At 44.2% G+C, this 247,928-nt stretch overlaps 1 protein-coding gene across 3 annotated transcripts; it reads left to right on the top strand.

Annotated features, from left to right (window-relative positions):
• The first annotated feature begins 65,666 nt into the window (after positions 1-65,666).
• On the top strand, positions 65,667-217,601 carry CABLES1 (Cdk5 and Abl enzyme substrate 1). 3 transcript variants are annotated; one of them, XM_075314454.1, is made up of 10 exons: positions 65,667-66,227; positions 171,566-171,637; positions 172,842-172,934; positions 177,528-177,605; positions 194,671-194,776; positions 198,979-199,135; positions 200,961-201,064; positions 208,520-208,626; positions 213,607-213,814; positions 215,851-217,601. In XM_075314454.1, the coding sequence occupies exons 1-10, from the start codon at positions 65,743-65,745 to the stop codon at positions 215,989-215,991; spliced, it is 1,551 nt and encodes a 516-aa protein (XP_075170569.1). In that variant the 5' UTR covers positions 65,667-65,742; the 3' UTR covers positions 215,992-217,601. The 3 variants fall into 3 exon arrangements, with proteins under 3 accessions (XP_075170569.1, XP_075170568.1, XP_075170570.1); XM_075314453.1 differs by lacking the exon at positions 65,667-66,227 and adding an exon at positions 115,624-116,389; XM_075314455.1 differs by lacking the exon at positions 65,667-66,227 and adding an exon at positions 156,460-156,878.
• Positions 217,602-247,928: the final 30,327 nt, after the last annotated feature.

Genomic DNA, 247,928 nt, shown 5'->3' with positions numbered 1-247,928 from the left:
TGCAAGTGACAGGAGCGGGCAAGAGATTGTATGTGGGAGGCTAAGTAGAGATCAGTGTCAAGTATAACACCCAGACAGTGGGCCTGCTGCCTAGGACTTTATCGTTGTGCACACACAGTGAGGGAAGGTTGGAAGACTGAGGGAAAAGAAGAAGTTCCGTTTTGGAAAGGTTAAGTTTCAGATAGAGAGCAGACATGATGTTGTAAACTGCAGTCAGGCAGCCACTGGTGTTCTGTAGTACAGTGGTGGTGAGTTCAGGGGATAAGGTGTATAGCTGTGTGTCATCAGTGTAAAGATGGTACTGAAAGCCAAATCTGCTGATGGTCAATCCAATCGGGGCAGTGTAGAGGGAGAAAAGAGGGCCAAGGACTGAACCTTGAGGGACCATAACATAGAGAAGATGTGGAGCCATCAAATGATACACTGAGCGGCTCTTAAGATAGGAAGAGAACCAGGAGAGCACAGTGTCCTTTAGGCCGATTGAATGGAGCATAGAGAGAAGGAGATGGTGGTCAACAGTGTTGAAGGCTGCAGAGAAGTCAAGAAGAATAAGCAGAGAGTGGTCACCATTACGTTTTGCTGTCAATAGGTCATTGGTCACTTTGACAAGGGCAGTTTCTGTTGAGTGTAAAGGGCGGAAGCCAGACTGTAAAGGATCTAGAAGATAGTGGAGAGGTAGCGGGTGAGGCAAGAATAGACCAGGCGCTCCAAGAGTTTGGAGATGAAGGGGAGATTAGAGACTGGTCTGTAGTTGCTTGTGCAGGATGGATCAAGAGAAGGATTTTTTTAATAATGGAGTAATGATAGAGTGTTTGAGGGAGGAGGGGAAGATACCAGGAGAGAGATATTGACGATTTTAGTTAGGTGAGTAGTGACAATCAGAGAGGGACTAGAGTAGGTGTGAGGTTGAAGGGATCAGTAGGGCAAGTGGTAGCACGAGAAGAAGAGAGGAGCCTGAAGACTTCGTCCTCTGTGACTGGGTCAAGTGGTGTTGGTGTTGTTCAATGGTGTTATTCAAAAGTACAACTTGTCCGTCAAAAAACAAGCCCTCATATGGCTATATTAACAGGGGAAAAAATTACGGCTCTTGGAAGATGGGGAGGATAAAATGGAAAATCGAACAAAGTGCAGTGGTTAAAATGAACAAAAAATGAAAATGGGCCAATGCAAAAGTTTGGGCACCCTGCATGGTTAGTACCTAGTAGCAACCATTTTAGGCATGTATCACAGCTTGTAAACGCTTTTTGTAGCCAGCCAAGAGTCTTTCAATTCTTGTTTGAGGGGGGTTTTTTTATATTCATTTATTAAACAACAGTAATATACCAGGTATCTGAAAACAGATATAGGATTCAACATTGGTAGAGCATATATTCAAAATACCTGGGATATAAAGAGTCCTAAACAAAACATAAAGAACAAGAGGAACAACAAACATAACATAAGTATGCAGTGACCGCTTCCACCTTGACTCCCACCTTCAAGTATATAACACAGTTAAGTACCAGTCCCGAATATCCTTACAACAGTACAAACAAGAATGAACAGCTCATACAGCGATCACGTTGTAATTGGCAATGTCAAGGGAGAGGAATTTCCCAGACCTTATTATATTTCTTGGGCATCCTCTATTTTGATACACCGTTTACTAGTTCTATCCATGCCCGTACGGTTGGGGAGAACTGCCCATCCACCGCAGAGCAATGAGCTTCCTGGCCATAAAAAGGGATTCCCGTAGAAAGTTTGTGGTGATGAGACCAAATTCCCTCAACCAAGACACCAAACAAGCAGAGTAGTCAATCGAGAGGTATAGGGAAGGAGGACAGGGAGGATAGGAGCGCGTGAACCCCATGCCAAAAGGTAGCGATTACCAGGCAGCCTCAAATCATATGGACAAAATCTGCATCTTCCCAGTAACACTGTGGGCACTCTCGCGGTGTCGCATCTTGAATAATCTCAGTTGTGTAAGATTTGCTTGGTGTATTAGGTAGATTGGAATCATTTTATTATTGATTGACGAGGAGACATTAGTAGGTGATTCCAAAACCTCCTCTCAGTCCTCCCCTGCAGATTCGAAATCAGCAGCTCCTAATTCCCTTTACCGCCAATGGTTGAGATTCATTCCCACAGATAACAGGTATGAATAGAGAGTGGAGATCAGTCCTGTATCCCTATTAAAGGAAAGGAAGATATTAAAGTAGTCCCATGCCGGCCTGAGCTCACTGCACCGCTCCTCTGAAGCCCAGGAAGTTCCACTGCTCAGGAGAAAGTCGCCGAGGATGGGAGAGACCACGTGACAGGTGATGTGCTGCAGGATAAGTCCAGAATTGCAAGAGCTCTGTCTCCGTGCGGCCGCTCGGCTGGCTACATCGCTCCACCCCCCTTGTTTGAGGGATTTTAATCCATTCTTTCTTGGAAAAGTCTTCCAGTTCTGGGAGGTTCCTGGGTTGTCTTGCATGCACTGTTCTTTTGAGGTCTAGCCACACATTTTCAATAATGTTCAGATCATGGATTGTGAGGACCATTGTAAAGCCTTCAGCTTGCACCTTTTGAGGTATTCTATTGTGGATTTTGACGTGTTTAGGATCATTATCTATTTGTAGAAGCCATCATCTTTTCAACTTCAGGTTTTTTACAGATGACGTTATGTTTGCATCAAGAATTTGTTGAAATCTCATTAAATCCATTGATCCCTCTACCCATGTCATTGGCTGCAACACAACCTGAAAGCATGATTGATCCATCCCCACGCTTAATGGCTGGTGAGATGTTCTTGTCCTGAAATTCTGTGCTCTTTTTTTTCTCCACACATACCTTTTGATCATTGTGGCCAAAGAGTTCTACTTTGACCTCACCAGTTCACAGGACTTGTTTGAAAAATGCATCAGGCTTGTTTAATGTTCTTTTGCATACTTCTGATACTGATTTTATGGTGAGGACACAGAAGAGGTTTTCTTCTGATGACTCTGCCATGAAGGCCAGATTTGTGCAGGTGTCTCTGAACAGTAGAACAATATACCACAACTCCAGAGCCTGCTAAGTCTTCCTGATAGTCTTTTATAGTCAAGATTGGGTTTTGCGTTGCCTCTGTAGCAACCCTACAAGCAGCTCTCACAGACATTTTGCTAGGTCTTCCAGGCCTTATCTTGACCTCCACTGTTCTTGTTAACTGCCATTTCTTAATTTACATTTTGAACTGAGGAGAGGGCAAATTGAAAACGATTTGCTATCTTCTTATAACCTTCTCCTGCTTTGTGGGCCTCCACCATTTTCAGAGTGCTAGGCAGATGCTTAGAAGAACCCATGGCTGGTGTTTTTTGGCACAAGGTTAGAGGAGGCTGGGCTTTTATAAAGCTGCAAAATTTTCATCACATGGCCTTTCCTAATGATGATAGTGAACAAGCCATATCCCTAGCAGGCTAATGAAGTTCTAAAACCTTGGTCAAAGTTATCTGAGCACACAAACGTCCAAGGGTACCCAAACATTTGCATCAACCCATTTTGCTTTTTGTAATTTTTAAAATGTAAAACATTATATGATAAAAAAAATGCCTAAAATACAACGGAAATTGACTTTAAGCCTGTTAGAGATAAATGATCATCTTCAACTTGCTTAACTGATCACAATATGTTACATAGTTACTTAGGTTGAAAAAAGACCTAGGTCCATCTAGTTCAACCTTCCTGCACCAGTTCTACATTTGGTCACTAAGTCATTTATAACCAACAATGTTTTGTACTGAGGAAATCATCCAGCCCTTTTTTAAAAGCTGTTATAGTATCTGCCATTACTACCTCTTGTGGTAGGGCATTCCACAGTCTGACTGCTCTAACTGTAAAGAACCCTTTCCTATTTAGCTGCCGAAATCGCCTTTCTTCCACTCGCAGTGTATGCCCCCTGGTCCTTAGTATTGTCTTTGGAAGGAATAAGTCATGTGCCAGTCCTTTATATTGACCACACATGTATTTATACATATAAATGAGATCTCCTCTGAGACGTCTTTTTTCTAAGCTAAACATATCTAACTTTTTCACCCTCTCATCATATGGGAGGCCTTCCATTCATTGTAGTAGTCTAGTTGCCCGCCTTTGAACTGACTCTAACTTCTGAATGTCCTTTTTAAAATGTGGAGCCCAAAACTGGATCCCATATTCCAGATGTGGCCTTACAAGTGATTTATAGAGGGGTAACAATACGTTGGGATCACGGAATCTAATCTCTCTTTTTATACATATATATGCAGCACTGGTAATTTTAAAAATTAACTTTTAATAAATAGTATTAAAATAGCAAATCCAGACAAACAACACAAGGTGAAAACACAACGTACAAATGGATGAGTATAGGAGGTAGACTCGCAAGAGTTGTCAGTTTTTACACTCCATATAATTCAATCATAATCATCCGAATGATTAAAGTGACATTGTGCAAGGTCCGTTATCCTCCCCAAAAAAAATTGCACTTACGCCCTTTGAGTATTACTCTTTATATAAAGTGGCTGAGTGCAAGTTAATCAATAACCCCAAGTCTTAAAAAGAATTGCACTTTCGCCCTTTAAGTGTTACCCTCTATATAAAGTGGCTGAGTGCAAGTTGAATAACCCCAAGTCTTATAGACATTATTGCAGTGGGGGGGGGGGGAGAAGAAGGGAGGTACGGTTCAGTGCTCAAAAATAATTAATATATTCAATGGCGGCAGTGGGATATATGCTCACCTTCCACCCCACTGCTTCACCAATGATACAGGCGTTACCTTACAGAATTCGGGGGGGGGGGGTGACTCACAAAACACCACACATTTCCCCTAACGGTAACACCAGTAGCTCAACGTCCTCCTTCCCGACGCGTTTCCTCACAGCGATTCATCAGGGGAGAGGGAGGCTATAGTATCAGAGGCATGCTGAGCAGAAATGAGAAACCAAGTGAGGGCTTCAGGGTGTGAGACTTAAATAATGTGTCATACCGCCCACTATGTTAATTGTGCGGCACCTGTTCAATCAAATGGGCTGGCTTATACAACCCCATTGTGTCTGTGCCTCCTATCAATTACAGGGGGTGGGAATGACATCATAGCAAATATACTGTGTTCCCTTTTACACGGCATTTTGTTATCAATATTGCACTTAAACGCTGTATGGTACAATTGAGCCTTCACTATATTCCACTCAACATAAGTGATTCCGATATTATGACAGAGAAAAGGGGCATGTTTACATGACACGTGGGTAAGAGCAGCCCACCTGATCATGTGACCGGAGCATAGTGTCATTACATCACCCGGTCCGCCGCTCATCACAGCGTAACCGAGTGACGTCCTGCCACTGCGTGGCATGCAGATGGAGGCGTCCCCACCGGTCATGCCAAAATGCCTCAGTGCGTCATCACCGGAAAAACACAAGGTGCGCACTGCACTAGAAGCGATGTACAGGTAGGGGCGTCACCAACGGTCACATGACCTGCAGAGCCGGCGCGTCATCAACACAGGACTTGAAGCGTAATCGCTTCATAGTAACCGACACTAATCCCCTGGAAACCTGAGGCTAATACACACTGGTCGGGGGAATATGACAGAGCGAGTAGCTCTATTAATTCAGCGTGCTTGCATAATTAGTGAAGTTAATGCATATAAGGGACAAAGCTTAAGTAGTAGATATAGTCTCACATCCCAGTCAGGATTAGGATTATAGAACGGTAACTGACCGTCTCACCATCTGTTCCAATGTGGTAACATAGTAATTTAATTGGTATTTTAGGCAGGTTCAGACAAGGGTTGGTGTCAAAAGCGGACAAACAAAGCAACAGAGACACATCTGGATTGGTTGATCTGTCAAGCAATAGGACAGACATCAGCGAACTGGCGGTCGACCAAAAGGGGGGAGGGGCAGAGAGAGAGGGAGGGGGGGGAATCTTTTTATACACCCTAAAATCTTGTTTGCTTGAGCAGCTGCTGCTTGACATTGAGTGCTGCTGCTCAGCTTATTTGTAATGAGAATACCCAAGTCCTTCTCCTGTTCTGTAGTCCCGAGTTTACTTCCATTTAATGTATACGCAGTTATAGGATTACTCCGTCCTAGGTGCATTATTTTACATTTATCAACATTAAAGTTGATAAACAGTCATTTTTACCAGGTGTGCTTAAACGTTTCTATGCCACTATATATCATAATGCACCATGCTTGAAGGATCTCCTGCTCCAGATTACATTTTCTTTTTCAAACCTTATAATACAAATTACAACACAATGATTGTGGTTAAATAAATCCTGTGCTGCTAAAATGACAGCTTATGACCCATATGGGGTAAAATGGACAAATACTGGAATAGACAAAGTTTACGATTCCTCAAGACTAATCTTTTGTACGTTATTCTTGATGGAGTGCGCCACCAAAGAAGTGCCAAATACATTAACCCCTTTGTGACATATGACGCACAATTACAGCATATGTTGTGTCCCTGACTTTGATGCGAGCTCGCACTCCGAGCCTGCATCTTTCCCAGCAGTTGGTGGCTGAATTATTTAGCCATCATCTGGCTCTATCAGCCTCGGCTGGATCTCAATCTTTAACAGTGGCATTCAACAGTGCTGGCAAAGCTGCGCTTCATTCAACGCTCTCGTCACACCCATGATGTGATCATGGGATGTCAATGGGTTGCTATGACAACTGGGGGTCTGCTGAAGACGTAAGCAAAAGTTTTATTTATTTTTTTTTGTCTGTACCTAAATTTTAAAAAACTACCGTATTTTTCAGCTATAAGACACACTTTTACTCCCACAAATTTGGGAGCAAAATGAGGGGTGTGTCTTATAATCCAAATGTAGCTTACCGGGAGGTGGTGGAGAGGGGTCACGGGAGGCAGGGCCAATGCTACGGGCAGCTGTGCTGGTGCTCTCTGCGAGCAGGGAGGCAGTGGCCATCCTGCAAATGTCGGCGGTGCAGGCTTCAAATAAGGGCACCCAGAGTCGGCACATGCACAGATGGAGCTCTTGGCTCAAGATTTCATCTCTGCACGCTCTGCCTCCGGCCCATTGATCTTCAAGCAGCGGACGTAAGTAAAATGGCGCCTGGAGGTGATCGTCATCCACACTAGCCGGCATTGAGGTCCGTCCCGTGCAGGCGCACTACAATACTTTGATCTGCCCTGTTCAGGGTAAATCAAAAAGTGCGCCTGTGCAGGACCTCAATGCCGGCTAGTGTGGATTATGTAGGCCACATCATGCACCCAGGCTTCAGAAGAAGGATGACAAAGATAGCCGAAAGAGGAGGTGCCAGTACCGTAGAAAGGGGACTCCCATCCAACCAGTCTGCACCGCCCCTTAGGTGAGTATTTTAAAGTGATTTTTCCGTTTTAAACAGCGGCCTGGGCTCTTATATACAGTATGTTAGAATGCTGTATATAAGAGCCCACTGGTGGTGGCCGCAGCTTATAGTCACCAAATCTGATGACAGGTTCCCTTTAAGCATCATATGACTACTTGTGCACTATCTCTGCTGTGAACTCCTGCAATCAGGCCCAAACTATCCACATATCACAAGTTATAAAATGTAAACAGCATTTTCTACAGGAGGGATGAACAATCTTTTCGGTTTTCAGAGCAGAATATCGGTACTTATAGGTTTTCTCGCATCTAATGCTATTTAGGGCATAATAACAGTATGCACCAAAAATGTCTGGTTTGTGTAAATACCACCGCTTGGAGAATGGGGGTGCACTTCACTCCAGTATGGCCCGTTAGAGAGATGATCTCACTGCAAGAGTGCCGCTGTGTCCATGGGGCTTGTGGGAGTTATAAAAACACCAAGCGCACATACATGATATGACCATTAATTCGCAGAAATAAGAAAGAAGTCTAGCTACTGTCTACCATTTTGCACTGAATCGGTCAGTAACAAAATAAATATTTGGCACAAATGTTGGTTTTGATGAGATGGGCATCTCATTTTTGGGGGGTTCAGTACAAGAAAAGTAAATCGCACAGTGATGATAAAAACACACAAATGGGTGAAGAACTATGGTCGGTATATTTCAGATGCAAAATAGACATGAATTCCTGTAAAAAGGCCTTGGCTGTGGGTTTCACAAAATGTCTTCACAGGTTGCAGATTGTGCACCTCTGCTTTCTATGGGTGTTTTCTAGTGAATGCCACTTTAACAGTTGCAATAATTATTATACCCAGTAGATGGAGACATATAACTACCAAAGCATAAAAGTGTTTGTCCGCTGTTGTCAGTCAGCAAGGTCATGAAGTCTGCACTGTGTGCAAATGAGCGTGTTGCTTTGGCAATTATCCTTGATGAAGAAAATGTTCCAAGGCACGTACCATTTTCCTCTATTTACAAGCACCCGGATGTTTCAAACTCTTTAATCTTTTAAATCAGAGTTATTTAGGAAGAAAGTTTGTTTAATTTAAAGAGGACCTTTCACCAGTCTGAGCATGATAAACTGGCCACATCATGGCAGATCATAGATGTGGACATATTAGCTGGTAAAGATTAGGTATAAATTATGGTAAACCCAATTGGTATAACCAGAGGTTTGTTTCGGGGAGGGGGGTGTACTCTTTCCTCTGCATGATGATGAAGATTCTCTTAATCACTTAATCAGGCAGCAACATAGAGGGAGAAGAGAGCATGGCCGCACAATAGCTTAGAACAGGTTTTCTCCTAGGTGAGATGTAATGACAAAGCAACTAAAAGTGGAGGGAATAGAGCAGAGATGAGTGATTACAAACACAGCTGTCAGCTTTAATCTCAGGGAAGTTAGTGTGGGGAACAAGGAGGATACATCAGAGCAAACTGTATAGAAAAAAGAGTAGCAGCTGCAAAGAATTTTGTAATGAAACAAAGCTCAGGTCTGCTGTACTGCCCCTCCCCCCACACTGACTGCCGTGAGATGAAAGCTGAAAAAGTGTTCGTAATCATACTCTTCTTTGCTCCATGCCCTTTACTCTGCCCTGAAATCAGTGAGAAGGGAAGGTTGTCTGTCATTACCTGTCTCATAGAGATATAGAGGGGAGACAGCACAATCTGAAAATGGCATGCATCATATAGAAAGTGCAAATTCACAGATTTATTCCAACTGTACTATAATATAAATTGAGATTTTTAGCAAATAATTGATAAATTCTTTGAGCCACCCCTGCCAACGTCACGGGAAATCTCAATAGGGGGTCCTACCTTATATTATGTACTTCATGTGCCATGTGGCCTCCTAAATAAAGTTAAAATCAGAACCATAATGGAGCACACATACCTGTAACCTGTATATAACCTCTTCTATGTTGCAAAAGAGGCAATTGTGGATAGAGGCCAGCCCAGGTCCCAGCAATTTTGTGCCTTTTGTGCAACATGGAAGCGGTTATATGCAGGTTTCAGGTAGGTGTGCTCCATTATGGTTCTGCTTTTAATTTTATCTAGGAGGCCGCATGGCACATGAAATACATAATATAGAGTAGAACCCCCTATTGAGATTTGCCTTGACGTTGGCAGGGGTGGCTCAAAGAATTTATCAATTATTTGCTAAAAATCTCAATTTATATTATAGTACAGTTGGAATAAATCTGTGAATTTGCATTTTTTATATGATGCATGCCATTTTCAGATCGTGCTGGCTCCTTTTTTTCTCTGTTATGGCTGTAGTTATGCTACATTTTTCTGATGGCTAACCACCACAATGCTGTGCACGCCTGATCTTGGATTGCAATATATTCCTCCTGTTGGTAGCTGTTCACATTCAGTTGCCTCACCCCTCTCCACAGGCATCACTAATTAAGCACCATACTTGGATCTGGTCCGCCTTTATCAATGGTTGCTGTCTGGCACTGGGAGGGTCAGCTCTGATATAGTCCTGGTATGTGTAGAGCTTGCTCCACATGCTGGGACCTGGGCTGGCCTTTATCCAAAATTGTTTTTTGTGCAACATGGAAGCGGTTATATGCAGGTTTCAGGTATGTGTGCGCCATTATGGTTCTGCTTTTAATTTTATCTAGTAGGCCACATGGCACATGAAATACATAATATAGAGTAGGACCCCCCTATTGAGATTTGCCGTGACGTTGGCAGGGGTGGCTCAAAGAATTGATCAATTATTTGCTAAAAATCTCATTTATATTACAGTACAGTTGGAATAAATCTGTGAATTTGCACTTTTTATATGATGCATGCCATTTTCAGATCGTGCTGGCTCCTTTTTTCTCATAGAGATATAGAATAGGCTGTGGAGGAAAGCGCAAATAGGGTCCTACCAGGTATGACAACAGGTACGTGTAAGTATTCACACTCCCCTAGAGGGGTTGTGATAGTCACAACTCCTATAATGGCTTAGGGGTACTTTGCACACTACGACATCGCAGGTGCGATATCGGTGGGGTCAAATTGAAAGTGACGCACATCCGGCATCGCAGGCGACATCGTAGTGTGTAAAGCCTAGATGATACGATTAACGAGCGCAAAAGCGTCGTAATCGTAACATCGGTGTAGCGTCGGCGTAATCCATAATTACGCTGACGCGATGGTCCGATGTTGTTCCTCGCTCCAGCAGCAGCACACATCGCTGTGTGTGAAGCCGCAGGAGCGAGGAACATCTCCTACCGGCGTCACCGCGGCTCCCGTAGGATATGCGGAAGGGAGAAGGTGGGCGGGATGTTTACATCTCGCTCATCTCCGCCCCTCCGCTCCTATTGGCCGCCTGACGTGTGACGTCGCAGTGATGCCGTACGACCCGCCCCCTTAATAAGGAGGCGGATCGCCGGCAGAGCGACGTCCCAGCACAGGTGAGTCCATGTGAAGCTGCCGTAGCGATAATGTTCGCTACGGCAGCTATCACAAGGATATTGCAGCTGCGACGGGGGCAGGGACTATTGCGCTCAGCATCGCAGCATCGGCTTGTGATGTCTCAGCGTGCAAAGTACCCCTTAGTATTGAGGCAAAGATCTGCAGCCCCTAGTGACGAACAATCAAGGTATAGGTAGGCAGAAAGGGGCTCTGCCGCGCTCTCACCCAGAAGTTTCAGAGATCTGTTCTCCTTCATCAGGACACCAAAGAAGAAATCAACAATCAACATATACAGTACAGACCAAAAGTTTGGACACACCTTCTCATTCAAAGAGTTTTCTTTCTTTTCAGGACCCTGAAAATTGTAGATTCACATTGAAGGCATCAAAACTATGAATTAAAACATGTGGAATGAAATACTTAACAAAAAAGTGTGAAACAACTGAAAATATGTTTTATATTCTAGGTTCTTCAAAGTAGCCACCTTTTGCTTTGATTACTGCTTTGCACACTCTTGGCATTCTCTTGATGAGCTTCAAGAGGTAGTCACCGGAAATTGTTTTCCAAAAGCCTTCAAGGAGTTCCCAGAGATGCTTAGCACTTGTTGGCCCTTTTGCCTTCGCTCTGTGGTCCAGCTCACCCCCAAACCATCTCGATTGGGTTCAGGTCTGGTGACTGTGGAGACCAGGTAATCTGGCGTAGCACCCAATTACTCTCCTTCTTAGTCAAATAGCCCTTACACAGCCTGGAGGTGTGTTTGGGGTCATTGTCCTGTTGAAAAATAAATGATGGTCCAACTAAACGCAAACCGGATGAAATAGCATGCCGCTGCAAGATGCTGTGGTAGGCATGCTGGTTCTGTATGCCTTCAATTTTGAATAACTCCCCAACAGTGTCACCAGCAAAGCACCCCCACACCATCACACCTCCTCCTCCATGCTTCACGGTGCTACATACTTACATACATACTTACCGTGTATGGGAAGCTGAGACCCAGGCTGTATATGCGTATAATGTGGACTGGCATAGGTGTGGGTGGGGCCGTGTTCACAAACGAAAGACTACAAATCAATCAAGAAATAACATCTGGAACACCATTCTGAGTTCCAGACGTTATTTCTTGATTGATTTGTAGTCTTACGTTTGTGAACCCGGCCCCACCCACACCTATTGCTAGTCCACATTATACGCATATATAGCCTGGGTCTCAGCTTCCCATACACGGTAAGTTTTTTAACTGCATGAGAGGACACACACAAGCTAGGGACCCCAACGTAGAGAAATACTTTGGCGTAGTGTTGGGGCTCTGTTGCATTGATCAATTCAATAGCTACATTTCTCTTTATTCATATGTTCATGGCAGTAATGCAGATTCCATTTTTCATATTTTCACTCTTACATATAGCTATTGGATTTTTCATGTCAGTATTCACACAGCAGTTTCTGCTTTTCATATATCCCCCTTACATAGTCACTGGTGTTCATACCTTCTCTCCATATAGTGTACCCCACCTGTGACCGCAGGTAAACTGACCTCAGGTGATCTCATTAAAATCAGTGACCTCACCTCAGGTGAACTGAGTTCACATACCTGCCTCTCCTGGCAGAAAACAGAATTTTTTTGCCAAGAGATGCAGATTTGGTGCTGAAATGCATCTTCTGGCAATAAAAACACACAAATATAGTTTTGATGCCGTTTTGGTGCAGTTTTCTGCCAGGAGATGCACATTTGGTGCAGGAATATTGCCACTGCCACAGTTTCTCCTGCATGTCTTGAAGAAATACACAGGCGGTGCAATATTATCTTCATTCACCTGCACCATCGAAACCACCTATACCTTTATTGAGGGGGTCCAGATCAGCATCTTGTTTTCGCTGACTTGCTGAAACAAATTTTTACTTTTTTTTTTTTTATTCGTTTTTTTTCAAAGGATACTACATGGTAATCCTGCAATCAATACAACAATGAAATACAATATAGTATCACATACAAATATAAAGCACTGTATATATTGAAGGATGACACAAGATAATCATAAAATCAATAGACAATGAAATGCAATGCAATAGTATATACCCATATAGATCACTGTACATAACAGTCAGCAGTATATATTTCAGGGAGACTACAGAATCTTCTCTAATTGCTCATAAGAAATACATTATTAACAAAGCAATAACAATTTGACCATCTTAATGAATTACAAGATATCACCACACACATGACTTGCTAATTATCATCTGGTTTATATTAGAATTTTTCTGAAGACATTTTCCTCGCTCTTTATTCTTTTGGGTTGTACTAGTATGCATAGTGTAAAAGATAGGGCATTAGGAGAAAGCTGGGTCACAGGTAAATTACACCATGTCCCCCACACCTTAAAGGGAACCAAACATCAGGATTTTGGTATATAAGGTGCAGCCAGTGCAGTACTGGCACTATCAGGCACAGGCTGTACATACCATTAGTGGGAAGCTCGGATGTTTAGGCTGTGAAATCCAAGTTTATAAAGTGTGAATATTCATCCACATTTTGATTGACGTGTGCACTTCTCCAGATAATAACCGGGCGGGTTATGCACATGATTCCCCACCCCCACCCCACCCGCCACCTGTTCCTCCCTCTCTCTGGCTGTATGCAAATTTCTCTCTTCAGTTACACGGCGTTAGAGATGGCGCCTGCGGATAGCGCTTATCTCCAGCGCCATGTTTTTGAAGCCCACATTACCCAGTTTTGTCTGAGAGGGCGGCGCATGCGCCCTCGCTTCTTCAGATCTCGTTGTGACAGCGGGAACACGCGCGGTGTTACAACAGGACTGGAGAACAGCTGATCTTACCGATTAGCTGCAGCAGACGTCTGCTATGATATCGTCTGGTAAGATACGGGAATCCAGGGTTATCTTACAACTGAGTTTCCCCCATGGTATCAGTACAATTTAGAATATGCTTAGTTTCGCTCCATACTTGCTTTTTCCAAATTACATAAATATAATAAGCTCTGTGGTCAGTCACGTAATTATCGCGGTCGCAAAAGTCACCACTGGGCCCGGGAGTGGTGGAGTCCCGCTGGCACCTGCGCAATTTTCAGCTGGATGTGTATCCTATGACGCACATTCAGCTGAAGTGCATTGCTGCACAAAGACCAGTAAAGTCTCTGCACAGCAATTCAATCTGCCATTCAATCGGAAGTCAGTAGCTGACGTCAGCGTGCGTGTACATGGGGTGACATAGCAGTGATGTCAAGCACTGCCTGCCCTGCGCTTGCACACCAAAGTCAGTTGCCTGCTTCAGAAGAGGATATTGCACATTGGAGGACTGGAGGGTAGGTGAGTATAATCATTAAATTTTTTATGCGTTAAAACACAGTAGCAGAATGGAAGACATATACACAAGCATGGGGGAAGATACTTACCAGGATAGGCAATATATATAGCAGGGTTAGGGTAGGGACATGGATGGGGAACATACGTATATACCTGGATGGGCCCAGCATGGGTGTCATATATACCAGGATGGGCCCAGGAAGGCGGACATATATACCAGGATGGGGGACATATACAGTATACCACTAAATCGAGTACTCCCCTCACATGTCTGTAAATATTTTACTATATCTTTTCATGAGACAACACTGACATCATGACACTGTGATTCAATGTAAAGTAGTCAGTGTACAGCTTGTATAATGGTGTACATTTGGTGTCCTCTCTAAATAACTCAACACAGCCATTAATGTCAAAATCTCTGGCAACAGAAGTGAGTACACCTATAAGTGAAAATAGCCAAATTGTGCTCAATTAGCCATTTTTCCTCCTTGGTCTCATGTGACTGATTACAAAGTCTTTGATGGCAATGGGGAGCAGGTGTGGTAAATTTGGTGTTATCGCTCACACACTCTCTCATACTGGTCACTAGAAGTTCAACATGACTCCTCAAGGCAAAAAATCTTCTAAGAATCTGAGAAAAAGAATTGTTACATAAAGATGGCCAAGGCTGTGAGAAGATTGCCACCACCCTGAAACTTAGGTGCAGCATAATAAGCTCTTGTTTTTGAGGTTTGTGGAAGCCCTAAACATTAATGATATCGGTCTTACCTTTACTTCTGAATTTGGGCGGGACTGCATTAATTTTTTTGATGTGACAATTCGGAAATTGGAAAATGGTATGGTGACAAGTACTAGCTGTAGGAAGCCAACCGCAACGAATAATCTTCTCCGTTGGGAGAGTTCTCATCCAGTACCCCTGAAACGCGGCATTCCTAAAGGACAATTTCTGAGGTTGAGGAGAGATTGCTCCTCTCTCTGACTTTGATAGACAGGCCTCAAATCTGAAGATGAGGTTTGCCTATAGGGGTTATCCTAAGGGTATTATTGATCAGGCTTTTCAGCATGCTAGGAGAGAAAATAGAGCTTCTCTCCTTGTTGCCAAACAGGGGATTGACCCAGATCCGGTTACCCGTCTCATAGGTACTTTCGACGATCAAAACGACCAAGTGATGAGGATAGTCCGGAGACACTGGGGTGTCCTCAGGGCCGACCCCAACATTGCTAAATTTATTACACAACGACCATCAGTGACCTTTAGGCGGGGGAGGTCCATAAAGGATTCCGTGGTACAGAGTCATCAAACTAAACCTCGAGTGTCGACCTGGCTCTAGAATAGGACCAATGGTACTTTTAGGTGCGGCAAATGTAGCTTTTGTGGGTGGATTACACCTTCCAAATCTTTTTCAAGTAGTGCCACCCACCGAGTTTTCCAAAATAGACATTTTGCCAATTGCTGCACAGTGGGAGTGGTGTATCTGTGTACGTGCCTGTGTCCCCTTGACTATGTCGGTAAGACTAAACGTCAATTGCGGGTCCTTATCAGTGAGCTTCTGGGGAACATCAGGCATAAACACGATACGCCACTAGCACGGCACATCCTCCAGGTCCATGGAGGAGATCTGGATGCTTTGACCTTTAGAGCAATCGAAACTGTCCTCCAGTCGTTTAGGCAAGGCGACTGGAACAAAAAGATCCTCCAATGCAAGACTAGGTGGATATATCTTATTGATTCATTGTCCCCAGCGGGTATAAACGAATGTCTAAGCTTCGCCAGCTTTATTTAATGTGTCTCATTTCGTCCATAGGCCTCTAGTATAGACTTGCTATAGTCGCGGTTTTGTTCTTTGTATTGATGCCCTAACTCGGCTTTTTCATTATCATTTGTTACCTATTATTTACAATATCACTACCTAATTCTGCCATTTATATATGTGTTGTCTAGAGAAAAATTCTATATTAATCCCCGTTTTAGATCCGATATGTATAATGTCTGCATCCGGGTTTGATAGTGCTGTCTTCTATCCTTAAGCTCCACTATGTGGGACACATTTGCGTTCCACTTCAGGCACGCCTATAATGTATTCTATGGCGCACGCACTGACGGTGCTGGTGGAGCGCCTTTGCGTTCCACTGTGAAGGACTTCCTGTCGCTACATTTTGGTTCGCCTTCTTGATGAAGCACTTCCGGTACGTACTTTGGAACGCATTTGCGCTCCAGGCCAACACACTACGGATTGATTTCCGCCTGGCGTTTCTGCATATTTTCTAGTATTGCTTTATTATAAACTTTGCATAGGTTTACTGGAGTATGTATAAGTTTTCTATATTTTATTGTACATATGGAGACATTTCTAATCTCTATCAACTGGCCGCTTGTACATGTCCGGGTTAGGAGGCGTGGCCTTATCGTTTAAAGAGTCGTCCTCTCTGTCTGGGCAATTCATGTATCACCCTCATACACCATCGTTCTGATGCCCTGGGGAGGCTCCCGCATTGGCGATTTACCTCCCGGGCCTGTCCCCTGATGATCCCCTGGCATCTTTGGGAGGAAACGCGTCGGGACTTTGTCGTCTGACACTCTCAGATAGGTTTCTAATGTCTCCATCTTATCTTGATGTGACTGTGTTTTGTAACTGTTTGGTGTTAGTTTGACCTGTGCAGGGTTTTATAGGGTCATTCAGGGTCTTCCGTCGGTGAATAGGGGCGCCACAACCCTAGGGCGTCATACCCTCCATTGCTAGGTAGGGAGAGCTTGACTAGGGCGATATAGGGTTTGTTTTATCCCTTCTCCCTCCTAGCTTTTGTTACTATAACATACCCTGCATTATTATATTGTGTGTTTGTTATTGTGGTTTTTTGACCTTTTAATGACATTAAGATTAAAAGTTACTTTTAAATGGGGAATATTTTCTTGTTTTTTTCTGACTTCTACCCCTATCATATTGGCTGCAGCCTGGTTTAATTCATACAGCAGTTTAGCAAGACAGGTTCCACTCAAAACAGGCCTCGCCATGGTCGGCTAAAGAAGTTGAGTGCACGTGCTCAGCACATTATTCAAAGGTTGTCTTCTCAAAATTAGGTTAGGTTACCACCAAAGAAAAGTGCGCCTTGTTACTACTATTGGGCTCTCATAAATTGGCTAATTTATTAGCCAAGTACCTTCATTTTAATATGTATATCCTATATAGCAATAATGCAATTCATAATTCCTATATTCAATGCTTGCATACATCTTAGCACTTACCAAGTGCTGCTGTATTCTTTTGTTTGTCTATTGTGCCCCTGCAACAAGTCTAGCCTTTTCAGATATCCAGATGCACAAATGTCTCATTTGACCAACAAGGTGTTACACAAATAGATTAGACCTTGCTTTCTCCCCTAGATTCTTAGGTCTTTGCAGTGTTTCATTAAAAATTTTAACCTCAAAGGATGACTATAGAAAAATCGCAATTAAACCCTTTACCACATGGCGTTTTTCGTTTTTTTCCTCCCCTTCTTCCAAGAGTCATAACTTTTCTATTTTTCTGTCAATAGTGTGGTGAAATTACAAAAAGAGTGCAATTGCGTGGTTGTTTTTTTGTTTTTTTTTATTTACCATGTTCACTATGTGGTAAAACTGACCAGACAATATGATTCTCCATGTCAATACGTGTTTGTAGATACCAAACATGTACAATTTTTAGTTTAAGTGGTGAAAAAAATTCAGACGTTTGTAAAAAGAATTAAGAATTGCGCTTTTGCGGCTATTTTTCAAGACCTGTAGTGTTCTCATTTTTCAGGATCTGGAGCTCAGTGATGGCTTATTTTTTGTATCTTGAGCTGCTGTTTTAGTGATACCATTTCTGGGTAGATGTAATGTTTTAATAGCCTGTTATTGCATTTTAATGTTGTAATTGTAATTCTGGAGATTTGATTTTTCTTTCTCACTACGCCCTTTGCCTATCAAATTAATTAATTTTGTATTTTGATAGATCGGGCATTTCTGAACACAGCGATACCAAATATGTCTTTTGTTGTTTTTTTATTGTTTTATTTTCAATAGGACAAAATGGGGGTGATTTCAACTATTTTTTACTGATTTTACTAGTGCCCTTGGGGGACTTTATGACTGCACTTTTCGATCGTTTCTGCTGTTCAGAATGATACTTCAGCAATGCTCTGATCAGCAGAAATGCTGTCTTCCTGAGTGCCGGTGCTCTGCCGGCCTCCACAGGAAATGAGTCATGACAGAGACAGGAATCATTAGCTGACTGCTCTGTCATGACAACCCATTGTCACCCCATGATCACATCATGGGGCTAACAATAGAAAGAAGTGGTCCTGCACCACCGCGCTGTGTCTCACACCGTTGTCAGCAAGGAGTAGGTTAGTTCAAGTCGTTCCAGGAGGTAGACTGGCAGTGGGTGCTCGTTGAACAGAGGAGTTTTCTCATAAAGCCAGCAAATAGATAGAAAAACAACGCCACATACCAACGAAGATCCAGATATTAACGTTCTTTATGTCATCCAACGGTGCAGGTAAAAAGCGGGAAGAGAGCTGGATGCGGGTCCCCTCAGGACAAATCTGTTAGCTGTACATGTCTGCTCATCAGCCCCCACAAGTGATGTCACAGCAAGGCAAAGGTCCATCATTCTTTATGTGCGTGATCTATTTGCCCTCCTAATATTGCTTGATGTTTACCTCCCTGGCATGAAGCCTGATTGATCCTTCTGTATAATCTTGAGGATCACAGTCTTTAATTAATTTGCTATAATCTTTGCAAGAATTTTAACCAGTTGTTATTTTAGCAACTGGAGCTTTAACACCAGCTGATTCCTATTCTTGCACAAGTGTCTTCTGCGTCTTATGAGTCATTTTTTTCCTAACCTGACAATGCAATGAAATTTGGATGTATTACGTATTACTCTGTCTCGGCTGAGAGGTCAAGGAAATTATTCCAAAGCCTGTTTGTTGACTGTGGTCAAAGGCGTCATCTATGTCTAAGTGGTCCTATGCAATCTCCTGGGCCAGTAGAGCTTTCTGGCCAAAATATGAGAAATAAAGCTACTTTAGACCCGACTAATTTTTCAACCAAGTAGGAAAACTCCCTCCTTAGACTTAGTCAATTATCTGAGCCAGGTTTATTGGAGCCTGAACCAGCTCTACAGTGCAGCAGTTCTCTCACACCCAGCCAAGTGGTGGTCAGCTCAAGTCAAGATAACCATGCCTGTCGCTTACAATGTGATGCAGCTAATGATGAGCGAGTTTCGAAATACTCTGATTCGCAATACTTGTAAAGACTACTGTCTAATACTCGCGTATGTATTCGACTAGCATGTGCAATGCAAGTCAATGGGGAATAATCACAATGTAACGAGTGACCCGAATGCCGCACTCTTCGCTACTCGCACAAATAGTATGGTATAGTATAGCATTTGGGTTACTCGTTACATTGCGAGTATTCCCCATTGACTTGCATTGCACACACTTTTTGGAATGCATACGCGAGTATTAGACAGTACTCGTTACGACTATCGTGAATCCAAGTATTTCAAAACTCACTCATCATTAGTGGCAGCTTTCAAGCACCATACTGCCACCTATTTTTTACAAGTTTAGCAAGCTTTGACAATCTTATCAAGAACCGGATAACACTTCGCTCTTGCCATCTACTTCTTTTCCAGTCAAAATGGAGCCACCCAATCCTGAGATTGACTGGTCTACGTCTACTAATCTGTCTGTTCACGCAAGATTTATCCAGATCTGAAACAAACATGCAATTTTTTTTATCCTGTGGCATTGCAGAGCGATGGATTCTAGTCTTCAATCAAGGTTAGTCATGACTGGCCCAATGTCGAAGAAGATTCCCAAGTCATCTTTGGTGGGGTCTGTAAGCTCAAGGTGGGGGTGCTCTTACAAAAGAGCTTTATGCGCTGTAACTTCTAAATGTTCCAGCACCATTTTCCCAATTCTAAGTAATAGTAACACCATGCAACAAGCAACGCTGGTGTTAATGATAAGAAACCAGTGGATCACTATGATAGGATTTCAGGCAAATGATTTTAAAAAGAGTCAGTTCAATGGTGGACAACTAGATTATTGCAAGGAGTGGAGGCCTCCCCTTATGATGAGTGGGTGAAAAAGTTGAATTTGTTTAGCTTAGAAAAAAGATATCTCAGAGGAGATCTCATTTATATGTATATACACGTCTGGTCAATACAAAGGACTGGCACATGAGTTAGGGGCACTTTGCACACTACGACATCGCAGGCGCAATGTCGGTGGGGTCAAATTGAAAGTGATGCACATCCGGCGTCGCAGGTGATATCGTAGTGTATAAAGCATTTTTGATGCGATTAACGAGCGCAAAAGCGTCGTAATCGTATCATCGGTGTAGCGTCGGTCATTTTCATGAATTGGGAATTACCGATGTTACGATGTTGTTCCTCGTTCCTGCGGCAGCATACATCACTGTGTGTGAGGCTGCAGGAGCGAGGAACATCTCCTACCGGCGTCCCAGCCGCAATGCGGAAGGATGGAGGGGGGCGGGATGTTTACGTCCCGCTCATCTCCGCCCCTCCGCTTCTATTGGCCGCCTGCCGTGTAACGTCGCTATGACGCCGCACAACCCGCCCCCTTAATAAGGAGGCGGGTCGCCGGCCAGAGTGACGTCGCAGGGCAGATGAGTGCATGTGACTCACCATGATATCGCAGCTGCGACGGGGGGGACTATCGCGCACGGCATCGCAGCATCGGCTTGTGATGTCGTAGTGTGCAAAGGGCCCATTATTCCTTTCAAAGACAATACGAAGGACCACATTCCCTGCAAGTGGAAGAAAGGAGATTTCCGACAGCTAAATAGGAAAGAGTTCTTTACAGTTAGAGCAGTCAGACTGTGGAATGCCCTACCACAAGAAGTAGTAATGGCAGATACTATAACAGCTTTTAAAGAACGGGCTGGATGATTTCCTCAGTACACACAACATTGTCTGTTAAAAATGATTTAATGACAAAATATATAATAGGTGGAGGAAGGTTGAACTAGATGGACCTAGGTCTTTTATCAACCTATGTAACTATGTGGAGCTGATTTGCAGTTAGTGGGTGCAGCCACAAAACAATGTGATAGAGCGATGGCCCACTGTTTATATCACTGCTACCGCTGCTGATCGGTGGGGGCGCGGGGCATGGGACCCTCATTGATCTGATACTAGGTTAGGTGCAGAGTTTATTTTAAATACAGGGGGCATTATCAGTGTAAGATATAACTAACACAGTACAGTGGAACTTTGTCTTTTTCCATTATCTTTATGTTAGCAGCTGCAGCTCTCACAGCTCTGCTGTACTGCAACACTATTGCAACATTGGCTGCCTGTCTGAAGCAAGCATAAACACTGAGAGGACAACTACAGATGTGTCATTTCTAATCACACACAGCTCTGCAGTGAGATCAGGAGGGCAGAGAGCGACCATTACATATCTCACACTGGTAACTCCCTTTTTTCATTAAAAATAATTTCTGGAGGCAGAATCTCATTCAAATCCATGTCCGGCCCATAGCCTGGAACAGCTTATTTACATATAAGAAAAACGTGCATTTCTCTGGTCTCAAGGTATCATTTTATTCAGTTTCATATGACCTACATGCCCATATAGATTGCTTAGGAGGGTTGATTGTACCGCCAAATTCTAAAATTAAAAGGAAAGCCACAGAAAAGGAATTAATATTCTCCCAAAAATTCAAAGGTTAACAGAACAAAAAAGGGCAACAGTATTTACCTGTCCAGATCACAGAAACTAATATGTTACCAGGATGCAGCAGTCCCCATGATAAAGGCAGCGACAACACAGGTGCAAAATACTGATGAGAAAACCTTATAACCTACCAGTTCATGGAGCGGTGACTGCTTAGTATTAGAATTGTTCATTCAGGGTGCTAGTCACACACATGTGGTGCACAGCGCCTGGCTTCAAGCATATTAATGAGCTTTTAAGTTTAGTCTAGGGACTCACAATACATGAGGACACTTGATGTGGGTTGTGAGCTTATGTATTTTGCCCAAACTATCAACCAATAAATCATATATATGCATGAGATAGCTATATATAAGGTACAGACCAAACGTTTGGACACACCTTGTCATTCAAAGAGTTTTCTTTATTTTCATGACTCTGAAAATTGTAGATTCATATTAAAGGCATCAAAACTATGAATTAACACATGTGGAATGAAATACTTAACAAAAAAGTGTGAAACAACTGAAAATATATCTTATATTCTAGGTTCTTCAAAGTAGCCACCTTTTGCTTTGATTACTGCTTTTCATATAAATGTATGCATGTCACAGATATTTGCCCTTCATATAGCCAAACGACCAAGTAAGTAACAAATAGATTCTGAGCTACTTATCTGAGCCCCATGTTTCGCCTCCGCCTTGATGCGTTTCCCCAAAGAAAGTTCATCAGGAGGCTTGGTGTAAGGATGTATTTACGGTCATAATGTCCATAATGGGTCATGTGGTTCTGCTCACAGAGTACACATAGATTCATTTTATATAGATATACCATTTCCCCAGTGGTGACCTTTCTTCCTGTTACACAGATGTAATTGCCTTCCCTTTTTGTGTTACTGGAAAGCGTCCTGAAAATGGTACCGCGCATGCGCCCATGTATCCCTGAGGCGCACAGACACTATAGGCCTGGTCGCCAAGCCAGCACGTGCGCACACAGCATTGCGGTCAGCATTCCTGCATACCAAGCGCATTTCTATGGTTGTCATGCCAGCACATACGCACAAGGCATATATCTTTCAAGATATACATACACAAAGTCATATATTTTTCATGACTCTGAAAAACAATATTTGCCCTCTTATTGGAGGGTTAAACTGCAATGTCTGGATTCTTTGCCAGGTTTTGGGAGTTTCTTTAAGATTTAAAAGACTTTGTCTTCTGAGATCCTCTTCAACTACCTGTAGGAAGATATCTATTGTAATGCCCATACTGGCGTCCCTGCGGTCTCCTGCCCACCACCTCGGCGGGGACATCGGTTCCCTCACCTGTCTGGACGTCCTACAGTGACTGCTCCATCCCCAGATCCTTCATGCACCTCACAGGCGTCCTGGTTCTACCCGAAAGGTGCGTCCACACCCCTTTTCCTAAAGGGCCAGTTTACCTTAAACTGGAAGTGCCTCTCTGGTCAGTTGAGAGGTTGCAGGTACCTAAGGCAAATTTCCCCTAAGGGAGATGCCTGGGCAACGAGTCATACCTTACTAGTTCTCAGGTCCTGCTGCTGCTGCTGTACTGTGCTATATGCTGCTGCTGATTTATGTTTGTGTTTTAGTGTTTTGCTGATACACTGCTGCTGTTATCCCAAGTCTGCCGCTGCTGCTACAAGCTGCCATGCCGGCTGGCAACCACAATATTCGCTACCGCAAAGTCTCGTTACCAGCTACTGCTGCCGCATCCATCCATATGGGCTGAAACATCGACACTGCCACTGTCAACCATCACCAGAGACTGTCGCTCCTGTACCCCTGGGGCTAGCCATCGCAGCACCAGTCTTCTCAAGTAGCACCCGGTCTCACATCTGCAGTGTAACACCCTCACCATTACAGGCTCTGGTGAAAACCAGGTGTGGTTCCTCTTGGCTTTCTGTGTGCTGTGGCCAGTGGGTCCACTAAATCCCCGGCTCGCCCTGCAAGCATAACATCTATATTATTAAAATCTCCTGCTGGGGGTGTTTTGTTGCTTATTTTTTTAAGTTCAGTCTCAGTAAATGCTCCTATCCTTTCCTCTTTAGAGTTTTCTTCCAAAACACCAACCAAGGTATTAATTCCTTCTAAGTCACTTTCAGTTAATCGCAGTTGCAAGCATTTGTCTTTATTGTGTTGATCAAAGAACTTCCTCCATTTTAGCTTCTGACAAAAGAGATGCACATCTTTTACCTCTCTGAAGCTGTTATAAGGAGGGGTGAGGACAAAGGATAAATTCTTAGAAAATACTCTTTCTTCCATAGAGGGTGTGTTTGGGCTAAAATTAATAATTTGTCTTTTGTCTGATAATATATTACTCAGTTCCTTCTTCTCAAGTCATAGCTGAAAAGACAATGAGGAAGATGAGGAGGGAGATGGGGCAAATAGTGGTTGTAAAGCCGTTGTGTCAGTTCTTCTTTTGGGGGGGATCTATAGCTGGTACAAACCTCCCTTGTTTCCGTCTTTGTCCTTGGGCCTTGGCCTCTATCTTTCCAACAACAATTTCATAACTCTCACTAAAGAGGCTATGGATTCTTCACACCAGGCTTTCAAGAGTTGTGAACTACTGGTTCTATGTGATGGAGTTAAAGAAATTCTTAATCCCCCTGGTACATTGTTATTTTTTATATAGTTCTCCAAGGCCTTTGTCTCCCAACATGACTTCAATTATTTTTTTAGACAATATAAAATTCTTTGAAAATATTATTCAAAGTGAAAATATTTGTTTTCTCCGGTTCACTCTCATCCAAGGAAAAGACCTAGTCAATGTCATTGAACTATGATTTACTAATTTATTATAAATATAGGTTACATAAATAGGTCTAAAGAATAATATTGATTGGCTGACAACAAAAAGACAAAATTATACTTTATTCAATATACAGTGCCTACAAGTAGTCTTCAACCCCCTGCAGATTTAGCAGGTTTGATAAGATGCAAATAAGTTAGAGCCTGCAAACTTCAAACAAGAGCAGGATTTATTAACAGATGCATAAATCTTACAAACCAACAAGTTATGTTGCTCAGTTAAATTTTAATAAATTTTCAACATAAAAGTGTGGGTCAATTATTATTCAACCCCTAGGTTTAATATTTTGTGGAATAACCCTTGTTTGCAATTACAGCTAATAATCGTCTTTTATAAGACCTGATCAGGCCGGCACAGGTCTCTGGAGTTATCTTGGCCCACTCCTGCATGCAGATCTTCTCCAAGTTATCTAGGTTCTTTGGGTGTCTCATGTGGACTTTAATCTTGAGCTCCTTCCACAAGTTTTCAATTGGGTTAAGGTCAGGAGACTGACTAGGCCACTGCAACACCTTGATTTTTTCCCTCTTGAACCAGGCCTTGGTTTTCTTGGCTGTGTGCTTTGGGTCGTTGTCTTGTTGGAAGATGAAATGACGACCCATCTTAAGATCCTTGATAGAGGAGCGGAGGTTCTTGGCCAAAATCTCCATGTAGGCCGTGCTATCCATCTTCCCATGGATGTGGACCAGATGGCCAGGCCCCTTGGCTGAGAAACAGCCCCACAGCATGATGCTGCCACCACCATGCTTGACTGTAGGGATGGTATTCTTGGGGTCGTATGCAGTGCCATCCAGTCTCCAAACGTCACGTGTGTGGTTGGCACCAAAGATCTCGATCTTGGTCTCATCAGACCAGAGAACCTTGAACCAGTCTGTCTCAGAGTCCTGCAAGTGATCATGAGCAAACTGTAGACGAGCCTTGACATGATGCTTTGAAAGTAAAGGTACCTTACGGGCTCGTCTGGAACGGAGACCATTGCGGTGGAGTACGTTACTTATGGTATTGACTGAAACCAATGTCCCCACTGCCATGAGATCTTCCCGGAGCTCCTTCCTTGTTGTCCTTGGGTTAGCCTTGACTCTTCGGACAAGCCTGGCCTCGGCACGGGTGGAAACTTTCAAAGGCTGTCCAGGCCGTGGAAGGCTAACAGTAGTTCCATAAGCCTTCCACTTCCGGATGATGCTCCCAACAGTGGAGACGGGTAGGCCCAACTCCTTGGAAAGGGTTTTGTACCCCTTGCCAGCCTTGTGACCCTCCACGATCTTGTCTTTGATGGCCTTGGAATGCTCCTTTGTCTTTCCCATGTTGACCAAGTATGAGTGCTGTTCACAAGTTTGGGGAGGGTCTTAATTAGTCAGAAAAGGCTGGAAAAAGAGATAATTAATCCAAACATGTGAAGCTCATTGTTCTTTGTGCCTGAAATACTTCTTAATACTTTAGGGGAACCAAACAGAATTCTTGTGGATTGAGGGGTTGAATAATAAATGACTCTCTGAATAAACTTTTCACAATTTAAAAAATAAAAAATAAAAAAAGAAATAACATTCTTTTTTGCTGCAGTGCATTTCACACTTCCAGGCTGATCTACAGTCCAAATGTCACAATGCCAAGTTAATTCCGAATGTGTAAACCTGCTAAATCTGCAGGGGGTTGAATACTACTTGTAGGCACTGTATCTTTTCAAATAACCAACCAAAAGGAGAACACACTATAAAATTAAATATATGACCAGTAATCAGGTGATAAGCGTGACTGAAAAAGCAAGTGGGTGCTACATAACACTCCACTAGCTGTCTATATGTGGGCCAGCGTAAAAATTAAGATAAAGGATCAACATCTGTCTCTTATTCTTTATATTTCCCTGTAGGCAGGGTGGACAGAAGTGTGAGCAGCCTCTTGTTAACGCCTTATTCCTGGTATCTCCAGTATTAGATTAGAAAGACAGAGGTGACAGCAGTATGCGTAGCCTCTTTTTACCACAGCTTTGTTGGTATCGCCGGTATAACTGTAGATTTGATAGGTAGGATGGACAGCTGTGTGAGAAGCCTATTCTTACATCAACACCCCTGGTATTTTCTGTATTAGATCAGATAGACCCCTGTTGTCTCCAGTAGTAAATCAGAATGATAGGGTAAACAGCAGGGTGAGCAGTCTCTGCTTAACTCAGAAACCCTGGTATCTCAAGTGTTAGATCACAAGGACAAGATGGACAGCAGTGTGAGCAGCTTCTTCTTACATCAACACCCCTGATATATCTAAATTTAGATCAGACTATCCACATCTTCCTACGTTTGAAGGGAGATGAAGGCTCTTCCTCCTGCACATACTCACATGCATCTGCCCCATTAACATTCTAGGACAGGCTTCTGTGTCAGTGTAACAAGTCAGCACCCATTTTAATAATATAGTGATTACCTCACTAGACAAAATAATTGTGATTTGCTATTGAAAAGTATTTAGGAATTTATTTATAATGACATGTCTCCTAGGTTTTTTTTGTAATTTCTAGAAAACCCTTTTAATACCAATCAAAACCTTTCTGGGGCTAAACAAATTACTTAACCCATTTATGTAATGTTTACGTTTCACATAATCTAAGAGTGGAATGTAATATTCAATGAGTACAGAATCCTGTTAACATTCTGCTCTTGTGTAATGCTATATGGTAATTCATTCTGACAATTAGCAGGTGCATAGAATTTTGCGTAGTTACAGCTGCTTGTCATTATTCATTTGCTTGTACATAAATATAATTATATATGTTTTAAGTGCTATTTGCTAAATACATTAGAGCAATGTTTTGTACTTTGTATACGTGTCCTAGTAACAACGCATACAGTTTAGGAGGCAAAGTCAGAGGCTATTCACTATGATTAGGGTGCCGTCACACACAGCTTGATTAAAAAAAAACCTTGTGTATTTTGTTTTGCTCCTCTGCACTTTTTGTGTCCAAAATTGCAGCATCCGGAGGTTGGCTGAAAGTCAATGGGAAATTTTGAAACTCGGTTCCTATACTATTTTCAGGTGTCTTGCATTTTTCATGATTAGGGGTTTTATTTAAATATTTTAAAAAGCAAAATTATGTAGGTATTGCTTTTTTCTACTGTTTGTAACATTTTTTTTTTTTTTAAAGAAGTGTGTGAGGGTTCATTACCTTTAACAAATAACTCTTTGACATCCAAGTTGAAGTCTGTGCCACATCGACTGTATGTTGATGAATTTGACACATTGCTTTACTTTTCATTTTATTTGAAGTCCTGAAAAATTAGATGTGACAATTAAGCAAAGACAGAAAATAAATTATTTTCTATGTCACTGATCAATGATCTGAAACCTGTGACTTTACAGCTATAAAGCTTCATGTTCTGGCATGCCATGACGCTGCAGATTGTTTCTGAGCATCAGAGCAGCTGGTGGTAAAGCGCAATACAGAGTCAAGTCAACTCAAGTGTAGTTAAATAAGTATAATACACTTGCATAATACAAGTCAAGCATAAGTTGCACACAATAGTGGTTTTCCCAATTATTACATGCACTTTCATAATTCTGGAATATGCCAATGGAAGGAGATAGGCTAGTCGTGGCATTCCTCCTGAAGACACCAATCGCATTAATGTTATTTAATGTGAATTATTCTAACACCTGTACCGGCGTCCCTGTGATGTCCTGCCCCCCTTCGCCTCTTACCTTCTCAGCCACCCAGCAGTGGCTGCGCCATCCCCAGTCCCCGCTGCTGTTTCCCAGGCTTGCGCACACGGCACAAGCCTACTGGGAATGCCTGTAGGGTGCACGAGGAGACGCCCCTTTTCTTAAAGGGCCAGTACGCCCTGACCTGGAAATGCTTTTCAGCTCGACTGAGAGTCATCAGGTAGGTGCCTGGGAAGCAAGTTCTATATATTGCTAGTTCTCAGGCCCCTTTGTGTGCCACCACTGCTGTGTGCTGTTGCTGATTCATATCTCTGTTTCAGTCTATGAAAAGTCCACTGCTGCTGCTGAAACTATCCTTATCGGCCACTTCCTCGATATCCGCTGCCACTGCTGCAAGTATCTATGCCAGCCGCCTCCTAAAACATCCACAGTTGCTGCTGCAAATATCAACGTCGGCTGCTGATACTGCAGCCACCCATCTATCCCGGCCGAATCCACGACACTGGCTGCTGCTGTTGCTTCTACTGTCAGAGACTGTTGTTGCTTCTACTGTCAGAGACTGTAAGTGCTCGTACCCCTGGGGATAGCTGTCACAGTATCAGCCTTCCTGAATAGCACCCGGTCTCACACCGGCAGCGCAACACCCTCAACATCAGAGGCTGGGGTGAAAACCAGGTGTTGTTCTATAGTCAAGCCCCTTTAGGTTTTCAATGTGATGTGGCCCAGTGAGTCTGCTAATCTCTTGCTCACTCTGCGAGCATTACAATTATGTTATGCATTAGTGAGTCATGTAATGTGTATTGCATTATTATGACAGTTGCAGCAGAGCCCCATGTGGGTGTTCTGAAGAGGGGGACCCCATTACAGAGGATAATGTGACTAAAGAAAAAAGGGAACAACTGAGAAAGAGAAGGAGGTGACCGCAACACAGAGTGATCTAGTGTAGGCAGGTCAGGGTACTCATCGAAGGAACGAGTGACTGGGAGAGACAGGTCCTGGTGCAAGACAGAGCAGGACAAGGAACAAAGTCAGTGTCTTGAGCGGGTGTCCTCTAGGCATATTCAGTAGCTTATAGCTCATTCTGGCCATATTGAAAACATCCAAGGACTGTGATATTGTACCAGGCTGAGTAGTGCTAGCAGAAAAGGATGTATGGTTGGAACAACTGAAGTGATGCTCTGTGACAATCAAATGTACAAGAAGATTTCTGCTCACTATGCAATGTGTATCGCTGCTTATGTTCAGTAAAATTATGTTTTTTTATGAACTTATGGTCTCCCTCAATAAACTGTGCAGGTCCAGGCGGTCTGAAACCATCCGCTACATGCAGCCTCAAAGGCGTATAGCCTCAATAGTGTAACACCACACACCATCTACACCATGTATCACCACACACAAGATCTCCATCTTCATGATGCATATGGGGCTGCGGCAGACGACTACCTCGCCCACGATTATCACCCAGTGCAACACTACATCATCACTTTTTGGTGGCATCTGACTTCTGAGACCTGAAATGAGACTCTTTGATATGCCGTAACATTATATTTTGGAAATTCCACTTTAACATATAGACATGCGTTCATGGCTCCGAATGAACTAACGAATAAATAGGTAGATAGAGGGCACAGTTTACTACTATACAAGCAGGGAATGTCATGCAAGGGCTAGGATTAAAAACCTGCCAAATAATGTATATATCACCCTTGTGCAACCATAACAGCTCTGTCCTATCGAGTCATGGACTTCACAAAACCTCTGTATGTGTTGTATATCTGGCACTAGGATATACGCTGTTGAGCCTTTAAGTCCTGAAAGTTATAGGGTGGAGCATGGATCAGACTTGTTTTCTTAGCACACCCCACAGATGCTTGATCTGCTTGTAATCCTTGATGGAGGCCAAGTTAACACCTTGAACTCTGTCATGTGTCATTTTTGAAGAGTTTCAGGGCAGCATTATTATACTGAAAGAGACTACTGCAATTAACCCCTTCACCCCTGGCCACTAAAACACCCTAATGAGTGGGCCATTTTTTGCAATTCTGACTAGTGTTACTTTGACAGGTTATAACTCTGGAACACTTCAACGGAACCCGGCAATTCTGACACTGTTTTTTGTGACATATTGTACTTACTGAAAGTGGTAAATTTAGGCCGATATTTTTTACGTTTATTTGTGAAAATTTCAGAAATTTGGCGAAAATGTTGCAATTTTTAAATTTTGAAATTTTCTGCCTATAAATCTGAGATATGTCACACAAAATAGTTGCTAAATAACATTTCCCACTTATCTACTTTACATCAGCGCAATTTTCTAAACAATTTTTTTTTTTCGTTAGGAAGTTAGAAGGGGTCAAAGTTCATCAGCAATTTCTCATTTTTCCAACAAAATTTACAAAACCATTTTTTTTTTAGGGACCACATCACATTTGAAGTGACTTTGAGAGCCCTAAGAGACAGAAAATACCCAAAAGTGACCCCCATTCTAAAAACTGCACCCCTTACACTGCTGAAAACCACATCCAAGAAGTTTAGGTGCTTCACAGGAACCAAAGCCATATGGAAGGAAAAAAAGAAAATTTTACTTTTTTACAGATAAATGTTACTTTAGCCATAAAACTTTACATTTTCACAAGGGAGAAAAGAGAAAGTGCACCCTACAATTAATTGTGCAATTTCTCCTGAGTACGCCAATACCTCATATGTGGTAAAAATCAATTGTTTGGGCACACGGCGGAGCTCGGAAGGGAAGGAGCGCCATTCGAATTTTTGAACGCAAAATTAGCTGCACTCATTAGCGGATGCCATGTCGGGTTTGGAGACCCCTTGAGGTGCCTAAACAATGGAGCTCCCCCACAAGTGACCCCATTTTAGAAACTAGACCCCTCAAGAAATTTATCTAGATGTCTGTTGAGCACGTTGAACCCCTGGGGGCTTCACAAAAGTTTATAATGTTGAGCCGCAAAAAGAAAAAAAACATTTTACCACAAAACTGTTGCTTTAACCAGGTAGCTTTTTTTTCACAAAGGTATCAGGAAAAACATCTTCTTACAGGAACAGCAGGCAGGCAGTTGGACAGCTCATCAGAAGACCGAGGACCCAGCGATGGAGGCAGATGTGCCTGGCCAGTGAAGACCTCGGATGACCCGGTGGAGGCAGGTAGGGAACATCGGAGAGGGAGAGCAGATGGAAAGGGGGGAGGGGGAGACCGGAGAAGCAGAGGCAGAAGCAGAAGCATGAGAGCAGAATTGAGATCACGTGGGGGCAGATCGCAGCGGGGGGGAGCAGATTGCAGCGGGGGGGCACATCAGCACTGGCAGGGGCCATGACGGGAGCGCGCAGGGGCAGCACGCAATATTTACAGGGGGTATCAGGAGCGGCAAACAGAAAGCGACGGCGGCTGCAGCAGCGTCGGCGTGGTACTACAATTACCAGCGGGTGCACGCTGCAGACATGTTGGGGGAGAGCTCCCCAGACCAACCCAAGCCTGGGTGGGCGGTCACCTACAGATCAGACCACCCCACTGCACGATGATTGGAGCGATTGCGCGTCATAGCACAATTGCTCCAATCAGTGCTGCAGAGGCTAGGGGTCACCATGTTTGATCTCCTGCTACGATCTGCTGCAACTGCTGCAGCACCTCATAGCCGGATCTCACAGTATAACACTGGTTCAGGCATTGTTTTAGCCGAAACCAGTGCGAACGATGTAGTTGGGGGTTCAGATTTGATCGTCGATGGGGGGTGGCGATGCCATCCCCCCTGGGGTCAAGCAAAGGTCCCCTGCTGTAAGAAACAGCACGGGACATCATTTGAAAGCCGTTGCTATAGCAACGGCAATCAAATGAACTTTAGGCAGGAAAGTTACGTCCCTGGTCGTTAAGTCACGTTAAAATAGGACGTAACTTTACTGCGGTCGTGAAGGGGTTAAAGAATATAATATTTGTTGCAAATTAGTGGGAACATGGTTTGCAACAATGTTTAGGTAAGTGGTGAAAGTAACATCCACATGAATGGCACAACTCAAAGTTACCCAGCAGAATATTGCCCAGAATAATACAGTGCCCCAGTCAGTTTAGAATTTCCCATAGTGCATCTAGGTATCATCTAATTTCCAGGTAAGCAACACACATGCACCCAACCATTAACATAGTGAAATGCAAAATTTAAATCACCGAGCAGAGCTACTTTCTTTTATTAACACATTATGGAACATGCAATTAATATGTGCTAGAATACAGTAGAACTGTTGTAGGGCTAGGCCAAAAAAGCTAGTCTTAAAGGGTATATCTGGGACTTTTAAAACAATAATGTGCTTGCAAAAATCCCATGAAAAATGATAGAAGATAATGCACAACAGTAGTTGGAAACTTAGCTAGCTGCAATCCACCAACTACACAAACACAACTAGAAGTAGCAGTGGAGCGTTCCTAACAAACCTAGACGCCTCGTAACCGCCAGAGAACTAACTAACCTCAAAGATGAAATGAGGAATCCTGACTTGCCTCAGAGCAGACCAAAAGGAAAGTCAAAAGCCCCCAACATATAACGACAGTGATGTAAGAAAAAAAAACACACAGATGGTAGATATAGAATTAAGCAAAGTAAGGCCCTGCTGGCTAGATACAAAATTATAGAATAGATTGCTGGTTGTAGCCAGTAAAAAACCCTGAAACAATGCAAACAGCTGATAATAAAAAAATTCCCTTAAAGACCACATGATCTTCCACCCACTATATCAGGAACTCTTGTGTAAATACATTTAAATAGAAAAAGCAAATATAATGGGAAAGATCTTACCTACAAAAACACATGAGATACAAAAATACAAAAACTCCTGAACAAAACAGGGAGTAATAACTCCCTTTCCACTAGGAATAAATCACCCTCTAAAAATAGTGCAGGAAGAGCACTTATTCACAAAAACAAAAGGGAATATTTTCAAACACTGATTTAGAAAAAGACAACGATTAAGCAAAAACGCCCTTCAGTGCAAATTCAGCCCTTAACTAAGCCCAGACTAAGAGAGCAAAAAATACTTATCAGACATAGCTGAAAACTAAGAAAGACATGAAGACAAAATCGATTCAAAAGGAACGAAAAAGCCGCTGTAGAAATCATTCCTTGAGAATCCAAAAAGGAGCAGAAAAAAGCAAAAACAGAACCTACAGGGAAAGGCAAAAGCCTAAAGGCTGGAGGACAAACTTCAGGACATCTTCACATGGAGCAGAAACAATTATCACCCGCAAAGGTTAGACAAAAACTGCTTTCCTATATCCCCCAGGGCTGGAATCCATAAGCTCCCTGAAGCAGCAATCATCTCCTGCACCTGTCTGAGCAACAGATGCAGAATCAGACTCACTTCCAACACTAGCCACCAGAGGGAGTCCAGAAGCACTCTTGGGAACAGCACCATCTCTGATGATATTCACAACAGATTAGAAATGTGATTACAGAGGGTTTCCAAGCACATAGTTTAGAAGTAATACAATATAAACAGTTTGTTAATACAGATCACCATGTAACCTATAGTAGGCACTTGAAGGGGTTAACAGGCTAGCTAAGCCTGAGTCTCAGGACACTTCTAAAAAAGGGAGTCGTAGTTTATATTCATTCAAGATACCACTTTTAGGTTTCTTCTCAGGAAGCTTATTTTAAAAAGCCCAATAATATTAGCCATCTGGAACAGATAAATCATGGTGGTGGTCCAAAACCACTAGTTTGATCTCAGGGTGGCTTTCCAGGCCTAGTAAAACTCATTATTTGACTAGCCATAGCGCCCCACCTAAAACGTGAGGAGCCACATATTTAAAGTCAACATATTTATCTTCTGACTAAATCAACGTGCATGCCCATTGCTACATGTGTTCAGGGCCGCCACCAGGAAATTCATGGCCCCATACTGGCAAAGTTTTCGGCCCCTTTGAGGCTCAGCCCCCACTGTCCACTCTGGAAAAACTCTACTTCTGTACTCCACTCCCTCCCCCAAAGCGGTCTGAGTAGTCATCATGTGACCAATCATTCATATGCGATTTTCATACTTAGAGTCATGTGCTGACGAGCTGCTATTCCGAATTCTCTCTATGTTCAGTGAAAAAGAGAGACGCAAGAAGAAAAGGTAATTGTTAGATGACCATAAGTATGAACATCACATATGAGTAGAGTGGCCATGTGATGACTGCTGGAACCAGCAAGCAGAGCCGAATTCTGACAGTGAGTATATTACACGCTGTTAGAATTGGGCATGCTACAGGGCTTAATTTTATAATTAAAGGGCTTGTCCAGATTTGAGATGAATGTCTGCAGTTACTTTAGGTGACTGCAGGCTTCTGAATTCTCACAGCACTTGCACTGCACACTTTTAGGGTTCTCTAGTGCCAGTGGAAAGAGTGGACGGTCATATGAACATAAGTATGCGATTTGTATACTTCTGGCCACATTCTGATTAGACGTGTCCGGCCTCACTCAATTCATTTTGATTGATCAAGGCCACGCATGTCTAGTCAGCATGTGACTGCATGTATGTAAATAGCATACTTGTGGTTTTGTTACCTTCCACTCTCACTGCCGGCACCAGATACTCCTGACAATGTGCAGTGTGCATGCCATGAGAACTCAGAAGTCTGCCGTCACAGAGTGACACAGAATGACGGCAGACTCACAACTTTGAATTGTTTCTTTAATGTTCCTAACTTTAGGAGCAACTTACTTTCATGTATAAGACCAGAATTTGGAACACTAGTCTTAATAAATTCTTTACTTGTCTGAGATTTCAGGTTATATAATAGATCAAATAGAAGCATACCAGATCAGATGCCATTGAATGTAATGGATCTATCAAGTTTATTTCTTTTATTACTGGATAGAACAACACATTGGGGCAGTTTCACACATCCATGCTTTATAGTTTAAGTAAGGACTGTGATTCATGAACTGGCCTATGGTCTCATGACATGAATTTGACAGTCCCATTTGCGTACGTGAAACTGCTGAATTTGGTTCCAGAGACCTCCCGCCAGGTATCGACCCTTAAACACTGATGCATGAAACTAATGCTAAGCTACGGTCACATCTCTGTTTTGTCATTCTGTTTGTTCCGTTTTGGCGATAGACAAGCAGAATTAATGGCAAAAACTTATCCACCGCATAACGGATGCAAATGTAAGCAGAGAAGAGTCAGAATATCATTAAGCATCCGTTTGAACAGACACAACATTATAGAACATGGGTCCCATAATTATCTATGGGGCTCCTCTGCTTCAGGTTTGCATCATTTTTAAAATGGACATTTTTTTTTAACATTGATTCAGCTTGTTGGTTCCTAAACATGAAATAAACTGAATGTCAAAACTCATTTGAGAATGTAGAAGCATGGTTTAAGTGTAATTACATGGTAGGCCTCCAAGTGTGTCATTAATGGAGATGAGTGTAAGTTATATATAAAAAAGCAATCTCTTTCTGAAGGTAATGGGATGCGGTGTACAAGCTGCTAATATTGCATTCGGTTCAGTGAGCACTTTTCCTTTATTGCATTGGTGAAGTTATGCCTCTTGTATTGTAACCAATTAAGGCTATGTGCACACGCTGCAGATTTGGTGCAGAAATTTTCAGCATGAAATCTGCCTCTTCTGGCAGAAAAAAACGCATGCGTTTTGGTGCATTTTTTTGTGCCATGGGTTATGGGCACCAAATTTGCAAGTAAAAAATAAGCAACATGAGCACAGCCCTTCAAAATTCTGATTAATTTTGCTGACATAATTGGCATGAAGAAAGACATGCAGATTTGGGCCATGAACTTGAATCTCTAAAATGTGATTGAAGCTGTCATATTACTGCAAATTTCAGTTACATTTTTTCACGCTGGTTTATGTCCTTCCTCAGGTTTAATGTGCACCCACAAAAAAACAGCATAGCCAGGAGCGGGGCTTATTCCTCTGTCTCCTGAGTTTACAATAGGGTCGGACTGGGACTAAAAATCAGTCCTGGCACACAGACCCCACCAGCCCACAAACCATATTGCCTCCCCTACAAATTCCTACATTCCAAAAAATGGTGACGTCACAACGTAAAAAAAAAGTGTCACCCCCCCAAAGATGCATAATAGGCAAGGCATATGTAAGGGACTTACAATTAGGTCCATATGTATTTGGACAGAGACAACATTTTTCTTCTGTACATTACCACAATCGATTTTGAACAAAACAATTCAGATACAGTGGACATTCAGACTTTCAGCTTTAATTCAGTGGGTTGAACAAAATGATTGCATAAAAATGTGAAATAATTTTATAAACTCAATCCCTTAATTTGAGGGGCTCAGAAGTAATTGGACAAATGAAATATTTTGAATTAAATATTAATTTCCAATACTTGTTTGAAAACCCTTTGTTGGCAATGACTGCCTGAAGTCTTAAGGCCCATTTACTCACTGAGACTTTCTAGCGATCCCACCAGCGATCCAAACCTGGCCGGGATCGCTGGAAAGTCTCTAACAGTCACTGGTGAGCTGTCAAACAGGCAGATCTGGCCAACGACACAGCAGCGATACGGACCTGCAGAACGACCTCGCTGGAAAAGGGAACGCTAGCACACCTACGGGCTGGGTCGCTAACGAATCCGTTGTAACGGTGTCAAACACACCAATACATGCTGCGCAGCGGGAAACAAAGGACCAAAGAATGGTCCTGAACGACTTGTAGCGATCAGCGACCTTACAGCGGGGGCCAGGTCGCTGATGCCTTTCACACACTGCAATGTCGCTGGGGAGGTCGCTATTACGTCACAAAACCGGTGACGTTACAGCAATATCGCTAGCGATGTTGCAGTGTGTAAAGAGGCCTTTAGACTCATGGCCATCATCAAACGCTGTGCTTCCTCTGCTGGCCTTTACTGCAGTGGTTTTCAATTGCTGTTTGTTTGTGGGCCTTTTTGTCTGAAGTTTAGTCTTTAACAAGTGAAATGTGGTTCTATTGGGGTGAGATCAGGTGATGACTCGGCCATTCAACAATATTCCCCTTCTTTTGTTAAATAAACTCCTGGGTTGCTTTGGCTTTATGCTTTGGGTCATTGTCCATCTGTATTATGAAACGCCAACCAATCAGGTTGGCTGCATTTGGCTGGATTTGACAACACAGTATGTCTTTGAAAATCCCAGAATTCATCCGGCTGCTTCTGCTCTGTGTCACATCATCAATAAACACTAGGGACCCAGTGCCACTGGCCGCCATGCATGCCCGGCCATCACACTGCCTCCATCGTGTTTTACAGATGATGTGGTATGCTTTGCATTATGAGCTGTACCACACCTTAACCATACTTTTTTCTTTCCATCATTCTGGTAGAAGTTGATCTTAGTTTCATCTGTCCAAGGAATATTCTTCCAGAACTCTGCTGGTATTAAAGATTTTTTTTTTTTTTTTGCAAAGTCCAATCTAGCCTTCTTATTCTTGAGGCTTATGAGTGGCTTGCACTGTGAAGTGAATCCTCTGCACTTTCTTTCATGCAGTTTTCTCTTTATGATAGATTTGGATATTGATACGCCTTCATCCTGGAAAGAGTTACCATGTTGTGAATGGGTTTCTCTTCACCGTCATAATTATTCTGCAATCATCCCCCACTGTTGTCTTCTGTGGGCATCCAGGTCTTTTTGCATTGTTAAGGTCACGAGTGCTTTCTTTCTTTCTCAGGATGTACCAAACTGTAGGTTTAGCCACTCCATATATTGTAGCAGATTCTCAGATTTTTGTTTCTGTTTTTGCAGATGAAGGATGTCTTGTTTCACCTGCACGGCGAGCATCCTTCGACCGCATGTTTACTTCTTGGCAAAAACGTCAAAAAGCAAGCACCACACTTCAATTCAACTCCAGACCTTTTATGTGCTTAATTGAGAATAAAATAACAAAGGAATTGCCCACCCCGGCCCATGAAACAGCCTGAGAGTCAATTGTCCAATTACTTTTGGGCCCTTTAAAACCAGGGTGGCACATGTAAAGGAGCTGAAACTCCTAAACCCTTCATTAAATTTTAATGTGGATACCCTCAAATGAAAGCAAAAAGAAAGGACTTTATGTCCATATCCATTATATAACTATACCTTGAGTATGTTTCCATAAACAGGTAAAACATACAAAATTTATGTCAGTGTCCAAATATATATGGACTAACTCTAGCTCCTGTAAAAATCATACTACCACATTTTCCTGAGAAAATTATGTTAATTCAAATGCAAATGAGATTTTGGTGCAGCCTACGTGTGTCTGTGGGGATTTGGTCATCGAATGAAGTCGGAAGCCGCACATATAAACTTTATTCTCCACCCTCTCCTCCTCTTTGGAGGGGAGTGATGGCGACTGATCTCTTGGCCAAGCCAAGTGTGCACCAAAGCCCCCTCATTTGAATTCTAGTTAAAATTATTTTTCTTTGGTTCTGCACCACTATAATGTACTGTGCTACTATGATATGTATAGGGGCCAATTCATCCCCTATCTGTATAACTAGTTTAATATGCATTTTGAGGGTGATCTACTCCCTTTAACCCCTTCAACTACCAATCCTATTTTCACCTTCATGACCGATCCTTTTTTTTTTCAATTTATTAATTTTACTCACTTATATAACGCTATTAATTCCACAGCGCTATACAGACGTGATCATCTGTCCACATTGAGGCTCAGAATCTACACTGGGTCCAGAATTATTAGGCAAGTTGTATTTTAGAGGATTTTTTTATTATTGATCAACAACTATGTTCGCAATCAACCCAAAAGACTCATAAATATTAAAGCTTAATATTTTTGTCAGTTGGAGTGGGATTTTTTAGATTTGGCTATCTTAGGAGGATATCTGTTTGTGCAGGTAACTATTACTGTGCAAAATCATTAGGCAACTTAATAAAAAACAAATATATTCCCATCTCACTTGTTTGTTTTCACCAGGTAAACCAAGATAACTGCACAAAATTTAGAAAAAAATATTTCTGACATACAAAAAAGAGAATTTTGTTTACTTACCGTAAATTCTTTTTCTTATAGTTCCGTATTGGGAGACCCAAACATTGGGTGTATAGCTTCTGCCTCCGGAGGACACACAAAGTACTACACTAAAAAAGTGTAGCTCCTCCCTCTGAGCATATACACCCCCTGGATAACCAAATCTAGCCAGTTTAGTGCAAAAGCTGAAGGAGAATAGCCACCCACAAGTAGAGCTAGAGCAAGAACCGGAACAACCGGAGCCTCTGTCTACAATAACAGCCGGTGAAAACACGCGGAACAAGAAACTGCCAACAGGCAACAGGGAGGGTGCTGGGTCTCCCAATACGGAACTATAAGAAAAAGAATTTACGGTAAGTAAACAAAATTCTCTTTTTCTTTATCGTTCCTGTGGGAGACCCAGACCATGGGACGTCTCAAAGCAGTCCATGGGTGGGAATAAACAGAAAACTGGGAAGTAGGCAGAACCTAACTTCACAAATGGGCGACAGCCGCCTGAAGGATGCGTCTGCCCAAGCTCTGCATGCACTTGGTAGTGCTTTGAAAAGGTATGCAGACTAGTCCAAGTGGCAGCCTGACAGACCTGCTGAGCCGTAGCCTGGTGCCTGAAAGCCCAAGAGGCACCGACAGCTCTGGTCGAGTGTGCCTTGATCCCCGGCGGGGGAGGCACCTGAGTACACTGGTAGGCATCGGAAATGGCCGACCTAATCCAACGAGCTAAGGTCGGCTTAGAAGCCGAGAGGCCCTTACGCCGACCTGTGGTTAGTAGAGTTGAGCGCGGTTCGTGGTTCGTGGTTCTCCAGTTCTAGGCTCGAGTGATTTTTGGGCTGTTCGAGATCGAACTAGAACTCGAGCTTTTTGCTAAAAGCTCGATAGTTCTAGATACGTTCGAGAATGGTTCTAGCAGCAAAAAGCAGGGCTTTTTACAGCTACAGTGAGCAGGAGCCATCGCTGGCAGCCTGCCACAAGCTGGTAACCAAGATAAACATCGGGTATCCAAGCAAAGCGCTTTGGTTAGTAACCCGATGTTTATCTTAGTTACGTGCAGGAAGCCCACACTTTCCCGCTCAGCTCGCTCCACCCCCTCCTGCCCGCGGCATGTACACATACATACACATACACAAACACACACACACACATCCACCCCCCCCCCCCCGCCCGCCCGCTCGCTCGCTCGCTCGGCTTACCTGCGGTGATGAAGTCCCGCCATCCCGACCTCAGCGCTGTCACTGTCCTCCATGGCCGCCGCTTGTCACATCACCTGTCGCTTCCGACCCGAGACTGACACTGGCGGTGACGTCACGGACCTCTCGCGATACTTGATGTGAAGGCGCCGGTCATTGACCTCAGTGACAGGGGCTGTCAGTGTGCTGGAGATCAGCGCAGGTAATGTACCTCACTGACAGCAGCACTTGTCACCCCCCTGCAGTGACCTGGGCTGACCCATTGATGTTAGCTCAGGTCACTGCACTGCTCTCCCAGCCAATGGGGAACATCCTGCTCTTCATTGACTGGGACAGTGTGCTTCGTCATGGCAACCCCTTGGATTACACCAGACCTGGATTTGTTTTTCAATCTAATAAATTGGTTAAAGAGGGAATGTTTTGGGGAGTGTTTTTTCAAATAAAAATGTGTTTGTCGTCTATTTTTTTTTTATTACTGACTGGGTTGGTGATGTCGGGTATCTGATAGACGCCTGACCTCACCAACCCCAGGGCTTGATGCCAGGTGACATTACACATCTGGTATTAACCCCAAATATTACCCCGTTTGCCACCGCACCAGGGCGCGGGATGAGCTGGGGCGAAGCACCAGGATTGGCGCATCTAATGGATGCGCCACTTCTGGGGCGGCTGCGGCCTGCTATTTTTAGGCTGGGGAGATTCCAATAACCATGGACCTCCCTAGTCTGAGAATATCAGGCCCCAGCTGTCTGCTTTACCTTGGCTGGTGATCCAATTTTGGGGGACCCCTACGTGTTTTTTTTTTAAATTATTTATTTAATTTAAAATAACAGCGTGGGGTGCCCTCAGTTTTGGATTACCAGCCAAGGTGAGGTTGCCAGCTGTGGTCTGCAGGCTGCAGCCGTCTGCTTTACCCTAGCTGGCTACAAAACTAGGGGGAACCCTATGTCATTTTTTTTTCATTTTTTTGGCTAAATACAAAGCTAAGCACCCCTTAGTGCCACATGAAAGGTACCAAAGGGTGTTCCACTTTTTCTCCATTTTTTTCTCCACTTTCTCTCCACTTTTTCTCCACTTTTTCTCCATTTTTTTCTCCACTTATTCTCCACTTTTTCTCCTCTTATTCTCCACTTTTTCTCCACTTTTTCTCCTCTTATTCTCCACTTTTTCTCCACTTTTTCTCCACTTTTTCTCCATTTTTTTCTCCACTTTCTCCACTTTTTCTCCACTTTTTTCTCCACTTTTTCTCCTCTTATGCTCCACTTTTTCTCCTCTTAATCTCCACTTTTTCTCCACTTTTTCTCCACTTTTTTCTCCACTTTTTCTCCTCTTATGCTCCACTTTTTCTCCACTTTTTCTCCACTTTTTCTCCACTTTTTCTCCACTTTTTCTCCTCTTAATCTCCACTTTTTCTCCTCTTATGCTCCACTTTTTCTCCACTTTTTCTCCACTTTTTCTCCACTTTTTTCTCCACTTTTTCTCCTCTTATGCTCCACTTTTTCTCCACTTTTTCTCCACTTTTTCTCCACTTTTTCTCCACGTTTTCTCCACGTTTTCTCCACTTTTTTCTCCACTTTTTCTCCTCTTATGCTCCACTTTTTCTCCACTTTTTCTCCACTTTTTCTCCTCTTAATCTCCACTTTTTCTCCACTTTTTCTCCACTTTTTCTCCACTTTTTCTCCACTTTTTTCTCCACTTTTTCTCCACTTTTTCTCCTCTTATGCTCCACTTTTTCTCCACTTTTTCTCCACTTTTTCTCCTCTTATGCTCCACTTTTTCTCCACTTTTTCTCCTCTTATGCTCCACTTTTTCTCCACTTTTTCTCCACTTTTTTCTCCACTTTTTCTCCTCTTATGCTCCACTTTTTCTCCACTTTTTCTCCTCTTATGCTCCACTTTTTCTCCACTTTTTCTCCACTTTTTCTCCACTTTTTCTCCTCTTATTCTCCACTTTTTCTCCACTTTTTCTCCACTTTTTCTCGTCTTATTCTCCACTTTTTCTCCACTTTTTCTCCATTTTTTTCTCCACTTTCTCCACTTTTTCTCCACTATTTTCTCCACTTTTTCTCCTCTTATGCTCCACTTTTTCTCCACTTTTTCTCCTCTTATGCTCCACTTTTTCTCCACTTTTTCTCCTCTTAATCTCCACTTTTTCTCCTCTTATGCTCCACTTTTTCTCCACTTTTTCTCCACTTTTTCTCCACGTTTTCTCCACTTTTTTCTCCACTTTTTCTCCTCTTATGCTCCACTTTTTCTCCACTTTTTCTCCACTTTTTCTCCACTTTTTCTCCACGTTTTCTCCACGTTTTCTCCACTTTTTTCTCCACTTTTTCTCCTCTTATGCTCCACTTTTTCTCCACTTTTTCTCCACTTTTTCTCCTCTTAATCTCCACTTTTTCTCCACTTTTTCTCCACTTTTTCTCCACTTTTTCTCCTCTTATGCTCCACTTTTTCTCCACTTTTTCTCCACTTTTTTCTCCACTTATTCTCCACTTTTTCTCCTCTTATTCTCCACTTTTTCTCCACTTTTTCTCCACTTTTTCTCCACTTTTTCTCCTCTTATTCTCCACTTTTTCTCCACTTTTTCTCCACTTTTTCTCCATTTTTTTCTCCACTTTCTCCACTTTTTCTCCACTTTTTTCTCCACTTTTTCTCCTCTTATGCTCCACTTTTTCTCCACTTTTTCTCCACTTTTTCTCCACTTTTTCTCCACTTTTTTCTCCACTTTTTCTCCTCTTATGCTCCACTTTTTCTCCACTTTTTCTCCACTTTTTCTCCACTTTTTCTCCTCTTAATCTCCACTTTTTCTCCTCTTATGCTCCACTTTTTCTCCACTTTTTCTCCACTTTTTCTCCACTTTTTCTCCTCTTATGCTCCACTTTTTCTCCACTTTTTCTCCTCTTAATCTCCACTTTTTCTCCTCTTATGCTCCACTTTTTCTCCACTTTTTCTCCACTTTTTCTCCTCTTATGCTCCACTTTTTCTCCACTTTTTCTCCACTTTTTCTCCTCTTATGCTCCACTTTTTCTCCACTTTTTCTCCACTTTTTTCTCCACTTTTTCTCCTCTTATGCTCCACTTTTTCTCCACTTTTTCTCCACTTTTTTCTCCACTTTTTCTCCACTTTTTCTCCTCTTATGTTCCACTTATTCTCCACTTTTTCTCCACTTTTTCTCTACTTTTTCTATGGTCGGTCTACCCATTAGCTCTGCCATGCATAGTGTAGCTCTACACCTACTGCACATGTTACTTTATGATTGACATCTCTTTCGTACCAGAGCTGTCTAAGTCTACTCTGACCCCATATTTGTCATTACTATATTGTCCTTGTACTGTATTATGACATTTGTATCATGTGTTTCATTTCTTGCTGTGTTGCAATTTTTTTGCTGCATCCCAATTGTACCTCTACATTGTTCGAGTTTATGTTATTGTTCTCTCACTCTTATGTGATACTGATTATTGTCATTTTTCATGATTACATGCAGATAAGTCCAATCTGACGAAGGCTCAGGCCGAAACGTCATTTGTAACTTGTTTTGGACAAAAACATATATGCTTATGAAAAAAAAATTTTCTTAATACGGACCAATAAAGAGTGATTTTGCATTACTATCCGTTGTGACTTACTGACTTAGTCTGGGAGATATAGAGTGCCGAGGTTACTCACTAATTTTATCTATTATTACCTCTGAGCACCTATATACCAGTGAGCAGAGCTTCCTCTACAGTAGTTCTCCTGATTAGGCATGCCCTTACCTCATGAGCAGGGCATTGCAGCTTTGGTAGCAACCATTACGACATGGACTCTGCTGCTGTGGACCCGGGGAGAGTGAGTGCAGATTCATTGCACCCACACTCCTCACATGAAGGGTCCGCACTCCTAGAAAATGGGGGATACGTTCCCTGAGTGTCTCCCCCCCATATTCTAGACGGTCCAGAGTCGTCGTGGGACCCCTTTATTTTTTTTCTTACAATAAATTGGTGAAAGAGGAAATGTTTTGGGGACTGTTTTTTCAAATAAATTTCTTTTGTCGATTTTTTGTTTTTGTTAGTACTGACAGTTTATGATGTTGGGTATCTAATAGACGCCATGACATCACAAACTGCTGGGCTTGATCTCAGGTGACTTTACAGCTAGTATCAACCCGATTTATTACCCCGTTTGCCACTGCACCAGGGCACGGGATGAGCTGGGGTGAAGCGCCAGGATTGGCGCATCTAGTGGATGCGCCACGTCTGGGGTGCCTGCGGCCTGCTATTTTTAGGCTGTGAAGGCCCAATAACTATGGACCTTCCCACCCTGAGAATACCAGACCACAGCTGTCCGCTTTACCTTGGCTGGTGATCCAATTTGGGGGGTCCCCTACTTTTATTGTGTAATTATTAATATTTATAAAATAATTATAAAAAAGAGCCTGAGGGGACCTCCACATTGGATCCCCAACCACGGTAAAGCTGCCAGCTGTGGTTTTCAGGCTACAGCCGTCTGCTTTACCCTAGCTGGCTATCAAAAATGGGGGGACCCAACGTAATTTTTTTTTTTAACTATTTTTTAAATAGAAAAAATTAATGGGCTTCCCTGTATTTTGATTGCCAACCAAGGTAACGGCAGGCAGATGGGGGTGGCAACCCATAGCTGTCTGCTTTATCTGCGCTGAGAATCAAAAATACCGCGGAGCGCTACGTCATTTTTTTAAAGATTTATTTTTACAGCACTGTGATGTCCAGCAATCAAAATACAGGGAAGCCCATTTTATTTTTAGTTATTTAAATAAATAATTAAAAAAAATATATGTTAGCTCCCACTGCATTTTTTGTATTGCTAGCTAAGGGTAATCCAAGCAGCTACTGGCTGCTAACCCCCACTGCTTGGTGTTACCTTCACTGGCAATGGAAAATCCAGGGAAGCATTTTTTTTTTTTTTTGCCAAAAAGCTACAAAAAAAGGACGTGAGCTTCGCCATATTTTTGTATGCTAGCCAGGTATAGCAGGCAGGTGCTGGAAGAGTTGGATACAGCGCCAGAAGATGGCGCTTCTATGAAAATGCCATTTTCTGAGGTGGCTGCAGACTGCAATTCGCAGCAGTGGGGCCCAGAAAGCTCAGGCCAACCGGTGGTGCGGATTCCAATCCCAGCTGCCTAGTTGTACCTGGCTGGACACAAAAATGGGGCAAAGCCTACGTCATTTGTTTTCTAATTATTTCATGAAATTCATGAAATAATAAAAAAAGGGCATCCCTTTATTTTTGGTTCCCAGCCGGGTACAAATAGGCAACTGGGGGTTGGGGGCAGCCGTACCTGCCTGCTGTACCTGGCTAGCATACAAAAATATGGCGAAGCCACATAATTTTTTCAGGGGGCAAAAAACTTCTGCATACAGTCCTGGATGGAGTATGCTGAGCCTTGTAGTTCTGCAGCTGCTGTCTGTCTGTATGGAGAAGAGCAGACAGCAGCTGCAGAACTACAAGGCTCAGCATACTCCATCCAGGACTGTATGCAGAAGTTTTTTGCCCACCAAAAAAATGACGTGGGCTTCGCCATATTTTTGTATGCTAGCCAGGTACAGCTGGCAGCCACGGGCTGCCTCCAACCCCCAGTTGCCTATTTGTACCCGGCTGGGAACCAAAAATATAGGGAAGCCCGTTTTTTTTAATTATTTCACTTATTTCATGAAATAATTAAAAAACAAATGACGTGGGCTTCGCCCTATTTTTGTGTCCAGCCGGGTACAACTAGGCAGCTGGGGATTGGAATCCGCAGCACAGGTTAGCCCGAGGTTTGTGGGCGCCTCTGCTGCGGATTTCAGTCCGCAGCCGTCCCAGAAAATGGCGCTCTCATAGAAGCGCCATCATCTGGCGCTGTATCCAACTCTTCCAACAGCCCTGGAGCCGGGTGGCTTGTTGGGTAATCATGAGTTAATACTGGCTTTGTTTTACCAGCCAGTATTAAGCCAGAGATTCTTAATGTCAGGCACGTTTGACCCGGCCATTAAGAATCTCCAATAAAGGGTTAAAAAAAGACACCACACAGAGAAAAAATACTTTAATAGAAATAAATACACAGACACATTAGAGACTCCATCTTTATTACCCCTGTCAGCCCTCCACGATCCTGCTCTTCTGTCTTCTTTCTTTCTAGTGTAGTAGTAGTGACGATTGTAGTGAGGGGCATCACTTGGGGCTGGGGAACCTCCATCCTAACTACAATGCTCACTACAATCGGGAAGCAGCGTGCAGCCTTCACTCCGTGAGTGATCACTGCTGGCTGCTAGCGGTAACGCTGACAGACGCGTTACCATAGCAACGGTGCTCCCGGAGCTGCGGTTAGCGGTGACGTCACCGCTAACTGCGTTGCTATGGCAACGGTGATCTCCGTTAATGACCGGCTGTGTCAGCCGGTCCCTAACGGAACGGGGAGTCGACCGTGTGCTAGAGCATGTCGCCGGTACACGGCGATACACATATGTGCACCGTGTACCGGAGAGATGCACTCGCAGGTCCTACATGACGTGTCATAGTCATGTGACCAGTCTGTAGCCAATGAGATAATAGCCACGTGACTGGTCACATGGCTATTTTGACGTCACGATAGGTCCTGCTTCTCTGCTGGCAGTGCAGGTCACCGGGAGGATTCAGCGATCATCGGATGGAATAGCGGCAGGAGACAGAGTGCAGAAGGGATCGCGAGGACCGGTAAGTGTTATGGCAATGTTTATTAACTGTTTGTGTACATTTATAATGCATTTTTATGTGTTTGTGATTGCCTCCCATTATAGCCTATACGTTCGAGTTCGGTTCGTCGAACGTTCGACGAACCGAACTCGAACGGGACCCCCGTTCGGCGAACCGGCCTCGAGCCGAACCGGGACCGGTTCGCTCATCTCTAGTGGTTAGCACAAAAAGAGAGGTGCACCGCCTAAGAACAGAGACACATAGATCCGGAGCGCCCGCACCAGATCCAGAGTATGCAACGCTTTTTCAAAGCGATGAACAGGAGCCGGACAAAAGGAAGGCAGGGAAATGTCCTGGTTAAGGTGGAAAGGAGAAACCACCTTAGGGAAAAAGTCCGGAGTCGGACGGAGAACCACCTTGTCTTGATGAAAAACCAAAAAAGGTGACTCCGAAGAGAGCGCAGCCAAATCAGAGACTCTCCTGAGGGAAGTTATGGCCACTAGAAAGACCACTTTTTGTGAAAGACGAGACAAAGAAACCTCCCTAAGAGGCTCAAAGGGGGGTTTCTGCAAGGCCGTGAGGACCAGATTGAGGTCCCAGGGATCCAAGGGCCGCCGGTAAGGCGGAATGATGTGAGACGCGCCCTGCATGAAGGTGCGCACCTGCGCCAGCCGGGCGATACGCCGCTGGAACAACACTGACAGAGCCGAGACCTGTCCCTTGAGGGAATTGAGGGATAGTCCTAGCTGCAGACCGGACTGTAGAAAAGACAGGAGGGTCGGCAAGGAAAAAGGCCAAGGAGCATGGCCGGAAGAGCGACACCAGGACAGGAAAATTCTCCAGGTCCTGTGATAGATTTTGGCCGAGGAAGACTTCCGAGCCCGAGTCATAGTGGAGATGACTTCAGAAGGAATACCAGAAGTCGTCAAGATCCAGGACTCAAGAGCCATGCCGTCAATCTGAGAGACGCAGAATTCTGGCGGAAAAACGGACCTTGTGAGAGAAGGTCTGGACAGTCCGGGAGATGCCACGGCACCTCTACGGACAGATGGAGCAGGTCTGGGTACCAAGCTCGCCTGGGCCAGTCCGGAGCAATGAGGATGACCCGACGGCCCTCCATTCTGATCTTGCGCAGGACTCTGGGCAAGAGAGCTAGAGGGGGAAACACGTAGGACAGACGAAACTGGGACCAATCTTGAACCAGAGCGTCCGCTGCAAAGGCCTGAGGATCGTGGGAGCGAGTCACGTAAACCGGAACCTTGTTGTTGTGCCGGGATGCCATTAGATCCACTTCCGGAGTGCCCCACTTGCGGCAGATTGACCGAAACACTGCCGGATGCAGGGACCACTCGCCGCTGTCCACGGTTTGACGGCTGAGATAATCTGCCTCCCAGTTTTCTACGCCTGGGATGTGGACTGCGGATATGGTGGACTTGGAGTCCTCTGTCCACTGAAGGATGCGTTGGACCTCCAACATTGCCAGGCGGCTGCGTGTCCCGCCTTGGTGATTGATGTAGGCAACCGCTGTCGCGTTGTCTGACTGGACTCGGATGTGCTTGCCCGCCAACAGGTGGTGAAAGGCTAAGAGAGCTAGAAGCACAGCTCTGGTTTCCAGCACATTGATCGAGAGGGCTGATTCGGACGGAGTCCAAGTGCCCTGCGCTCTGTGGTGGAGATATACCGCTCCCCAGCCGGATAGACAGGCATCCGTGGTGAGGATCACCCAGGACGGGGCCAGGAAGGAGTGTCCCTGAGACAGAGAGAGAGGCCGAAGCCACCACTGAAGGGAGCCCCTGGTCTGTGGCGACAGAACCACTAACCTGTGCAAGGAGGAAGTCCGCTTGTCCCAACAGCGGAGAATGTCCAGCTGCAGAGGACGCAGATGGAACTGGGCAAAGGGAACCGCTTCCATTGACGCCACCATCTGACCCAGCACCTGCATTAGGTGCCTGATGGAATGACGGCGGGGCCTCAGCAAAGAGCGCACCGCCATATGGAGGGACTGCTGTTTGACTAAGGGCAGCTTCACAAGTGCCGGCAGAGTCTCGAATTGCATCCCTAGGTACGTGAGCTTCTGGGTCGGAGTCAGAGTGGATTTGGGCAGATTAGTCCAATTCGGGTGGCTGGTCAGAGTGGCGAGAGTGAGCGAGACACTCCGCTGACAGTCTGCACTGGATGAAGCCTTGACTAGAAGGTCGTCTAGGTAAGGAATCACTGCCAACCCCTGGAGGTGCAGAACCGCAACCACTGCTGCCATGACCTTGGTGAATACTCGAGGGGCCGTGGCTAACAAGAAGGGGAGAGCCACGAATTGGAAATGTTCCTCTCCGATTGCAAAACGTAGCCAACGCTGGTGTGAAACTGCAATTGGCACATGCAGATAGGCATCTCTGATGTCGATGGATGCCAGGAAATCTCCTTGGGGCATTGAGGCAATGACTGATCGCAGAGACTCCATGCGAAAATTCCGCACCTGAACATGCTTGTTGAGAAGCTTGAGATCCAGGATGGGTCGGAAGGAACCGTCCTTTTTGGGAACTAGGAAGAGATTTGAGTAGAAACCTCTGAACCGTTCCCGGGCGGGAACCGGTACAATTACTCCGTTGGCCTGCAAGGATGCCACGGCCTGAGAGAAGGCGGCGGCCTTGGAGCAGGGGGGAGTTGACAGAAAAAATCTGTTTGGCGGTCTGGAAGAGAATTCTATCCTGTAGCCATGGGAGATGATATCCCGCACCCACTGATCGGAGATGTGTTGAAACCACACGTCGCCAAAGTGGGAGAGCCTGCCACCGACCAAGGACGTTGCTGGCGCGGCCAGATAGTCAAGAGGAGGCTGCCTTAGTGGCAGCAGCTCCTGCGGTCTTCTGAGGACGCGGCTTCGTGCGCCAGTTGGGTTTTTGGTCCTTGGCTGAGTTAGTGAACGAGGCCGAGGGCTTAGAGGACGACCAGTTGGAGGAACGAAAGGAGCGAAACCTCGACTGGTTCCTGCCCTGGACAGGTTTCCTGGTTTTAGTTTGTGGCATGGAAGTACTCTTCCCGCCAGTAGCTTCCTTAATAATTTCATCCAGTTGTTCACCGAACAGCCTGGACCCAGCAAAAGGGAGCCCAGCAAGGTACTTCTTTGAAGAAGCGTCTGCCTTCCACTCTCGAAGCCACAAGATCCTGCGGATAGCGAGGGAAGTAGCCGAAGCCACCGCAGTGCGGTGAGAAGCTTCCAGCATGGCAGACATGGCATAGGATGAAAAAGCTGAAGCTTGGGAAGTTAAGGTAACCATTTCGGGCATAGATTCCCTGTTGAGGGAATGCATCTCCTCTAGAGAAGCAGAGATGGCTTTGAGAGCCCACACTGCTGCAAAAGATGGGGAGAACGAGGCCCCTGCCGCCTCATATACAGATTTGGCCAGAAGGTCAACCTGGCGGTCAGTGGAATCTTTAAGAGAGGTGCCATCAGCCACTGATACAACGGTCCGGCCTGAGAGTCTAGACAACGGAGGGTCTACCTTTGGTGAATGAGCCCACTCCTTGACCACCTCAGGTGGAAAGGGAAAACGGTCATCAGAACCACGCTTTGGGAAGCGTTTGTCAGGACAGGCCCTAGGCTTGGTCACAGTGGCCTGAAAACTGGAGTGGTTAAAAAACACACTCCTTGTCCTCTTAGGCAAGGTAAACTGGTGCTTTTCTGCCAGAGAGAGTTGCTCCTCTGATACTGGCGGATTGAGGTCTAGTACAGAATTAATGGACGCAATCAAATCACTAACATCCGAGTCACTTTCGGACAGATCAATGGGGCACATGGAGGCCGCCTCCGAGCCCCCAGTAACGGCATCCTCCTCGTCCTGCGAGTCAGCTCTTGAATCAGAGCCGCGGGACGAGAAAGGAGAGGGAGCCTGCGTCTCCTCTTAGGAGGACGGGGTCTGGGACCAGATGAAGAATCCTCTGTGAGCTCCGCTGAGAGAGCCCTAGCAGCAGAGGCGCCCTGAGAAGGGGGCTGATGCATGTTCAGCAAAGTCCGGGACAGCTGTCCCATGGAGTTGGCAAAAGACTGGGAGATTGACCTAGAGAAGGATTCTACCCAAGCCGGGGGTTCAGCCACCGGAGGGACCACTGTGGGTGCGATTCCAGGCTGAGGCATTGTCAGGTTAGAGCAGGCATCACAATGTGGATATGTGCTCGGTTCAGGCAGTATGAGCTTACATGCAGTGCATATAGAGTACAGCCTTGCAGCCTTGCTCCTTGTGTGAGACATGCTGCTGAAGTGGGGGCTCTGAGCCAGAATGACCCCCAGAGAGTATATAAGCAGGTCCACAACCGGAGGTTGTGGCTTACCAGACCGTTTGTGTGCCCTCCAGATCCCACAGCCCGGACCCCCAGACAGATTAGCAGGGATGCTGCAGCCAGTGCCGATCGCTGAGAGAACGCTGATAAAATGGCGCCGGAGCGAGGAGAGGGGGCGGGACCTACTCTGAGAGCGGGATCTGGAGGGCCAAGGAGATTTACAGGGGAGGGGACATTTACTCAGAGAGGAGTGTCCCTCCCCTGTGCCGAACGGCCGCTGGGCGGAGCCGCACTGTCCCTCTGCATGATTGACATGCAAGGGCAGTGAATCGAAACTAGGCCTCAGGCGAAGCCGGGGCCTAAATTTAAGCGATGCGGCCGGCGCGCAGGCTCCATCGTCGCGGTTCACAGGTGACAACCAGAGAACCGGCCGGAAATGTCAGAACAGTTACACAGCACACTCTCCCCAACAATAAAGTACAAGGGACCCCCCGAACATAAATGTCTCAGATACTTAGCTTGTGAGACGCAGGGTTTCAAGTCCCTGGGGATGAGTGCTCCATCAGCAGGATCCTCAAGGGCTGCGGATGGAGACCGGTCTCCTGCAAAGCAGGGAGAACCGTGCTGGCTCCCACTTCAAGCCAGAGCCCGAGGGATGGTGAAGGAGCGCGGCATGTAAGGCTCCAGCCCTGGAATCAACCTTAACAACACCGCCGACACAGTGGGGTGAGAAGGGACATGCCGGGAGTCCAGGCTTGGACCCGCTTTTCTTCAAAAACTTTCCAAAATGAAAAATCAGATGAGAATGCATGTGTGGATGTATGCCTCCTGAACACAAAGCAATGAACTGGCTAGATTTGGTTATCCAGGGGGTGTATATGCTCAGAGGGAGGAGCTACACTTTTTCAGTGTAGTACTTTGTGTGTCCTCCGGAGGCAGAAGCTATACACCCAATGTCTGGGTCTCCTATAGGAACGATAAAGAAAACAAAACCCCAAAAAATTAGTGACCAATATAGCCACCTTTCTTTATGATGACACTCAACAGCCTACCATCCATAGAGTCTGTCAGTTGCTTCATCTGTTTATGATCAACATTGCATGCAGCAGCCACCACAGCCTCCCAGACACTGTTCCGAGAGGTGTACTGTTTTCCGTCTGTGTAGATCTTACATTTTATGAGGGACCACAGGTTCTCTATGGGGATCAGATCAGGTGAACAAGGGGGCCATGTCATTATTTTTTCCTTTACTGGCCAGCCACGCTGTGGAGTAGTTGGATGCATGTGATGGAGCATTGTCCTGCATGAAAATCATGCTTTTTTTAACGATACCGACTTATTCCTGTACCACTGCTTGAAGAAGTTGTTTTCCAGAAACTGGCAGTAGGTCTGGGAGTTGAGCTTCACTCCATCCTCAACCTGAAAAGGTCCCCCAAGTTCATCTTTGATGATACCAGCCCATACCAGTACCCCACCTCCACCTTGCTTGTGTCTTGAGTTGGAGTGGAGCTCTCTGCCCTTTACTGATCAGCCTCTGGCCCATTCATCTGGCCTATCAAGAGTCACTCTCATTTCATTAGTCCATAAAACTTTAGAAAAATCAGTCTTAATATATTTCTTGGCCCAGTCTTGATGTTTTATCTTATGTTTCTTGTTCAAAGGTGGTCATTTTTCAACCTTCCTTACCTTGGCCATGTCCCTGAGTATGGCACACCTTGTGCTTTTTGATACTCCAGTAACGTTGCAGCTCTGAAATATGGCCAAATTGGTGACAAATGGCATCTTGGCTGCTTCACGCTTGATTTTCGTCAATTCATGGGCAGTTATTTTGCGCCTTTTTTGCCCAACACGCTTCTTACGACCCTGTTGGCTATTTGCCTTGATTGTTCGGTGATCACACTTCAAAAGTTTGGCAATTTCAAGACTGCTGCATCCCTCTGCAAGACATCTCACAATTTTGGACTTTTCAGAGCCCATCAAATCTCTCTTCTGACCCATTTTGCCAAAGGAAAGGAAGTTGCCTAATAAGTTTGCACCCCTTATATAGGGTGTTGATGTCATTACACCACACCCCTCCTCATTACAGAGATGCACATTACCTTGTTTACTTAATTGTTAATTGGCTCTCAAGCCTATACAGCTTGGAGTAGGACAACATGTATAAAAATGATCATGTGATCAAAATACTCATTTGCCTAATAAGTCTGCATATAGTTTAAATTCCCTGTCAGTATGTCTTTGGAGTGTGGGAGGAACCAGGAAAAAACTCACACAAACACAGGGAGAACATACAAACTCCTTGCAGATGTTGTCCTTGGTGGACACGAGCGCTGCAAGACTGCAGTGCTAACCACTGAGCCACTGTGCTGCCCTGACCAGTGTCACTTTATGAGATTATAACTCTGGAACACTTCAACGGATCCCAGTGATTTTGAGATTTTTTCGTGACATGATGTACTTCATTATAGTAGTAAATGTAGGACGATATTTTTTGGATTTATTTGTGAAAATATTGGAAATTTGGTCAAATTTCACAATTTAGAAACTTTGAATTTTTATGCCCTTCAACCAGAGACTTATGTCACACAAAATAGTTACTACATAACATTTCCCACGTCTACTTTATATCAGCCCAATTTTTGAAAAATGCTGCTCTCACTTCAAGATCACCAGTGTGTTCAGGTTCCACACCAAAAGGCAGTATGCTCCACATTGACATAGTGTGTGCCTGCAAGGGTTAAAGGGAACCTATCTGGTGCAATATGCACCCGGAACCATGAGCAGCTCTGGGTGCATATTGCTAATCCCGGCCTAACTGTCGATGTATCTAGTAGAATAGATAAAAGTATTTCTAAAGATCTTTTATCTTATGCTAATGAGCACGAGGACTAGTCCAAAGGGCGTTATATCCCCATGACTAGTCCGCCCTCTTAGCATGTTAGCATTCCTACAGGGGCGTGCTAACATGCTATACAATGCAGCATCACCAGCGGTGCAGCGCGTACCTGTGTTCGCTGTGACCGCTCTTCTGAATGCCGGGCACTTCCGGTCATGCGCAGTATGAAGCCGGGTGTAAGTGTCCCGGCTTCAGAGAGGTCTAGTGCACATGAATGGAAGTGCCGGCATTCAGAAGAGCGCTGGTGACACTGCATTGAATAGCATGTTAGTACACTCCCGTGGGCGTGCTCTATGCTAAGAGGGCAGCTAGTCAGGGGATATAACGCCCTTGGGACTAGTCCCCTCGCTCATTAGCATAAGATAAAAGATCTTTAGAAATACTTTTTCTAAAGATCCCTTTATCTATGCTAGTGTATACGGGGACAGTTAGGCAGGGATTAGCAATATACACCCAGAACTGCTCATGGTTCTGGGTGAATATTGCACCTGACAGGTTCCTTTTAATTTATCTCCCCTCACTCAATCCAGCACTCAACCTCTGTTATAGTCTATCAAGTGAGCATAAATCACACATCCCGATACAGTCCACACACCCAGGCTACACAACACGCTGCCACCACTCATTAAACACACGGGGTGATGAGTCCCGAAATATACTACTGTCTGACAATCAACAGTCACACATTCGCTGTAATGCTATGGGGATTCTTTAGAGCATACAGTGACATACAAAAGTTCGGACACCCCTTGTCAAAATTACTGTTATTGTAAACATATTTATTTTAGTAAAAAAAAAAAAATAAAATAAATGATATTTATATTTTCATCTTTTACATATAAAAAAATTACAAAAAGGAAAATGAGTCAATGTAAAAGTTTGGGCAACCTTAGAGATGTGTGTGCTCAGATAAACAAACAGATGGCATCAGCCCCATATGTTACCTCTTTTGCCACAGCATCAGTGCAAAGGGATTGGCACATCTAATGGATGCGCCACTTCTGAGGTGGTTTCGGCCTGCTATTTTTAGGCTGGAGGACCCAATAGCTATGGGCCTTTCCAGCCTGAGAATACTAGACCCCAGCACCCAGCTTCACCTTGGCTGATGATCCAATTTGGGGGGACCCCATGGGTTTTTAAAAATTATTTATTTAATTTATAAATAATTTAAAACATGTTTTGGATTACCAGCCAAGGTAAAGCTGGCAGCTGCGGTTTACAGCTATCTGCTTTACCGTAGCTGGCTACCAAATATATATACCTCACATTGTTTAAAAAAAAAAATAAATATTGAATTTAGAGCTAAACACAAAGCTAAACACCCTTTAGTGCCACATGAAAGGCAATAAATGGTGTAAGCTTACAATATGCAGGGGTGGGTGGGACATTAAATATGAGTTGCACATCTATCTATAGTGTGTAAAACTACATGTTAAAAACGCATGTCCATGTGCTGAGTGTTTTTTTTGCACCAATAGACTTGCATTAGCGAGGTACGCAGGCACGCGCAGCATGCAATTTGCCCAGCATGACAAATTTTGCAGAGATAAAACTACATGTGCTCCCCTTCACGACCAAGGACGTCCTAAATCACGAAGGGGTGATCTGCGGTGAGCCAGCAGATTCCCACACAGGTCTGCTGATTTGATCCACTCACACCTGCTAACTCCTTAGCTAGCGCTGTCAAAATGTGACAGCACAATTTAAATGCCTACAGTGGGTAACGCGCACTTACCCGCCACCATCGGAGGCCCCGTGACGTGATCACTGGGAGTTCATGGTTCTCATGGTAGCACAGGGTCATGTGATGACTCCTGTCGCTATCATGACTCACTTCCTGTTACAGCCGGCAGAGCGCTGGCTGTAACAGAAGACAAGCATTTCTGGTGATCTGAGCTGTGCCGCTCAGATTAGGAGAAATGAATGATTGCTCAGACTGCTGATCCTTATAGTTCCCAAGGGATACTAGTAAAATACATAAAAAAACCCTAAAAGTTCAAATCACCCCCATTTGCCCCATTGAATATTAAAGGGTTAAAAAAAATAAAAGATATACACAAATTTGGTATTGCCAAGTGCAGAAATGCCCGATCTATCAAAATATCAAATCAATTAATCTGATCAGTAAACGGCGTAGCGGCAAAAAAAAAAAGAGAATTTTGTTTACTTACCGTAAATTCTTTTTCTTATAGTTCCGACATGGGAGACCCAGACCATGGGTGTATAGCTTCTGCCTCCGGAGGACACACAAAGTACTACACTAAAAGTGTAGCTCCTCCCTCCGAGCATATACACCCCCTGGATGACAAATCTAACCAGTTTAGTGCAAAAGCTGAAGGAGGACATCCACCCATAAGTAGAGATAGAGTAAAACCCGGAATAACCGGAACCTCTGTCTACAACAACAGCCGGTGAAAACACACGGAACAAGAACTGCCAACAGGCAACAGGGAGGGTGCTGGGTCTCCCATGTCGGAACTATAAGAAAAAGAATTTACGGTACACAAAATTCTCTTTTTCTTCATCGTTCCTTATGGGAGACCCAGACCATGGGACGTCTCAAAGCAGTCCATGGGTGGGAAATAAACAGAAAACTGAGAAGTAGGCAAAACCTAACTTCACAAATGGGCGACAGCCGCCTGAAGGATGCGTCTGCCCAAGCTCGCATCTGCCGAAGCAAGAGCATGCACTTGGTAGTGCTTCGAAAAAGTGTGCAGACTAGACCAAGTGGCAGCCTGACAGACCTGCTGAGCCGTAGCCTGGTGCCTGAAAGCCCAAGAGGCACCGACAGCTCTGGTCGAGTGCGCCTTAATCCCCGGCGGGGGAGGCACCTGAGAACATTGGTAGGCATCGGATATGGCCGACCTAATCCAACGAGCCAGAGTCGGTTTAGAAGCCGAGAGACCCTTGCGCTGACCTGTGGTTAGCACAAACAGAGAGGTGCACCGCCTGAGAGCGGCGGTGCGTGACACATAGATCCGGAGCGCCCGCACCAGATCTAAAGTATGCAACGCTTTCTCAAAGCGATGCACAGGGACCGGACAAAGGGAAGGCAATGAAATGTCCTGGTTAAGGTGGAAAGAAGACACCACCTTAGGGAGAAAGTCCGGAGTCGGACGGAGAACCACCTTGTCTTGGTGAAAAACCAAAAAGGGTGACTCCGAAGAGAGCGCAGCCAAATCAGAGACTCTCCTGAGAGAAGTTATGGCCACCAAAAAGAACACTTTCTGTGAAAGTCGAAACAAAGAAACCTCCCTAAGAGGCTCAAAGGGGGGTTTCTGTAAGGCCGTGAGGACCAGATTAAGGTCCCAGGGATTCAAAGGCCGCCGGTAAGGAGGAATGATGTGAGATGCGCCCTGCATGAAGGTGCGCACCTGGGCCAGTCGGGCGATACGCCGCTGGAACAACACTGACAGAGCCGAGACCTGTCCCTTGAGGGAATTGAGGGATAGTCCTAGCTGCAGACCGGACTGCAGAAAGGACAGGATGGTCGGCAAGGAAAAAGGCCAAGGAGCATGGCCGGAAGAGCGACACCAGGACAGGAAAATTCTCCAAATCCTGTGGTAAATCCTGGCCGAGGAAGACTTCCGAGCCTGAGTCATAGTGGAGATGACCTCGGGAGGAATGCCTGAAGCCGTCAAGATCCAGGACTCAAGAGCCACGCTGTCAATCTGAGAGCCACAGAATTCTGGCGGAAAAATGGACCTTGAGAGAGAAGGTCTGGGCGGTCCGGGAGATGCCACGGCACCTCTACGGACAGACGGAGCAGGTCTGGGTACCAAGCTCGCCTGGGCCAGTCTGGAGCAATGATTATGACCCGACGGCCCTCCATTCTGATCTTGCGCAGGACTCTGGGCAAGAGAGCTAGAGGGGGAAACACGTCGGCCAGACGGAACTGGGACCAATCCTGAACCAGCGCGTCCGCTGCCAAGGCCTGAGGATCGTGGGAGCGAGCCACGTAAACCGGGACCTTGTTGTTGTGCCGGGATGCCATTAGATCCACTTCCGGAGTGCCCCACTTGCGGCAGATTGACCAGAACACTGCCGGATGCAGGGCCCACTCGCCGCTGTCCACGGTTTGACGGATGAGATAATCTGCCTCCCAGTTTTCTACGCCTGGGATGTGGACTGCGGATATGGTGGACTTGGAGTCTTCCGTCCACTGAAGGATGCGTTGAACCTCCAACATCGCCAGGCGGCTGCGAGTCCCGCCCTGGTGATTGATGTAGGCAACCGCTGTCGCGTTGTCCGACTGGACTCGAATGTGCTTGCCCGCCAACAGGTGGTGAAAGGCCACGAGAGCTAGGAGCACAGCTCTGATTTCCAGCACATTGATCGAGAGGGCTGATTCGGACGGAGTCCAAGTGCCCTGTGCTCGGTGGTGGAGAAATACTGCTCCCCAGCCGGAGAGACTGGCGTCCGTGGTGAGGATCACCCAGGACGGAGACAGGAAGGAGCGTCCCTGAGACAGAGAGAGGGGCCGAAGCCACCACTGAAGAGAGCTCCTGGTCTGTGGCGACAGAGCCACTAGCCTGTGCAAGGAAGAGGTCCGCTTGTTCCAAAGGCGGAGAATGTCCAGCTGCAGAGGACGCAGATGGAACTGGGCAAAGGGAACCGCTTCCATTGACGCCACCATCTGACCCAGCACCTGCATGAGGTGCCTGATGGAATGACGGCGGGGCTTCAATAGAGAACGCACCGCCAGATGAAGGGACTGCTGTTTGACTAAGGGCAGCTTCACAAGTGCCGGCAGAGTCTCGAATTGCATCCCTAGGTACGTAAGTTTCTGGGTCGGGGTCAGAGTGGACTTGGGCAGATTGACAAGCCACCCGAATTGAACAAGCGTGGCGAGAGTGAGCGAGACACTCCGCTGACAGTCTGCACTGGATGAAGCCTTGACTAGAAGGTCGTCCAGGTAAGGAATCACTGCCAACCCCTGGAGGTGCAGAACCGCAACCACTGCTGCCATGACCTTGGTGAATACACGAGGGGCCGTGGCTAACCCGAAGGGGAGAGCCACGAATTGGAAATGTTCCTCTCCGATTGCAAAGCGTAGCCAACGCTGGTGTGAAACTGCAATTGGCACATGCAAATAGGCATCTCTGATGTCGATGGATGCTAGAAAATCTCCTTGGGTCATTGAGGCAATGACCGATCGCAGAGATTCCATGCGAAAGTGCCGCACCTGAACATGCTTGTTGAGAAGCTTGAGATCCAGGATGGGCCGGAAGGAACCGTCCTTTTTGGGGACTAGGAAGAGGTTTGAGTAGAAACCTCTGAACAGTTCCCGGGCGGGAACCGGAACAATTACTCCGTTGGCCTGCAAGGATGCCACGGCCTGAGAGAAAGCGGCGGCATTGGAGCAGGGGGGAGTGGACAGAAAAAATCTGTTTGGCGGGCTGGAAGAGAATTCTATCCTGTAGCCGTGGGAGATGATATCCCGCACCCACTGTTCGGAGACGTGTTGAAACCACACGTCGCCAAAGTGGGAGAGCCTGCCACCGACCAAGGACGTTGCTGGCGCAGCCAGATAGTCAAGAGGAGGCTGCCTTAGTGGCAGCGGCTCCTCCGTTCTTCTGAGGACGCGGCTTCGCGCGCCAGCTGGGTTTTCGATCCTTGGCTGAGTTAGTGGACGAGGCTGAGGGCTTAGAGGATGACCAGTTAGAGGAACGAAAGGAACGAAACCTCGACTGGTTCCTGCCCTGGAAATGTTTCCTGGTTTTAGTTTGTGGCAAGGAAGTACTCTTCCCGCCAGTAGCTTCCTTAATAATTTTATCCAGTTGTTCACCGAACAGCCGGGACCCTGCAAAGGGGAGCCCAGCAAGGTACTTCTTGGAAGAAGCGTCTGCTTTCCACTCTCGAAGCCACAAGATCCTGCGGATCGCGAGGGAATTAGCGGAAGCCACCGCAGTGCGGTGAGAGGCCTCCAGAATGGCAGACATGGCATAGGATGAAAAAGCCGAAGCCTGGGAAGTTAAGGCAACCATTTCGGGCATAGAGTCCCTGGCGAGGGAATGTATCTCCGCCAGAGAAGCAGAGACTGCCTTAAGAGCCCACACTGCTGCAAAAGACGGGGAGAACGAAGCCCCTGCGGCCTCGTATACGGATTTGGCCAGAAGGTCAACCTGGCGGTCAGTGGGATCCTTAAGTGAGGTGCCATCAGCCACAGATACAACTGTCCGGGCTGAGATTCTAGACACCGGAGGATCTACCTTTGGTAAATGAGCCCACTCCTTGACCACTTCTGGTGGAAAGGGAAAACGGTCATCAGAACTACGCTTTGGGAAGCGTTTGTCAGGACAGGCCCTGGGCTTGGTCACAGTGGCCTGAAAACTGGAGTGGTTAAAAAAACATACTCCTTGCTCTCTTAGGTGAGGTAAACTGGTGCTTTTCTACCAGAGAGGCTTGTTCCTCTGACACTGGTGGATTGAGGTCCAGTACGGAATTAATGGACGCAATCAAATCACTTACATCCGCATCACCCTCAGATAGATCAATAGGGTACATAGAGGTAGCGTCCGTGCCCACAGTAAAGGTATCCTCCTCGCCCTGCACTTCAGCTCGTGAATCAGAGCCGTGGGACGAGGAAGGAGAAGAGTCCCTGCATCTCCGTTTAGGAGGACGGGGTCCGGGAACAGATAAAAAATCTTCTGAGAGCTCTGCAAAGCGAGTCGGAGCAGCAGAAGCGCCCTGAGAAGGGGGCTGATGCATGGTCAGCAGAGTCCGGGACAACTCTCCCATGGAGTCGGCAAAGGACTGGGAGATAGCTTTAGAAAACGATGCTACCCAAGCCGGGGGTTCAGCCACCGGGACTGGAGCAGCCGGAGGGACCCCTGAGGAGGCTCCAGGCTGAGGCACTACCATGTTAGAGCAGGCATCACAATGTGGATATGTGCTCGGTTCAGGCAGTATGAGCTGACATGCAGTGCAAATAGAGTAAAGCCTTGCAGCCTTGCTCCTAGTGAGAGACATGCTGCTGAGGTGGAGGCTCTGCAGTAAAGAATACACTCCTTCAGAATGACCCCCAGAGAGTGTATAATAAAGTCCACAACCAGAGGTTGTGGCTTACCAGACCGCTTTTGTGTGCCCTCCGGATTCCACAGCTTGGACCCCCAGACAGATGCAGTAGCTGCAGCAGCCAGCGCCGATCAGTGTGTAAACGCTGATAAAATGGCGCCGGAGTGAGGAGGGGGGGCGGGGTTGAGTCCAAGAGCGGGAACCGGAGGGCCAAGGAGAAATACAGGGGAGGGGAACATCTCCTCAGAGAGGAGTGTCCTCTCCTCTGCTGAACGGCCGGTGGGCGGCGCCGCACTGTTCCCCTGCATGACTGACATGCAGGGGCAGTGAAATCGAAACTAGGCCGCATCTGAAGCCGGGGCCTAGATTTTTCCATGCGGCCGACGAGCAGGCACCCTCGGCGCGGTTCTCAGGAAAAAAACAGAGAACCGGCCGGAAATCACAACAAAGTGAAATAACACAACTCCCCACAATAAATGTACAAGGGACCCCTGAATAACGTCTCAATACTTAGCTTATGAGACGCAGGGCCAGGTCCCTGAGAAGTGATCGCTCCGTCCGGCAGGATCCTGACAGGGCTGCGGATGGAGACCGGTCTCCTGCAAAGCAGAGAGAACCGTGATGGCTCCCACTTCAAGCCAGAGCCTCAGAGGATGGTGAAGGAGCGTGGCATGTGAAGGCTCCAGCCTTGTAAAATCAACCTTAACAGCACCGCCGACACAGTGGGGTGAGAAGGGACATGCCGGGAGTCCAGATTGGACCCGCTTTTCTTCCAAATCTTTGAAATCAAAAAATCAAAAATCAGAGAATGCATGTGTGTGTGACCTCCTGAACACAAAGCATTGAACTGGTTGGATTTGTCATCCAGGGGGTGTATATGCTCGGAGGGAGGAGCTACACTTTTAGTGTAGTACTTTGTGTGTCCTCCGGAGGCAGAAGCTATACACCCATGGTCTGGGTCTCCCATAAGGAACGATGAAGAAATTCCAAACACCAAAATTATGGATTTTGGTTGTCGCAAAATGCAATAACAGGCGATCAAAAGTAGCATCTATGTAAACATGCTACCATTAAAAACGTCATCTCCAGAAGCAAAAATAAGACATCACTGAGCCACAGATCTCGAAAAATAAAAACGCTACAGGTCGCGAAAATGGCGCAAAAAGTGCAACACCTTTTTTGGAAAAACTTCTGAATTCTTTTAACCCCTTAGATAAAAGTAAACCTATGTTTGGTGTCAACGAACTCGTACTAACCTGAAACATCACACTGACATCAGTGTTACTATATAGTGAACACGGTGAAAAAATATCCCAAAAATAATTGTGCAATAGCACTTTTTTTGCAATTTTTCTGCACTTGGAATTTTTTTGCTGTTTTCCAGTACACTATATGGTAAAACTTTTGGTTTCTTTTAAAAGTACAACTCGTTCTGCAAAAAATAAGCCCTCATATGGCAAGATTTACAGAAAAATAAAAAGGTACGGCTCTTGGAAGAAGGGGAGCAAAAAACGAAAACGGAAAATTGCCTGGGGGTTAAAATGGTGCAATGTGATTTTTTATCTCATTGAATATTTTATACACAGATGTAACTAAACCCCTAAAAGAAAGACAATTGCTGCATGCCCCCACTGTGCGATATTCTGCCATCCATATCCACTGTGCCAGTACTGCAGAGGTCAGATGACACAAACCCCTGGTACAGCACAGGAGTGGAGGGCACAGTACAGGAGGGCGCATGGGACAAGGAACGCTGGGGGAGGTGGGGGTGCGGAGTGGAGAGAGTGAGGTGGGGGCACAGAGTGTGGTGAAAGGCACAGAGTGTGCAGAGTGCAGTGGAAGGCACAGAGAGTGCGGTGGGGGCACAGAGTGTGGTGAAAGGCACAGAGTGTGCAGAGTGCAGTGGAAGGCACAGAGAGTGCGGTGGGGGCACAGATTGTGGTGCAGCGCACAGAGTGTGCAGAGTGCAGTGGAAGGCACAGAGAGTGCGGTGGGGGCACAGATTGTGGTGCAGCGCACAGAGTGTGCAGAGTGCGGTAGAAGGCACAGAGTGTGCAGAGTGCGGTAGAAGGCACAGAGTGTGCAGAGTGCGGTAGAAGGCACAGAGTGTGCAGAGTGCGGTAGAAGGCACAGAGTGTGCAGAGTGCGGTAGAAGGCACAGAGTGTGCAGAGTGCGGTAGAAGGCACAGAGTGTGCAGAGTGCGGTAGAAGGCACAGAGTGTGCAGAGTGCGGTAGAAGGCACAGAGTGTGCAGAGTGCGGTAGAAGGCACAGAGTGTGCAGAGTGCGGTAGAAGGCACAGAGTGTGCAGAGTGCGGTAGAAGGCACAGAGTGTGCAGAGTGCGGTAGAAGGCGCAGAGTGTGCAGAGTGCGGTAGAAGGCGCAGAGTGTGGTGGAAGGCACAGAGTGTATTGGGGGGGGAGTCACAGAGGGCAGTGGGAGCAAAGAAGGTGGGAGGCGCAGAGAGGGGCACAGAGTGCACTGGAGGTACAGAGGGAGCAGAGTGAGGTTGGACACAGAGAGTGGAGGCACAAAGCGCGCTGAGTGTGTGGGGCGCTGAGTGCGAAAGGGGGTGTGAAGTGCGGAGAGTACGGGGGGGGGCGAGGAGCGTGTGTAGGGGGCACAGAGTGCGGGGAGTGTGGGGGACGCAGAGTGCGGACACTGCGGGGAGTGTGGAGGGCGCAGAGTGCGGACACTGCAGGGAGTGTGGGGGGCGCAGAGTGCGGGGAGTGTGGGGGGCGCAGAGTGCGGACACTGCGTGGAGTGTGAAGAGTGCGGACACTGCAGGGAGTGTGGGGGGCGCAGAGTGCGGGGAGTGTGGGGGGCGCAGAGTGTGGAGGGTGCAGAGTGCGGACACTGCGGGGAGTGTGGAGGGTGCAGAGTGCGAACACTGCGGGGAGTGTGGAGGGTGCAGAGTGCGGACACTGCGGGGAGTGTGGAGGGTGCAGAGTGCGGACACTGCGCGGAGTGTGGAGGGTGCAGAGTGCGGACACTGCGGGGAGTGTGGAGGGTGCAGAGTGCGAACACTGCGGGGAGTGTGGAGGGTGCAAAGTGCGGACACTGCGGGGAGTGTGGAGGGTGCAGAGTGCGGACACTGCGGGGAGTGTGGAGGGCGCAGAGTGCGGACACTGCGGGGAGTGTGGAGGGCGCAGAGTGCGGACACTGCGGGGAGTGTGGAGGGGGCAGAGTGCGGACACTGCGGGGAGTGTGGAGGGCGCAGAGTGCGGACACTGCGGGGAGTGTGGAGGGCGCAGAGTGCGGACACTGCGGGGAGTGTGGAGGGCGCAGAGTGCGGACACTGCGGGGAGTGTGGAGGGCGCAGAGTGCGGACACTGCGGGGAGTGTGGAGGGCGCAGAGTGCGGACACTGCGGGGAGTGTGGAGGGCGCAGAGTGCGGACACTGCGGGGAGTGTGGAGGGCGCAGAGTGCGGACACTGCGGGGAGTGTGGAGGGCGCAGAGTGCGGACACTGCGGGGAGTGTGGAGGGCGCAGAGTGCGGACACTGCGGGGAGTGTGGAGGGCGCAGAGTGCGGACACTGCGGGGAGTGTGGAGGGCGCAGAGTGCGGACACTGCGGGGAGTGTGGAGGGCGCAGAGTGCGGACACTGCGGGGAGTGTGGAGGGCGCAGAGTGCGGACACTGCGGGGAGTGTGGAGGGCGCAGAGTGCGGACACTGCGGGGAGTGTGGAGGGCGCAGAGTGCGGACACTGCGGGGAGTGTGGAGGGCGCAGAGTGCGGACACTGCGGGGAGTGTGGAGGGCGCAGAGTGCGGACACTGCGGGGAGTGTGGAGGGTGCAGAGTGCGGACACTGCGGGGAGTGCAGAGTGCGGGGAGTGTGGAGGGCGCAGAGTGCGGACACTGCGGGGAGTGTGGAGGGTGCAGAGTGCGGACACTGCGGGGAGTGCAGAGTGCGGGGAGTGTGGAGGGCGCAGAGTGCGGACACTGCGGGGAGTGCGGAGGGCGCAGAGTGCGGACACTGCGGGGAGTGCGGAGGGCGCAGAGTGCGGACACTGCGGGGAGTGTGGAGGGTGCAGAGTGCGGACACTGCGGGGAGTGCAGAGTGCGGGGAGTGTGGAGGGCGCAGAGTGCGGACACTGCGGGGAGTGTGGAGGGTGCAGAGTGCGGACACTGCGGGGAGTGCAGAGTGCGGGGAGTGTGGAGGGCGCAGAGTGCGGACACTGCGGGGAGTGCGGAGGGCGCAGAGTGCGGAGGGCGCAGAGTGCGGGGAGTGCGGAGGGCGCAGAGTGCGGGGAGTGTGGAGGGCGCAGAGGGTGCGGAGAGCAGCGCCTGGAGGAAGTGGCAGCCCCTGCTGCAGCTCTCACACCGGAGGACGGATCCTGCACAGAGCCCGCCCCGCTCCGGCAATAACAGGCGCTGCTGCACCGCTCGCATGGTGTACTCTGCGCCCAGCGCTCCGCTCACACATGCGCTATGGCGGCTGCTAACTGCAGTAATGGGCTCATGATAGGAGGTGCCATGCAGTCCCCAGGTGTCCACAGCCTGCAGCACGTCAGGAGACAGCAGCTCATGGACCCCCGCAGGAGACAGGCTGCCCTCTCCTTCCTCACTAACATCTCTCTGGACGGGCGCCCTCTGCAGGCGATAAGTCAGGCAGGTGCAGCAGAGGACGGCGCTCCGCTACCTGTCACCCCCGGGCACGTCCCGCAGGGCACTGCCAGCTGGGCCTCTCCACAACTTGTGCCCGTATGTTCAGCGGAGGAGGACGAAAGTCCGGGGGCAGGACTGGAGCTGGCGGAGGCTGAGGACGCCTTCACTGCTGTGCCCATGGCATCTGTGAGCAGGGGGCGCCTCAACTCCTACACTTATGGCATTCTGCCAGCTGCCTTCACCAGGACGTCCTGCCCTGACCCCTTGCAGGGGCTGCTCTCCAGCGCCATGGATATCCCCAGGGCCAGGTGAGGAGGCTTTATTCTCCAGTATTACGTCATCATCCAGCACTGTGTGCAAAGTGACGTCATACTACCAGTATGCATGTGTGATGTCACCACTCACCAGTATAGCTGATTACAAATTATTACTGCTGACCATAAACAAAGTGTGTTTGTCCTATGCTATTTGTCCCATTGCTGCTGCTGCCATGTGTCCTACATCGTCCTGTTGTCTGTGGTGCACTAACCTCTGTACAGCAGGGTTGTCTGAGTCCGACCCTGTTAGCTTCCTATACTATCCCTGACTGTCGGGATTAGAAGTCGCACTACGCCCCCATGCTTCGGACCCCCTAGGTCCCCATGCTTCGGACCCCCTAGTTCCCCATGCTTCGGACCCCCTAGGTCCCCATGCTCTCCGGACCCCCCAGGTCCCCATGCTCTCCGGACCCCCCAGGTCCCCATGCTCTCCGGACCCCCCAGGTCCCCATGCTCTCCGGACCCCCCAGGTCCCCATGCTCTCCGGACCCCCCAGGTCCCCATGCTCTCCGGACCCCCCAGGTCCCCATGCTCCGGACCCCCCAGGTCCCCATGCTCCGGACCCCCCAGGTCCCCATGCTCTCCGGACCCCCCAGGTCCCCATGCTCTCCGGACCCCCCAGGTCCCCATGCTCTCCGGACCCCCCAGGTCCCCATGCTCTCCGGACCCCCCAGGTCCCCATGCTCCGGACCCCCCAGGTCCCCATGCTCCGGACCCCCCAGGTCCCCATGCTCTCCGGACCCCCCAGGTCCCCATGCTCTCCGGACCCCCCAGGTCCCCATGCTCTCCGGACCCCCCAGGTCCCCATGCTCTGCGGACCCCCCAGGTCCCCATGCTCTCCGGACCCCCTAGGTCCCCATGCTCTCTGGACCCCTCCATGCTATAGCATGAGCTGCTGTCACAGGCTGAGCACATCCATACATTGCATCAACCTCATTCTCTAAAAGGAAACATTCAGGTTTTGTTACGGTAAATGTTTTTTTTTTTAATGTGTGTTTTTATAAACTGCAGCATGTGCTGCCTTGATCAGCTCTTACAATACACCCAGTAAATTCCGCGTTCAGGGCTGAAAATACACAAGCAGCAGCATCATTCTGAGTATTTGATCAGTTCGGCATTTATTGCTATTGTTTCCCATTGAGTAAAAAAAAAAAATGTTTTTGCTTTTGCCCAATAGAGAAAAAAAAATAGCAATGAATAAAAATACATATTCTTGATCAATTCTTTTTTTTTTCTGTGTCCCTATCAGGATCTGTGTTATGGATGTATAAATCCGCCTTGTGAACGCGGCCCTTAGGCAGGACTTGGATGGCTGTATTTTATGGTCTGAGTATAGACAGTAAGGCTATGTGCGCACTTTGCGTTTTTTCATGCGTTTCTGCAGCGTTTTGAGCTGCAGCGTTTTAATGCCAAAATGCATGCGTTTTGATTTTCAAGCAAAGTCTATGGGAAATTGGGATTTCTTGTGCGCACAATGCAGTTAAAAACGCAGCGTTTTAGTTGCAGAAAATTTGGCAAAAACAGCGTTTAAAGAAGCAGCATGTCAATTGTGTTTGCCATTTTGGCAGCGTTTTGAGAATACTGAAGTCAATGAGAAGTTGCAAAACGCAATCTTCAAAATTCTAGCGTTTTACATGCTTTTTTGATGCAGAAAACATGCTTTTTGGACCAATTAAATGCATGCGTTTTTGACAAAATATTAATGGCATGATATGTCCCTTTACACACACATAGTCTGACAATTAAATGCTTGAAAATCAATAAATGTAATTTTATGCATAAATATTAGCACAAAGTTATCATTTTATTAAAATAAGCCATTTTTTGTATTATTTTAATATTGATATTTATCATTTTTTTCTTTTTTATTGTTTGTATGTTTAATCTTTATTTAGCATTGTATTTGTAGTCAAAACGCATCTGATTTTAAGCAAGTGAAAAAGCATGTAAAACGTGTTAAAAACGCAAGCGTATTTATAGCGTTTTTGAGGTCAAAACCAAATTTGACAAAAAACATTAATGCCAGAGGATGTGTTTAGAACTGCAACTACCTCAACGCAAAGTGCGCACATAGCCTAATACTGAGGGGCTAAGGGTCCCCTGACCCCAAAGTAATGGCCTCATATACGTTTATGATCCAAAAGGGCCTCTGTGTCACAACAGTACATGGACCCTTCGGCAGGGCATGGGCGGCTGTGTTTTATAGCCTGCATACAGATAGTAAGGCTGGAATCAAATTGCGAGTGTAAAATCGGTCCGATTCTCATGCCAGAAAGTCGTACGATTTTTAGTTCACTTTTCATCCGTGTGCTGTCAGTGTGCTGTCAGTGTACAATCAGTTTTTACCCTCAGCAGCTGCTACTCATGTACTGTTATGTACAGGAGCATTTACATTATTCTCAGCTACTTGCTAGAAATGTATTGTGAAAAACGCATGTCACTAGGATGGTCCGTATGCACCCATAGACTTGCATTGAAGAGACTCGTGCGAGAAACTCACCAAAACGCAGCATGCTGCGATTTTTTTTTTTTCTCAGTCTGATTTGGACTGAGAAAAAAATAGCAGATGGGAGCTGCCTCATTGAATAACATTGCGAGTTAATCGCAAGTGTGAAGCCGGCCTAATACTGGGGGGCTAAGGGTCTCCTGCTTTGCAGTACAATAAGATCTGTCTATAAGGCCACGTGCACACATTGAGTATTTGGTCAGTATTTTACCTCAGTATTTGTAGCCAAAACCAGGAGTGGGTGATAAATACAGAAGTGGTGCCCGTTTTTCTATGATACATTTCCTCTGATTGTTCCACGCCTGGTTTTGGCTACAAATACTGAGGTAAAATACTGAGGTAAAATACTGAGGTAAAATACTGAGGTAAAATACTGAGGTAAAATACTGAACGTGTGCACGTGGTCTAGAAGAATTGGCTTGCAGGTGATCGTGGGTCCCCGTACCCCCTGGGTCCCCCAGGGTCTGCCCTGCCAAGAGGCTGTTCGTTCAAGTCTGGAGACCCACAGTAGGTCCGGTCATTGCAGTCCACATATAGACAATGAAATCCGACTCTCTGGCCCCGGCCTTATGTTAGAGCTGCACAACGACTGGTTGTATGATGGCAATTCTCAGACAACTTTTGTGACCAAAAAATGGCATTTTATTTCATGATATTGTTTTAGAGCTGTGAAGAAAAAACAAAACATAAATTGCAGACAAATCAAATTTAAGTTGTACGCAACATACAGTACATTACAGCCGGAGCGTGCAAAGTTGCGCGTTACCTGGGACCACAAATCTTATGGCTATAATGGCAAGTCACGGGTTACAACGCATTGACAATCATTTGATGGCCACACTCCATAATTCTCACATCACACGGCCGGTATTCCAGTGTAGCCCTAGCTTACATCCTAAAAGTCACCTCTATTGTCAGACTACGGTCACTCGAGCAAATAGAAAAATCCTCCGATTATCATGCAGAAAGCTGACAGGATTTCATCTGCATTGTCACCCATATGACATCCATTTATAGACATCAGCAGTGAGTACAATTTACAAGTCCAAATACAGATTCCTATATTAATAAAAATAATCGCGTCCCATAAGGATCGACAATTTAGCCCCCGATTTTTATGGATGCTTTACCATTGTTAACATGGGGAACTTCACTGATATATAAAAGTGGGTGACAATACTGATGAGAAATCGTCCTTTCCTTAATAACATTCAGACTATTTTTTATTTACACCATTAGTAGCTGTTTAGGAATGATAATGGTGAAGTTGACATTTTCTTCCATTTGTAGATTTTCCTTCTGACTTTTCAGCCCCGTTGGTAAAGTGCTGAGTGATTTCACTGCTCGGTAGGACGTATGAGGGGAGCATTCAATGACCTGTAACCAGCTCTGCAGATGGAGCTGCTCATTACAAGTGCTGTGCACTCCAAGAAACCGCAGCGCCATCTTAATTTGTGCATTTACATACTCTGTAGGTCATAAATCATTTGCCTGCATTAACCCTATCTGGTTTTGTTGCTTCAGGTTTTTTTTTTTTTTTTTTTTTTTTTTTGTAAAAAAAGCAGATTTCATCAAATGTGCTGTACTGAGCACAGGAAAAAGTTCCAGCAATCTCATGATTTTATATATATATACATATATATTAGTGGCCGTATATTTTTTTTATTTATATATGCAGTTATATATTACACACAGTGCCTACAAGTAGTATTCAACCCCCTGCAGATTTAGCAGGTTTACACATTCGGAATTAACTTGGCATTGTGACTTTTGGACTGTAGATCAGCCTGGAAGTGTGAAATGCACTGCAGCAAAAAAGAATGTTATTTCTTTTTTTATTTTTTTTTTAAATTGTGAAAAGTTTATTCAGAGGGTCATTTATTATTCAACCCCTCAAACCACAAGAATTCTGTTTGGTTCCCCTAAAGTATTAAGAAGTATTTCAGGCACAAAGAACAATGCGCTTCACATGTTTGGATTAATTATCTCTTTTTCCAGCCTTTTCTGACTAATTAAGACCCTCCCCAAACTTGTGAACAGCACTCATACTTGGTCAACATGGGAAAGACAAAGGAGCATTCCAAGGCCATCAGAGACAAGATCGTGGAGGGTCACAAGGCTGGCAAGGGGTACAAAACCCTTTCCAAGGAGTTGGGCCTACCTGTCTCCACTGTTGGGAGCATCATCCGGAAGTGGAAGGCTTATGGAACTACTGTTAGCCTTCCACGGCCTGGACAGCCTTTGAAAGTTTCCACCCGTGCCAAGGCCAGGCTTGTCCGAAGAGTCAAGGCTAACCCAAGGACAACAAGAAAGGAGCTCCGGGAAGATCTCATGGCAGTGGGAACATTGGTTTCAGTCAATACCATAAGTAACGTACTCCACCGCAATGGTCTCCGTTCCAGACGAGCCCGTAAAGGAACCTTTACTTTCAAAGCGTCATGTCAAGGCTCGTCTACAGTTTGCTCATGATCACTTGGAGGACTCTGAGACAGACTGGTTCAAGGTTCTCTGGTCTGATGAGACCAAGATCGAGATCTTTGGTGCCAAACACACACGTGACGTTTGGAGACTGGATGGCACTGCATACGACCCCAAGACTACCATCCCTACAGTCAAGCATGGTGGTGGCAGCATCATGCTGTGGGGCTGTTTCTCAGCCAAGGGGCCTGGCCATCTGGTCCGCATCCATGGGAAGATGGATAGCACGGCCTACCTGGAGATTTTGGCCAAGAACCTCCGCTCCTCCATCAAGGATCTTAAGATGGGTCATCATTTCATCTTCCAACAAGACAACGACCCAAAGCACACAGCCAAGAAAACCAAGGCCTGGTTCAAGAGGGAAAAAATCAAGGTGTTGCAGTGGCCTAGTCAGTCTCCTGACCTTAACCCAATTGAAAACTTGTGGAAGGAGCTCAAGATTAAAGTCCACATGAGACACCTAAAGAACCTAGATAACTTGGAGAAGATCTGCATGGAGGAGTGGGCCAAGATAACTCCAGAGACCTGTGCCGGCCTGATCAGGTCTTATAAAAGACGATTATTAGCTGTAATTGCAAACAAGGGTTATTCCACAAAATATTAAACCTAGGGGTTGAATAATAATTGACCCACCCTTTTATGTTGAAAATTTATTAAAATTTAACTGAGCAACATAACTCTTGTTGGTTTGTAAGATTTAGGCATCTGTTAATAAATCCTCCTCTTGTTTGAAGTTTGCAGGCTCTAACTTATTTGCATCTTATCAAACCTGCTAAATCTGCAGGGGGTTGAATACTACTTGTAGGCACTGTATATGTACAGTCATATAAAAAAGTTTGGGCACCCCTATTAATGTTAACCTTTTTTCTTTATAACAATTTTGGTTTTTGCAACAGCTATTTCAGTTTCATATATCTAATAACTGATGGATTGAAATGAGGTTTATTGTACTAACAGAAATTGTGCAATCCACATTTAAACAAAATTTGACCGGTGTAAAAGTATGGGCACCCTTTATCAATTTTTTTTATTTGAACACTCCCACTTTTTACTGACTTATTAAAGCACTAAATTGGTTTTGTAACCTCATTGAGCTTTGAACTTCATAGGCAGGTGTATCCAATCATGAGAAAAGGTATTTAAGGTGGCCACTTGCAAGTTATTCTCCTATTTGAATCTCCTATGAAGAGTGGCATCATGGGCTCCTCCAAAACAACTCTCAAATTATCTGAAAACAAAGATTATTCAACATAGTTGTTCAGGGGAAGGATACAAAAAGTTGTCTCAGAGATTTAAACTGTCAGTTTCCACTGTGAGGAACATAGTAAGGAAATGGAAGAACACAGGTACAGTTCTTGTTAAGCTCAAAAGTGGCAGGCCAAGAAAAATATCAGAAAGGCAGAGAAGAAGAATGGTGAGAACAGTCAAGGACAATCCACAGACCACTCTTCATAGGAGATTCAAATAGGAGAACAACTTGCAAGTGGCCACCTTAACCCCTTCACGACCTTGGACGGAGCTATCCGTCCAGGATCGTGTCCCGTTAAGCCCCGCCCCCTGCCGCGGGCAGGCGGCGTGGATCGGCACACATATCAGCTGTTTTCAACAGCTGACATGTGTGCCTGCTAGCCGCGGGTGGAATCGCTTCCACCCGCGGCCATTAACCCCTTAAATCTTGCTGCCAAAGTCTGGCAGCAAGATTTAAATGCGCGCGGCCATGTTTGTTACTCACCGCCGCCCCCACCGGAAGTCACGTGTGTTATCACGTGACCATCGGTGGTTGCCATCGTAGCACAGGGTCATGTGATGACGCCTGCTGCTACGATGTTTCACTTTCATTTTCCCTCGGCCGAGAGCAGAGGGAAAACCAAAGTGACTGAATCTGCTGATTACAGAGGTATAGCTGTGATCAGCAGATAGCGATCAGCAATCGGATTGCTGATCGCTATAGCCCCCTAGGGGGACTAGTAAAATAAAATAAAAAAGTAAAAAAAAAAGTTTTAAAAAATAAAAAAAAAAACAAAAAACCTAAAAGTTCAAATCACCCCCCTTTCCCCCCATTGAAAATTAAAGGGTTAAAAAATAAATAAATATACACATATTTGGTATCGCCGCGTTCAGAAATGCCCGACCTATCAAAATATAGAATCAATTAATCTGATTGGTAAACGGCGTAGTCGCAAAAAAAATCCAAACGTCAAAATTACGTTTTTTGGTCGCCGCAAGTTTTACGCAAAATGCAATAACAGGCGATCAAAACGTAGCACCTGCGCAAAAATGGTACCATTATAAACGTCAGCTCGAGGCGCAAAAAATAAGCCATCACTGAGGCATAGATCCTTAAAAATAAGAATGCTACGTGTTTCGGAAAATGGCGCAAAATGTGCGCCACTTTTATTGGACAAACTTGTGAATTTTTTTTAACCCCTTAGATACAAGTAAACCTATACATGTTTGGTGTCTACAAACTCGCACCGACCTGAGGCATCACATAGATACCTCACTTTTACCATATAGTGAACACAGTGAATAAAATATCCCCAAAACTATTGTACGATCACACTTTTTTTGCAATTTTTCCGCACTTGGAATTTTTTTGCCGTTTTCCAGTACACTATATGGTAAAACTTATGGTTTCATTTAAAAGTACAACTCGTCCCGCAAAAAACAAGCCCTCATATGGCAAGATTGATGGAAAAATAAAAATGTTACGCCTCTCAGAAGAAGGGGAGCAAAAAACAAAAACGCAAAAACGGAAAGTGCCCGGGGGCTGAAGGGGTTAAATACCTTTTCTCATGAGTGGATACACCTGCCTATGAAGTTCAAAGCTCAATGAGGTTACAAAACCAATTTAGTGCTTTAATAAGTCAGTAAAAAGTAGTTAGGAGTGTTCAAATAAAAAAAATTGATAAGGGTGCACATACTTTTGCACCGGTCAATTTTTGTTTAAATGCGGATTGCACATTTTCTGTTAGTACAATAAACCTCATTTCAATCCAGAAATATTACTCAGTCCATCAGTTATTAGATATATTAAACTGAAATAGCTGTTGCAAAAACCCAAATTGTTATAAAGAAAAAAGGTTAATATTAACAGGGGTGGCCAAACTTTTTCGTGTGTGTGTGTGTGTGTATATATATGTGTGTGTGTATATATATATATATATATATATATATATATATATATATATATATATATATAATTATCCTGTGTATGTATAAATAAAAAAAATATACAGCCACTATATATATGTATATGTATGTGTGTATATATATATATATATATATATATATATATATATATATATATATAATATATATATATATATATATATATAATGTATATAGTGTGTGTATATATTATGTGTGTGTATATATCTGGTCTTGGTCTGCCCACATGTGGCTTTTCATGGTGAGCAATAGTAAAACCTCATCTATAGCTGATTAGTATGGAAGCATTGGGTGACTTATTTTACTAAATTTGCGATTCACGTTCAGCATGTAGGTCGCATTAATGGCCGGCTCTGGATGCCACTCAGGGGCTTTGATCTTGAAAGCATAGAAGCATTTAGCTGCAGGAATATTTTCTGATTTGTAGTGTTCAGAGCTGACAGTCTAGTTACAAAGACCACACCTAGTAAATAGAATGCCAGTGTAGAAATTGCCTATAAAATTGCCAGCCAATTTTTATTGACCATGTACTTATTATATAGGAGACACCAAGCAATTAAGGCTACATTTACACGTTCAGGATTTGATGAGTAAATTTTACCCTGCAATTCCATAGTCATTTACAGTGTATGAGAATGATTTTTTCAATACCTCATTCACATGTTGCAGAAAAATATTGACAAGAATTAAAGCACGCTGCCTGTTTTTACATCTGCAGTCTGCTTATTGTGCAGATTTTCACTGCTGATTTTGCACTGTACAATAAACAATTGTTTATAATGGAGTAGAGTGAAATGTGCAATCAAATCCATGTAACACATTCAGATTCTTTTGCAACCAAATCTACAGAGGAATTTTTCACAATTTATGAATAAGTATATATAGAATGAATAACAAGGTTGCTATCATATTCTTTTCTTAAAGGGAACCTGTCAGCAGGTTTTTCCTACCTCATCTAAGAGCAGCATGATGTAGGCAAGGAGATTCTGAATCCAACTGTGCATCACTTAGATTCTTGGGTGCAGTCGTTCTGACAAAATCAGAATTTTTAGATATAGCCATCTAGCAGAGCTGAGTGAGCTTCCCCGACCACACCAGGCTCTATATAGATTTTACATTGACAGTGAGGTGTCACTCACAGAGAGGGTACTACCATGAGCGTGACAGTGTAGTTCATCAGTAATCATCACTAGGTGATAAAGCCTTTAGATTAAGTAAACATCACCAGGCAGCCTGATAAGAGATGCATAGTTGATTTTTGTTTTTTAACCCCTATAGCATGCTGTTCTCAGATTACATAGCAACAACCTGCTGACAAATTCCCTTTAGAGAAGGCACCAAAAAAAAAAAATCAAAATTATATTTTTATATAGCGCTAACGTATTCCGCAGCGCTTTACATACATCAGGAAAACTGTCTCCATTGGGGCTCACAATCTAAAGTCCCTATCTGTATGTGTGGGAGGGAACCGGAGAGCCCGGAGGAAACCCACGCAAACACAGGGAGAACATAGAAACTCCTTGCAGATGGTGTCCTTGGTGGGATTTGAACCCAGGACCCCAGCGCTGCAAGACTGCAGTGCTAACCCCCCTGGCCTAGACTTCCTGCTTTGCAGGGGCAATGTGCTCCTATTAATTGTCAGCTCAGACTAGCAGGATGATGCATGCCAAGTCTGAGCTGAGCGCTGTCCCAGGCTGCCAACAAAGGCAACTATGTTTGTGCAGTACTGGAGAACCACTGTAAGGGCTCACTCACATTGTCATGTATTCTCTGATGCAAGAGAATTGGACCAATTTATGCTAGTGTTACTCGAATTATCTTCTGCCAGAGATAGATCTAAGTGTCACCTTAATGTGATCCGATTCTCTCACATGAGAACACAGTGAATATAATTTTTCCATCTTCTCCAGTGCCTGTGTATGCTGTAATCGGACTGCGCTCAGATGACATCCAAGTGCAGTCCATTGATTCACGTGCACCCATAGACATCGGATAGCACTCAACCGTGTTATACACTTGTGTGAGCGAGCCCTTAGGGGTACTTTGCATGCCGCGACATCGCTACTGCGATCTCGTCGGGGTCAAATCGAAAGTGACGCACATCCGGCGCCGGTAACGACGTCGCAACGTGTAAAGCCGAGATGCGCCGATAAACGATCACAAAAGCGTCGTAAATCGGTGATCTGTGTAGCGTCGGTCATTTTCATAATGTCGCACCAATAGGAGATACGATGTTGTTCCTCGTTCCTGCGCCAGCACACATCGCTGTGTGTGAAGCCGCAGGAGCGAGGAACATCTCCTTACCTGCCTCCACTGGCAATGCGGAAGAAGGAGGTGGGCGGGATGTTTACGTCCCGCTCATCTCCGCCCCTCCGCTTCTATTGGCCGCCTGCCGTGTGACGTCGCTGTGACGCCGCACGATCTGCCCCCTTAAGAAGGAGGCGGTTTGCCGGCCAGGGCGACATCGCAGGGCAGGTAAGTGCGTGTGAAGCTGCCGTAGTGATAATGTTCGCTACGGCAGCAATCACAAGATATCACAAGATATCGCTGCTGCGATGGAGGCGGGTACTATCGCGCTCGGCATTGCTAGCATCGGCTAGCGATGTCGCAGCGTGCAAAGTACCCCAAAGACTGAATCTGGTTGGATCCAGAAAACAAGCTGCACAATCAGGCTCTAAGCCAGTGTTTCTCAACTCCAGTCCTCAAGACCCACCAACAGATCATGTTTTGAGGTTTTTCTCAATATTAGAAAGGGAATAATTCCATCACCCGTGCAACATTAAGGAAATCCTGAAGGCCTGATTGAGGAAAACTGAAAACATGATCTGTTGGTGGGTTTTGAGGACTGGAGTTGAGAAACACTGCTCTAAGCATATAGACTGCAAGCGGTGTGTGCTTATTACATAGGTAACGGGAAACTAGAAGACAACAGGGTGCTCTGTAAGTCAAGCAATAAGCTGTACGCTATAGAGTTATAAATCCCTCTATTCTTGAGAACAGAGAGCAAGTTACAAAGTTTGTTTTTATAAGTTTTAATGGGTAACTGTTACCCATTTAAAGAACTTAAGACAACCCCTTTATGATTCTAGACTTGTCCCAGTGGTAAGTAACATTGAGAAGCTAACATGTAGAATAAAAATTAGAAACCATACTTCTCACTAGACTTTCCCCCCACTCAAAGCTGCTGCTCTAGTGGCCTCCACAGGACCGGAAATGATGTTACGATCAGTGACCTGACCGCTGAAGCCACTGCTGGATCAGGTCACTGGTGGATTTTCATATCATCACTTCCAGTCTGGTGGAGATTACCCTAGCTGCAGATCTGGAAGGAGGGTTGATTCAGTTGGTAAATATGGCTTCTTTTTTTTTTTTTTTCTTTTAACAATGAGAGCTGTTTGAATAAAAGGGTTTTTCTAAAATTGCATGTTAGGCCTTATCAATAAGATATGGGATAATTAGCTGATTATTGGGGATCTGACAGCTGGCACCTCCAGTGCGATGTTGACTTTTTTTTTTTTCTTGACAGCTAATCAAAATATCATGGCCATATTGTAAACTATCAATAATTATGATTATAAGTGATACATGCTTACAGCCCATAATTCTGATAATATGAAGACATTAGCTGCAGTAAGTAAGCTATAAAATACAGGTGCATCTCAATAAATTAGAATATCATCAAAAAGTTAATTTATTTCAGTAATTCAATACAAAAAAGAAAACGCATATATTATGTTGTAGAGTGATTACAAAAAGAGTGATCTATTTCTAATGTTTATTTCTGCCAATGAAAACCCAAAAGTTATCTCAGAAAATTAGAATAATTACCACAAAACACTTGCAAAGGCTCCCTTTCCATTTAAAATGGTCCCTTAGTCTGGTTCAGTAGGCTGCACAATCATGGGGAAGACTGCTGACTTGACAGATGTCCAGAAGGCAGTCATTGACACACTCCACAAGGAGGGTAAGCCACAATAGGTAGAGTTGAGCGAGTACCTAACTATTCGGACTTGCATACGCATAACGAGTACTGTCTAATACTCGCGTATTCATTTCGAATAGTGTGTGCAATGCAAGTCAATGAGGAAAAACGCACAAAGTAACGAGTAACCCGAATGCCGTACTATTCGTGCGAGTAGCGAATAGTGCGGAATTTGGGTTACTTGCTACATTGCGAGTATTCCCCATTAACTTGCATTGCACATGCTATTCGGAAACGCAAACACGAGTATTAGACAGTACTCATTATGAGTATAGCGAGTGCGAATAGTTAGGTACTCGCTCAACTCTAACAATAGGTCATTGCTAAAGAAGCTGGCTGTTCAGAGTGCTGTATCCAAGCATATTAATGGAAGGTTGAGTGGAAAGAAAAAGTGTGATAGAAAAAGGTGCACAAGCAACTGGGATAAACGCATTCTTGATAGGATTTTTAAGAAAGGCCATTCAAAAATTTGGGGGAGTTTCACAAGGAGTGAATTGCTGCTGGAGTCAGTGCTTCAAGAGCCACCACACACAGACGTATCCAGGACATGGGCTACAACCAGGGGTGGGATTCAAATTTTTAACAGGTTCTCTGTAAACCCCACCCATTTGAAAACCACATCCATTCTGTAACCACACCCATTTTGTTAGCCACACCCATTTTCACACACTTTCCTCAATCAAAAAATCCAAGTAATTTAAAGTAAATTCTCTTTCCCCTTCTTCCCCTCCTCCACCTTCACTCTCCTGTCCAGCACCAGTTGTTCCAGTCACTGTCAGTCATATTGTATTAAACGGTTTTTCTACAATTTTTAAAAATTATTACTAAAGGAGCCCTGCTAAAATTGAAACAAACGACCTTCCCCATACAGATCCTATCCCATCTGGTCTCTTTCCCCTGCAGATCCCATCCCATGTGGTCTCTTCCCCCCCTGCAGATCCCATCCCATTATGACCTCTCTTTCCCCCTGCATATCCCATCCCATTATGACCTCTCTTTCCCCCTGCAGATCCCATCCCATTATGACCTCTCTTTCCCCCTGCAGATCCCATCCCATTATGACCTCTCTTTCCCCCTGCAGATCCCATCCCATTATGGCCTCTTTCCCCCTGCAGATCCCATCCCATTATGGCCTCTTTCCCCCTGCAGATCCCATCCCATTATGGCCTCTTTCCCCCTGCAGATCCCATCCCATTATGGCCTCTTTCCCCCTGCAGATCCCATCCCATTATGGCCTCTTTCCACAGCAGATCCCATCCCATTATGGCCTCTTTCCACAGCAGATCCCATCCCCTTATGGCCTCTTTCCACAGCAGATCTCATCCCATGTGCTCCTTTTCCACTGCAAATCCTGTCCCATATGACTCCTTTTCCCATATAGCTGCCATCTTATGTGATCTCCTTTCCCCATATAGCTCCCATCTTATGTTGTCCCCTTTCCCCATATAGTTGCCGTCTTATGCGGCTCCTCTCCCTGCTCCCTGCATCTTTGGCTCACTGAGCGATTACCTGCTCCAAGCATCGGCGGCCTCTCCTCTGTTTTCCGTCCTCCGCAGCACTCTGCACACTGACGCTGACAGACGGCAGGAGGAGTAGCTACCTCCCCACACTGCCGTGACCTCTCTGCAGCGTCAGCACGTCGCTGCACGCCGGGTCAGGGAGCAGACAGGCTCCACTGAACCCGGAAGTATGGCACTTGCGGAGGTACGGGCGATTCATTTGTGTTAGAGTCTTAAAGACACTAACAAATGAATACAGGGAACCGGATCGCCGGAGCTGTTTCTTGCCGATTCGGGGAACCGGCTTCTATTTTAACAACTGGTTTTCCCAAACCGAACAGAACGGGCTGAATCCCACCCCTGGCTACAAAATGTCACATTCCTTGTGTCAAGCCACTCATGACCAATAGACAACGCCAGAAGCGTCTTACCTGGGCCAAGGACAAAAAAAACTGGATTGTTGCTCAGTGGTCCAAGGTGTTGTTTTCAAATGAAAGTAAACTTTGCATTTGATTTGGAAATCAAGATCCCAGAGTCTGGAGGAAGAGTGGAGAGGCCACAATCCAAGCTGCTTGAGGTCTAGTGTGAAGTTTCCACAATCAGTGATGGTTTGGGGAGCCATGTCATCTGCTGGTGTAGGTCCACTGTGTTTTATCAAGACCAATGTCATTGCAGTCATCTACCATCAAATTTTAGAGCACTTCATGCTTCCCACTGCTGTCAAACCTTTTGGAGATGGAAATTTCATTTTCTAGCAGGATTTGGCACCTGTCCACACTGACAAAAGTACCAATACCTGGTTTAATAACCACAGTATCACTGTGCTAGATTGGCCAGCAAACGCACCTGATCTAAACCCCATAGAGAATCTATGGGGTATCATCAAGAGAAAGATGAGAGACACGAGACCCAACAATGCAGACGAGCTGAAGGCTGCTATCAAAGCAACCTGGGCTTCCATAACACCTCAGCAGTGCCACAGGCTGATCGCCTCCATGCCACACCGCATTGATACAATAATTCATACAAAAGGAGCCCCGACCAAGTATTGAGTGCATTTACTGTACAGACCTTTCAGTAGGCGCCAACATTTCTGAGTTTAAAATCATTTTTTCAGTTGGTCTTATATAATATTATAATTTTCTGAGATAATGACTTTTGGTTTTTCATTGGCTGTAAGCCATAATCATCAACATTAACAGAAATAAACACTTGAAATAGATCACTCTGTGTGTAATGACTCTATATAATATATGCGTTTCCTTTTTTATATTGAATTACTGAAATATATTAACTTTTTGATGATATTCTAATTTATTGAGATGCACCTGTAACTACTGGCAAAGTAAGCATTGTAAGTTCTTAAGTTTAAAAAAAAATCAGACTACTTTTTTTTTTTTTTTTTTTTTTTATGAACCGGTCAAAAAAGTGTCCTGGAATTTATGTAAGGTTGGCAATCCAGCTCAAGTCACCCCAAGAATGAGGGGCTGCAGAGCACTGTCTTGAATGGAGTAGAAGGGCACAAGCTCGGCCTCTGCTCTGTTTATTGTTGATAGGACTGTCAGGGTAAGCTGTTCTCGGCTTTCTCCGACATTTATGAATACAATAAATAGAGTGGGGCCTGAAGCCCCTTTTTCAGAGTCACTGTCACTGATGAACAAAAAGAGCAGACTCCCAATTATCAGCAAGTTGTCCCCTTGCAGTATAACTTTCAATTTTGGGAAAACCCCTTTAACTTTAAAAATGTAGCTGAACTCCCTTAAAAATGTCTGATGAGCTCTGTAAGGGGTAAGCAAAGCTTAGACCACTATGAAGTATTAAAGGGTTTCTGTCAGCAGGTTTTTGCTATGTAATCTGAAGACCGCATGCTGCAAGCATTTTAACACGTTTACTTGTTTACTTGCAATGTTTGTTTTAGCTTCAGGAAATTATTTTTGCTGGACTAGGACATGAATAATTCCTTATAAAATTAAAGGTTTATTAGTATGGATTCAAAATCTATTTATATGAATAGATAACAAAATAATTAAAACAATTTAAATATATATTTATATTTAAATTGTTATTTTGTTATTATGTATTCATATACATAGATTATGAATGCATACTAATAAATCTTAGATGTTAAAAGAATTTTTTCCTGTCCAAATTTTAGTACTCTTATATTTTATAATTTGAGGTCAATTCTGAAATTGCTGGACTAGGTCAGCTACAGGTCAGCTAGTCCAGCACACCGCTTGCTGTGCCATAAACTGCAGCATCGCTCTGATCAGCAGAAGTGCTCATCTACTGTGAGTGTTGGCACTCTGTCGGCTCTCACAGGAAGCGAGTCATGGTTGCGTCAAAGCTGACCCTGCGCTACCATAATAACACATTGGTGCCCCTGCCGCCATCCCCATCCATGGTCGCTAAGAGGTTAACATTAGGCTGAGAGCAATGCGAGATTTTCTCACATTGCACTCGTGCGTGTCATATGCCATTGTGATGCTGGCTGTAAAGTAAGGCCATGTGCACATGTTGCGTTTTAAACTGCGCTGTGTCATTGACAAAATGCATGCGTTTTGCTTCCCTATCAAAGTCTATGATAAATCAGAAATTTCCATGTGCACGTTGCTTTTTTTAGGCAGCGTTTTGTTTGACAAATAGTTGTCAAAATCGTTGCATATAAAAAAGCAGCATGTCACTTCTTCATTGCATTTTGGTTGCATTTTCCACCCATTGAAATGAATGAGGTGTGTCAAAAGTCAACCAAAATGTTTAGCTGTGCGTTTGCACTGCATTTTGGTTGCATTTTGGATCCGTTCTTGTCAACAAAAATGCAGGTCTCTCTCTCTCTCTCTGTCTCTCACTCCCCCCCCTCTCTCATACTCACCGATCATCGGCACGGATGTCACACTGCTCCTGCGGACTCTCCTGCTTCTGAAAGTGCCAGCTGCTCATTAGGCTCATAGTCACTTCATCCACTCATTAGGCTTATCTCATATTCACTTCTTCCCCCACCCACCGGCGCCTATGATTGGTTGCAGTCAGACACACCTCCACGCTGAGTGCCAGTTGTCAGACTGCAACCAATCACAGATGCAGGTGGGCGGATCTATATCATGCAGTACAATAAATTAAATATAATTTTAAAAAAACGGCGTGCGGTCCCCCCCAATTTTGATACCCAGCCAAGATAAAGCCACACAGCTGAGAGCTGGTATTCTCAGACTGGGGAGGCCCATGTTATTGGGAGCCCCCCAGTCTAAAAATATCAGTCAGCAGCCGCCCGGAATTGTCGCGTCCGTTAGATGCGACAGTCCCAGGACTTTATCCGGCTCATCCCGAATGTCCTGGTCCGGTGGCAATTGGGATTATAAGGAGTTAATGGCAGCCCATAGCTGCCACTAAGTCCTAGCTTAGTGATTGCAGGCGTCAATGAGACAACCCCGATCACTAAACTTTAATTGAAAGTAATAAACACGAACACCGAAAAATTCTTTATTTCAATTAAAAGACAATAAACCACCCTCTTTCACCACTTTTTTAACCCCAACACAACACTCCAGGTCTATTGTAATCCACACGAGGTCCCAGGATGCTTCCAGCACTGCTATATCTGACAGTGAGCGGCCATAGAGCACCACCGCTCGCTGTGAGCTCCACGCAGCAACTGAAGTGAGTCGCGCTATCAGTGGTGACATCACTCAGCTTAACCGCGGCCACAGCTGGAGTCCTCCACCTGTGACAGCAAATCATCCGAGTGACTGAAGTGAGCCGCACGATCAGCGGTGCCGTCACTGAAGGACTCACCTGTGACCGCAAATCAGGCCACGACACAGATACAGAGCCGCGCGATGACAATGAACTGGGGTGAACCTCTTACCTCACAGCTGCGGGCCCCACACTACTGCCTGTGTCGCAGCACTTACGTCAGAAGTTCACCAGAGTTCATTCTCATTGTGCGGCTCTCTCTGCTTTCAGTGGCCAGTCATTCTCTATGGTGCTGCTGTGACAGAACAGGGATGTAGCAGAGCTGAATTGCCGTGGGACTGCACTGTCAAAAATGCATTCAAAACACATGTTTCCAGTTGTCAGTCTGCCACAGGGTGCTTTTTTTTTTGTCAAATCAAGAACGCAGCGTGCGGACATACCCTTAAGGCCACTTTACACACAGAGATAAATCTTTGGCAGATCTGTGGTTGCAGTGAAATCATGGACCTATTGTTCCATTTATACACAGCCACAAACCTGGCACTGATTGTCCACAATTTCACTGCAACCACAGATCTGCCGCAGATTTATCTCTGTGTGTAAAGTGGCCTTTAGGCTGATTTAATTATGGGACTAACTATTTCATTCACAGGTCAGAATCTTACTCAAAAAAAAAAAATCTCTGTCACTTCTATTAAAGGGACTCTGTCACCAGGTTTTTGCTCCCCTATCTGAGAGCAGCATAATGTAGAGACAGAGATCCTGATTCCAGTAATGTGTCACTTACTGATCTGTTGTTGTCATTTTGATCAAATCAATCTTTTCTCTGCTGCAGATCTAGCAGTTATACAGAGCTCATGAATATGCTGGACTACCTGGCAGCACCCCAAGTAGTCCTCTAATAATAATAATAATCTACTGCAGATTAAACAGTGATTTTATCAAAATTACACCAAACAGCTCAGTAAGTGACACATCGCTGGAATCAGGGTCTCAGTCTCTACACCATGCTGCTCTCAGATTAAGTGGCAAAAACCTGGTGGCGGATTCCCTTTAAAGTACAGTCCCACCTAGCGATATTGCCGCACGACCGTGATATGCACAAAATTGTATTAGTAGGCAGTCAGTTTAAAAAGTGCGTCTCTGCCTCATCATAGCTGCCTGTCCTGCGGTGGTCCCTACTGCGGACCCCACACTGATTTCATTTTATGGATAACTCTACCAGTCAGTATCACATGGCTCAGTCCTATGGGTCAGGTGTGGCCATGTTTATTCTGAGAGACTAATCAAGTTATTGTGGATCTACAGTGTTACATAATGAGAACATCTACAGTAAATGTAATCCCTGAGCGCATAAGGACACTGAGCTTTATACCCACAAACACTGAATTCATTCATTTCACTGCTTTACTCTGTGGTATTTAAGATGTTTTATTGGGATCACCAGAGATTTTATTAAATACGCTCAGGCTCACAATTGTTCCCTACTGTGAGCAAAGTCTAATAAACACAAAATCACATTTTAGCATTTACAGAAACGTGGGTTTTGTTTTTTGTTTTTTTGAAGATTACTAAGAAGTCTATTAAGGGACCTTTGGAAAAAAGAAAAACGTCAGTAAGCGTCTCCAGGCAAAGAGAAATTGATGTAAAGGTGCAAATGTATTGTATGGACCTCACATTTCTGAGAATAGTAACTAAAACAGTTAGAGAATATCCAATCATCCAAATATTCTGTGTTACATAAACACGAAATGGACAGAGATATTGGAACCCATCTCTTTATCATTGAAATCTAGTTTTTCATTTGTCTGTTCCCCTTGTGTATAATATCCAGTACTTGGCCACAGAGGCTCCTTTAAAACCTTTGTGATTCAATGGATCCTTCTAAAGAGATCACTGAATTTGAGCGTGGTCCTGTAATAGGACGTCACCATTGTAACAAGTCAGTTTGGGAAATTTGTTCCCTCCTAGATATTCCAAGATCAATTGTGAGCGGTATTATTGAAAAGTGGAAGCGTTTCCGAACAGAAAAACTGTTGCAATCACATGTTACAGACTGGGTCACAGAATGCTGAAGCACTTAGTGCATAAAATCACCATTGTTTGCAGACTACATAACTGCAGAGTATAACCCTCCTTTCGTATTAACATCTGCACAAAAAGAGAGCACTGGGCTCTACATGGCATGAGATTCCATGGCCAAGCAGCGGCATGCCAGCCTTACATGACCAAGCACAATGAGAAGCATTGGATGGAGTGGTGTAAAGCATCCACCATGACTCTGAAGCAGTGGAAACGTACCGTATTTATGGAGTGATGAATCCCACTTCACCATCTGGCAATCTTGAGGATGTGTCTGGGTTTGGGGAATGCCAGGAGAACGTTGCCTGACTGTATTGTGCTAACTGTATAGTTTGGAGGAGGAGCGATAATGGTATGGGGCATTTTTCAGGGGTCAGCCCAGCCACTTAGTTCCTGCAAAGGAAAATCCTAATGCTTCAGTATACCAAGTCATTTTGGGCAATTTTATGCTTCAAACTTTGTGTGAACAGTTTTGCCAAGGCCCTTACCTATTCCATCCTGACTGTTCCTTAGTGCACTAAGGAAGGTCCATAAAGGCATGGTTGGCTAAGTTTGATGTGTAGGAACATGACTTGCCTGATGTCAGCATCATCAAACTCTGTTGGGATGAACTAGAACAGAGATGATGAGTCAGGCCCTCTAATATCATTTTCTGATCTCACAGTTGGTTTTCTGGATGAATGGGCAAATATCCCCGCAGACCAACAGAAGATTCCTGTAGTAAGACTTCCCAGAAGAATATATGCAGTTATAATTGGAGAAGGGGGACCAACTCTGTATCAAAGAGGTATCCACTACTTGAACAACCCCTTCTCAATTGCTGTATTCCCCATGGTAGCATAAAACCCACTATAACCAATTAACTTACCATTAATAAAGAATAAATACTGAGACACATGACATTTGGATAAAAATGGCCGTGGTGTTTTATTATTGGTAACTTGATAAATTAAAATCACCATATTATTAAAAATAAATAACCATAAAATTCCATAAATACCACCATAAAGTACCATTAACCACTTATAAAACCACAATCCACCCAACATAGTTGGGCGATTTTTCCCCAACTAATAAAACATCACGACAAAAAATTAATGAACAGTTAAAAACCATGACTTTACACTGGGAGGGCGGGCGGGGGATTCTTCTTTCTTCACAGCTGGAAACTGACACAGCTGGCTCACAGCTGGCTCCTTATAAAGGCAAGTCTCCTGCATATTTACCTCTGTCCACCAATGACAGACTTTAAAATTGGCGCGCAGCAGGCTGACCAATCACACAGCCTGCTCGCGTTACTCACAGGGGGCAGATTAACCCCATAAATTCCCATCATAACTACTTCCATTACCACCACGCAGCAGGCTGACCAATCACAGCAGCCTGCTCGTGTTACCACATGAAGGGAATTAACCCTTCATTCCCCATACTGAATTTGGCACCGCTGAATGCCACAACTTAAACTTGTAACACCTATGAACATAACGTCAGGGGGCCCATGCCACCATGTAATCACCAGGCTATACGCTGCTGGTGATTATACATGGTAGCATAAAGCCCACTATAACCAATTAACTTACCATTAATAAAGAATAAATACTCAGACACATGACATTTGGATAAAAATGGCCGTGGTGTTTTATTATTGGTAACTTGATAAATTAACCATATTATTAAAAATAAATCACCATAAAATTCCATAAATACCACCATAAAGTACCATTAACCACTTATAAAACCACAAACCACCCAACATAGTTGGGCGATTTTTCCCCAAACGGCCGAGTATTAACAATACGAGGCCCCCCCCAAACACCGCAGCCATTTTTCTATCATATTCTGCATACCCACATTAAAAATGTCCAGACCAACATCAGAGAGATGTACCCCATCTGACCTGTATAGGCCAGCCGTAAAACCTTCCAGATCACTATGGCAATACGAGAAGTCGCCCAAACTAACAAAAAATTTTGCCATGTCACGATTGACACGTTTCCTTATTTTTTCCAAAAAGGCAAGCTGGCCATTCCAGACCAGTCTTGGTACAATTTCAGAAAAAATCAGCGCTGAATAAGGAAAAAGGTTCTTTATTAGCGCAAAATCCCTGTGGAAATTAGATAAGTCCAATGTCTTTATTTTACCTATGTCATTCCCTCCGATGTGTAAAATTATGAGATCAGGATACGGGTGAGTCAACAGCATACCTTTTAGGGTGCCAACCAATTTAGAAAATTTCAGACCCCTTATACCGCACCAAAAAACATTTACTAGTTCATACTGAAAAGATAAGTTCTCTGTGTAACTTCTACAAGCCGCTCTCCTCTGCGCCCAATGTATAAACGAGTGACCTACAAGCCAAATCACCATTGGGCCTAGAATTGGAGAGAAACAGAATAAATTAATTATAATAAATTAGGGCGTATATACAACTGATAGCGGTTTGACGCCCATCTACCAATTTTACCAATTCTTTTTCCTTTGAGGCCAGCTCTTGCTGCCTCGGTAGCAGCCCCGATCCGAAAAGAATGTGATGAGAAGTTGGAGCTATCTAGCTGTAATTTAACCATACATTTTTTTAATATTGCATTAAATTGAAACTTAGTGGCAGGAGAACCATCTACATGTAAAAACAACAAACCCGGGGTATCCCCCCGTACAGTAAGCCATTGACATAAATTGGTGACGGGGCATATACATGAACCCCGTAAAGGGCGCAACTTCACAGAACACCCTTTACCAAGTTGGTCCATTTTCGACCTACTAATAAATAACACAGCACCAGAGTCAGATACATTAACATCCTTCCTATATAAACCCGAGGTGTTGCACCGACTATGTGACAACAACTCACTTATCCTGAGTGCTGCAAAGAAACAAATCACGAAAGCTGCACGAAATAAACATAACTCAAAATTATTAAAACAAACTTCACTCAACATAAACCATAAACTTTCTAATAGATTCACGGATATAGGCCTGCGGCGATAAGGCACCACACAACCTTTTTTACAACCCTTTAGTGCCTGCCGAACCGCAAATAAGCTCAATAGAGACTCCTCACCATATAATTTTAAGAAAAAAGAGATTCCACAAAATGTTTTATAAAAAAGGTATAACGATAACCTAAACCAACATAAAAATTCAAAAAACCAAGTGCTGTAGACACATCACACTTGTGGGGAAACAGATTCCTGGAATCACAAAATTGATTCCAAGCCAACCAAGCAGCCGAGTATGCCTTCCAAGTCCCTGGTGCAATAGAATTTTTAATGGAAGCTGCTACTAATCCAAAATTGCCTCCCATAGCTGGGACGGGCATGCAGTCAAAAGGGGGTCCATTTTTCCTGAACTCTCCCTGAATTCCTCTAACCGCTGAGAAGAGAGGTAAAAAACGGAAGCATTAGTGCATTCAGGAGCAAAACGAGCCTTCAACCAAATATTCCACCTCAAACACAAAAGGACCAATTTTCGCAATATACCACCTAGAAACCTACACTTCACCACCAAGGTGTTCAAAGCAAAAACCAAACCTTGACAATGTGATATGAGTATAATCCTCTTATTCCCTAGTTCCTTAAGGCCCCGTCACACTAAGCAACATCGCTAGCAACATCGCTGCTAACGAACAACTTTTGTGACGTTGCTAGCGATGTTGCTGTGTGTGACATCCAGCAACAACCTGGCCCCTGCTGTGAGGTCGTTGGTTGTTGCTGAATGTCCTGGGCCATTTTTTAGTTGTTGCTGTCCCGCTGTGAAGCACACATCGCTGTGTGTGACAGCGAGACAGCAACAACTAAATGTGCAGGCAGCAGGAGCCGGCTTCTGCGGAGGCTGGTAACCACAGTAAACATCGGGTAACCAAGAAGCCCTGTCCTTGGTTACCCGATATTTACCTTTGTTACCAGCCTCCGCCGCTCTCACTGTCAGTGCCGGCTCCTGCTCTGTGCACATGTAGCTGCAGCACACATCGGGTTAATTAACCCGATGTGTGCTGTAACTAGGAGAGCAAGGAGCCAGCACTAAGCATTGTGCGCTGCTCCCTGCTCTGTGCACATGTAGCTGCAGCACACATCGGGTAATTAACCCGATGTGTGCTGTAACTAGGAGAGCAGGGAGCCAGCGCTCAGTGTGCGCTGCTCCCTGCTCTCTGCACGTGTAGCTGCGTGCGCTGGTAACCAAGGTAAATATCGGGTTGGTTACCCGATATTTACCTTAGTTACCAAGCGCAGCATCTTCCACGCGGCGCTGGGGGCTGGTCACTGGTTGCTGGTGAGCTCACCAGCAACTCGTGTAGCCACGCTCCAGCGATCCCTGCCAGGTCAGGTTGCTGGTGGGATCGCTGGAGCGTCGCTTAGTGTGACATCTCACCAGCAACCTCCTAGCAACTTACCAGCGATCCCTATCGTTGTTGGGATCGCTGGTAAGTTGCTTAGTGTGACTGGACCTTTACCCCAAATATGCACTGAAACAAAAACCGGAAAAAGCTCCAATAACACCTGTTTCTCCAGCAAACCTTCCGACAACCAAGCTGAAGGCCATGAAGAAAAGCACCAGTGTGTACGAAAAATCGTACCGAACCCCACTTCCTTAGACACCCCTGTAAACCAAAGTAGATCCTGAGACAACATAAAATCCTGCTGAACGCAGCTAATCCCGTTAAAACTTTCTAAAAATTCATACCAAATTGTTAAATCCTTCCTCATCTCCCACGAAATTCTAATGTGTGAACCTGAACACCTAACACCCTTAGTTGCATCATACAAACGTCTTGAAAACACTCTCCCATTGGCAAAATTCTTAATGCAAAGTTCAAACTACCCAGAAGAGATTGGAGCTCTCGCAGGGTACACTTTTTCTTCACTAAAAAACTCGCAATACAGCCTTTTAACTTCATAATCTTCTGGCCAGGGAGTCTCAATTCCATTTTTTGTGAATCCAAAACAATCCCTAAAAACTCGAGCTCTGTACAAGGGAAAACTGTTTTATCATGAGCTAACGGAACCCCAAAAAACTTCATCAAACCCAAAAATTTATTTAGTAATTGCAAACAACGTCCTGACCTACCAACAAATAAGAAATCGTCCAAATAATGTAACATACCCCCCTCTGAAAACCCCTCTTGAACTGCCCAATACAAAAACGTGGAAAATGACTCAAAATAATAACATGATAAAGAAAAACCCATAGGGAGGCACCTGTCAAAATAAAAAGAACCCTCAAAACAAAAACCCAAAGAATTAAAACCCAAGGGGTTAATTGGCAGAAGCCGGAAGGCAGACTTAATATCTGATTTGGCCAGGAAACAATCCGGGCCAAACTTCCGTAACAAATCCACTGCCTCATCAAAAGATGTGTAACTCACCGAAGATGCATTAGGTTCAATAGCATCATTCAGTGAGCTACCTGTTGGATAAGACAGGTGATGTATGATCCTAAAAGAATTAACCTCCTTCTTGGGGACAACCCCCAAAGGTGATATCCTAAAATTTGTAAACGGAGGAAATTCAAAAGGACCAGACACCCTGCCCAACAACAGTTCTTTTTCAATATGTGACCTGACTACCTCCTTATGACTATCGACCGATTGTAAATTCTTAGTTACATTACAACCTATACCTTCAAAAGAAGGTACAGGAAAACCAGCCTTTAACCCACTAAGAACCAGAGCTGCCTTCGGCCTGTCTGGAAAACGGTCTAGCCACGGGAGCATTCCTTCCAGGCTCACTGGAGTCTGAGCCTTTGAAAAACTGCTCCCTAACACCAGATGGCTGTACCGTGGACTGACCATGCTTTTTAAAACATTTAAACAAGGGGTGAGCCCCGCCACAAAACGAGCACTCATGGCGAAAGCGACAGGTACCCTGCCACTTGCATGAGGACTCATTGAATGCAAAGCACACCCCCCTTTTTGAATTGACATTCACCTGCTGACTGTGAGGGTTCTGTCGCTGAGGCAGCATTAAATTCAGCCATAACCCGACATCTTTAACACCCCACTTGACAGCAGGGTGAACCGCCAATTTCTGTCTGAAAGACTCATCGTAATTCAGCCACGCTAAGCCACCGAAATTACGATAAGCCTCCAAAATACAATCTTGGTGTTGAAACAAACCACTACACAATTTAGGAAACTTCTCCCCAAGAACTGCAGCATAAATGGAGAAAGCCTGTAACCATGAATAAAATGATTTAAAATTTTTCTTCCTCTCTGAATCAACCTCTTGTTTTCCATCCGGTTTCTCCACTTTATGCTGCAGTTCCCTAGCAACCGGTAACAGAGAAAAGATATCTACATACTCTTGTCTCCAAATCTTTTCTTTAATGGAAGCACTGCGATGAAAACCCAAAGGGGAAACATCACATGTCAGTGCTTCCTTTAAATGAGACTCTGCCACCCCAGGGAACCTGTCCTGAATAGAAACTTCAGCAACAGGTGCCTGGGGAAGCACTACATGGCCCCCAAGCAACTCGGACAAAGTCCTAATGACCATATATTTAACACAATTAATATTGGGTGCTCCAGCAAGGGGGCTCTCACCATGTCCTCCGCTCCCGGGTCCATCCAACGCGCTGTAAAGGGGTTGACGACCTCCACTTGCTGCGACGTCCTCTTCGGATTCTTTGGTCGAGCTCCAGACCTGCGTCGCCGCCGCCAAAGCCCCAGCTGAGCTCTTTTGCAAAGGGGCCAGCGGCGCGTACAGGCCCGTGAGCGACCCAGGATCTCCGCTATACCCGGCCACAACAGCCGGAGCGGAACTCCCGGCGGCGACTTCCGGGATAATCGCCCGCCGGGCATTCTGGGAGTCGCGCCCCGATGACGCGGCCAAATCTCGTCGGCTTCTTGGGCGGTCTCGCGATGCTCCGGACCCTCCTCTCGCCGGAACTCCCGCCTCTCGCGATGTCTCCGACGCCTTCCTCTCCGCGCCGCGCCGACCGCGAGCAGATGCCGACCTCTTCCTCCCTCCGCCGGACCGCTGGGAACAGGATGCAGGCGGTGAGTAGACGTCGCTCTTCTTCCTCTTCTTCCGCAGGGATCTCCGGGCATCTTCTCCATCTCCGGGCCGCAGAAGCTCTTCCCTCCGCGCCGGAACGCCGGCGGGATCCGGAGCTGGATCCAGGACCACTTCGGCGGCTTCGTTCATCGGCGCCAGACACCTCTTCAGCCACTCCTCGCCGTCCACTGCGCCGACCCGAGCCATCATCTTCTCCAGGAGGGACTCCATCTGGATTCTTCTTTCTTCACAGCTGGAAACTGACACAGCTGGCTCCTTATAAAGGCAAGTCTCCTGCATATTTACCTCTGTCCACCAATGACAGACTTTAAAATTGGCGCGCAGCAGGCTGACCAATCACACAGCCTGCTCGCGTTATTCACAGGGGGCAGATTAACCCCATAAATTCCCATCATAACTACTTCCCTTACCACCACGCAGCAGGCTGACCAATCACAGCAGCCTGCTCGTGTTACCACATGAAGGGAATTAACCCTTCATTCCCCATACTGAATTTGGCACCGCTGAATGCCACAACTTAAACTTGTAACACCTATAAACATAACGTCAGGGGGCCCATGCCACCATGTAATCACCAGGCTATACGCTGCTGGTGATTATACATTATAAAACAGAAACACCCTATACACACTTCCAGCAGCATTCCAGTGATGAAGCCACTGGCTCTCCCAGGGCTTATGTGACATTGTCGCCCAAGCCCTGCAGCCGACCAGCGGCTTCACTTTCACTTCCTTGAATGGAACTGAAATTTGGAAGAAGTCAGATAGCAGCAGCTCTCACTTCTTCTGAGTGTCAGTTTTGACTGAAGAAAGTGAGAATGTATAATCACCAGCAGCGCATAGCCTGGTGATTACATGGTGGCATGGGCCTCTGGAGTTTAATTTTTGTGGGCTACAGGTGTAGGGCTGTGGCATTGAACAGTACTAAATGCAATATGGGATGTTAAGGGTTAATACCCTTCATGTGGTTACACGAGCGGGCTGCTGTGATTGGTCAGCCTGCTGCATGGTTATAATGGAAGATACTATGGTTTGGGAGTTATAGGGTTAATCTGCCCTCTGTGAGTAACGCGAGTAGGCTATGGGATTGGCTAGCCTGCTGCGTGCTATTTTTTTAAAGTTTGTCATTGGTGGACAGAGTAAAAGTGCGGGAATCTTACCTTTATAAGGAGCCAGCTGTGAGCCAGCTGTGTCAGTTTCCAGCTGTGAAGAAAGAAGAATCCCCCGCCCGCCCTCCCAGTATTTATTTATGTCTTTTAAACTGTTTTTTATTTTTGTCGTGATGTTTTATTAGTTGGGGGAAAATCGCCCAACTTTGTTGGGTGGATTGTGGATTTGGTATAAGTGGTTAATTTGGAATTTTATGGTTATTTATGAATTTTTTATGGTTATTTATTGGTTTTAATTATATGGTGATTATTTTAATTCTAAAGTTACCAATAATAAAACACCACGGCCATTTTTATCCAATTTTCATGTGTCTGAGTATTTATTTAATTATTAATGGTAAGGTAATGGGTTATAGTGAGCCTTATGCTACCATGAAGCGGCCGCTAATTGGCTACAGAGCTCTTCTGACATATCATCACTCAAGCCCCAAGAGAGGGGCCGTCATCGCTGCAACAACATCGGAAGCACATATAGCCTGTTTTTAGTCTATAAGTGGAATATAGCAATTGAAGGGGTTGTCAGAGTAGAGGATAACCCCTTTAATGCCTATGCATTTAGAATAGAGTGTCCTAAAAGCTTCTTTAGGTGTAATATGAAGGTGACCAAATACAGGTGCATCTCTAAAAATTAGAAAATCATCAAAAAGTTAATTTATTTCAGTAATTCAATACAAAAAGGGAAACGCATATATTATATAGAGTCATTACACGCAGAGTCATCTATTTCAAGTGTTTATTTCTGTTAATGTTGATGATTATGGCTTGCAGCCAATGAAAACCCAAACGTCATTATCTCAGAAAATTAGAATATGATCTAAGACCAACTGAAAATATGATTTTAAACTCAGAAATATTGGCCGACTGAAAAGTCTGTACAGTAAATGAACTCAATACTTGGTCAGGGCTCCTTTTCCATGAATTAATGCATCAATGCGGCGTGGCATGGAGGCGATCAGACTATGGCACTGCTGAGGTGTTGTGGAAGCCCAGGTTGCTTTGATAGCAGCCTTCAGCTCGTCTGCATTGTTGGGTCTGGTGTTAGATTAGATTCTCTATGGGGTTTAGGTCAGATGAGTTTGCTGGCCAGTCAAGCACAGTGATACTGTGGCTATTAAACCATATAATGGTACTTTTAGCAGTGTGGACAGGTGCCAAGTCAGTCTGGAAAATTACATTTCCATCAGCTTGTAGGCAGAGGGGATTAAGAAGTGCTCTAAAATTTCTTGATAGACGGCTGCGCTGACTTTGCTCTTGATAAAACACAGTGGACCTACACCAGCAGATGACATGGCTCCCTAAACCATCACTGATTGTGGAAACTTCACACTAGATCTCAAGCAGCTTGGATTTTGGCCTCTCGACTCTTCCTCCAGACTCTGGGACCATGATTTCCAAATTTACTTTCATCTGAAAACAATAACTTGGACCACTGAGCAATAATCCAGTTCAGCAATAATCTCCTTGGCTCAGGTAAGACGCTTCTTTCGTTGTCTATTTGTCATGAGTGCCTTGACACAAGGAATGCGACAGTTGTAGCCCATGTCCTGGATACGTCTGTGTGTGGTGGCTCTTGAAGCACTGACTCCAGCAGCAGTCCACTTCTTGTGAATCTGCCCCAAATTTTTGAATGGTCTTTTTTTTAACAATCCTATCAAGGCAGCGGTTATGCCGGTTGCTTGTGCACCTTTTTCTACCACAGTTTTTCATTCCACTCATCCGTCCATTAATATGCTTGGATACAGCACTGTCAACAGCCAGCTTGTTTAGCAATGGCCTTTTGTGGCTTTCCCTCCTTGTAGAGTGTGTTAGTGATTGCCTTCTGTCACTCAGGAACACAGTAAATGTGGAACTATTACTGCTCTGTATATTGGTTATATTGGTGGATTTGCTGAGGAAGAAGTAGGGTAACACTTCGAAAAATGTAGAATGAAACCACCTTACATTTTACCTTTCCTGAATTTATGTCATATTTTCAGTAGCGCAGTAATAGTTCCACATCTACAGTGTTCCTGAGTGACCTTGGCTTTTACCGCACGTGGTCTCTGCAGCAGCTGGTTATAGGCTTAAAATCTGTTTGTGTGACACACAACTTAATAAGATGAGCACATTTCCTTATTTCTTTTATTTTGTATACTGGTTCACACCCATATTGCGCTTTTCTTCCCTTCATGTTTTTGTAGTGACTGCCTTCTGGACATCTATCAAGTCAGCAGTCTTCCCTATGATTGTGTAGCCTACTGAACCAGACTAAGGGACCATTTTAAACACTTAGGAAGCCTTTACAGGTGTTTTGTGGTAATTATTCTAATTTTTTGAGATAATGACTTTTGGGTTTTCATTGGCTGTAAGCCATATTCATCAACATTAACAGAAATAGATCACTCTGTGTGTAATGACTCTATATAATATATGTGTTTCCATTTTTATATTGAATTACTGAAATAAATTAACTTTTTGATGATATTCTAATTTATTGAGATGCACTTGTACCTTTGTCCAGAATGGGCCCTATTCAACGAAGATTTGACAGCAGAATTCTGGCGTTAAAACTTTGAAAAGTCACAAAATGTAGGTGCAACTCAGAGTTTTGCCTGAATTTTATGATTTAGCATTTTCACACATCTTCTCCCAGCTCTGACATAATGGGCGAAGGTGGGACGCCACAGCTTGTCTGATTTATGGCGAGTTGTGGCTTTGCCTATGCCAGAAATCTCACTCCAGTACCTGACTGAAGTGAGATTACACTCCACTCATCAGGCGCTCCAGACTCATAAAGGGGCAGGCACCTCTTCATGAAAAAGGAGCGTCTTACTCGGCATGCCCCTCATCAAAACCAACCATCTTGATGAATCAGGTACATTCTATACAATATCTTGACACTTGTGCTTTTTTTTGCATTGCAGTCATCTGCAGAAAAAATGTATTGCATTCAGATTACTGGAGCAGAAACTGCAGTCTCCACTCTGGCTCACACAATATGGTAGTGACAGGACTCAGAGGATCGTGATGAAGCCAAAGTAAAGTTGTGGAGGTGAAACTGAGAACACCACTAAAAAGGGGTATAAAAGTTTTTGATTAGTTACTCCCAAAAGAGCTAAAAAATAAGATAGCAGACATTTCTGCATTTTGTAAACTCTACAGAACAACAAATCTTTTCCTATTCGAAAACTCAATTTTTGTCAACATTTTCCAGGAAATTAAATTGCTTGTGAATCGATTAGCCATAAACTGAATGGATGCCAAAGCTTCCAATTGCCCTGAAAAGATGTATATGAAACTGTGAGGCCTCCTGGTACTGTATGCAACCTCTTTCTAACACTTTAATATACAGTTAGGTCCAGAAATATTTGGACAGTGACACAATTTTCGCGAGTTGGGCTCTGCATGCCACCTCATTGGATTTGAAATGAAACCTCTACAACAGAATTCAAGTGCAGATTGTAACGTTTAATTTGAAGGTTTGAACAAAAATATCTGATAGAAATTGTAGGAATTGTACACATTTCTTTACAAACACTTCACATTTTAGGAGGTCAAAAGTAATTGGACAAATAAACCAAACCCAAACAAAATATTTTTATTTTCAATATTTTGTTGCGAATCCTTTGGAGGCAATCACTGCCTTAAGTCTGGAACCCATGGACATCACCAAACGCTGGGTGTCCTCCTTCTTAATGCTTTGCCAGGCCTTTACAGCCGCAGCCTTCAGGTCTTGCTTGTTTGTGGGTCTTTCCATCTTAAGTCTGGATTTGAGCAAGTGAAATGCATGCTCAATTGGGTTAAGATCTGGTGATTGACTTGGCCATTGCAGAATGTTCCACTTTTTTGCACTCATGAACTCCTGGGTAGCTTTGGCTGTATGCTTGGGTCATTGTCCATCTGTACTATGAAGCGCCGTCCGATCAACTTTGTGGCATTTGGCTGAATCTGGGCTGAAAGTATATCCCGGTACACTTCAGAATTCATCCGGCTACTCTTGTCTGCTGTTATGTCATCAATAAACACAAGTGACCCAGTGCCATTGAAAGCCATGCATGCCCATGCCATCACGTTGCCTCCACCATGTTTTACAGAGGATGTGGTGTACCTTGGATCATGTGCCGTTCCCTTTCTTCTCCAAACTTTTTTCTTCCCATCATTCTGGTACAGGTTGATCTTTGTCTCATCTGTCCATAGAATACTTTTCCAGAACTGAGCTGGCTTCATGAGGTGTTTTTCAGCAAATTTAACTCTGGCCTGTCTATTTTTGGAATTGAATGGTTTGCATCTAGATGTGAACCCTTTGTATTTACTTTCACGGAGTCTTCTCTTTACTGTTGACTTAGAGACAGATACACCTACTTCACTGAGAGTGTTCTGGACTTCAGTTGATGTTGTGAACGGGTTCTTCTTCACCAAAGAAAGTATGCGGCGATCATCCACCACTGTTGTCATCCGTGGACGCCCAGGCCTTTTTGAGTTCCCAAGCTCACCAGTCAATTCCTTTTTTCTCAGAATGTACCCGACTGTTGATTTTGCTACTCCAAGCATGTCTGCTATCTCTCTGATGGATTTTTTCTTTTTTTTCAGCCTCAGGATGTTCTGCTTCACCTCAATTGAGAGTTCCTTAGACCGCATGTTGTCTGGTCACAGCAACAGCTTCCAAATGCAAAACCACACACCTGTAATCAACCCCAGACCTTTTAACTACTTCATTGATTACAGGTTAACGAGGGAGACGCCTTCAGAGTTAATTGCAGCCCTTAAAGTCCCTTGTCCAATTACTTTTGGTCCCTTGAAAAAGAGGAGGCTATGCATTACAGAGCTATGATTCCTAAACCCTTTCTCCGATTTGGATGTGAAAACTCTCATATTGCAGCTGGGAGTGTGCACTTTCAGCCCATATTATATATATAATTGTATTTCTGAACATGTTTTTGTAAACAGCTAAAATAACAAAACTTGTGTCACTGTCCAAATATTTCTGGCCCTGACTGTAAATGGCCCCTTAGTAATGTTAAAAAGTGACCTCAACATATCTAGCTATGGGTAAACGGATGGTAACGGGTGGTAAACAGCAGCCAGTTCACACATTAATCTTTACTACTGTGCTGTCACATACTATATATACAGTTTGTTTACTGTTCTATGGCTTCCTCTCCCCATGTCTATGGCTAAGCTGTGGTATCCTCTCGCTATGCAGATTCACCTCAAAATAGCTGCTGTATTTCCTGCCTCAGCTTTTATACAGGCTTTGATAGTCCCTCATGATGGACTGTACTATATATCATGTGATGTGATAGATGCATGGTATTATTGGATTACATGGCCTTGTCACACCCAAGGCCATGTACTCCTTTTCTGGCTGATGCAATGTGTAAAGCCATTGCACTATTTTAGGCAATTCGCTTGAGGTGATTTGCAAATTGTTCAAATTAGCTGAATTCAGTGAATTCCTAAAATTGCCACAAACATCCTATTTGCATTGACTCCACTTGTTCCTCTCTACTGAACATGTTTTAAGCCATCACTATTTAGGTGCAGAGTACATCCCTAAATCTATATCAAGATTTATAATCATTCTGCTAACAATGCTTATGAATTTGGTATTGTATGCTCTGGAAAAAAATTGGCAGGATGTTTAGCTGCAGATAAGTAAATTATTACTATGGAGCACATCTATAAATGCATTTGTATGCCAAACTGCGGCAAAAAAAATCTACATTTTGGCTGAAAATGTATTGTTCAAAATAAACCAAGTGGATTGCCTACTGCAAATCCTTTCTGCATGAATGTAACGTAAAGCGGGCTTTACACGCTACGAGATCGCTACAGCGATCTCGTTGAGGTTACGGATTTTGTGACGCACATCCGGTCGCTTTAGCGATGCCGTTGCGTGTGACACCTATGAGCGATTTTGCATCGTCGCAAAATCGCTCATTGGTGACATGGGGGTCCATTCTCAAATATCGTTACTGCAGCAGTAACGAAGTTGTTCCACGTCCCTGCTGCAGCACACATCGCTGCGTGTGACACCGCAGGAATGAGGAAGCTCCCCTTACCTGCCTCCCGGCCACAATGCGTAATGAAGGAGGTGGGCGGGATGTTCGTCCTGATTATCTCAGCCCCTCCACTTCTATTGGGCGACGGTTCAGTGACGCTGCTCTGACGTTGCTGTGACGCTGAACGAACCGCCCCCTTAGAAAGGAGACGGATCGCCGGACACAGCGACGTTGCAAAGAAGGTAAGTAGTGATGGGTCCGGGCGATGTTGTGCAACACGGGCAGAGATTTGCCCGTGTCGCACAGCCGATGGGGGCGGGTACGCACGCTGGCGATATCGGTACTGATATCGCAGTGTGTAAAGCGGCCTTAAGGCTAGGTTCTCAAAGGTTTTTGAGGAGTTATTTTTTTTCTTTTTACCCGATGTTTCAAAAACCACCTCATAACTGTTTGGCAAACTTTTCCTTTTTGTTTCTATGTGAAGTCCACTTAGTTTCATGTAAGTAGTGTTTGAGGTCTTAGGGTTTTTTTCCCCCCCTTGAAGAGGTTTTAAAAAAATTGCATGTCACTTCTTTGGAACTGATCCTGATTAAATTGGCTTCAAAATAAGTAATTTCAAATCAAAAGGCTGCAAATTTTCAAAACCACATCAAGAAAAGCTTCAGAAAAGAAAAACTACCTCTAAAAAAAACCCCCGGTTTCCAATTGAAAAATTCTGCCATTTTTTTTTTTGTTTTAAGTCTAAAAGCTTTCTGTGAACAAAGCCCTGTACTTATCTAGGAAAGAGCTGTAATGACCCTTTTAAGGAACTAGTTTTGAAATGCGCTCTATATGCAGTGAACAGTAGAGAGAAGCCTAATAGACTTCCAAGACCAAAAGGCACCCAACAAGAAGGTGAGGCATAATGATGAGCGAACAATACGATGCTCGAGTGCTCTTTACTCTTTAGTGGAATGCTCTGACGGGCTCGAATAACACCATACAGAGAGCCATAAAGATAGCATTTCCAAGGGAGGGATAGCAGGGTTTTGTTTTTATTTGGCACCTACATCCGAAAATATTGGCTCTCATTGGGGGTAAAAACACCAAGCATACCCAAGCACCCTGATGCACGATCGAGTATCGAGCAATGGCGAGCACGCTTGCTCATCATTAGCAAGGAGGTCTCAAAGGATTATGTACCGTAGTAACTAAAGGCAACAAGCAGCATTGAAACACATTCAAATGGAAGTCTTATATGTAAACCATATGCAAATTAACTCCTAATGAGACCTGAAACTTTGGACAAAATCAGATTGGGTTTTTATCTACTTTTGCCATCTACATTATAATATACTCTGGCCAAAATAATGTGAACACTTGACCCTCACACATATGAGCTTGTTGGACAGATCATTGCAAAGTAGATATGAAACTATGAAGTGGAGCTTCTTTTTTGAACCTATAACATCATCCACTTTTCTGTGAATGATTTTGTGTATATCGTTAGGAATTTGTGTCCAATTAGCCAAAATATGATTTGTGAGGCTATGCACTGATCTTGATATTTATTGACCTTACTTTGTGCACAGGGACTAGTAATGAGCGAGCACTATCATGCTCAGGTGCTCGGTACTTGTAACAAGCAGTCAAACGAACTTGACCCGAGTATCGAGTATAATAGAAGTCAATGGGAAACTCTAGCATTTTTCCAGAAAATCTCTCTCATTACTAGTAGTAGACCATTTATCCCAAAACTGGGAAGGGCCTTTTCCAAATTCTTGTTGGAAGCATACAATTGTCCAAAATGTCTTTGTATGCTGATGGGTTATGATTCCTCTTCACTAACAATAAAGTACCTAGGGCCAAACCTTGAAAAGATACCCTTTACTATTAACCCTCCTCCATCAGACTCTCAGTAGGCACAACGCATTTCAGTAAGTAGTGTATTCTGTTCATCTGTAAAAACATAGATCTGTCCATTAAATTACAAGGGAGTGAATCCTGACATGCCACTCTGGACATTTTTCCACTACTCCAGATGTTTTAGTAGTGATTTTAGGCTCATATATCTTCCATCTGAAACCTGTGTTTTTGTGGTCTACAGCTTTATTACTATTTGATTCTACTTCATAATGTCAGAGCATTTATGGTTACAAAGTAACCAGCGTTTCCTTTTATTTTCCATAAATCAATTGTACACGTGAAAATAATAACATAGAAAGAATATCTTTATCAGAGGAATCTGCCTCTTTCACCACCTGGACTTATTATTCATTCTGGATATTCTCAATTCACAAGCAAATATGGCTTCAGTGACCACAGATTTTCCCAATTCTGAGATAAATGACAGCTCGTGCTCATAATGTTCAATGGAGAGAGGCCCTATAGGGTGTTCAGTTCAAAAACCGAATCTCGGCTTCGCTCATATCTAGTTACGGCTGAGAACTTGCCACTGTCGTTTACAAAACATTTTTTAAAGAAAAAAAAAATCACTTGATCTAGAGGTAGAACAGCTATTTTCCCTGCAAAACTCTCCTGGCTGATTGTAACGCCTGCACAATTTTGCAATGTAAACGCTGCACAATCAAGTGATTACTTGTTTTCCAATCACAGAACTGCAGTGACTAATGGCTCATCTGGTTTTTACCAGTGGTCCCGATGCTGTGTTTGGCCTTAAGGAGGCTTTACACACAACAACATCGCTAACGAGATGTCGTTGAGATCACGGAATTCGTGACACATATCTGGCCTCGTTAGCGACGTTGTTGCGTGTGAAACGTACAAACGACCGTTAACAATCAAAAATACTCACTTGATCGTTGACTCGTCGTTCTAATCCCAAATATCGTTGCTGTTGCAGGACGCAGGTTGTTCGTCGTTCCTGAGGCAGCACACATCGCTATGTGTGACACCCCAGGAAAGACTAACAACACCTTACCTGCGTCCTCCAGCAACATGGTGGGTGTCACTTTCTTTCGACTGCACTCTGCCCCTCCGCTTCTATTGGACGGCTGCCGTGTGACGTCGCTGTGACGCCACACGAACCGTCCCCTTAGAAAGGAGGCGGTTCGCCGGCAACAGCGACGTCGCTAGGCAGGTAAGTACGTGTGATGGGTCCTAGTGATGTTGTGCGCCACGGGCAGCGATTTGCCCGTGACGCACACTGCAGGGAGCCAGCGCTAAGCAGTGTACGCTGGTAACCAAGGTAAATATCGGGTAACCAAGCAAAGCGCTTTGCTTATAGTAACCCGATGTGTACCCTTGTTATGTGTGCAGGGAGCCAGCGCTAAGCGGTGTACACTGGTAACCAGGGTAAATATCGGGTAACCAAGAAAAGCGCTTTGCTTAGTTACCCGATATTTACCCTTGGTTACCAGCGTACACCGCTTACACAGAGTCGGTGCTCGTTGGTCTCCCGCCGTCAAACACGCCGAAGTGTGCTGCATACACAGCGCGAGACCAGCGAGCAAACAATGAACCAGAACAGTGTGTAACGATCAGCAATTTCACAGCAGGGGCCAGGTCACTGCTTAGTGTCACACACAGCGAGATCATTGATGAGGTCACTGGTACGTCACAAAACCTGTGACTCAGCAGCGATCTCGCTATGTGAGAAGTACCCCTAACTCTGTTTTTCTATAAAGATTGCATGCCTGTGTGCTTGATTGTATGCACCTGTTTGCAGTGATTGAGACAGAAACACCTGAAAACAAGCAATGAATTTCTAATACTTTTGCTGTGACTATATGAAACAACTGCATCATAGCTGCAACCCATAACTGCATTTGGAGCCATTTTTAGACTTGACTAGCCCAGTTCTTTAAAACGTTCATCTGAATGTAACCTAAGGCGGGCTTTACACGTTGTGACATCGGTAACGATATATCGTCGGAGTCACGTCGTTAGTGACGCACATCCGGCGCCGTTACAGACATCGCAACGTGTAAACCCTAGGAGCGATGATCACCGATCGCAAAAACGTCAAAAATCGTTGATCGGTGACACGTCGCTCCATTTCATAATATTGCTGCTGCTGCCGGTACGATGTTGTTTGTCGTTCCTGCAGCACCACACATCGCTATGTGTGACACCGCAGGAACGACAAACATCACCTTACCTGCCTCCACCGACAATGCGGAAGGAAGTAGGTGGGCGGGATGTTATGTCCCGCTCATCTCCGCCCCTCCGCTTCTATTGGCCGGCCGCTTAGTGACGTCGCTGTGACGCCGAACGCACCTCCCCCTCCCTCCAAAGTGTGTGTGTGTGTGTGTGTGTGTGTGTGTGTGTGTGTGTATATATATATATATATATATATATATATGTAATATATATATATATATATATAATATATGTATATGTATATATATATATATATATATAATATATGTATATATATGTATATGTATATGTATGTATAATCACCAGCAGCGTATAGCCTGGTGATTACATGGTGGCATGGGCCCCCTGACGTTATGTTCATAGGTGTTACAAGTTTAAGTTGTGGCATTCAGCGGTGCCAAATTCAGTATGGGGAATGAAGGGTTAATTCCCTTCATGTGGTAACACGAGCAGGCTGCTGTGATTGGTCAGCCTGCTGCGTGGTGGCAATGGAAGTAGTTATGATGGGAATTTATGGGGTTAATCTGCCCCCTGTGAGTAACGCGAGCAGGCTGTGTGATTGGTCAGCCTGCTGCGCGCCAATTTTAAAGTCTGTCATTGGTGGACAGAGGTAAATATGCAGGAGACTTGCCTTTATAAGGAGCCAGCTGTGAGCCAGCTGTGTCAGTTTCCAGCTGTGAAGAAAGAAGAATCCAGATGGAGTCCCTCCTGGAGAAGATGATGGCTCGGGTCGGCGCAGTGGACGGCGAGGAGTGGCTGAAGAGGTGTCTGGCGCCGGTGAACGAAGCCGCCGAAGTGGTCCTGGATCCAGCTCCGGATCCCGCCGGCGTTCCTGCGCGGAGGGAAGAGCTTCTGCGGCCCGGAGATGGAGAAGATGTACGGAGATCCCTGCGGAAGAAGAGGAAGAAGAGCGACGTCGACTCACCGCCTGCATCCTGTTCCCAGCGGTCCGGCGGAGGGAGGAAGAGGTCGGCATCTGCTCGCGGTCGGCGCGGCGCTAAGAGGAAGGCGTCGGAGACATCGCGAGAGGCGGGAGTTCCAGCGAGAGGAGGGACCGGAGCATCGCGAGACCGCCCAAGAAGCCGACGGGATTTGGCCGCGTCATCAGGACGCGACTCCCAGAATGCCTGGCGGGCGATTATTCCGGAAGTCGCCGCCGGGGGTTCCGCTCCGGCTGCTGTGGCCGGTCACAGCAGAGATCCTGGGTCGCTTACAGGCCTGTACGCGCCGCCGGCCCCATTGCAAAAGAGCTCAGCTGGGGCTTTGGCGGCGGCGACGCAGGCCTGGAGCTCGACTGAAGATTCTGAAGAGGACGTCGCGGCAACATCCGTTCAACGCGATGGAAGGACCCTGGAGCGAGGACATGGTGAGAGCCCCCTTGCTGGAGCACCCAATGTTAGGGATAACGGTAAAGGACATTGTCATTAGGACTCTGTCTGAGCTACTTGGGGGCTATGTAGTGCTACCCCAGGCACCTGCTGCTGAAGTTTCTATTCAGGACAGGTTCCCTGGGGTGGCGGAACCTCATTTAAAGGAAGCACTGACATGTGATGTTTCCCCTTTGGGTTTTCATCTCAGTGCTTCCATTAAGGAAAAGATTTGGAGACAGGAGTATGTAGATATCTTTTCTCTTTTACCGGTTGCTAGGGAGCTGCAGCATAAAGTGGAGAAACCTGATGGAAAACAAGAGGTTGAGTCAGAGCGAAAGAAAAATTTAAATCATTTTATTCATGGTTACAGGCTTTCTCCATTTATGCTGCAGTTCTTGGGGAAAAGTTTCCTAAATTATGTAGTGGTTTGTTTCAACACCAAGATTGTATTCTGGAGGCTTATCGTAGTTTCGGTGGCTTAGCATGGCTGAATTACGATGAGTCTTTCAGACAGAAATTGGCGGTTCACCCTGCTGTCAAGTGGGGTGTTAAAGATGTCGGGTTATGGCTGAATTTAATGCTGCCTTAGCGACAGAACCCTCACAGACAGCAGGTGAATGTCAATTCAAAAAGGGGGGTGTGCTTTGCATTCAATGAGTCCTCATGCAGGTGGCAGGGTAACTGTCGCTTTCGCCATGGGTGCTCGTTTTGTGGCGGGGCTCACCCCTTGTTTAAATGTTTTAAAAAGCATGGTCAGTCCACGGTACAGCCATCTGGTGTTAGGGAGCAGTTTTTCAAAGGCTCAGACTCCAGTGAGCCTGGAAGGAATGCTCCCGTGGCTAGACCGTTTTCCAGACAGGCCGAAGGCAGCTCTGGTTCTTAGTGGGTTTCAGGCAGGTTTTCCTGTACCTTCTTTTGAAGGTATAGGTTGTAATGTAACTAAGAATTTACAATCAGTTGATAGCCATAAGGAGGTAGTCAGGTCACATATTGAAAAAGAACGGTTGTTGGGCAGGGTGTCTGGTCCTTTTGAATTTCCTCCGTTTACAAATCTTAGGATATCACCTTTGGGGGTTGTCCCCAAGAAGGAGGTTAATTCTTTTAGGATCATACATCACCTGTCTTATCCAACAGGTAGCTCACTGAATGATGCTATTGATCCTAATGCATCTTCGGTGAGTTACACATCTTTTGATGAGGCAGTGGATTTGTTACGGAAGTTTGGCCCGGATTGTTCCTGGCCAAATCAGATATTAAGTCTGCCTTCCGGCTTCTGCCAATTAACCCCTTGGGTTTTAATTCTTTGGGTTTTTGTTTTGAGGGTTCTTTTTATTTTGACAGGTGCCTCCCTATGGGTTTTTCTTTATCATGTTATTATTTTGAGTCATTTTCCACGTTTTTGCATTGGGCAGTTCAAGAGGGGTTTTTCAGAGGGGGGTATGTTCCATTTTTTTGGACGATTTCTTATTTGTTGGTAGGTCAGGACGTTGTTTGCAATTACTAAATAAATTTTTGGGTTTGATGAAGTTTTTTGGGGTTCCGTTAGCTCATGATAAAACAGTTTTCCCTTGTACAGAGCTCGAGTTTTTAGGGATTGTTTTGGATTCGCAAAAAATGGAATTGAGACTCCCTGGCCAGAAGATTACGAAGTTAAAAGGCTGTATTGCGAGTTTTTTTTTTTAGTGAAGAAAAAGTGTACCCTGCGAGAGCTCCAATCTCTGCTGGGTAGTTTGAACTTTGCATTAAGAATTTTGCCAATGGGGAGAGTGTTTTCAAGACGTTTTGTATGATGCAACTAAGGGTGTTAGGTGTTCAGGTTCACACATTAGAATTTCGTGGGAGATGAGGAAGGATTTAACAATTTGGTATGAATTTTTAGAAAGTTTTAACGGGATTAGCTGCGTTCAGCAGGATTTTATGTTGTCTCAGGATCTACTTTGGTTTACAGGGGTGTCTAAGGAAGTGGGGTTCGGTACGATTTTTCGTACACACTGGTGCTTTTCTTCATGGCCTTCATCTTGGTTGTCGGAAGGTTTGCTGGAGAAACAGGTGTTATTGGAGTTTTTTCCGGTTTTTGTTTCAGTGCATATTTGGGGTAAGGAACTAGCGAATAGGAGGATTATACTCATATCACATTGTCAAGGTTTGGTTTTTGCTTTGAACACCTTGGTGGTGAAGTGTAGGTTTCTAGGTGGTATATTGCGAAAATTGGTCCTTTTTGTGTTTGAGGTGGAATATTTGGTTGAAGGCTCGTTTTGCTCCTGAATGCACTAATGCTTCCGTTTTTTACCTCTCTTCTCAGCGGTTAGAGGAATTCAGGGAGAGTTCAGGAAAGATGGACCCCCTTTTGAATGCATGCCCGTCCCAGCTATGGGAGGCAATTTTGGATTAGTAGCAGCTTCCATTAAAAATTCTATTGCACCAGGGACATGGAAAGCATACTCGGCTGCTTGGTTGGCTTGGAATCAATTTTGTGATTCCAGGAATCTGTTTCCCCACAAGTGTGATGTGTCTACAGCACTTGGTTTTTTGAATTTTTATGTTGGTTTAGGTTATCGTTATACCTTTTTGTATAAAACATTTTGTGGAATCTCTTTTTTTCTTAAAATTATATGGTGAGGAGTCTCTATTGAGCTTATTTGCGGTTCGGCAGGCACTAAAGGGTTGTAAAAAAGGTTGTGTGGTGCCTGATCGCCGCAGGCCTATATCCGTGAATCTATTAGAAAGGTTATGGTTTATGTTGAGTGAAGTTTGTTTTAATAATTTTGAGTTATGTTTATTTCGTGCTGCTTTTGTGATTTGTTTCTTCGCAGCACTCAGGATAAGTGAGTTGTTGTCACATAGTCGGGTTTATATAGGAAGGATGTTAATGTATCTGACTCTGGTGCTGTGTTATTTATTAGTAGGTCAAAAATGGACCAACTTGGTAAAGGGTGTTCTGTGAAGTTGCGCCCTTTACGGGGTTCATGTATATGCCCCGTCACCAATTTATGTCAATGGCTTACTGTACGGGGGGATACCCCGGGTTTGTTGTTTTTACATGTAGATGGTTCTCCTGCCACTAAGTTTCAATTTAATGCAATATTAAAAAAAAAAAAAAAAAAAAAAAAAATGTATGGTTAAGTTACAGCTAGATAGCTCCAACTTCTCCTCACATTCTTTTCGGATCGGGGCTGCTACTGAGGCAGCAAGAGCTGGCCTCAAAGGAAAAAGAATTGGTAAAATTGGTAGATGGGCGTCAAATCGCTATCAGTTGTATATACGCCCTAATTTATTATAATTAATTTATTCTGTTTCTCTCCAATTCTAGGCCCAATGGTGATTTGGCTTGTAGGTCACTCGTTTATACATTGGGTGCAGAGGAGAGCGGCTTGTAGAAGTTACACAGAGAACTTATCTTTTCCGTATGAACTGATAAAGGTTTTTTGGTGCGGTATAAGGGGTCTGAAATATTCTAAATTGGTTGGCACCCTAAAAGGTATGCTGTTGACTCACCCGTATCCTGATCTCATAATTTTACACATCGGAGGGAATGACCTAGGTAAAATAAAGACATTGGACTTGTTATCTAATTTCCACAGGGATTTTGCGCTAATAAAGAACCCTTTTCATTATTCAGCGCTGATTTTTTCTGAAATTGTACCAAGACTGGTCTGGAATGGCCAGCTTGCCTTTTTTAGAAAAAATACGGAAACGTGTTAATCGTGACATGGCAAAAATTTTTGTTAGTTTGGGCAACTTCTCGTATCGCCATAGTGATCTGGAAGGTTTTACGGCTGGCCTATACAGGTCAGATGGGGTACATCTCTCTGATGTTGGTCTGGACATTTTTAATGTGGGTATGCAGAATATGATAGAAAATGGCTGCGGTGTTTGGGGGGGGCCTCGTATTGTTAATACTCGGCCGTTTGGGGAAAAATCGCCCAACTATGTTGGGTGGATTGTGGTTTTATAAGTGGTTAATGGTACTTTATGGTGGTATTTATGGAATTTTATGGTGATTTATTTTTAATAATATGGTTAATTTATCAAGTTACCAATAATAAAACACCACGGCCATTTTTATCCAAATGTCATGTGTCTGAGTATTTATTCTTTATTAATGGTAAGTTAATTGGTTATAGTGGGCTTTATGCTACCATGTATATGTATATGTATATGTGAGATCAACCATGAAGGATATGGGGATGAAAAAAGACAAGCAAAGCATAAATGACACAGGGCTTTCTTAGCACTGCTGCCACTTGGTGCAAGAGGCTGCAATGGTCAGATCTTTATTTGTTCTAAGTAATATTCAGATATGGCTTTGGTGATGGTAAGGAAACCTTTTGTAAAGGGAACCTTTATTGTGCACATGGCTGTGGAGAACATTAGTTATTTTCAAGGAGGCATGATTATGGCTTTTGTGGCCCCTCTTTTGCTGGATAAAGCCCTGCCCACATGACTGGGACTGGAAGAGGACTCCCAAATATTTATTTATTTAAGCATGGAGGTGGTTTTTCAGGCTTAAAATGTGACAGGTTCCCTTTATGAGTGAATCTGTAATCACAGTGATATCACTGGTGTAATGCTTACTGATACAAGGGCAGGCACACACCCCAATTCCCAGCGACATGCAGACACCATAATGCATATATCCCAACTTTAACAGTTGAGCATAACGCACCATGGCAATTTTTATTCCATACTAAACCTTTTCCCTAACTATACGCAGTCCTTTGAGTGCCCAAACAGGAATATTTCTCCTATTAGAGCCAATTGGTGTTAACAGTATAATGCCCTCACAGCCACCCATACAATATGCAGCACCCACAGCTCTCCACACACAGTATGATTTACCTAGTGTCTCCCCACAAAGTATTGTGCCTTGACAGCTACTCATAATATATTCCCCCTTATAGTATGATGCTTCCAACAGCTCCCCTACAAACAACATCAGGCTATGTGCGCACGTTGCGTAAAAACATGCAGTTACGCTGCGCTTTGTAGCGCAGCGTAACTGCATGCGTCCTGCGTCCCCTGCACAGTCTATGGAGATTGTGCAGGGGCCGTGCGCACGTGGCGTCTAAGAGCGCAGCGCTTCGGCTACTGCCGAAGCGCTGCGCAAAAAGAAGTGACATGTCACTTCTTTCCTGCGCTTTGCCGGCAGCTCCTGCTCTGTCTATGGCAGGAGCTGCAGGCAGAGCGCATGGAATCGGCGCTCACTACGGACATTTCTGCAGCGATCTAAAGCGCACATGTGCTCTTCAGATCGCTGCAGAAATTTCTGCAGGGCTTGTACGCAACGTGCGCACATAGCCTCATGCCTCCAACAGCTCCCACAAATACAGTATTATGCCCCAGAAATCCTCCCACACAGTGTTTCCACCAATGTTCCACACACACATACAGTATGACGCCCCACACAATTTACCCATACACAGTATGATGTCCCCCACAATCAACCCACATACTGTATGATGTCCCCATGGCCACCCCACAGTACATTTCCCAATGCCCTCATACATTTTTTTACCCACAGATAGTAAGATGCCCTTTGTGTCCCCTCTAAGATACACACCACACAGTATGATGCCCCTTGTGTCCCCCACACACAGTATTATACCTCTTATGTACCAAACACACAATATGATGATCGTACAGTCTCTACACAGAATATTCCCTCACAATATCATGCCCCTAGTGTACCCTCCACCCCCTCAAACAGTATGATAATCCTATCGCCATCCACGGTATATTTCTCCACACATTATGATGCACCAACAGCTCCCTCATGTATAGTATTATACACCCCAAAATTTGCCAACACACAGCATGATGCTCCCCACAGTGCCCCTCTGTACACAGTATAATACCCTGACTGCCCCCTCACAGTATGATGCCTCCACTGCCATCCACAGCACCCCATAAACAGTAAGATGCCCCACCTCACACAGTCCCTCACCCACAGTGTGATGCATCCACATAAGCATCCCTTTTACTTGTATGTCCTGTGTCTCTGCTGCTAGTCACATGACCTGAAAACCTTGGAGCTCCTTAAGTTTCAACTCAGAATGACCAGTGGAGTAATTTAGAATACAGTAGGGATCTGCCGGCTCCTTGCTTCTCCTTTTGTATTCAACTGTATCTGTGTCCTCTGGACACCAATACATTGAAGTTAGGACATACTCCCAACCTTCCAGTAGAGCTCCCCGAATTTGTGCCTGTTCTGCTGGATGGTTGGACGTATGATAATGATATATACGGTAATGACATATATGGGGGAAGGGTAAGGATTAATATATTTTTGGATGGCCGCTTACACACTGAACCATTTATGACAAGTTGGATGCTTAGTGTTATACTTGTACATAGACATGGATTCTATATTGTGCCAGTCACCTGGTCATGTGTAGAGCATCATACCTTTTAGTGACGCGCCCATACTATTAAATCAAGTAGGCTGCCGAGCACATTCTCCACTTAAACACTATTGCCCTCCTTTCCCAGTATCACAAGACCAGATGGGCTCTGTCATTGCACTGGGTTGGCATATATGTATACCCCAAAGCCAGATCTGCAGGCACTGCTATTATCTCTTGTACTTACATAGGGCCCATCTTTGTATTCCCGTTTGTATGAATTTTCCAAATATATACTGGTAGGTAAAACTGGCTCCCAATAAATTGTAGTACTATTAGGGTACGTGCCCATGATCAGTGTTTGCAGCGTTTTGGATGTAGCGTGTTTTCACTGTGTCCAAAATGCTGCGTTGTACAGTACAAGCACAGTGGATGGGATTTCTAGAAATTTCGTGCCCACTATGCTTTTTTTTTTTTCCGCAGCAAACACTGACCTGCGGTGCAGCTTTCCAAGCCACAGCATGTCAATTGTTTGCTGTGGATTCGCATGCATCCTTTGCAGGGAGGACACAAGCGAACGACCGCAGCACACTGAACCCTGATCGTGGGTACAAGCAGCTGCGTTCTCCTGTGGAGGAAACTCGCGGCCCCGCAGGTCAGGACACAGTGAGTCCTGATCGTGGGCACGTACCCTTAGGCTGAACAAAAGTATAAACACAACACTTATTTTTGCTTCCATTTTTCATGAGCTGATCTCTAAGAATTTTTCTATGTACACAAAAAGCATTTTTCTCTGAAATATTGTCCACAAATTTGTCTAAATCTGTGTTACCATAGTGAGCACTTCTGGATGTGCTCACTGTTTATGATGCACTGTATGTGAACTGGAATAAAGCAGATTTCGTATGTCGGAGCCGGACTTTAAAGGGGGCTTTACACGCAACGACATCGCTAACGAGATGTCGTTGGGGTCACGGAATTCGTGACGCACATCCGGCCGCGTTAGCGACGTCGTCGCGTGTGAAACGCACGAACGACGGTTAACAATCAAAATTACTTACCTGATCGTTGTCCGGTCATTCTAATCCCAATTATCGTTGCTGTTGCAGGACGTCGTTCTGCATCGCTATGTGTGACACCGCAAGAACGAGGAACATCACCTTACCTGCGGCCTCCGGCAATGAGGAAGGAGGGAGGTGGGCGGGATGTTACGGCCACTCATCTCCGCCCCTCCACTTCTATTGGGCGGCCGCTTAGTGACGCTGCTGTGACACCGAACAAATCGCCCCCTTAGAAAGGAGGTGATTCGCCGGCCACAGTGACGTCGTTAGGCAGGTAAGTATGTGTGATGGGTGTAAGCGATGTTATGCGCCACGGGCATCGATTTTGCCCGTGACGCACAACCGACGGGGGCGGGTGCTTTCACCAGCGACATCGCTAGCGGTGTCGCTGTGTGTAAAGCCCGCTTTACCCTTTTCTTTTGTATGAATAAAATGCACCTGTGTTCGTTATCCATAACATATTCCTGCCCATACCATAACCCCACCGCCACTATGGTCCACTCTATTCATAACATTGACATCAGCAAACCGCTCCCCCACAGGACGTCATACACGCAGTCGGTTATCTGCCTTGTACAGTAAAGACCTTGATTCATCCATAAAGAGAGCTCCTCTCCAATGTGCCAGACACCATCGAATGTGAGCATTTCCCAACTCAAGTCGGTTGTGACAACTAACTGCAGCCATGTGGAGACCCTGATGAAGATGACGAGCAGCAGATGAGCTTCTCTGAGACGGTTTCTGACAGTTTGTGCAGAATTATGTTTTTCATGCAAACTGATTGTTGCAGCAGCTGTCCGGTGGGGCCAGTCTCTGATGATCTAGGACAGGGGTGGGAAATTACTTTTCTCATGGGGCCGCATGAGAAATTGGGATGGTTTTAGAGGGCCTAACATAATTAACTCAGTTCTACCCAATACTGTATACAGTATATATACTATCCCTTCATAAACAAACAGTAAGTTACGGACTGTGTGACCCCTCGTGACCCTGCACGCACACATGCACACATGTCCATTTTTTTCTCCAGCAGCACGGGTGTCACACGGATCGCACACTGATGTGATCTGTGTGACATCAGTGTGACAAATACCAGAGAAAACACAGGTCTTTTTAATAAAAAGATTTTCTATATTTACCTCTCTCCAGCGCTGCGGTCTCTGGCTCTGCTGCCTCCCGCTCCTTATCGCCGGTAATTATACTCACTGAATATTCACTGCAGTATATACTGCACCTGTAATATACATCACTACATCCCCATATACATCACTAGACCCCCTATATATACTACACCTGTAAAACTACATTCCAATATACTACATCACTACACCCAAATATTACTCACCAGTTACCCCGCCCCCCATTGTCCCCTCAGGTTATTACTCACCTCTCCCTCCTCAGGTACCTCCGTACGGGCCCTCGCCGAGATGCTTCTCTTGTACGGGCCCCCGCCGCTGCTTCTCTCCGTACGGGCCCCCGCTGAGATGCTTCTCTTGTATGGGCCCCCGCCGCTGCTGTTCTTGTAGGGGCCCCGCCGCTGCTTCTCTCCGTACGGGCCCCGCCTTCTGCAGCTTCTTCTCCTGCCGGGCGGGAACTTTTCAAATGACACACATGCGCGCCGTACTGACGACATTAGGGCGCGCGTGTGTGTCACAGAGAAAGTTGCCGGGCAGGGAACAGAGGACAGATTCCTGCATTCCGCTGCCTACGCTGTGCGGCGCTGCAGGATCTGTCCTCTGTTTCCTGCCCGGCACGCACCGTGTGATGAGGGCAATCTGACCACGGGCCTCCCGGAGCCTGGAGCTCCGGACAACAGGTCAGATTGCCCTCATCACTGACCAGCCAGCAAGGACGCCCTGAGCCAGGCTGGCCGGTCACAGAGAGTAGGCGGGCCGGATGTGGCCCGCGGGCCGCCCCTTGCCCAGGTTTGATCTAGGAGGTGAAGATGCTGGATGCTGGTAGTTACACATAGTCTGCAGTTGTGATGTCGGTTGGATGTACTGCCAAATTCTCTGAAATGCCTATGGAGACGGCATATGCTAGAGAAATGAACCTTCAATTCACGGGCAACAGCTATGGTGGAAATTCCTGCAGTCAGCATTCCAACTGCACGCTCCCTCAAAACCAGCATCATCTGGGGCATTGTGCTGTGTGATAAAACTGCACATTTTAGAGTGGCCTTTTTTTTTGTGTCCAGCCTAAGGCACACCTGTGCAATAATCATGCTTCTAATCAGCATCTTGAAATGCCACACCTGTGAGGTGGATTGATTATCTCAGCAAAGGAGAAGAGCTCACTGACACAGATTTACACAAATATATGCACAATATTTGAGAGCTAAAGGCCTTTTGTGCACATAGAATAAGTCTTAGATCTTTGAGTTTAGCTCATGAAAAATGGGAGCAAAAACAAGTGTTGTGTTTTATATTTTTATTCAGTGTAATAATGTGTTTTATATCTTTTCTGATGTAGAAAAAAACTGATATCAGCTCCACAAGATGCAAACGACATTTGTGTACAGCAGTGCAGTGTATGTTGGTGTTGAGTGAATCAGGAAATGGCTTGAATTTAGAGACAACTTTAGTATCGGGGCTTTTAAGTGGTCTTGTTACTTTTTTGTCCCAGAAGCATTAGTTTTGTCTGTTTTGTCGCAGTTCAGTTTGTGTTGCGTCTCCTTATGGGGAGTCCTGTTTCACACATAGTTGGCATGAAATAAACAAGCACATGCTCAACCAGGGGAGGGAAGATTGTTTTGCAAATGCAGATGTTTTTCAGTGTAGTACCGAACATGCCCACTAGGGGGAACAGTTGATCTGTAAAAATCCACATTTGGCTGTAAATTGGGGAGATCCATCCCATTATTGCACACGTGCAGTAGACATAAACAGGGGAGGGGAAGAGGGGAAGCATGTCATCTGTGATCCCGCCCAACACCCAGCAATAACAAGCAGTGCCTTTGCTGCTACTGCTGCTGTGTGCGCTGTTCTTTGGCGTGCACTCTCATGCTCTGGTCCTATGAAGCAATCCTGCAGCCTTCTTTGATATTTTTTAAAAACATCTACCATGGCCACTGCCACCAGCAGTAAAAGCAGTATCAATGGGATGATAGGGGGATCAATGCAGTCTCCAGGCTCATATAGTCTGGATCACATTAGAAGGCAACAGCGCATGGATCCTCGCAGGAGACAGGCTGCCCTTTCCTTCCTCACCAACATCTCACTGGATGGGCGACCACTGCAGGCTAATGGGGCAACAAGGGAGGGCACTGCATATGCTGTAAGCAAAATTCGACAGACTTTCCAGCTTGCAGAAAAGGAATTAATTCATAATACATCTCTTAATACATTGCCTGCAAATAATCATCAACTCCTTACACAGCACAGCAAGACAGGAGTGACCTCACCATCAGGACCATTATCTTGTTCCTTGGGTGGGAGGCAGGAGATGGTGGAGCAGGGGAAAAAACACCACTTAAGTGAGTATGATGAGGAAGAGGAAGAGGATGCTTTCACCAGCAATGCTCCAGTACCAGCATCCACAGGGATCCCTGTACCACTGTCTTGTGCGGGGAGCAGAGGCCGCCTGAATTCTCTTACCTCTGCCATTCTACCAGCTGCATTTTGCAGGACTTCTGCTGCTCCCATTTTCAGCTGTAGTGACCAAATGCAAAGTGGAAGTGGAAGTGCCTTTGAAATTCAGAGATCACGGTAAGGAACTTTTTACGAATATTGTAAAATATTTTTAGGGTAAATTTGTGTGCAGGACATTTTTCACAATATATTAAAGTTGGGTGGGGTGGTCCACTTTCAGGAAAGTAGGCCCCAAATTGTAAAATACCTAAAATAATTTGTATTTGTATAGAACCAACAAATTCCACAGCCCTTTTGCCATTCAAAGATGCAGAAATAAAAATCTCTGCAGGTACTCGACTCCCCGACACTGCTCTGATCCTGGTGCATTGGCTGCAGCGGTGACGTCACGTCAACAGCGCATATCACCGCTCCAGCCAGTCGCTAAACTCCGTGCTTGTGTACTTAGCTCAGCGGCACGTGCGGTCAACTTCAGCACAGCCGCTAATCTCATTGACTGACTAGAGCGTTGACGTGCACTGTTGGCTTGACATCGCCGCTGCAGCCAAAACACCAGGATCAGAGCAGCAGCGTTGGACCCAGGGAGGGTGATTACCAACTGAGTTTGTTATTTTAGACCATTTGAGAACCATTTTTCTTAAATTGGAGACCCTCTTTAATATTGAAATTTAAACATTATTTTGTTAAAAGATGTCCAAAATGGCACATTTCCAAATTCTGCGATGAGCGTCGCCAATGCACATACTTGCTGTGAGCCTTTCACAATTAGTAGGTGTTATGCACTTGTCCTATTCAATACCTGTGAAACGAGCACACATCCTGGCAGGTCTGTACATGTGGGATGTCACCAGCGCCACTCAGTTCCACATCAGTAACCAATTTAACAGGTCTATTATTCTGATACCTACATGGAGATACAAAAAAAGATATACAAGACTTTGTGTTTTTTGCCAGCCTTCTTAGCCATACCTCTTAAAAGCTGTGGGCCCCATTCTTTAAGATTTAATGATGGGTTGCTGGAGTAAGTTGCGCCTAATTCATTAAAAGGCATATGCCACTTATTCAATCAGTTGCATTCTACAGCTGGCTTGCACTTCTACCGGAAATGTTACTCCAGTTAGAGACTGGAGTACCATTTCTGCCATAAGATATGTCATATCTTTTCATGAATTTGTCAAGCGAGCTTTGCCACAATCTGTTGCTCCACCCACTTTGGTGGAGTTGCCCAAAACTGGTGTGAAAATGACAAAAGTCGCACATTTTCTTAGCAAGTTTGCATTGCACAAAGATTTTGTGACATATCAAGGTGTTTTACGCCAGAAAACTGTCAAACACGTTTGTAAATTTTCCATGTCATCAGCCATTCTGTAAGCTAGCACTGCTCTGGCTTGCAACACACGTTGAAGGGATTGTCTAGAATTAGAACAACATGTCTGCCTTCTTCCAAAACAGCAGCATACTTGTCTACAGGTGGTATGTAGTTTTGAAGGGTCTATAATATGTTGCTCTCAGTTGAGGTACAGAATCCAGGTGACGTAGTCCATTTAATTCCAGTGCCTTAGCTCCTGTGAGAGCAGCCTGTCCCTGATACGCCCCTTTGACAAGGGTATACAGTAATGGATGAAAGTGTTGGTACCCTTGAAAATGTTTCAGAAAATTAAGTATTTCTACTAGAAAATTTTTGCAATTATACACGTTTTGTTATATGTTTATTTAAGTTGTGTGTATTGAAACAACACAAAAAACAGAAAACGGAAAATTTGACAATTTCACACAAAAACTCCAAAAAATGGGCCAAAAAAAATTGTTGCCACCTTTCCAATTGTGGGTAAACAACTTTGTTTCAAGCATGTGATATTTGTTCAAACTTACCACCTGTGGCAAGTAACAGGTGTGGGCAATATGAAAATCACACCTGAAACTAGATAAAAAGGGGAGAAGTTGACTCCGTCTTTGCATTGTGTGTCTGTGTGTGCCATACTAAGCTTGGAGAACAGAAAGAGATAAGAGAAGAGGCTGAGAACTTGAGAACCAAAATTTTAAAAAAAAGTATCAACAATCTCAAGGTTACAAGTCCATCTCCAGAAATCTTGATGTTTCTATGTCTATGGTGCACAACATAATGAAGAAGTTTACACCCCATGGCACTGTAGCTAATCTGCCTGGACGTAAATAGCAGAGAAAAAAAATTTGAAGAAGGGTTGTAACACAGGCTCAGGGTGCATCAGTGTCAGGGTGAATGATGCATCAACATCGATTTGAATGAAATTAAATGCTATGGCAAGTGACCCATGAAGACCCCACTGTTAACACAGAGACATAAAAAAGCTAAAATGCAGTTTGCCAAAATGTACGTGAGTAAGCCAAAATCCTTCTGGGAAAGCGTTTTGAGGACAGATGAGACCTTAGATAGAGCTTTTTGGTAAGGCACATCATTCTACTGTTTACCGAAAATGGCCTACAAAGAAAAGAGCACAGTACCTACAGTCAAATATGTTGGAGGTTCAAAGATGTTTTGGGGTTGCTTTGCTTCTTCTGGCACTAGGTGCATAGACTGTGTTCAAGGCATCGTGAAGATTACCAAAGGATTTTGGGTCACAATATAGTGCCCATTGTCAGAAAGATTAGTTTGCGTGCAAGGTCATGGGTCCTCCCGCAGGACATTGACCATACTTCAAGAAGCCCCCAGAAATGGCTAGAAACAAAGCACTGAAGAGTTGTGAAGTGGCAGCAATGAGTCCGGATCTAAATCCCATTGAACACCTGTGGAGAGATCTTTAAAATTGCTATTTGGAGAAGGCGCCTTCAAATATGAGAGACCTGGAACAATTTGCAAAAGAAGAGTGATCCAAAATTCCAGTGTAGGGGTGTAAGAAATTTGTTGATGGTTATAGAAAGCGATTGATTGCAGTTATTTCAAAGGGTGTGCAACCAAATATTAAGTTGAAGGTGCCAACAATTTTGTTTGGACAATTTTGGGGGTTTTGTGTGAAATTATTTCCAGTTTGCCTTTTTTTCTACTTTTTTTTTTTTGTATTGTTCAAATATACAGAATGGAAATAAATGTATATAACAACACGTGTAAGTGCAATATTTGTTTGGTAGAAATACTGTTATTTTCTGGAGCAATTTCAAGGGTGCCAACACTTTTGCCCATGACTGTATTATAATACCCAGTTGTCAATTCTACAACAGTGCAAAGTTATGAGAAAGGATGCCAAATAACTATTTCATGGATAATAAAATTAAGTATCAAAACAGACAGGAGTGGTGACATCTATATATATAAGTGCTGTTGTGATTACTTGCTAATCCCACCCCTCGTACATTACCACACGTGGCTCCTCCCCCCGCGCCCATTAGTACACGCGGCTCTGACCCCCCTGATCATGTGACCCCTGACTCCTCCCCTCCATGTGCAATGTAGTGTCACGGTGATTAACCTGTCACAATGATTAACCCTTACACTGCTAGCCCACCGGGAAACCCAATATTCAAGGCTGCAGTATAGTGCCACGGTGATTAACCCTTACACCCCCCCAACCCGCCGGGAAATTTGCCAATATTCAACTCTGCAGTGTAGTGCCACGGTGATTAACCCTTACACCCCCAGCTGTATACAGCTAACTGTATACAGATCGGGGAGCTGTATACCTTGGGGGAAGGACAGCTGTATTAATTTGGGGAGCTATATACCAGGGAGGTGAGCTGTATATCCTTGGGGGGAGGAGAGCTGTATACCCTTGAGGGGGACAACTGTATACCTTGGGGGGAGAAAAGCTGTATAACCTTGGGGGGGGGGGCTGTATACCCACAGCAGAGTCCTGTATACACTGAGGAGCTGATCTTAATGGGCGTGTCGAGCATTAGCTGGCTGGAAACAGCTAGTAGCTTTCATATTAGAAAAAGTCAGATGTACCTGAAGTGATGAGAAAATTTGCTGCCACTGCAGCGAAGGTCAGCAGAGAATGCAAAGCAAAGCGTGATGGTGCTGAAGGACAGCCATGGACATATAGAGTCAGGCCATGAGTTTGCATATAAAATTTCCTGCTGCTCCCTTCTAGAATACACTGGACATTGATAATAATTGTTAGCCAGCAAGTGACAGCTCCGTGCCTTACCTGCTGACCTATACCAGAGTACACCTCTCCAAGATCTTATTTTTGCATGTGGACAATATGCAGGACAAGATGCAGATGAGTCTGGTTACACTGTAGGAATGATTGTGCACTTTAGATGGGCATCTGCCAATGTTACCATGTAAGTTTACATATAATGTTGCATTTGCATGGAACCAAACTGATGACCAACCATGACCATTTGTGACTTGGCAGCCTTCATCTCATATGCCCCTTGTCTCACATTTTGCACTCTTGCCTTGAAACAATAGTCATATGTGCTTTAAAGGAGTATTTCCATCACCAAGATCCTATCCCAATATGTGGTATGAATAGTAATAATAATTAATAATATATTAGTAAATGCAGCCAATTAGAAATTTTAGTATTGTTCTGATTCATTGTTGCTTACTTCATGTTCAAGGCATTGCAGGACCTTAGGTATCCATGGTTAAGACCACTAGAAAATAATTAACTACCGTATTTTGCGGCTTATAAGACGTACTTTTCCTCCCAAACATTTTTGCGGAAAATGAGGGGTGCGTCTTACAATTCAAATGCACGTGGGGCCTGCGGGGCGCTGTGCTGTGTTGCAGTGCTGTGGGCTGCTGTGCTGCGGCGTGACAGGGCATCCTAAAAATGGCTTCAAATAATGGGGCCCGGAGGTGGTGTGTGCGCAGATGGAGCTCTCAGCTCAAGTTCTCACCTGCGCACGCACCGCCTGCGGCCCATTGATCTCCCAGCAGCGGATATAGGGAAAATGGCGCCCGGAGGTGGCGCTTGCGCAGATGAGATCTCCGCCTGTCATTGAGCCGATAGCTCAATCTGCGCACATGCCAACTCTGGGCACCATTTCTTTGAAGCCCACACCACCGACAGTTTCTGCAAGTTGCCTACCTCACAGTATCTGGGACACCCGCCGGCTGCACTGCCCACAGCATCAACCTGCTCCACCACCGCCCCTGCTTCCTGTGACCCCGCTCAACAATCACTGCCATCCCACCCCTGGTAAGTGACCACCGGATTGTAAGACTGACCCCCCCGCCTCACCCCCCTGTCCCCCATTTTTTTTTCTCTTTTTTTATTTTTTTTTTTCTCTAAATCTCGGGTGTGTCTTATAAACAGAAAAATATAGTAACTAACTGTCACTATATGCGTGGTTGTAAGTATTGATCCTTAAGGACCTGCAATGCCCTGAACATGAGGTAAGCGACAAAGTGAATCAGAACTATACTACATTTCTAATTGCAGGTATTTGCTAATCTTTTTATTACACCTAGTACATGTTAGGATAGGATCTTGGAGATGGGAATACCCCTTTAAGGACTGATCAGACTGATGTCAGGAACAACCAGGTCATGCAGTAGATTTAGGTCACAACACCCATTGTGCCTGACAATTCAACAGTCTTGGAGACATATTTCCCTTTTTGTAATGTTAGCCCATTTTGCTTGGATAACCCATATAATGTCTTTTAGTAAACCACTATCTCTATTTTGAGTCCTGCTGGCAATTTATCATATGTCGTCTGCTAGGATCTATCTAAAAATAAGAGCGCTGATAGTGTAACACCAAAGGACAGTGTGGTAAATGCAATAGAATACACACTCACCTAGTAAAGTTGTGAAAGTCACAACTACTGATACGCATGAGATAATGGCGTCTGCTGCAGCCCCACGTGGAAGAACGTTCAAGAGATATGTAGAAGGGGTTAAATCCGCGCATCAGCCAAATATGAAACTATAATCGTTGATGAAGGATAATATTCTTTTTATTTCAACGGTCTATGCGTTTCAAGGTCAAAGACCTCTTCCTCAGGACCAGTACATCAACAAAAAGCATATTTTCCAGATAAATCCGCAGGTTCCAGCATGTACAGACACTCCCCATGTTATCTTATGGGACATTGGGGAGAGTCTGTGTCCAAACTGCGGAATATGCTGCGGATGTCCCGCAGCCGCACATAACTGCATGTCAATTATCCCTGCAGATTTCCCTTCGGAAATCCTGGCGCTCCACTATAGAGATAGAGGCCGGGACTTCCGCAGGTAAATCGCATGAATGTCCGCAGGTTTACCACAATAATTCCGCTGGAATCCCGCAGCTATGTATAGCTGCGGATTCCGGGGAGCTGCTGCGGTAAACCTGCGGCTGTACCTGCGGATATATCCGCAGGAGTAAGCTCCCGTAAGCACATAGCCTAACTGTCCCAGCATATGCTAGCATAGATAAAGAGATCTTTAGAAGTATTTCTATTTCTTTATGATATGCCAATGAGAACAGGGACTAGTCGCAACAGCGTTACTTCCACTGACTAGTCCACCCTCTTAGCATATTAGCACGTCCACAGGGGCGTGCTAACATGCTATTCAATGCCCCATGTCATCAGCATTGATGGGTGTACCTGTGTCCTGTCACCGCCTCCAATGCTGGGTTTAGGGTCAGTGCGCATGTTGAGAAGTCCTGGCACATACGTTCATGCGCACTATGAAGCCCACTATACATATCCCAGCTTCATAAAGGTGTAGTGTGAGGTCTAGTGACGTCACTTCTGATCATGCGCACTGAGCCTAAACCTGGTGTTTGAGGTGGTGACAGTGGACACATGTACACGTGTCCATGCTGATGACACGGGGCATTGAATAGCATGTTAGCACGCTCCTGTGGGCGTCCTAACATGCTAAAAGGGCGAACTAGTCGGGGGATATAACGGCCTTGCGACTAGTACCTGCGCTCATTTGCATATCATAAAGGATTTTTAGAAATACATTTCCTAAAGATCTGTTTATCTATGCTAGTGTATACAGGGACGGTTAGGCAGGGAATAGCAATATGCACCCAGAACTGCTCGTGGTCCTGACTGAATATTGCACCTGACAGGTTCCCTTTAACATTTCAAGCAAAGTGAAGTTAACAACACTATGGTACTGTCCATTGCTTCTTTTTTTTACCCCTGTAAGCTTCTATGGGGAAAATCGAGAAAACAGATGTTAAAAAAAAAAATGCAATTGTGTTAATGAGTGTTGGATCCCAGTACTTCTGTACTAAAAATAACACATAAAATTGCTATAAATCCACACCAAAATGCAAAAAAACACTGCTGAAACCCAACTGGAGCAGATTGTTATTGCGTGATTTTGTGAAAACCCCTGCAGCAAACATTCAGCGGGAAATAAGTAACAATTGTGCTCATGGGAAAAGTGCCTAAGTTTAACTTTAAAGGGAATCTATCACCAGGTTTTTGCCACCTAATCTGAGATCAGCATAATGTAGGAGCAGAGATCCTGATTCCAGCAATGTGTCACTTACTGGATTGCTTAGTGTAGTTTTGATCAAATCACTGTTTAATCAGCAGTAGATTATCAATAGAGGACTACTTTGCCTGCTGCCAGGTAGTCCAGCATAATCATGTGGTCTGTATAACTGCTAGATCTACAGCAGAGAAAACATTGATTTTATCAAAATGACAATAAGCAGCTCAGTAAGTGACACATCGGTGGAATCAGGGTCTCTGTCTCTACATTATGCTGCTCTCAGATAGGGGACCAAACACCTGGTGACAGAGTCCCTTAAAAAACACATCTTGTACTGCAACTTTCAGGAGTCATTGAGTGGTTTCAGTGCCATAGTTGTCTCCATTGAAGCTCACAGATAAATATATGGTTCAAACACCGTAGTCCTGTTTTACATCCGGAACAATAGTATTGTCACACAGTATTTCATTTGTAATTCACGTAAATAAAGATTAAAGTGAATGCAAATGGTTTTACTAATTAAACCCAGATTTATATTTTTTCAAATCAGTTTTTATTTTATGATTATTTTTTTTATTCTCTACAATAGATATCTAGCCTGAGCCGCTGTTCATATTTAGGAATCACATGGAAATGAGGAATCATTCAGCAATCAGATGGAGTATAGGAAATCGCAGTCTGGAGATATTGATTAGTCATTGATTTCTGTAGGAGAGATGTGACCTGTGCAGCAGGGAGAGGAGGATGTGTCCATCACCCATTGTAAATAGTTGTTTATCTCTCTCTCTCTATCTATCTATCTATCTATCTATCTATCTATCTATCTATATATATATATATATATATATATATATATATATATATATATATATTTATATTTCCAGTCATTTGTATCCTGCTTGTAATGATAATGAGATGATTGCTGAGTAGTGAGATCTCCAGAATCGTGCCAGCCCTGTGTAAGTTGTCATTGTGAAAATTGCAAAATCTTAGGTTTTTTTCAATTTAAATAGTGACGTGAAAAATGTAAAAAATCAACAATAAGTTTTAAAGTTTGATTTAAACTTTAAGATACTTTTTTAATACCTATAAAACTACACTTGAATAAATCAAACCAAAATTGATGCAAAATTCATCTTTATTGCAAAAATTAAGAAGGCTAAAAAATTGCACAGCAGTATGAAATGAAGAAGTTAATAAGTGGCACATAGAAATATCTCATGGGAAAAAAATTTGTACCTCTGTCTATACATGTGAAATCTCAGACAATGTCACCAATTTACAGGAAAAATGACAGTGTACAATATAGAATAAAATTATACTCTTAATCACGAATTGTAAAAAATAAGCAAAAAATTTGCCAAATTCTAAATGTGCCAAAAACTAATATATGGTAGAAACTTCATTCATATAAGGCTGGACTCACACCAGCGTATAGCATCTGATGCGAGAGCATTGGATGCGATATGATAATGACCCCCGGATCAGGCTCTGCTGCGAGTGTGAGCTGAGTGTCATACGACTGTGAAGCTGAGGGCGGGCGCTGTTGAGGAGAGGGAGGGGTTAATCCACCTCCCCATCGCTTCCATTGTCAGCCTTTGCGTATATCGCACTGCACTGGGATAACGTCCTAGTGCAGTCCGATGTTTCTCTTGCACCCATTCATTTGAATAGGTGTGATTGATACGGCTCTCGCAGAAAATCGCAGCATGTTGTGACTTTTCTCGCATCCAGAATCTGCATGTGAGAAAAGCTGACCAACTGCTGTCCCTCATTGACTAACATTGGTCAGAGTGCAATGCGAGAGTTTCTCGCATTGTACTCGTCCATTTTTCACGCTCATGTAAGCGTGCCCTAAAGGTATGCTCACACGAGCGTTGAAATTGGACGAGTGCAATGCGAGAAAATCTCGCATTGCACTCTGACCAATGTTAGTCAATGAGGGAGAGCAGTTGGTCAGCTTTTCTCGCATCCAGATTCAATGATGTTCAAAAGTACAACTCGACCCGAAAAAAAAAGACGTCCTCATATGGCTATATTGACAGAAAAATAAAAAACTTATGGCTCTTGGAAAAAGGGGAGGAAAATATTAAAACGTAAAATCGTCCGGGGATGATGGGGTTAAAAAAGCAATTGCATTTTTTACATGCATTCTTTTCAGGCGCCCCATAAATTCCTATAGGTAAAACGCACTGTTCAATAGCGTTTTTACACACACCGTGGCCGTGAGTTTTCATGAAATCACATCCACTTTACTTGAACTGATAAACGCAGCAGAGTTTCTGAACACAAAGGCATTCACACTAGGTGAGAACATGGCCTAAAGGGAAAAAAAATCTGAAAGTGAAAACCACCGATAGTCACATTTGCCAGTAAGTCGGTTTTACTTCCAGAAGTGTGGAGTAGTGTAACAACAGTTTAGATTATTCTTTTATCGTTTTTCAAAATAAACCGTGACAGTACAGACAGAACATGACGATTATACAATGTTGCCTCATTTCAAACAATGCATCAATTGAAAGCAGTAAATGAGCACAATTGTCTGGAGCGGTAACCAGTCTTTGAATGTAGTATTACTTGAAGTGTTTGTCCTGGCTCCAGTTTCATCTTCGCTTCCTGAAAGCCAAACCTTCTTTATTTTACCATCATCAGAGCTGTATGAACTATGAAGGCTTGGATTTTATTGCAGGGTTAAATATTTTTTCATTTTGAATTGGTTTTGGGTGCTTGCAATTTAAATATGTTTTGCTGTTTTTTTGGTGGGGGAGGGGAATAAATCAGAATTTTGCCATTGTTGTTTTTATGGTTTTATTTCATGACCTGAGGAATGCATTATACCAATGTTGAAATGTGTTGCCCTTTACTTTGGATTAAAAGAGAATGAACAAACTTTTCATTCTTCATCAGTGCTCTATCATTTTCCCATAATTTAATTTTTTTTTAATTTATTTCTTACTAAGCAAAAGTACTTGTACAGGATTGTAGCAGCAGCCAGTTTTTAGCTCACAAAGCCTTGTGACAGCATTGAGGTAGCAGCACGCCTATTATAGGTGAAAATAGTACCGTAAGCACCTATCTGTGCTTTAATTTTTATCTTTTTTTTGTTTAATTTTCTTTTAGATTTTTATTTTATGACATTTATCATGCTGGTTTAATAATGTAGTCTTTTTATAATAACAATTGTGGTTAGTTTATCGTAAAATATTTTATATATATATATATGTGTGTGTGTGTGTATGTATATATATATATATGTGTATGTATGTATATATATATATATATATATATATATATATATATATATATATATGTATATATATATGTATGTGTATGTGTGTGTGTGTGTGTGTGTGTATATCTATATATGTAGTATTCACCCCCTGCAGATTTAGCAGGTTTACACATTCGGAATTAACTTGGCATTGTGACATTTGGACTGTAGATCAGCCTGGAAGTGTGAAATGCACTGCAGCAAAAAAGAATGTTATTTCTTTTTTTTTTTTTTTTTTTTAAATTGTGAAAAGTTTATTCAGAGGGTCATTTATTATTTAACCCCTCAAACCACCAGAGTTTGGTTCCCCTAAAGTATTAAGAAGTATTTCAGGCACAAAGAACAATGAGCTTCACATGTTTGGATTAATCATCTCTTTTTCCAGCCTTTTCTGACTAATTAAGACCCTCCCCAAACTTGTGAACAGCACTCATACTTGGTCAACATGGGAAAGACAAAGGAGCATTCCAAAGCCATCAGAGACAAGATCGTGGAGGGTCACAAGGCTGGCAAGGGGTACAAAACCCTTTCCAAGGAGTTGGGCCTACCTGTCTCCACTGTTGGGAGCATCATCCGGAAGTGGAAGGCTTATGGAACTACTGTTAGCCTTCCACGGCCTGGACAGCCTTTGAAAGTTTCCACCCGTGCCAAGGCCCGGCTTGTCCGAAGAGTCAAGGCTAACCCAAGGACAACAAGGAAGGAGCTCCGGGAAGATCTCATGGCAGTGGGGACATTGGTTTCAGTCAACACCATAAGTAACGTACTCCACCGCAATGGTCTCCGTTCCAGACGAGCCCGTAAGGTACCTTTACTTTCAAAGAGTCATGTCAAGGCTCGTCTACAGTTTGCTCATGATCACTTGGAGGACTCTGAGACAGACTGGTTCAAGGTTCTCTGGTCTGATGAGACCAAGATCGAGATCTTTGGTGCCAACCACACACATGACATTTGGAGACTGGATGGCACTGCATACGACCCCAAGAATACCATCCCTACAGTCAAGCATGGTGGTGGCAGCATCATGCTGTGGGGCTGTTTCTCAGCCAAGGGGCCTGGCCATCTGGTCCGCATCCATGGGAAGATGGATAGCACGGCCTACCTGGAGATTTTGGCCAAGAACCTCCGCTCCTCCATCAAGGATCTTAAGATGGGTCGTCATTTCATCTTCCAACAAGACAACGACCCAAAGCACACAGCCAAGAAAACCAAGGCCTGGTTCAGGAGGGAAAAAAATCAAGGTGTTGCAGTGGCCTAGTCAGTCTCCTGACCTTAACCCAATTGAAAACTTGTGGAAGGAGCTCAAGATTAAAGTCCACATGAGACACCCAAGGAACCTAGATAACTTGGAGAAGATCTGCATGGAGGAGTGGGCCAAGATAACTCCAGAGACCTGTGCCGGCCTGATCAGGTCTTTTAAAAGACGATTATTAGCTGTAATTGCAAACAAGGGTTATTCCACAAAATATTAAACCTAGGGGTTGAATAATAATTGACCCACACTTTTATGTTGAAAATTTATTAAAATTTTAACTGAGCAACATAACTTGTTGGTTTGTAAGATTTATGCATCTGTCAATAAATCCTGCTCTTGTTTGAAGTTTGCAGGCTCTAACTTATTTGCATCTTATCAAACCTGCTAAATCTGCAGGGGGTTGAATACTACTTGTAAGCACTGTATATGTACAGTGTGTGTGTGTGTGTGTGTGTGTGTGTGTGTGTGTGTGCATGCATGTATATATATATATATATATATATATATATATATATATATATATACACACACACAGCTGAAATTGTTGGCACCCTTGAAATTGTCTCAGAAAATGAAGTATTTCTCCCAAATTCTTGAAATTACACATTTTGTTATACATGTTTATCTCTTTTGTATATATTGGAAAAACACAAAAAAATGAGGGGGAAAAAAGGCGAATTGGACATAATTTCACACTGCAAAGCCCAAAAATGGGTCCAACAAAATAGTGGGTAAACAACTTTATTTTAAGCAAGAGATGCTTTTTCAAACTCGCTTGTGGCAACTAACAGCTGAGCAATATGAAAATCACACCTGAAACCAGATAAAAAAGGGGAGAAGTTGACTCAATCATTGAATTGATGTCTGTGTGTGCTACATTAAGCATGGAAAACAGAAAGAGGAGAAAAGAACTAAGGACTTGAGAATCAAAAATGATGAAAAATATTGACAGTCTTAAGATTACAATTTCATCTCCAGAGATCTTGATGTTCCTTTATCCATGGTGCACAACATAATGAACAAGCTTGCAACCTATGGCAATGTAGCTAATCTTCCTGGAAGTGGATGGCAAAGAAAAATTGATGAAACGTTGTAACGCAGCATAGTCCGGGTGGTGGGTAAGCGGCTCCAATCAAGTTCCAAAGAAATTCAAGCTGTCCTGCAGGCTCAGGGTGCATCTGTTTCTGTCAACACTTGAATTAAATGAAACCCTATGGCAGAAGACCCAGGAGGAACCCACTTCTGACACATATGACATAAAAAAAGCTAAAATGCAGTTTATGTAAGCCAAAATCCTTCTGGAAAACTACAGTATCTTGTGGAGAGATAAAGCTTTTTGATAAGGCACATCATTCTACTGTTTACAGGAAATTGAATGAGGCCTACAAAAAATAAGAACACAGTACCTAAAGTCAAATATGCTTGAAGTTCAAATATTTTTGGTATTTTTGCTGCCTCTAGAACTGGGTGCTTTGACTGTGTGAAAGGCATCATCAAATCTGAAGAGTACCAAAGGACTTTGGGTTTCAATGTAGTGCCCAGTGTCAAAGCTGGATTTGTGTCCCAGGTTATAGGTCTTCCAGCAGGAGAATGACCCCAAACATACTTCAAGAAGCCCCCAGAAATGGATAGAAACTAAGCACTAGAGAGTTCTGAAGTGACAACAATGCGTCCCTGGATCTAAATTCCACTGAACATCTGTGGAGAGACTTTAAAATTGCTGTTGGGAGAAGGCGCCTTCAAATATGAAAGATCTAGAGCAGTTTGCAGAAGAAGAGTTTTCCAAAATTCCAGTTTAGAGGTGTAAGAAGCTTTGTTAAAGGGAACCTGTCATCAGAAATTTCGCCCAAAAGCTAAAAGATTCCCCCTCTGCAGCTCCTGGGCTGCATTCTAGGAAGGTCCCTGTTATTATTGTGCCCCATGTGAGACCAAAATAAAGCCTTTATAAAGTTCTACCTTTTTGTATGCAGCTTCTGTAAATCTGTCACGGGGGCGGGCTCTCTGCCGTCCGTTATTTTGCCCCCTGGTCCTGTACGCCGCCCCCATCGCTCCTTTCCATATCTGATGCACCGCCCACTGCTCCAGCCATCCCCACGCATGCCCAGTGCCAGTCTCACAGGACTGAGCAGTGTGAACGCTGGTGACATGTGCGCAGGCAAGTGATTATGGACGGGACTCAGCAAGTACCCGGCCATAATCTCGTGAGCGCGCAAACCTCTCCAGCATTCACACTGAGCTCAGTGTAGATGCTAGACTGTATGGGCTGCTTCCAGGGATGACGTCCCTTTGTCACGTGATAGGGGCGTGTTCGAAATACTATCACATGACAAAGGGACGTCATCCCTGGAAGCAGCCCATACAGTCTAGCATCTACACTGAGCTCAGTGTGACCGCTGGAGAGGTTTGCGCGCTCACGAGATTATGGCCGGCTACTTGCTGATAACAGTCACAGTCCCGCCCATAATCACTTGCCTGCGCACACGTCACCAGCGGTCACACTGCTCAGTCCTGTGAGACTGGCACTGGGCATGCGCGGGGATGGCTGGAGCAGTGGGCGGTGCATCAGATATGGAAAGGAGCGATGGGGGCGGCGTACAGGACCAGGGGGCAAAATAACGGACGGCAGAGAGCCCGCCCCCGTGACACATTTACAGAAGCTGCATACAAAAAGGTAGAACTTTATAAAGGCTTTATTTTGGTCTCACATGGGGCACAATAATAACAGGGACCTTCCTAGAATGCAGCCCAGGAGCTGCAGAGGGGGAATCTTTTAGCTTTTGGGCGAAATTTCTGATGACAGGTTCCCTTTAATTGTAATAGGAAGCAAATGATTGCAGTTATTTTATTCCAAAGGGTGTGGAATCAAGTATTAAGTTGAGGGTGCCAACAATTTTGTCCATCCCATTTTTAGGGCTTTGTTTGGATCTATGTCAAACTTGCTTATTGTTTTTTGTCTTATGTTTGTTTATGGATTGGTTTTTTTGTGTGTTCTTCCATTACACATAAAGAGAATAAACGTGTATAACAAAACTTGTGTAATTGCAATAATTTTCTGGGAGAAATAGTTCATTCTCTGGAACTATTTCAAGGGTGCCAACACTTTCGGCCATGATTTTGTGTGTTTGTGTGTAATATTAGATCACTAACCAGTAATATATAAGAACTTGCACTGGCCACTAAGATGCAGTTTTTATTGATTCCAATTTAGGGTATGTGGTAGGATGTTTTTATAGCTTTCTGTTGGAATTTTTGGGCGAAAATACAACTGAAAAGACAAACAGCAAATCTGAAGTTTTGATTTTTTTTCCGTCTTATTTATTTCTTTTTTCCCCATGTGGTTTAAATAAATGTAGATTTTGATAGCTTTGAATTTTATGGACATCGTGACACCAATTTCTTTTACTTTTTTTTACTATATTATATTTGAGAAAAGGGGGTAATTTTTATATTTTATCACATTGTGTTAGGACAATGGAAATCAATGATCAAAATGCTAAACTCAGTGATTGACAACAGCATTTAAGTCAAGAGTTTCATACTCCAGGCCCACAGGCCAAATCCAGCCCGTACAATGCTAGGGAGATGCCTGTTATGGGATTGGGTGGGCAATAGAATGCTGACAGGACTCCTGTGGTGGGATTTTTTTAGGGGCGCAGTGTTGTAGGAATGTCTGTCATGGAATTTTGTGGGGGTGCGATGCTGGGGGGGATGTCATTTATGTGATTTTAGGGATTGTGCGATTCTGGGGGGAAGACCATGTTGGGATTTGGGGGGAGCAATGCTGTAGCATGACTGATGGGATTCTAGGATGTATAATGCTGTAGCTATGTCTGCAATTGGATTAACTATGTGTACAATGCTGGGAGATGCCTGCAGTAAGATTTTGGCAGTCTAGAATGCTCTGAGGATGCCTGTGGTGGGGGTTTGGGGTGTGTGTGCTGCTGGGGGGATGCATGCGGTGGGTTTTACACCCCAGGGAACGTGCCCTTAGCCCTATATCCCAGGGACCGCGCCCATAGCCCTACCCCCCAGGGACAGTGCCCTTTGCCCTACACCCTAGGGACAGCGCCCTTTGCCCTACACCCTAGGGACAGCACCCTTTGCCCTACAAGCCAGTGACAGCGCCCTTTGCCCTACAAGCCAGAGTTAGTGCCCTTAGCCTTACAACCCAGGGAGAGTTCTTGAATGGCACTCCTTCTCTAGTCCTACTACCAAGGAAAAGCTGTCGTATAGTCCTACTACCCAGGGTCATGTCTCTTATGGTCCTACTACTCAGGGAAGCTGTGGTACAGCCTTACTACCCAGGAACAGCATATGTATAGCCCCTGACCAGTTTGTGCATTACAGTCCATGCTTGTATAGTGTTGCATGGAGATCTGCAGGAGCCCTTACAATTACAAATGACCTTTGGAGGGCAACCATGAAGCTGATGTGACCCTTGGTGAAAATAAGTATGACACCCATGATCTAAATAGGTTAAACAGGAGCCAGCATCTTTCAGGTGTGGAGCAGGCTCAACTATTGTACCTTCTGCATACACCTCATACATGTGACCTGGACAAAAATGTACTTCATAGACTCTTAAAGGATTCAAGGGTTTTTCCCTGCTCGCACCCTTTATCACTTATCCACAGAATGTCTCAGTGATTGTATAGAGTGGTCATGCTTATGGCCAATATTAATTGTTTAGAGGCTTCAATACTAGTTCATGGGAGTCCTCATGGTAGAAATATTGATTCAACATTTATCACCAGTCTTGTGGGTTAGTGATATGTTGTCTGTGAAAAAAAAACCTTTTTAGTTCTTTTTTTTATTAAAGGACAGATTATATTATAACACATAGCGATTGTTTACTGTTCAAGCGATGAGATTATGGAACTCTGCCAAAATCTGTTTTTTAATGGTCGAGTCAAACAAATCCTAGGAGGGCATGTATGTACAGATGAACGGACCCGTGGAAGTTGTGGTTCTGCTGGTCCAGCTGAACTTTTTTAAAGTTCGGTTTTGGACCCGGACTTGACCTAAACTTCATTGGAAGTCACTGATTGGCAGTTGGGGTCTCTGCCCACATGCAGCCAGGCTGGATCCAGTGGGACCGATTTCATTATTTGTTTTTTTTAAGTGACCTTTTATTTTCTGAGTTGCGTTCTATGCAATTTTTTTTTTTGTGCCTTTTTTAAAATGACGTGCTAGTTCATGAACTTTGTGCAAAATTAAAGTAATTCTTGTTTTCGCCTTTTACTTTTTTTTGAACCCTTTTAGAGTAAAAAGCTGCACGTTACTATAAAATGTCGCATGTCAGTCTTTGCTTCTCAAAATTAAATTTAGGCAGGTTTTTTTACTCCACCAGGTTACTGGAGTACAATTGTGCAAAAAGTTTGCGACATTTTGAAAAGTTGCAAATGATGAATTAAGTTAAAACATCTGGATAACCACAACCATAATGCCCAACAAGGAAAAAAAAAAAGTAAAGTTAACTTTAAAAAAGGCACAAATTAAATAATATACTGTAAACACAAAAGTCAGCACTCAAACCATGTTTACTCCAGAGTGTGGGCACAAAGACAAACATGAATCCGGTCCAATAGGTCTGAACATTTTTCATCCATAACAACAAAACTTTAAGAAACTAAAGGTCAAGATATAAAACATGTTTAAAAGGGAAAATGGCCTGTGTTACATGAAACGTGTTTGACATTTGGCTGCTGCTATTAATAATGCTGACATGTCAGCATTACATCAGATTTGCAGCGTAGACAAACATCAGGTGATTTCAGGTGTACTTTGCCGGCACTCCTATTTTTATGACACCTTTCGAACCTATTTATTTAGAGCAGTAAAACCCGTTTGTTTGGTTATAGAGCAAAGAATTTTTTTTATACCACCAAAGGCATATATAATATATATTTTGTTATCCTAACCATTTTACTCAGCTCAAACTGCATTTATAGGGAACCAACGGCATAATCTTCATATAAAAAGTAAAACCAGTGCTATACTGGCTCCAGGATGCTGAATGTAAGCATATCTTTTGTTCAGAGATTGGATGTTTTATTTCAGAAATATGTGCAAGTAAAGTTCCAGTAATGCACAGCTACTTGATTGACACGTGCAACAGGAAGGGAATATGTGGGTCGGGTTTATCTTTCTATTCCCGCCCCTCTCTGTCCGCCTGCACTGGAATTAACGTCTATGACGGTGACAGGGGAAGGAAGGCCATTGTCCTAGTTTCTCCAGCCATCCACTAACTGAGTATTTGGACTAGGCATCATGACCTCCCTGCCTGCACCATCCCCTTCCCACTGGTTCTTGTTCCTCTCTAATCATTTATGCAAATGACCTGGGAGTTAAAGGTAAAATTCCAAGTTGCATTATAACAAGCATCTATGCCTAGGTTAACAGAGATCTGTCACATAAAGGACACAGATGGAGTTAATGGATCCTATTTACTATAATGAGGTCTGTTGGGTTTCCATTAGATTTTCTGCTATTTTAGCTTGCTTCAGTTTTACAAGCTATCATAATTATGGATCCTGTGATTGAGTTTCAAAACTGAGGTTTTGTTGCAGTAAAAGATGCTCTTAGGGTAAGGTTCCACTTGCGCATCGCTTGTGATGCAAGAGCATTGGAAGCAATATATTAATGACCCTCTGCTGCCAGCGTCAGCCGAGGGTCATCTGACTGTGATACAATCTTGCGATTGTATCACAGCTGCGGTGAAGAGGGAAGGAGCACTTTTTCCCCATCTCCTCCCTGGCCTGTCTCTGTGTATATTGCACTGCACTTGGATGACATGCGAGTGCAGTGCAATGTTCCACGCGTTCCAATAGATTTGCATAGGGGTGCATGAACCGAGAATCGCTGCCGAATGCAACATGCTGCAACTCTTTTCTCAGGCCGATATGGCATGAGAAACCAATCACAGATTGACACTGCCCCATAGTTTTGCACTGGTGCGAATACAGTCCTATGTTTTATCAGATTACACTCGTCTGTGCAAAACGCAAGTGGAACCATACCCTTATGGTGAGTATATGCTCACATTTCACCAGACAGACTGCTGTATTAATGTCTGTCTTAAGTCTCTTTGAGACAAGCTTATACTCTGTCCATGTGTGCCACAGACTGTACAAGGAGAGCAAACGGGCTCATTATAGCCAGTGTGCCATTGCATGCACTACTTGGGTCCATTTTACAAGCCATAACAATGCATGAAATTTTAAGGGCAACTACTGCACCAGTCCACAATGTGAACAAGCACATAGAGCCAGTCGCATCCATAATTTGTGGTCTCAACTGGTACGATTTCCAATACAGCCTATCTATGGATCACATGAGAACCGCTTATGTAACAAATACATAAATATATGTAATGGTAATACGGCACTCCAGATTATAGCAGGAGGTGCACAGATAGGGTGCAGCCCCGTAGACAGAAAAAAACCTATTACCAAATTCCTGGTTGTCATTAAAGATGGTGGGACGCATGTTCACCCTCTGTCCTGTTGGTATTCTTTGTATTCTTAGGTATTCTGCAATTGTGGCGCAGTGGAGCTCCAAATTCTGTAGGCGTCATGTCTGCCCTTGATAATACCTAGTCTTCAGTTTCTGTGTTGGTATCCGTAGGAAGTCACTCTGTAAGGCCACTTGGTTTCCTTGTCTCACTTGTGTATGAAAACGCTTCACTGGACATGTCATTGGAATCGGGTGCTCATAAAAAAAGGAGATCCAGTGTGTTATGGTAATACAGCATTCCAGATTGTAGCAGGAGGTGCTCGGTCAGGGAAAAATATCATTATAGTAGCCCTTTTATAGACCTAATCTTGGTCCCAATACAGATAGTGCAGATTCAATAATCTCTACGGGTTTTGCTCGTTTTCATGTTTTTGCATATATTTACTGACTTTTGTGGTCCCCCGAGACGACTCTCTGTATGTAACTTGGTATTTACGTTTTTTTTATACTATATTTTCTTATATTTCCTTTTATGCAATACGGTTTTTGTTCACCAACTTTCCACTTATATTTTTTTATTAGCTGTTTCCATCAGTGCCTCATTTTGCTCCATTTTTCTATCCATATGATTTATTCTATAACCTAATTCTCATTTATTTGATCAAGTGCCGAAAACATAAGTGTGCAGTTTGTCCTGTTTGCTAGCAAGGAACAAACAATAATATAAGTATAATAAACTATTTATTTTGGATATTACTTTTCGTGTGGGTGAACAGAATTTGTAATTTAGTTTTGTTGTTAAATGGGGTATTATGTAATAGTTCTTTGATGTTTTCAGGGGAGAACCTAGTACTAAATATTTTGTGCCGTATTAAAGCATTTTTGGCATTCTCATGCCCAGTATTCTTAAGTGCCATTGTCTAATTTTATGGAGATCTATCTACTCTTTGTTACATGTGGAGGTCTGTTTCCTGTGCAATCTTGTCCTCAAACAGCCTGCAATGTTTTGTGCTTAATTCTGATTTTAATCAAAAGAGGGCCACTTGATGAATAAAGGCAACAACTCTACAAATGAATATAACCAAGAAAAAAGAGTCTTTCAGTTTGCCAAGTAGCAAATATACCCACACAAGCCATATTATGAAAATATATATAAATATTTATTATAGAGGCTGTAGGGGAAAAACAATACATAGGCATACATATATGAACATAGGACCAAGGGAATTAGTGCTGAAGGGGAAAACCCCACGTGTCCCAAGCTTTTTACGTGTTTCGCTCCGTGTGCTTCGTCGGGGGACGATAAAAAATAGTGCAAGATGTGAATCTTATATAGGAGGTCCGGCCCCAATGAACAGACGCCCCCTCATTAGGTTAATCGTACAAACCGGGGTATTGCGAGACGCGCCGCCCAGGGTCCCCAGCAGCGGAAGCCGGAGGGAAGAAAACTTCCTGTGACGTCACAGCACTTCCGGAACTCCGCTGCTAAGGACGCCGGCAACGGCCGCGTCAGAAAGTAAAGACCTCCCTCTGACACGTCATCAGGTAAGTCCGCCTACCCAAGGGATGACAAACCGTCCATTAGTATATCGGGCAAAGATGCCCACAGTGTGGAACAGAGACGGATGGTCAGTAATAAGAACGTGTGGCAACAGAGGAAGTCGCAATATACCATGGTTGGATGGATATAGGTGGAATATAAGAAAAGCAAAAGATGCGTTATAGAGACAGGGAGAAAAGAAAAGCCGGCACTTTCACATATTCATAGCCACATACCCAGCAAAAAGACATAGTATGTATGATACTATAGATACATGCATATACCATAGAAATATATGTACAAGGATAAAACGTCACACATATAATACATCTGTGGATGAATAGAGATATATCCATTACATCATTCAAATGGAACATGTAAGTATTTAATTTCTATCCAGCATCAAGAACACCTCCATGTCTCAAGATAACTTGAAAAACGACATCTTCCACCGTAGATATCCAAAGACTGTGGGGCATAGGACATGATAGGGGTAGGACCAAAAAACTAGGGAAACAAAACGCACTGTTAAAATTGAGAAACAGAACCACGCCAAGGAACAATCCTCCTATTAATACTAATACGAAGTCTAAAACTCATAAAATAATTACCCAGGGGTGGCAACTACCATCAGAGGACAAAAAATTCTCCAGTCCACACCTCCGGACTACTACAATTGAACCGGATGAAGTGATGGCAGTTGCCAACCAAAACCGGTCAATGAACTACAAAAAAGGAGCAAAAGTGAGACGCTCATTAAGTCCACGTGGGGACATGGTACCGAGGGTAAAAATCCATCGGCACTCTACCTGTGCGAGACGTTTTTTCAAATCTCCACCACGGATACCAAGATGCACCCGGTCAATCCCACGAACCTTCAGGGAGATTGGATCACAATTGTGAACCTCCCTGAAGTGACGGGGGATAGTCTTAAGGGTCTCCGGGTTAGTAACCTCTTTGGCGGCCAGAATATCACGTACATGTTCTCTCGTACGGATACGAAGTTCCCGAGAGGTTAATCCGACGTAAATTTTGTCACATCCACATGTGGCGTAATATATTACGCCAGATGTGTTGCAAGAAATATAGACTCGGATGGAGTACTCTCTCAGGCCATCAGCAGAACAAAAAGTGGTGGCCCTAACAATGTTCTTACATCCCCTACAGCTACCACATGGGTAGCAGCCAACTCGTTGTGGGCCACATCCGAAAAGAGGTGGAGTCTTCGCCACATAGTGGCTATGCACCAACATATCTTTAAGACTCCTACCTCTTCTCGCTGTCATCATGGGGTGATCGGGCAAATACCCCTCAAGAGAGGGTTCTGTTTGCAAAATTGCCCAATGCTTATTAAGCACCCCCCTTATCTGCTCCCACTGCCGGCAGTAGGTGGAGATAAACCTGGCCACACAACCAGATGGCTGCACTGTAGAGGCTCTTCCTGACAGTATATGATCGCGATTAGAGGACTTAGCCCTCTGGTACCCACGTTTGATGGATCTGTTGCTATATCCCCTGCTTATAAATCTCTCCCTCATATCACTGGATTCAGTCTCAAAGGTATTACCCGAGGAACATAATCTACGCAGCCGCAAAAATTGGCCAGTAGGAATGGCATCCACCGTTGACCTAGGGTGACCTGAAGTGGCATGGAGGAGGGAATTAACCGCGGTGGACTTACGGAAGATGGTAGTAGATACTGCTCCGCCCAGCTCTATGGATATCTTGATGTCTAAGAAATCAATAGATCTCTGCCCGATCTGGTGAGTCAAAAAGATGTTCCGGTCGTTGGAGTTTAGCCGACGCACAAAGTCCTCCAGTTCAGGGCCGGTTCCGCCCCAGACGACAAATATGTCGTCTATATAGCGGAGCCAGCACTGCGCATGGGAGCTCGCCGGCACGCCGCCCCCGAAAACCTCCCTCTCCCAAAAGCCGAGAAAGAGGTTTGCGTAGGACGGCGCGCAAGCCGCCCCCATCGCAGTGCCGCGCCGCTGGAGGAAGAACCGGTCGCGAAAAACGAAGAAGTTGTGCGTCAACACAAACTCCAATAACTCCATGATCAGACCGGACAGAGATTGATCCAAATTGCTGGAATCCAAAAAGAACTGGGCGGCCACAAGTCCATCGCGGTGATCAATGCTGGAATAAAGGGCCTCGACGTCCATGGTCACCAGTGATACCCCCTCCTCCAAGGTCAGACCCTCTAGCCTCCTAAGAACGTCTGAAGTGTCTCTGACATGGGAGGGCAATGTCTCCACAAGTGGGTGCAAGTAATGTTCAATGAATTTGCAAGTAACATCACAAAGCCCCCCCATGCCAGAGACAATAGGACGTCCGGGAGGCACTTTCGGGTTTTTATGGATCTTGGGGAGGAGGTAAAATGTTGGAACCACTGGAGTTTTGACTAAGAGGCCCTCATAGATTTTCTTAGGGATAATTCCCTCCTCAAAAGCCCGCAACAGAATCGCCTCCAGGTCATTGGTGTAGCCACGTACAGGATTATAAGGGAGAGATTCATAAGCATCCCGGTCTCTTAGTTGACGCCATGCCTCCCTTTCATATAGCTCCACAGGCCATATTACCACATTCCCGCCTTTATCGGCGGGTTTGACAACCACATCCTCCAGAGACTGAAGTTCTCTGAGTGCGGATTGTTGCTGTTTTGTCAAGTTATTATTGCCGCCCTTAAAGGAGATGCGTCGTATGTCCCTCGTAACCAGATCCCCAAAGATTTGAATCGGGGGACATAGTGACAAAGGCGGGAATGTGGTGGATCTAGGCATGGTGTGTTGTGGAAAATTACCTGGTGGGTGGTGGGTGGACTCCGCCTCCAGCTCCTCCAGGGTGGCAATGGCCTCCTCTTCAAGAGTGGACCATGAGGATTCATCTGAGGTTTTTCTATGATGCAATTTATGTAGCACTAATTTCCGTAGAAATAGGTGAAGGTCTTTAATCACTACAAAAAGATTGAAATTAGCCTCTGGCACAAATGAAAGTCCTAATTTCAGGACTTCAATCTGAGAGGGAGTGAGGACATGTTTAGAAAGATTTATTACCTCTAGATGCTGATCCATCCCTTTCTTCTGAGCTGGAGGAAGAGTCCCACGTCCACCACCCAACACAGGGCCTTGTCTATTACGGACATTGGTAGCTCTCGTGTTAGGTCTCATGCTCCGTGCTTTATCCGAAGTAGACTCGTCATCCAATGAGGAGAGTGATGACGCTGATACTGACGTCATAGAGACGTGATGTTTCTTTCTAGGCTGTGACACCCCTCTCCACCGGAATACTTGACCGTTCTTATAATCCATAACATCCCGTTGATACTTTTTTGTTTTGGTGTTTAGGATTTCTTTCTCCCATTTGGAGAACTCCTTATCCAAGGATTCATGGTATTTGGACAACTCCTCAGGGGACAGCTCCGAGGAAAGGAGGGCCTGGGTCTCCCCAATCTCCGTCTCTAACTCACAGATCGATTTCTCATTCAGTTCTATGAGTAGCCGCATAAAGACCTTAGAACAGCCTGCCGCGGCTTCCTCCCATTGAGTTTTTATACTATCATCAGAGACGGTAAAGGAGGGAAAGACCCTGACCCTCAATCCCCTCGGAACCAGCCCCCTGTCCAAGTACCTCTTCATAAAGGCCACATTCCACCACAAACGTGTTTTTCTATTGAGCATAGACTTCAAATTATTCATATGTTCCAAGGCAGTTCTGGAACTCAAAGATGGTAAATCATCCCCGCCAGCTTCAAACACCCGGTCCAATTGTGTCTCCCACGCTTTTTCGCGGGCTTTCAGATCCATGGGACCCTGAGAAGAATCTGTGAAACCACAGTAAACACTGAAATAAATCAAAAGAGGGCCACTTGATGAATAAAGGCAACAACTCTACAAATGAATATAACCAAGAAAAAAGAGTCTTTCAGTTTGCCAAGTAGCAAATATACCCACACAAGCCATATTATGAAAATATATATAAATATTTATTATAGAGGCTGTAGGGGAAAAACAATACATAGGCATACATATATGAACATAGGACCAAGGGAATTAGTGCTGAAGGGGAAAACCCCACGTGTCCCAAGCTTGGGACACGTGGGGTTTTCCCCTTCAGCACTAATTCCCTTGGTCCTATGTTCATATATGTATGCCTATGTATTGTTTTTCCCCTACAGCCTCTATAATAAATATTTATATATATTTTCATAATATGGCTTGTGTGGGTATATTTGCTACTTGGCAAACTGAAAGACTCTTTTTTCTTGGTTATATTAATTCTGATTTTGTACAAAATATTTTTCCAGTATGCCATAAAACATGATTTCTCAAACGTTTTCTACTGGAGTCTCATTAGATAAACCTAAATCATTTCTGGATCTCACCATCTGTTGGGGAAGTCCGTGCTCAGATTGAAAAATCTAGAAATATTTTTCTATTTTAGTCTTTAGTTAGTACATTAAACCAAATACATAAATACAAATAAACACAGTTCTACATATTTTGTGCTGTAAAAATATATACAGGATGGGCCATTTATATGGATACACCTAAATAAAATGGGAATGGTTGGTGATATCAACTTCCTGTTTGTGGCTCATTAGTATATGGAGGGGGGAAACTTTTCAAAATGGGTGGTGACCATGGTGGCCATTTCGAAGTTGGCCATTTTGGATCCAACTTTATTTTTTCCAATGGGAAGAGGATCATGTAACACATCAAACTCATTGAGAATTTCACAAGAAAAACAACGGTGTGCTTGGTTTTAATGTAACTTTATTTGTTCATTAGTTATTTACGATTTTATGACCACTTATAAAATGTGTTCAAAGTGCTGCCCATTGTCTTGGATTGTCAATGCAACCCTCTTCTCTCCCTCTTGACACACTGATGGCAACACCGCAGAAGAAATACTAGCACAGGCTTCCAGTATCCATTGTTTCAAATGCTGCACATTTTGTATCTTTACAGCATGGACAATTGCCTTCAGATGACTCCAAAGATAAAAGTTTCAGGGGGTCAGATCGGGAGACCTTATTGGCCATTCAACTGGCCCACGATGACTAATCCACTTTCCAGGACACTGTTCATGTAGGAATGATCGGACCTGACACCCATAATGTGATGGTGCACCATAACATTATGGGTGTCAGGTCCGAGCATTCTTCCTGTTCACCTTACATCTTCCTGTTCACCTGACATCACCACGGCTGGCCCCAGTCTCTGTGAGTCAGTGTACTGTGGGCAGTGTTTCACCTCTCATTACAGCCCAGCATCCCTCCTGCTTACACGCTCTGCAGTGAGGGAGGAGGGAGCGGGGAGATGATGGGGCCGGCCTCTGTAATGTCAGGTGAACAGGAAGTTGACTTGACATTACCGGATCCCTGAGGTCACAGAGCCCGAGAGTCAGGCGATGGGGAAGGACGGTCCGCAATAGCGCCGCTCACAGGCACTATTGACAACACAAAGTATTTGAGAGAAGCCTTGTTTCTCAACATAATATTGATGGGCCAGTAATGAAAATGGGTGAACCACCCCTTTAAATAACCCCTTCCCTCCCTCTATCCTCTGTTCATGCCCTTAGGGACAGGAAAAACACAATCACTCCTTCAATTTTACCTTTCAATAGCCAGGCACCCAGGGGTTGATTGCTCTGCCTTCCTCCCTTCTATGCTGCTCATGTTCCTCCTGGAACAGGACTGCACCACTCCACTCTTCTAAGGCCAAAAATAAAATATAAATCTAGTATCGCTGTATTTGCACCGACTCAAAGAATAAAACCATCTAATCACTTAAGCCACAAGGTGAATGGTGTAAAAAGTGGATAAAACCTGCACTCAACACTGAGCGCTTACACCAGGGTTTATGTGTAAATCTCTGAAATTTGAGATTCAGACAGAACCCCTGACGGAAGATTTCCCAATAGTGAGACAGATGAAGTCACCTTGAACTTAGGGGTACTTTACACGCTGCGACATCGCTAACGATTTATTGTCGGGGTCACAGTGTTTGTGACGCACATCCGGCGTCGTTAGCGACATTGCAACGTGTGACACGTAGGAACAACCTACAACGATCGCAAAAGTGGTAAAAATCGTTGGTATTGGAGAGGTCGTCCAAACAACGAATATCGTTGTCTGGTGAGTGATGTTGTTCGTCGTTCCTGCGGCATCACACATCGCTATGTGTGACACCGCAGGAGCGACGAACATCTCCTTACCTGCCGGCAATGAGGAGGGAAGGAGGTGGGCGGCATGTTCCAGCCGCTCATCTCCGCCCCTCCTCTGCTATTGGACGGCTGCTGTGTGACGTCGCTGTGACGCCGCACGAACCGCCCCTTAGAAAGGAGGCGGTTCGGCGGTCACAGCGACGTCGCTAAGCAGGTAAGTGCGTGTGACGGGTTTAATTGAGGTTGTGCGACACGGGCAGCGATGTGACGCACAACCGACGGGCCAATATCGCAGCGTGTAAAGTACCCCTTAGTCTGTCCTATGTTCACACGGTGTCCATCTTATCAGTGGTGCATAAAATCGTGGTTGACCAGTTTTGTGCACTTCTGAAAAGGACAATGCTGAGCAGAGGCCAGACAGAGTGCAGAGTAAGAGAAAACAGAAAAAGACAGGAGTTTTTTGCAAGGCAATAAAGCATTTTATTCATACAAAGATTAGCAAAATATCACATATTATAGAACAGACATAAGGATTAAAAAGTGCTATAAAAGGGGAAACGCCCAAAGGAAGCTGAGATGTGCGACGCGAAATGCGCGTTGGATGGGTTTCATTGTTTGTGGGACGCACTAGTGACGGTCTTTATTTATGGGTAAGCGACTGATATGAGGCTTGACACTGTACTTTTGTGACTTATGTATTTATTCAAGTCTGGCCTGTGTACCCTTGCTATTGATAGTAATATGAGCGTGCTTCTCTGTCCCACATATCTTTGGGTGTTTCCCCTTTTATAGCACTTTTTAATCCTTATGTCTGTTCTATAATATGTGATATTTTGCTAATTTTTGTATGAATAAGATTCTTTATTGCCTTGCAAAAAACTCCTGTCTTTTTCTGATTTTTCATACTACTATGGAGTGTTTTTTCTTGAAATTTTGAAATAATGATTGAGATGTGTATTTTGCTCAAATATATAATATTCAGAGTGCAGAGTAACTCTGCTGCCTCATCATAGTGACTGGATCCATCAGGGATGTCATCTGAATCCTGTCATTTTAGAGATTTAGATAGAAACCCACATGAAAGTGCTCAGCCTAGAGCAGGGGATAAATATGATCCAAATTGTTATGGAAAATGTGCTCAATAAATGCTTCAACTCAATTCACACAAAAAAGACAAGTTCCCAAGAAAGTTGGTCATATGTAAATAGAAATATAGAGGGACATCCTCGTTACTAGTAGCACAAAGACTCTAGAAAGCACTATGGCTCCCCGCCAACAAAGAAATCCCAGCAAAACCTGTACTCCCAAATCCAAATGCTCCCCTACTTTCTCAGTCCCACAGAGTGCCTAAACCACATGTAGGTGCACATAATTATTTCTGTAGTGCATAAGCCTACTTTGTCTCCAGCTTGTGCTTCTGGATAAACACACCCCGTAAACAATCTATGAGCACTACAATGCATGGGCACTACAATGTACTAGACACTACAATGGCAGACAACAAATTGTGCAGTGCTTTTTCTCTTGTTACTCTTGTGTAAATGCAAAATTTGGGCTAAGTAAAATTATTGTGGGAAAAAAGTACAATTTTAATTTATTTTTTTTCCTTCCACATTGCATTAATTCCTTTGAAGGGTGAATAAACTTCTTGAATGTGGTTTTGAGCAGTTTGAGGGGTGTAGTTTTTTAGAATGGTGTCACGTTTTGTTATTAAACAGGCTTCACAAAGTCACTTAAAATGTGATGTGGTCCCCACCCCCCAACCAAATAAATGGTTTTGTAAATTTTATTGGAAAAGTGAGAACATGCTGATAAACTGTTAATCCTAATTTCCTAACAAAAAAAATGTTCAAAAAATGCTTATGTAAAGTAGGTATGTCGTATATGTTATTTATTATTTTGTGTGAGATAACTTTCTGGTTTAGGGGGGTAAAAATTCTAAATTTTGAAAATTACAAAATTTTCACCAAATTTCAGATATTTTCACAAACGCAAAAAATATTGTCCTAAATTTACCATTAACATGAAGTACAATATGTCCTGAAAAAAAACTATCTCAAAATCACTGGGATTCATTGAAGCATTCCAAAGTTATTCGCTGCATAAAGTGACACTAGTTAGAATTGAAAAAATTGGCCTGGTCAGAAAAAGTGAAAATAAGGCTTTGGGTCAAAGGGTTTAAGGTAATGTTTCAACTACAATCCTTATACAGTATGTTTGAGAAGATTTTCCACCAACTCTTCATAATTATCTGCTCCTGAGTTTTTGCCCGAAAAATTAGTCACCACTAATGTGAATGCTACCCATGCAGCTTTTTCCTTGTCCAGCAACAAATGGAGAAACTCCTCATCTTAAAGAAGATTTCGAATCTGAGGTCCAATAAAGACTCTTTCCTTTTATTTCTGTTTCACTAAACCTTGGAAATTTATTAATGAGATACGTGAATGCTTTTGCATTTTTATGCTTTGCCGTTACAAAATTCTTCATTAGGCCCAACTTGGTATGCCATGGTGGTAACATAATCTTATGTGGATCCACATGTGCTAGATGCAATACATTTTTAATCCCTGGTTGAAGTGAATGTTGGAGAGACCAGTCTCTTTTATTGTAGGGATATTCTCTTGCACAACTATCTCAATCACACAGAAAGCTGCAGTACTTTGTGTATCCACCCTGGAGACCTTTAAGTCACCATAGAGGGGCTACAAATGTTGGTCATAGTTCAGGTACGTCAACAGCTGTTTCATGTTGTCATAGATTTCTTTCACGTGGGCTACATATCCAACTATAGTTGAGAGACGGTGTGCAAAGTAACTTTGCTGCCTCACCATAGATAACCTTGGGGGTGTCATCTAAAATATGTCATTTGGAGATTTAGATGGAAACCCCAATGAACGTGTTCAGCATAGAGAACGGGATAAATGTAATCCAAAATTTTACTTAAAATGTGCCCAATCAAGGTTTACCATTATGCAGCAAGAACAATATTAGGCTTGTTTTGGACAAATCGATGAAGAGCCTCCGTTCCTCTGGATTCTAACTTATCTTCAGCGATTCCATTAAACCGTTGATGTTGTTGCGTGCCACAAGATTGCTTTACATGAATAAGTATTGGACAAGATCTTTATCATGGTTGCAGAACAAAGAAATCCAAACATGTCATGCTAGGAGATTCAACTGTTATAGGTTGGAGTCTAAGGGGTACTTTGCACGTTGCTCATCGCTAGCCGATTGTAGCGATGCCGAGCGCGATAGTCCCCGCCCCCGTCGCAGATGCGATATCTTGTGATAGCTGCCGTAGCGAACATTATCGCTACGGCAGCTTCACATGCACTTACCTGCCCTGCGACGTCGCTCTGGGCGGCGACCCGCCTCCTTCCTAAGGGGGCGGGTCGTGCGGCGTCACACGGCAAGTGGCCAATAGAAGCGGAGGGGCGGAGATGAGCGGGATGTAAACATCCCGCCCACCTCCTTCCTTCCTCATTGCAGGCGGGACGCAGGTAAGGAGATGTTCCTCGCTCCTGCGGCTTCATACACAGCGATGTGTGCTGCCGCAAGAACAAGGAACAACATCGTACCTGTCGTTGCAGCAAAATTATGGAAATGACCGACACTACACAGATCATCGATTTTCGACGCTTTTGCGATCGTTTATCGGTGCTTCTAGGCTTTACACATTGTGACGTCGTTACCGGCGCCGGATGTGCGTCACTTTCGGTTTGACCCCGACGAGATCGGAGTAGCGATGTCGCAACGTGCAAAGTACCCCTAAGAGTTTATCCTTACTCTTGGGCAGATGAAAATCTCTAGTATGGGTTGTGAGAAGAAGATGCTTCATGACACCAAGCACTTTCTTCTTCCTTACTTGACTCAACTGAAAATATTTCTGGTGCTTTTGCAACTGGTAGTTCTTCTGTATGTGGTACTAGGCGTATTGCAGATGATATGCACTGCTTTCTTGAAACGCCTTTCATAATGGGGAGCACCAGTCACGTTTCGCCAAAGTGACTTCTTCGCATATGTAGAAAAACTAGCCGCTTTGTTAATACAAGAATGAGGCATATCTAAAAAAAACAAGTCAATATGCTTAGAAACTAAGCTAAAATCCTAAAAGTGTACATCTTACATAGAGAGCATTTACAAAAGTAGGTGATGCAACAGTAATTAGGATTACATCATTGGACCTGAGTTGGCGTTTTTTGACTGGCCACCCTAAAATGATAGAATACTGTAGCCTCAATAGATTAAATATATGTAATAGACTAGCTACTAACAATGCAATAATGATGAAATCAGAAAGACATCAATTTTATATAAGCCTGCATCTCCAACATAAAGCCAATCAACAAATTTAAGATATATTCATGTTCTGCACCACAAAATTAGTTAGGTTCAACTGTTTTCATCTCTGAACCAATTTGGCTGTGGAACAGTGTAATTAGATAATTATGTTAATAAACTAGAGATTGCTGTAGCTGTAAAAAGAACTGTGTAACATATGATCACTTCCATGAAAACTGCTTCCCCAGCTGTGTCTTACCAATAAATAGGGAGCACACCACTGAGGAGGCCACACAGTTTGAAAAGTAGATATGTAGATATGGAAAACTATTGCACACTGAATTCTTCCATGCATGAAATTAGAATTTATTCATGTGGAGAACACACAATAAATAGTGAAAGATAACGGAACACAAGCAACAAATTTCGGTCATTTCGACCCATCCCATGTCTTTTTTATGAGATCGTTGTGCCCAGTAGGGGAAAATTGAAGGTAGAGAGCGCAACGTGCACCGCGATATGGGGAGCAAGAAGTCTACTACTTGAGACTACCACTCAGTTCAACCAGCACCTTACCACTGAGTACACATGACTTTCCACTCAACTTCACAGTTTGAAAAGTATGGGAATAAACCAGTGTTACATGAACAAGTGAACATTAAAGTTCAAAGCAATGTTATAAGAAGCACCTTTTATACAGTTAGATCCAGAAATATTTGGACAGTGACACAAGTTTTGTTATTTTAGCTGTTTACAAAAACATGTTCAGAAATACAATTATATATAATATGGGCTGAAAGTGCACACTCCCAGCTGCAATATGAGAGTTTTCACATCCAAATCGGAGAAAGGGTTTAGGAATCATAGCTCTGTAATGCATAGCCTCCTCTTTTTCAAGGGACCAAAAGTAATTGGACAAGGGACTCTAAGGGCTGCAATTAACTCTGAAGGCGTCTCCCTCGTTAACCTGTAATCAATGAAGTAGTTAAAAGGTCTGGGGTTGATTACAGGTGTGTGGTTTTGCATTTGGAAGCTGTTGCTGTGACCAGACAACATGCGGTCTAAGGAACTCTCAATTGAGGTGAAGCAGAACATCCTGAGGCTGAAATAAAAGAAAAAATCCATCAGAGAGATAGCAGACATGCTTGGGGTAGCAAAATCAACAGTCGGGTACATTCTGAGAAAAAAGGAATTGATTGGTGAGCTTGGGAACTCAAAAAGGCCTGGGCGTCCACGGATGACAACAGTGGTGGATGATCGCCGCATACTTTCTTTGGTGAAGAAGAACCCGTTCACAACATCAACTGAAGTCCAGAACACTCTCAGTGAAGTAGGTGTATCTGTCTCTAAGTCAACAGTAAAGAGAAGGCTCCATGAAAGTAAATACAAAGGGTTCACATCTAGATGCAAACCATTCATCAATTCCAAAAATAGACAGGCCAGAGTTAAATTTGCTGAAAAACACCTCATGAAGCCAGCTCAGTTCTGGAAAAGTATTCTATGGACAGATGAGACAAAGATCAACCTGTACCAGAATGATGGGAAGAAACAGTTTGGAGAAGAATGGGAACGGAACATGATCCAAGGCACACCACATTCTCTGTAAAACATGGTGGAGGCAACGTGATGGCATGGGCATGCATGGCTTTCAATGGCACTGGGTCACTTGTGTTTATTGATGACATAACAGCAGACAAGAGTAGCCGGATGAATTCTGAAGTGTACCGGGATATACTTTCAGCCCAGATTCAGCCAAATGCCGCAAAGTTGATCGGACGGCGCTTCATAGTACAGATGGACAATGACCCCAAGCATACAGCCAAAGCTACCCAGGAGTTCATGAGTGCAAAAAAGTGGAACATTCTGCAATGGCCAAGTCAATCACCAGATCTTAACCCAATTGAGCATGCATTTCACTTGCTCAAATCCAGACTTAAGACGGAAAGACCCACAAACAAGCAAGACCTGAAGGCTGCGGCTGTAAAGGCCTGGCAAAGCATTAAGAAGGAGGAAACCCAGCGTTTGGTGATGTCCATGGGTTCCAGACTTAAGGCAGTGATTGCCTCCAAAGGATTCGCAACAAAATATTGAAAATAAAAATATTTTGTTTGTGTTTGGTTTATTTGTCCAATTACTTTTGACCTCCTAAAATGTGGAGTGTTTGTAAAGAAATGTGTACAATTCCTACAATTTCTATCAGATATTTTTGTTCAAACCTTCAAATTAAACGTTACAATCTGCACTTGAATTCTGTTGTAGAGGTTTCATTTCAAATCCAATGTGGTGGCATTCAGAGCCCAACTCGCGAAAATTGTGTCACTGTCCAAATATTTCTGGACCTAACTGTATGTCAAAGCAAATATTTTCAGGAGGGCTAAAATCGTGGAAATTTAGAGATTTTATTTACTTTTATATTAAATACTATATATGTTACTTATAGAACAATTCCAATCTGAAGAGGCTATTTGTAGATTTATATTCCTAGAGGAGCATTGCATGGCCTATTAGTCTCCTTACTCCGAGTTGGCACTCTCTACCTGTCATAGACCTGTAACCCAACTAAATTAATTCTCCTACTTTGCACTGATGAAGGGGAAATGCATGTCTGCAAAGGGTGTTCCTGATTTGGCTTTTTATCCTAAATTATAGCGCAAGACCCATTTAAGGTTCGATATTGACTTTTAGCATTGCTACTTACAATAGGTTGAATTAGAGTTTTTAAATCCTTTTTCTCTCTGAATAGGCTATTTGGATTATATGACACTGGTCACTTCACAATTTGGTGTTGTCACGGCTGACCGGGGAACACAGGGAAACCTATATTGTCACTAAGGCTGGGGACCCTGTGCTCACCCTAACACCCAGAGGTACCCTTAAAGGTAGGGAGGTTCGGGATCCCAACCTTGCCCTATTTCCTGTCCTTGTCCCTGATGGTAAGACCCCCCCTCCACAACCCACCACCCGGGGGGAAGGGGCAAGAACAGAAGTCAATAACCCCAACGACAAATAAAGACTAACGGGTAACCACGACAACCACATAGAAAGGAGCCACTAAAAGTGCACAAGGGGAAACAACATAAAAGTGGACAAGCAAACAGATTACTGGGTAACTTCCATACCGTAACAAGCACACCACAAAATGCTGCAGCCTGCACCAATGCTGCAGCTAAAAAAGCACAACAGAGAGAGGGTCTCTCCAGCTCTTTCCACCTCCTGGCCAAGCTTCCAAATGAATGAAAATAATCGGCACCCTCTGCTGGAAGTTGAGGGTATATATATAAGACCTGGGAGTGGTCCAAACCGAAAATACCTGACCAGGAGCTGCTGGAAGGTAAACTGAAATTAACCCTCTCTCCCCCCCCCCCAAAGGAAAGGGAATCCATTTAAGCAGCAGAGTCTCACAAGGTAAAGTGACCCAGAACATGAGCCTAAACTGCAACAGATAGAAGACCGAGACAGGTGTCCTGTGAAGACTCTTGGCAGATAATTGTAATGTAAGATTATTATATTTCAGGTAGTGCTACCTAAGCCTATCATTAGATGTATTTTGAGGGGCATGCCAACAAGAAAACTTGTCAAATGACTAGTCTGTGGTGTAAACTTATACAAAAATAATGTGTGTTAGCGCCCTTCACACATCGGCTGCAGCCAAAATGCAAACATATACAAAAACACTATGTGCGCACCTGCGTATTGGATTAATACTAGAGGTGTGCAGGCCATTTTTTTCCGTTGTCTAAATTATTCCAAAGTCTCTCAATGACATTTCTAAGTTTAAGAAATGGAGAGGTTCATTGCTGGATTGTTTGGACTATCCCATGACCAGCTTCTGAAATGAAGAGATTTGCAAGTCTTCAAAAGAAGTAAACTTTCAATGCCAACACCTTCTATTAATTTTTGTGTCTCAAATAATAACTGTTTTTATTATATTATTCATTAACGGTAACCCTTTTTTTTTTTTTTTTTTTTTTTTTACTGGCTTCCTAAATATCCAGTCTCCAGTGAAAAGTGTGCTTTCAGAATTTTATTTGATCATCTATGAAAGAATAATAAATTAAATACGCATTATGCCTTTCACCTCCAAAGCGATTGAGGGAACATACTGACCCCTTTGATGTGGAAAGGCTCTTGCACCGTTTCCATCTTTCTGCGACTACATTGTCACTGCAGATCTTCTGAAGTAACTGACATGCTTTGTTCTGTAATATTTTGTACCATTTAGACTTGGCTGTTATTCATGAAACATGGACAATTGCTGGCAATTGCATAAATAAATGGCTTTGTGTAGTTTTAGAAAAGAGAATGGAAGGGTGAAGATCAAAATTTTGGCCAAGGAATAGAATATTTCTGCTGGACTTTAAGCTTCAGTCCAATCCCAAAATTGTGCTGAACAGAATCCATGCACAGTGCCATGCTTGGCTGTTTACAGTGCCTTGAAAAAGTATTTAAACCCTGTGAATTTTTCAACATTTTTTACCCATTACACCCATAAACCTAAGTGTTAAATGTATTTTATTGGGATTTATGTAATATACCAACACATAGTAAGTATTTGTGAATTGTAAAGGAAATGATACATGGTTCTCTAAATATTTTCAAAATATTAATTTGAAAATTTTGACTTGCATTTGTATTCAGCCCCCTGAGTCATTACTTTGTAGCACCACCTTTTGCTGCAATTACTGCAGCAAGTCTGTTGGGTTTGTGTCTCTAAAAGCTTTGGTCATCTAGAGGCTGAAATATTTGCCCATTTTTCTTCTGGTATAGTTCAGTGAGATTGGATGGAGGCGTCTGTGAACAGCAATTTTCAAGTCTTGCACAGAGTCTCCATGGGTTTTAGCTCTGGACTGTGACTGGGCCATTGACCTACATGATTTTGCTTTGATCCAAACAATTGCAGGGTAGCTTTGGCATTATGTTTAGGGTTGTTGTCCTGCAGTAAGCTAAATCTGTCTCAAGTGTTTTGCAGCATCTAACCGATTTTCCTCCAGTATTGCCCTGTATTTATTGCCATACTTTTTCCATTCAACTCTGACCAGTTTTCCTGTCCCTGCTGAGGAAAACATCCCCAGAGCATGATTCTGCCACCACCATGTTTGACGATGGAGGCAATGTTTTCAGGGTGATGTGTAGTGTTAGTTTTCCACCACATATAGCATTTTGCATTAAGCCAAAAAGCTTTACTTTGGTCACATCTGGCAAGAAAACCGTCTTCCACAAGCTTGCTGTGTCCCCTTCATGGCTTTTTGCGAACTGCAAATGGGACTTCTTATGGCTTTCTTTCAAAAATTTCTGTCTGCTTGCCATACTTGCATTGTAATTCTCTATTCTCTGACCATAATATAGTATTGGGAAAAGCACCCAATAACATATAATTACCACCAATCCCTAAGGAAAAAGCAGTGCAAAATATTCCCATAAAAATATTTTTTTATTACAAACATATAAAAAACAATTATACAATAGAATTTTCCAAACAGAGGATCCAATTATGGGACTCAATTTATCCACTAAAAAATCCGCAAAAAATGTAAGGCCTATTAGCAATTGTATACTCATTATCACATGACAATAATCAACAAAGCGATATGAGCAATAATTAATATCAATAAGGAATCCTTTCCTGCAGCATCTATATTTGTTGTTTAATCTAACCAGTTTCTGAATTGTTTACAACCCACAGTCCATTTTTATATAATTTGCCTATTCAGACTATTAATTAAATGCAGGCTTAATACTTTTAGCTTGCTGTACGCTGTGGATAAAGTGTCCTCCTACAGTCCCTACGCGCGTTTCCACCTTTTTTCTTCAGGGGAAGTCCCCTGAAGAAGAAAGGTGGAAACGCGCGTAGGGACTGTAGGAGGACACTTTATCCACAGCTTACAGGAAGCTACTGAAGGCAGACTGATTTTTTTTCTGCTTGCACTAATATCACCTCAATTCAGGTATTGTAACATTTATCAACTTACGGGCCTTTTTCAATTCAGCGTTAACTATATTTAAAAAGGAAATGTTTTTTCATCAGTAATTTAATAAGCATTAAGACTGTATTTAATTAATTGTAGTCTGAATAGACAAATTATATAAAAATGGACTGTGGGTTGTAAACAATTTAGAAACTGGTTAGATTAAACAACAAATATAGATGCTGCAGGAAAGGATTCCTTCTTGATATTAATTATTGCTCATATCGCTATGTTGATTATTGTCATGTGATAATGAGTATACAGTTGCTAATAGGCCTTCAATTTTATGCAAATGCACTTTAGTAATAGTGGATAAATTGAGTCCCATAAGTGGATCCTCTGTTTGGAAAATTACATTGTATAATTGGTTTTTATATGTTTGTAATAAAAAAATAATTTTATGGGAATATCTTGCACTGGTTTTTCCTTAGGGATTGGTGGTAATTATATTTCTTGCCACACTTGCATAAAGCCAATTGGTCAGTAAGGATTTTATTTAGGGGTATCAGACTACAGGGGGCTGAATGGAAATGCACATCACAATTTTCAGGTACTGTATATATTTTTGAACTATTTTTCATACCCTTTATATTTCACAAATATTATGGTACTTACTGTTGGTATATCAAATAAAATCTCAAATAAAACACATTTCGGTTTTTGAGCGTAATGTAAAAAATTGTGGAAATATTTTTAATATGAATACTTTTTCAAGGCATTGTAATTCAACTTGTATATTTGTGTCAATTGAGTGGGTTTTTTTCATGACAAAAGTAGGACATCAATTGGCACAAATTAACAAATTGTGTTGGACATTTTTGAGAAGCAGGGCGGCCACGCTGAAAGAAAGGGAAGGGCACTATGCAGTAGAAGGAGGTGCTAAAAATTCTCTCAGGCTGCGTGCACATTATCAGGGTTCACTGTACAAGCACAGTGGATGGAATTTCTAGAAAAGTGATCTGCAGTGCGGCTTCCCAAGTCACAGCATGTCAATTTTTTGCTGCTTAGACGCAAGTGTTCTCTGCAGGGAGAACACAGCGGGAGACCGCAACTACCCGAGCCTGTATGGTGGGCATGAGCAGCTGTGGTCATCTGTGAAGGAGACTCACGGCCCCACAGGTCAGGACCCGCCGCATCCAGGATGCAGTGGGTCCTGCTCATGTGCACATAACCTTAGTGATAAATCTTCATGTTACACTGAAGAGTCGCTTTATGTTATTATTATTTTGTGTTGCTTATATAGCACCAATATATTCTGCAACAAAGTACAGTGTTCCTGTCCCCAATATTTCATGCCTTTTTCTGGCAGAATTTTTTGATACGTTTTTCGCTATGTATATACATATACTGAATGTACAAATCGTGTTTACATTTTAGCATTTGAGGAGACAACTGCTGCAAATATTTTCTGTACTATTTCTGCTTCTTGCCTGACATAACTTTTGCCTATCCCTTAGTTTATGCATAACTCATATCTTACATTCGCAGCTATGATATACAGCCTGAAAATAGAGCAAGATCGATTGTAAATAAGATTATCCTCTTATGAATAAAGATGATCAGGGATTGTTACTGCTAATGCACTTTTATATTTTTCAATGTATGCATGAAGAAATTTTAGCTACAGCCTCCTTCTGCATATGTTGTTGTTGTTGTTATTATTATTTATTATAGCGCCATTTATTCCATGGTGCTTTGCATGTTAAAAAGGGGCATACACAGACAAGTACAATAATCGTGAACATTTCAAGGCACAGACTGGTGCAGGAGGAGAGAGGACTCTGCCCGCGAGGGCTCACAATCTAATGGGAAGAGCTTGAGGATACAGTAGGTGAGGGTAGAATGGGTCGTGCGACAACATGTGGTTACTTTTATGCATTAAATATAAATTGGATCTTAGAAGACATCAGTAATCCTTATTACCACTTTGTAAAGTGCATCTGAGAGTGGAAGGAAGGGGTTAAGCCTGTGCTGCCAATGAAGACTGAAGATGAATTGATCCTGGAATGTGATTGTCAACACGTTTTGGAGCAAAATGCTTTCATCAAGACAATCATATGGCTCATTGCCATTATGTGCAAGCCCACTTTGTTTTCACCTCCATAAAGTAAATTTTTTCTATCAATTTTTAGTCTTGAGTGTTGATGTTCAGATTGAACATCCAAATAATGCAACATACGATCGGCATTCTGGCCGATAGTTAGGTCCACAAATATTTGGACAGTGACTGAATCTTCGTTATTTGGGCTCTGCATACCACTTTTTAATTTAAAATAAAACAAATGAAATGCATTTGACTGTGATTGTTTTGCTCTGAAACGTGTTGACAATAAATTACACTCCAGGATCAATTAATCTTCTGTCTTCTCTAACCATCAGCAGCACAGAATTAACCCCTTCCTTCCACTCTTAGATGTCCTTTGCAACGTGGGGCTGCTGCAGACATTTTATGTCTGTGTGGTGGTTGTGACTATCACTGCCACATCAGGTGAGCACGATTTCTACCCTTTACTCTCTTAACCCGGATAAGACCCTATTTGCACTATGTGTCCAAATTTTTACTTTATTTCTACTTTGTAGCATGGTCATTTTTATGCAGGCAGCCTCAGTCTACATGCTCTTAATATTTCATACGGACATCATCAGAGGTCCATGTAGGGCCTCCATATGAGCTAGTATGCTCGGCATTGGATCCCTCTATGAGTGAGAATGGAGAGATAGATGATTCTTAATAGCACTTTTCTTTCTGTTGGACTTGAGCGATCCATGTAATCTGATTGGCCATCATACATTACTAATTTTCCTGACTAACTCAAAGCCATGTCCATTGGTTACAGATTATGCCAATTCAGGAAGAGTTTTTCATTTGGATGGATGTTGTGAAGGGGTTTTTCTTAACCATGGAAAGGATTCTGCGATCATCCAACACTGTTGTCTTCTGTAGACTTCCAGGCCTTTTTAAGTTCTCAAGCTCACCAGCAGGCCATCTTCACCGCAGTGTCTTCAAGACTATGGTGCCAGAGATCAAGCTTCGCGCATGCGTGGACTCCGGAGCCATTTTAATGAAGAGAGAATTACTGTGTGAATGCACACGCACCACCGCCGCCATCAGCAATGGCGGTGCAATATTCAAATACAGAAAAGGGGGCACGTCATTCGGGACACTGGAGGAAGACTTTGCAGCGAGAACTCAACCGACACACACAGGCCTGCCCTCATTGCATTTGTCAAAGTACAGTGCATTTCTCCAACTTTGATTAAAGATATTTCTGCAACCAAGCAACCCATCTTTCAACAACAGGTATGCCTGGATTCAGCATCTTAGTGCCATTATGGCACTGATTTTAGTTCATATTGCAAAATCCTAGTGGTTGGTCCTCCCCTAATCTTCCTCAGGCAGTCTGATATTAGTGCTTGTATCTACGTGGAGGAGGACAGTCAGGAGCTAAGCCGCTTCTAACCCTGATGTAGGTATGATGTTGTATGAAATTTTACTTAAGAACCACATTTGAGGAGTTCCATGTCACCACTTTCTGGAAAAAAAACAAAATCAAACATACATATGTAGCTAATGGTATATTCATCCATCGTGATAGATAATTACATAATTTCTGTACATAATATTTGAGGGTACAGTGTACAATTGAAATTTGGCACATTTGCCTAAAGGAAATCTATCAAGATGATTCTACTTATTGGACCAATGGTACAAACATTTAAAAAATTATACCTGTTTTGTGGTAATTGGATGTGCCATCGCTGAAAAATGTAAGTTGGAAGCAACACCCCAATTAGCCTGGAAATGTGTTAGCGGAAAGTCAGTGAACTTGTAGATCATTGACACATCTCCAATCCACTACTATGCTCATTTTCATGCTACTTCAAAGCTTAAGTTGTCAGCACTAACACATTAGATTGCTATGAAGGTGTAAGTATAGTTTTCATTGTTGTTCTAGGACCTTTGCTACCAGTACCACTAGTTTTGTAAGTAAAATTGTTGTCAGACGTTCACTGTAAGTAAATCCTTCTGAATGAGTTTAGCCGATTGCTAAATTCTGTGCCTTGTCTGTAACTACTCAGTAGATGTATGCGGAGTGTGTGATTCATTTCCTTTGAATGAGTTGTTTTACTTTGCGCCTCGTTTTCTCGAGTATAACTTTCTTTCATTTTTATGTAATGCTCTATTTTTAGGCATAAATGTGTTTTTCTTTTCACTGATTTATGTCTTTGTAAGGAGAAAAAAAAAGTCTTTGGCTGTCTTCGCATTAGTTATGAAAAATAATAGCTCTTTGTGCTTGTACAGGCAGACATGAATGCTGGCTTGACCTTGAATCTCTTGTCTGAACACCCGTCTGCTTGAATCTGCCTCTTCTGAAAACTGGTAGTGGGAGTATTTTGACAGTAAAAAAGAAAACTACTGACTTTTTGTGTATTTACACTTTTCATCCAAATAATAGGTGTGAATGCATTCATCCATAATTTTAGGACATAACCGACATTTCCATCACTATACTTTTTTGATTTGTTCTTCAAGTGACCATATTGCATTGCAAAAATGTAAGTGCCAAACATATTGAACCCTGTTTTAGCTCAAGTAGTTGCTGCCTGTACAAGCACACCATCCCCATGTTCTCAACTTCAATGTGTGCTATGTGAACATTTTTACTAAGCCCTTCATGCCAAGGATGTGAGACTTGTTGATTGATGTTCCTGGACCCCAAAACATGATCTGTACCAGGGTCTCCCACCTACTATGTATTATTTACATTATTGGTGTTTTATATGTCATGGGACTTTTTGGAGCCTCTTGAGGCACCAATTACTATACATGCTTGCTTCATTCATGAAGTATTAGGGCTCATTCAGATGTCTATGTTTTCTCACATGTGGAAAAAATGGACTTCTGATTTTTCTTTTGGGATCACAATTTGATCAAAGTGAGGTCCGAGTGTCATCTGTTTTCTATCTCTCGCCACTTGATCTGCTATATGGTGGTGCACATTTTTTGTAGCAGAGTTCTGTAGTCTACCATGCCTTTATGTCCAACTAAAAGGACATTACACTTCAAGAAATTAGGGCAAAGCCCAAACTTTTATCCTATTCAATTTCTTTTTAGTGGAGGGATACAAGCAGGGTCACATCCAAATACTGTTTTCAGCTATTCAAACCTATACTCCTAGGCCGGGGTCACATAAACGTATGAATCGAACGAGTGCAATCCAATTTAAAAAAAAAAAATCAGATTGCACTCAGACTGTTTGTTCAATGATGCAGATCAGATCTGTGTATTTTTCCTAAGCTGTAATCGGGCTGAGGAAAAACTCACAGCATTCTGCGATTGGCAGCGTATATCGGATCACACACACACACACACTCATACACACACACACACACACACACGTCTATGGGAGAGTGTGAAACTTCAGACTGTGCTTGGATGTCATCCGAATGCAGCGCAATATACTCAGAGACAGGCAATATCTGTAATCCGATTCTCGCATGTGAGAGAATGGTATCACAGTGAATGACCCTCGGATCGCGCTCCAGCAGAGTTTGAGCCTATGTCATTAATACGTTGCATCTGATGCTATACACTAGTGTGAGCCCAACCTTAACTCAATACTCAGCGTGGAGCTTTAAAACAGTATGATTGCTCTCATAATAGTAGTAATCAGGACGGCATGATTGCAGGAATCCTGTTTATCTTACTATTGGATGATCCCACTGCATTGCCATTATAACTGATGAGTGAACATTGAGTGTTAGCGGAATCGGCATTATTACAGGTTAGTTATATAATACCACCCACAAAATACAAAAGTGCTGAGGTAGTCATAAAAAGCTGTTGATGTGTTAACAGCCAACACTTAATCTGTCAGATGCTTCTGGATGTGCAATGCTTGATTGCATAAGAGCGGCACAGCGCTGACAGTTAATTCTGTGATACAGGGAAACAGGTTGTTGTCTTTGGGCTCAGCCTCCACTTATCTGCTCGGCCTATTGTCCATGCATGCGATTAATTCCCATGCAGTGTGAGCGCACTCATCGCTCGGAGGCCGCCCCACCTCTTGGCAGGTGTTGAGCGCAGATAAAAGCAGATCCAGCTCACAGTGATATAGTCTGGATTGCTGCAGACTTCCTCTGATTAGACAGTTGCTAAGTGACAGGGAAGAGTTACAAGTACCCACTTAACACAATGTTTTTCGTTCTCATTACTTTTTGGCTACCGGGGAAATGCTTTGTTTTATTCTTCTTACGTAACATTTTTATGGATTCATACTTTTATATTCTTAAATTAAATTGGGTTGTAAATGAGGAACATTGGCATATGTAAGATATTTAGAGACAAAGATAAGGGTCGCATATATTGGCTGCCACAATAAGTGCAAAATAAGGCCGATGCATGCCTCCCTGTCTCTGTGACGATGAGGTGACGGGCGGCTATGGGTGACAGTGTGGCATAGTGCCAGTCCGCACACAGATCAATGTGCCTTGTTCAGTGTCAGGCTATGAATTACCCTGGCCTGCTGCTATTCAGAAAACCAGCATTTATGCTACTCGTGCATATTAAAGGGAACCTGTCACCAGATTTGGCAACTATAAGCTACGGCCACCACCAGTGTGCTCTTATATACAGCATTCAGAATACTGTATATAAGAGACCAGGCTGCGCTCTATAACTTAACACCTTTATAATACTCATCTAGGGGGTGGTCTCGTCCGATGGGAGACGCCGCTCTCCAGTCCGGGAGCCTCCTCTATGCTGCAATCTCCGTCCTCCTTCTACTCAGCCCAGTGTGGATGATGCGTCTACGTCATCCATACAGGCCAGCATTGAGGGCAGATTAAAGTTCTGTAATGCACAGGCAAAAGGAAAGGTTAGACGCCCGCACATGCACACTACAATACTTTGATCTGCCCTGAGCAGGGCAGATCAAAGTACACTGCTCAGGACCTCAATACCAGCTAGTGTGGATGATGTAAGATGCGTCATGCACACGAGCCTCAGAAGAAAGATGACGGCGATTGCCACAGAGAGGAGGCTCCGGACCGAGAGCAGTGACACCCATCGGACCAAATCGCCCCTTAGGTGAGTATTATAAAAGTGTTTTTTACGTTATACAGCGTGGCCTGGGCTCTTATGTATAGTATTCTGGAATGCTGTATATAAGAGCTTAGTGGTGGTGGCCACAGGTTATAGTCACCAAAACTGGTGACAAGTTCCCTATAAAGAGATAATCTGCTGATATGGAAAACAATCACTGGTTCCAGTAAGTAGAAGACCCGCAGGCAGTGATTGGCAGTGGTCCTGTGCACTAAAGGCAAAGACCAGCACTGGGCCACAAAAGCGTTAATGTTGGAGCAGTGGTAGATAAAACAGGTATTTTTTGCTTGATTGGCATTGTATTGTTAGATTTTTTTCTTTTTCCTTCTCTGCATTTTCTGCTGGCGTATCTAGACCTTTACATTTGACATTCATTGTTGTAGTAGTTTGAAACTGGATTTACAGGTTATTATAGGAAAAAGACAATACACGTCAGATGTATTTATTAAAATGTCGTAGTTTTTAGAAGAAATTAAACAAATTTCTGTAGTAATTAAACCACATATAAACAGACGAGTCCGTAACACAGAGGTGTTTCCATTTCTGCGGCATCGGAATCTTAAGGGGGCTTTACACGCAACGACATATCTGACGATATGTCGTCGGGGTCACGGAATTAGTGACGCACATCCAGCGTTGTTAGCGACGTCGTTGCGTGTAACCGCTCTGAGCGACTGTTAACGATCAAAAATACTCACCTTATTGTTGATCGTTGACACGTCGTTCATTTTCAAAATCTCGTTGGTCATTGTGGACGTAGGTTGTTCGTCGTTCCTGAGGCAGCACACATCGCTATCTGTGACACCCCGGGAACGACGAACAACCGCTTACCTGCGTTCTCCGGCAACGAGGTGGGCGTGTCGATAATGATGCTGCTGTCCGCCCCTCCGCTTCTATTGGACGCCTGCCGTGTGACGTCGCTGTGACGCCGCATGAACCGCCCTCTTAGAAAAGAGGCGGTTCGCCGGCCACATCGACGTCGCTGGGAAGGTAAGTCCGTGTGACGGGACCTAGCGATTTTGTACGCTACGGGCAGCGATTTGCCCGTGATGCACAAATGATGGGGGCGGGTGCTTTCACGAGCGACATCGCTAGCGATGTCGATTGTTGCTGCGTGGAAAGCAACCTTTAAGATTGTATGTTTCCTGAACTTGTTTTGTGCTAGGATATTTTACCATGCTATGACATTAGACCTTGTGTGCGCAGCGTATGGGTATGTGCGCACGTCTCTGCGTCCTGTTCCGCAACGTTTAAGTCACTGCATGTGCGTTTCAAAACGCAGCTGAAAAGCTGCGTTTTGAAAGCATCGTGCATGCAGAGTTCATGCGGAATTCATGCGTTCTGGATGCTTGCTCTGCCATAGACAGAGTGGGAAAAGCATCTGGAACGCACACAAGTAGTGACATGTTGTTTTTTAGAACGCAGCGTTTTGGCAAAATATTTCAACAGCCGAATCGCTATGTTCTAAAACGCAACGTGTGGATGGATTATGCACAATCTTCATAGATTGTTCTGGGGACGCAGGACGCATGCTGTTATGCTGCGGTGCAAAATGCAGCGTAAAAGCATGAAAAAAGCACATGTGCGCACACAGCCTTTATCTGTCATCAGATTTCATAATATAAAGAATCTGATTGATCAAAGCTTTTACCCAGCATTCCGGTGTAAAAAGCTTTGAAAAGTCACCAAGTTTAAGCGCAATGTAAAACTCCGGTAAAATGTAGAGACTTTTGGCATGCTCATGCTATTTTCATTCAGATCCAACATTGTGCAGACTTGGCAACCCCTCCCCAGCCAATATCAGGATGAGCCGCAGTGTTGCTTACCCCACAAATCAAAAGGGTACTTTACATGCTGTGACATCGCTACCGATCTATCGTCGGGGTCACGTCGTCAGTGACGCACATCCGGCACCGGTAGCGACATCGCAGCATGTGACACCAAGGAGCGACGATCAACGATCGAAAAATCGTTCAAAAACGGTGATCGTTGACACGTCGTTCCTTTCCAAGGTACGATGTTGTTCGTCACTCCTGCGGCACCACACATTGCTTTGTGTGACACCGCAGGAACGACAAACATCTCCTTACCTGCATCCACCGGCAATGCGGAAGGAAGGAGGTGGGCGGGGTGTTACATCACGCTCATCTCCGCCCCTCTGCTTCTATTGTCCAGCCGCTTAGTGACGCCGCTATGACACCGAACGCACCTCCCCCTTGAGGGAAGGATTGTTCGGCGGTCACAGCGACATCGCTGACAAAATATGTGCGTGTGACGCTGCCGTAGCGATAATGTTCGCTACGGCAGCGAGCACCAAATGTCGCACGAACGACGGGGGCGGGTGCTATCGCGCTCGACATCGCTAGTAATCACTAGCGATGTCGCAGCGTGTAAAGTACCCTTTACTCAAGTCACTGTCCCCTTATCAAGTCTGTCCTGAAAAACACTGATCTTTATTTATCTGGGCATAGTGTATACATTAACAAATCTATTAGAGCTGATGAGGCTGGGGTACACAGTTTGAAAATCCACGTCATAATGGCTGTTTAATCCTTTATGAAAATTTTCAAGACTGATCGGAAAATGAGCATTTTATGTTTGTGGAGGTATGTTTTATGAAATTTGGGAAACAATTCTCATTAAATTTCGCAGAGATAAGTATTAATGGGAGTCTATACATTGTGTGCAATGCTGAGAACTACTGTATATTAGTGCTGTACACAGCAGATCCCAGGTGCAAGTTACATATAGTGTCTAGAAATTTTGTGTGAGCGTTTACATTATTTGGTTACTAGAAAAATTAAATTGACTCCTAAAATACTTTAAAGGTAGTCTGACTGCTGATACCTCAATGGCAATGGCTGTATGATGGTGGCCAGGTATGTTTGACTGCAGAGTTTCAGAGAAAAGCATACATTAAAAGCTGCTGGGAAGTGAGCTGCAGTGCAGACTAGTCGGGCAGGCGGGTTCCTGCCGGCTTCTGCTTGCTCTCTTGCTTTGGAGTGACAGATCTCTCCTTATATGCGCAACGAGGGGAGACCTGTCAGTCCAGGGTAGTAGGCGGGCAGAAGCCACCAGGGACTCGCCTGTCCGTCTAGTCCCCAGCGCAACTCAGTCCTGACTGCTTTTAAAGGGCTTGTCCGATCTAAATATATAAGTCTGCAGTCAATGTGTCACTCTATGTGACTGCAGGCTTCTAAATCTTCACATTGCCCACACTTAAAAAGCCAACATATCTCAGCAGCATTATGCTACAACACCGGCCTTAGTAACTGTGCTACTCTGAGACATTGTATTGATATATGGTTGGCTGGTTTATAATGAGATACATTTTATGATTCATTTTTACAGAGATAATATTTTAAAGTTTGCACCTTGAGTGATACCAAAGTTCTACTTTAAGCAGTTCAGTATTTGCTATGGCCACCCTCACCATAGCCGCAGCCATAGGGCAGTCATGAATTTAACATTTTGGACTCTTCAACTTTGCTTTTCCTATTTGACCTCCTCTTTCATTGCATTACCTGAATAACCAGGGCGAAGAGCCAAAATTGGTTTGTTTTCCTCTGTGATGACACAAAACAACAATGTTACAAACTTTGTGAAGTTGTTGAACTCGGTCATGGACCCTTATCAGGACAAGAGCTAAATATAGTGCATACAAGCAAATATGTCCAGCTTAATTATATGTAGGAAATACGCCATTTGTGCCTTGTTTTCCTGCGTCCTATCAGCAGGGAACTGTAAAGAATGATAAGTTCCCAATGATAAGGAGGCCATTTGCTATTCTGGCTGGTTTTGGTCTAAAAGAAGAGGAGTTTCCGTATTTGGAAAACATTACTGATAAAGATAAAAAAAAAATAAACTAATTCCTGCCCTCGTATTTTGTTTGACTCTTCATTATTTTCATTATTAAATCTCTTAAAACCTATAATATAATATTGTGGAGCTGTGTCACATACCCAGCATGTCACTGGTCACAATTAACCCCTCTCAATCTTGAGATTTATGAAACTTGATTTCAGCAGAATTCCAATGTTGGACCGGTATTGTGCAGTTAGAATGTTGGACATCTGTTTTAAGGTTTGGTTTTTTTTGAGGGTTTTTAAGCCTACTTTTACACTTGCGTTGTTTTGCATCCATCACAATCAGTTGTGTGACTGGTGCAATGAGTGATCAGCTGATCGTTCATAAAAGCCGGCCGATCAGCTGATCACTCTCAAAAGCCAGGCGCCGGGCGATCAGCTGATCGCTCACAAAAGCCGGCCACCGGCCAATCAGCTGATCGTTCGGCCGCCGAGAGAGAGAGAAACATTGATTTCAATGATTAAACATAAGAGCTGAGCATGCGCAGTGAAAAGAAAAAGGATTCCACCGCTCAAACAACACTACATGCTGCGTTCCTGACGCCCGATGGTCAGTCTGATCCGTCACATGGCGGATGCAACGCAGACACATTAGTCGCAATGCATCGTCAATACAAGTCTATGGGAAACCGCGCAAGCCGTTATCGGATTGCGTTGTTTTCCAAAGCGGTGGATTGCGACTAACGCAAGTGTGAAAGTAGCCTAACATGGAATAGTTTTTATAAACATTAGTAAATAGAAATCTGCAAATAACTAAAAAGAGGAAAACCTGCCACACACCACTTTTACGTTACTATTTTCTTCCATACTTCATTGATGTATAATATTACAATTATTACTTTGTAAATAAGATAAGCTACAATGACAGTCTTTTGCATACAAGCTACGATGGTGATTGCTTATTACCAGTGTGGACAGCATCTCTATATGTAATGCATGGAGTGTTCATGTGCTCCAGATGCTGTTTTTGCCTACCTTTTGAGTACAGATGAGCGAACCTTAAGGGTACTTTACACACTGCAACATCGCTAGCGATCTCGTTAGCGATGTGAAATTCTAGATCGCAAGTGCGATCTTTCGAGATCGCACATGCGTAAAATGACCTATGTGCGATCCGAAAGATCGCACTTGCGATCTAGAATTTCACATCGCTAACGAGATCGCTAGCGATGACGCAGTGTGTAAAGTACCCTTTAGGCTTGAGGTTCGGAAACTGAGCTCCAAAAAAACAAGGTTCGGGTTCGAGTGAGTGACGAGTATGAATCACTCAAGCGAGCAGCGCTGTGCTTGGGTGTGAGTAATGCTCAGCCCAGTATGAGCCGCGTGCAGTGTTTCATCGGCTCACATTTGGGGTAAAATTAGCATGATCAGTTGTAGTGTACATACATAAACATCCTCCCCCCCCCAAAAAAAAAAAAAGAAATTATAAGCCTCGCCCACCCTACTCCAGAAGTGTTTTGGTAATGGCCCCATAAGAAAACACTTCTGGGGTAGGGTGGGCGGGGTTTATAAATTTTCTTTGGGGGAGGGGGGGTTTGTGTGTGCACACTACATCTGATCACGCTGATTTACCCCAAATGTGAGCTGATCAAACACTGCATACAGCTTGCACAGGGCTGTGCATCACTCACACCCAAGCACAATGCTGCTCGCTTGAGTAGTTTATACTAGTCACCCGCTCAAACCTCAAACCCGAACCTTGTTTTTGGAACTCTGTTTCCGAACCTCGAGCCTCGGGTTCGCTCATCTCTACCTCTGAGGGGGTTCTAAACTGGAGACCCCACCCTACAACAACTCCTTTTGTGTTTGGGGACTTCATTTTACTACAGGAGTTCGTAGAAGAACAACAGAAAACATTAGGAATTGTATGTATTTTTTTGCGTATACAATTTATAAGACAATACTGTGGTTGGCACTGTTTTGCAGCACTGGTATCCTGTGTTCTAATACCACCAAGGTCAACATCTCATAATGTTTGCCTGATTTTCCTCCATGTTCTCCAATTTTCTCCTAAATTCCAAAGGCATATTGTCAGAAAACGTAGATTGTGAGCCCCAATGGGGACAGTAACGATGATGTCTGTAAAACGCTGTCGAATATGATGGCGCTATATAACTAAACATTATAAATTAATTGAAATTTTACTCAACATCACAATTTTTTGAGGAACCTCAAACTAAAGATACATTTTTAAAAGTGCTTCTCATGTCAATCGTATGTATAAAGTGTGGGATAAAGGAGTGATTGTGGAAGCATATCTTGTCAGTAATCCTATTTAAAGAGACGGTCAGCACAGAATGACTGTTCAAACCACGTACAGGCGCTCGGTGCATCATCGCGGGGCCACTTATTTCGGTGCACTTTTCAATCTGTTTGTTTTCCCTCTAAGGCCATGTGCCCACGGGCGCTCGTACCTGTGGATATATTCGCAGGTACGGCCGCATGTTTCCCGCAGCTGCCTGCCGGCGTCCGCAGCTATTTTTAGCTGCGAGTTTCCAGCGGAATAGCTGCGGGAAACATGCGGACTTTCACGCAATTTACCTGCGGACGTCCCGGCCTCTATCTCCATAGCGGAGGGCCGGAATCTCCGCAAGTAAATCCGCATGAATAATTGACATGCAGTTAGGTGCGGCTGAGGGATCTCCGCAGGAGATTCCGCAGCCGCACTTTCCACAGCGTGGACACAGACACTCCCCATGTCCCATAGGGTAACATGGGGAGTGCCTGTACATGCTAGAACCTGCGGATTTATCTGGAAAATCCAGAAAAATCCGCAGGTTTTCTGCGGCAAACTCCGCAGCAAAAAGCTCCCGTGGGCACATGGCCTAAATCTTCCCTGCTCCTCTTCTTTGATTGATAGTTCTGGCTTTATAGAACTAGAGAAGGGCGGAGATAGATGGAAAAGAAGCTGGTGGGAAGGTGCACTTAAATGTTTGGCCCCGCCATGATGCACTGAGTGCCTGTGCTTGGTTTGAACAGTCATTCTGTGCTGACAGGGGTCATTTTAATACCATAACAAGTGGCCTGAAGTGAGTGATTACTGAAATAATTGACTGTATTTAACTACAAAGGAAATGGATATAATAGAGGCTTTAGGTTTCCTGTCCCTTTTAAATGGTAGTCACCTTATGTAACCGTGTTTGTACATCTAGTGCTAGGATTACATCAGCCTTTTGGCCCTCCTATTGTGTTTAATGTAGTATGAGCTTTACAGTGAAAAGGTTACAGGCATCACTTGAATAAAAAAACAAATGATGGAAGCCGTAGTGTTAAATCCAGGCATTGACAGTCAGTTAATTGTCACCAGTGTACTGTACATAGTCGATCTGAAAGCATGTGTTGACAGGACTGTATGAGTGGGAGCAAAATAAAGACTTGTATTGGAAGGACTGGCCATTTGTCAAGTTTTTTCTGGATTAGCTCTGTCTTCTGCTTCGCTTCACAAGTGCAACGCAAACAAATTTGTCTTCACCTTCTCATTAAACAGAGGAAAAAGTAATAAGTATGGTACTCCTACATAATAAAGGTCTTACAGGATCATCACTATGCTGCTGAAATACAGCTGGCGACTGTTTAGAATATATCATCACGCTGTTCTGTGGGGACGTTTATTTGTAGTCACACTACATAATATAAATGTGGGAGCTAAGCAGAAAAATTACAATAAAATCATTGGAAAATTTGTATTCAAAAAGGATTTTATATAGTAAATGGGTCATATGCTTTGTGGAAAGGTGCACATAACATTTAATAATAGGATCAAATCTCATGATTAGATAGATACTGGATCCTAATGTCGATTGAGTAAAAAAACAACCGTATTAATTAAAAAATATATATGTTATGTGGGTAGTTCAATAGTTCATGTTTAAAGCACCACTCCAGTGTTTTGTTTTTTTTATTGCATTTTATTGGAGTGGTGCTTTATATCCAAGTCCCCTGCACCCCCGTCATATACTCACCTTTCAGCAGCTCTCTCTGCTATCACTGCCGCTCCTGTTGGGCTTCGGCTTTGTGACCTGAAGGCAGGTACATTGTGCAAAAAGGAGATAGTTGCACTCTGTAGTGCTAAGATATATGTACAGTGAGGAAAAAAAGTATTTAGTCAGCCATCAATTGTGCAAATTCTCCTACTTAAAAAGATGAGACGTAATAGACATCATAGGTAGACCACAACTATGAGAGACAAAATGAGAAAGCAAATCCAGAAAATCATGTCATCAATCATCAATCTTGTCTGATTAGGCAAGATTTTATTTGCAAATTATGGTGGAAAATAAGTATTTGGTCAATAACAAAAGTTCATCTCAATATTTTGTTATAAATCCTTTGTTGGCAACGACAAAGGTCAAACATTTTCTGTAAGTCTTCACAAGGTTGGCACACACTGTTGGTGGTATGTTGGCCCATTCCTCCATGCAGATCTCCTCTAGAGCAGCGATGTGTTGATCCTGTCGCTTGGCAACACAGACTTTCAGGTCCCTCCAAAGGTTTTCTATGGGGTTGATTGGCTAGGCCACTCAAGACCTTCATATGCTTCTTACAAAGCCACTCCTCCATTGCCCTGGCTGTGTGCTTGGGATCATTATCATGCTGAAAGACCCAGCCACATTTCATCTTCAATGCCCTTGCTGATGAAAGGAGGTTTGCACTTAAAATCCCACTATACATGGCCCCATTCATTCTTTCATGTACACGGATCAGTCGTCCTGGTCGCTTTGCAGAAAAACAGCCCCAAATCATGATGTTACCACCCCCATTCTTCACAGTAGATATTGTGTTCTTTGGATGCAACTCAGCATTCTGTCTCCTCCAAACACGACGAGTTGTGTTTCTACCAAACAGTTCTACTTTGGTTTCATCAGACCATACGACATTCTCCCAATACTCTTCTGGATAATCCAAATTCTCTCTGGCAAACTTCAGATAAGTCCGGACATCTACTGGCATAAGCAGGGTAATACATCTGGCACTGCAGGATCTGCGTCCCTGGTGGCATAGTGTGTTACTGATGGTAGCCTTTGTTATGGTGGTCCCAGCTCTATTCAGGTCATTCTGGGAATTTTGATCACTGTTTTTGAGATTTTGACCCCACGCAGTGAGATCTTGCGTTGAGCCCCAGAACGAGGGAGATATTAGTGGTCTTGTATGTCTTCCATTTTATTATTATTGCTTCCACAGTTGATTGCATCACACCAAGCTGCTTACCTATTGCAGATTCAGTCTTCCCAGCCTGGTGCAGGGCTACAATTTTGTTTCTGGTGTCCTTCGACAGCTCTTTGGTTTTGACCATAGTGGAATTTGGAGTGTGACTGTTTGAGGTTGCAGACAGGTGTCTTTTATACTGATAACAAGTTCAAACAGGTGCCATTACTACAGGTAATGAGTGGAGGACAGGTGAGCCCCTTAAAAGAAGAAGTTACAGGTCTGTGAGAGCCAGAAATCTTTCATGTTTTTAGGTGACTAAATACTTATTTTCCACCATAATTTGCAAATAAAATCTTGCCAAATCAGACAAGGTGATTTTCTGGATTTGTTTTCTTAGTTTGTCTCTCATAGTTGTGGTCTACCTATGATGTCAATTACATATTTTTAAGTGGGAAAACTTGCACAATTGGTGGCTGACTAAATACTCCCCCCCCCCCCCACTGTAACAATGAATATGGGAATAAAGACTTTCATTACTGCTATGAAAACGTAAAAATTGAGATACTTAGAACACAAAAATGGCCAGTTTTATATTAATAGTCATTGTTCCACATATCTTAGCACTACAGAGTGCAACTGACTCCTTTTTGTTACTGTTTCATGTTCAGTTTGCACCTATTCACATTAGAAAGGTAGGATGTGCCATCAGTCTTTTTCTTAGGCAGCTCCATTGTGTCATGGAGACCGATTCAACTCTTTGAGAGCCTCTTTCTGGCCTTGTTGTTGCTCTTATAGAATTGCACTGGGAGCTTGTGATATTACTTTTGACTTCGGAATAGTCAGAAGTTACAATCACAAGATGGCACCGCGGGGCTGGAGTGATGCTGAAAAAGCATGAAAATGCAGAAGGATGAGTATAATACCAGTGGACTTGGACTTAAAGCGTCACTTCCGGGCTGAAAAATAAACAGCTGGAGAGTCACCTCTATAATATCTCTTAATCATCTCCAGTAGTACTACAGCATGTTCTTCAAGTGTACAACTAATTGCTGATTGTTTTAGTAAGATGATCTTGGAGCACCTAGAATGCTGGTATAAGAATCGTCACATTTAAGGATTAACTTCAGATATTTAAATTAACAACCATTCTGATCTCCCTGCATCATACTATAGTGCAGGAGTAGCTAAGCAGAGTGAATAAAATACAATTTATACTGATTTTTTTTCCATTAAACAATATATCCTTTACATTCGTGTTCAGAGGCCCAGTGGGCGGTCCTAATCAGTGGCTGGAAGCAATAAGTAACTGATTGGGACCACCCACTGGACTTCAGAGCCAGAAATGAGTAGAGCTATACATGAATAAAATGCAATTTACACTGAATCTTTTACTATTAAACGTATATGTAATTGAAATTTCCGCTCATTTCTGGCTCCGAGGTCAGTGGGTGGTCCTAATCATTAGCTGGAAGTGATCACTCACTGATTAGGACCGCCCACTGGACTTCAGCATTAAAAATGAGTAGGGATTTAAATGAATAAAATGCAATTTATACTGAATGTTTTACCACAAAACTAAATATTAATCAGCTCAAGTTCTACTGCTCTGTAACAAGATGTCAGAATATTGGACAGTCACCTACAGCAAATATTCAATAGAGCTATCAACCTTTAAATGGACTGAATACTTTCCATATATGACCAGTGGTTTAAAATGTTGAAAAAAAAAATTGTTAGAGACTTGTTACACTGGGTATGATTATCTGCCTTATTATTCCTCTAGTATTTTTGTTTTGTTAATAGTTATATTACACTTTCCATTGCTTTTTATTATCCTTTTAACAATACTTTGCATTTTTTGCTCTCTAGGCGACGTCTGATCTCTCAGCGGTCTTCACTGGAAACACTTGAAGACATTGAAGAAAATGCTCCTTTACGGAGGTATGTTTCTTAATACTTCTAATTTGTGATTTTGGTTCTTATTGCATATGTCCCACAATTATAGAGGCTCTTCAACTAAAAATGTGACAAACCTCTCGATCTAAGCTGGGATGTACATCAACTTTCTTTGATTACCAAGAATTTTTACCAGTAGACTTTGGGTCTTAAGTGCATATTAAAGGTTTTCTTTTTTAAAAAAACAACAAAAAAGTGATTGATTCATACAACCCAAAAAGAACTTGTGACCTCAATTGTTTAATTGCAGTTTAACGTAGAGCTAGACTTAATTACAGTTGTATTAGGGTTAGAGATGAGCAGACCTAAGGAAGTTCGGGTTCGGCCGGACTTAAGTTAAAAGTTTGGTTTGGGACCCAGACATGACCCTGGACCCCGACCCCAATGAAACTCGAACTTCTGTGGTCTAAAATGGTCCTCTATCTCACTGCTCTCTCCCCCTCTCTCTCTATGCTCTCACTCTCTCTGCTCTCTCCCTCTCTCTGCTCACTCCCTTTCTCTGATCTCGCTCTCCCTCTGCTCTCTCTCTGCTCTCGTTCTCTCTCTGCTCTGTCCCTCTCTCTCTGCTGTTGCTATCTCTGCTCTCGTTCTCTCTCTGCTCTCTCTCCGCTCTGCCTTTCAATAAACTTTGTTGGCATACGAACAGCATCTGAACTCCAAACTCGGATACCGACTTTTTTTGAGCCCCACACACCCACTGTTCCTTATGTACCCTGAACTTTACAGTTCGGGTTCACTCATCTCTAATCAGGGTTATCACATTTTGGCGCATCATTATATGCAAATGTATTATTTACTTTATTTTTTTTTTAATATATATTCATGTTTACATTAAAATTGATCACTAGCTTTACATATTGGCAGGCAAGAGGACTGTTCTATCATTTAATTTTATGTTAGAAAATCTAAAGCTTTTACTTTAATGTGTTACCAAATGTGTTTTCTATTGTCCATTGTGTAGCCCTTTTATAGTGAATACAAGGAAAATCCTTGACCATTAGTGATAATATTACAATGTTGGAGAATTCTAATTGTTCCCTCCTGTCCCGTGTAGCTTTGTGCTTTGCATTTATACTGTCTGTGAAATGTGACTAGACTGCAGCCACTTGTATGATTTTTTTCCTTCCTGTCTTTGTGTGGAGACGGCATGTAAGAGCTCACTTCAGGCTTTAATTGACTTATTTTTCAGATGTCGGACTCTGTCCGGTTCACCCAGACCAAAGAACTTTAAGAAGGTTCATTTTATTAAGAGCATGAGACAACACGACACGAGGAGTGGCAGGTAACACCGCAAGCACACACTTCCTCTGTTTGTAATCTCAAGAATTAAGGTAGATTGTAAATTATTGCTTCTTGAGGCTCATTGTTATTTAACCTATTAAAGCTGATGAAAGCCAAAGTTCACAGCAGAATAACGAGATGCATTTTGGTTTCTTATAAAAACAGAAAATAGTTTTGAGCTAAAATTATTGTATTTAGTTTTCAAGGATGCAACATATGTCGCAATACAGCAATTTCCAGACAAGTCATACAACCAAAATCTCTTGTTAACCTTGTCTGTGACTTGTTGTCATTCCACTAATTTAGTGACGTGATTTTGCTGTTTTAAAAAAAGAAAAAACTAAATCACAGACAAGTAGTATGAAAATATCAGTGACATACTGCTTGCATTAATGTCTATCTTAAGTCAGTGGCATGCGATGTGCAAGCAACGACAGAAAATCAACACATTTGGAAACAATTGTGTCTCAGTAGCTTGCAATGCAACGCCATAGAAGATGGGATATTGCGATCTCTGTGTTGAAATGCAATACATTTCACCATGTAGTCCCAGTCTTCAAGAGAACCTTTCACAAAATATTTCATGTTTTAATCATAGTATGTGGTCCCTAATGACTTAATTTTCATTAAGTCTAAGTGGGTGTTATCAGACAGTTTTCACTGGGGGCGTTCACTTCTTCCCCTGTATGATGCTGACCAATCATAAGCTGCCAGGAACACTCAAAAGAAAGAACACACCCCACGATAGCTTAGAGAAGGTTCCTCAATGTGTGAGATGCACGAATATAGCTCTGATCTCCTGGGCTAAAGCTGGGTTCACACATAGCGACAACGACGTCGCTGATACGTTACCATTTTCTGTGACGCAACAGCGACCTGGTAAGTCGCTGTTATGATCGCTGCTTAGCTGTCAAACACAGCAGAAGCAGCAGCGATCATAACGACACGCGTCGCTGTGCTACATGTGCAGAGAGCAGGGAGCCGCGAACACTGCTTAGCGCTAGCTCCCTGCACTTCTAGCTACAGTACACATCGGGTTAATTACCCGATGTGTACTGCAGCTACATGTGCAGAGAGCAGGTAGCTGCGCACACCGCTTAGCGCTGGCTCCCTGCACTCCTAGCTACAGTACACATCGGGTTAATTACCCGATGTATACTGCAGCTATATGTGCAGAGAGCAGGGAGCCACGCACACTGCTTAGCGCTGGCTCCCTGCACTCCTAGTTACAGTACACATCGGGTTAATTACCCGATGTGTACTGCAGCTACATGTGCAGAGAGCAGGGAGCCGGCACTGGCAACGAGGGCGGACGCTGGTAACGAAGCTAAATATCGGGTAACCAGGGAAAGGTCTTCCCTTGGTTTCCCGATGTTTACCCTGGTTACAGCTTACCGCAGCTGCCAGACGCCGGCTCTTGCTTCCTTCATTTCGTCGCTCAAAAAATGAAGCTGGACATTCAGCAACGACCGGCGACCTCACAGCAGGGGCCAGGTCGTTGCTGGATGTCACACACAGCGACAGCGACGGGATGTCGCTGCAACGTCACAGAAAATGGTGACGTAGCAGCGACGTCGTTGTCGTCGTCGCTGTGTGTGACACCACCCTAACATCTTGTATGATTCAGCGTGGGGTAGAGGGGTAATTCCACTGAATTTTGCTGTGTCACATCACACGTACTTCTTTTAGCTCTCCTTCTCTCAAACCAAGGTCACCTCCGATGTACTGTTCTACCCCCACATTGCCTATCCCTAGATGTGTTTAGTAATTGCTGCCTCTCCCTACACAGTGACTCATGCAGGAGGTTAGACCAGGAGATCAGGGCTGTATCATTACATCTCCCACAGTGGGGAATCTGCTGTAAGCTATGGTGGGTTGTGGTCTTCTTTTCTTTGAGTTTTGCTGCCTTCTTATGATTGGTCAGCATCAGGGGGAAGAAGTACACATTCCTAGAGAAAACTGTGTGATAACACTCACTTGAATTTAACAAAAATTAACACATTAGGTAGTGTCAAATACTTTGATTGCTAATATCTCCACAATGGAGAAAGAAAAAAAAAAATCAAAAAGCCACTATTACATTCCGCGTCCGGTTCAACGTGAAAAACTTGGTGAAAGGTCTTGTTTAAGCACACCAAATAGAGCTAATCAGCTATACTCTCCATAACTCAGTCCTTAAAAGTCTATAGATGACAGCCTGATAATGTATCTTCAAAAGTTTACTTTTGCAAATGTTAAAATTCGATAAAAAATGTTATACTATTAATGAATGCTCCTTTTTAAAGAGGACCTGTCAGCAATCCTACCATGTTTATTTTAGTAAATATGGTAGTTGTACTTCCCATCATATAACAATTTGGTTTCTTTGTTATTACTACTAAACATTTATAAAGTGACAACTGGGTGTTACCAGTTGGAGGTGTGTTCCTGCCCAGTCTCACGCTGTCCAATCAGTGCAGACTGTGGAGGGTCTCACCTTTCTGTAAGGGAAATTGATTTATTTGTCAATTTATTCATAAATTTCTATGACGCACAAAAGGAACGGCACAATGCAGAATTATTGGAAAAAGTTCACTTAATTGTGGTTTCTTCGTGAATCAAAGCATTTGGTAAAACAGTCAGGAGCGATGAGAGGGCCTGTTTAATATTCAGCAACTAGAGATACAGGATTACTACCTGCTGTCTATACCCAGTTGCAATTTCCTTTATTTGGAGAGATAATTGGTTTTACTCTGACAGAGACACCTGTTTCCTTAGAGGCAGCCAAGAGACAGAGGGCTTCAAGGGTAAAAACAACAGTGCAGACAAATAGTGGGACATTTGGTCATATAAAAAGTCCAATCAGATTGCTACCTCACTACCAGATTGAGAAGATGAGGGTTATTACCTTGTGCTGAACAAAACCGCAAGCCAAGCACTTTGTCCATTCATTACACAAGGACGTTATCAAAACTGGCTAATGGAAAACCTGACCTTGTTGTCTACAGAAACTAATTATTATTATTTATTATTATAGCGCCATTTATTCCGTGGCACTTTACAAGGGAAAAGGGTTTACATAAAAACAAGTACAACAATCATGAACATTACAAAAACAGACGGGTACAGGAGGAGAGAAGACACTGCCCGTGAGGGGTCACAGTCTACAGGGGATGCGTGAGGATCCAGTAGGTGAGGGCAGAGATGGTCGTGCAGCAGTATAGTGCACTGAGTGTTACGGCAGTGTGTAGGCTTGTCAGAAGAGGTGGGTCTTCAGGTTCTTTTTTAAGGTTTCCACGGTAGTTGAGAGTCTGATATGCTGGGGTAGAGAGCTCTAGAGTATGGGAGAGGCACGGGAGAAATCTTGTATGCGATTGTGAGAAGAGGAGATGAGAATGAAGTAGAGTAGGAGGTCAAACTAATTGGGATCTATTTTCCAAAAAGTTACTTGGGAGGCTCTAGACCAGTACTGAACAATTTTCCAAGAGCAGGTAGCCAATGTAAGTAGCAATTTGCTATTGATGCTTCTACATTATGTAGTTCACAGAAGACCACATATGTAGTCCACATAAGATATAAGTTGAGCTGATATATTATATCTAAGCCGTTGTTCTCAAGCAATTGTTTTTCCAACTTATCACATCACAAGTCTGAACATGTTGCAATCTCTGGTCTCAGTGCTCTTGTGCGATATATCGCTGAGACCAGTGATTGGCTGCAGTAGTCACACAATCTACGGCATATGAACAGCTAGATAAAGACTGGTATGTAGGACCGGGAAAATGGTGCTGGGACTTCAGGTATTAAATGGGTGGTTATACCCTGATTAGTTGTTTTAGTAAAATTGGTGCCTGTGGGCTAATTTTGAAATAGCACAGAAGCCCCCTTTTAAGATCTGGTTCACATTTTATACTGTGCTCAATAATAAATACTACAGGAGGGTTTCCATCTAAATTCCCCAAGATAGGGAAAAAGTTCAAGCCACTTTGGACTCCTTTTGACTTCCATTTCGGCTTTTTCCTTCTTTTTTAAGTGGCAAGAAAAGCATAGTCTACTACACTTTCGTGGCTGCCTGAAAAGGCAGACACCAATTAAATAGAGGCCAGTTGATGTCCAAATGACTGCCTCTGTCTAATTATAGTGAATGCTCCTTTGGGGATTCCTTCTGAATCCTATTTTTAGGAATATAGATGAAAACCTCAAGCAGTGCTCACCAAGGACTGCAGGATGAATGTGAAGCTAGCCAAATGTATATATGAAATAGACAAGGAAACGTGGCGTTTAATTTTCTGGTGTCTATTTATGATGCATATAACATCTTACAGCTTTGTATACACGGACTAGTTTTGGTTTGTTTTTAGATCTACAGTGCAATTTTTGGTGTAAGGGGCACAAAAATAAACAAAATATCCAAGGTCACAAGTTGCTGATGATAGGATTCCAGCATTGTTATTGTTCTATGGTCAGCACCCTGAACCACAAACCTACCCCTTTTCCATGCCCAGAGTAAACTGCTATTGTTCGAGCACACAGTGAAGCATTGTAGTAATGCCCTCTCACTCTCATTGACCTGTTCTGCTTTTTGAGTTACATTAATGTTCTCTTTATTTCATAGAATTGTTCTGTTAAGTGGAAGAAGATCCTTTTGCAGTATATTTTCTGTGCTGCCGTATCGAGACTGTACACATGTTGGGTAGGTACACTTATTGGATTATTACTCCTTAAGGAATAATTAGTTTGTTCACCTTTGGGGACATTTTTGTCTTACTTAAAATCATGTACTTTTGGCTAAAAATAATTTTTAGAATTGAGTTATTTAAAAACTTAGTCTCTGTGTTGTCTTTTTGGACTGCAAATGAATTAAAGTGAATCTGTCACCAGGTTTTTGCTACCTCCTCTGAGAGCAGCATAATGTAGAGACAGAGACGCTGAGTTCAAGAATATAGCACTTCGGTTAGTGGCTGCAGCCGTTCTGACACATTGTAAGATTTGAGATTTTGCATGTAGCAGTGCTGGGAGAGCTGCCTCCGGCCACACCAGGCTTTCAGTGTACATTTCCATAGACAGAAGCTGCTAATCACAAAAGGTGGTGGAGTTGGACTACAGCTCACTTGCTGCTGAGACCCACTAATGATAAAGATAAGAGGATTATACTAACATTACAGGTAAACAAAAAAAGACTCTGAGATAACAGAAGCAGGTCTGAATTCTCCATTGTAACTTTTATAGCATTCTGTCTTCTGATTACATTGCAGAAACCTGCTGACAGAGTCCCTTAACTGAGAACCCATCAGTCAACCCATCATGGACATCTATCTGGGAGTTTCTAACTCTTTTATCTGTCTTATTCTGAGGTCCTCTCAGTTGATTTATAATCACAGAATACATCAAAGTTGAATGTGCAGTGAAACAAAGAGCTTGTAAAAGCCAAAAAGCGCACCATTTTTAATGAAACTCCTTTAAAATGAATATCGCAGTATATATATATATATATATATATATATATATATATATGTATATACATATATATATATATATATATATATATATATATATATATATATATATATATAAATCATATCCATATTTGGATACATTATCTGAACGCATCTTAAGATTAAGAACTGTTTGTGTTGGTTTAGTTCAATTCTGTTGAGAGTGATATTTTGGAGAAGGCAAAAAGCTATGTTGCACAAAGTTTATTTATTCATTCATTCATTGGTTGAGACCTTTCTAAGGCACCAGGGACACTTTTTTTAGTGTTCATTCATCACAGTGTGACAAGCCAGCATTTGCTTGTTAGCAGCCTGCGTCGAGACAACTTGAAATATTTTTGTGCATAAGGTGATAGATATGTTAGAAATGCTGCCCATACTTATGTAACTGAGAATATCCAGAACAGTAAAATAAGCAGAAAATATCCAGAAGATGATGGGAGCTGCTGCTCCATTCATTAAATCATTGTGGTTTATTTTAATAATCCACATGAAAGTTAGCAATACAATAGTTATGTTTTTCCGGATTTTGCTTTAGAATCTCTTTCTATATGGTTTCTTAAAAGGTACCTGTCCAATTTTTAAAAAATCTTTACTATAATATACATTGACTTACAGATCGCTGGGTGTCTAACTTCTAAAACCATTGTTGATCAATTAAGAAAAAAAATGGTCTTAAAGCTCCACTACAGCGTTTTGGTTTTTTTTCAGCAATGGAGTGACACTTTAAATATAGGTCCCTTGTCCAGTGGCTTCACCGTTTTTCGGCGCCACTCCAGTTCTGCAGTGCCATCTGGTGCCCATAATATGTGACTGGCCAGAAGTCTAGAGTTACCTCACAGTACAACTCTGAGAGCCAGAACAAGGTTATCATAAGGCCCATTTACACACAACGATATCGCTAACGAGTGTTGGTGATGCACATCCGGCCTCATTAGCGATGTCGTTGTGTCTTTTTGCGATCAGTAACGATCGCAAAAAGGTGTCAAATCGTTCGTCGTGTATACGTCGTTCATTTTTTAAAAATCCTTCCTCGTTTGGAACTCAGGTTGTTTGTCGTTCCTGCGGCAGCACACATCGCTATGTGTGACACAGCAGGAACGAGGAACAACATAGTACCTGCGGCCGCCGGCAATGAAGAACTAAGGAGGTGGGTGGGATGTTCTCGCTGCTCATCTTCACCCCTCCGCTTCTATTGGGTGGCCGCTTAGTGACGCCGAACGAACTTCCCCCTTAAAGGAGAGATTGTTCGGCGGCCACAGCTACGTCGGTGGACAGGTAATTGCGTGTGACGCTGCCGTAGCGATATTGTTCGCTATGGCAGTGATCACCAAGTGACGCTCCACCGATGTGGGCAGGTGCTATCGCTCGCGACATCGCTAGTGATGTCACAGCGTGTAAAGCCCGCTATAGCGTTGTATTGATTTGTGACCTCCTAAGCGCCACATGAAATACTGGAGCTGCCGGCAATTCACAAATCGCAGGAGCCGGACAAAATCCGCCCTGGAAAAAGATGAAGATGGTGGCAGGGGACTTGCATTTAAAGCGCCACTCCAGTGCTGAAATTTAAAATAACGTTGGAGTGGTGCTTTAAGTGTGCATAGTGATGTAGAGGTTCAATACAAAGTGTGTGAGCCCGACACTGCTGTGTGCACACTCTCTGATGGAGGAGCTCCGTGCTTTTGCCTGCTCGGCAGTGCACTCCAGAGCAGTTTCTTAAGCGATCGGTAATGATCTCAGAAGCCAGATCCCCATCGATCTGCAGGACATTTAAGTTACAGAAAAGTTATAGGTAGACCCTTATTACGGGTATTGAAAGCAGATAATCTTTTTAGGTCCATATTTTACCTGCTGTGATTTGATATTTGTTAATATCTTAACGTGGGTTGTCGAGGATAAAAAATTCTGACTCAGTAGCTTGATAAACAAACTAGCTGTGACTCACGGGTTGTCAGAGTGCAGGAAAACATTCACAATGTAAGGTTACCACGGCAACAAGATGATGTTCAGGTCCGTTGCAAAAAAATGTCCGTGATTTACAGAATGTAGCGTGTGTGTCTGTGCAGCCACGGGTTTATTACTTGTCGAATAAAATTTACCCTCAGATCATTTAGTCTTAACCCTTTAGGATCTGTAACAATTCTGATTTGTTGAGTGTTTGAACTCTCGGACCCCCAATGATCCTGAGAATGTGGCCACAACCACATGGCGTACCTCTGCTTCCGCAGTCACCTTTTTTTTTTTTTTTTTTTTACACATTAGCCACCTGTAGTGGAAAGAACTGCAGCGCAGAGTTTAAAGAGGTTATCCAGAGGTTTTTTTTACGATGTGCCTAAAACTAACAAGCAGGTAGTTTCTCACAGAGGAGCTCTCCGCCTGTTGTACTCACCGCCGGCTCACAGACATCTCTGCCCGCTCCTGCCAGCAATCCAGCTGCTCCATGTCAGCAGAGCATCTCTTATTCTTCTGGGCGCTCTGTTGAAGGCATGTGACTTCCATCGTCCTGCTGACTGACAGCTGGCTTCCTGCGGATAGGCAGTGGAGAGGTGGCTATCAGTCAGCATCAAAGGCGAAGCTAGGGGTTCGGCTCAGAGGTGGCGAAACTTCTGAGTGGGCCCCTAACCAGGTAACCATATTAATGTGGCGCCCTGGACTAGCCAGGTCGTTACAGATAACACACAAACCCCCCCACCCCCATTAGACAGTACCATTAGCCAAACAAAAACCCTTGTTGCCTCCCTCCAGTGTCTGATGTCCACACCAGGTGGGGCGGGGCCAAGCAGTTGGCCCCACCCACCGAGGAGTTCACAGGCCTGGAGGCGGGAAAAAGTGACAGTTTAGTCCAGGAGGTGGAAGAGAGAGGAGTAAACACTTTGGTGTCTGGGTTTGTGGCCCAAGCACTAACAGCAAGGTTGGCAGACGGTGGTGGCCGTCTGCAAGAGTGGTGAAGTAACGCGGAACCGTAGGACCGGGGTCGGGCGTTGACCCGCCGGTACCGACCGGGGAGCGAAGTGAAGCCAGCACACACAGGCAGGGCCATCGGGCCCCGACCTGGCTTGGAGCCTGCAGGGAAAGACAGCCGCCATCACCTGTCCGGGGAGAGACACTACAGCCGGCTGCGGGACCTGTCCATCCAGCCGTTTGGTTTACCGAGGACTTTGTGCATCTCTTACTGAGTGAGTACACCCGTGCCATCCGGCACCGCGCCGCGCTGTCCCTGCAACCCTGCACCTCACCAACCCTGCCTCCCCGTCACATCATCGGGCCCCGGGACAACCGACCCCTACCCACGGAGGGGAAAAACAACAACATCCCAGCTGCTCCCTACCATCACTCCCGGGATCCTCGTCACCAGCAGCGGTGGTGCCCATCTTTACCACGACCCGTGGGTGGCGTCACGGACTAAATCCCCCAAACCAACCACCCCTTTCACTCACGGGCGATGAGCGCCGCTCGAGTCCCCGGATCCGGCCCACTGCTCGAGCCACCGAGCAGCAGCAGCGCCGGAGCTGAGCGTTAGCGAGCGCGCAGCAGCGTCAGCGTCCTCCCCGCCCACGACATTTACAACTATAGTGTCGCAGCCTAAGATCTTGTGTAGACAATCGTATTTTTGGTCCAAGTGCGATCCAACAAAATATTGGATCGCATTCGGACCAATGTTATCCAATGAGGCAGTGCACATGTTCGATTTTGTGCTTTGACCGAGTGGTCTGAGAAAAAAAAATAATTGCATCATGCATGCGCAGACTTGTACAGTTAAGTGTAGCGGCAAGGCCGTGGTTGGCGTTCATGCTGTTCTAAGCATTTAAATTGATCACGTACCCTACCAATCAGTCAGACTAAAGCCTCATGCAGATGTGGCTAGAAGTATGGCAATCACACTCTTGTGGTCACATGACGGCCTCTCTCACCACCGGAAAGGAAAACCATGACAGCTCTCTGTGCGCATGCTATGAGGATTCACAAGTCTGCAGTCACAGGCCATTAAACAGCTGCCGATCGGCTTCATATAACTAACCAGTCGACTATCATTTAAAGGGAATCTGTCACCAGGTTTTGGCCCTCTAATCTGAGACCAGCATAATGTAGGGGCAGAGATCCTGATTTCAGCGGTGTCACTTACTGACTTGCTCAGTGCAGTTTTGATAAAATTACTGATTAATCAGCAGTAGATTATCATTATAGGACTACTTCACGTGCTACAGGTAGTCCAGCATATACATGAGCTCTGTATAACTGCTAGATCTGCAGCAGAGAAAACATTGATTTTATCAAATTGACAGCAAACAGCTCAGTAAGTTATTTCTGGAATCAGGGTCTCTGTCTCTACATTATGCTGCTCTCAGATATGGGAGCAAAAACCTGGTGACATATTCACTTTTAAATGCAGCAATTGTCCAGTATAAATGCTCCCTTAGATCCAGGTACCGTATTGGTGACTTCTTCTCTGATTGGTTTTGTCTCATCCCATTCTTCATCTGATCCAGACGACATGATGACTTTGGACGTACATAGCTTCTTTCCGCAGACTTCCATTTCCTCTGATTTTCCACAACATATTCCAACACAATGCCCTAAAACTATAAGTGTCATTATTACATCTGAATAAAAAATATCCGCACATACTGTGCACTAAATAACCCTTATACTGTGCACGTGACAAAAAATTTATTATTATTATTATTATTATTATTATTATTTATTATTATAGCGCCATCAATTCCATGGCGCTTTACATGTGAAAGGGGTATACATAATAGGGACAAGTACAATAATCATAAACAATACGAGACATAGACAGGTACAGGAGGATAGAGGTCCCTGCCCGCGAGGGCTCACAGTCTACAAGGGATAGGGGAGTATACAGTAGGTGAGGGTAGAGCTGATAGTGCGACGCTGTATCAGACTGAGGGTTACGGCAGGTTGTAGGCTAGTCGGAAGAGGTGGGTCTTCAGGTTCCTTTTGAAGCTTGTCAAGGTAGGCGAGAGTCTGATGTATTGAGGCATATTTCCCCCCACTTTACTCCCTGACCAAAAAGTGACCTCTACACTGTCCCCCTAATGATACATGCCCTCCACATTGTGCCTCTCATATTCTACAACCCCTGCACCGTCCCTCCACCATGAATGATGGCCGCCACAATGTCTTTCTTTATGAAAAATATCCATAAAACCATCCCCCCTCATTAATCATGTCCTATATGCTTTGCATACAAAATAATGTACCTGTGATATGAACAATGGCCTCCACATTGTCCACACCTTCCATGCCACACTACGCCCTCTCTCTACTCTGCTGTCTTTTCACACCGTACAGCCTTCACAATGTGCCCTCACATTGTCCCTCGTATACTGCTCCTCTCATACTGTACCCTCACATTGTCCCTCGTATACTGCTCCTCTCACACCGTGCCCTCACACTGTCCCTCGTATACTGCTCCTCTCACACTGTGCCCTCACACTGTCCCTCGTATACTGCTCCTCTCATACTGTCACATTATCCCTCGTATACTGCTCCCCTCATACTGTGCCCTCACACTGTCCCTCGTATACTGCTCCCCTCACATTGTCCCTCGTATACTGCTCCCCTCACACTGTCCCTCGTATACTGCTCCTCTCACACTGTCCCTCGTATACTGCTCCCCTCACACTGTCCCTCGTATACTGCTCCTCTCATACTGTGCCCTCACATTATCCCTCATATACTGCTCCCCTCACACTTTCCCTCGTATACTGCTCCTCTCATACTGTGCCCTCACATTATCCCTTGTATACTGCTCCCCTCATACTGTGCCCTCACATTATCCCTGGTATACTGCTCCTCTCATACTGTGCCCTCACATTGTCCCTCATATACTGCTCCCCTCATACTGTGCCTTCACATTATCCCTCGTATACTGCTCCTCTCATACTGTGCCCTCACATTGTCCCTCGTATACTGCTCCCCTCACACTGTCCCTCGTACACTGCTCCTCTCATACTGTGCCCTCACATTATCCCTCGTATACTGCTCCCCTCATACTGTGCCCTCACATTATCGCTCGTATACTGCTCCTCTCATACTGTGCCCTCACACTGTCCCTTGTAAACTGCTCCTCTCATCCTGTGCCCTCACACTGTCCCTCGTATACTGCTCCTCTCATACTGTGCCCTCACACTGTCCTTCGTATACTGCTCCTCTCATACTGTGCCCTCACGTTGTCCCTCGTATACTGCTCCCCTCATACTGTGTCCTCACATTGTCCCTCATATACTGCTCCTCTCATACTGTGCCCTTACATTGTCCCTCATATATTCTCCTCTCATACTGTGCCCTCACATTGTCCCTCATATACTGCTCCTCTCATACTGTGCCCTCACATTGTCCCTCATATACTGCTCCTCTCCTAATGTGCCCTCACATTGTCCCTCATATACTGCTCCTCTCCTAATGTGCCCTCACATTGTCCCTCATATACTGCTCCTCTCATACTGTATCCTCACACTGTCCTTACTGCCTCCCATAATGTGCTGTCACTCTGTATACTGAGTGAATGCTCCTATTCCCCCTCCCACACTTTACATAAAAGTTCCTCGCATCTACAGCTTCATGATGGAGCACTTACCTTGTCCATCATCTTTACCTCCTTTGTGGTGCTATATCTCACACACCCTGCACCCCCATATCTCACACAGATCCTGCACCTCCATATCCCACACTGCACCCGAGCCTGTACCCCCATATCACACACGCTGCACCTCCATATCTCACAGACCTTGCACCCCATATCCCACACACCCTGCATCCCTATATGTTACACAGATCCCAACTTACCCCTCTCTCAAACACCCTGAACCCTCATATTCCACACACTCTGCATCCAGGTCCGGCGTCAGCATCCGGCACACCTGGGCAAATAGCAGGGCCCTGGACAGCTGGGGGGCCCACTTGCTGTGTTCAGTCCTGCGGCCCCAGACTGAGTTCCAGGGACTGCAGTGCTTGGGTTGGCAGCTGCATTATCCTGCATCCTGAATAGTGCAGTTGCCGACCATTTAATCCACACTGGCACACAGCAATCACTGTTGAATGCTCCGTGCACTTCCTCCATTAAAGTTCATCTGTGTTCTGAGCTACCACGCGGTGTGCTCCAGTACCACAGATGAAGAGGAGCTGCAGGAGTGGGGGCCCCGATCTGTATGGGCCCCCACTCCTGAGCTGTATGGGACTGTCTCAGAGCAGTAGGTGCCCCCTCTTGAGCTGTATGGGACTGCCAGAGCCATAAGCACTGCCACCCCAGAGCCGTATGTGCTGCCACTCCAGAGCCGTATGTGCTGCCACTCCAGAGCCGTATGTACTGCCACCCCAGAGCCATATGTGTAGCCCTGCAGAGCCGTATATGCTGCTACCTCAAAGCCGTATGTGCGGTCCCACAGAGCCGTATGCGCTGCCACCCCAGAGCTGCATGATACCCACCCCAGTAATGTGTACGCCCCACAGAGTTGTATACTACACCAGTAACATCTATGCCCCCCAGGAATATGTATGTACCTCAGTAACATGTATGGCCCCCAGTAATGTCTATGCCCCCAGCCACGCCTGTCATTTATATACTGTAGCCCTAGCCTCTCCTGTGATGTATATACAGCAGTCTGTGTGCACTATGCGCGGCCATGATGGCTATCACGTAGTGTGGACATAGCCTGCACATCCACATGCCCGGGAGGAGCTGGACGGAGACAAGCGGGGGAGGGGAGGTGGCTGCTGCTGGCTTCTCCATAATAATAATATCTCTAATGTGTCTGTGTGTGCATGTATGATGTGTATCTATGTATGTCAGTGTGTATGACTGTGTATAGATTTATGTCTGTTTTTATGTATTTTTCTTTATTTTTTTTTAAATACCGTATGTTTCGTTTTATCACATGCACCGGATTATAAAATGATCCCCAAATTTGGAGAAAAAAAAAATATGGGATCTGTATTACAATCCAGTCGTGTCTTACCAGGGAGGGTGGCTGGCAGAGGAGCGGTGGTCACAGGAGGTAGGGGCAGTAGTGGAGTACGGAGATGCTGTGAGTGGTACAGAGGGCGGCCCAGATACTCACTGCATGGCTGCTCTGCTTGGCATGGCTCTGCAGCACGGCTCTGCTCTGTACGGCGCAGCTCTCTGTGTGGGGCTGCTCTGTGCGGCAGGTGGTAAGGCACTGGCCATTCTGAAGATGTTAGCGGTGAGGGGTTCTTCAAATAATGGTGGCCCGATTCCGCGCATGTGCAGATGAGAGTTGGAGCAGAGAGCTCCATCTGCACACGAGCCGACTCCAAGCGCCATTATTTGAAGAAACCCCTCACCGCCAACTTCTTTAGAAAGGCTGGTGCCTTACCGCTCGACGCACAGAGCCATGCTGTCCAGAGCAAAGCGAGCTGCACAAAGCCAAGCCCTGCTGTGCCGCACACCGCATAGCATCACCCCTGCCTCCTCTGACCCCTCTCCACCCCTGGTAAGCTACATTCAGATTTTACGACGCACCCTCATTTTCCTCCCAAATTTTTGGAAGGAAAAATGCGTTTTATAATCCGAAAAATACGGTGTATATATATATATATATGTACGTATGCCTGTATGTGTTCATATCTGTATGTGCGTGTCTACGTGAGAATGGGGCTCACTGAGACTCCTTCACCTGGGGCCCACAAAAACCTGGAGCCGGCATCCCTATGTGTCACAAAGCCTGATCCCAACTTACCCCTCTCTCAAACACCCTGCACCCCTTCACACTATTTTGTCACAATCTACAACCCTCATATGCCACTCACCCTGCAACGCCCTCTTCCCATCTTATTCAGGAATCATTAGCTCCTGGTGCTTGTTTTCTGACCGGCACCTGTGGCTCCTCCCTTTCGGTCACATGGGCACGACATCATCGCAGGTCCTGGCAGCCTATGTATTGCCATCATCTGGGCAAGAGTTTCTGCTCTGCCCCTGCAGCACTCACATCTCATAAGTTCCTAGTGGGCCCCCACTGAGCACAGGGCTCGGGGCAACCGCCCCCTCTGCCCCCCGCTAGCTACGCTACTGGTCAGCATGATATATGCAGTCACACCCCATCAACTGAGCAGAGTGGAAAAGAAGCTGCTGCTCTGTCAATGTGACGTCGTCAGATGCCACTGAATCGCCGGCAGGAGCAATCTGTGACATACCAGCATTTTATAAAATGGGAAATCCCCTTTTAAGGGGCCTAATTATGCCCAGTTAATGCTGAAAGGTGACAGTTTGAGTTTGCCAATTTCGGCATGATTGACAGAACACTGAATGTATATGGGTTTGTTACAACTTCCCAACAGCAGAAATTGAGGAAGAGAAGGATCAGGCTGTTGGATGTCATTATGATCAATCCTCTTTTATTCATAAGGAAATAAGCTGTCAACAGCCGTGTCTGGCTTCAACCTACTCCCCTCTCCCTCCAGAGCACGTCAGTTGAGCAATTCTTTTTTCCCTCAATCTGATTCAGCCTGAGAAAAAAATACTGATCGGAACTGCCCCATAGAATAACATTAGTCCAAGTGCAATGGGATTTATTTCTCACATTGCATTCGTCGAATTTATATGCTCGTGTCAAGGGTCCTCCTCAGAGTGAGGGACGTTACCTTTTTGTTTAGGAAATTGAGGGATGGAGCTTACTACTACAACACATCTAAGTTCTTACCCATGTGACCAGAAGGGGCACGCTTTATGACCTTACACAGGTCCTGTAAGGGAAAAAATGAATTGTTTGTATAATACTTATGCTAATTCTAACAGATGGAGGCGATAACTCTGAATACCTTGCCTCCAGATATTATCTGATCCTCAGCTGCTGTCACTCAAGAAGCTGACTATTTTATAAACTTTACTTTCTTGGGTTTCAAAACCTAAACATTCGAGCTGCCCACTACAGGTATGTAGAGAATCAGCCTGATAGTGCCAGTATAGCACTGGCTTTAGGTTATATACAAAAATCCTGGTGATTGGTCCCCTTTAAAGGACACCTTGTGGGATCATTCGGAGTCGTGTCGATAATGTACCGATCTAATCCTGTTATGGGTGCTTGTTTTTTGAAGGAATTTCCCCCATATTTCCAACAATTATGGCTTACTCCCTGGACCCCAAGAGTAAATGAATTCCTTGTTGTCCTGATTTTTAAAGATCTCCCATTCATTTGCACAGAAAGTGACCTAACATGGTTACTGAGAAAAGGGACCCTACTGCTTTATTACACATATGATAAAAGTTATGCTTTTTATTCTGTTTTGGTTTCTTCCAATTTTAATATCTCTGCTTGCTGTGTGTGGAGAGGCTGAATACCTGTCCTGATCATATGCAGTTGCTGCAGGTACACATTTCATTGCAGTTTCATTATGTAATAAGATATTCCCCTGTGGTAGAATTTATTTACAAGGTTACATGGCTACTTTGGCAGTGACTGCCGTTGTGTGACCAAAGATTGCTAGGTTCCGGAGTTCTAGACAAGTGAATGGGGTCACAGTGCAACACCTACACTACCACAGCAAACAAGTCACAAAAGACTTGCCGTATGGTAGGTGTCACAATGACAATCCATTGACTTTGAAAGCAAAGCAATGTACTAGCGACACCGAGTGAACTTTGGTCGCATTGACTAATGTCGCTACCAAAGTTGCTGTGTAGCCCCAGCCATATATTAGGTAGTGTTAGCTCAAAACTCTTCAGAAATCCACGCAACTGGGGTTAAAGCTAAAAGGGAATGGTGCCTCTCCAGTGTGGCTATTGGTCATAGTCCCAGCTCATGGTTCCTTAATAGTGAAACCTGCTGACATTTCTTAGTGCTGAAAGTTGGAGCTACAGCCATCTTTATTAATACAAACTTCATGATCGGGTATACGCATGAGAAATTAAAGGGGTTGTCCACTACTAGGAAATCCCCTTCTCACTCCCTATTTACATAAGTTATCAACAGGAATTGAACAATCCGCCGCGGCCCTTACTTCTTGTTGAGTACTGGAGCCCGAATGCTGCCCGATTCTTTTCACGGACCCATACATTTGCAATGGCGAGTTTGGTCTGTGACCCAGATTAAAATCGTACATGTCTCTGGTTTTCATGTTGACCACTTGGTCTGTATAAATGAATAGACATGTAACCAGCCTCTTACACTATAATGAGTTCTGTGTGTGAAAAACATAGTTTTTCACAATCAAGTTCTAATACCTGATTGAGGCCTAAGGAACACAGTCAATTTAAAGGGAACTGGTCATCATTATAATACTCACCTAGGGGGGCTTTCCGGTCCAATGGGTGTTGCTGCTCTCGGTCCGACACCTTCTCTCTTCTTTCAATCGTCGTCCTCCTTCCCAGCTTCGTGTGCATGACGCGCCTTGCGTCATTCACAGAGAGGCCTCCATTGCGCTCCTGTGCATGCACACTTTGATTTGCCCGGCTGAGGGCAGAGCAAAGTACTCTAATGGACAGGCATGAGAAAAGGTCAAAGACCGCCCACACATACTCCCTACAATACTTTCCTCTGCCATCAGCCGAGGAGAGCAAAGTGCGCATGAAGCAAAAGCGCAATGGAGGCCTCTCTGTGAATGACGTAGGACGCATTATGCACACAGGGATTGGAAGGAGGACGGAGATTGCACAAGATGGAGACGGTGCTGGACCAAGAGCAGCGACATCGGACCGCCCCCTACGTGAGTATTGTAAAGGTGTTTTTTTACGTTCTACAGAGCGGCTTGGGCTCTTATATACTGTATTTTTCGCTTTATAAGATGCACCTGATTATAAGACGCACCCCCAAATTTGGTGAAGGAAAAGAGAATTATTTTTTTTTTAATGTTAAATGGGGTCCATCTTATAATGCCAGTGTCCGTCTAACAAATCATATAGGGTATATGTCCCTCATAGCCCCCATCATAAAATTAGCCCCCCTTAATCTGGATATGGCCCCCTTATATTGAATATAGCCCCCTTGTGCTGGGACACGTCCCCCTGTCCTGCCCATGGCCCCTATAAATGGCACACCTCCCCTGTGTTTGATATGGCCCCCATACTGCTGCCCATGGCTACTATAGATGGCACACCCCTGTGTTAGATATGCCCCCCCCTACTGCTGCCCATAATAAAATAAAACACTCTTTCCTTACCTTCTCAGCGCTGTCCTTCCTCGTGTGTACCTCCTTGCAGTTGAGCTCCGGCCTCCTCCACTTCCTGGTTCTTGCTACCAGTCATGTGATCGGCACGGCAGAGTGATATCATCTCTCCGTGCCTTATCACAGAGAGCAGCAGCAGGAGACCGGGAGATCAGCGCTGGAGGTAAGTAAAGCTTTTTTTATTTTACTATAGGCAGCAGTATGGGGGCCATATCTAACACAGGGGGGATCATGTGCGATCAAAGGGAGCACAGGGACATATAATATGCCCCGCTGCCCCAGCCCATCAGCGCGATGCGGTTTCAGCACCATGCTGATGGACAGCGGCTGTGCATATTATATGAGCAGGAGATCTAACGCTGCCTCCCGCAGATTTCACCTGCCCCCAGCACCGCTCCAGAGCGGACCCTGCAGTGTGTGTGTATATATATATATATATATATATATATATATATACAGTCAGGGCCAGAAATATTTGGACAGTGACACAAGTTTTGTTATTTTAGCTGTTTACAAAAACATGTTCAGAGATACAATTATATATATAATATGGGCTGAAAGTGCACACTCCCAGCTGAAATATGAGAGTTTTCACATCCAAATCGGAGAAAGGGTTTAGGAATCATAGCACTGTAATGCATAGCCTCCTCTTTTTCAAGGGACCAAAAGTAATTGGACAAGGGACTCTAAGGACTGCAATTAACTCTGAAGGCGTCTCCCTCGTTAACCTGTAATCAATGAAGTAGTTAAAAGGTCTGGGGTTGATTACAGGTGTGTGGTTTTGCATTTGGAAGCTGTTGCTGTGACCAGACAACATGCGGTCTAAGGAACTCTCAATTGAAGTGAAGCAGAACATCCTGAGGCTGAAAAAAAAGAAAAAATCCATCAGAGAGATAGCAGACATGCTTGGAGTAGCAAAATCAACAGTCGGGTACATTCTGAGAAAAAAGGAATTGACTGGTGAGCTTGGGAACTCAAAAAGGCCTGGGCGTCCACGGATGACAACAGTGGTGGATGATCGCCGCATACTTTCTTTGGTGAAGAAGAACCCATTCACAACATCAACTGACGTCCAGAACACTCTCAGTGAAGTAGGTGTATCTGTCTCTAAGTCAACAGTAAAGAGAAGACTCCATGAAAGTAAATACAAAGGGTTCACATCTAGATGCAAACCATTCATCAATTCCAAAAATAGACAGGCCAGAGTTAAATTTGCTGAAAAACACCTCATGAAGCCAGCTCAGTTCTGGAAAAGTATTCTATGGACAGATGAGACAAAGATCAACCTGTACCAGAATGATGGGAAGAAAAAAGTTTGGAGAAGAAAGGGAACGGCACACGATCCAAGGCACACCACATCCTCTGTAAAACATGGTGGAGGCAACGTGATGGCATGGGCATGCATGGCTTTCAATGGCACTGGGTCACATGTGTTTATTGATGACATAACAGCAGACAAGAGTAGCCGGATGAATTCTGAAGTGTACCGGGATATACTTTCAGCCCAGATTCAGCCAAATGCCGCAAAGTTGATCGGACGGCGCTTCATAGTACAGATGGACAATGACCCCAAGCATACAGCCAAAGCTACCCAGGAGTTCATGAGTGCAAAAAAGTGGAACATTCTGCAATGGCCAAGTCAATCACCAGATCTTAACTCAATTGAGCATGCATTTCACTTGCTCAAATCCAGACTTAAGACGGAAAGACCCACAAACAAGCAAGACCTGAAGGCTGCGGCTGTAAAGGCCTGGCAAAGCATTAAGAAGGAGGAAACCCAGCGTTTGGTGATGTCCATGGGTTCCAGACGTAAGGCAGTGATTGCCTCCAAAGGATTCGCAACAAAATATTGAAAATAAAAATATTTTGTTTGGGTTTGGTTTATTTGTCCAATTACTTTTGACCTCCTATAATGTGGAGTGTTTGTAAAGAAATGTGTACAATTCCTACAATTTCTATCAGATATTTTTGTTCAAACCTTGAAATTAAACGTTACAATCTGCACTTGAATTCTGTTGTAGAGGTTTCATTTCAAATCTAATGTGGTGGCATGCAGAGCCCAACTCGCGAAAATTGTGTCACTGTCCAAATATTTCTGGACCTAACTGTATATATACACCCCCCCCGTATATTCGGTTTATAAGATGCATCCCCCTACTTTCCCCCAAAATTTGGGGGAACAAAAGTGCGTCTTATAAAGCGAAAAATACGGTACATCATTCTGGAGTACTGTATATAAGGGCTCACTGGTAGTGGCCGCAGCTCATAACCTGGTGACCGGTTCCTTTTAAAGAATTTTTCAGTGACCCTGATCATGGGAGTGAATGCCAGGCTGGGGGTAATGTGACACTAAATGACTTGGTTAACACTGATTCTACAGTAAATACGGCTTTGATCTGAAACCCAAAAAACATTGTTCTGAAGGTTTTTACCACGCAGCTTCTTTGCAGTGACAGTGCTGTCTCAGTCTCTCTCTTTTAGCAAGCGATGGTGAAATGATCTGTTTTGTTCAGTTTGCTAAATATTTAATCTACGGCCTAAATAATTCACAAATAATTGCCTGATGCTGTAGCTTTACCAGTGAGTGCCTGGCCATCCTGCTGTGCGTGGTTTACACTTTCCTAGCAGTCTGAAAATGTGAAAAATAATATTTTTCTTGTGTATCACTGACAATGCAATCATGTAGAATTCAGCAGACGCACATTCCTGAACAGGAAAGTAATGGGATCTAATGCAATTTCTTCAGGGTCGCAATTATTCAAACATTGCCGTCTTCCTTCAAAGGCCAAGTTGGAAACACAGTTACTCCCTCCCAGCAAGATTAATTTTTGTGAATCGACATACATTCATGGGTCCGGAACACGGATATCATCACATGATCTGTCTCATTTTTACGTTGCTGACATTTACTGGCTCACGTAAAATGAAAATGATTGTGTTCCTATATACCGTATTATATCAGTGAAATATCGGTTATAAATAAGACGCTTTCTTATGCATCACTCCGAATGGGAAGGTGTCTTAAATGTAAATCCATTATTAGAGTCAAATTCACCACCACTATCACATTTCTATCATTCAGGCTGCGGGCAGCCACACAGATACACTTGTATCTATGTTTCAATAATCGTAAGGGGTTCATACAAACCATTGTTTGTTTCCCCGCTCTCCCCTCATAGTTTCCATTGCAAATAACGCAGATTCCTGCTTACTTGAAGGGATGTGCTGAAGATGTAAACAACAAATAGATGAATTATCATTCATCCCTTGGTTTCTGGACATGGGGCATGATTGTTAATGATCATCATCTGAAGGACAGTTAAAGGGTCATTCCAATCTCCAAGATCTCCCAGTGCTGCTAAAGGTAATCTCTATGTGCGAGACCTGTCAATCACCTGGAGTTATGCCGTGAGACATACAGGGTCTGCAAAAAAACAAGCCCTCATACATCTGTCAATGGAAAAATAAAAAAGGTATGGCTCTTGCAAGAAGAGGGAAAAAAATGAAAGCACTAAAATGGAAAATTGCCAAAGTAGGAAGGGGTTAAAGGTTGTCTGAGGCATGTTCTGCCACTCTGAATGCACTTGTGCACAAAAATCATCAAGATCCATAGCTGGCAGCTTACTTAGCAATTGCCTACCAATGACGTCCCAGTCTAGTGATGTCGTATTGAAAAAGGACTCTTGGAACACTTTGGAGAAATAGCCGTACCACTGATTCCATGTTCAAATACATATAACACCGAGCACTTTGTATACATACACACATACATACATATGAATGTGTGTGTTTATACACTCTCAGGTAATACTCAGTTAATGGGCTGTTATATTATATAGGGATGCGCAAGCACTGCCATGTTTGGGTGCTCAGTACTCGTAACAGCAGTTGGATATTCGGGCGGACTTGAATCGTTTATGTAGTATAATGGAAGTCAATGGGAAACTGAAGCATTTTTCTGGAAGCTCTTGTGAGTACCGAGCAGCCGAGTATTGTACTGCTCGCCCATCGCTAACAATGAGTTTAATATTTCTTTCTAAGTTTTGATTTCATAATGTTGGATTTTGATGATAGTTAAAAGCAAGCTACCTGCTCTCACTATATTCATACTATTCACAGGGACATAAAACTGGAAGGTACGAGGCAGCGACATTCCTCCGGTGGAATGAATACAAGAGAAATGATTCTTGGCCTTGAAGGAGTTGAGCTTGGAGCTGATGGGAAGGTGAGAATGTAAGCATTGCTTGTAAGACTAAAACACACCATTTGCACTCAGGTTGGTTTGGAGTATAACTTGTTTGCCCATGTTTTCCATCTTCTAGCATACTCACTACGATTCCTTTCCAGCTCTCCTCAATGTGTGTTACAATTTTGACCATGTAGCAGCAAAATTTTGACTTCTTCTGATCACAATGGATTTATTCACTGTGCAGGTCATTGGTAATAAAAATAGGAAAATATAACTTAAAACTGTTTTCAGTGCCCCTAAGGCCTCTTTCACATGTCCGTGTCTCCGGTACGTGTTTGGTCCGTTTCCTCACGTACCGAAGACACGGGCACACGTAGACCCATTAAAATCAATGGGTCTGCGCTCACGTGCGTGTTCTGCCATGGACCGTGTGTATGTGTGGAGCATACGTGTGTCCGTGTGCTCCACACGTCAACATGTCCGTTTTTCTCCAGCATTACGGGTGTCACACGGAACGCAAACGGACCACACGGATGTGTTCCGTGTGACTCGCGCCTGAGAAAACACACGTGTTTGAGGAAAAAAAAAAACTTTACTCACCTTCTCCAGCCCTCCTGTCTCTGCCGCTGCTGTCACTTGCTTCCGACTGCCGCTCATTATGCTCATTGAATATTCACTTCACTGCAGCCGGAAGCAGCAGCAGCGGGGAGTTGGCAGGACCGGAGACCGAGGATCAGCACCACGGACAGCGACGCCAGGGACAGGTAAGCAGAAAGTTCCCGTTCTCCGTGTGTTATCACGGATAACACATGGAGAACACACGAGTGCCCTAAACACGGCTCACTGAGGGCAAAACGCACCTTTGACACGTCCGTGAAAAACGTGCGTAGTTTTTCACGGATGTGTGAAAGAGGCCTAAAAGGGAATCTGTCACCACATTTGACCTATTTAAACTAGTAGTATGGGCATACATGTTATCGACTGCTGAAAAAAGTCCTGCCTGTCTGCCTCATATCAGAAGCTTTATTGAGGATAAATAATCTTTTATCACTTTCTCATGATAGTTGAACTCCTATTAGGCTTTTGATGCCCTATGGTTAGGATACGTTATCAGTGTTTGATTGGTGGGGTCTGAACTTGGGGATCTACATAAATAAGCAGAATGTAACATAAGGTGGCTTCATTTCTGACAGTATCTGTCACGGAAGTGATGGATAACTGAAGCAGGGACACCTAGACTGGTCCTCAGACTACGGACCCATTGCTGTCCCTTATCCCAGAGGTACGCCCTATGGTGGTGAGTTCTGGAACACCAGCATGACCCTAGCTCCTGTCTGAACCCTGATCTAACATCCCTTCTCCACCACCCCTGGGGAGTGATGGGACCAAAGTAACAACAAACAATACAAATAACGCAGACAGGGGAGAAACCAAACACACACACACACACACACTGCAATGAGACACAGAGGAGAAGACAATACATGGACAGGGAGGAAATAAACAGACAACAGGGATATTTCCACACCACAGAAGATATGATACAACAGATGACCAGAAACTGGATCACACGCTAAAGACCGGAATCGCTGGAGCTATAATCAGCGATGAGGAACCAGATCCAGCTCCTTATAAAGGGTGGAGCTGGCTGTGAGTGGTCATTAACAATCTGAGCTTCTAGCAGCAGGTCACAAGCCAGCAGGAATTAACTCCTGCTGGACTGATGAGCAGTGAACATGAAACAGCCGATGCCCGACTCTGGCTGAACAACTATGAGACATCAGGTTGCCTGTCAGACTCTGCAATGTGAATAGAGTCCGCCGCCACCATGACACCTAGCGAGTGCAGATCAGAGCACCGCATGACTGTATCTTAGAAACAAAAAGAGAATTGAGTTGATGGCAGGAAATGTGATAGAATGGAAAAAAAAATAATAGTTCAGTGTTCATGTTTGCTACGGTGGGCGTGTGCATGTATGTGATCACTGCAGGACAAGTCATCAAGACCAGTTAGGACAATGCGTTGGAGAAAATTACCAGGTTAATATTTTTTTAAGACCATCAGTTTATTTTTTTTCCGTTCTCAAAACGAAGATAACATTTTACCTAAAAAAAAAGTGCCGTAATAATTGTGAGCCGAGCTTTCTGGTCTTATCATATTTTTTGTTCACATTCTCTAAATACAAGGTCATTTACTATATCAACTAATCCATGATCTACATGATACCAGTGCATAGGTAAATTGGTATCTAACTGTTTAATCATTAATATTGTATGTCACAAAAAGGACAAATAAGTAATGGGATGAGAGCAGGAGTTGTGGTTCGCTCTGATCATGCAAGATTGTGAGCAAGTATCTCATTTACAATGACTGCAGTATTTACAGGAGTCTCTCCGCAGACATCCATTATGCACATACTGTACACTGGTGACATACGTTCTCAGTGAGCTTTAAAGTAGATGAATCTCTTATATACCATTATTATTCTTTGATCATCTGCTCCTTCACTAGTTATTCCTAAACTGAGCGAATATTTCACTTTATTTTTCCTTTTTCTATCAGTTTGTGGCTTGGAATCTTATCTCAGTAATGTGTTTAAAGTAAATTAAGGATCGTCAGTTTTTCATTTTTGTTCTTTCAGTTTTTTCCTCCCCTTATTCCAAGAGCCGTAACATTTTTAGTTTTCCTTTGATATAAAAGTGTGAGGCTTGTTTTGTTGCTGGATGCGGCGTACTTTTAAATGACTATTTTATCATATGATGTAATGGTAATAAAATTCCAAGTGTGGCAAAAGAGGAAAAAAAAATGAAATCCTGCAATTGTTTTTACCTTTTTTTTTATTTACAGAGTTTATTTTACCATAAAACCAACCAGGTAGATTCTCCAGATCAGTACAATTACATAGATACTAAACATGTATAGTTTTAGTTTTATTTTATCTAAGTGGTGAAAAAAAAAATTCAGAAATTTTGAAAAAAAATAAAAAAAGTACTCGTGTGACGACGTCCAAGAGCCATAATATTTTCCATTTTTTGGGATATGGGGTTGTGTGAGGGCTTGTTGTTATGTGCCCTGAGGTGATGTTTTTATTGATATTTATTTTTGGGGTATATATCATGTTTTGATCACATACTATTAAATTTGTTTCTGTTTTTATTTTACATTTTGATAGATCGGACATTTCTGAAGGCTGCAATACCAAATATGTTTTTTTTTTAATTTGTTTTATTTTCAATGGGGCTAAAGAGGGTTTTTTATTTTTACTTTTTACTGTTTTTACAGGAGGATTTAATTGGTTAAGAGCAGCGGGCGTATGTCCGATCCACCTGTTGCTGTTAGAGGTACATGATAGGTGATCAGATCAGCCAACATGGGCATGGAAAGATGCAGGCTTAGCGTACGAGCCCACATCAAAGGCAGGGAGATGACCCATGATGGACACTATGTCATGTGTCATTAAGAGGATAATGTTCAGCCAAAATCATGGGCTATTATAGCAAAGTGTACAAGGTCCTTGGAAATTTTCTCAGAGCATTTATGTCCACAAATTCTGGACTTGCCAGAGGTGGTTGGTTCAAGTTGGCTTTCAAATTGACGTCCATTTTTTTTTAATATGACACAAAAATGTCTACACAACAGAGTTATATGGTTAGCCAGGCTAGCTATGGGTTGCAGTCATGAATCCAACCATAACTTGTCATTAACAGTCAAAATAAAGAATTAAAAAATCAGTTACATAAAAATTCATTCATTTACAGATTAATTTGAAGAAGAAATACTTTAGTCTGTAGTTTTCTGAAAATTGTACAGCACTGTGCAAAAGTTTTAGGCAGATGTGGAAAAAATGCTGTAAAGTAAAAATGTTTTAAAAAATAGAAGGCCATTTACGTTCAAGCTTTAGGTCTTTCTATAATTAAATTGCAAATCATCAGCCATTTTCCACACATGAATGTTCTGCTGTGCTAGTGTCATAATTAATGCATAAAGTGCCTGGAAAGTTTCCAAATTCCAATATTGAGCATTTGTGGTAAACAGAAGATCTGGATTGTTCCCAATGAACGTCTTACTTTGTGTTGGCCACTTGTAAAATTGCTAAGAAATCTGCTGTTGTTTCTTTAAATAACAAGAGGCCTCCTTATGTTGTAGCATAGCCATGTATAGCAGTGCCAGGAAAGAAGACAAGCAGTCTGTCTGTAAATGTTTAATGTTGGCATCTGACGTTTGTTTCTCCCCCCCAGACTGTATCATATACACAGTTTTTGTACCCAACCAATGCCTTGGGAGCCCGGAGAAACACAATAGACTCCACTTGCTCCTTTTCTCAGTTTCGGAATGCAAGTCATCGTAACCTTACCCTGGGAAGAGCCAACAGTATCCAGGGGAGCATTGATACAGGTGATGTGATCACACGTGGCATCTCACAATGCTATATTACGGAATGGAATTACAGTCGGGATATTGGTTTCAGCATCTTCTCTGTACTTGTTATATTTATTTGGCAGCTGGGCGCATCATAGGTACTTTCTAGGTAAACTGTTTGTTAATCAATATTTTGGAGAATGTCTTATGCATTTTCTCCTTGCATATGGTGTTATTTGACAACTTTTCTACTTACTGATTGCAACTTCAGATTTTTAACATGTCCGATGAATATACAGGTGTACATACTCTCCACCGTGTCTTTACATCAGAATATGTTTGTGGCTTTGAAAGTTGTGTGTTTAATAAACCGTCCTGAAACATACAAACATACGTTCTGATCTTTGGATACAGCACAGATTGGCATTACAGGCCATATGCAGCCCTGGACCACCGGGTGTGCACTCCTGACTATACGAGGGTCTGCTGATAAGTCTTTGGCTTTGTGATCTTTTTTTGTTTGTATGGTAACGAATGTTACATTTACTTGAAAACCTTATGTGTCTAATATATGTTTTCAAAATGTTGTGTTTGTTGCTTATGGCAACAGTGATCTACGCACGCAGGAAAACAAAATGGCGGAGTCTAATGCGATATTCACAGCAACTGAGAGCAGAGAAGTGATAAAATTCTTGTTTCTGCAAGGAAAGTCCGTGAAGGAGATTCATGGTGATAGGTCGCAGACATTGGGGGATCGATGCCCTTCATATTCCACAGTTAAGAACTGGGTTGACAAATTTAAAATGGGCCACCAATGATGAGGAACGTCCTGGACGACCGACAGTGGTTGTTCTGGAGATTGTCGATGCTGTGCACAACCTCATACTGGAGAATCGACGAATTTCAGCTAAAGCAATAGCAGACATCATGGGGATTTCCCATGAACGTGTTTGTGTCATTATCCATGAACATTTGTACATGAGGAAGCTATCTGCAAAGTGGGTCCCCAAATGTTTGACAACAGATCAGAGAAGCATGCGAGTGAAAACTTCCCGGTCCATTTGTCAGCGTTTCTGGACTGATAAGAACTTCCTGGATCGATTGATCACTATGGATAAGACCTGGATTTATTTGTATGACCCTGAAAACAAGGAGCAGTCAAAAGAGTGGAGGCACAGTGGTTCTCATCCAAATGAGGTCAGGGTGCAAAAATCAGCTACTAAGGTGATGACGTCCATGCTCTGGGCTAAGGAGGGCATGCTGCTAGTGGACTACCTTCAAAAGGGTTCCATCATCAATGCAAGGTATTACATTGAACTTTTAGACCAATTACAGGCAGCTCTGAAGGCCAAAAGTAGCGGCAAGCTGTCCAAAGGAATCTTGCTCTTGCAAGACATCGTCTCCGCTCACACTGTACAAATGACCACGGCAAAACTGACAGAGCTGGGCTCCCAACTGGTTGACCACCCACCTTATTCACCAGATCTAGCTCCGACTATCATCTGTTTCCAAACCTGAGGAAACTCCTCAAGGGTACCAAATTTCACGCCATTTCTGATGCCATGGCTGCTACGGATGCCTGGTTTGAGGCACAACCGAAATCCTTCTTTTTGCTAGGCTTACAGAACTTGCAATACTGATGTAAGATGTGTGTTGACATCTGTGGAGAATATGTGGAATAAATATAAAGTTTGATCATCCTATCTCTTTTCTTTATGGGTAAAGCCAAAGACTTATTAGCAGCCCCTCGTACACATCATAAATTAATATGGAATCAAACTTTGTTTATGACTTCAAATCTTACATACTTGATTAACTTGGCTTTTCATGTAACTTATCTTGTTTTTGTTCATCTTTACAGGTAGTGACATAGGAGACTTCATCGAGTACGATCCAAATCTCTTGGATGATCCTCAGTGGCCATGTGGCAAGCATAAACGGGTCTTAATATTCCCCTCATATATGGTAAGTTTTGCTGCATGACTTCAACTTACCTCTTAGTTTACTCATGGATGGTGATATGGGATTGTAGAATTGGGGTACAATAACACATTATGGACAATTAACATATATATATATACACAGTTTATATAGAATATATAGTTTATTAGAATATATATATATATATATATATATATATATATATATATATATATATATATATATATATATATATATATATATACATAGTTTTACATTCTTTTTTCTTAGGCCAAGGCTTTGATAAACCTTTAATAATATTCTGCCACAACTTTGATTACTTTGTTTTTTTACTAGTTTGGCTTTCTTCTAAAGAAGAGTTATGTCAAAATGCCTCCAAAACGGCACCATTTGGCCCTAATTTAACAGCAGCTTGTGAGCTTTCCCTAGGTCCTCTACACAATAGTCATAGATTACTCACAAATGAATATGATAGGAATGATTCATTTTCAGCCAGTTAGAATAATATTTTAATACAGGGTGTGAGGTAGCACGGTCGGCTGCGCAGCAGAAGACACGGGATCCAGGCATTAAGGTTCACAGCACACGGTTTTAATGTCCAAACAAAAGTCCATAACACAATACATGTGCCTCTCCAGCAGAAAACTCAGGGAGTTCTGTTCACTCCCTCACACCCGGCACACCTGCCCTTGTTCCTGAATCTATTTAACCCTTCCTTCAGCCTGTAGGGAAACAGCATTAACCCTATAGTGGATTTACTTTCTATCATGGAGTGAGCACAACCGGGGCGAGACATACCGGCCGTCATAGATAACCCCGGTCACAGTCTCACATACCCCCCCCTCAGTTCAAGCGTGCGGGGTTGAACTCCAGCCATCAAACACGGGCCGCGGGACAAGGCATCGGCGTTGCCCTGCAACCTACCGGCCCGGTGTTCAACCGTAAACCGGAAGTTCTGCAGAGAAAGGAACCACCGGGTAACCCGGGCATTCCGTTCCTTGGCGGACCTCATCCAGACCAGTGGAGAGTGATCCGTCACCAAGCGAAACTGCCGTCCCAGAAGGTAATAGCGTAGGGACTCCAAGGCCCACTTGATCGCCAGGCACTCCTTCTCCACTACGCTATAATTCCGCTCGGGAGGGGTGAGCTTCCTACTCAAGAAGGCGACGGGGTGTTCCTCCCCCTGAACCACCTGAGACAGCACTGCCCCCAGGCCGACCTCCGAGGCGTCAGTCTGGACAATGAACTCCTTCCGGAAATCAGGGTTGACCAGAACGGGCTGTCCGCACAGGACCTCCTTCAGGGCCCGGAAGGAGTCCTCGGCCTGCGGAGTCCAGCGCACCATGACGGACTTCTTGCCTTTGAGAAGGTCCGTCAAGGGGGCTGATAGTCCCGCAAAATCCTTTACAAACCTCCTGTAGTACCCCACGATACCCAGGAAGGCCCTAACCTGCTTCGTGGTCAGGGGTCTAGGCCACTTCTGGATCGCCTCAACCTTGTTAATTTGGGGCTTAATCACTCCTTGGCCTATCACGTAGCCCAAGTAGCGGGCTTCCATGAGTCCCAATGCACATTTCTTGGGATTGGCTGTTAATCCGGCTGTTCGAAGTGCGTCCACCACCGCTCGTACCTGTTCCAAGTGGGTCTGCCAATCGGAGCTGTAAATAATGATGTCATCCAGGTACGCTGATGCATACGCCTGGTGGGGTTCCAGCACTAAGTCCATCAACCTCTGGAACGTGGCCGGAGCGCCATGTAACCCAAAAGGCAAGACAACATAGTGGAAGAGACCCTCCGGCGTAACAAAAGCGGTTTTCTCCTTGGCGGACTCCGTTAGTGGCACCTGCCAGTACCCCTTGGTCAGGTCGAGCGTGGTAAAATATCGCGCCTGTCCCAGCCTATCAATCAGCTCATCCACCCGGGGCATGGGGTAGAGATCGAACTTGGATATTTCGTTCAATCTCCTAAAGTCATTGCAGAACCTTAAGGAGCCATCGGGTTTTGGTATTAGGACAATCGGACTAGCCCATTCACTCCGGGATTTTTCGATGACCCCCAGGCGTAACATTGTCTTTACTTCCTCCGATATGGCTTGTCGTCGAGCCTCCTGTAAATGCTCCTTCACAATTGGCATGACCGCGCTTATGCGGTTCTGCATACCTAAAATGTGTTCGATCACACTTTTATGGGGGGTGGGCTCTTGTTCCCATGTTTCTTTTGCCAGGTCCAACAATCCCCGGGGATGTCGCCCGTATAACAATTCAAAAGGCGAAAACCCCGTGGATGCCTGTGGCACCTCTCGTATGGCAAACATCAAATAGGGAAGCATCATATCCCAGTCTTTCCCGTCTTTTGAGATCACCCTTCTTAGCATGGTTTTCAGGGTTTTATTGAAACGCTCGACTAAACCGTCCGTTTGAGGATGATACACAGACGTACGCAACTGCTTGATCTGGAGTAGCCGGCATAGCTCTTTGGTCACTTTAGACATGAATGGGGTCCCCTGATCCGTAAGGATCTCCTTGGGCAACCCCACCCGGCAGAACACAGCAAACAACTCCCGAGCTATAAGCTTTGCTGCAGTATGTCTGAGAGGTATCGCCTCGGGATACCGGGTGGCATAGTCAACGATCACTAGGATGTGTTGGTGCCCTCGAGCGGACTTTACGAGGGGCCCCACCAGATCCATCCCTATCCGTTCAAAAGGGACTTCTATAATGGGTAACGGTACCAACGGACTGCGAAAATGGGTCAGGGGTGCGGTAAGCTGACACTCCGGGCAGGTTTCGCAGAACCGTTTTACCTCCCCAAAGACCCCGGGCCAATAGAACCTTTGCAATATTCGCTCCTGCGTTTTCTTGACCCCTAGGTGGCCACTCATCAGGTGTTTATGAGCCAAGTCGAGGACCCGCCGGCGATGCGGCTGGGGCACCACCAACTGTTCTACCCCCACGCCCCGTATTTCATCTACCCGGTAGAGTAAATCCTGTTTAAGAGCGAAATGGGGGTACCTTACCTGGGCACCGGGCAGCTGTGCCACCCCGTCAACTACTGTCACCCGACTCCGGGCATGTATCAACGTAGGGTCCTGGAGTTGGGCTGTCCCAAACGTATCCGGGGACGCCTCCAACTCCGGGATGGGCTCGACCGTCTCAGCCTCTCCTGCCAATACCTCTAGGGGCGACCTACCGGGTTCACACTCTGTCCCTATCATGGTGACCCCTACGGCAGATGTCCCGGATTCAGGATTGTAGGGCTCAGGTCCCGGACCAACCAATATCTGAGGGGACTTAGGGGTTCCCCTCCATAAAGTCCAAAAATAGGGCAGATCCCTTCCTAGGATCACGTCATAAGGAAGAGTGTTAAGAAGTCCCACCTCATGTTGCACCTGACCGCAAGGTGCTGTGATGGTGACAATCCCCGTGGGATAGTCGCGGCGGTCCCCATGTATGCAAACCACCCCCACGGTGCGTCCTGTGGCCTTTACTTTAGCCCTCAAGGTGGATCGCACAAGGGTCACTAAGCTTCCGGAATCCAACAATCCTGTAACCGGACATCCATTCACCTGTATTTGGCACAAGTGGGGCTCCGTCTCTTGGGAGACCAGGTCAGCGGTACACACCACCTGAGCATACATTGAACCCCGCCGGGTAACCCCACAATCCATGGGCTCCGTGGTGAGTGGACACTGGGCTTCCATATGTCCCACCCGCTGGCACCGCCAACATCTAATGGGGACGGAAACCCCCTTGACGGGTTGTCGTTTAGGGTACAGAACCTTCCGGACCTCAGGAATGGCGGCCGCGGCCTCAGACGGGACGGTAGGGGACTCCTGCACCGTTGTCAGCGGTGGGTCCTTGGCCCTAGGCTTGGAGGGGCCGGACCGACGGGCGGTACGCAAAGTCTCAGTGTCCCGTATCAAGTCCTGCGTAGCCACATGCCGCTCTACCAGGGACACTAATTGGTCCAGGGTACTCGGGTCACCCTGTCCGACCCACCGTTGAACGGTGACGGGTAAAGTGCGCACAAAACGATCCACTACTACCCTTTCCACCATTTGCGCCGGGCTCAGAGTGTCAGGCTGCAACCACTTTTTTACAAGATGTAACAAGTCATAGGCCTGGGAGCGTACGGGTTTGGCTTCCTCAAAGAACCACTGATTTACCCGCTGAGCCCGTACATAGGTATTCACCCCCAACCGAGCCAGTATTTCGGCTTTCAGGGTCACATAGTCAATGGCGTCCTCGGTACAGAGGTCCAGGTACGCTTTTTGGGGTTCCCCCGTCAGATAGGGTGACAATACCTCAGCCCACTGCGGGGTCGGCAGCTTTTCCCGCTCGGCCACCCGCTCAAACACCGCCAGGAACGCTTCCACATCATCACCCGGGGTCATCTTTTGCAACGCTTGTCTCACCGCTTTCCGGACGCTGCCGTCGTCACCCAGTCCCTGGGTTGTTGCTGCCGGTCCGGCACGGATCGACTTGGCCAGGAGAACCATCTGTTCTTGGTGCCTTTTTTCCTGCAATTGCAAGGCTTGCTGCTGACGTGCATTGGCTTGTTCCATCTGTTCTTGGTGCCTTTTGTCCTGCATTTGCAAGGATTGCTGCTGACGTGCATTGGCCTGATCCATCTGTTCTTGGAATTTTTTTTCCTGCACTTGCAAGGATTGGAGCAGGTGTGCATTGGTCTGTTGCTGCTGTGCATTAGCCTGTTGCTGCTGTGCATTAGCCTGAGCCAAATGCTTTAGTATGTCCTCCATGGCGTCGCCGGGTTTGGGCTGTAGTATAGCCGCTCGAATCCAGGACATGCGCAGCTGGGTCACCAGGGATGGATGCTACACCTCACCGGCTGTCATGCCCGCCGATTCTCCACCATATGTGAGGTAGCACGGTCGGCTGCGCAGCAGAAGACACGGGATCCAGGCATTAAGGTTCACAGCACACGGTTTTAATGTCCAAACAAAAGTCCATAACACAATACATGTGCCTCTCCAGCAGAAAACTCAGGGAGTTCTGTTCACTCCCTCACACCCGGCACACCTGCCCTTGTTCCTGAATCTATTTAACCCTTCCTTCAGCCTGTAGGGAAACAGCATTAACCCTATAGTGGATTTACTTTCTATCATGGAGTGAGCACAACCGGGGCGAGACATACCGGCCGTCATAGATAACCCCGGTCACAGTCTCACAAGGGTTTAAAGGGTTTGTCCCACAAATAAAGTTCATTTGAGTTAATGGATCTTAAAATTATAATATCACTACTGGATGTGCTAAAAAAAATGTTATAAATTTGCCCCTGCTGTGTACTGTTATTTGTTGTCAAACCAACAGAGCTGCTCCAGTTTCTAGTTGGCATATACCACAGCTCTGGCCAAGAAGGAGGAAAGCCTAAGTCACTTAGGATACGTGAGTATACAGACAGAAGAGCAGGGGCTCACCATTGCTATTTCTTCAGGTAACACATTCCCCTGACTGTTTCATCAAAGGAACGCGGGTTTCTGCCACATCACCAGTCCTATGAGCTCATCAGAAATAGTCAGTGACATATAACCTCACTGGAGCTCCTACGTCATTGACTTAATTTATGATGATCTCAGAGGGCTGGAGACATGGTATATACGCTCGTTACTGTGATAAAACAGGCAGGGAAATGTGTTTTCTGAGACAGCTGCAGCTACGAGACGCTGGTATTTAGTCTGTATACTCACTTATCATAAGTGATTTTTACTTCCTTGCCTTGCCAGGACATGTGGTATGTGCCAACCATAGCTCTGCATGGTCGGCCACAGCATTTACAGGATACGACAGAGGCACATTTATAAGATTATCTCAGCACAAGAATGTGGTTTTAACAGATACAGTTTTGAAACGTATTATTATTCCAAGATTTATTGATTAAAGTATACTTTGATTGTGGGACAACCCCTTTAATCCTTATTATTAGATCAATGTAAGAGTCCTCCATTATACATTCCGTTACATGTAAGAGAAACAGGACAGAATGACCTTGTAGAGTCTGTCCTGGGACCTTTGTTCTAATTTCTTAAACTGATGCATATTACATTGTCATTGCAAAAATTTGAGTCATAAAACAAATGGACATGTTGAAACCCTATCATCTTCTAAATCTGACCTGGAATTTTCTACATTGGCACCAATGTCTAGTTGAGTGGCAGTAATGCTATTTGCCTAATTATTAGTAAAATAGTAATTTACTTCAAGGGTCAGGCCACATATAGCTGGCAGTATTCAGCCGTGTTTAAAAATATGTAGCAAAATGCTGTTTTATTCCAAATCTTGTTTTCTCATAGATTAGTGGTAAATCCTCAGGCTGCTACTTGTGGCCTCACTCTACAGCTTAGTTGCTTAGATAAGATGTTCATTTACACCTTGTGTTTCATCCCTTCATATGAACAGTGTTAATGTTTGTTTTTATATATTCTTTGCTGTTAGTTTTTGGCAACAAAGATCTCAAATGACTTAATATGCACAATACTCAAAGTTCCTAATAAGTGGTAAAATTTGATCTCTAAACTGCAGCCTAAAATATATTTATGTATTTATTTAAAGGGAATCTCTCACCAGGTTTTTGCTTTGTAATCTCAGAGCAGTACAATGTAGGGGCGGAAACCCTGATTCCAACACGTGCTTGATACAGATTTGAGGCAATTATTGTTTTATCAGGAGGCGATTATCACTTAGAGGACTATTAAACCTGTTGTCATGTAGTCCTCCCTATTCATGAGCTCTGTAAAACCCCGCCCCCACCACTGATTGGCAGCTTTTTGGGTATTCATTGGTGTGGCCAGAGTTATACATAGCTCAGCAATCAGAGAACTCCAGCAGATAAAACAGTGATTTTATGAAAACTACAGCAAGCAGCCCAGTAAGTGTTACATTTCTGGGATCAGTGTCTCGGTCTTTACATTATGCTGCTCTCAGATGGTATGGCAAAAATCTGGTGGCAGATTCCCTTTAAATGGATAATTTCATAAAGGCAACTCCTGTCCATAGACCCTATTAGGACAGAGACATTATACAGGGGGTCTCCCTTTCAGAAACTCACCTTTTCCTACCATGACCCAGAACATAGAGCTGTTCTGTACAAGCTGTTTCTATTCTGGCAGTCGTAAGCCGTCCTTGTATTACATGGATTGCTAATGCTATATTTCCTGGCTGGCTGTGTCCTTCCCGGCAAAATCAATTGTTTGCCTGGAGCTCACGCCACATGTTGAAAGGAGTTGTTCGTGATGAGGCTGATCTTCAATAACAGACCTAAAACACGTGTGCCTTTGGGGATAGGATTTATCTAAGTAAGTCATCTCCTTTTTCTCTTTCCTGAGGACTTCATTTTATCATACACTTTTGGAACTTTGAGCATAAGACACATTAATTTATTTGAGCTCTGCTGGCAAAAAAAATAAGAATCCCTTCCACTGTGTCTACCCCTGTGTACACTGACTCTAGCTTTCATGTACAGACCACTGTTCTAGAATACGTGAAACCATCTGACCTCAAGAAAGATATGAATGAAACTTTTAAGGAGAAGTTTCCTCATATTAAGCTGACTCTCAGTAAAATAAGAAGGTATGTATGAATAATTTAGAAATGCCAACCACATGGATAACATAAAACTGTGTATTACGGACTCCCCCTGTATGTGACAACAGATAATGCCATTCAGATGTTTTATAGTCTGGGTAAATCTTTGCCAGCTTCACATACAATCTAGAAGCCGACTACACTAACCCCACAAATAATGAGAAAAATACAAAGCAAACCTTTTCCTATCTGGCAGTCTGCCATCTGCATGTTCCTGAAGCATTCAGCCTTTCACACCTTTATTTGCTACATATTTCGGGAAGCTTTCATGGCTTATTAAGTCTTCTTTTTGCCTTTCATTAAAAATTAATCTCTGGCTGCAGGCTATTATAATAAAAATAAAAAATGTGCTGTACTCCCCTTCCCTGGGTCCACCAGCGAGACTTGCCCCTGCTCCCAGTATCTGGCATTGGCTGCATTACTGACGTTACATCAACAACGCAGCAGAGCCAATCCGTGAGCTCAGCGCCTCTGAGCGGGGTGTTCCATCTACATGGGAATGCTGTGCTCAGAGCTGCTGAGGTCACTGATTGGCTGCGGTGCTGACATAACAGCGACAGTGTGGCAGCCAGACACTGGCAGCAGTAGTGAGGTTCGTTAGACCTGGGAAAGGTGAGTTCAGCTCATTTTGTTTCTGCAGCTGGGGATTAACGTGTAGTAAAAGGGAACAACCACTTTTGAGTTTTTCTTAGTATTATTGTCAATCAATTAATATAAGGAATTTATATACGGAAACAAAGTAGTCCTAGGGTATGTGCACACAACGTCTTTTTCAGGCAGAACCCTAAAAAAAAAACACCAAAAAGAATAAACATACACACAACAATGTCAAAACGACCAGCTATGCATAGAATTCTGTCTTTTTGTATCTTATTTTAAAGCTTCAGGCTTCGAAAGCCGTGAAGTGGTTAAAAGAAGATTCCAGTCCATTATTCTGGCGGCTTCCACTTGGAAGCCACCATTATGTTATATATCGAATAATGCGAAAAAAAATGCTGTTGCAAAGGTCATCTGGAGGTGCGTTCAGAAGGATGTTTCAGGGATTACACTCAAATTGTCTCTCCAGCAAGGAAGGAGACAAACTCTAGCGCCACCTATTGGAAGTAGCAATCTTAAAAGTCAAAAGTGGCTTTTTAACAAGCCTTTTCATATGACTAAGGATTTATGCCAGATCAGAATCCCAATTTGCAGACACGGTGTTTCGGGGTGATTGCCACTCGTCAGTGCAAAGTATGGGTATCTGATCATACTTTGCACTGACGAGGGGCAATAACCCCGAAACACTGTGTCTGCAAATTGGGGTTCTGATCTGGCATAAATCCTTAAGCCTGCTTTACACGAGACGACCGATTGTGCGATAGCACGATCGATCGTACCCGCCCCCGTCATTTTTGCGTCACGGGCAAATCGCTGCCCGTGGCGCACAAACTCGTTTAACCCCCGTCACATGTACTTACCTTCCGGAAGACCTCGCTGTGGGCGACGAACGTCCACTTTCTGGAGTGGGAGGAACGTTCGGCGTCACAGCGACGTCACACGGCAGCCGGCCAATAGAAGCGGAGATGAGCGGAATGTAAACATCCTGCCCACCTCTTTCCTTCCACATAGCCGGCGGGTGCCGTGGGAGGCAGGTAAGCTGCTGTTCATCGTTCCCGGGGTGTCACACGGAGCAACGTGTGATTCCACGGAAACGATGAACAACCACCGCCATTTTAATTAAACAATTTTATGAAACCTAGCGACGAGTACACGACTCACGATTTGTGAGCGATACTGCGTCGCTAGGAGGTGTTACACGAGACAACATCGTGTACGATGCCGGAAGTGCGTCACGAAAACCGTGACCCCGACGATGCATCGCACGATCAGTCGTCTCGTGTAAAGCCCGCTTAAGTCATATGAAAAGGCTTGTTAAAAAGCCACTTTTGACTTTTAGGATTGCTACTTCCAATAGGTGGCGCTAGAGTTTGTCTCCTTCCTGGAGAGACAATTTGAATATTTCCCAGAGGTTCATTGCAGCTATACGTCCCCTCACTGACAGCCAGACTGGTTTGTCAGGTCTCCGCAAGGAGAATAGTCTTCCTCGTGGTCCCCAGGGATTACACTGCCACGTCTTCAGCTTCAATATTTGTGCTGGTATGTCTGTGTTTGGCACCTAAAGGTGCCCAGAAACCTTAGATGGCTTACAGTATGTAGTAAGTGCTGGAATGCATGCCTCCAGCAAAGTAATAAAGTAATGAGGGTAAACAAACTAAATATTTCAAAATTAAATCTATTCCCTTCACAAGGTGTGGAGAGGACTTATGTCAACTAATTGCGAATGAGCATCACATTAAATGGTTTCCCACCGAGCTCTATACTATCTTATTTGGTTAAAAAAAAGCCCCTATAAGAAACTTTACAGACTGTTATAGGGCACCAAACACAAAGTATCATTTTCGATATTCTGTTTGACATTTCAGACAAAAGGTTGGTAGTTGGCTTTTGTTTGAATCATTTAATTTAGTGCCTTTTGTTTCCTAAAAGGGGTAACAATGGCAGATTTTGAAAAAGATCTTTTCAACACCCTAAAAATCATCCGGGTTGCCTGATACCAAGTCTACCAGTCCTAGGCAACATACAGTATATGGATATGTGTAGATGGCAGCTAGCACAAGACTATTAAAACTAGTGATTGGTTGCAGTGGTCCCATGCTGTATCTGTGACAGTACCACTGCATCCTTATTAACAATCACTGGGGAGTAGTAGAGCAGTGCAGGAGCTGCAAGGCCGCAGCAGGTAAATATTGCTTGGTTTATTTTTTTAAAGCATAAAGTTTTTGATGAAAACAGATAACCCCATTGACATTTGTCATTTAATAATTAGATGTCTTTTTATCAATATTGTATTTGCCATTATTGAAACGTTTGACTACTCCAAGGCTATGTGCGCACGTAGCGTGTTTTTGTTTTTTTCACATTTTAAATTGCACTGGGTCAATGACAAACTGCAGGCTTTTGCTTCCCCAGCAAAGTCTATGAGAAATCAGAATTTCCATGCGCATGTCAAATATTTGTCAAGATAAAGCAGCATGTTTATTCTTTTTGCGTTTTGGTCATGTTTTGTCACCCATAGAACTCAATGAGGGGATGAAAAATGTATAGCAAACTGTATGGTAACAAAATGGGTTGCGTTTTGTATGCAATGTACCTGCATTCTTGTCACAAAAAACGCAGGTCACCCACCTTGTTACAGGATAAAAAAAAAACATTGCAGGAGTGAGAATCTCTCTCTCTCTCTCTCTCTCTCCGCTTCATACTCACCAATCACCGGCGCGGATGTCACACTGCACCCGCAGCCTCTCATTCTTCTTCACAACCCGCTCATTAGCCTCATCACATATTCACTGCACCCACTCATTATGGTCATACATATTCACTTCTCCCCAGTCTGTGATTGGTTGCAGTCAGACAGCTGTCACTCAGCGTGGGGCGTGTCTGACGGCAACTAATCACAGCCGCCATCAGAGGTGGAGGTCTCACCTGTGACCACCAATCACCTGAGTGACAGCAATGCTGATCACGTGGCTCACTTCAGTCACTCGGGTGATTTGCTGTCACAGGTGGAGGACTCCCGCTGTAGCTGTGGCTAACTTGAGTGACGTCATCGCTGATAGCGCGACTCATTTCAGTTGCTGCATGGAGCTCAGATCTGGCAGTCTTGATCTATAGCGCTCGCTGTGAGCATCAGATGTAACAGTGCTGGAAGCGTCATGGGACCTTGTGTGGATTATGTTGGCCCTTGAGGGGTGTTTGGAGGGTTAATAAAGTGGTGAAAGAGGGTGGTTTTTTTTTCATTTTATTTTAAATAAAGGATTTTTTGGGAGTTTGTGTTTATTTGCTTTCACTTACAGATTAGTGATTTGGGTGTCTCATAGACGCCTGCCATAACTAATCTAGGGCTTAGTAGCCGCTGTGAGCTGTTATTAACTCCTTATTACCCCAATTGCCACCGCACCAGGGCAACAGGAAGAGCCGGCCCCAGTGCCAGAATTGGTGCATCTTATGGATGCGACACTTCTGGGGCAGCTGTGGGCTGCTATTGTTAGGCTGGAAAGGGCCAAATAATGATGGCCCTTCCCACTCTAATAATAACAGCCCCCAGTTGGTTGTTGTACCTTGGCTTGTTTTAGAAAAATGGGGGGCCCACGTCAGTTAAAAGAAAAAAAAGCAAATAATTAAAAACAAAGCGTGGGATCCCCTCTATTTTTCATAACCAGCCAAGGTACAGCAGACAGCTGAGGGTTGCAGCCTGCAGCTGCTGTTGTTCCTGTGCTGAGTATGAAAAACGGGGGGCACCCCACGTCATTTTTTACCCCTCCAAAAAGTAAAAAACAGCTGGCCAAGCTAGTTATCCCTCTATTGAACTATTCTGTTATTTCTTTCTATCTATTCTTTCTTATTATCTACTCTATATTTTTTTCTTTCCATCTATCAATTATTTCTAACTATCCATCTTTTATATAGCTATCTATCAAATATCCTATCCTATCATATTTTTTTTTTCTCCTTTAAAAAACATATTAACAAAAACGTGGCAAAAGCACATGCGTTTTAACCAAGTTTTTGTTTTTTGTCAAACGCAGTATTTACAGTTGTCAAAGTCTGCCAGAGGGTGCAGTTTTGTTGTCAAACCTAAAACGCAGCGTGCGCACATACCCTAACTGTAAAGTACCCTTTAATACATTACTGTGTTGTGAATTCCGTTTTTTCCATGTATGGATATCTACTGGCTCTTATAAATTGAGGTATCCAATATGCCTTATGCTCTGTTTTTAGTAGATTCATGGATTACTTTTGAATTTTATTCAGATCCCATTTCTTTGAGCTGTTATCTATTGTATGCTAGTTATTATATAATGGAAACCATTGACCTTCACACGGTTTACAGTGATGACTTTTTTTTTTTTATTGCTGTCTACATAGCCTTAAGCGAGATATTCGGAAGTTAGCCCAGGATGATTGTGGCTATGAAGAACCCACAGTGGCCATGGCATTTGTATATTTTGAGAAGCTTGCATTGAAGGGAAAGCTGAACAAACAGAACAGAAAACTTTGCGCTGGAGCCTGTATCCTGTTAGCTGCCAAAATTGGGAGTGATCTACGAAAACATGAAGTTAAACACCTCATTGATGTAGGTCGTTTATACAATCATCATCGTTATTTTGTCTACCATTTAGCAATCAACGGCCTGATTTATTAAAGCTTTTATGCCAGAATAAAAAGCTTTGAAAAGTTACAAAGTTTTGGAACAACTCGAAGCTGTACTAAAATTCTTCAACTTTTGGTGTTTTTCCCCCATTTTCGGCCAGCTTTGAATGAGTGATCAGGGGAGAGGAGTAGGATTTATGGTGATGCGCACACTGAGGTGCCCACCACTTGTTCGACGCTCCTGATTCATGAAAAGGCATACTTTAGTCTACATCATGAATCGGGAGCATCTAATTCCAGCAAATCTCATCAAAACCGGTGTGAACAATGCCGGTTATGATTAATCAGGTCCTTATTGTTTTTTTCAGTAATATTATGTATTTAAAAGAATACTCTACAAAAATGATACATCATGCCATCGAAGGAGCTGGTGGGCGGTGCATGACACTGTGGTATTTCAGTGTCTTCTGCATTCTGTGAAGTCTTGTGTCATGCATCACTACTTCAGGACCTGCACTTGGCATAATACATTGTACATATTTTTAAACTGATAATTTACTATTCAAAGAACAACCCCTTTAAGTTATGACTTATTGGTAGAATACAAAATCTATTGTTAGAAAGCCTTCAGCTCCTGATCATTATAGGTCTGAGCACTGAGACCCCACTGATCCCTACAAAGAAGGAGCTACAGCCCAGACACTGCAAGTTAATGAAATTCGCCCTGTTGAGTTTGTTGGCTATGTGCCGTATCTGTACAGTATGTTGGGGATGGTGCTGTCCAAGAAATAAATACAAAGCTGTGTTTTTAATGGTGATTAGCTAATAAGAGCCCAATGACTAATAAATGGCAAATCAGACCTGTTACTTAGGACATGTTCACACTGACGTTTTTAGAACACTACCTCTGCACTAGTCGTCGTAAATTCAGGCCCTCTGCTTTGGCTTATATGCATGGTGTTATACCCTCATGGCCAAAAGTGTTGGCATGGCCTTGAATTTGTTCCAGAAAATAAAGTTTTTCTCCCAGAAAATTATCAAATTATTGGAATTACACGTTTTGTTTTGTTCTACACTTATTTATTTAATTTGAGTGTGTTGGAATAATAGAAAAAAGGGCAAATTGAACCTAATTTCACACAAAACTCCAAAAGTAGGCCTGGCAAAATTGTTGGCACCCTCCACTTAATATTTGGTTGCACACCCTTTGGAATACATAACTACAAGCAAATCACTTCCTATAACCATTAATAAGCGTCTTACACCTCTCAAATGGAATTTTGGGCCACTCTTCTTTTGCAAACTGCTCCAAGTCTCTTATATTTGAAGGCACCTTCTCCCAACAGTAATTTTTGAGATCTCTCCACAGGTGTTGAATGGTATTTAGATCTGGACTCATTGCTGGCCACTTCAGAACTCTCCAGTGATTGGTTTCCATCTATTTCTGGGTGCTTTTTGAAGTATGTTTGGGGTCATTGCCCCTGCTGGAACACCCATGACCTAGTACTCAACCACAGCTTCATGACACTGGGCACTACTTTGTGTTCACAATTCTTTGATAATCTTCAGATTTCATGATGCCTTTCATCAATTTTTCTCTGCCACCCACATCCAGGGAGATTAGCTACAGTGCCAAGGGTTGTAAACTTTCTGATTATGTTGAATATGAAATAGGAATTGCATTTCTGTTATAGAAACTAGGTTAAAAAAATGAGATTCTTAACACACAAATTGGCCAATTCATGAGATCCCAAAAGTCAGTGACAAGGCTCTGTCTCTTTATTGGAGCGCTAACGTTATAAGGCCTTTTTTCCAGTCCATTTTGTGTTGTTTCAGCACAGAGGAAATAAACGTGTATAACAAAACACATGTAATTGCAATCATTTTCTAGGAGAAATACTTTATTTTGTTGAACAATTTCAAGAGTGCCAAAACTTTTGGCCAGTTCTGGTTATGCCAATCCATAAACATGACATGTGGAGCTGTTAACATGGGTCTTTTTTTCTATTCTCTTCATAGAAACTGGAAGAAAAGTTTCGTCTGAACAGACGTGAGTTAATGGCATTCGAGTTTCCGGTCCTGGTTGCCTTGGAATTTGCTCTTCACCTCCCAGAGCATGAAGTTATGCCCCATTATAGACGCTTGGTCCAAAGCTCCTAGCACAGGATAAACTTCAAAAATGTCTTCCTCTGCGACATTGAATGAGCTTACAGACCATCGCTGCTAATGGACATGCAAAAATACTTAAGTGCCCTTGTCGACTATACACAGTCTAGACAGCCATTGTTTCAGAAAAGCTGCTGCTCACAAAGTAGCTCAGTAATAACCAGTTAGATCACTGAGTGCAAAGCGACAGGATGAACGTAGGATCAAACCATGGAATGGCTGCATTCATTGTGTGTGGGTGATGGCTTCACTTCTAAAACCAATGGTTTCATTGGTGCAACTCTGGTATACAAAGACATTATTCCAAATAACTGTTATGGGGGATATAGGATGGGGGCAGACAGAAAGCCGAACCTTTCTTCTTTTTCATCTCTCTGCCTTCAGAGCTGACATTCACCATAAAGTGAAGGAAACTGCATTTATGAAGTGTCAGACCTTCTCTCACTGTGTCAAAAACAAACGTGCCAACAACTTTTCTTACACTTTATTTCTTTTTGGTATAAGGACTACATTGTGTGTTTTTTTTAACACATCGGTCCATTCTGCCTGACACACTGGAAGATCACCAAAAAGTAACTCATTAGTTAGGCAGAACCTATGGGAAGCAACGCGCCATATCTTCGGCACTGAGCACGACACTTATGGACCAGCACTACGAACTGATTCATTCCATCAGTGTACGATCGGAGGCTGAACATTTACATGACTTTCAGAGATTTGCTATAAAGCCACGTCATTTTTAACTATTGCACTTTTCCACTATGGAGGAAACGCGTCTAGTCGCACAATTTGTTGAGATTCTGTGCTCTATGTTAGAGTGCATTTTAAGCACGTTTTCTTGTGCTACATGTTAAGCAGTGTTTGAATAATGTTTCGCAGCTGCCCGTTATAATGTGCTACAATACATTCATCTCTGACATTGCCCAAGTGTGTTTCTATGAAATTCAATGTAACCTAAAGCTATCTAGCATCTGACAAAACATGAATGCAAGCGCTATTGTACCATATGTTTTTTAACGTTGTCTCATTAGGCAGCCTCAATTATACTTGACTTTTATACAGCAGACATACTATACGTAGATGAGCCCATGAAACGTTCTGCAGTAGTAACACAGATCTTATTACCTGCACTCGTCTTTATGGGTGTTCTCGGTATTTGGTCTATGATGTCATCTGACCCAATCGTAAGGCCCATGACAATTGGTGACATTGTGAATTGCAAAAGATACACTATCCTCAAAAGGTTGGCTACACTTAATGACACTGCCAACTATACACTACTTTATCCAAATTCTTATATCCTTAGGGAAATAGCTTTTAATTTTTGTCTCATTTCAAATATTTAATGATTTATTGAACATGTCATGATTACGAGCGATGATTGGGCGTCTGATGGTGAACACTATTCTGCTCTTCTATGGCAGTTCAGTAAGTTAAAATATGATCACAGAATGTTGTGAATTTACCCTTAAATACAGTATGTTGAACTGAATTTGTGCCTTTGACTGATTTATATCATTTTAGGTCTAGTTGACTTACACTTTTTTTCGCCTCCATTCACATTTAAGTATTTACTTTCTTGAATAAAGTGAGAACTGTATTAATCTGAAGTTTCATGAAATTAATGGTATGGAAATGTTACATGTGTATATAGCCCGTGTGATGTTTTCTAAGTCTTGGCTCCACTAAACATTTCAGCTTCAGTTGAACAGAATCTCAATACCTGGAAACTGTTAGGCTATGTGCGCACGTTGCGTACAGTCACTGCAGAAATTTCTGCAGCGATCTGAAGAGCACACGTGCGCTTCAAATCGCTGCAGAAAATGTCCGTAGTGAAAAAAAAGCCGATTCCATTCGCTCTGCCTGCAGCTCCTCCCATAGACAGAGCGGGGGCTGCAGGCAAAGCGCACGGAAGAAGTGACATGTCACTTCTTAGAACGCGCGCTTCGGGCAGCAGCCGAAGCGCTGCGCTCTAAGACGCCACGTGCGCACGGCTCCTGCATAATCTTCATAGATTATGCAGGGGACACAGGACGCATGCAGTTACGCTGCGCTACAAAGTGCAGCGTAACTGCATGTAATTACGCAACGTGCGCACATAGCCTTAAGGATCTGTATGATGGAGTTTGCAGAGAATACACATTTGAGCTTGTTTTATTTCTCACTGCTGAACTAACCTGGAATGAATGAACAGGTGGTTACTGTCCTATTCCTTATGTTAAAGGATATTTCTCCATCTAAGAGCAACATGAGGTAGGATCAGAGACCCTGATTCCAGTGATGTGTCACTTACTGGACTGCTTGTTGCAGTTTTGATAAAATCACTCTTATCTGCTGTACAGCTACCAGTTCTCTGAATGCTGAGCTCTATTTAACCCCCATCCATACCAGTGATTGGCAGTGTCCACCTCAACTAGGTATGTACGAACAGAAATGTTACATTGGAGAGAACACTGTGACTCTGTCTGCATCATTAGTCAATGGCCCCATCAGCGCATTCGCCCAAATCCCAATTTACGTGGGGTTTAAACGTAAGCCCCGATGGAGCCACTACTGTATATCATGAACCTGTGTCAAGATGTGCAGAGCTTCAGACTACATGCTGCAGGGGAATGGGGAAATGTGAGTATTTTTTTTAATGAATACTGTACTTTGTGGGGGCCATCATACTATTTGAAGGGCTATTTGGGGGACCATCATACTATTTTGAGCAGGATGTGGGGGTCCTTATACTCTTCAGAGGATTTTGTGCATGCCAATTATACTGTGGGGGCCACTTTACTGTGTGGTGGTTTGTGGGGACCACTATACTATATGGAGAGATATCATACTGTATGGAGGGCTGTGTTGGGGCCATCATACTGTATTGGGGCCATCATACTGTATTGGGGTCACTATGGGGGTATTATACTTTGAAGGAGGTGGTCATCATAATGTTGATGTACTGTGGAGGAGTTCACTGTGGGGGTATTTTACTATGTTTCGGGAGCACATTTGTTGGCATCGAACTTTGAGGGCCATGAAAGGAGTAGTTTAGTGCAGGGGAACACTAAGGGGCTTCAATATGAGCAAAATTACTTTGTAAGGGCTGTAAAGTTATGAGATGCGCTTTTGTTACTCCAATGAATATTGTTTTTTCGGGGGGTTTTTATGGGGACTTCTGCTTTGGGGCCCATGATTTCTATGTAGGCCCCTGCTTGCAACGTTTCCCACCACTGCTAATAGAAAAATAAAGCAATATTGGGTGAACAAAAGCACACTAGACAAGTGTAAAAAAATTAGTTTTATGCAGAATGAGTGAAATGCAGCATTGATGGCAGCAGCTTCCACCCTAAGGTGGGATTAGATGAGCACATGCAAAATTGTTCATTTTTCATCCAGAAGTAACAGACAATTTTTCATTCGTTTTACCATTTTATTTAACATCCATATTGTATGGTATCCATTGTTAAATGAACAATTTAATAAACAGTAAAATGACAAATACGGTTTTCAATGTTAATAATTGGATTGGATCAGTAAAAATCGCATGACATATGGCTGGTAACCAGTACATGATCTGTTTATTTATCACACCGATTGACTTAAAATTGGTGAGTCTGATCTGAAAAATGTATAGCATTCTGCTATTTAATAGGAGAGGGCCATTAATACCCATGTATAAACTTTCAAGTAAACTAGCATATTGGCTTGCATTGGTCAGTATGCTACCCGTTGTGCATACAGACAGCACATGGATGTTTAGTACGCTCATCTGAATCAACTCTAAAGCCACGTGCATACATTGAGTATTTGGAGAGGGTTTTTTTACCTCAGTCTTTGTAAGTCAAAACCATGGCTATGTAAAAATTGCAGAAGTGGTGACATGTTTCTATTATACTTTTCCTCAGACTGATCCACTTTTGGTTTTGGCTACAAATACTGGGGTAAAAGCTCACCAAATACTGAAACTGCCACAATGGCTCATATCGCTCTTCCTCTGTCTCTATTTGTTCTAATTAAATCTATCCCTTCTCATTTCCTCACAGCACTATCTTCTGTGTACAAAGTCTCTCACTGATCATTGAGGTCTAATCCCCGATCCACATTCCCCCTCCAAAAAATGACAGCAGCATCTCCTGCTTAGGCTTTTATTGTGGCCATAAGCCATGAGTTGCACTGGCCAATGTCCCTCATGAATGGCTGGGCTTTAGAATGGAGGACCCACAAGGCATTTTGGGGTATCCTGCTGGCCTACACCAATCTTAATTCTCTGTGTTCTGCTATCTGGCTATTTGAGGCGATTCTTCTAAATTAAACCAAAATTATTTGGAATCGCAAAGTTTGACCGTTTTTAACATTTTTTTGTCAAATTTGTTTCATGAAGAATCTATTTATTCATCTCTAGATACCGGGAGCTTGACGTTTTACTAGTAATGTCAGTTCTGAACATTTTGATCTCGTGATTAGCATATTTAGCATATTTAGGAATGTGCAATCTATTCCCTCCAAGCTGAGTGCTGTAGAACATAACATAATTAGTCATGCAGCAGCCAGTTATAGAGAGCCACACATCAGGCAGATAAAGCGTTCAGAGTCCATAAAGTGTATACGGAATCCATATAAAGTGGCACCTCACGGTGCTCAAATTATACAATACCCACTAACAACTTCTCACAGATCTTCAAAAGATTCAATCTTAGAGCTCTGAACTTTTGCATAACCTGAAGAACAGCAAGTATTTGTATACCGGGGCCTACAGGTTAAATTAGTTGTCTAAAAATATAAAAAAAAATAAGGTAAGAGAAAAAATGTGTTGAAATAATAAACCAAAATACCTGTTCAATCACCAGCTGCTCCAGCACCACCACTATGGTGGGGACCACAGGACTGGCAGCGCAACATCGGTAAGTACCGTGTTTTTCCAAAAATTATACACTGTCTTATACCTTTTTTGCCCCCCCCAAAAAGCGCTAGGGCTTATTTTCAGGGTAGGCCTTATTCTTGGAGCAGCACGGTTGGGAGTAAGTTTACCCCCAAAAAAAGCAGAACCCCCCCCACTTCCCAGGAGACTCATATCAGAGCCCAGACATCTACGTGGTTCCCAGGTCCTCCTGTGATCTTCGGCAGGCGCTCCCAGCAGGTAAGCTCCATGCTACATCCCCCTGCTTCTGGCTGACACACACACACACACATCAAATCGCTCACAGAATCACACATCAGGTCGCACACACACTCACCATATCCGGCAATACCAATTGCTTCTGGCCGGCAGGGAAAGATGGGACACAGTGCAGTGGAGCGCATGGAGGACCCAGTGGTTGAACATATCAATGCGTTCCACCTGCAGGTCCTCAAGTTCCGCTGCTCTGCATCTCAGTATTCTGCCGGCCAGAAGAAATCAGTATCGCTGGTTGTGGTGAGTCTGTGTGTGTGATCTGATGTGCAATTGTGTGAGCGATCTGATGTTTGTGTGGGTGTGCGATCTGATGTTTGTGCACGATCTGATGTTTGTGAGTTTGCACGCGTGTGATCTGATGTTTGTTAGTGTGCGCGTGCAATCTGATGTTTGGTAGTGTGCGATCTGATGTATGTGGGTGTGCAATCCACTGCAGGTCCTTACGCTCAGCGTTTGATATGATTGCGGGGTGAATAACAGGAAAAAGTTCCGGCACCAGGTGTCTCTTCATTAAAATCTTCAATATTTTATTTGCATGTCAAGAATAAAAAATTCATGTATAAAAAATTCATGTAGAGATGCAGCCCCTAAATGCATTTCGAACAAAATTCTTAATCATAGGCATATGAACAATACATAAAAACATCCTTATATACCTATTCCATTAGGTAAAACCATATACACCTGTTACTTCACAAAGTTAATTGTGCTTCATTGTAATTTAAATGTGAGACAGCCTACCTAAAACTCATAACACCAACATAGACTGTCGACCCTCTCTCTACTTAGACTAGCATCACCATATACCAATTATTCAATGGAGGAGAGAAAGAAAAAAAAATTAAAAAAAGACCAAAATTATATTTAATAAAAATGGCAGAGGTAACTGCGATGTATTAATCCCAAGTGGAATATAGCCTCCAACTCAATTATTAGTGATGGGCGATCCTCCACCAGATGTTCGGGATCAGGAGCCTTGCCCGATCGTTTTGTAAAGATCAGGATCGAGATAATGCAAACTTGCGCCCAATCACCGAACTCGAGCTTTACAGCTATGGGATGGGGCGGGGGGGCTGTAAAATAAAGAACATAGTTAATAAGAAACATTGTCATTGTACTTACAGGTCCCGTGACGCGTCCTGCAGACTGTCTCCCACCGCTTCTGCATCCGAACATTGCTGTGCCGCCCGGTAATCAGCACTGCCTAAAGGACCTTCCATGACATCATAGCCATGTGACCAGTCTGGTGTAAATGTTGTACAGACATTGGCTTACAGTTTGGTCACATGACTATGATGTCATCGAATGTCCTGTTAATTTTGACTGTCCATGTGCGAGTGTCGCATCGGCATCACCCGATACGACTGCACACTCTCCCTACAGGAGCGGGTCAGCTACATGTATTTCCATGCAGCTGAGGCACTTCTGTCCAGAGAGCGTCAGCGTACCGGCTGATACCGATGCGAGACGCAAGTGGAATCATATCCTCAGTGGCAGCCTTCTCGCTCTGTACAGAGTGATGACGCAGATCTGACAATGCTCTCTCTGCTTCTCTCTCTAGAGACGCTTGTCTTTACAGAGTGATGACGCAGAGTTGACATTGCTCTCTCTGTGGACTACGTTGGACTAAGGATTTTTTTATAATAAAGATGGAGTCTCTAAATGTTTTTTTTTTTACTGTTTACTAGAAATTCATGGTGGCCAAGTCTAATTTGGCATGACACCATGAATTTCAGGCTTAGTACCATCTGAGAATACCAAGCTGGCATTAACCCCTTTATTACCCAGCGTGCCACCACCATCAGGGCCACTGAACGAGCCAGAACCTGGAAATATAGCTAAGAAACAATGCGCCATTTCCAGGGGCGGCTGCGGAGAATCCCAGCCCCCAGCTGCCTGGTTTTACTTGGCTGGCAATCAAAATATGGCGGGAGTCCACACATTTTTTTTTTTTTATTATTTTTTTAAATAATTAAAGAAAAATAATTGTCTTCCTGTATTTTGATTGCCAGCCAAGGTAAAGCCAAGCAGCTGGGGGTGGCAGCCCGTAGCCGTCCCCTTTATCTGCGCTGAGAATCAAAAATCAGCGGAGCGCTACGGTTTTTGTTTTTTTTTAAATTTATTTTCATACAACTATATATTGTGTATTATATATACTGCTCAAAAAAATAAAGGTAAAGTGTTTCCTTTATTTTTTGAGTGTGTGTATATATATATATATATATATATATATATATATATATATATATATATATATATATATATATATACACAGTATATCTATGTGTACAGCTCTGGCAAAATTTAAGAGACCACTGAAAAATTGTCAGTTTTTCTGATTTTTCTCTTTGTAGGTATATTTTTGAGTAACCTGTAAGTTGTTATTTTAATCTAGAAACTACTGACAACATGTCTCCGAATTTCCAAGCAAAAAATTTTGTATTTATTTTCTGAAAATAGTAGTTTATAGAATAAAAAAACAATTTCCAGTTTACTCAAAAATCTAATATATAAAGCTGAGTGTATGTATGTGTGTGTATGTCCGCTAAAGGAATTTGCACCGTTCCATTTACAATCACAAAATTTTGCACAGACACCCCATGTGACTCATCGAATGTCATAGACTATGTTTTGACATGAAAATTTAACCCCGCGCTTTACAGTTACTCTCCAAAAAACTTGCCTCCATTAAAGTCAAAGGAGCTGCGAGCTAAAGGTTATTAATAGCAGCTGTGATTGGTTGCTATAGGAACAAAGGAAATTGTTAGTATAAGAAGCTTATGTGTGAGGTAATAACATGTCGGCGGAGAGATGGATAGAGAGAGACAGAAAGAGACAGACAGACAGATATAGGCACAGACCGAGTAAGAGGCAGACAGGGAGAGAGACAGTCAAAGAGACAGACAAAAACAGGGAAAGAGACAGACTGGGAAAAAGACAGACAAAGAGACAGACGGGGAAAGAGACAGACATACAGCCTAAGGCCCCCTTCACACGTCCATGTCTCCGGTATGTGTTAGGTCCGTTTCCGTATGTACCGGAGACACGGACACAGTTACTCCAATGTTATTCAATGTATGGAGTTACATGTGCATTTTTCCATAAGGTGCGTGTGTCCGTGTGCGTGATACGTTTGTCCGTAAAACACGGATGCATGTCCGTTTTCTGCACGGAACACGCACACACGCACCCAATGAAAGTCTATGGGTCCGTGAGCACACGTACGTGACACAGATGCATCTCCATATGGTCCGTGCACGTTTTGTGCTTTTTTGAAGCGATGTCGGTCACTTTTTGTTTCTGTGTATGTCAGTCAATCTCCCTCAGTCCGTCAGTCGGTCTCTCTCTCTTGTCTGTCCCTCTCTCAGTCAGTCAGTCTCTCCCTCTCTCTCATACTCACCGTTCTCCGATCACTGCCGCGGCGCTGCACAGCTGTTAAAAAAAACTCCGGCGGCTTTTACTATTTTGAAAAAGCCGGCCGCTCATTATTCAATCTCGTATTCCCTGCTGTCCCCGCCCACTGGCGCCTATGATTGGTTGCAGTGAGACACGCCCCCACGCTGAGTGACAGCTGTCTCACTGCAACCAATCACAGCCGCTGGTGGGCGGGTCTATATCGAACAGTAAAAAAAAGAAATAAAAAAAAAAAACGACGTGTGGTTCCCCCAATTTTGATACCAGCCAGGGTAAAGCCAAATGGCTGAAGGCTGGTATTCTCAGGATGGGGAGCCCCCCAGCCTAACAATAACAGCCAGCAGCCGCCCGGAATTGCCGCATCCATTAGATGCGACAGTCCCGGGACTGTACCCGGCTCATCCCGAATTGCCCTGGTGCGTTGGCAATCGGGGTAATAAGGAGTTAATGGCAGCAGCCCATAGCTGCCACTAAGTCCAAGATTAATCATGACAGGCGTCTCCCCGAGATACCTTCCATGATTAACCTGTAAGTTAAAGAAAATAAGCACACACAACGAAAAATCCTTTATTTGAAATAATAAACAAAAAACCCCACCCTCGTTCACCACTTTATTAAGCTCAGAAAACTCCCCTAGCTCCGGCGTAATCCATGGAGGTCCCGCGACGCTCTCAGCTCTGCTACATGAAGGTGACAGGAGCTGCAGTAGAATACTGCCGCTCCTGTAAGCTCCACGCAGCAACTGAGGTGAGTAGCGCGATCAGCGATTATGTCACTCAGGTTACTCGCGGCCACCGCTGGATCCTCCAACTGTGACAGCAAGTCGCCCAAGTGACAGCGATGAAGTCACAGGTGAGTTGCGGTCTCGGGTGGAGGATCCAGCTAGCCGCGGGTAACCTGAGTGACAGCAGCGCTAATCGCGCTGCTCACTTCAGTCACTCTGGGGATTAGCGGTCACCGGTGAGTCCTTCACGGGTGACCGCTAATCAGTACGCGACACAGACAGAGCCGTGGGATGACAATGAAGTCGGGTGAAGTTCACCCGAGTTCATTCTCATCGCGTGACGCTGTCAGCGGGCATATAGCAACGGCATTGTACATCACATACGGAACATTTCACACGGACATTCCACACGCACAAACGGCTAGCATACACAATCACACGGATGTCAGACGTACCAGAAAAACAGACAAAAAAAAGGAACACGGACCCGAAAAACGGCACGTAAGACATGCACGTGTTTTTCACCGACGTGTGAAGGAGGCCTAAGAGAAAGCAGTAGACAGAGACAGAAACAGACAGACAGGGAAAGAGACAGAGAGAGAGAAAGTCTAAGAGACAGACAGGGAAAGAGACAGACAGAGACACAGACACACAGAGACAGACACACAGACAGACACAGACAGAGACTGACAGTGAGACAGTTACTATCCCGGGCTGGCAATCAAAATACAGGGAAGCCCATTATTTTATTTTTTTTAATTATTTAAAAAAATTAAAAAAAAAAAGTGTGGGCTCCCGCCATATTTTGATCGCCAGTCAGGTAAAGCCAGGTAGCTGGGGGCAGGGATTCTCTGCATCCCACAGCCGCCCCTGGAAATGGCGCATTGTTTCTTAGTGCCATCTCCACGTGCTTTACCCGGCTCGACCAGTGGCCCTGGTGGTAGTGGAACGCTGGGTAATAAAGGGGTTAATGCCAGCTTTGTATTCTCAGATGGTACTAAGCCCGAAATTCATCGTGCCACGCTAAACTAGACATGGCCACCATGAATTTCTAGTAAACAGTAAAAAAAAAAAAACCACACAATTTTTTTTTATTGGAAATAAAACAAAAAAAAATTTAGAGACTCCATCTTTATTATAAAAAAAAAATCCTTAGTTCAATGTAGTCCACAGCGACAGCAATGTCAACTCTGCTTCATCACTTTGTTAAGACAAGTGGCTCTGCAGAGAGAGAAGCAAAGAGATCATTGTCAGCTCTGCTACATCGCTCTGTACGGAGCAAGAAGCAGGCTGACAGTGAGGGGATGATTCCACTTGCGTCTCGCATTTCATCACCCCGCATGGCCTGCCACTCTACAGACATGAGTGCCTCAGCTGAAAGGAAATACATGCAGCTGACCCGCTCCTGTCGGGAGATTGTGCAACGTGATACGATGCGACCCTCGCACAGTGACAGTCAAAGTTCAGTTAACAGGACCTTCGATGAGGTCATAGTCATATGACCAGTCTGTAAGCCAATGTCTGTACAACATGCACACCAGACTGGTCACATGGCTATGATGTCATGGAAGGTCCTTTAGGCAGTGCTGGTTCCTGGGTGGCACAGCAATGATCGGACACAGAAGCACAAGCGGCTGCGAGACAGAGTCTGCAGGACGCGTCGCGAGACCTGTAAGTATAATCATAATGTTTCTTAATAATGTGCTTTTTTTTTTACAGTTCCTGGACCCAAACTGTAACACGAGCTTCCCAGGAAAGCTTGTGATCGGAATCGTGTACATGATCACTATGTGGTCGGTACGATCGCCCATCACTATCAATTATCTAAAGGCATTCCCATATACCAATTTATTAAATGAAGGGGAAAAAAACAAAATAACCCAAAATTACATTTAATAAAAATGGCTAATATCGCTGCGATAGTTTAATCTAGAATCTAGCCTCCAACTCAGTTATCCAATATGCCTCACAACAGGTTACTGCTCGTTCCCAATCACCGTCTTTTGCTGGCTTTCCAATTCTCTCTATACCTTTAACCCTAAGGGAACTAACATCCCCATTATGATTCTCATGAAAATGTGTAGAAAGTCCCCATCATCCACGTCTGTTTTGTTTTCCGGCTTAGCAGCCATAATATATTCACTAATCCTTTTCTTAAGGGGTCTCCCCTTGCACCCTATGTAATATTTATTGCACACCACACACGTTGCCATACAGACAAAGTGTGTGGTGTTGCAATTAACAAACACTCTAATCAAATATCTCTTATTGTTCACATTATTTTGAAGTTCATTTATTCTCTCCCTATGTTTACACAAGGTGCACTTCTTACCTCCACGTTATAACACCCTTTGTGTGTCAACCACGTGGGTCTTTTTTCCACACTAGCAAAAAGATTTGGAGACAAAGTATTCCCAAGTGTTTTAGCACGTCTGGGAAAACAACGATAACCGTTTTTTTACAAATTTTAGCCAACACCGCATCCTAATATAGCATGTGTAAAAATGTATGAATCAATGCAATAATGTTGTTATTATAAGTAAATAATCCCTAGTTCTATCCTTCACCAAATTGTTTGCCCTTTGTAACATCCATTTTTTATATCTTCTATTTTGTAACCTCCTTTCCTCTGATTCTCATTGACTAGTGCCTGATCCATGGAACATAATCTCTTGGCCCTCACCAACTCTCCTATGGGCAAATTGCGTATCACATGTGGAGGATGACAACTATCCACATGTAAAACGGAATTGCCACTAATCAGTTTCCTATATAGGGTGGTGTGAATACTGCCCAAAACAACATCACCCATCATCCAAATAAGGAGCTTCCTCACCATGAACATCAAATGTAAATCTAATATTTTCCCGATTGTCATTCAAATATTCAATAAAACTGGCCAAAGAGGTGTGGGGGGATACATCAATGGGACCACGCCATACAATAATTACGGCATCGATGTATCTCCCCCACCATATCAAATGTTCTAAGTATGGATTCATCGGACGGTAAATAAATAGTTTTCCCCACTGAGCCATGTAAATATTAGCAAATAAGGGCAAAAAATTCGCCCCCATTGGACAACCTTGTACCTGTAGATAGTATGATGCATCATTGCTACTTATGAGTGGTATCCAGCCACTAGTTTCAGGCACCTGTGTTCTGTTGGAATCCGGTGAGGCACCACTTATCCCCTTCCTTGCTCCTGGTCAGTTATGATTGCGGGGTGTCCGCTGTCTATAATGAAGTGCCCTGCAGTATTCTTTAACTATTTCAGCTGCATGGACACTTCATTATTGAACCACTAGGGCTTGCTCCAAAAATGCTGAAAATCCCTGCTAGGGCTTATTTTTGGTGGAGGGCTTATTTTTGGAAAAACACGGTAGTTGCATAGGGGGTATTGGTTATTTTATTATTTTAACACAGTTTCTACTTTCAATTCATTTCAATTAAATCTTGGACAAAGCCTGGAAGGCTGACGTTTGTCCAAAATATATTACATAGACAGAAGTCCTATTGTCCTGTGTTTATTACTTTCTTAATACTGTCATTTTTTATTGCAAGATTTGTGGTATTAAAACATCATTACTTTTACATGTACAGAATGTCAAAGGCTGGATACAGAATGATGAGATAAGTATAGAAATGTATACAGTAAAGTTACAATGTGTAGGATTTAATTGTTTATATAGCCGTGGTTTTCTTCAGGAGTGAAGGTTATTACTCAACCGCATTATCTTATCTCAGTAGGTAATCACAGTTCACAATAAAAGCAAGAAACCTGCCCTGCTACATTTAGAAATATAATAAGAAAAAGAGGACCAGCAAGCTTTTAAAGTGCAAAAATGTGACAGGTTTTTATTATAACAGGTGACAATTCATTACAGGATTAAAAACACTAAAAACAGAGACCTTAGGAGAATGACAATGTCCTGTTACCCCCCATATCCCAACACACATGTTATGTCTGTAGACATAGGCATGGAAAAGGTATTGGCTATATCAGGGCACGATAAACAAATTGACACATATACAATTCAGTGTTCAGGCCAAATTAGGCTAGTAAATATGCAAAATGCCCAGATAGACGATTAAGGGAGTCATCACACTGGATGGGGAGGGGGACATGGAGCCAAGAATAACCGGCTCTAGATGGTAATCATAAAAGTCTCAGAGCATCCTCATACCAGCCCAACGTACGTTTCAATGGTGATTTTCTTATCTTCTTCAGGGGAAAAGGTGCTGTAATGCATGCCCACCAAATGCCGGTTTATAACTGCGCGCCGATATGAGCCAGGATTCCCCGAAAGTGACGTATCGGCGCATGCGCAGGCCGCCGTCGCCGAGCCCAAGCGCCACTGCGCCGTCACGCCAGTCAGCGCATGCGCGGGAGCGGGGACGCGTCACCATAGCTCCCGCGCATGCGCACGGCGTATAGACGGCAGCAATGACACCGGGCGAGGCGAGACGGACCGCGCACGCGTACAGACACAGCCGGGGAAACATATACCATATTACTACAACAGCGGCAAAAGAATTAATGCAGGAAAAATATGTGAGTCCAAAAGTGAAGCTGAAGTAGGAGGCTTCTGTGTATTTGTAGGAATATCCTTCTTGTTCTTCCCTCCTACACCGGTGCATAAATTATGAAGAGAGGTCACTATTTATCCTGAAGACAAAACAGGCAATATTATTGATGGGCCATTGGAGACGTAAAAAAAGAGGAAGGATATATACATATAAATAAAAACAGGAAATGAAAGGAAAGGAGACATGAAATCCATACAGAGGGGTAAAAAGAAGGGAATTTTGTTTACTTACCGTAAATTCCTTTTCTTCTAGCTCTAATTGGGAGACCCAGACAATTGGGTGTATAGGCTATGCCTCCGGAGGCCGCACAAAGTACTACACTTAAAAGTGTTAGGCCCCTCCCCTTCTGCCTATACACCCCCCGTGCTCCCACGGGCTCCTCAGTTTTGGTGCAAAAGCAAGAAGGAGGGAAAATAATTAGAAACTGGTTTAAAGTAACTTCAATCCGAAGGAAAGTCGGAGAACTGAAACCATTCAACATGAACAACATGTGTACAGAAAAAAACAGGGGCGGGTGCTGGGTCTCCCAATTAGAGCTAGAAGAAAAGGAATTTACGGTAAGTAAACAAAATTCCCTTCTTCTTTTTCGCTCTATTGGGAGACCCAGACAATTGGGACGTCCAAAAGCAGTCCCTGGGTGGGTAAAATAATACCTCGTAAGAGAGCCGTAAAACGGCCCTTTCCTACAGGTGGGCAACCGCCGCCTGAAGGACTCGTCTACCTAGGCTGGCATCCGCCGCAGCATAGGTATGCACCTGATAGTGCTTCGTGAAAGTGTGCAGGCTCGACCAGGTAGCCGCCTGACACACCTGTTGAGCCGTAGCCTGGTGCCTCAAAGCCCAGGACGCTCCCACGGCTCTGGTAGAATGGGCCTTCAGCCCTGAGGGAACCGGAAGCCCAGCCGAACGGTAAGCTTCGATAATTGGCTCCTTGATCCACCGAGCCAGGGTTGATTTGGAAGCCTGTGATCCTTTACGCTGGCCAGCGACAAGGACAAAGAGTGCATCCGAGCGGCGCAGGGGCGCCGTACGAGAAATGTAGAGTCTGAGTGCTCTCACCAGATCTAACAAGTGCAAATCCTTTTCACATTGGTGAACTGGATGAGGATAAAAAGAGGGTAAGGAAATATCCTGATTGAGATGAAAAGGTGGATAGCACCTTAGGGAGAAATTCCGGAACCGGACGTAGAACCACCTTGTCCTGGTGAAAAACCAGAAAAGGGGCTTTGCACGACAACGCTGCTAGCTCAGACACTCTCCGAAGAGAAGTGACTGCTACTAGAAAAACCACTTTCTGCGAAAGTCGGGAGAGGGAGATATCTCTCATTGGCTCGAATGGTGGTTTCTGAAGAACCATCAGCACCCTGTTTAGATCCCAGGGTTCTAACGGCCGCTTGTAAGGTGGAACGATGTGACAAACTCCCTGCAGGAACGTGCGTACCTGTGGAAGTCTAGCTAGGCGCTTCTGGAAAAAACACAGAGAGCGCTGAAACTTGTCCCTTAAGGGAACCGAGCGACAAACCCTTTTACAGTCCAGATTGAAGGAAGGACAGAAAAGTAGGTAATGCAAATGGCCAGGGAGAAAAACCCTGAGCAGAGCACCACGACAGGAAAATTTTCCACGTCCTGTGATAAATCTTGGCGGACGTTGGTTTCCTAGCCTGTCTCATAGTGGCAATGACTTCTTGAGATAACCCTGAAGACGCTAGGATCCAGGACTCAATGGCCACACAGTCAGGTTGGGGGCCGCAGAATTCAGATGGAAAAACGGCCCTTGAGACAGCAAGTCTGGTCGGTCTGGTAGTGCCCACGGTTGGCCGACCGTGAGATGCCACAGATCCGGGTACCACGACCTCCTCGGCCAGTCTGGAGCGACGAGGATGGCGCGGCGGCAGTCGGCCCTGATCTTGCGTAACACTCTGGGCAACAGTGCCAGCGGAGGAAACACATAAGGGAGCTGAAACTGCGACCAATCCTGAACTAAGGCGTCTGCCGCCAGAGCTCTGGGATCTTGAGACCGTGCCATGAACGTTGGTACCTTGTTGTTGTGCCGGGACGCCATGAGGTCGACGTCCGGCACCCCCCAGCGGCAACAGATCTCCTGAAACACGTCCGGGTGAAGGGACCATTCCCCTGCGTCCATGCCCTGGCGACTGAGATAATCTGCTTCCCAGTTTTCCACGCCTGGGATGTGAACTGCGGATATGGTGGAGGCCGTGGCTTCCACCCACATCAAAATCCGCCGGACTTCCTGGAAGGCTTGTCGACTGCGTGTGCCGCCTTGGTGGTTGATGTATGCCACCGCTGTGGAATTGTCCGACTGAATTCGGATCTGCTTGCCTTCCAGCCACTGCTGGAACGCTTTCCGGGCAAGATACACTGCCCGAATTTCCCGAACATTGATCTGAAGCGAGGACTCTTGCCGGGACCACGTACCCTGAGTCCTGTGGTGAAGAAAAACCGCTCCCCACCCTGACAGACTTGCGTCCGTCGTGACTACTTCCCAGGATAGAGGACGCAGGTGAAACTGCGCGAAAGGGACTGCTTCCATTGGTGCCACCATCTTCCCCAGGAAGTGCATGAGGCGCCTCAAGGGGTGTGACTGGCCTTGAAGGAGAGATTGTACCCCTGTCTGTAGTGACCGCTGCTTGATCCGCGGAAGCTTCACTATCGCTGAGAGGGTATGAAACTCCATGCCAATGTATGTGAGCGATTGGGTCGGTGTCAGATTTGACTTTGGAAAATTGATGATCCACCCGAAACTCTGGAGAGTCTCCAGGGTAGCGTCGAGGCTGTGTTGGCATGCCTCTTGAGAGGGTGCCTTGATCAACAGATCGTCCAAGTACGGGATCACCGAGTGACCCTGAGAATGGAGGACCGCTACTACAGTAGCCATAACCTTGGTGAAAACCCGTGGGGCTGTTGCCAGGCCGAATGGCAGTGCCACGAACTGCAGGTGTTCGTTTCCTATGGCGAAGCGCAAGAAGCGCTGGTGCTCTGGGGCAATCGGAACGTGGAGATAAGCATCTTTGATATCGATCGATGCAAGGAAATCTCCCTGGGACATTGAGGCGATGACGGAACGGAGGGATTCCATCCGGAACCGCCTGGTCTTTACGTGTTTGTTGAGAAGTTTCAGGTCCAGGACAGGACGGAAGGACCCGTCCTTCTTTGGGACCACAAACAAGTTGGAGTAAAAACCGTGGGCCTGTTGCTGAAGAGGAACAGGGACCACCACTCCTTCTGCCTTCAGGGTGCCCAGCGCCTGCCGAAGAGCCTCGGCTCGCTCGGGAGGTGGAGAGGACCGGAAGAATCGAGTCGGGGGACGAGAGATGAACTCTATCTTGTAACCGTGAGAGAGAATGTCTCTCACCCAGCGGTCTTTTATTTGTGGCAGCAAGGTGTCGCAAAAGCGGGAGAGCCTGCCACCGACCGAGGATGCTACTAGAGGAGGTAGAAAGTCATGAGGCAGCCGCTTTGTTAGCGGTGCTCCCAATGGCCTTTTTAGGACGTGACTTAGACCGCCATGCATCAGAGTTCCTTTGTTCTTTCTGAGACCTTTTGGACGAGGAGAATTGGGACCTGCCCGCGCCCCGAAAGGACCGAAACCTCGACTGCCCTCTCCTCTGTTGGGAGAGGTTCTGCTTGGGCTGGGGTAAGGATGTATCCTTTCCCTTGGATTGTTTGATGATTTCATCCAGGCGCTCGCCAAAGAGCCTGTCGCCAGAAATTGGCAAACCGGTTAAACGCTTTTTGGAAGCGGAATCTGCCTTCCACTCCCGTAGCCACAAAGCCCTGCGGACTACTACCGAATTGGCGGTCGCAACTGCCGTACGGCTCACAGAGTCCAGGACAGCATTCATAGCGTAAGACGCAATTGCCGAGGTCTGGGAGGTAATGGAAGCCACTTGTGGCGCGGCCGCTTCAATTTTCGCTTGACCTGCTGATATAGCTTGTAGCGCCCATACGGCTGCGAATGCTGGGGCAAAAGAAGCTCCGATAGCTTCATAGATGGATTTCATCCAGACCTCCATCTGCCTGTCAGTGGCATCTTTAAGCGAGGCCCCATCTTCCACTGCAAGTATGGATCTAGCCGCCAGTCTGGAGATTGGAGGATCCACTTTGGGACATTGAATCCAACCTTAAACCACTTCCGGGGGAAAAGGATAACGTGTATCCTTAAGGCGCTTAGAGAAACGCTTATCCGGAAAAGCATGGTGATTCTGGATTGCCTCTCTGAAATCAGAGTGGTCTAGAAACATACTCTGTGTACGCTTGGGGAACCTGAAGCGAAATTTCTCCTGCTGAGAAACAGACTCCTCCGCCGGAGGGGCTGAGGGAAGAATATCCAGCAACTGATGAATGGATGCAATAAGATCATTCACTATGGCGTCCTCGTCTGGAGAATTAAGATTGAGAGCGCTCCCAGGATCAGAATCCTGATCAGCTGTTTCCGCATCATCAACCAGAGAATCCCCCCGCTGAGACCCTAAACAATATGATGTCGAGGGAAATTCTAAGCGGGCCCGCTTAGACGATCTGGGGCTAGGTTCTAAGTCCGAACCCTCCGTCTGGGATGTATGAGATACCCCGTGAGGACATTGTTGGTCCAACTGAGGGGGGTCAGGGAACAATGATTCAACAGAGTCCCTTTGCTGAGATACCGGTCTGGACTGCAAGGCTTCTAGTATCTTAGCCATAGTCTCATAGAGTTGATCCTTAAAGGCTGCAAACTCAGTCCCCGTCACCTGGACAGTGTCAACAGGTGGCTCCCCCTGGGCCCCTCTTAGCAGAGGATCCGGCTGAGGAAGTGTCACAGGGGTCGAACACTGTACACAATGAGGGTCAGTGGAACCTGCCGGTAGCGGGGTCTTACATGCGGCGCAGGCAACATAATAAGCCTGTGTTTTGGCACCCCTGCCGTTTATGGGCGCCATGCTATAGTTTTCCCTGAGTAACACAATAGGGTATATAGCCAGAAAGAACTGTGCTCATACAGTGTAAATTATATACAGTACACAAATAATGTACCAATACAATACAGCACCATGGGGCTAGCACCACATGTGCTGCTTACCAGCCGCCTAAGCGGTTGTGAGGCCACCAGAGACCGTGTCTGGGTCTCCCATGAATATGTCCCTCTCTGCAGCGTCGGTGGAGCTGACAGGAATGGCTGCGGCGTCTTGACGAGCTGAGGAAGCTGTGGGCGTGGCCTAGAAAGAGCGCGAAACGGGCGCTCATACTGTGCACAGTGAGGGGAGTGGAGCATGTAAATCATACTCCAGCCCTCCTTGCTGCTCGCTCCGTGCAGCGTCCCGCCCTTCCCCTGCCTGTCAGGGCTGAGGGCGGGAGAAAAAAGGGAAACTAGGCCGCAATGAAGCCGGGGACTGTAGTAATAAACGCGGCCGCCGTAAAAGCGCGGTCGCGTGAAAGTCCCCGGCGAACTACAAGTCCCAGCCGCGCAGCAGTGTCCCGTGGCAACGGCGGTCAGTGCGGTAGCCCTTACATATAAACACACTCAGCGACGCTGAGTGTGTAATGGCACATATAGACCCGGTCAGCGCCGCGGTCCCCGGTGCACTAGCACACCCAGCAAAGCTGAGGAGATGCCGTGCGCGGTCCCCATAGGGATACAGAGTACCTTTAAGATGCAGGGCCATGTCCCTGAACGGTATCGGCTCCTATCCATCAGGCTCCACAGGAGTTGTGGATGAAGCCCGGTCTCAGTGCCTGGAGACCGATAAGATCCCACTTCACCCAGAGCCCTAAGGGGGATGGAGAAGGAAAAAACAACATGTGGGCTCCAGCCTCCGTACCCGCAATGGATACCTCAACCTTAACAACACCGCCGACAAAAGTGGGGTGAGAAGGGAGCATGCTGGGGGCCCTATATGGGCCCACTTTTCTTCCATCCGACCTAGTCAGCAGCTGCTGCTGACTAATCTGTGGAGCTGTGCTGTGCGTGTCTGACCTCCTTCGCACAAAGCAAAAACTGAGGAGCCCGTGGGAGCACGGGGGGTGTATAGGCAGAAGGGGAGGGGCCTAACACTTTTAAGTGTAGTACTTTGTGCGGCCTCCGGAGGCATAGCCTATACACCCAATTGTCTGGGTCTCCCAATAGAGCGAAAAAGAAATTGCCAGTATTGACTATTTACATATACTATATTGTTCATTCAGGAGTAATCCAAAAAGGAGAGGCCCAAGGATACTATATCCTCCCGGTCTAAAGGAAGGATGAGTAATCTTATCGACTCATTTAGTCCCTTTGGAACCAATGTGTCCAGAACTGAGATCCATTTCGCCTCACATTGTGCCAGGCGTTTTTTAAGGTCACCACCCCTGATACCCCCATCTATGGCATCAATGCCCCTCACTTTCAACTGAGAGGGGTCGCAGGAGTGGTGTAACCTAAATTGCCTGGGTAGGGTTTTCAAAAGAGTGATGTCCATTGCCGAACCAGCCGCAGAAATGTCCCTCACATGTTCTCTGACCCGAATGCGCAGCTCCCTAGAGGTGAGGCCGACATAGGTCAGAGGACATGTGCAGGTCGCAAAGTATACGTGTGTAGTACTACACGTGATATACTGCTTAATGGTAAATGTATTTCGGCCGTCCGAGGAGGAGAAGGATGTACTACGGATAATATTACTGCATGCCACACAGTGGCCGCAAGGGTAGCAGCCACATAATGGAATTCTGAGGCCAAAGTAGTTTGATTTGGGAGGAACGTAATGGCTCCTCACCAGATGGTCCTTTAAGTATTTTCCTGCATTAATTCTTTTGCCGCTGTTGTAGTAATATGGTATATGTTTCCCCGGCTGTGTCTGTGCGCGTGCGCGGTCCGTCTCGCCTCGCCCGGTGTCATTGCTGCCGTCTATACGCCGTGCGCATGCGCGGAAGCTATGGTGACGCGTCCCCGCTCCCGCGCATGCGCTGACTGGCGTGACGGCGCAGTGGCGCTTGGGCTCGGCGACGGCGGCCTGCGCATGCGCCGATACGTCACTTTCGGGGAATCCCGGCTCATATCGGCGCGCAGTTATAAACCGGCATTTGGTGGGCATGCATTACAGCACCTTTTCCCCTGAAGAAGATAAGAAAATCATCATTGAAACGTACGTTGGGCTGGTATGAGGATGCTCTGAGACTTTTATGATTACCATCTAGAGCCGGTTATTCTTGGCTCCATGTCCCCCTCCCCATCCAGTGTGATGACTCCCTTAATCGTCTATCTGGGCATTTTGCATATTTACTAGCCTAATTTGGCCTGAACACTGAATTGTATATGTGTCAATTTGTTTATCGTGCCCTGATATAGCCAATAAATTTTCCATGCCTATGTCTACAGACATAACATGTGTGTTGGGATATGGGGGGTAACAGGACATTGTCATTCTCCTAAGGTCTCTGTTTTTAGTGTTTTTAATCCTGTAATGAATTGTCACCTGTTATAATAAAAACCTGTCACATTTTTGCACTTTAAAAGCTTGCTGGTCCTCTTTTTCTTATTATGTATATAAGCTTGTGCAACAGGTGGGCCATTAAATTTAATTGGACCCCCTGCATTAATTGTCTGGTTTTGTGGAGTTTTCCTCTAATCTGTTTATTTGCTGTGTTTTTCACAGATCTTCCCTCCTCAACCGACATGAATTTTAGAGCCAGGGATAACAACTGGCTCTCTCAAATTGATGGTGTATTGATGACCAATGGTGACGTAGGCAGGGGAGACATTGATATCTGTTCAGACGACGTAATGATTGCCAAATATAAGGAGTTATCCAAAAAGCGCACCAAATTATGGTGGAACCGGGCCTTATGGGGAAAATACCTTGAAAGGGGTCTGGTCCCACGTGGACTTAGGATCCAAGTATTCCCCTCCTTTGCCTTAGAAGAGGAGAATTTTAAAACCAGATGGGAGGAGCTAGCTCAGGAATGCTCCAAGGGCTTTCTCACTTTGTTAAGCGAACATAATTCCACCACTCTCACTACGATTGAGGCGGAACTTGAGTCCTTAGAAAAAATAATAAATGAGAAATGTACATCAGGGACCATCGCCCGGTTCAAAATTGAGATGGAACAGGAATCTGAGAAGTGGGAGAAGGAGATTAAAGCATACAAGCTTAAGAAACTCAATAGGGACATAACAGATTACTCCACGAAAAAGGCCTATAGGTGGAAAGTTGAGAATACTAGGGGGCGCAATTATGTACGCTCCGGCAAAAACCAACGCCAGAGATCTGTATCTCTAGTGTCCCATACATCTGCTGACGGGTCCTCCTCTGGAGCATCGGAGAGTGCGCTTTCTGCTACTGAAACTGTCGGAGCCAGGGTTAAGCAAAGAAATCGCCAGCCCGGACTATATGGAAAGACCAAGAAAACCGACAAGAAGTTGCAGGTAATAAATTTATCAGCACGCACTCTTTCCGATGCTCAGGTGGGGGTACTGTCACGAGGTTTGACTTTTTCCCCCTCCAATTCACTCCATCTCTTTACAGCTTTGAAAGATGTCAATTTGTTTGCTCGCAAACTAATTTTAAAAAAACTCTTTCATAAGCGAGATCATACCTTAGCGAGTCAAGTGGAAAGAGACGCCATTCAAAATTTGGAAGATCTCCTCCAGGAGCAAGAACACACTTCTGCAGGTACGTTTCCTCAGTCCCTTATGCCAAGGTCCACAAAATTCCCCCCCTTGTCTTTGAGTCCAGCTGTTGAAATTTTCACAAGATTGGTCAGTGAAGATTTTAGAAAGATCACCACTAAACGTAGGGGTGATAATTTGACATACATCCAGCGGACGGCCCTCATGGAATTACAGCACTATGAGGATATAGTCATCAAACCTGCAGACAAGGGGGGGAACATTGTGGTCCTTTCTCATGACAAGTACGAACGTGAAGTTCTAAGGCAGTTGCGTGACAGAGGAACGTACAGCAGACTCCCGAGCAGGCCCTTGGCTGGATTTTCCAGGGATCTCACTGCGATTCTGACACGGGCCTATGAGGACGGAATCATCACTAAAAAAATGCTGGAAGGTCTATGCAAAAAATACCCCAAAACGCCCACATTTTATGTCCCACCTAAGATCCATAAAGATGCTGTCAACCCGCCTGGGCGTCCTATCGTGTCCGGCATAGAGGGTTTGTGTGAGCCTATATGTCGATTTATAGACTATTATTTAAAACCTATACTAGAGACACTACCCTCTTATGTCCGTGACACGACGGACGTCCTGGGGCGCGTTGACGGCATCTTCATGGAGGACGATATGCTGATTGTGACAGCGGACGTCGAGGGTCTGTATACCTGTATAGCCCATGAGGATGGGCTTAGGGCGGTGCACTTCTTCCTTGAAATGTCCGGTCGGGGTGGCGCCATGGGCGATTTGATCCTAGAGTTGCTCAGTTTCGCCCTGTCACACAATTATTTTGTTTTTAAGGATGTTTTTTATTTACAGCGGCGCGGCACTGCCATGGGCGCGGCCTGTGCGCCTTCATATGCCGGCCTCTTCCTGGGGTACTGGGAGAGGCTGGTATTTGGCGATGGGGGCGTGGAGGCTGGCGCTCATGTGCAGTGCTGGCTTAGATACATAGACGACATTCTTTTTGTGTGGCAGGGCCCAGCTGAGCAACTTGATCAATTCATACGGCAACTTAATTCCAACAAGTTCAATATTAAATTGACCTACAAAAGTAGCAACCATGAGATTGACTTCCTGGATATCAAGATCCAAATTGATAATAAAAGGTCAGTCCAGACGGACGTATATCGTAAAGATACGTCCGTCAACGCGTTGCTACATGCCACATCCGCCCACAATCCACCTGTTATACGCGCCATCCCGACAGGGCAATTTTTGAGGATGAGGCGCATCTGCTCCTCAGATGCCTCCTTCGAGGCACAGGCCGCAGACCTTCGAGACCGTTTCCTCGACAGAGGATACAGCAAGAGGAGTGTACAACGAGGCTACAACAGGGCTAAAAGAACTCCTCGTGTACAATTATTAAAATATGCCCCAAAAGATTCTAATAAGTCGGGTTCTACAGTGAGGTTCATTGGAACGTTCAGCCAGGAATGGACCACCATGCGTGATATCATGAAGAAACATTGGCCCGTGCTGTTAACTGATCCGGTCCTGGCTGAGACACTTCCTAAGAATCCCTCGATGACCCCGAGGAGGGCCAAAAACTTAAAGGACCATCTGGTGAGGAGCCATTACGTTCCTCCCAAATCAAACTACTTTGGCCCCAGAATTCCATTATGTGGCTGCTACCCTTGCGGCCACTGTGTGGCATGCAGTAATATTATCCGTAGTACATCCTTCTCCTCCTCGGACGGCCGAAATACATTTACCATTAAGCAGTATATCACGTGTAGTACTACACACGTGGTATACTTTGCGACCTACACATGTCCTCTGACCTATGTCGGCCTCACCTCTAGGGAGCTGCGCATTCGGGTCAGAGAACATGTGAGGGACATTTCTGCGGCTGGTTCGGCAACGGACATCACTCTTTTGAAAACCCTACCCAGGCATTTTAGGTTACACCACTCCTGCGACCCCTCTCAGTTGAAAGTGAGGGGCATTGATGCCATAGATGGGGGTATCAGGGGTGGTGACCTTAAAAAACGCCTGGCACAATGTGAGGCGAAAGGGATCTCAGTTCTGGACACATTGGTTCCAAAGGGACTAAATGAGTCGATAAGTTACTCATCCTTCCTTTAGACCGGGAGGATATAGTATCCTTGGGCCTCTCCTTTTTGGATTACTCCTGAATGAACAATATAGTATATGTAAATAGTCAATACTGGCAATTTTTTACCCCTCTGTATGGATTTCATGTCTCCTTTCCTTTCATTTCCTGTTTTTATTTATATGTATATATCCTTCCTCTTTTTTTACGTCTCCAATGGCCCATCAATAATATTGCCTGTTTTGTCTTCAGGATAAATAGTGACCTCTCTTCATAATTTATGCACCGGTGTAGGAGGGAAGAACAAGAAGGATATTCCTACAAATACACAGAAGCCTCCTACTTCAGCTTCACTTTTGGACTCACATATTTTTCCTGCATTAATTCTTTTGCCGCTGTTGTAGTAATATGGTATATGTTTCCCCGGCTGTGTCTGTGCGTGTGCGCGGTCCGTCTCGCCTCGCCCGGTGTCATTGATGCCGTCTATACACCGTGCGCATGCGCGGGAGCTATGGTGACGCGTCCCCGCTCCCGCGCATGCGCTGACTGGCGTGACGGCGCAGTGGCGCTTGGGCTCGGCGACGGCGGCCTGCGCATGCGCCGATACGTCACTTTTGGGGAATCCTGGCTCATATCGGCGCGCAGTTATAAACCGGCATTTGGTGGGCATGCATTACAGCACCTTTTTCCCTGAAGAAGATAAGAAAATCATCATTGAAACGTACGTTGGGCTGGTCTGAGGATGCTCTGAGACTTTTATGATTACCATCTAGAGCCGGTTATTCTTGGCTCCATGTCCCCCTCCCCATCCAGTGTGATGACTCCCTTAATCGTGTATCTGGGCATTTTGCATATTTACTAGCCTAATTTGGCCTGAACACTGAATTGTATATGTGTCAATTTGTTTATCGTGCCCTGATATAGCCAATACCTTTTCCATGCCTATGTCTACAGACATAACATGTGTGTTGGGATATGGGGGGTAACAGGACATTGTCATTCTCCTAAGGTCTCTGTTTTTAGTGTTTTTAATCCTGTAATGAATTGTCACCTGTTATAATAAAAACCTGTCACATTTTTGCACTTTAAAAGCTTGCTGGTCCTCTTTTTCTTATTATGTATATAAGCTTGTGCAACAGGTGGGCCATTAAATTTAATTGGACCCCCTGCATTAATTGTCTGCTTTTGTGGAGTTTTCCTCTAATTTAGAAATATAAGTTGTAAACAGCTGAAAGTAAAAAATACACATATAGGATGGAAGTTGAAAGCCAAAAATTAGTTATTCTTAAATTGGAGAGGCCTGTGCAATACAAAGGATATGATATTCTCACAGTATAATCTCACAAGATCAGTAATCCAGATACAAAATAGATCAGCACTACTGCAGTGAGGATAGTGCCTGACAGTGTGTGTGCGCGCACGCACTCATCACCCCATCACCCTCTCCTGTGAGAATCAGCCGCTTACTTCTGTGCGATCTTCTGTGCAGATGAGGATTCAATTTAGGTAATGCTCCAAAGCAGGGTTCCCCAACTCCAGTCCTCGAGGGCCGCCAACAGTGCATGTTTTCAGGATTTCCTTAGCATTGCATGGGTGTTGGAATCATCAACTGTGCAGGTGATTAAATTATCACATGTGCAATACTAAGGAAATCCTGAAAACATGCACTGTTGGCGGCCCTTGAGGACTGGAATTGGGGACCCATGCTCCAAAGCAAGAGCTGCCTATCAACATAAGGGGGAGTGCAGAAGATGGTAATTAAGGAGTTGGAATAGTGCATTGAGCTCTTGGCCACACCAAAGGTGCACCGAAGCCCCCTCATTAACATAACTAATATTTTTTTTATTTTTTTTTAAATAATAATAACATGCAATAAGTAAAATCTACACTACAAATGTGATTTTTTTTTTTTTTTTTTTTTTTATTGGGGTCAAGTCCCGTATATGAGTGTATAAACGGTTTAATTTGAGTTTTGAGACAGACTCACTTTAAGGACACATTCACATATTCAGTATTCAGTATTTTACATTAGTATTTGGAACAATCAGAGGAAAAGTATTGCAGAAACACGTGCACCACTTCTACATATTTTCCGCACTCTGTAATGCAGTGTGCTGCTCTATATGCACCAGGTTTCACGGGCGGCGACTTCAGACTCTGTTCACACTGCAGAGTGTGACATGCCACCTGGTGCCTCTGTGTTTTGTAGAGCCGGGCGTCAAACAGTTTTTGTGCTTGCTAGTGATCGGTTTGGCAGGAGTTTATTCCTGCTAGCCTGGGAGTAGCTGCCGGGGTCACAGGTTATGGAAGACCTATCACAGCCACCTCCTTTAAAAGATGGTGGATTCTGTTCCTCCATGCTGAATATAGCGAAGGTAATACCGGTCTTGGTGCATTCTGAGTTAGCTTTTGGAGCACTGCTGTATGCTATCTTGGTGTGTTGTGGAGATAGCCTTGTTGTTGTGTATTTCCTTCCTTTTCTTTATTTTCCCCTGTGCATGTATTGTCTTTACCTCCGTGAATGACTGTTGTTCGTTTTAGATCCTCCCTGTCTATTTGTGTGAGGATTTATCTCTCCAGTCCCGGCCCCCTCCCAGGGTGAGGGTGAAGGGGTATAAGACCAGATATTCTCAGGAGATAGGGTTATGTTGGGGGTCCAGACCTGGTCACCATCAGGCGTACCTCTAGGATAAAGGACAGCTAGGGGCTCTCCTAGCCTGAGAGCCAGTTTAGGAGTCCCAATACCCAGTCACTTCATCACTATCGTGACACACTCCTGGTTTTGACTTACAAGTAATTAGGTAAAATACTGACCAAATACTGAAGATGTGAATGTGGCCTCAAGGATTATGTCAGAGGAGATAGGTATGCCATAAATGGTTGAGAATGCCCCTTTAAGAGGGGTTGTCCAGCTGAGATATTACGGTAATAACCTTGCCTTCGCATAGATAATAAATATCAGATTACAGCGGGTCCTGCACCAGCACCGATCAGCTTGTATCGCAGCTCAAGTCCTATGGTATACAGAGACAGAACACCTCCATAAAAAGAACACTCATTCCCACAGGTCCAGTCGTAACCGCAATCTAGCGCAGCTCCATGGTATAACCAGTGGTTCATTCTACCCTGTTAGATATTAGGGTTGCAGTTTCTTTCCAAAGCCCCAACTCCAACCATAGATTCTTATTACTACTCCAGCTCAGGACTCGGGCACTTTAACTAGAAACTTGCTCACTGTATCTTTTTCCAGCATATGACCATAAGGTACATTAAACTGCCCGTTTGTATATCTTGATCAAATCTCCTCTCCCATTTACTTGAATGGGACTTAAGCTTTAGTACCTGTAAGGCTAGGTTCACACACTGCGTCTTTTTGACGCTGCGTTTTTGTGCGTTTTTGGCCGCTAAAAATGCACAAAAACGCCCCTGCGTCGAAAAAACGCATCAAAAAACGCATGCGTTTTTGCCGCGATTTGGTGCGTTTTTGGCAGCGTTTTTGATCTCTGCGTTTTGCTGCGTTTTTCCAATGCATTGCATGGGGGAAAACGCAGAAAAACGCAGGAAAGAACTGACATGTCCATTTTTTTTTTTAACTCAAAAACGCAGGTAAAAAAAAACAGATGTGTGCGGACAGCAAAAATGAAAACTCATAGACTTTGCTGGGGAAGCAAAGTCCTGCAGTTTTGAGGCCAAAAACGCACCCGAAAAACGCGCAAAAACGCCGCGAAAAATGCACTGTGCGCACATAGCCTAAGCAGTCACTACACTGTTGACAGCTCCATGAACTGGTAACAGATGAGAATCAGACGTCCCTCAATCTGATGACTGATCCAAAGAATAAGTTATCAATGTCACAGTTCAGGAAATCTTGTTTAACCCCTTAACGACCATGGGCCGTACTGGTAAGTCCTAATCATCGTGTTATCACCTGTGGCTGCTGCGGGCAGCCGGTGGTGATCCGCACACATGTCTGCTGATTTGTACAGCAGACATGTGCCTTGCAGGCACGGGTGGTTCCACGATCTAACCTTGCCTGTTAACCCCTTAAATCTCGCTGTCAAAATGTGACAGGGAAATTTAAATGCCTGTTGCGGTAAATGTTCACTCACCCAGCTCCATCAGCGGCGCTGTAATGTGATCACTGTGAGCCCATGGTTACCATGGTAAACACAATTTGCCCAAAGGGCAACTAGAGGTACCCTAAACTAAAGATTATTAAAACTTAACTTTTAATCCTAACAAATTAACACAGATCAATCTATAATTGTTAGAGTGATATTGCCCTACCCTGCCTAAGAAAAGCTAACTAATAGCCTCCCCAACATGTTTCACCATGTCTGGCTTCATCAGGGGGATAAGGCTATAGGGTAGGGCAATATCACTTTGACAATTGTTGTAGAACAGTTGATCTGTGTTAATTTGTTAGGATTAAAAGTTACGTTTTAATAATCTTTAGTTTAGGGTACCTCTAGTTGCCCTTTGGGCAAATTGTGTTTGCATTTATGACCCTACGCTGATTATGGGTATGGATTGAGGTTTAGTTGTTTGCATGGTTACCATGGTAGTGTTGAGGAGAGCCATAAGATGAAATACTTATTTCCCACAATCCCTTGTCAAGAAGTTAATTATATTGATTTGCCTTACATAATTCAGATTTCAGATCATATACATGACACAGATATAAAGATGGCTGCCATTGCCTGTTTCTCCACACCTTGCCTGGAATGCAAGGAATGTCCAGATGTAAGAAGATACCATATAAGGGAAGACCCCTGGTCAAGCTAGAAGACCAACCCAAAGATCAGATGACATCACAGACCAAACCATCAGCATGGATCCACCAGATGAAGTCCCTCCTATCACCATCACCATGGATCCATCCAATGATGTCATAAACCCACCTACAATAACGCCCACCAATCAGCTCATGGACTAACACGTTGTTCGACCCACTGACCAATGAACACATCATCCGGACATGCCCCTTTGCAAGGTTATATCAGAGCAAGCTCAGTTGTAATAAAGGCAGAGCATGGGCTGACTTAGGTCGAGGAAAGATGAATATCCGACTGAGTCTGATCTCATTTTTCAAGCATGCACTCGATCCACACCAATTAGGCTAGGCAGTAGGCAACTAGTGATCTCTGATTAAGAGTTCACCCTAACATTATCACAGGGTCATGTGATGATTCCTGTAGCTCACATGACTCACTTCCTGTTTCAGCCGGTTGAGTGCTGCCTGTTCCAACACATGAACATTTCTGGTGATCACAGCTGTGTAGCTGTGTTCAGCAGAAATTAATGAGCAAACAGACTGCTGACTAGTAAAATAAAAAAAAAGTTTAAAAAAATAAAAAAATAAAAAACCTAAAAGTTCAAATCACCCCCCCCCTTTTGACCCATTGAAAATTAAAGGGTTAAAAAAAATATATACACACATTTGGTATCGCCTTGTTCATAAATGCCCGATCTATCAAAATATAAAATCAATTAATCTGATCGGTAAACGGCGTAGCGGCAAAAAAATGCCAAACGGCAACATTACGTTTTTTGGTCGAGGCAAATGTCACACAAAATGCAATAACAGGCGATCAAAACGTAGCAAGTGTGCAAAAATGGTAGCATTAAAAGCGCCAACTCGAGACGCAAAAAATAAGCAATGAGCCATAGATCCCGAAAAATAAGAACGCTACGAGACGCGGAAAATGGCCCAAAAAGTGTACCACTTTTTTTGGCCAAACTTCTGATTTTTTTTTTTTTAACCCCTTAGATAAAAGTAAACCTATACATGTTTGTCTACGAACTCATACCGACCTGAGGCATCACACCGACACATCAGTTTTACCATATAGTAAACAGTGTGAATAAAAATCCCCAAAACAATCATGCAATCACACTTTTTTTGCAATTTTTACGCACTTGGAATTTGTTTGCTGTTTTCCAGTATACTATATGGTAAACTTATGGTTTCATTTAAAAGTACAACTTCTCCGCAAAAAAACAAGCCCTCATATGGCAAGATTGATGGAAAAATAAAAAAGTTACGGCTCTCAATAGAAGGGGAGCAAAAAAAAAACAAACGAAAAATGGAAAATCGGCCGGGCTGAAGGGGGTTAAAGGGTTATTCCCATCTCATAGATCCTATCTTAATATGTAGTAGGTGTAGTAATAATAATAATAATAATAATAAAATTAGCAAATACCTAGAATTAGAAATGCAGTATAGTTCTTCTGATTTACTATGTCGCTTACCTCATGTGCAGGGCATAGCAAGACCTTAAATATCCATGGTTATGGCCACGCATAGGGCTCTTTTCCACTTGCAATTTCCTGGTGCGAGTGCGATCCGATAAAAAAATCGGATTGCACTCGCACTAGTGTTAATCAATGAGGCAATGTCCTCTTTCCTTTTTTTTCTCCAAACAAATCGAGCTCTCGATGCAATCGAAGCATGCTGCATTTTGTACTGAGTCTCGGCTCACGTGTGTAAAATCGCACTAAACTCGCATTTTATGCGACTGCAGTGCGATACACACAGGGATGGACAGCGGCGGAGATGGGAGAAAGTGCTCCCTCCCTCTTCTCCGCAGCTGTGATACGATCACAAGATTGCTCACTGTCGCATGACCCTTGGCTGACACCCGCAGCAGAGGGTCATTAACATATCGCTTCCGATGCTCTTACATATAGTGGTAGTTGTGCATGGTCGTACGCATAGATATGTAAAGTCGTGAACATGAGGTAAGCAACATAGTGAATCAGGAGAACTATACTACCTTTTTAATTGGAGGTATTTGCTAATACAGTGTAACCTTGGTTAACGAGAACAATCCATTCTGGGAGTGTGCTTGTTAACCAAGTTACTCGTCTAGCAAAGCAAGATTTCCCATAGGAAATAATGGAAGCTCAGACAATTCGTTCCACAACTTGTTAAATGTCCCATCCTGGTCTCGTATTGTGTCATTCCACAGACGTAAAAACACGTAAACACACACACATATTATGCTCACCTTACCTTCCGTTCCATCACTGGTCTCCTGGATCTTGCAGTTCGCCGGTACAGGATGTGTATCGGGTAACCATCGCGACGAGTTAGGACCTTCCGCTGCCAGAGCGCTGACATCAAAGGCAGGAGCCGCTTGCCTCTGATTGGTCAGCGCGCTGCCTTTGAGTAGCGGCTGACAGCGGAAGTTCCTCCCTCGTCGCGATGGTTACCAATACCAATCCTGTAACGGCGAACTACAAGAACCGTGAGGCCGCGATGGAACGAAAGGTAAGGTTAGCATAATATGTGTGTGTGCGTGTTTGTGCTGACTGTAAGAGCTGGTTAGAGCGCGGTGGATGTACGGAACCAGAAG

The sequence above is a fragment of the Anomaloglossus baeobatrachus genome, chromosome 6 (assembly GCF_048569485.1).
Source record: "Anomaloglossus baeobatrachus isolate aAnoBae1 chromosome 6, aAnoBae1.hap1, whole genome shotgun sequence".
NCBI lineage: Eukaryota > Metazoa > Chordata > Amphibia > Anura > Aromobatidae > Anomaloglossus > Anomaloglossus baeobatrachus.
This window is presented reverse-complemented; position numbering and strand designations above follow the sequence as displayed.

Bases quoted from the DNA above. Each gene is read 5' to 3' on its own strand.
- CABLES1 (XM_075314453.1), top strand. From the start codon at position 115,746: ATGGCCACTGCCACCAGCAGTAAAAGCAGTATCAATGGGATGATAGGG. The intron at 172,935-177,527 runs GTAACACCGCAA...TTTATTTCATAG, and splicing joins CACGACACGAGGAGTGGCAG to AATTGTTCTGTTAAGTGGAA. The intron at 208,627-213,606 runs GTATGTATGAAT...CTGTCTACATAG, and splicing joins ACTCTCAGTAAAATAAGAAG to CCTTAAGCGAGATATTCGGA.